Below are 288,358 nucleotides of genomic sequence, written 5' to 3'. Positions count from 1 at the left end.
GAAACAACCATGCATGCTGCCACCATCAAAGCTGTCTGTCATATGTCGGAAATCAAACCACTCCGCTACCGCCACTGCAGAGCTGTTGATCTCACTGGTTCATCCAAACATGCTGTACCCAGAGCCTATTGTAGCTTGTCTTTCCTGAGCTCCCAGCAGCTGCCCAAAGTAACTTCAGGCGACATCTCCCATACTCAGAAGAAAGACCCATGTATTGGAGAAGTGTGGCATGCTGTTAGTCAGAACAGTGCTGACTGTGCCAACAAAGGGAATCATCCTGATGTGTCATTGTTGCTAAAAGAGTGGGAAAAGCTCCACATCAAAGACGCTGTGTTGTATCGAATAAGTAAGCCACCAAATAAACCATATTGCCAGCAACTGTTAGTCCCACAAGAGTTCAGAGAAGATGACAAAACCTATGGGTTGACAAGGGAGAAGTTTTATTGGCCTCGTATGAAAGTACAGGTTGAAAAATACTGCAAAAATTGTCCACGGTATATTCAGCGAAAGACGCTGCCGAAGAGAGCTGCCGAGTTGGCACACCTAAACAATGACGGGCCGATGGACCTCGTCTGTATGGATTTTCTTTTGATCAAGCCTGACTCCAGAAACATCTGCAATGTGCTTGTAGTTACAGATCACTACACGCGTAGTACACTACACACAGTAAACGCCTCAAAGCAGAGATGACTGAGATCTGTGATCTCTCTGACCTATTGGCCCCTAAGCAGGACCTAAACATTGAGTCTGCATCTGACTCAGAAGATGGCGAAATGGGTGTGTGGTATGACTACTACCCACAGCGAGAGTCACGGGAGATGAAACTCCAGACCGAACACCACTCGGAGCCTTTCAGTCTGGATTTGGATCTAGCTTTCCTCACGAGTACCTCAGGAATGGAGGGGGTCACAGCTGATGAGCCTGGGACAGTGGATGAGAATGAACGTCCAGTACCAGAAGAGACAGTCGAAAGGATTGCTGAAGCTGAGAGAGACACTGACACACAGATGCTACATGAGACTGATAATCAGGATGGTGTCATAGAACCCTCCGGAAAGACAATACGACCCCAGAGACAAAAAAGGGTTCCAAACAGACTGACCTATGACTTGCTAGGGAAGCCAACTTCAGCGGCAGTTGGTTCATATAGTGCTACCTTAGCTGAGGTTGATGACAAGACTGTTTGTCTATCCTTATCTCCTATGACGAGGTACATACGCACTTTGTACAAGTGGATTGGTTAAAGGGAAGGTGTATTGTATAACTTGTTGATGCTGACCCTGTCGTTTATGTATACATGTCATGAGGACATGACCGGTTTTGGTGGGGGAAGAATGTAGCACCCTGCTAAAGTGTTAAATATATAAAGTGTTAAATATTGTTCTATTGTTTTATGTAAAAGGAAGAAAGATGTGGGCTGGTTCAGTTGTTCCTGGTGTTTAATAACTTTTCTTTGCTTCTGTATTGGGTGCGGTCATGTGTCAATTTTGTGACTAGCCAATCAGAGTTGGTAAGATATTGTTTTTGTTGGGAGGGGTCGGAAATGAGAAGAACGAGAGAGACAGATCGATTTCGAGAGGAGAAAGAGAGACGCAGAGAGTCGGGAGCGAGATCATTTTTTCTATTGGATTACACAGTTGGAAAACCGGGAGTTTAGTGTGTTTGGTGTGGCCCTGCTGAGGTGGGGAGTGAAAGGTGATCGAGAGTGGGTTCACTGGGTAACGCTGAGAAGGAGCTAGCGGCGTGGCTGCAGGAGCTAGCGGCGTGGCTGCAGGTGGACTGATGCCAACTTCCCGCTGAGGACAAGATTATTAGCTAACGGCTTTCTGGGTCCGAGGAACAGTGAGTAACAACATTCTCTCTACAGAGCTCCAACAAGCGCGCCAATGTTGTGGTACCACACAGAGTAACAATAGAAAACCCCGGGTACATTTCGTTTTTTTCTCTGTTATAATACAATTGAAAAGGGTTTAAGTTGCCTGTCTCTGTAATAAACCTGTAAAATGTGTTCAATGGTGGTGATGGTAATGTTTCATGTGTCAAATAACTGTATAGCTATATAATAAGCTAACCAGGCCTCTCTGCACCTTAGGTTGTCATATGCCCGAATTTTGGCTATTGTAAATAAATATCATTTGTACATTTTAGTAACCATCACCAATTCCTCTCCAATGCTGCGGAGCTATAAGGGCGATTAGAATTGGAATCCCGTGACCCGTGTGTAGCCCAAACAGCTCCTACTCTGGCGACCGGAAGGAAATGGACTCCAAGCGCAGCTACACCGCAGGCAAAGGCAGACCTAAGGCATCGTGACATCATTGGCCTTGTACAACAGGGGAGAGGAGGCTTTGGCCTCGGAGAGAGCGGACCATCTTGGCACAAGGCAGCTCCATCTCAGCGCAGAGGTCTGGTCGTTGAGGAGGTGCGCCGGCAAGAGCAGGCAACAAGGTGCGCAAAGGCTGTCTCCCAATCGAAACAGGGACAGTGGATGAGGTGGGAGGGAGTTGAGAGAAGGAAGTTCTCTTGGAAGGAACTGTGGAATATGGAAGCATGTCACACCAGCTTCATCTTACGAGCAACGTATGATGTCTTGCCATCTCCCAGTAACCTTCAACAATGGTACGGAGAAGACCCAACGTGCCCACTCTGCTCGTCTTCAGCAAACCTTAAACACATCCTGGTTGGCTGCAAGACAGGCCTGACTCAAGGCCGTTACACCTGGCGGCACAACCAAGTGCTGAAGTGCCTTGCAGCTATGCTGGAGACCAGAAGAACGACCATCAATGCCCTACCCCCATCATCCCATCCTACATCTGCAAGAGGTTTTGTCTGTGAAGGTGCAAAGCCAACTAAGACCAAGGCCAGTACAACATCAGACCTCGGTCAGCTGGGAGTAGCACGAGACTGGAGGCTCGTGGTGGATCTGAGTCAAAGGCTCTACTTTCCACCAGAGATCGCCACTACGAACCTCAGACCAGACCTTGTGCTCTGGTCATCCTCAACTAAGAAGGTGTACATCATAGAGCTGACTGTGCCCTGGGAGGACGCTGTAGAGGAGGCCTACGAACGAAAGAGCCTTAAGTATGCTGAGTTGGCAGCTGATGCTGAGCAACGTGGCTGGAAAGCCAAAGTTTGCCCAGTGGAAGTCGGCTGCAGAGGCTTTGTGGCTAAGACAACTACCAGGCTGCTTAGGGATGTGGGAATTCGAGGCCAAGCCCAACGCCAAGCCATCAAAGCCCTCTCAAGCGCTGCTGAATGGGCAAGCCGGTGGCTGTGGGTGAAGAGGAAAGATGCCACCTGGACCCCAAAATAGCATCTGTGGAGCAGAAGGGTTAAAGCAGAGGGGGGCACATCTGGGACGCCAGGTGTTGCCGATGAGCCCTCTGGAGGTGTTGTGGGCCTATCATCGAAACACCGGGGAAGGAGGGTGCCCACCTGATGACTCCAATGAGGCTTTTCAACCCTTTTGTCACACAGACAGCACCATGACTCTAAACCAGAAACACCTCGAATGTCTGCTTCAACCCACTTCACATCTCAGGAGTGCAAATCAACCAGGGATTGTAAGACCTAGTCCTAAAACAGAACTGAGTGGAAGGCTACAAAGTAATTACACAGGGGGAAAAAGCTAGCTACTTTTGAAGTTCGGTTTTCCGTCACTTCAAACTCACGATCTAAAGGTCTCAAAGTGCTCAAACCTTCACCATAATTCAAGAGTAGTGTATTTTCACGAACCCAATCATTGATTCTAGGTTAAAATGTGTAGAAATAGGACTTACCAAACGTGGCTGCCTGCAAACCGGCTATCAGGTGATTCCAGTTGAAAACAAAAATGGCCGCCGAAAAATTTTATATTCGTAACTGCGAGCTGCGATTGGAAGCGAAATGAAACAGGAGCTAAAGACCAAGGGTGGGGGCTTTCCAGAAATGATGAGTGTGCGTCTAGCCAATCTCGCGCCTGTGTCAAGTACGTTGACCACCTGTCCCTCTTTGCGCTGTATAACACAATATTTTCGACGTGCGACGTGCGGAACAAGGGGTGAAAATGCTGTGCGACACAACGCAAAGCGGGACAGGTGGTCACCCTAGTGTCAAGTAGCAGGATGAGCATGTGAGAATTTGGAGCGCCCGCTGTGGAGCAATTCAATTGAATTCAATCAATATATTGACATACCAAGGTGAAATTGTTTATTGTACTTCAGAGTGATGTCGTCTTGAACCCTGTTAGGTTTGAAAAACAATCAGTCAAAATTATATTAGATTTATTGACACAAAGATATTGAGGCAATGTGGACATTTACACAAATACACCCATTTCAGCCATTTTATATTGCATTTCTTATTCAATTTGTAAATCAATTTATAAAAACATGTATTCTACACATCTGGAACAAATTTCAAGTCAATTGGATCTATGGTTCATGAGGAGAAGGGTTCTGACGGGTTTTTGTACCAAATTTGGACAGTACAAGAACATTCTTAAATCTGACAATATGGGTCCTGAGGGTTTTTTGTTCCCCATGAGAAATAAGGCATGTATACTAATTTTCAGGCATTTTGGAGTAATGGGGCGCTGGGGAAATCACATAGACTTTGGACATGTTTTATAGTGCCACCTATGGGCGCACATGGGCCACTAGCCGTCTGGGAGTAATGAGTAACCTGTTGTATCATTGGGCCAAATTGGAAAAAAATCGTGTCCAGGACTTTTTGAGCTATTGGGCTATTTAGCGGAGAAATATAATAATAATAATAATAATAGATATAGCTGCAAGCAGCGATGCGGGTTCCTCCTCAAAATGGCAAAATATTATAAAAATGTACAATGTAGAAGCAAAACGATTTCATGTTTGGCCAACAACAATAGGCTGAATGGGGATTTGAACTCATGAGCGTAAGGTTACAAGTCAGTCTCTCTATCCTCTCTGCTACACACCAACTGTTGGGAACCATGAGTGATGTCTGAGAAGTCTTGTGCAGTTGTCCCACGTTGGCAACAAATCAAACTAAACCTACTATATTCAACCGTGTTGGTTAAACAGTACTAACTAGTTCATTCATTGTGTTAATGAAATGCACTCCACGGCTACAAGCTAGCTAACGCTATACACGAGTCATTAACTTAATCATGCAAGCCCAGGTAACGAAACAATTGAGACCCATTACTTTTTGACTACAATACCTCTGCTGTTAAGACCGTTTAAGAAATGTTGCAACAGGCTACAGTCTGAATCACGGATATAGCTCTATGACATAAGTTACAATCAGGGGGTAAATTGGGGTTTGATATATCGGGGGGCTTTGTGGTTTCTGGGTTTCGATGGCACATGTGTATGCTAAGCCTACTAAACAGGTATCCTACTCAGTTTAATGACTAACGCAGACTACCTAACTCACTACCCTTCGAATACATTTGTATAGTACTACTATGTGCCTCTTTCAATTATATATCTTTAACATATGAAACGTTGAGATTGTATCATCTTGCGGAAAAAACCTGAAAAACTGAACCTAACAACAGCTAGGCTAGGCTAGCTCATAACGTTCAGTTCTCGTTCTCGCAAAACAACGGTTAGGGTCTACTGAAATTATTACCAAACTTAACTTTACGCTAGTAGCCTAACAAACTCATTCACTGTTGACTATATATATATATAATATATTTAAGTTGTATGCATAATTTGTGATGACTTACTTTGATTTAGTAGTTGCTTCTCTTAGATGCTTGTTTGCCTTTATACCTTGTGGCAGAAAATAACCCGAAATGACCAGGCTTCACACCTGTTTTTAGGTCACTTAATGATTTAATCATAGACATTCTTTATTATGTCTATGGATTTAATGGCCAGACATTAAGCAAACAAAACTTTATTATTCATCAAATGCATACATTACATTTTTCTTTGGCATGTGGCAGCACAGTAAAAAAAAAGGCAGTAAACACATAACTGACAGCACACAAGCCTATAATACCAACAGTAGACTACATAGTAAATGGCAAACCAAAAGGGTAGACTAGCAACAAGTGAAACCAACGATCAATTGTGTTGACTTTCTATAGAGCAAGCAAATCATGACTTTTATAGTTTATATAACATTTAAGTAAATTGCATACCTTTGAAAAGACTGACTTATTGTCTGTTCTAAACAAGAAATGTTAATCTTTCCATCAATCAAGCTGTTGTAGTGAATATATATAATTTAGTGACTTTCTAGAATGTTTCTGAGAAAACTGTAGCCTTGTGTTTTGATACTGTGCTAATAATATGAACAAGACACTGATGTGTGCAGGTGGCTACAGCTGTATCTCCATGTATAAAAAGCCAGTCTCTGGAGAATGTTTCATCAGATGCCGACAGACTACCCAATGTACGCTGCGTGTGTCAGGTCCTTTCTGCAAAAAGCTATATTCAATAAATACTTACTACATTCTAGCAGCTTTGGGTGTATTCATTCTCAACTGTCCACAGCAATTGTCAATACCCCTGAGCCATAGCAACTACCATGTAAAAGGAAAACTTGCCAGTTAAATGAAAAAAGAGCCAGATTTAGCTATTGTGTAGGAATCCCCTCAGAATGAAACATTCCCGTTACTATTTTGACTATACAGCTAGTCATACTGTGGTGTACCTGGACACCTGTTTAACTAAATAAATAATCAGTATCACAAAGATTTGAGGCATTGTGGACATTTACATAAATACACCCCTTTCAGCCATTTTGTATTGTACTGTCTCTGGAGGGCTGACAGGCAGTGGCAAGCAGAGCCTGCAGGCAGGCAGAGCAGGCCAGCTGGATGAAGCCATCCTGGGGTCAGGGCTGAAGAGAAGCTGTCCAGCTAGAGAGGGGTAGTCCAGAAAGGGGTCTGTCTTGCTCACAGCATCCTCTGTTGCATCCTGATAGATCTTTATTTGTCATTGTCACAGGTACAACGAAATTAAAGTGCTTCCAGTCAGTGCAACATTCATTGGCCTAAAAGTAATAAAAAGATCAAATTACTAAAGTACTAAAATAAACAACAATAACTAATAAATCAGAATAAATATACCTGAGACAGTACCATAAAGAACACATCCATGTCATACATCCACAGTCATCACATAAAACATAACATGAAATTGTGCACATTATTTTTTGGCAGCATTCACAGTGGTTATTGCAGTTGGATAAAAACTGTGTTTGAGTCTGTTTGTCCTTGCCTTGATTGATCACTACCGTCTGCCTGACGGCAACATTTCAAACATGGAGTGCCCAGAATGTGAAGTGTCTTTTATGATGTTCTGGGCTCTTTTGAGACAACGGGATCTGTGTAGGTCTCCCAGTGCGGGGAGAGGGCAGCCAACAATCTTTTGAGCGGTGTTGATGACCCTCTGGAGCATTTTCCTATGAGCCACTGTACAGCTGGTATACCCAATGCCTATGCAGTATGTGAGTATACTTTCAATGGAGGCTCGGTAAAAGAACACCAGCAGTCTTTGTGTGATGTTACTCCTCAATTCCTGAGTATTCTCAGGAAGGACAGTCTCTGTTGGGCCTTTTTCAGCAGCTCAGGTGTCCACACTCCAGGATAGGCTGTCCTGTATGTGGACCCCCAGGAAGCAAAAGTCTGCCACCCTCTCCACACTGATCCGGCTGATGGTCAATGGTGTGATCTCGGTCTTCTTTCTCCTGTAGTCTATTATGAGTTATTTTGTCTTTGCAGTGTTAAGGAGAAGGTTGTTGGCCGTGCTCCAATTCGACAGCCGCTCCACTTCTTCTCTGTAGGCGGGCTCATCCCCCCCAGAGATAAACCCTGCCACTGTGGTGTCATCTGCAAACGTTACAATGGTGTTACTGTGATGGACATGGGTGCAGTCGTGTGTGTAGAGGAAGTAGAGCAGGGGACTGAGCACACAGCCCCGGGGGGAGCCAGTGCTGAGGCTAAGGGCTGTGGATGTGTGATGGCCCACTCTGACTGTCTGAGGCCAGAGAGGAAGCCGCTGATCCACCTGCATGTGGTATAAGGGAGCCCGAGGTCCCCCAGCTTAATCACTAGCTTGTGTGGGAGGATGGTGTTGAATGCAGAGCTGTAATCCACAAAGAGCATTCGCACATAGCTCCCCTGCTGCTCCAGGTGTGACAGAGCGGCATGGAGTGCTGCCGCCACTGCGTATCCTGTGGATCTGTTCGCTCTGTAGGCAAACTGGTGGGGGTGAAGGCTGCGGGGCATCCTCTGTTACACTCCGTATTTTTTGTCGAGCAGGCCTCTGCATGACCCTCCGGACTTGTAAAAGTGAAGAAAAGATCCATGTCAGTTGTGAAAAATGAATCTTTTTACATCTACACTTGACATAAACTACAGTTTTGACTGTGAAATGCAATGGCATTACTTGAACTTAAATCCAAATGTGTTGAACTGATGGAGAACCGGCCAGTCACTCCAAACATTTGGCTCGATTCCAGGCTCTGGCAAGAGTATTTAGCTCTAAACTGGTCAATATACACATCTGACCAAAGACCAACAACTCGCCCTTTGCCTGTTAACAGTGATTCTGACTTGTCAGAGACCTTTAAATACACTGACCGAGTGAAATGAGCCTGTCTAACGTAGGTCGCTTTCTCAGGAAAATTACAAATGAAATAGGCTTGTTTTGAAAGATCCTATATACTGGCTATCTTCAGCAGACTCTTGCCTACAAAAAGCCCTCCCTCCCTGACGTTTTAGGAGTCAAATTGAGTGAACTACAATGTCGTTTACACACTGCCAGTGAGTGAGCGAGCCGAGTCTGTCACTGAGGCTAAGTCAAAACAATGTACCCCGGGACGCAGTCTCACTCCACTTGCAAGTTTACCACAAATCACAAAAATAATCGGAGCATCTGGCTAAAAGCACAATTCCCATATCTCCTAAAGGCTGCCCTCCTCAACATTTTTGGTGTCGACCGAACTGTGAAAAGGTGAACTTGTGAACATGACGCAACCAAAACATGGCTGCCGCCTGAGCCTATGCGGTCTCCCTGGCGCATAGGCTTATTACAAAGACTTTCTCGACCCAAATCAAAATTCTGAGCCGACAGGTCTGTGGGGAATCGCTTGTTCTCCTAAAAGCTGCCCTCCTCTACCGTTGATGAAGAGAAGGGCAGGTGATGAATTCGCCGAGATGATACATGATTCAGTAATTACACAAGAGGGAAAAAGCTAGCTACTTTTGGAGTTCGGCTTTCCGTCACTTCAAACTCACAATCTAAAGGTCTCAAAGTGCTCAAACCTTCACCATAATTCAAGAGTAGTGTACTTTCACAAACCCAATCATTGATTCTAGGTTAAAATGTGTAAAAATAGGACTTACCGAACGTGGCTGCCTCCAAACCGGCTATCAGGTGATTCCAGTTGAAAACAACAATGGCCGCCGAAAATGAATTTATATTCGTAACGGCGAGCTGCAATTGGAAGCGAAATGAAACAGGAGCTAAAGACCAAGGGTGGGGGCTTGGTCAGCACACCATTTCCAGAAAGAATGCGTGTCTGTGTCACGCAGTTGACAACTTGTCCCTCTTTGGGCTGTATTTTCAATATGCAACGTCCGGAACAAGGGGTGAAAATACTGTGCAACGCAAAGCGAGACAGGTGGTCACCTTAGTGTCAAGGAGCTGGATGAACCTGTGAAAATTTGGAGCCCGCGCTGTGGAGCAATTCAATTGAATTCAATCATATATACACATACCAAGGTGAAATTGTTTATGGTACTTCAGAGTAGTCATCTTGAACCCTATTAGGTTTGAAAAACCATGAGTCCAAATTATATTAGATTTATTGACACAAAGATATTGAGGCAATGTGGACATTTACATAAATACACCCCTTTCAGCAATTTTGTATTGCATTTCTTATTCAATTTGACCATTTATAAAAACATGTATTCTACACATCTGGAACAAATTTCAAGTCGATTGGATCTAAGGTTCATGAGGAGAAGGGTTTTGAAGGTTGTACCAAATCTGAACAGTACAAGAAAATGATAAGTCTGACAATATGGGTCCTTGAGGCTTTTTTGTTCCCCATGAATAATAAGGCATGTATACACATTTCCAGGCATTTTGGAGTAATGGGGCGCTGGGGAAATCACATAGACTTTGGGCGTGTTTTATAGCGCCACTAGCCATCTGGGAGTAATGAGTGACCCGTTGTATCATTGGGCCAAATTGGAAAAAAATCGGGTCCAGGACTTTTGGAGCTATTGGGCCATTTAGCGGAGAAATATAATAATAATAAGAAGAAGAATACTAACAAAAACAATAGGTTTCCTCCTACCGCAGGAACCCTAATAAGAATACTAACAAAAACAATAGGTTTCCTCCTACCGCAGGAACCCTAATAAGAATACTAACAAAAATAATAGGTTTCCTCCTACCGGAGGAACCCTAACAAGCAGGACAGGGGGTCCCTGAAGGCAGGGTTGAGAACCATTGCAATAAGGGACAGATAAGGAAAAGGGGAGGTTTTAAATGACTGGGTGTAGCCCAATAATTTGTTCCTTTTAACTGCTTGGATAGCACCAAGCAAATGATTGCTGATAAATCTGTTCATGAAGTTACTACACAAGTTAAACAAAGGGACTTGCATAGGTAGACTGTCTAAGCGAAAAATGTCTGAGCTAACTAATTTCAGGATTTGTGTTTATGTGAAATATACTAGGTTTAAAGGAGAACTCCGGCCATTTTTTTTGTAAATCTTGATCGCTATAAATATGCAAGTACTGTAGCTACATAAGGCACAGTAGCTAGTAGCCAATACAGCTAGCAGCTAACTAATAGAACGTGATGTTTACAAAACGGGTGAAACTTTTGACATATTGATATTAGGGCTGTGAAAAATGATGCGTTAAATTACAGGATTAATTCGTTATTTTTGTTTAACGCATTTAACGTAATATTACCACAATTCCACCCAATCTGCAACTTCTGGATGAGAAGTTCGTGTTCCAAAAAAACTAAGATCATGGAACATCCAATAAAACCAAAGTGATATGCACAGTCTGCGGCCAGGGCTCCAGACTGTGACCAAATGGTCGCATTTTGCGACCAGTTTTTGAGACAGTGCAAGCATTTTTTACAAGCACTCGCGCATGTGCGACCTCCAAATTTGGAATTCATTGGGTGTGCACAATGTCAGCACACGTTAGCAACAACGCAGATACAACGTTCTAGTAAGACAGCGATATCAGCTTTCCTTCTGCATTAGTACCGTAGCTTAAAGTGTAGGAAAGTTGAGGCTATTTTTTGCTAAGTACCTATAAACCTAGCTAAAAGTCTTGGAAAGTTTAGGATATTCTTCGCTAGGTTCCTACGAACATGTCTTAATCTGCCAGACAAGTGGGTGCCCCTTCGTTCTTTTGGTGAGCAGTTTCACAAGCCTTTCTTACCCGGCGTCATGGAGCCTAGCAGCTAAATACTTATTTAGCACAAGCGTTGCTACTGTATCCCTGCCTGTGTTTGAGCTGTTGCGCTGTTATACTCGTCAAGTATCGTGTTGTGGTGTCGGAGGACTGATCGAAAAGTGCATCATACATTTAAGTCATTTAGCTAAGACTTGCATGTACAGTACGTAATGTCACATTAAATAATATATTTAAACTCAAGCTTATATGGTGCGTTGCAGGGGCGATTCTAGGATCAGGGGCCGGTTGCACAAAGCACCTTAAGTTAAGATTTTCCTTAAAGACAGAGTTAAGGTTTCCTTAAAATATAATCGGTTGCACAAAATACCTTAAGTATTTTCCTTAAGGTTTCCTTAAATGTTCCCTTAAGTATTTAAGGTTTTATCCTTAACTTCGTCTTATACTTAAGTAATCCCTTAAGGAGCGTTGTACGAAAGACCTTAGCAAACAAAGTAAGGAAGAAAACTTAAGGTACCTCAGACTTATTCTTTACCAACATGGCTGCGTTTATGGAGATAAATTACCCGTCCCACACCTATGGCACTCTGTTAAGCTACTGTGCTGCAGTCTAAACATGAATAGCTACTATTTATGCGTCGGCTACTGCTGTAAATAAAGTAGCTATAATATAAATATAGTATAGACTCACGCCGGTAAATGCAGTGTAACTGTTGATCTTATTTTGATCTAGTTTGATCTAGCTACCTATACTGTAGCCTAGCGCTCACTTTTTAAAAACGTTAGGCAACGAGTAGCAACAAGATCTATGCTATCAGTAAAGTTGATATCTCCTGTTATATTGGACTCCCTCCTGAAATTGGTTATCTCTTATTTGGACATAACAGTCAAGTTATCATAGCTAGCTCTAGCATATATTTTTTATTTCTTGAATTGACCGCTTCACCAAACTTCTTGAGGTTTATTTTTGATGCAATTTCGATGCAATTTCGTCCTACAATCGTACGTTTCCAAAAAACAACGTTGTTTTTTGTTTGCAGTTATTTGTGGATCAAATTTACGTTTTAGTATGTGCTTTCTTTTTTGTATTCCTGTAGAAGCACAATATTTTCCTTCTCTGACCAATTTGGTTTTCTTGCCTTCTTTTCATAGGTCTATAAGCTAGCTACTAGCTAGCTCTAGCTACGAAGGTGATGCACTAGATACAACCAAACAACGCGGTCACCGTGGAAACGGTCGAATTTTACTGCTGTAAAATCACGTTAAATGTAGTAAATCCCTTAACGTTTCACCTTAGCTAAGGAAATCATTTAAGGGATTCTGTGCAACCCCCTTAAGTAAATCCCTTAGCTAAGGAGAAATGTACCCTTAAGTGTCATACTTAAGGAAAAAACTTAAGGTGTTTTGTGCAACCGGCCCCAGACCTTTAGGGGTGGTCAGCCCCCAATGAAAATGTGACACGAATACAGTGCCTTGCAAAAGTGCTAAACGTAACGCTCCTAAAATTTTCAGTCAGGGGCTACTGTGCTCCTAGTAAAAAAAGGGGGTGTCAGATGGGGTGTCAGGTGGCTGAGCGGTGAGGGAGTTGGGCTCGTAATCAGAAGTAGGGATGGGACTTGTTCGATTATTCGTCGTCGTCATCTCCCGCTTGTCCGGGGATCGGGTCGCGGGGGCAACGACCTAAGCAGGGAGGCCCAGGCTTCCCTCTCCCCGGCCACTTCCACCACCTCTTCCTGGGGGACCCCGAGGCGTTTCCAGGCCAGCCGAGTGACATAGTCCCTCCAGCGTGTCCTGGGTCTTCCCCGGGGCCTCTTCCCAGTGGGACGTGCCCGGAACACCTCACCAGGGAGGCGTCCAGGAGGCATCCTAATCAGATGCCCGAGCCACCTCAGCTGGCTCCTCTCGACGCGGAGGAGCAGCGGTTCTACTCTGAGCCCCTCCCGGATGACCGAGCTTCTCACCCTATCTCTAAGGGAGAGCCCGGACACCCTGCGGAGAAAGCTCATTTCGGCCGCTTGTATTCGCGATCTCGTTCTTTCGGTCACTACCCATAGTTCGTGACCATAGGTGAGGGTAGGAACGTAGATCGACTGGTAAATAGAGAGCTTCGTCTTTCGACTCAGCTCCTTCTTCACCACGACGGACCGATGCAGAGCCCGCATCACTGCGGACGCCGCACCGATCCGCCTGTCGACCTCGCGCTCCATTCTTCCCTCACTCGTGAACAAGACCCCGAGATACTTGAACTCCTCCACTGTTCTGGGGTCTGGGGCCGGTTGCTGTTCGATTATTAATTACGTTAATTAAACAATTAATTGATTATTTGCTAAGGCATGATGTCACTCCCCCCCCCCCCCCCCCCCTCACAGCGCATTATGCCATCAGACGGATTTTAACAGATAGCGATTGCAACGCATCACTGCCTGGCAACTGCATAGACTTTTAAAAATAACATTGGACAAAAAAAATCTAAAGAAATATACACGGTTAAAACCTCTTCTCATTCCTGTTAAATGTGCCCAAAAACGCCTAAACAGCATACCCAAACTAAATTGACTGCTGTTCTTGAACCATTTGGAGTACATGTATGTAAATGGACTCTTTTGAAAGCTGACACTCTGACGTTATGTTCCTTGTTGTCAGGACCTCTGTCAGTCCTACTGGTGTTGAGTAATAGAAGCTTGAACACAAGGAAAGTGAAAGTTTCTATTTCCGCCTAGATTTTGTGTTGAAAACAGAGGCCTGAAGAGGCCTAGAGGTGGTAGGTATTAGCTGGAAGACAGCATTGGACCACAGGTTGAAGCCTTACCCAATTCAGATCAAAAGTCAAACATAATACCACAATATATTCATATTTGACACATGTTTTTATAAGAATACATCCATGAGTTTTCTAAAAGGGCCTTTTGGAGACTCCAGAAAACCCTTGTAACCAAGGTCAAATTCTTAGGATAAAAAGGTATAATTGTTATCTCTAATGAAAGGTGGTACTTAGAACTATCATATATAACAGCTAAATCACTCATTAGTATTACTGAAACACAAAAACTGAAGCATGAACACATTGGAGTGCTTTATCTGATTCCCAGGATTGGCGCACAAAGAACACTGACATATTGCGCAATCGACTTTTATTTTGAAGGCTCCACAAAACCTGGCATATGGGGTATCGCCATTTTCAGCTAGCTCTAAGCTACAAGGATCACTAGCTCATTTCATTGCCATTGTAAGCCAGTTAGAAAAAATAGTGTAGAGGGGGCGGTGGGGGGGGTGCAGGGGGGGGGCGGGACGCACAGACCTGGTTGGCTTTAGAGGGCTGTCACCGGGGCATGGAAGCTCCTATTGGGTCAACCAAGATGTCTATCAAAAGGTCATAGTGTAGCGGCCATTTTAAGACTATCCCCGGGTTTCTACTCTACTCACATGAGTAGCTATTAGCAATTGTTTGTGACACTTCGTCAAAAAATGTTTTTGATTTGTAAGAATGAAGCAAAAAGATCGTGGCTATGTGTGGATATAATTCATTGTTTGGACAACTACTCAACATGGTTTGATACTTTGGACCCGTGGGAATGTAAGCAGATGAGGTTTTGATGAGTTGTGTGCATACCTGGAACATTCCTAAGTAATCGTAGGTAAGTACAACTTTTTTCTCTGGCATTGTTGAATGAACAGTCACCGGACAAAGACGTTGACGGTACTTTCTGTTGCGAGTTTGAATTGGTTTATTTCAATGGAAGCACAAGAATCGTAGCTTTCCAACGAGGTATCATATGTGTAGCCATCTAAAAAAATATATTTTTTTATTTGAGTGCGTTCTCACTGAGGGAGGGGGGCGCAGCATTTCTGTATCGCGGGCAATACAGGACCTCTATCTGGTTAAATCCATCCTTTTAAATGTCAGGCTTCTCGACGCTGGCGGAAGCCTAATTATGTGACAATTTAGTTTTAACCTTTAACTACGCTACTTAATGTAAAACTATGAGCGTAGTTGACTGGTCATCAGACTGGACACAAATACACAAGAATAATAACAAAACATGTCTTCATGCCATATTAAATCATTGTTTTAAACTGACAGTCGTGGCAACTTATTAGCAAGATGTAGGCTATAGCTACCTTACAGGCTAGCCTACTTTCATTAGCTCGCTTGTCATCACACGTCCTCCTAGCTAGTGTAGCCTGAATGGTTTGCTGCTGTAGACCTCCGCTGGAATTTATATTTGTTAAATTATATATTAGCGGAGACGTTGAACTATGGTAAGTAAATACAGCGTCACAGTAACTGCAGTAGACTTTATCTTTCCTTGAGAAATGGTCCCACACTGCACTTCTCCTAGCCTGCTTCATCTTTGCTTGTCTGCTGTAGGAAATCGCGCTCGCGCAAAATACTGGAAGATGTTGTTTTCATAATGGGCAGCAATACGATAACGATTATTCATTAGGCTTGGATTTTTATTCGAATGAATTCTTAATGACAATTCATCGATCATCGATTATTCATTACCAACCCTAATCAGAAAGTTGCCGGATCGATTCCCTGCCGTGCCAAATGACGTTGTGTCCTTGGGCAAGGCACTTCACCCTACTTGCCTCGGGGGGAATGTCCCTGTACTTACTGAAAGTCGCTCTGGATAAGAGCGTCTGCTAAATGACTAAATGTAATTGTTAAAAAAAGTTAGTTTGCAGCCCTGCTCTGCGGGAAGACGTTATCGCTCTGGATAAGAGCGTCTGCTAAATGACTGAATGCTAAATGACTGAATGTTATTGTTTCACCGAAGCAATACCAGTTTAAAGTAACCTACGCGAAGCATGCGTTGGTCGGCGAGGGGAGTTCAAGTAGAATGCGCCAAACCACCCTCACTGAACAGCGAAGGGCCCTCACTAAGTCTGCCTGTGACAAGGTGACTGGCACAGTTGCCAAATGTATTGCAAAAAGCTGTAGACCGATTGATATTGTTGAGGACGAGGGGTTCACCAAAGTTTGCGAGTGGCAACGGGTGACTCGAACATCGAGGTACCGCAAAATCAAAGACTCACACTAATGACAAAAATTCGGAAAATCGGTCCACAGAAATCTGTGATTAATTTGATTACATTTTTTTAAATAATTTCACAGCCCTAATTGATATAGTCAATCAAGTTCTGTAAGTGTTCTCTTGGTTCTCCAAACGTACTGTAATGTTATAACGCTAGCTCTTGTTGTTAGCCCGAGCAGCATTGAGGCGAAGGCTTACCTGACACAGTGTTCATTGCATAGTAAGGTGTTTGAAGTGGGTGTCCAATGATCTCTTCGAATGGCAGCTAACCACTTCTTTCTTCTTGCCTTTTCTTTTAGTAGAACATCAAATAGCAGTCCGTGGTTCCTCTTTCGGTTGTTGTTGCAGCCCAACTGCACAACATATTGCAGGCATTTCTAACGGTGACGTCATGTGAATCAAATGAATACTCGTGCTGTTCTTGTTACCCAGAATGCCCTCCGGCAAACTGCAAAGCTACTAAGTTAAGCGCATTAGCTTTGTTAAATAAGCATTGTTTGGAGTTTTATTGTTGTGTTTGTTTTCTTTTGATATGTGTAATGCTGTGGTCTATAGTTTAGATAATTAGAGTGTTCACCCTGATTGGGAATGTTGTCTAGTTAGATAGGTATGGAAGCTGTCCATGTAATGATGCGTGCGATCGATGAGTACCCAACATGAGCAAATTTTGCATCACGTTGGATGCACAAAGGTAACGGTTGCTTTGAAAGTGCGATGTGTGTACCAACTTAGACATGTGATGTGCTTGCTCTGTGGTCCAGGTCAGAAGTGTATTCATGGGTACCTAAGATGTCACTTCTTAGAAGCTTGCCGCAATCAATGTGTCTGACTCAACTCATTATATTTGTACCCAATAGTAATAATAGTTATGTATATTAATATATAGTAATAATAAAATTATAACAATATAAACTAGAGAAGGTACAATTTCGGGTGTGCTTGCTTGTTGGTTGCAGGGGTCCGTATTTAAATTAGTTTTTACAACTGATATTTCTGTATATTTTATATTAAAATGCATAGCCTACTTATTATTTATAAAGATTACATCGATTTAAAAGCATATTTTTTTCTGCTCATTTACAACTCAAAATACTAAGAGTGAAGAGTTGAATGAAATAGTTGACTTCTCATTTCCCATGCAAGAGGGAATGGTGATCAGCAACCTCATAGTTGAATCAAAACAAATACATTTGGCAGACCGGTGTAAAAATTCTTATTATATTTTCAGGCATTTAGCCTACTCATTTTGCATTCATTCATTAATAAAGAACCCCCTTTGAAGCTTATTTTAACAACGACGTTACCAGCAGTAGCTATCTCAGATGGAATCGTGATTCAAATAGTACCATCTGCTAACTGAAAATATGCCCCCAAAAACGTAACATTTATTTAGGGGAAATCACTCATTCATAAAAATGTCAGTGGTAGCGATCATTGTCAGTAACAAGGCAAAATGCGATATTGCCCTGCTGTGTGGAGAAGCTGCCCCGGTAATTTGTAGGCTACAACTACTACTAGAATGTCTTGGTAGCGATTGCATTGGTTGAATTCTATTTAACGTTACTTCCGTTGTACGGTCTAGGCTGAAATGAATTATTTTCATGAACCGATTGAAGTTTAGGCTGTGGCAATGGTTGCTGAAGTCTGGGTTGAACGAATTTGAAGGTAAAAGGACAACACTGGAATGACTTGAACTTGTTGGAAAAACGTAGCAACCGTTGGTCATTGGCAACATTTCTAACCTACAATCTAGGTTTCAGGTTCAAGTCAGAGAAGCTAATCATGCGTGCCTGCACACCAAGTCCTGTTCAGACACTTAATTTAAGATGACATCAAAATAATTCATAGTACAGGGTTGCCGATGTTGTCGTTGTCCCTGGTGAGTTTTTATACGTAAATAACAAGATCATCCTACATCTAACCAGCGGATCATTTCTTGCAAGTGTTTGAAAGTGGTGTGTAGATCTACTACTTAAAATTGAAAACGGACAAGATATTTACATTAAAGACAAGTTACTTAACATCTGTGTTCAATATCGTCAATTAAAAGTAAAAGCTTTCCAGATGCGAAGCGTTTGTTCGTAGGATTAACGCCAGCTTCAGCAAACACTTACCCCAGACCTGGTTCGGCTGTTCGTGACGGTCAGCTATGACAGTCTCGCCTCGATTTTTGCAGATTTCTCTAAAACTTGCTAAAATAAAAACGATCTAGCTAAATTATGTACACTTTAAGCTCAATGTAGCTACATACCTTGTTTGGCCAATTTGGTCGATTGTGGAAAAAAAGTCGAACTATTCTGCTCTCGCTCTCGATTAGTATCCCTTACAAAAAAGAAGTATACTTCAAGTTTATTTTGTAAGTATACTTAGTATAAAAAGTATACTATTATCATGTTACTTAAAGTCTACTAGCAGTGTACTTATTTATATACTTTTTTTGTACTAAGTAAACTGAATTGGCCCACTTTTTAGGTCATTTAGTACACTTTAAAGTACACTTGTAGTGTATTTCAAGGTTTACTTTTGAATACTGCAAAGTAGCCTGTGTAGTGTACTTTCAGTTCATCAAGTATACTTCGTCAAGTACTTCAAAGTATACTTTGGAATACTCTAAAGTAACCTGTGTAGTGCACTTTGAGTTCATGAAAGTATACTTCCTAAAGAACCTCAAAGTATACTTAGCAATACTTTCAAGTGCACTTTCATTTAATGTATGTACGTCAACAAGTAAACTTCTAAATGTAATTTAGCTATTATTTATTAATGTATTTAAATGTTTTAGGCCCCTCAAACACCTCAGATCTTGAGTCACTTGGCGAGAACGGGGCCCTCATAATAGTTCACTGCAGATTCGTAGCTCTTCACTGACTACTCAGTAACGTTTGTAGAATCCAGCTGTTCTTATCAAATGTAACAGTCATTTAACTCATGGTTACAATGGTAAACCAGCACAACAATGACAATTACCACGCAACAAAACTCTACATTCTAAGCAGACACATTTAAAAAACGAAATTCATGAAGTTACATTTGTATTTCGTACAAACGGCAAACTTATCAGCAAATGTTAACACTCTTTACCGCCTTGCATCATGGGAATTGACTAGCCAATGAGCCACACTATCTCCATTATTTCATGTCGTTATTTCATACTTCAGTCAGTTTGACAGTATAACCTTCAAATTCTCAAGTAGCTTTTTTTTTTTTTTTTTTCATTAATACTGATAATTATTAGTATAAGAGTATAGGGTTTCTGAATGTTTTAGCAGTAATTAAGGTTACAGCTTCAGTAACAAAAAGATTCAATGTGCAATGCATTAGATTTTCATAGACATGAATAATTAGAATGAGATGGATCTAAAAAATGTAACCTGTAATGTACTTTAAAATTATTTTGACTGTTTTTGCTGTATACTAATAGAAAACATACATCCTACTCCAGATTTTTTTTATACCATTTTCTGTTTCTAAGCATACTTCTTAAAAGTACGTTATTAAGCACGTAGTAAAGAGCTACGAATCTGCAGTAAACTATGAGAGCCCCGTTCTCGCCAAGTGACTCAAGATCTGAGGCGTTTGAGGGGCCCATAAACATTTTAATACATTAGTAAATACAGACGTGGACAAAATTGTTGGTACCCCTCAGTCAATGAAAGAAAAACTCACAATTTTCACAGAAAAAACTTTAATCTGACAAAAGTAATAATAAATAAAAATTCTATGAATGTTAACCAATGAAAGTCAGACATTGCTTTTCAACCATGCTTCAACCGAATTATTTAAAAAAATTCTCATGGAACAGGCCTAGACAAAAATGATGGTACCCCTAACTTAATATTTTGTTGCACAACCTTTTGAGGCAATCACTGCAATCAGACGATTCCTGTAACTGTCAATGAGACTTCTGCACCTCTCAGCAGGTATTTTGGCCCACTCCTCATGAGCAAACTGCTCCAGTTGTTTCCGGTTTGAAGGGTGTCTTTTCCAGACTGCATGTTTCAGCTCCTTCCAAAGATGCTCAATAGGATTGAGGTCAGGGCTCATAGAAGGCCACTTTAGAATAGTCCAATGTTTTCCTCTTAGCCATTCTTGGTTTTTTTTGCTGTATGTTTTGGGTCATTGTCCTGTTGCAAGACCCATGACCTGCGACTGAGACCAAGCTTTCTGACACTGGCCAGCACATTTCTCTCTAGAATCCCTTGATAGTCTTCAGATTTCATTGTACCCTGCACAGATTCAAGACACCCTGTGCCAGATGCAGCAGAGCAGCCCCAGAACATAACAGAGCCTCCTCCATGTTTCACACTAGGGACAGTGTTCTTTTCTTGATATGTTTCATTTTTCCTTCTGTGAACATAGAGCTGATGGGCCTTGGCAAAAAGTTCAATTTTTGTCTCATCTGTCCATAGCACATTCTCCCAGAAGCTTTGTGGCTTGTCAACATGTAGTTTGGCATATTCCAGTCTAGCTTTTTTATGGTTTGTTTTCAACAATGGTGTCCTCCTTGGTCGTCTCACATGTAGTCCACTTTGGCTCAAACAACGACGGATGGTGCGATCTGACACTGATGTTCCTTGAGCATGAAGTTCACCTTGGATCTCTTTGGAAGTCTCTCTGGGCTCTTTTGTTACCATTTGGATTATCCGTCTCTTAGATTTTTCATCAATTTTCCTCCTGCGGCCCCGTCCAGGGAGGTTGGCTACAGTCCCATGGATCTTAAATTTTTGAATAATATGTGCAACTGTAGTCACAGGAACATCTAGCTGCTTGGAGATGGTCTTATAGCCTTTACCTTTATCATGCTTGTCTATAATTTTCTTTCTAATCTCCTGAGACAACTCTTTCCTTCGCTTCCTCTGGTCCATGTTGTGTGGTGCAGACCATGTCACCAGACAACACAGTGACTACCTGGAGCCCTATATATAGGCCCACTGACTGATTACAAGATTGTAGACACATGTGATGCTAATTAGTGGACACAACTTGAATTAACATGTCCCTTTGGTCACGTTATTTCAGTCTTTTATAGGGGTACCATCATTTTTGTCTAGGCCTGTTCCATGAGTTTATTTTTTTAAATAATTCGGTTGAAGCATGGTTGAAAAGCAATGTCTGACTTTCATTTGTTAACATTCATAGAATTTTTATTTATTATTACTTTTGTCAGATAAACGTTTTTTCTGTGACCATTGTGAGTTTTTCTTTCATTGACCGAGGGGTACCAACAATTTTGTCCACGTCTGTAATAGTAAAATTACATTTAGAAGTTTACTTGTTGACGTACTTACATTAAATGAAAGTGCACTTGAAAGTATTGCAAAGTATACTTTGAGGTTCTTTAGGAAGTATACTTGATGAACTCAAAGTGCACTACACAGGTTACTTTAGAGTATTCCAAAGTATACTTTGAAGTACTTGAGGAAGTATACTTGATGAACTGAAAGTGCACTACACAGGGTACTTTGCAGTATACAAAAGTGAACTATTTTCAAAGCATACTTAAAAGTATATTAAAAGTAAACTATGTTCTAAGTATACTTCTTAAAAGTAAATTAAAAGTGAACTATTTTCTAAGCATACTTCTTAAAAGTATATCAAAAGTGAACTAAAAGTGTACTATCCATATTTCAGTATACTTATAGTATACTTTAATATACTTCTTTTTTGTAAGGGATAGCTTAGCAGATAGCTAACAGGGCTCGACATTAAGGCTTGTCCCCTTGTCCGGGACAAGTGGATTTTTTGTCGGGCAAGTCTAATAGAAATTGACTTGCCCCACTGGACAAGTTAACTAAAACAAAATAAAATGCCATGTAACTTCACGTTATGTGCCACTCATTACGTATATTTTTCCGATTGTATTTTACCGACTTGAAACGAATACATACATTTCTCCACACAATCCGTCGCACCAGCGTCCAACTCAGAATGCTTTGATTTTCCCGCCCGCAGTCGAAACATAGTGCTACATTTTTACCCGCCTCAGAAGAACAGTTGTGGAGGAGTGTAGAGTTATGTTTCTTCAAGCTCCGCAGCCCGGCCAAGTGCCAGGGAAAACACCAAGAAGAACAAACATTACAACAACAGCATCTTACGAGTCAAAAAGGGAAAGGAAATTTGTAAAAAGCTGGAGGGATGAATTCGACTGGGTGCGTTGTGAAGAAGGAGTGATGTTCTGCGGCGTCTGCCGGGGACATCCCAACTTGGCTGACAAGTAAGTGGCGTTAGCTAGCTAGCGTCGGCAGCTGAGTACCTTGCATTGGTTAAATGTAGAGCTACAGTTATCAGCTAATATTCAACTGTTAAGTTGCTACACCTTTAAAGCATCCCTTGGTAAATCAGCCTCTTACGGGTAGAAAGTGAAATTGTAGAAAACAGTTGCAAAATGTATGTGTGTTATGTCTACAAAATCATTTTAGATATAGGTTAATATAAGTTTAGCTAGCTTGCAAATACTGAGAATATAGCCTACCGAAGTTGAGTTAGCCAATGTCGATAGTGATGCTTGCTAACGTTTTGCTTGCTGTATAGAACATTTCACTGGGACTTACAGCTGTTTGAATTACTGAAATTATTATGAAATGTTGTGTTCTACTAGCCATTTGCCTACTTTAGCAAGTCATAGTATTTCCAAGCCCTGATAGTGTAACCGAGATGACACAGTAAATAATTCCTCTTTCAAGTAATAAGCAAGTTCAAGTGTTGAGCATTAAATTAGCTTCAAGGTCTGTAAGTCTTGGGACAAAGCTGCGATACAGTACATAACAGAAAAAGTTTCATTCTGCAGAAATAGTGTACATGTTTTATGTAACAAACTATATTATTTGTATAATATTACAGCTCATCTTCGTTGGTCAAAGGGACAAGTGCCTTCAGACATGACACACTGCTGTCCCACGGGACCAGCAAATGCCACCAGCACTGTGCTGTTGCTGAGAAGGCAAAAGATCCTCATGCAAAAGTGCCAGCTGTAGTCCAAGGAGTACAAAAAATGGACCCTGCAATGTTTAATAAAATGAAGAATGTTATGCACACAGCCTATTACATTGCAAAGGAGGAGCAACCCTTCACTCAATTTCCTGAACTTCATGGGCTCATTAACAGGACCGGTGGGACACTCCCAGACAGCTACAAATCAGACAAAGCTTGTGCTCGGTATGTCACACACAGACCAAATCCAGTAGCCGAACAATGCTTTCTTGTGTGCATTACCCAAAGTGTTGACATTATAATGTTGTTCTTTGCAGCTTCATTTGTAACATATATGATGTGGAGAGGGAAAAGTTAATGGAGAACTTGAGGAAAGCAAACACTTCTCCATCATGATTGATGGGGCAACTGATGGTGGCACCATTGAAAATGAAGCTGTCTATGTCCGCTTCATGGCCGACGAAGGTCCAGTAAATGCTTTCCTCTCCATTCAGGCTGTTAAACAAGGAAATGCTTCTGGGATCCTGGATGCCATCTATGCAGGTAATGTGGAATGGTTGTATGGTAGATTAACTGTGAAGTGTTTTCACAAATATCATTATGATATTGGAATAAACAACGCAATTGACAAGTGAACCTGACCTCCCTTGAACCAGAGGGGTTTGTTTTTGCAATGCAATATCTATGTTTTCATGTTTACAATTTAATGAATGGTGCTCAACTTCTTTTATTTTTTTTCTTCAAAGCATTTGAAGAAGCTGGCATTGATGACTGGAAAGACCGGCTAGTGGGATTTGGCAGCGATCGAGCAGCAGTCAATGTCGGATGCAGGAATGGGGTGGCAGCACAGCTTCTGAGGGACATCCCATACCTCATCTCCATACACTGCATAGCTCATCGCCTGGAGCTTGGTGTGACTAAAGCAATTAAAGAAAATACCAACATGGTCCAGCTTCAGAATACACTGAAGAACCTATACGACCAGTACCACTACTCCCCCAAGGCTCTCAGGGAGCTTCACCAGGTTGCTGAGGCCCTGGAAGAGAAGTTACTGAAGCCGTCAAACCTCCATGGTGCCCGATGGCTACCATATGTGCATCGTGCAAAGGTCAGTGCTAAATTAACTACATATTTTTCAGTAGATTTTATTAATGATTCATGCGAAATGGATATTATGTAATCATAATTTTCTTTTTTTTGTAGATTGTATGTGATAGTTACTCTGTCCTCCTGGCCCATTTTGAGGACATGGCAAGCATGGAAAGGAGCCCCAAACCATCACCAGCTGTTGTTGGAAGAGCGAAACAAGTCACTGGGTATCTCAAGAACCTGCACCATGTAATCTTCCTACACTTCATGTGTGACGCACTTGATCATCTCGCTCTTTTGAGCAAAGAGTTCCAGAAAGACAACAACACGGTGTGTCAAGCGGTTGAAAGCCTGGAGACATGCTACTGGAACCTGACAGCACTCAAGACAGAAATGGGTCCACAGATGGCCAAAGTCTTCGAGGCAGTGAAGACCAATGGAGAATACAGAGGAGTGCAGTTCCAGGTTCGAGATGCTGTTCCGAGCTTGGAAGCAGAACGAGCTGCAGTGATTGGTAAGAAGAAATGTAGTGTTAGTTATATTACGTAGATTGGCGCTCTAATTTAATGTAGTGGCAATGATGTAATTCAAATGATTATGTTTTGATCCAAACAGATGCCATCATCTTTCACTTAGAGGAGAAGCTGAGGGACCTTCAAAGGGGCAGTCCAGTCAGTAAATTTAAGGCCTTTGATCCCTCTTGCTGGCCCAAATGTGATAGGTCAGACGGCAGTGCTCAATTCAGGGAGAGTGGTCAGGAAGATCTGAGGGCACTGACTAGTCACTTCAGTGTCCTCCTGTGTAGGGAGGGCATAAGCACAGAAGATGTCATGTCCAACTTTCAAGACTACAAGGTCTTTGCCCAGGAGAGAACAGCTGTTCCAATGAGGGACACATTCTTAAATATTCTGAAGTCAGGTGTGTGTGTACTACTATAAGAAATTGACACAAATTCTGAATGATTACTGTAGGAGTTCATTCTCGATAGCCTTTTCTATATGTAACACCTCCTGGCGGCAGGGTAGTGTCAACAGTTAAAGTATCCTAAAACAGGATAAGTGAGACAAGGAAAACGTGGTGCCATTCAGGACAGTTGCTGTCATCAGAATGAGAGACCGATAAAATATAACCTTGTGTTCTTATCTTTTCAGGTGAGAGATGTGAACGGTTCAGGAGTTTGGTGGCACTCCTGAAAGTTTACATGGTCCTGCCAGTCAGCACAGCTGTGTGTGAAAGAGGGTTCTCTACGATGAAACAGATCAAATCCGACTGGAGGACCAGCCTCAGCTCAGTACAGCTTCAGAAGCTGATTTTTCTGTCAGTAGAGGGCCCAAAGTTGGAAGACTTTGATGCTGGGTTGGTGGTGGAGAGGTGGTGGACCTGCAGCCAAAGGCAGCGCCGCCCAGGATTCAACCCCTGGGAATCAAGGTGTCTGCCTGAAGATCAATAGTGTTCCGAAAACATGTATATAAATGATGATAAATAATAAAAAATGATACATTTTTACCCGGACAAGTGACTTTTGTGCATGGACAAGTGAAATGTAAATATACTTGTCCGAAGGACAAGTGCCTCAAAAAGTTAATGTCAAGCCCAGGCTAACAATAAGTTCAGGTTCCTTGAAATAACGTCCAGGATACAGTGCAGAGTTTAGGCTTTTGGTAAGGTTCCATTTACTTCAGATGATTTTCTAAAAAGACTGAGACTTTCTCAGGACAACAAAGGAGAGAATTAACTGTATGCTGAGCTCTCTTGCTAGTTGCATCAAAACTAAACTAAGGTAACACAGGACGGTCAAAAAACACAAATCACACATGCAATGCCGTTTGTAACCACCAGGTGTCTAACACAAAAACAAATTGTGGGGGCAGAACACTTCCCGCCTGATATTTGATAATATCACTAAGTCTCTTTACTGAGGAGCAGTACCACTTCTGAAACAGGTCTTGAATACACCTTAGGGGTACCCTGTCAGATGATCTTGACTTCAACCTTCCGAATTCTTCCATCACGGCTGGGAATGGTTTCCACGATAGTTCCCATTGGCCACTCATTCCTTTTAACTTGACTATCCTTCAGGAGTACAATATCTCCTGTTTGCAGGTTCAATCTGTCCGATGTCCACTTCTTGCAAGACAGAAGGGTTGCCAAATACTCTTGCCTCCAGCGTCTCCAAAACATCTCGGCAAGGGCTTGGACCTGTCGCAACTGTTTTGTATACAGATCCTTAAGTTCCATGTTCCCTTGTGGAGCAGACACTGTGTCAATCTTCTGAGTGAGCAGCATGGCAGGTGTGAAGACAGCTGGCATATCAGGGTCAGAAAAGACTGGAACTAGAGGTCTTGCGTTCATAATTGCCATGACTTCTGCCATAAGTGTCACAAGGACCTCATGGGTGAGGCGACAGTTTTCCTTGAGCAACATCGCATCCAAAATGCGACGAGCCACACCAATCATCCTTTCCTACACCCCACCCATGTGCGAGGAATGTCGAGGGTTGAATGACCAGGTGCATCCTTTGTTTTGCAGATGAGCTTTCAACTCAGGATCTTCTGCGTGTATCTGCAGTTCTTTGCACGCTCCAATGAAGTTAGTGCCTCTATCAGAGCGCAATAGTCTCATAGGTCCTCTGATAGCAGTGAATCTTCTCAGGGCATTAATGAAACTAGATGTTGACATAGTCTCTATAACCTCAATATGCACCGCTCATGTACACAGACAGGTGAACAAGACTGCCCAGCGTTTGTTTTCTGCATGGCCACTCTGGTCCGGCGTGTTGTGATAGTCCAAGGTCTGAAAACATTGAGTCCAACGTGAGTGAACGGAGGATCCAGAGTAAGTCTTTCCACAGGTAAGTCCGACATTTTTTGCTCTTCTAGCTTCCCTCTTAGTCTTTTGCAGGTTACACACTTCTGTAGTACACTCAACACCAACCCCTTGCTTCCTTGAATCAAGAGTCCAGCTGAACGAACTGCACCTTCTGTTAAGTGTTGACCTTGGTGAGCAACCTGTTCGTGATAGTGTCTTACCAGCAAAGTGGAAACATGATGGTTCTTGGGGAGAATGACAGGATGCTTTTCTTCCCAGGACATGTCTGCTGACGATAAACGTCCCCTGACTCTCAGCAAACCATTATTATCAAGAATGGGATCTAAACTCTTGAGTGGACTGCTTCTTGAGACTTATTCCGCCTTAGCCAGGTTTTTTATTTCTTCTTTGAAGGAGTCGTGTTGTGTACTTTTCAGGATGACAAGTCTTGCTTGAAGAAGTTCATCTTTTTTCTGACTACAGTCGGATGTTCCAGAGAAAGCTCTGGCCTTTTGGATGAGCCTGGCTGTTGCACGGGTAAGTGATTTCCAATTGGAGAATCTTTCAAACCAATGAGATCCAAGAAGTTCATTGGTGACTTTTGTAGCGTAGGTTGTAACATCAGGGCGAACTTCTACATCGGTTTCTGGATGTTGAAGGTCATGCGTCTCTGGCTGTTCAAACTGTTTTTCATCAGGTTTGGTAAGAAAAGCTGGACCTGAAAACCAGTTGGAATTTTTGAGAAGGTTGGCTGGAACTGACCTTGACCCATGATCTGCTGGATTATGTTTGGTATTGATATAGTTCCACTGATCTGGCCGAGAAGATTTTTTGATTCTTGCCACTCTGTTTGCCACGTAGACATAGAAGTTCCTGGATGTGTTGTAGATGTAACCCAGTACTATCTTGCTGTCCGTGTAGAACTTGACTTCGTGAATCTCTGCATCAATTTCTTCCATTATCAAGTCTGCCATTTCTGTTGCAAGAACAGCTGCACATAGTTCCAAACGAGGAACTGTGTGTGCAGGACGTGGCGCCAGCTTAGCTTTCCCCATGATGAAGCCGACGTGGCTATGTCCTTCTGTGTCGACAACTCGGAGGTAAGCTACAGCTGATATGGCTAGATTTAATGCGTCGGAGAAGATACAGATTTCCCTGCGGCCAGTGGTAAGCAGAGAAACAGGCCCGTTGGATCTGAAGCTGTAAAAGCTCCGTTAGAGAGTCTCTCCAAGCGTTCCACTGTATTTCTTTCTCTTTTGGCAGTGGAGTGTCCCAGTCATACTCTCCTGTGGATATCTCTCTCATGAGTGCCTTACCTTAACCTAAGGGATCAAAAAGGCTGTTTACAGTTGAGAGTATGCCCCTTCTAGTGAACGGGTTTTCCTTGTTGGACACAGAGAAGAAGAAGCTGTCGGTTTGTAGGTCCCATCTGAGGCCGAGACTGCGTTGGGGAGGCAGAGGATCAGATTTAAGGTCAAGATCTTTCAGACCTTTAGCATGGTCTTCTGATGGAAATGCGTTCATAACAATGCTGCTGTTAGAGGCAATCTTATGTAGCATGATGCTTGACTCTGCTAACATCTCCCTTGTTCTCTTCAGAACATCAATGGCTTTTCCTGCAGTGGGGAAAGAGGTAAGTCCATCATCCACATAGAAGTTCCTCATGACGAATTTCTCAGAATCTGTACCATGCTCTTTGCGTCCCTCTTGTGCTGCTCGTCTCAAGCTGTAGATGGCATCAGCTGGTGAAGGGCTGTTACCGAAAACATGTACTGCCATCCGGTACTCGGTCACTGGTTTTGTGAGGTCGTTATCCTCGAACCACAGGAATCTCAGAAAATCACGGTGGTTCTCACAGACAGTGAAACAATAAAACATCTGTTGGATGTCCGCCGAAACTGCAACCGGCTCTCTGCGGAAGCGGATGAGGACACCGAGAAGAGTGTTATTTAGGTCTGGACCCTTTAAGAGGACGTCATTTAAAGAGACACCTTCGTGCTTGGCACTAGAATCGAACACCACCCGTATTTAGTCTGGCTTCTGGGGGTGGTAGACACCAAATGTTGGTAGGTACCAGCACTCTTGATCTTTCTTCAACGGTGGTGCTAGCTCTGCCTGGCCAGACTCAAACGTCTTCTGCATGAAGTCGATGTATTGTTTTTTCATGTCTGGCTTTCTTTCTTAAGTGCGACTGAGAGAAAACAAACGTTTTGCTGCTTGCTCCCTGTTATTTGGGAGATGACACCTCGGGCTACGGAATGGTAACGGAGCTACCTAGCCGTTTTCATCATTTATGTAGACATTTCTATCCATGACCTCTAGAAATGTCTCATCTTCTATTGACAAGGCTACTTTCTCATCATTTTTGGTCCTTTGGAATACATTGACTCCAAGTTCATCTGTGTTGTCGTCCAGGAGGTTGGATTCTCTGGAGCATTGATTTTCAGTTTTCTTGTCCAATTTCTCTTTGACGTTGACTACACTGGCACATGGACTAAGAAAAGATGTTCGTCCATTTGGTAGAACATTGGTCCTGAAAACATTGACGGTGCTTGGCTTGTGGGCTCCCCCCAGACATACATCTCCAACAATAACCCAGCCAAGGTCGAGTTGTTGAGCATAGGGTGCATTGTCAAGTCCGTTGTGGTGTTTACGCACTTTATGTACACCTAGTATGTCCCTGCCGAGGAGAAGGAGAATGGCTGCTTCGGGATCGACAGGTGGGATTTTATCCACCAGTGCCTTGAGGTGTGGATAATGGCGCGCTATCTCAGGTGAGGGGATATCAAGACGGTCGTCAGGCATCATATCACACTTTATGATGGTAGGAAGAGGGATTTGCATGTCACCATCTGTTGACTCCACAACAAGATTGCTTGCACGTCGCCCATATGCCTCCACTACCCCTGAGCAAGATTTAAGGGTGTATGGCGCAGCACCTGCTTCAATGGCAAACGTGTCAAACAGTTCGGTCTTGGCCAAGGACCGATTACTCTGTTCATCAAGGACAGCGTATGCTTTTATGGCTCTCTCTCTTTGACCTGTAGGGAAAACTCTGACCAAGCATATTTTAGCACAGGATCGTGAGCCAAATGAGTCCCCGCAGATTTCTGTGCATTTCGACATCCCCTCTGGAGGCTCATCGTGTTGTTGATCCCGCCTTGATCTTCAATAACAGCAGAGCCAACTGGTTTCCATGATGCTGGCCCTGGGTGAAGTGCAGATGGGTGTCTGTTGCTGTTGCATTCCTTGCACAGCACAGCTTTGTCACAGTCCTTGGCGAAGTGACTGGTTGAGGCGCAACACTTGAAACAGATGTGTTTCTCTTTAAGGTAAGCCTTTCTTTCATCCAAGGTTTTGTTGCGGAAGCCACAACATTTTCTTAGAGGATGGGACTTACTATGTATAGGACACAGTCTATCTGGATCTTCAGCTGTTCTGCTCTGGGCACTTTGCTTGTATTCAGCTCCAGGTGAAACTTCGGTCTTCCTGGTGAACACAGATGGTTTCATAGGCTTCAAAGATGTATCCGTCCTGAGTGACCCAGCTATGGTGAGTTCTGAAAAACTAGGGTCATTTCGTATCTTGGCTTGGTCTTGGATACATTTCACAAATTCGCTGAAGGGAGGATATTGAACCCTGTAGTTTTCTTTATATCTTGAATCAACTGTGATCCATTTTTCCATGAGGTTGTAGGGGAGCTTTTGAGCGATGGGGTTGACTCCACGAGGTGTGCTAAGGTAGGATAGCCCAGGTAAGAACCCATCTTTCAACGCTGAATCCAGCTCTAGCAATAGGTCTCCTAGCTCCCGGAGCTTCAGGTTGTCCTTGTTTGTGATCTTTGGAAATTCTTCTAGTTTCTTCAACAGAGCGTTCTCTATCATTTCAGCTAAGCCAGTAGTTCACTACTGACTGGTAAATAGAGAGCTTTGCCTTTCGACTCAGCTCCTTCTTCACCACGACGGACCGATGCAGAGCCCGCATCACAGCAGACGCCGCACCGATCCGCCTGTCGACCTCGCGCTCCATTCTTCCCTCACTCGTGAACAAGACCCCGAGATACTTGAACTCCTCCACTTGGTTCAGGATCTCCTCCCCGACCCGGAGATGGCACTCCACCCTTTTCCGGTCGATAACCATGGCCTCAGATTTGGAGGTGCTGATTCGCATCCCAGCCGCTTCACATTCGGTTGCGAACCGCTCCAGTGAGAGCTGAAGGTCACGGCCCGATGAAGCCAACAGGACCACATCATCTTCAAAAAGCAGCCACCCGATCCTGAGGTCACCAAACCGGACCCCCTCAACGTCCTGGCTGCGCCTAGAAATTCTGTCCATATAAGTAATGGTGGCGCTCGCCATCGAGCCCCACCCCCGGGCCTGGCTCCAGGGGGGGGCCCCGGTGACCCGCTACCGGGCAGGGGCAACTGAGAACCATTGTTATTTTTCTTCATGGTAGGTTTTTGAGCCACGCTTTGTCTGGTCCTTTGCCTGAAACCTGTTTGCCTTGGGTGACCCTACCAGGGGCATAAATCCCCCGACAACATAGCTTCCAGGATCACTAGGACACGCAAACCCCTCCACCGCGGTAAGGTGGTGACTCAGGGAGGGGCCGTTTTGTAACTACTGCAGGAAAACCCATACAACATGCAGATTTAGTAAAAGGGTTATTGGATGCAATGATGCTACCAACTAACCTTGCTATAGTAAAATGTGCGGGTCATTGAAAGGCAGATTCTGATATTGCCAAAGGTAATAATTTAGCCGACAAATATGCAAAAGATGCAGCGTTAAATGCTTCCTTCCCACCATGGATGAATCATTCTTTCTTGAATATTCAAATTTCTGATCCTCTATTCACTATTGATGATTTGATATTGTTTCAGAATCACGCAATGCCATCTGAAGTTCTACTTTGGGAGAAGAAAGGATGCGTAAAGCACAACGATGGTTTATGGAAAAATGTAGATGATAGAATAGCATGACCAAAAATAGCGTATGAATCCCTAAATCCTATGTACATGGTGTTACTCATGTGGGGTATAAGCGCATCATGCACTATATTTCACAACTTTTCTTCACAATTGGACTAGAACAACAAGTTAGAGACTTTGTTAAGAGATACTTAATCTGTGCTCATTGTAATCCACACGTCAATCCAGCTAAAAGAGATCATTTGCCGAAACTTGAAGGTCCAAGTGGAAAGGACAAATGGGACCATTAAAGAAAAACTGGTGAAAATACATCTGACAAAACAAACGACCTGGATAGATGCTCTGCAACGGGTACTTCAATCAGAGCTATGGCGAATTCAGGCATAGGGTTTGCTCCTCATGAAATTTTGATGGCTTGACCTTTTCCTCGAGGTGTGCTGATGGACAAGACACCAGCAAATGATTTAACCTTGTTGCAGGAAAATCAACGACATTATGTATAACAGTTGTGGTCTTCTGTTTCTGATATTAATCAACAAGTAACAGATTCTCTCCCTACTCCAGGTGATCAGAGTATTCATAATTTTCAGACGGGTGATTATGTTTTGGAACGTAGTTTTTTTTTTTCAACATTAATATTACATTATCATGAGTGTGGTGTTGTTCTTCTCTCTTTGTTTTCATGATATATAGAAGTGAAGACTTTGGCAGTGATACTGAATTGTGGGAAAGACCATGAGACCAGAAAAAAGAATGGGGGATACTCCACAGAGAACCCGAACCAAAGTCGTGGTCGTGCGGAGCATCATCTCTCTCCTAGCGTTGATTACGGTCAATTATGCGGTTGTGCTTGAACATCCCACTCATTTGAATAATGTTTCATGGAATGATACCAAGACAGGGATAGTGCTTACAGAAGTATTAACTGAACTCTGATCAGCATGTTTATACACATGTACGACGTAATGTTCCAACACCTACGAGTATTCTCGGAGTTGAAGTACAGAATCACATTCCTATGAATGAATCAGACATGATTTGTTTATATTATCCATTATGGACAAAGGGAGGAAACCATTCTATGTTCAGAAGGTGGAATACATTATCATGACGGTGAGTATGCTATCAATTAAAGCAGAGTACGAATCACTTGAAGGTGAAGTGTCAATAATGAGCCAACCCCTTATGTTTTCCAGGCCCAGCACAGTCACAGTTGATTTCTGTAATGCATTCTGGAAAACGTTGACTCCTAAGTTCTTAGTTCAGTGAGATTTGGATGCTTATGACAATATTCAACTAATAGTTATTAAAGCTACAGGAATGAAGGCACCTGTAACTTGTCAAAGTTATACACAGGGCGTAAAAACAGTGCATCAGATGGGTTTCACTCAGGGTTGGGAACACTTTTTCCGTGGCCAGCTACTGATCTCATGATTTGGCTTTGCGATGACAATATTTACACTTATCTTCCGCTTTATTGGAGAGGTAGATGTGCTCCTTATTGGATACCATCTAGTACTGTATTTGGGAAAGTTCCAATTCCCACTGCATGGCCAGAAATGTCTCCATCATCTACTATCTAGAACCTTTAAAGAAAATGACGAAGTAAAATATACCAATGAGGATATGCCATTCAATAAGGATCATCTTTTCGCATCTAATTTATGGTACAGTGCTCTCAAGAGTAGGGTTCGGAAACTGACTCCTAATTCTTGCTATGCGTGTTCCATGTTACCTCAATCAACAGAAGAATTGTTTCCCTATTGGACAGTTCCACTTCAAGGTCCTGAAGGATTACCATCCATGTGCCTTCTCGCTTATCAGTATGTATTGCAAAAGCATCCTTTGTTAGGTAAGCAACGTCAAACAACCCAGTACGACCAATTATTGTGCTGAACAACATTTACGTAGCCAAAGCTAGTAACATGATAGTCAAAGCCAAAGGATTATTGAACATGATGTCAAAGTATATAATTTATTTAATTATTTCCATAAGTCAGGGAAGCCTACCAGATTTACAGAATTGTCATGCTACTATATTCTCTGTCCCTAAAAAGTTGCCATCATTATTAAGATGTACAATATTCTACAAGAAACATATGGTTTCTTTGCCTAATGATTTGTCTATAGTTCCTACTAAAGTTTCAGCTAACATGAATTCGTCTTCAATTCATGAAATTTGCCTTCGAGGAGTAGAGAAAGATTCTCCTGCTGTCAAAAACGTAGGATTCCTGCGACTCACCCAGTGTCAAAGCATCTTCTAGTATCCTGGTTTAGGATATCACGTTACAGTAATGGGAACCCCGCCCACTCCAGGTTTTAATTGGTGCTGTGGGGAAAATGTATGGATGAGCCTACCGCCAGAGGTCTTAGTGGAGTGTGCCCAATGAATGACTTATTGTACATAGTTGAACCTATTGAATTCATGACTCATCATCGCACTGGTTCAAGAGCTAAGCGTTCCAATATGGAAACTATGGGTTGTGTACACTTGCAAAACATTGACGCAACTAATTTAGCTGACAGATATAGTGCCTTACCTCGTGATTTCAGGACATTTACTCGCACTCAGCTAGTATTCAAAACCATCTTTTGGAATACTGAACTTCAATATTCTAGTCATTATATGATCTTGTTGACTCGTCATGATGTCGCGAGAATGGCTAATGCTACACTTATGGGATTTCAGGTGTTGGGAGCTGAAGTTGTTGCAATTAAAGAATTTACCATAAATAATAGAATTGCTCTGGATGCAATCACAGCCGCACAGGGAGGTGTTTGTGCTATTGTGGGAGATGATTCATGTTGTACGTATCTTCCATCCAAATCTGAAGGTCTTGGTAATTTGTCTAAAGCTATTGATAACATCAGAGACATACAAGAAAATATTGTTAGGACCAATCGCGAGGCCAGAATGTTAGGAGGATATCATAATAATCAGATCTTTGATGTTGTAGCTAACATGTTCAAAGGAAATTCTCTAGTGGCATGGATTGTAGGTATTTTAGCACCAGTGTTTTTGGTAATCATTCTCGTTGTGGTGATCATGAGTTGCTGTTTCCCAATATTTCGAGCTCTAATTGTGAAATCCTTGCAGTCACAAACATGCCGGTTATCACTACGAGACATAGCCGTTAACATCAAATCTATCAGAGGTCGTTCTGATACTTCTTCCGAAAGTTCATTTTCCTCCATAGATTCCATCAACAATGTGGGTGAGGGAAGATAGTGTTGCATGACATGACATGTCTAATTCTGATTACAACTGAGTCAAACAGATGGAGAAGGAGAGGCCATACCTACAAAAGACATTCAAGTTCGGCTGAACCACGAATAGAAGACATTCTTGGAATTTTTTTGCGTGTGATGTTAATTTTCATTTAAAAAGTTTACAACCTTCCTAGTCTTAGGGAGGTATTAAGGAATAATATTTAGGAGTGATGTAACTATTTTATGGAGTTATGTATATTTAGCATGTGAGTGTTGCAAAATTAGTTTTGTCACACTGGATGAAATTTGGTGATTTTATCCTTACCCGGAAAGGAGTTTTGACCAAGTGATTGTCTAAGTGCAAAGAGTAGAGGAGATTAGCCGCACGATCTTTTACTCACTCTTTGTCAATTGTGGAGTGGGGTTTTAGTTATGCGAGTATAAGTTGCAATTGGCTGATAACTCATGCACCATTGATAATTGTGCTTGGAATTCAACTTGATTTCATAGTGATTCAGAAGGTGCAGGCTTATTAGACATTTGTGTAGAGATTTCACATAATGCAAATTTACAAATATAGAAAGAGGAAGGAACTGTAAGGCAGATTTTCTATGTACATGTACAGCCTAAGTATCTGTAAGGTCAAGAGGTGCTACAGCGAGGCCTCTCTCTGAGCAGCATATAGCACACAGCCCAGACAGTTAGGAGACTGAGGCAAATCATGTACGAACTGGGACTTGAACGTAATTAACAACCACCTCAGCTACTGAATACTCTAGTGTATCAGTATACTGACCACTGAAGACCCGTTAAGGAAGCAATTCTGTGCATATCTATATCTATATCTGTGCTGTCCAACTCATGTATTTAAGCATGGCTGAGAGACAGAGTTTTCACTCATGCCATCAATTTGTCTTGAACTGATCCGGGCGCTCGATTAATAAACCAAAGTCAATCTCCTTTCCATTGTCGTGATTCCTTCGGCCTGCATCAGTATGTGAAGCGTGTAATACCACCGGATGTCCAAGAACTATTGTTTGTGCCTTTTTACATCATCACAGCAGCTGATGCTACAGCTCTTAACCAGGAAACATGCCCTTAATGATCTATGGCAACATTTTACCGTAATAGGCTACTGGCCTAATTCAATTTCCATGTTCCTGTCCCCAGACTTGTTGAAAACGGTTTCACCATTATCTGTCAGGTAATCCCAGTGCAAGTACAGTACACAATACTTGATGTGATGAAAAGTAAGTTTCACATTCTCATTCCACTGAATGACTACTGGAGAGCCTTTGAGTGTGGCCTTGCGCAATTCTGCATTGTGAACCGCGTATTCAGAAATCCCATTTCTGCAATATTTCACCAATCCTAAGAAAAACAACATCTCAGTTTTATTCCTTGGTCGTACAATGTCCTGAGTGCTGTTCACCCTTTCCTGTCACAGAATCAACAGCCATCCTTTAAGATGTATCCCAGATAGTTCACGGATTCTTGATAGAATTGGAGTTTAGCAAGTGAGGCCCGGTGTCCACCTGTAGCCAATGTTTGAGCAGCGCTCTCGAATCTGAGACACATTCTGTCTCATTTCTGGCCGCCACCAGAATATAGTCCACATATTGCAATAAGGTTGAGTTACATAGGAGTGATAATTGTGCCAGGTGCCCATTAACCATTGCACTATAGACAGCTGCTGAATCAACATAGCTCTTTGGAGCTCTTTGGAAGTGTCCAAACATACTGTTGTTGTAATAAACTGTCAATAACAGGGTTAATCCCCTCTTTTTATTCTGTGGATATTGAATACTGTTTAATAATTATATTTTAACATTACCATACCGAATCCGTGGTTTAACGTCAGTTTGTACATCTTTAATAAAGAAATGTGTAGGTTCCAATTCATACATCCAGATGACACAATTTATAAGATTCCCCATAATCTGTGGGCATTAATAAATATTGATTAAAATAATCAATCAAATGAGGGACATCTGAAAAATCAGTCCTGACTGTACACACAACGGTGTCAATGTTATCAGAAATTGTCTTCCACAATAACAGAATTTCATGTGGTAAGTGTCACTGAGACGGTTGTTGTAAACTCAACATCCCCCAAAATAGACTTAACTCTGTGGTATGTCATCACACTACTGGAGAAAATCTGATAAGCATTATTCGGAGGTATGTGGATATCTATCCCATCCTGGAAACACAAGATGGTTGCCTTCCATTAACTCAATAAGCCCAATAATGCCATTGGAGAAGTTGCGCTTCTAATGAAATAATGTGGTAATTTACAATCATCAAAATCTATTTTCTGTTTTCCTCACACAGGAGATGGTAGGTTGTACATCATCCAAAAAGGGAATTCTTTTTCCTGCAATACTCAAACTTAATTGCGGTATTTCAGATGGTTTATCTGAAACATGAAATTGTGGGGCATTAATTAAGCAATAAGCCCCAAGAGGCCGTGGTTTGCGCTGATTTTAGAACAGGTGAGGGGAGTTGTAAGGCACGACACGAAGCAGCAAAAACTGCCGAAAACCAGTTTTAGAACGATACATTTAACATTGTCCAAGTCCATGGCTGTATACAACGTCACTTCTCCCACATCAGGTTCGACAGGTTTGTCTGTCTGGTGTGTGGCCTGTGGTGCCATGGTTGGCCTCAGAAGGGTCGTGTTCCATGTGCATTTGTGGGGAGGGACGATTCTCTCCTTGAGCATATCTCCTTCATCTTTCCTTCTAAAGCAGTGGTTCTCAAACTTGTCCTCAGGGACCACCTGTCCTGCATGTTTTAGATGTTTCCCTGCTCCAACACACCTGATTCAAATGCATGTTCGTTACCAAGCTTCTACGGAGCTAGATAACGACCCATTCATTTGAATCAGGTGTGTTGGAGCAGGGAAACATTTAAAACATGTGGTCCCTGAGGACGGGTTTGGGAACCACTGTTCTAAACGGACAACTCCGGAACAAATGACTTGCAAGTAAAATTTATAGTTGGAACTAGTTTTAAATGTGGATTCGTTTTTAGGGACTTTGACGTGGCTGTTCTCTCCTTGCGTGGTCTCTGTCCTGAATTTAATTACCATTGGCACATTCAATTTACTTGATAGGCACCCCATGTTTTGCATGCACCTTTAGTTTTTTGTTTTTGTAAACTATTATCCTAAGTCAAACCTTTTATTTCTTTACGTTCATTTGTTTATCTTTAATCAGTAATGATCTTTTAAGAAGATGTCTTTATTCTTATACATTTAGCGCTTTAATGACTGTAATTCATACGATACAATAAGTTTTCAGTTCTTGGCAGTGTTTCCCAAAGATTAGAAAGCAATTTGTGGCGGGGGGAGGAGGCGGGGGTGGTTAATGTCAGCCCGGGGGGTGGGGGTTCAAAATATTTCCTTTGTTCATAATTCGTTCACAAAATCAACAACAACAAACAAACAATTTCTGCAAATGCATGCATGTGGCAACACTAGTGCTAAATAACTAAATAACCCACTTGTCTAGCAGATTAAGACATGTTCGTAGGTACCTAGCCTCAACTTTCCTAGACCTTCAGCTATGGTAATAATGCTGACGTCTCGCTGATATAGCTGTCTGTCTTACTAGAACGGTAAGCATTGTTGCTAACGTGTGCTGACGTTGTGACTGTGTGTGTGTGTATGTGAGAAAGACACGTGAGTGACAAAGAGACGGAGGGAGAGCAGGGAAACGAAATGCAGCTGAACGAATACACTGCGTGCTTTAGCCTAAATAGTGAAAAAAATAAAATTGTAATGAAATGCAATATGTGGCGGCCGGAGTTGATACTGTGGCGCAACGCCACAAATTAGTCTTAGGTTTGGGAAACATTGCTTGAGTCTTAAACAAATTAACGTATTTTTCAACGTGTTACTTATCATTGCGAAGCCTCTAACCATTAACCTAAGATTTTAAAACCAGCAAAGAGACTTGTTAATGGGCTGTACAGTACCGGGTCACCTGCCCTTAAATTACCGGACTTGTAACACATTTTTAGAGGATTTTATGTCTCCTACGTCTTAACCATGACAATTTATCACAACGGCCTTTCACCGCATCATCTATGACCGCGCAGTTACAACACTTTTCAAACCAATCAGAAGCCAAGCGGACTAGCCCTTGCTTATGAATTTATGGTCCCTGTCCCGCACCTGCACCTCTTCCGTTTTCCCAAGAAACGGTTAGGCCATTCAAATTTGTATAACATGAACCAGGGGCGGACTGGCCAACGGGGATACCGGGGGAATCCCCGGTGGTCCAACAGGGTTGGGATGATCCAAAATACCGGCCCACTTCCATCACCAACCGGCCCTCCCTCTGACATCGCCAAAAAGAGAGCGCCCTGTGTTTTCCGCAAGAGAGCCAAACAGAGCAAGAGCTTGCTCGAAGGTTACTAAATTGGAAGATTTCATCAAAACAGCAAGGAACACCTCAAAGTCTGCAAAATCCAAGAGAGGGTTTGCGAAAAGTAGCAGACAAATTCAATGTAGTGACCAAGTTAGATGTTTTATTGCTTATTACAGTAGGCTAGGACTATTTGTCTTTGTATTTCCTTATTTTCATAATTACTTTATCATCTAATGTAATATAGTTCATGTTTTATTTATTTTTTGCCCTGACTGATTCTTGCATTTATATAAGCTTAACATTTCTCAAAACTGGACATTCAATCAAAACTGGAAATGATAAATCATAGAAGATCGATGCCCGGAGCTAAAAGATTTGCTTCAAACGAGGGAAAGAAGATAACAAAAGGTTATAAAACCAGATAAGAAAGAATTAAGTTATTTTAAAGAATAAAACACTATGGACTGTTATGGACTGTATAGTGCTTTAATCTCTATTGAATGAGTATGAATTGTGGAATTGTGATGGCATATTAGAACACGGAGGATGCGGAGCAATTGTGTTCTCTCTGAGCCTCTATAAATTAACGCTTTTCTTTGGCCAAATGTGTGTGCAAAGACTGCTGATATGGGATATGAAACATATTAGTCAATGTGCAAGCAGCCAGTTGAATGGTCAATTGATGCTGCTCTGTTGAATTCATATATTTATAAATCTGACTTTGAAAGAGTTAGTGCCTCCCCAGCCAAAAATCTCACCGCACGTCACTAATCACAACACTGTCATTATCAGTGCAAGATTTTATAAACTTTTGCTGTATAATGCTTGTGTATTACATTTGTGTTGAATATAGGCTCAATAGCTCGTAACATTTGTGTTTCTCATTTCACAGGATTATGATACAACGCTAGTGTCTGCACTGCACTGCACTGCACTGCGATGCTAGCTAGGTTATCGAAAAGTCGGAGCAAATTTACAAATGAGCAGTTTCATCAATAGAATAAGCACATTTTCAGCAACTACACTAGGGCTGCAACTAACGATTATTTTAATAATCGATTAATCTCACACAATTTAAAAAAAGTTATTTATTTTAGCGTGGATTTAATGCTATTTTCCAAGATGAGCAATTTGTTTGAGTTTTGTTTAAATCTTTATTGAAAATTGAAAGGTTGTGGAAATAGGCCAGACTTTATTAGCATAATCTGGTGTATATTTAAGATTTTTTGACACAATTTTGAAATAAATTAAGATTTGCGAGGATTAAGCTATTTTCAAAGATTAGTGATTTTCTATCATTTTATTTGAAACTTAATTGAAAAGGTAAAGGCTGTGGAAGTATACCAGACATTGTTAAGATACTCTGTTGTCTGTTTTTATACAAGAGGTTTATAAGAGGTTTTATATTCCAAAAAATATTATAAAAGTCATTTTTCAAAATGGTATGGGTCGTTTTCAGCCAGTCCCTAACGCGATGCTGCCAAGTAGCGTCTTCCAAATGTGAGACGAATGTCAAATATTAAACTAACTTCACCTCGGTCAATTAACACACTGTTTCAATGTATTTAGTGGGAAATGCTCCCACACCTTGGATGACTTGGGTCGAACCGATTTCTTTGCCTCCGCCTTATGTTTCAGAACAACGTTACCCAACAACGTCTCTCCGATGGCCTTTCCTCTACCTCCGCTCCGCGCTCAAGTAAACTTTTTTTTAAATACTCAAACATCTCCGCAACATATTGAGTGGCGTAATGATCACTGGACATAACGAATCGATAATGAAATTCATTGCCAACGCTTTTAATAATCGATTTAAATCGATTTAATCAGTTTGTTGTTGCAGCCCTAAACTACACTGCCCACTTCTCGTTACATTTTAATTCAGATGCTGATTTACTAGTACCGAAATATAGCTGAAATATTAATTGTAAAAACTTGGCAGTCAAAGGATTCTGTTCAACTTGTTGGTCATGGTAACCCCGCCCCAAGCGGTTCTTACTTGGTTCTAGCCCAGCTACAAAGTGGTGCTATTTGCGAACCATGTACGAACCACTTACGAACCACTTTTCAGTCTGTGGAAAGAGAAAGAACTGGTTCACGATTAAGCACCGGCTCCGAACCAGCACCAAAAATGCGTTGGTGGAAAAGGGGTACATGATGATTTTGCTGTACTGTCCAAATTTGGTACCACCTTCAAAACCATTCTCCCCATGAACCATAGATCCATCAACTTGAAATGTGTTACAGATCTGTAGAATACATGTCTTTAAATAGGGTGAAATGGAATAAGAAATGCAGTACAAAATGGCTGAAAGGGGTTTATTTATGTAAATGTACACATTGCCCCAATATCTTTGCGTCAATAAATCAAATAAAATGTTGACTGTTGGTTTTTCAAACCTTATTGGCTTCAAGCAGGGATGGATCTAGAAAAATATTCATGGGGTGGCAAGAGGGTAGTGGGAGATTTTGAGGGGTGGCCCCCCTGTGGCAGAAAAATATATGCTGATTTGGAATCAATGTTTATTTGGAATGCCCCCAAATTAAGACATTTTAACTCAAAAACATAAGGCTACATTATTATGGCACATTATTAAAGCCTTAAATCAAAGATATTGAGGAAACACTGAACACAAATTTCAAAAGTGTTTCATTGATTTATTGGCTATTCCATAATAAATGTATCTGTATCATCAAACCAAAGTTTGGACAACTTGGCCGGCTAGTAGTAGAAAAATGTGCCACAAGTTTGAAGTTTGTATGTTCCATTTAGACAAAAATGTTGAAGAAACACTGAAAATGTTGTGTATTCAAATGGCTGCTAGATTTTTTCGGCATTCAGGCTGTCTACTCTTTTACCCCGGTCCCTAAATATGCCACGGAGCCTGAACAGAGGTACAAATATGAATGTCTGTTGAATCTCGAGTATAAAACTGATTTCACCTCGGTCTCAGTTGGCGCAGTGGGAGGGTGGTTGGAGTCGTCTAGTGCTGCATTCACTTGCAGTGGGTTATTAGCAGGCCCAAAATTCGCGAGCGAATGACGTTTTACGAAAACTCGCGGAATTTCAAATAGAATGCATAGGTCTGAGGCAAAATTTAAATAAGCTTGTCAACTCATTATGTCTGTATTATTTTCGAAATGTTTAACCTGTAAACAGAGACATTACCACCAGTGTAGGTAGTAGCCTAGGTCTGTGATAGCAATCAAAGGAAGTCTGTCAACCCTGAAACTGATACAGTAACGTTTACGTTAGACTATAGCCAATATTAAAACGTTAGTCAAAACGGACAATGAGTGTTCAGGCGATCTTTATGAGGATGGATCAATACCTTTCTGCAAAGTCTGTTAACATTCAATCGACCATAGCCTATTCCGCGTCAAACTGTTGTGGAATATCTTCAGTCGCTCCGACAAAAGAACAGGAAGTCTATCGTAATTCCGCAGTTTTTTAATCTGAATAACCACAGAAAATGTAAAGATTTTTTGGGGCTTGTATAGAAATTCGCTCTCGCAAATGTACGAGTGGGTAGGGGGGTTTGAGTCGTGTAGTGTATTCACTTGCAGTGGGATATTTGAAATTCGCTGTGGCAAATGTCCAACTCGGCGGAGTGGGGAGGGGGGGTGGAGTCGTTTCATGCTGCATTCACTTGCAGTCGGATATTAGAAATTTGCTCTCGCAAATGTCAGATGAGCCACAACTTTTCTTTGTTTTCAAAGCTGCCAACTGGGGTGGCAGCTGGAGTGGCAAGGCTATTTTTAGGGTGGCAGTTGCCACCCCATGCCACCCCGGTAGATCCGCCCCTGGCTTCAAGATGACATCATTCTGAAGTACCATGCACAGTTTCACCTTGATAGGTCAAAAGATCACTGAATTACAGCTGTTTAAAATTGATTATCTGTTTCGTTAAACAGGATGACATCATTCAGATGGCTGAGCGGTTAGGGAATCGGACTATTAATCAGAAGGTTGCAGGTTTGATTTCTGGCTGTGCAAAATGACGTTGTGTCCTTGGGTAAGGCACTTCACCCTACTTGCTTCGGGGGGAATGTCCCTGTACTCACTGTAAGTCGCTCTGGAGAAGAGCATCTGCTAAATGACTAAATGTAATTCTAAAATACCATGCGCAATTTCACCTTGAAATGTCAACTGTTTCTCAACTTTGTCCCAAAGCTAATCCTCTGCCCTTTCTATTCCTAAGGTGTCAACAGTTGGTGTGTAGCAGAGAGGATGGAGAGACTGACCAGTAACCTTATGATCACAAGTTCAAATCCCCATTCAGCCTATTGTTGTTGGCCAAACATGAAGTAGTTTTGCTCTCTTGTCGTCCAACTCTTGATCTTCTACAATGTACATTTTTATAATATTTTGCGGAGGCACCCGCATCGCTGCTTGCAGCTATATTTTTCTATTGTGATTCCATATAAAACTTTCATAACTTTTTCTCGCCTACATAATTTCACACTGTTTATGCTAAAAACACTTTTTTTCACTTTCATACTGCTGACATACATCTGTCTGCTATGATATTGATAACTGTTATGCAATATACTCCACTATATTTGCTCATTTTTCTAACTTTTTTCTGTTTCTCAGTCTTTCATTTTTAAATACTTTTAATGCTTAAAAATTTATGAAAGTACATAAGATAGTGTTTATCACACTTGTTTTCTCCTTTTTCAACAGTAAGAAAATATTGCAATGCATAACAATGACAGATATAATTTTAACACTTTCTCACCATTTTTTTTTAAAGCAACACTTTTTCAACTTCATACTGCTGACATACTTTTGTCTGCTTGAACGATAACTTATGCAATATACTCTTCATCACTATATTTGGAAATGTTTCCAACTTCCAACTTTTTTCTGTTTTTCAGTCTTTTATTCTTTAATACTTTTAGCACTTAAATTATGGAAATCAATCCTAATTTTTCAACAATAAGAACATATTGCAATGTATAACAATGACTCATTTGTCAAACAAGAGAGCTAGAAACACTCTTCCAGTGTTTCAAACTTTTTTCAGTTTCTAAATCTTTCAATCTTTACTTTTAAAACTTTTTCAACAGTAAGAAAATATCTCAAGGCATAACAATGACATATATACTTTTGGCACTTTTTCACCATTTTGTTTTTAAAGCAACGCTTTTTTTTCACCTTACTTTCATTGTTTACATATTCTCACACTGTTCAAGCTAAAAACAAATTTCTGAGAATGTTATTGACAACATACTTTAGTTAATGTCATTAAATGCTTTCAACACTTTCTCACCTACATACTTTCACAACATACTCTCACATTATTTATTGCACATACCTCTTTTAAAAACTTTTTATAACTTTTTATATTCTTCACTATTCAAGAATTCAGTTGTTTCAACTGCTTTCAGCAAACACATTTTCTTCAGGAAATGTACCTTTTCTAGTTGTCTTTGATTGAAATAAGGACATTTGTTCATCATTTACATTTAAATTATATATTGTTATACTGTTTTATGGAACCATTTGATTTACGCTGGAAATATGTTGGATGACAATAGCAATGAGCGCAAATGAGGTGGAATTATTTTTATATGTATAGTGACCATAATTGAGTCCATAACAACATTTTGTTAAATGTAATATTTGTAGAGAGAATATTTAAATATAACCATATAACCTAACCAATATAACCTAACCAATATAACTGTGTGTTGTCATGTATCATGCACTGAAACAGATTAAATACAGAGGTTTAACACAAATTTGCGTTCACCTGTGTACTTGACTTTAAGAGGGTAGGACTTGGGAGTTGAGCTGCAGGACTTTTGAGTTCAACTGTTGGACTCTAGAATAGGCACCAATTAGTCTTCTATAATGAAAAGATAGATCATGCTCATGTGTCGGATGTTGATTACAAATAAAAATCCAAGCACCTAAAATAACTTTACTTGACTAACAATGACCGAAGAGATGGGGAAGGAGGTTATCACCAGCCTACTGATACACCAGATCACTGACACCTGCCATCCTGTCTCAGTAGGGTAAAAAGAGTAAGACATGTACTGTTTAATCAACATTTGATTATGGTTTATTATTTTAGAATACATAGTGGATGCTTCATAGACAATAGCCATTTGAAATAATGATATCAATAATATTCTAACTCACAGAACACTGTAAACCAACATAGCAATACTCTTTATATATTGTTATTGATTAACAAGTAATCAACAAAACACAGCTCTCTATACAATACTGACTTGGCCAAATAAGACTGGCACCATCGTCATCATTATGAAGGCTTAATGACAATTTAATAGAAGCCTAAGACTACAGCTCTCCACAACATTTCAACCTGCCACAATATTCAAAAACATTAGAGGCATTCAAGACTATGGAAATACCTTCTACTGTACATCAACTATGGGTTCTGTTGTTTTAAAAAAAGATAACAAAAGAACGTACTAAGATGCCCTGCCCACGTAGGTGTGGCTTTACATAGACATTGCTCAATAAATACATATGTTCCTATTGCTACTATTTAGGGGGGGAAATTATATCTTGAAAAGTACATGTATATATATGTTATATAGTACCACTGTTGTACATCTTGATAGCCTGTAAGTGAAAATATTGTTAATGAGTATTTTTCAATAGATTGTAGTTTTATAGTATGAAACCTGCAATACTTGAGTAAAAAGTTGAGAAATTACACAACATGCATTAATAAACTTTTACATTATTATCCCATTGTCCTTCACAAAATCACATTGGTTAGGGTTAAAACATTTCAGGCAAAACTGAAAAACTGTAGACTTTATTTATTAGATGTGTACATCCTAGATCGGCACGTAAAGGAATTGATAAGCTTAATTTCTAATACAATTTGCTTTCTTTTAATGAAATACCCATGGAGGGAACTGATTAGAAAAAATTGTATTTGAAAAGCTTGAATCACAATAAGAGCAATTGATATTACCATTATGTGCTTCAAATGGGGTTTCCAAATAAATGGCTAAGACACTATGGATGAACTGCCATTGGAGGAACAAGTATGAAAAGAAAGAAAAGGGTTCTGTGAGAAAATCTGTGTGCTTCATGAACCTCCTTATTGTGCTCTCCCTACCCAGTTGGGTTGACCATATTTAAGTTGGTTGGGACAGGGTTGTGTAGTGTGTTAGTTGGCTTCTAGTTGTGTTCTGCCAGAACATCATTGAAGATGTTGAGGAAAAGGTGAACGTGGTACTCCTTAAAGACCAGAGATGGACGGAACCGAATCGAGCATTCGCCACAACCCCCCAGGAGAACCCCTGTGTCAAAAAAGAGAAACATACATCAGCAAATCCCTGAATGTGTATGTCTGTGAGAGGACAGAGAACAACATTACTGCATCCCTTCTATGGTGTACCTCAGGGGTACCTCCTTGGACCAGTTTCTTATTCTCCATCATCATCCATCATCATCATCCTCCCTATGGTATTCAATAACCTACTTCTTATGATGATTCCATGTGGATTTAAACTTTTAAGCTTCTAAATCAAATGGTTGACAATGAAGTTTTACCTTTGTCCCTGGCCTTAAGGAGGATACTGTTACGTGCTGCATCATTGCAAATATCAATGGCACAGAATGTCCCCTGTCCTCGAGCACGGCTCAACAGGTTAGGGTACTGTGCCTGGGAGGAAAAAGAGAAGGCAGTAGATGCACACAGAGATCCAGAGAGTGTGAGCAGGTCCATCATTTGTTTTACAAACTCACCTGTAGTGCGTAAAGCCCCTGCAGCAAGGCTTTCCCAGAGCGCGTGACCTCTTCCAGAAGATTCTCTCTACGGATTACATTCAGGACCTCTGCCAGGAACAAGTTCTTTGATGGGTCTCCCATCCACGTATTAAAGATGCGGTATGCCTGGGAGAGAACACATGCAAAAACAATGTAAATAAACGTAAACTTACATGTTCTATAGTCAAAATATTTATACTTGTTCTATAGCTATGCACTTGTGCAGAAGATAAGGCATTTACATTTTAAGTCAAAGGATGTTGACTGAACCAATTTAATATAAAACAGCAGAGGTTCCACTATCCTAAACACATTTTAAAAAGATAATGCAAGAACATACTAAGATGCCCTGCACATGTGATTATTATAGACTAATGCACAGTGCCCATGATGCAGTCAGGGATTAAGCTGTCATTAAAACACACAAACACAGATTACTTAAACTATAGATGCAGTAGCAGTAGTGCAGTGCCCGTGATAATATGACATGCTCTGGTGAAAATGGGCGGTTGGTGAAAAGGAGTGGTTGTCAACCAAATTTCTCCACTTTTTACAGATGTGAAAGTGCAGTCAAATAATGTGTCATACGTTGAAATCTGAAAAAAAAGAAAAGAAATATATATGTGTATCTGAATGTTGATAAACCAGGAAAGCTCTATCTCAGATATTCCGGCTTCAGAGATTTTAGACCTTTTCACGCTTTAAGAGAGGTGTGAAAAAAGAAAACAATATACGCACTATCAAATTCCAGGATCCTGTTTCTTGACTTAGGCCGAATCCTCCCCTTTACCCCTTCCCCCTTCCCCTTAGTTTTGCTTGTTCCCGTGAGAGCTAGTGGTATCCCAAAACTATTTTTGAGCTAGGGGTAGGGCTAAGACCAAGGGGTATACACCCCTTAAAACCAAGTAAGAACGGGAGCTTACTTGAAACCTTGGGCTATGTGAATACTCCGCGACCGGCAACAATGGCGAGCCAGATCATCCAGAGAGTCTGATAAATGTAATATCTCGTCATCTTCCGCTTGTCCGGGGATCGGGTCGCGGGGGCAACGACCTAAGCAGGGAGGCCCAGGCTTCCCTCTCCCCGGCCACTTCCACCACCTCTTCCTGGGGGACCCCGAGGCGTTCCCAGGCCAGCCGAGTGACATAGTCCCTCCAGCGTGTCCTGGGTCTTCCCCGGGGCCTCTTCCCAGTGGGACGTGCCCGGAACACCTCACCAGGGAGGCGTCCAGGAGGCATCCTAATCAGATGCCCGAGCCACCTCAGCTGGCTCCTCTCGACGCGGAGGAGCAGCGGTTCTACTCTGAGCCCCTCCCGGATGACCGAGCTTCTCACCCTATCTCTAAGGGAGAGCCCGGACACCCTGCGGAGAAAGCTCATTTCGGCCGCTTGTATTCGCGATCTCGTTCTTTCGGTCACTACCCATAGTTCGTGACCATAGGTGAGGGTAGGAACGTAGATCGACTGGTAAATAGAGAGCTTCGCCTTTCGACTCAGCTCCTTCTTCACCACGACGGACCGATGCAGAGCCCGCATCACTGCGGACGCCGCACCGATCCGCCTGTCGACCTCGCGCTCCATTCTTCCCTCACTCGTGAACAAGACCCCGAGATACTTGAACTCCTCCACTTGGTTCAGGATCTCCTCCCCGACCCGGAGATGGCACTCCACCCTTTTCCGGTCGATAACCATGGCCTCAGATTTGGAGGTGCTGATTCGCATCCCAGCCGCTTCACATTCGGTTGCGAACCGCTCCAGTGAGAGCTGAAGGTCACGGCCCGATGAAGCCAACAGGACCACATCATCTGCAAAAAGCAGCGACCCGATCCTGAGGTCACCAAACCGGACCCCCTCAACACCCTGGCTGCGCCTAGAAATCCTGTCCATATAGGTAATGAACAGAATCGGTGACATAGGGCAGCCCTGGCGGAGTCCAACCCTCACCGGAAACAAGTTCGACTTACTACCGGCAATGCGGACCAAACTCTGGCACCGGTCGTACAGGGACCGGACAGCCCCGATCAGGGAATCCGGTACCCCGTACTCTCGGAGCACCCCCCACATGAGCCCCCGAGGGACACGGTCGAACGCCTTTTCCAAATCCACAAAACATGTGTAGACTGGTTGGGCGAACTCCCATGTACCCTCCAGGACTCCGCGGAGGGTATAGAGCTGGTCCACTGTTCCACGTCCAGGACGAAAACCACATTGCTCCTCCTGAATCCGAGGTTCGACAATCCGGCGGACCCTCCTCTCCAGGACCCCTGAATAGACCTTCCCAGGGAGGCTGAGGAGTGTGATCCCCCTAAAGTTGGAGCACACCCTCCGGTCCCCCTTTTTAAAGAGGGGAACCACCATATTAAATGTAATATTTTCGGCTTAATTGATAAAAAAATATGACAGTCTTGTTTTGTGTTATACTCAGTCCTGAACATATATATTTGCAACCATTTTCCTAATTGAAAGGTTTCTAAAAATCGCTAGTTTGGTACGCTAATGTTACAGTGCTGAATTGCACAACAGTCCTGCATTTCTTTGACTAGCATGTCTACAGTTTTAAGTAAACTCCATTAGCAGCGAATTTTGTTTAATATCAGTGGATAACACTACTTGCTTTGCAGATATTGATACGTGCTAGATGACATACCTGTAACTGAGTGGCGTCCCATTTCTTAGGGATATGTAGCCCTTACCCCTCAGTTTCGAGGGACAAGGGCTAGGGGTACACTAGGGGGAAGGGGTAAAGGGGAGTATTGGGATTCGGCCTTATCCTAGATGTGTGTTTTAACACCCAGTATTTTTGTACTGACTACATTGCACTGTTCCTTGCCCGATAATGGTTCAAGTTATGTGTTAACTTGTTGGTGCAAATCGCATCTTCCAAAAACATCCTGAAAGATTTATTCACAGTTTACCAGGTCATACAAAGAATAATTCATCCTGTGCACAATGCAATGCCTGAGATTAGTCCAAGGATGTAGGCTAAAATTAACGTATAATAATAATAATAATAAGACTTTATTTATATAGCACATTTCATACAAGAATTGTAGCTCAAGGTGCTTTACATAAAATCAATAAAACAATAATACAAGTCATAAACGTAATAATTAAAATAGCAAATATATAAAAACTAATATAACTAATAAAACTAGTAAAACCCTTCTGAGATAAAATTAGTTAAATGCTTTGGTAAAAAGGTAGGTTTTAAGCTGTCTTTTAAAATTGTCTAGCGAATTTTGGATGAGCTGTAGTCTTTCAGTGGTTTTCTTGGGAAGACCAGTGGGAAGACCAGTGAAAAGTGCGTTACAGTTATCCAGCCGGCTGGATATAAAAGCATGAATTAACTTCTCTGCATCATTTTGGTTTATGAATGGTAGTAACTTTGCTATATTCCTCAGGTGAAAGAAAGCCGTTTTGGTCACTTTATTAATGTGAGAGTTGAACTTCAAATCTGAGTCCAGGATTACACCGAGACTTGTCAACTCTGGTTTAAGCCAGGGGGTTAATATTTCTTATGTCTCCTAAACTAACATAAAGCTTCCTTCCTGTGATATATGATTTCATCCAGTTCAATACACTATCCATGAACCCAATAAGCTTTTCCAGTCTATTGATTAGGATGTCGTGATTAATGGTATCAAATGCTGCACTGAAATCTAACAGGATAAGGATAGAGACTTAATTTGCATCAGAGTTTAGTCTGAGGTCACAAATTATTTTGGTGAGAGCTGTTTCAGTACTGTGATATTTCCTGAAACCTGACTGCGAGACTTTCAGGATGTTATTTTCTTCAAGAAAATTATTTAATTGGACTTATACTATCTTTTCCAGTACTTTACTAATAAATGGAAGGTTTGACATTGGTCTGTAATATGCAAGTAGACTTTTATCCAATTTGGGTTTCTTTAATAGGGGCTTTACAACAGCTGTTTGAAGGCACCTGGGAAGACACCAGTTCTAAGGGATGTTTTTATAATCTCTAGCATCGGACCTGAGACACCATCAAACACTCGCTTAAAGAATTTTGTGGGTATAGGATCAATATCTGAGGTTGTGGAGTTACATTCGCTGACGATTTTGGAAAGTTCACTTAGTGTGATACATGTCAATGTGCTCATGGTCAAATTGTTCAGGAAATGTCATCATAGCTGTATCGTCTAGATGTCTTCTTTGGACAAAGAATTCTTCTGTGGTTTTTGTTAGGATAATTTCCACATAAAAAAGTATACAATGATGGTCTGAGAGGTGTAAATAAGTTATTGAAGTATTATTGATGTTTAGTCCAGTGGTTATTACTAGATCTAGTGTGTTTCCTTGCAGGTGTGTTGGGTCTCTTATGTGTTGAGTTAGATTGAGACTGTCAAGGAGATTTAAGAGCTCAATAGTTCTTTGGTCAGATTTTTTATTTACTTGGATATTTAAGTTTCCGTTTAAAACTACTTTGTCATATCTAGTGACACATAGTGATAATAGTTCCGAGAATTCTTGTATGAATATTGGCGAGTGCTTGGGTGGCCGATAAATAATAACAAAAAGTATTGATTCGGTTTTGAGCTCTATAGCAAGATATTCAATTGTAAATTCACCTAGCTCAGTGATTTTAAACAACAGTTTAGATGAGAAAATAGCTGCGACTCCTCCACCTTTTTTTGATTTCCTAGAAACTTGGTGAAAGCTGTAATCAGGCGGACATGATTCTATCAAAGTTGCTGTTGCTGTGTCATTTTTTAGCCAAGTTTCTGTTAGACAGATGCAGTCTTAGTTGTTTTTTTTGACCAGATAATTAACTAGAAATGTTTTGTTATTTAGTGAACTAACATTTAGAAGGGCCAGTTTCATCTGTGGAGTATTAACAGATAAAACAGGGGTTGATAAATTTGTAGGAAGAATATGGATAGTCGTGAGACTTCTAACACGAGTTTCAGGTTTGTAACCATGCATTTTACCATGCCATTTGCTGGGAGTGGGCTATACGTCCACTGCAAACACGTATCATATTCTCATGTAGGTTAGTGCATGACATGTGCACCAGCAGATACTATTCCAAAAGAAATTCCTGCATAAAAAATATGTATCATGACAGTTTGTATGATTTGGTCATTTATTATCACACTAGCATTTCATTATCACGGCAAACAATTACACTGCACTAAACTAAGTGTAAAGTGAAAATAACAAAACCAGTCAGTATGATGACTTGAGCGAATATCATTCATGTCCTACTAAAACAGCGGCCACGCAAAAGGGAATGAGGAAACTGTTTCCTCTACTAAAAAATACAATGAGGGTCACATGAAAAAAGGATCCAAAGACTCGTAGAAAGACCGAGTTGGGAAATGAACGAATAGTTTGTTTCCTCTAGCTACCACTACAGAGCCTATGCAGGTCACGTGAAAAATAATCCAAAGACTTGTACCCAAAGACCGAGTCGGGAAATTCATAAATTATTTCTGTTTACTTGGACGAGCCTATGCAACAGTCCCGATGCGCGACAACTAAAAAATAAACAAATCACTTTTTGAGAGGACTCGTTACTCCCGAGTCCTTGTAAGGATTCATTCAAAATGAACAAATCGTTCACGAACGACACATCACTAATGAGCATGCATTAGCAGGGCAGGGCAGCTGTGGTGGCGTATACACACAAATCACAAAAATATGCTGACCCGCTGGCTGTCTTCGCATTCCCATATCTTTAAAACACTGCTCTCCCTTTAGATTGTGGAATTGACCCTGGTACGAAATTAAGAAAATACTCATCAGACGCTGATCGACAACTGCTGCTCCATGGAGGCTGACTGGGCTCTCACGTAGCAAACAAATAAAAGTTTTTACAGCAACCTACATTAAAATCTCACCACCTGGCTGTCTTCACAATAGTCATATCGTCATAACATTTCCCTCTTTCTGGTTTTTCGTGTACAATTGAACTACACGAAAATACTATTATGGCGCTTTCTAGCATGGCTGCCGCCTAAAAGACTAGGGAGTCTCACGTGCGACCCGCACTTGCTAAAATTACAAAGACTTTCACGACCTAAATCAAAAATCGAGATGGCAGTTCCACTCGAAATAGATTTCTCAACAAAGTCCAATGGTTGGGAATTTGGGGTGGTATTTTTCATTCATAATCCAAACTCCAACTTGCATGCTAGAACGCCTCTATCACCTTGTATGCATGCGTCGTTCCTAACGTGTGCTGACGTAGTGACAAAGGCTAGCGAGTACCCTTCGTTGACAGAATGCACTTTTTTTGCCACAAAAACGTTGTAACCTCCTAAACTGTGGAACTGAACTTAAATCCCAATAGAAGCAACGCAATCGTGACCATGACAAACATTTTGACACCGACGTTGTCTATGTAGTCCAAATATTGTAGCAAGCCATTTGATGCCAGCCTGTCACTGGGTCTAACATTTACAGTATATGAGGCACAATGTGGTAAGAGCACCACAAATGGCTTAATGCATAACCCCCACAAGAGATGGTGGACATGCTGTAACTTAACTTGTCTACTCTTCCATCATGATTGACAGTCAATGCAAGTACCAGCGTACTTTTAAGTCAAAATGCGTATCCGCTACACAAATTGCGTACAGGTTGGCAGGTCTGCTTATTGATAGAACGGCAGGGAAGGACTGGGAGTAAAAATAAGCCTTGGACTTTGATCCAGACCGGCCCACCAGAACCGGTCCTGCATACGCCACCACAGCGAGCGCCCTGCTAATGCGTGCAAATTCTGTGCCTGATGTGATGCTAGTTAGGGACTTCCATGTTTAATGCGAGCGCGCATAGCGCGCAAGCGAATTTTCTGGGCTGATTTGAGCGAAAAATAGTTTTTGGAGCTTGAAACAAACAAACATAGCCGTTTGTCCAATTTGTAAAACGTTGTCTAGTGAAGGTAATTACGTTTACGTTTCTTAGCCTGGTTTTCCATCTTTATATTTATCAAATTAAACTTTCGATCTGTCAGTGTCACTGTTGTGTGTAGGCGGCACATACGTTCATTTGGAATTTTCCACCGGAGCTTTAGCTAGCTGGCTAACGTTGCGTTCTCTTCTGCTGTGTTCAATGACTCAATTCATCAAGCTGTAGCTAACGTTAGCTAAATCTATGTCAACAGAGCTCCTGGGTAACTTAACTTAGATATACCAGAAAATATAAAAATGATTGAAACCATCATTCACCAAGGCCAGGTGCTTTCAGCTTCTGATGGTGGTTTGCACTGGTGATGCAAGGCCCTTCGCGTTAATATTTCCATGCACTCGCGCTCCCTTCTGACACGCGTACTTGTTCGCAGTTCACTGAATATGAATACCCCCCCAGAGAGTCAATTCCAAATAGATATTGCTCTGTAAAGTGACATTCTTTTCAGAAAATTTGTCCTGGGAAGCGGAAGTTATGTCACCACCTAGTGCCTGCCTGGTGGCATATAGGTGTCTACTTCCTACAAAAACAAGCTGCTCAAAGAAAAACTGTGGCTGTTTCATAAAAAGTGCATTCCACAATATTAAAATTAATCGCAGTTAAATTTTGTCGTCAACTGTGAGCCAAGAAAGGCATGTATGCATCAGGACCACGTTAGTCTCAAGAGAGTACTGGAGGACGGTCCTCGCTGCCCTATTTTGTGCCACTTGAAGCTTACGAAGGTCTTTTTGTGATGCAGACAACCATATAATTGGACAGTTTTCTAAATGGCACAAAACAAGAGACTGACCAACCTGTTAAGCAATGGACATAGGAATATATGACATACATTTTCTGGACATTGCAATACCATTCCCCATTTTTATCATTCCATCAATATGAGCTGACCAAGACAAGTAAGAATCCAAGGTGACGCCCAGTAACCTGGCTTGCATCACTTGTCTTAGCTGCAGCCCATTGACTGACAAGTTCAGAGAGGGCTGGGTAGTTAGTTTTGATTTTTTCCAGAATATCATCAATGTTGATTTGTCTACATTTAAAACTAATTTTTTATCTTTTACCCACTTGCTTATATTTTGCAAATTATGATTTAATAGATTTGAGACATCTTGAGGAGTTTTTTCAGAACAGTTCAGTGTGGAATCATCTGCATACATAACAACAGTTGAATGTTTCACAATAAAAGGTAAATCATTTGTAAAGATCAAGTATAGCAAAGGCCCAAGGCAACTAGCCTGGGGCACTCCACAATGTATTGTCTTAGTAGATGAATATTGACCATTAAAGAACACCCGCTGCTTCCTGTTGGATAGGTAACTCCCCATCCATGACAGAGACGAAGGTGTAAAACCATAGCATTCTAATTTTTTAAGCAGTATTTTATGATCTATCAGGTCAAATGCTGCACTGAAATCCAACATCACTGCTCCTACTAATCTGTTTGCATCGATTTCTTCTAACCAGTTATCGGTCATATGAGTTAAAGCAGTACATGTGGAGTGACCCTTTCGATATGCATGCTGGTACTTGGTGATCAGCCCATTAGAAAAAAAATATTCATAAACTTGCTCAAAAGCAATCTTTTCCATAACTTTGCTGAGTAAAGGTAATAGACTGTCGGCTGTTCTGTCCTGTAAATGTGGCTCTTTTATTTTTAGGCAGTGGTATGGTTTTAGCCTCCTTCCATTTCTCTGGAAATATGCCCTGCAACAAACTTAAATTTACCAAATGAGTAATAGGAAAAGACAAAGCTTCAGCTGCCACCCTGATAAGCCTGGAGTCCAAGTGGTCCATGCCTGATGCCTTTCCATCAGGAAGAGCTGCAATAATTCTTCCAACAGAACTTCTGTCAACTTGACTGAACGAGAAAGTGACAGAATGGTTCTTCTCACTCATTATCTTACTTAATATTGCATCATAAGATGCTGAGATATTTGGACACATACCAGATAAAAATTTCTCTACCTTACTAATAAAATAATTGTTGAAATAATAAGCAATTCCCTCTGGATCTGTAATGAACACCGTCATTTTCAACATATGAAGCAGTTGAGTGCTTACTCCTGCCCATTATTTGATTTAAAGTATTCCATAGTTTTTTACCATAATTTTTTGCTTCATTAATCTTTTCCTGGAAGTACTCTTTTTTCTTCTTTCTATTCATTTCGACAACTTTATTTCTAAGAGTTCGGTATTGTTTTTGATCAGCTAGTTCGCAAGAAATATTAGCTTTTGTTTTAGCGTTATCTCTGAACATCATTAAATTTTTAAGATTTTTGTCCAACCAAGGGGCACTTTTATTTCTCACAGCTCTTTTTCTGAGAGGAGCATGCTTGTCAACTATTTTCATTAGTATATGTCCATAAACCTATTAAGGCTAAGTCAGGGTCACGATCTTCACACACTTCTGACCAGTCCACACCTTGAATTTCACCCACATACTGCTCTTGGTTGAAATATCTATAAGTTATTTTATGAATTATTTTACAGCCACCTTTAGGCAATTTAGTTTTCCTTGTGACTCCTATGATATTATGGTCACTACAACCATTGGGCTACAACCAGACTGCCTTGGAACATTGATCAAAAACGTTTGTAAATTTATGATCTATACATGTTGCAGCAGTGTTTCCCACACATACACTTATTTGTGGCGGTGCGCCACAGAATCAACACCGGCCGCCACATATTGTGTTTCTTAATTTTTTTCAAAAACGATTTAGGTTAAAACATGCAGCATATTTGTTCAGCTGCATATCTTTTCTCTGCTCTTCCTCCGTCTCTCTGTCACTAACGCATCTTTCTCACATTTGCACAGTCACAACGTCAGCACACGTTAGCAACGATGCATACCTACGCCGTTCTAGTAAGACCGACAGCTATTAACAGCGAGCCTTCAGCTTTAGTGCCGTAGCTAAAGGTCTATGAAAGTTGAGCCTATTTTTCCCTAGGTACCTACGAACATGTGTTAATCAAAGGTTCCCTTTCGTTCTTTTGGTTAGAAGTCTCAGGAGCAAGCTAGCTACTTACCCGGCGTCATGGAGCCGACCACTTAGCTAAATAGTTATTTAGCACTAGCGTTGCTACCTGCATATGCAGAAATTATTTGTTTGTTGTTTTTGATTTTGTGAATGTGTGAATCATTTTCAACCCCCCCCCTGGCCCCCGCCACAAATAGCTTTCTTATCTGTGGGAAACACTGTTGCAGATAACACCAATGGACTGGTAACAACCCTAGTGGGTTGAATTATGATTTGTTTTAGGCCACATATTGTAGCTGTAGATTTAAGCTTTTTATACATTGGACAGTTTGGTGTCAGCCAGTCAATGTTAAAATCACCCCAAATAAATATCTCTCTGTTTTGATCACAAACAGCATCAAACATTTCACATATGTTATCCAAATATTGAGTATTAGCACTGGGAGGTCTGTATACACACCCAACTAAGATAGGCTTTATACCATAATGCTTCCATATTCTGCCATATGATGTTGAAGCATGATATCGATTGTGGAGGACATAACTACGCCCCCGGATATATTGACAGCATTGATGGTCAGTTTGGTGACCCTGGATAAAGTTAATATCCCTGGAAAAACAGCAGTGGCGAGTGTTTACTACGAGGATAAGTGCGTTGGGGTTTGGACAAGGGTAGCGCACGGCTAAATTACCGGCAACAGCGTCTTTTTATCGGCTCTAGAAAAGGTTAAGCCAACTTTATTAATTTTTTTACAAGATTTAGCTCGAAAGGTATGAAGTTAAAGCTTAACGTGAAATCAGTAAATCAGCTGAAAAAGTGATACAATCATTTTTATCAATATTTGAAGTGGCATTTTATCCGAATGTTAGCTAAAAACCGGTCGGGATTGGACACAGTGACGTTAATTGCCAAACTAAAACTACAGAAGGAAACTGAATTTTTCTCCACTGGTATCCAATGATACGGCAGCTAGCACAAGTGAAGCTCAGTGAAGTTTGGCAAGCAACAGCAGCTAGCCTAGCTTGCTCGTAGCACAATTTACCGTGCTCAGCTTCTCCATGCAGGGCTCTAGACTGAGACCAGATTTGGCATTGTTACTGACAATATTTGCCTCCAGCAAACTTTCTTTTAATTAGCCATTTCCCCCTTAATAATTGTCAAGCTTATTTACGTTTTTGGGGGCATTTTTTCAGTTAACAGATGGTACTGTTTGAATTCCGATTCCATCTAAAATACTGCCGGTGACAATGTTGTTACAATAGCTTGTTTCAAAGGGGCTTCTTAATGAATTAATGCAATATGAGTAGGCTAAATGCTTAAAAATATCACTAGAAGGGAAAAAGGTGACAAAGTCATAGAGGTTAGGACCGTTTTCACCGGATTGCCCAACATCTACATTTGATCCAACTTTTTAACTGAGGCTGCTACAGTTTATCAAAAAAATATTTGATATCATTTCATATCATAATTATGAGTGTGTATATATATATATATATATATATATATATTCATAATTATGATATGAAATGATATCAAATATTTTTTTCTAAATGCTTATCCAAACAACATCAACACTGCACCCCATTGGATTATAAAAAAGACACCTACAAAATATGCACAGCGCCCGGTTCTTGAGAAAATTGTCAGAAACTAAACCCATTCTAATATGTACATGCACAGATACGCAGATAAACAGAGATTCCTGTCAATATTAGAGAGATATATTGCATATATGATTTTGCATTATATATTCTGCTCTTAAATGTATAACAAAGAAAATCCTCCATGAAAAGTAATACAAAAATACTGTACTCCATGTGCTACTACAATGTTTTTTTATAGATGCCACCTACGTCACCACCAAATAGAACGCCGCCATATTCACGACCGATCTCGACCAGTATGCCCATTTGAATGAGAGAAAGAGACATATCTGGAGAAAATAAATTTTAGGTTCTGATCCTTATTTATTACCCCCAGTTGTTCTTGTCCCTTATTATCTGCCCCAGGCTTGCCCCAATTGGCTTTCCATGATATACAGGGCTCGACATTAACTTTTTGAGGCACTTGTCCTTTGGACGAGTACATTAACGTTTCACTTGTCCAGACACAAGTCACCTGTCCAGGTAAAGATTTATAATTATTTGTATTTATTTTTATGGTGTTGACGTTTCTAGTTTGCTAGCGTCGGCAGTGGTGTACGTAGCAAGCTTTAGCAGCATTTGTATCAGTTAAATGTATGTACTTAAATATCAGCTAATATTCAACTGTAAAGTAGGTGCTCAAGCACCCTTAAAATATATATATATATATATATATTATTCTTTATTATCATTTGATGCTGGTAGTTCATGAAGAAAGGGACATCCTTAGTTTTTTATTCATTCAATATTTTTCATAATAATACATAAATGTATTAATTGCTATCAAGTGAAATTAGGGATTTATAATAGCAAGGGGGTTTAGCACTTTTGCAAGGCACTGTATTCATGTCACATTCTAATTGGGGACTGAGCACCCCTAGAGGTCTGGGGCCGGTTGCACAAAACACCTTAAGTTTTTTCCTTAAGAATGACACTTAAGGGTAAATTTTTCCTTAGCTAAGGGATTTACTTAAGGGGGTTGCACAGAATCCCTTAAATGATTTCCTTAGCTAAGGTGAAACGTTAAGGGATTTACTACATTTAACGTGATTTTACAGCAGTAAAATTCGACCGTTTCCACGGTGACCGCATTGTTTGGTTGTATCTAGTGCATCACCTTCGTAGCTAGAGCTAGCTAGTAGCTAGCTTATACACCTACAAAAAGAAGGCAAGAAAACCCAATTGGGCAGAGGAGGAAAATATTGTGCTTCTACAGGAATACAAAAAAGAAAGCGCATACTAAAACGTAAATTTGATCCACAAATAACTTCAAACGAAAAACAACGTTTTTTGGAAACGTACGATTGTAGGACGAAATTGCATCAAAAATAAACCTCAATAAGTTTGGTGAAGCGGTATAGCTAGTAACTGAAAGGTTGTCTCAACTTGTTCAAATGTAGTTATAGTAGTGTTTCTTATCAGCCAAGTATGAATGCAGGTGTACAGTTTTTACAACCAGCAATACCAAGAAAGGCCAGTATGTAGGCTTGTCGCGATAGTCAATATATATTTCTTTTTTTTACTTATCGCACGCTATATGGAAATGAGCGCAATCATTTTTTGTGCTGCGACAAAAAATTATGATTATATTCATTTTTACAGAACAAATGTCACCAACATTTTGGTCGATCCCGCTGCCTCAGTCATCTTGTCTGCTTTCTGTGTCGAAGGCGTAGGCGGAACAAGCGTCACCACACACACACCGGTGAAAGAACATGACTACAGTCTATAGACCTTATATATAAGGTTGTGCTGATGGCATTAAATGAAGAGGTTTCGGTCTCTATGCTTTTGCTTCGATTATTGTTGTCCCCTTCGTTGTTGGTCTTAATGTTTTGGATATATCCTTCCACTGCATATTGCAGTCCATATTGCCTTGATCTGAAAAATATCGCAAAGATATTACTCCAAAAAGAATCACTGACAGACAGTGTTGTACATGAACGAGTTCATTGTCCAGTAACTAAGGGCGCGGGGCTTTTGCAAACGGTCATAGCGCGCTTGGACCACTGATTCGCCAAACCTGCTTGCAGTCTGTGTTCTATCACTATCCTCGACGTTTGGTCTCATCACTCTCATGATTAATTTTTTTTCTAAACATGATTTGATTTTGTAACGAGTAACGAAGGTTTCAGGGGAAATGTATCGGAGTAAAAGTATCAGTTTTCTTAGCAAAATGTAGCAAAGTAAAAGTAAAAGTCAACTGAAATATAAGTAGTAGTAAAGTATAAGTAAAGTACAGATAACCAAAAAACGACTTAAGTACAGTAACGAAGTATTTCTACTTAGTTACAATGCAACACTGCTAACAGCTAGCTAGCACTCATCTTAGTGCCACTTAGCTCATGGCTAGCTGTCATTAATCTGGATAATGTTCTTTAATGTCAGATGTTTTCATACTCATTGAAAGAACATGAAGGGAAGGGAAACGAGGCTTGTGACTTCATGTGAACAGTTTGTGGTGGGTGTCAGAAAGTTGAAGATGAGACCTTTTATCCTGTATAAGAATGATACTGTGTTCAGCATTCTTTGTGTGCAAAGAGAGGCCAACCCCCAAATGTGAACTTTGGGCAACACTAGGCTTACGTAAACAAGGTGACCTGGGCTGACCACTATCTTGCTGGAGAGGCCATAAAATATATTTAACCTTATCTGTATTAAATGAATCATATGGTCAAGCTTAGAGGGGCCAGAGAGTGCACACACGCACTCACACACACAAACACGCACGCGCAAGGTCTAAATAAAGGGAGCCAATGAAAGGAGAGCCATGTGAAAGGTGCATGCTTGTGTATTAACTAGGGCTGGGAAAATTACGCGTTAACGCGTTATAATTACAGGATGAATTCGTTATTTTTGTTTAACGCATTTTTTACGTATTATTACCACAATTCCACCCAATCTGCAACTTCTGGATGAGAAGTTTGTGTTCCAAAAAAACTAAGATGGAACATCCAATAAAACCAAAATGATATGCACACTCTGCGGCAAGGCTCCAGACTGCGACCAAATGGTCGCATTTTGCGACCAGTTTTTGAGACAGTGCGAGCATTTTTTGCAAGCACTCGCGCATGTGCGACCTACACATTTTGAATTCATTGGCTGCACACGTTAGCAACAACGCATAGATATGACGTTCTAGTAAGAACGTCATATCTATGAACGCTTTATAGATACGTCATATCTATAAAGCGATATCAGCTTTCCTTCTGCATTAGTAGGCTACCGTAGCTTAAAGTCTAGGAAAGTTGAGGCTATTTTTCGCTAGGTACCTATAAACCTAGCTAAAAGTCTTGGAAAGTTTAGGATATTTTTCGCTAGGTTCCTACGAACATGTCTTAATCTGCCAGACAAGTGGGTGCCCCTTCGTTCTTTTGGTGAGCAGTTTCACGAGCCCTTCTTACCCGGCGTCATGGAGCCTAGCAACTAAATACTTATTTAGCGCTAGCGTTGCTACTGAATCCCTGCCTGTGTTTGAGCTGTTGCGCTGTTATACTCGGCAAGTATCGTGTTGTGGTGTCGGAGGACTGATCGAAAAGTGCATCATACATTTAAGTCATTTAGCTAAGACTTGCATGTACAGTACATAATGTCACATTAAATAATGTATTTAAACTCAAGCTTATATGGTGCGTCGCAGGGGCGATTCTAGGATCAGACCTTTAGGGGTGCTCAACCCCCAATGAGAATGTGACATGAATACAGTGCCTTGCAAAAGTGCTAAACGTAAACCCCCTTGCTAATATAAATCCCTAATTTCACTGGATAACAATTAATACATGTATGTATTATTATGCAAAATATTGAATGAAAAAACTAAGGATGTCCCTTTCTTCATGAACTACCAGCATCAAATGATAATAAACAATATATTTAAGAAAATATTAAAAAAATATTAGGAGTGCTTGAGCACACACAAAATCAAAGACGCACACTAATGACACAAATTCGGAAAATCGGTAATATGTGATTAATCATGATTAATCCACAGAAACCTGTGATTAATTTGATTAAAAATGTTAATCATTTCACAGCCCTAGTATTAACCAATGACTGTGGATAGCGGTTTCGTTTAAATGATTAGCTAGCACAACATGCTAGCAGACAAACTTTGTAAGGTGTGAGACATGGGTGTACAATGATCTCTTCGAATGACAGATCATTTGGTATAGAATGAAATACCAGTCCGGGGTTCCTCTTTCAGCTGTTGTTGCAGCCAACTGCACCACATATTGCAAGCATGACTGAGTCGGTTGGAAAGATGGCGGCGCAAAGCTATAGTGACGTCATGTCACCCAAACAAATACAGACCCCTTGAGGATCTTTGGGGGGGTATGAGTGTGTGTCACCTTGTCAGCCTGGAGCTCATCTTTGTGGTAGTAGCCACCAGTGAGTAATTTCTTGCTGAAGGAGACAATGTCTGCTGGGTCATCCAAGCCCCAGTGTTCGTGGGCCCAAAACTTTCCTGTTCCTCCTCCCCCTGTCTGCACCTCGTCCACGTGGAAGGCACAGCCTTGCTGGGATGGCAGGGGAAGGTGGGAGAGGTAATTGGAAGAGGATATAAAAATGCAAACCAGGTTTGAAAGTTCTTTTTTAATCCTTTACTACAAGTCTAGTAGCCCCCACGGCTCATGAAACAATACCTACCTTCCGTGTGATGTTCCGTAGCTTTTTGAAGAAGTCTGGGGAGGCGTGGTTATCCCCTCCCTCCGCTTGTATTGGCTCTATCACAACACCAGCCACAGGCTTTCCCTTTTGTCTCCATTTGACAATCAGGTCCTCAACCTGAGAGACACAAACTTGGTCAATACAAAGGTTTAGGCACACACACAAACACACCTCAATGCAAACAAACACACCTCCTCCAGGCATCGGGCTTCCTCTTGGGCATTATCCCTGACAAAGTCCTCCAGGGGGTACTTGAGTTTAGGGAAGGGAGCGATGGGCCAATCAAACGAGGGAATGTCCAGCTTGTGAATGGCTTTGGAGTGTGTTGTTGCCAGGCAACCTAAAAATTCAACATATCAGATTTCGTTGGTCAATGTTCAAAAGCCTGTAGAACAGAGTTCAAATTGAGGAAGAGGTGGGCAGGACATCCCGTGTCATGCCATCCCCTCTCAGACAACTGCCAAGATATTTCCGAGCAAATAACTATAGTGCTGTCACAAAATATTATATTGTTATTATTCCATATATCAATTAGCAATCTAGCTACCAACAGTAGATATTCTGATTTCATAGCTTGTAATCCTTCTAGCAACAATAGTAAGTCACAGACAACTGCTACACTTCTAGTTACAGTGTTTTTATCCACCCAAAAAATACATACATTATTATAAATTCAATTCTTGAGGATATAATGTGCTGGAATCTTGATGCGGAACAACAAGGCTACTGGCAATTCTGACATCAAGAAAACAGGAAAAACTGGGAGAAAAAATAACTGATGCCAGGGTGAACATATACCATGTCCAGCAGAGCATCAATACAAGAGTCCCAGACATATGCAATATTGAGAAATTAAATTGCATTGAAATGTAAAGCTCAAAGTTGCGTCTTTTTTTTCCAAGTGTAACATTTCTTACCCATGGTCCTCCCATGAAATCCACCCATGAAGGACAAGATGCTGAGGTCTGGACAGCCAGGGGACTAAGAAAAACAGGAAGAAAGTCAGAGCAGAACAATCAAAATCTCTCTCATAAAATCTCTCTAACTAGCTAATATACGTCTCTCTATTAATGCCAGGAATCTGTGTGTGTGTGTTTATATAATTTTTGAGGGCAGCAAGTTTCCCACGATTATCTCAAGAACCGGACACTACAAAGTTCTAATTTAGCAGGTGTCGTTTTCAGAACCGAAGGGAGTGCAGTGCCACGTTTGATGTTGTTTGGGTAAGTGCTTCGAGATCCCTAAAAATAATTTGCCACCAGCTTTGTAATGGATCCCTTTCAGCCATTTTGAGCTGGCACTATCCATTGTGTTGAGCTTCTCTATAGGCTACACAGTCAGAGCCAATCCTGACCTCCATGGGGCCCTACGCAAAATTCTGCTAAGGAGCCCTCCTACCTGACCTATGAGCAATGTAAACCATTTGCCATTGCTGAAGTCACACCTGACACCCCAATGCCCCTACTACAATTCTCCCTCCTTTAAACCAAACAGTTTGCACCATCTATAATAGGCAACTACTTATACTATGGCTTGGCTGAATACTTGATAGTTATTATTTATTCAAGGAAGTCCATCCATATTGACCAGTATGCCCAGCTAATCAACATTTAAATTTAATATATAAATCAGTAGCCAATGTCAATCCATTGCTTTCAATCTTGTATTAGTCCAGAGTTGTACCGCAACTAAACCTTGACTGACAAGCTAGATAATCATGGTAAGTAAGTAAGACTTTATTGTGATAAAGTTATAATTAAAATAGCAACAACTATATAGAAGGAGTAAAACACTTCTGAGATAAAATTACTTAAATGCTTTGGTAAAAAGGTAGGTTTTAAGCTGTCTTTTAAAAATGTCTAGCGTGTTTGCTTCCCTAATATTTATGGGTAATTTGTTCCGTAGTTTTGGGGCGTAATTAGCAAAGGCCGAATGACCAATCTTCTTATGATGGTATCACGCTATAGCACAGAGTCAAACCTTCAACACAATGGCAATCTCATCACCCCAGCTCTTCAATGGTAAGCTGCTGAGAGAGAGAACTGACTTAGCATTTTATGACACCTCATATGATGCCCCTTATCCCATTGGGCAGTCAAACCTCAATCAGAGGAACCCAGAGGACAACGGAATTGACAAAAACTGACTTATGGACGTACAAAAATATTTCTCAAGGACTACACTGTTCATGGACACTACAAGATACGAGGGGGGGTAGAGACAAACCTTGCTTTAGGGCTCCAAATGTGCTAGGACCGGCACTGCTTGTGACATTGGCATGCAGTAATTACATCGTGTATGTTTGATTAGATTACATGTTAAACTGACTATTGTCTAGTTTACCACTAGATTCCAGTTCAGACAAGGCCTGATTATTCTCCCTCTTCCTGCTTTTTCCATCGTGTTCCATTGTTTGTCCTGGTAGTTCAAATTGTTAGCCTATCCAACTCTTACTAAACCAATAACATTATCCAGTACTGTTCATTATATTTCCATTTTATTTCAATAAATCGTTGACTATAATTTTAACTCAAGTAATTTGTTCACTCACGTTATTTGATCTGCTCTTCTCAAATAAATTATTTCATTCAATTCGACTAGCCTTTGGCCTACTACAAAGCCCAATATTGTCTGGACTGGTCCCCTCAGAGGTTTCTGCTGGAAAGTGCAAGCTTCATTTTGTGCACTCGCATATGAACACATGTTCAACAAAACGCAGTTCTACACTCACCGGACACTTTATTAGGTACACTTCTTCAATTTCTTGTTCACACAAATAGCCAATCACATGGCAGTCACTCAATGCATGTAGGTATGTAGACGTGGGCAAGACAACTTGCTGAAATTCAAACCAAGCATCAAAATGGGATTTAAGTGACTTTGAACATGGCACGGTTGTTGGTGCCAGACAGGCTGGTCTGAGTATTTCAGAAACTGCTGATCTTCTGGGATTTTCACGCACAACCATTTCTAGGGTTTACAGAGAATGGTCCAAGAAAGAGAAAATATCCAGTGAGCGGCAGAAAATGCCTCGTTGATGTCAGAGGAGAATGGGCAGACTGGTTTGAGATGATAGAAAGGCAACAGTAACTCAAATAACCACTCCTTACAACCAAGGTATAGAGAATACCATCTCTGAACCCACAACACGACGAACCTTGAAGCAGATGGGCAACAGCAACAGAAGACCACACCGGGTGCCATTCCTGTCAGCTAAGAACAGGAAACTGAGGCTACAATTCGCACAGGCTCACCAAAATTGGACAATAGAAGATTGCAAAAACGTTGTCCATTCCTTTATGACCACAGTGTACCCATCTTCTTATGTCACAAAGCTCAAATCATCTCAAACTTGTTTCTTGAACATGACACTGAGTTCACTGTACACCAATGAGTACAAAAAGTATATTTCGTCGAAGGGAGGAAATACCACAAATATGAAGAAGCATTTGAACACACAGCATGGAATGAAGTTACTGGAACGTCATGTGTTCGTTGCATGCAGCAGCGCAGCTAACGTTCGCGCTTCATCTCTATCTAAGGTAGAGCTAAACCGCTCAAAAGTCATCACAACCACTTGTTACTGTGTGAAGCAAATTGCCTTTATTGTGTGTAGTCAATCAAGTTATCTTCTGTCCCGTCGTTTAAAGCATACATTTTAGCTCCGGCATTCGTCTCCCATTAGTATTGATCTTATTGATCACTTCACGTTATAGGGGGGGGGTGTGTTATCAGCAAACGTTCACGTTTTTTGTATCCATTATTAACATAGCATAGCATTTTAATTGTTTAACCTTTTAATAGTCCTGTTAAATGTTAGCCTGGGTGCCAGCCGAACTTAACCCCGCCCACAAAACAATTTGGTCGGGAAGTTGGGTCTGGGGTCTCTCGGTTGGAGAAAAACTATGTCCGAACAAGGGCTGCTCGGACCAATCAAATTGTCAGGGCGGACTTTATACGATGATGGACAGATGATCAACAGTAACGTAGTCAACCACGTCACCAAGGAGCGCTTGGGTTGTTACAAACTACATACTACGTTGGTCTGATTGGTTGTAGGTCTATTCAATTGAGCAAAGAGGCATTCTTTTTCCGGGTTCGGTTGAAACATGCCCCACGGAGCAGTAATCAGACTCATATTCTGACCAGAATTATGAGTATGACAATGTCAGGCTAGTTAAATGTGCCTGAAAACGCCTAAACAACATACCCAAAGTACATTGAAAGCTGTTGTTGAACCATTTGGAGTACATGCATGTAAATGGTCTCTTTTGAAAGGTAACACTGAAGTTATTTCCCCTGTTGTTAGGACCCCTGTAAGTCCTACTGGTGGTGAGTAATAGAAGCTTGAACACAAGGAAACTGAAAGTTTCTATCTTCGACTAGATTTCGTTTTGAAAACAGAGTTCTGAAGAGGCCTGAAGAGGCCTAAAGGTGGTAGGTATTAGCTCATTTCAGAGCCAGTCAAAGCCAGTTTGAGAAAATTGTTTAGAATGAGTGTGTGTGTAGGGGGTGCAGGACGCACATACTTAGTTGGCTGTTGAGGGGAGAATCGATAAGAGAATCGATAAGGATTAAAATCGATAAGCAGGAATTGATAAGGAATTGGAATTGTTAAAATATTTTCAATACTCATCCCTATGCACAATAGAGAGTTTAGTTAGTATAGGTCTAAGGTTAGTAAGGTTATGTGTATTAGAGGTTTAGTATACGGTATTGTATATTATTTTGTATATTTAGGAGGTTCATTATATTTTTGCTTATCATAGGTGTAATTTATGTTCTGTAATTTATGTTCTGAGTACTTATATGTTATGCCAGGTTGCTGTCCTATGAAATTCAGTGCCCAGTCTGACTGTGTTGTTCTATGCATCTGACAATAAAAGACTTGAACTTGAGCTAGCAAGACTGATCCTAGACAACCCCAATGTGTTTTCCAATTGCTGTTTGACAAGGGACTGGCCCTCAGGTACTTTTAAAGTATACATAATGTCTGAGATTGTCATGAAGGTTTGCCAGATTGACTCTGTTCAGCTACCCGTTGGTTAAAAGTTTCCTGTCTGGTGCGTGCAGGCTCAGACATCCTTGGAGAGTGTATGTGCCTTTGTGGGACCTCTCCTTGGTTTTGGAGGCTCTGTGTAAGTGACTGACTACGGCTAAGCGAGTGGCTGACTTCTATGCCTTGTCTACACATGTAGACTGTATGATAATCACAGGTGACCAGACAAAAGCAGTGTTGCGCCCTAATCCAGCATTTGTTCCCAAAGTCATCAGTTGTATGTTTAGGGCACAGAGCTGTGAGCTAAGGGCGTTTTTTTCCCCCTCCACATAGTGGAGAGGAGGATGAACGATCGCACGTTGTGTCCGGTATGCATGCTCTCACGCTACTTGGACTGCACCTACCAAGTCTTCCCTCTTGTCTTCCCTCTTGTTACTGGTCTGCTATGGTGCATCAAAGACTGAGAAACCTCTGTCTACACAGAGGCTCTCCCACTGGCTCCTCGAAGCCATCGCTACGGCGTATGAGGTAATGGACTGTCCCGCATCACCTGGCATTCAGGCTCATTCCACTAGATGGGTGGCAACCTCAGTGGCCATTCTCCGTGGCGTGGAGGTGGAGATTTGTCGTCTTCACCGTTCATTTGCTAAAACGCGATGGATGTTGCGTCTTCCTCCTTCGCTCACTCTGTCCTCAGACCAGCTGTTGGGGCAGTGTAGTGGGCAGGTCACTTGGGCTAGCCCCTTGAGTGATTTTTGTTGGTTTATTCTGAGGGTTTTTTCCTGTGATAAACTCTTCTTGTGTGTTTCGCAATGTTGTAGTCAAGACCACCTAAACCGAGACCAAGTCATGACCAAGACCAGAGTGCATTGAGACCGAGTCAAGACCAAGACCACTCAAAGTACACAAGCTGTAGGGTTTGACTAGGTAAAAAGTTAGATTTGATCTGTAACTGTATTTGAACAAAAAATGTGCAATTTTAAAGTAGTGCCGTGGGCTTATGGCCAGGCAAAACAGCCTAATTAACGTTATTTATTATTTTTTTGTTAAATTAGTTAAGTTTTTGGTTGCATTTCAAGCAAGACATTTTAAATCTAACAGTAATAATATAAACAAATACATTAAACAATGCACAGGCAATTTAGTGATATTCCTGCAGTTGTGGTCTTGAAATAAAGACCGAGACAAGACCGAGTAAAAATGCATCCGATTCTCAGACATCTAAAAGTGGTCTTGAGACCGTCTCGAGACCAACACCGGTCTTGAGTACTACAACACTGGCATTTTGCTACTCTCCTGCCACACGGTTGACGGACGGATAGTCAGGAAAATCAAGAGATGCACGCAGAGCTCTGAGGGGTTCGGAGAGGGCACGGAGAGGGAGTTCCTTGACGGAGAGGGCGTTCCCTGTGTGCATGTCCATAAAAACGCAGAAGTATGAATTGGCATTTATCCTGTGTTGGTAATCTTTCGGCTCCAATGCAATGGACTGCGTGCCCTCAGATGTGCTGCTGAGAGTCAGTGTTTTTTGGGCCATGTCTCGCTGGAAGTATATCTTGTCTCGCTCACAAACTAATGACCTATGGGGCTCTGCTCCACTCATAGATCTGGAGTCATCTCCATACCATCGTTATGTTTTCCAAGCTGCAGTTGAACACTGTTGCCCATTGGCATTTATCAAACATAATAAATGGCTGTATTTCACTCACTTTTGTCAGGCAAAAGTGAGAGTGAAGTCACAGAACACAGCCCTGGAAGTGGATGGCAAGCAATCAAGACAGAGAGACCAAGAGATGCACTGCCCAGCTAGGTTCGGAAGACAGACAGACTTGAGAGAGGTGCACTGCAAGCTAGCACTTAAATGTAACTTTACTGTTATTTGCTGACATCAAACTTGGGGAGGAGTTTACCTGATTGCTGTTCCCGCAAAGTTTTTTATTTGTATTTTTTTTCCTCTTTTCGACCATAGTTAGACCATACCACAGTTAGACCACAGACCATAGTTCTGCTTCTTACTCTTATCGAAGTTGTAAACATTGACACCCCCAAAGTAGCGGAAAGTTGCTATATAATATTTTTTTGTCTCAAGAGAAGGTGAAATGTTGCTAAATTGGCAACACTGAACCCACTTTGAGAAGAGGGGGAGGCAGGGCCCTGAGATAATTTGCCAGGCCCTATGTAACTTGCGTGGTGAGTGTGTAGGGCTCTGTACACAGCATTTAGCTTAGCTCCACTAAGCTCTTGAACAACTGGGTTGTCTTTGTAGTTGAAATGCTGGCTAGCTAAGAAAGATACTATTGGAAGTGTATATGTTTTTTCCAGTATAGCTGGAAAGTTATTAGCTACAATGCAATCAAACCAAAAATTGAAATGCTGCTATAGTGCTCTGATTAGTGGTTTGTGAATTTATTTTTTGAAATTAAAGTTTTTTTTATTTATGCACATACATGGTACATATCTCAAAAGGTACAGTGTGCAGAAAAAAAGAAAATAAATAAAAATAAAAGGAAGGTCAGACTACAAAGTTACATATTGGTTGCGTGTTCCAGGTTAAAAGAAAACATACAGAAAAGAAAAGCTACAATGGTATACAAGCACCGATCATACACAACTGCATTAAAATTCAAATAAGAGGGTAACAAAATGGATTGGAAGATCCATGCAGTCCGCTAGTTAGATGTCAGGTATTCCATAAAGTAATCCCAATTTCCCAGAACCACAGGCCCTCTGCCCCTAATTCTTGCCAACATAACCTCATATGATGCTGTTTCACTCATCAAAGCTTTCCATTCTTTAAATGTTGGTAATGTGGGAGCTTTCCAATATCTCAGTATAATTCTGGCAGCTGAGGCTATCCCAACCATCAAAACTGAATGGGCACTTTTTGTCCGTTGTGGAATTTCTGTTTTATCACCCAGAAGGCATAAACGTGGGGAAAATGAAGATAGTCCTATCCATGCCTCTAAGAAATCTAATACTCCATGACAAAATGGGTTGATAATTGAACATTCCCATAAGAGATGTACAAATGTGCCCATCTCTTTTTTGCATTTCCAGCATGTGTTGGTAATTATTAGTCCTAAAAAAAAGCCTGCATGGTGTCCAGTAATACCGGTGTATAATTTTATATTGAGTAAATTTACCTCTAGTTTCCTTTATATATCTACCATTATCAGTCAAAATCTGTTTCCAAGTATCATTGTCAAGGTCCCGCTGCCAGATTACCCTCAAATCGTCACGTGCTGCTGGTTAAATACACTGAATTACTGTAGAATACTGATGCCTTATGGTTGAGTGGGTTTTGGAGATAGTCAGTTACTGGGTTGCAGAAATCCCCCTTATCTTGTAGATTATATTCTTGGGCTTATTTAGTGAATGACTTAAATATACCATCTTTATAAAGATTACTTATTGTATGCATTCCCTTATCTAACCATCTCTTCCAAAATACAGTTTGTTTCCCTATTTTGACTTCTGAGTTTAACGCATATGGCTGCTGGTAATGTAAAACCTTGTGTATTTTATGAACCTTTGCCCATACCTCCCTAAAATGTTTAATTATTGGATTCCTGTCTCTCTCTTTGTCAGTTGACTGCTGAGATATTACAGTTATAGGCTGGAACGGCTCAGCCAGAGCCTTTTCAATAGCTGCCCACTCCAAACCAGACTCTGTCCCACTCCAATGTTTAGCTATCTTGGCCATTTCAAAAGACCAACAATATAGCCTGACATCACGTAAATCCAGCCCTCCTTTATCCTTGGGTGCATACAATTTGCTCAACTTTAATCTGGGCTTCCTTCCAGCCCATTGAAAGTCTTTAATGAGATTGTCATACTGTTTAAAAATGTGATCAGGTATACTGAGCGGTAGCATCATGGATATATAGTTAAATTGTGGGGCTATTACCAATTTAACAACATTTACACTACCCTATAGAGTCAGATTTAACTTAACCCCCATTTTCCTAAGTTTGTTTTGGTTTTTTGAAGGAGTGGATCCAAGTCGAGTGTGGTCATCTCATGTAGGTCTGAGCTTAATTTAATGCCCAAGTAGATCATGCCCTTAGTAATCCATTTGGAGTTATGTTGTGTTATTACTTGTGGATGGCAGTGTTTAGATATGGGCATTGCTTCAGATTTGGTCCAGTTGATTTTGTAGCCTGAAAGCTTAAAGTATTCACCTATGGTGTTCATTAGAGCAGGCAATGAGTTTGTAGGATCACTGGTCAGAAAAAGAATGTCATCTGCATAAAGCATTAGTTTGTGCTTACTACCACCACCATTCACTCCAAAGGGTTTGCTCTAATTGCTGCAGCCAGAGGTTCTAGGGCAATCGTAAATAGGAGTGGCAAAAGGGGGCACCCCTGTCGTGTTCCTCTGGAAAGATTTAAAAAAATGATGAAGTTACACCATTTGTCATGACCGCTGCTTTGGGGGAGTTGTACATTATTTTTATCCATTTGCTGAAACCAGTGCCAAAACCAAACCCTGCCAGGGCCAAGTGCAGGAAACCCCACTCAACCCTGTCAAAGGCCTTTTCAGCATCCAATGAGATAGCAGACACTGGTGCTGGTGTTGGAAGAGTTCAGCCACGTTAAATGTAAAAGTTATCAGTTGAAGATCTACCCTTTATAAAGCCCACTTGGTCTGTATGCATAATGTATGGTAAAACCGTTTCAAGCCGTAGGGCCAGTACTTTGGCCAGTATTTTACTATCTCCTCCTGAGACCCCGCCCATTAACTTTTGTGCTCTATACTGGACATTTTGTTCACATGCATCTAGCTTTATTCTTTTGAGCTACTCAATCCCTGTTGTATTCGAAAGAGGACATCCTGGGCTTTCCATTGATATGTCATGTAATAGGGTGGGATTATGGTAACTTCCTTTTTCTTTCCATCCAAAATGGCTGCCATTGACGCAAGCACATTTTATGGAAAGAGAGAAGTCAAATATTGTTTATCTATTTCGTTTTTACTATGATAATTGTATATTTTATTGTTTATTAACTTCTGAGGAAATATATTTTTTGTTTTGAAAGCATTTAAATTATTTTTGGTTTGAAATAATAGCCCTTTCATGAATGTCAATTATAGTGGACACCAAGATCATCTTAATGTAAAAATTGTTGTAGGAAACAGAACTGAAGCTCAGAAGATTCTTTTCCGGATGGTTGAGGGAAATTCAGATTTGGAGCTATCAGATCATGAGAGAGATGAGGATGAGTTTGAGCCTTGGATAGAAGATGTTGAAGAAGAAGAAGATGATGCAGGAGGCCCAGATGATACAGACACTGAGGATCAGGAAAGATGTTGCCCTCTTTGGGCCAGTAGTAGCACATAGGTTTTATTTAGTTCCAGGGTAAGGGTTATTTATATGTTATACTTAAGAATAGCCATGAAATAAATCCAAAATGTCTCAAGAATGCAAAGTTTGATGAGTTCCAACTCATCGGCTCTCCAAGCTGAATGTACTCGACTCCACCTGCATTTGGATCATAGACTTCCTGTCTGACAGGAAGCAATGCGTTAAGCTAGGAAAACATGTCTCTGACTCTTGGTCCATCAGCACCAGATCTCCTCAGAGCTGCTTCCTTTCCCCTCTGCTTTTCTCCCTGTACACCAACAGCTGCACCTCCAGTCATCTGTCTTTTAAACTTCTGAAGTTTTTCGGACAACACCACCCTCATTGGGATCATCTCTGACGGGGACGAGTCTGATTACAGGTGGGAAGCTGACAACCTGGTGATCTGGGGCCTCATGTATAAAGGATTGCGCAGCTTTCATACCAGAAGATGGCGTACGGCCAAAACTCGAAAAGTACCTACGCACAGAAATATTCACATGTATAAAACCGGTCGTACGCCAGGTCCTGCGCACCTTTCCTTTATAAATCACAATCAACGTGAGATTGACCGCACATGAACGAGCCACTAACCCCGCCTTGCCTCCTCCCCTAAATTAATAAGCAGATGGACTATACATGCGCACCTGAGGTCATTTCTTTGTCTGAATTACCGTATTTCTTCGAATAAACGCCGGACCAAAAATGAACGTTAAACCGCATTTATTTAAAGAAATACGGGGACTGTGAGATCGAGGTTCTGACAACAGAGGTGGGGGCGAGAAAATGTGTCCTGTTTGGCGGCCTGTCATCAGGTATTAGTGACAAAAGAAAGTCGGCAGAGTGGAAAACTGTCACTATTTGCGCCCTTTCTTGTTTTTAACTTGCAGCACTTTGAGATTTAGCTAAATGTAAAGTGCATTACAAATAAAATTATCATTATTATAATAGGGTCATCAATGCTGTGGGTTCAGAGAACCGGACCATGGCAGAAATTAAGAAGAAATGGTCCGATATAAAACTTTAAATGAAGAAACGAGTGGGGGCGCATCGTAACAGCATGGCAGCTATAGGGTTAGCGTGACATGCGTTTCCTGAGTGATTTTGACGTTCGTTTGACAGCCTGAAGTTTAACAGAAGTTATTAAGTGGTGGAGGTATAAACAGAAGGCTATATAGCATTTCCCGTTTTGGGTTTTGGCATTTTGATGTGATTATCCACATTAATGATCAAAATGTTATTTTAATGTTTTTTGAATAGTCAACGTCATAAACGTACTAGTGGAAACTTTATTTTGTAATGTTTGGTCAGTTAGATTTCGAAATGTTACCGAGCCAGACAAGACTTTGCATACGGTCCGCACATTCTCACGTCTGCTCAAAAGTTTCCGTGAAGGCCCGCACATTCTCACGCCAAGTAAATCTTTATACATCACAAAGTGTGCGTGAAAACCAGCGTACGCAAGCTTTTTGTGCGTACGCAACGTTTATACATGAGGCCCCTGGTGTAACCAGAACAACTTAGAGCTCAATGCTCTTAAGGCAGTGGAGATGGTTGTGGACTTCAGGAAGAATACAGCCCCACTCACCCCCATCACCCTGAGTGACTCCCCAGTCAACACTGTGGAGTCCTTCCGCTTCCTGGGCACCATCCTCTCCCAGGACCTCAAGTGGGAAATGCACATTAGCTCCATCACCAAGAAAGCAAAACAGAGGATCTACTTCCTATGGCAGCTGAAGAAATTCAACCTGCCAAAGACAATGATGGTGCACTTCTATACAGCCATCATTGAGTCCATCCTCACCTCCTCCATCACCATCTGGTACGCTGCTGCCACTGCCAAGGACAAGAGCAGACTGCAGCGTGTCATCCGGTCTGCTGAGAAGATGATTGGCTGCAATCTGCCTACCCTAGAGGACCTGCACACCTCGTTGACCCTGAGGCGAGCGAGGAAGATTGTGGCAGACTCCTCCCACCCTGGACACTGTTTCAGCTACTCCCCTCATATGGGGTTCCTAACTGTCAAGGTGACTCTACAACCCGTATTGTCACTCTACAGCCATAATATGTTCAGTTTTTTATTTTCTAAATTTGGCTAACTTTTCACACTAAAATGTTCCCATGGTCCACTACAGTGGACATGATGAGAAATGAAAAATAAAAATACATTTTCAAAAGTCTAAATGCTAAGATGGTCATTTCAGCCTAAATAAACAGGAAATGGCAAAAAAATGAAAAATTGAAAATTCTACTTTTACTTGGTTTCCAGGAGGAACTACATTAATGAGGCTAATTGGTCTGAAATTAGCAGGGACTGTATGATCTCTACTTTTTTTTAGGAATCAGTGATATAAGTGCTTCGTTCAGAGTTGGTGGGAGCGAGTCAGTCTGAAAGGCCTCATCAAATACATCGGTCAGTATAGGGGCAATTATATCTATATACTCTTTATAGTACTCTACCGGGAACCCGTCATTTCCGGAAAATTTCAGTTTTCATTGATTGAATGGCATTTTTCACCTCTTCCTGGCTCACTGATTTGTCTAAGAGGGCTACCTGTTTGGGTGAAAAGTTTGGGAGATTCAAGTTCATGAAAAAGTTCTGCACTGATAGTTTGTTTGGTGTTGCTGACGATTTGTACAGATTGTCAAAAAAAAAAAAATTTTTGAAGACCTCATTAATTCCCTTGGAGGAAGTCACCAGAGAACCCCCTGATCTTATTGCTGGAATGACATGTGCGGAACATTGTTCTTTGAGCTGCCTAGCCAAAAGCCTGCCTGTTTTCCCCCTTATTCATAAAAGGTTGTTTTAAATCCAAACAAAGCATATTCAGCCTTTTTATTAAAGGGGCAATTGACTGGGTTTTGGGGGTATTTCACACTGTTCCTTAAGGTCTCCGAATAGGGTATGTAACATTGGTTGGGTTGAAAATGGCCCGGGTGCTGTTCTATGCCCACTGACAGATCCTCTGAAATGTTCCCGGGAAAAAACACTAGCTTTTCTCCTTTTATGGTATACTCATTAATATTTAGATAAGCTGTGTGCTGATTGGTTGGTTTTCAACGAGTGAAGCTGGGGAGCAAAAACGCAACACGGCCAAAAGCAGCACTCGCTGAAACACCGAAGTTGGAGACTTGAAATAAAAACGCGCAAATAAATCTATTGTGTCTACACAACACTGTTTTCAACAGATTGACTATATATCATTTGAAATGATAACATGACTTGTTTCCACTTCTGTTGTTGAAGCAAACTGGAATGACTTGGGTGGGTAGAACGTTAGGCTACAGCTTAGCAAACAAACCATATCCTGATTCTACTCGGCTTCAGTTAACTAGCTAGCTCTAAATAACTTGCTGAAAAATAACATGACCAAGATCTGGACAAACATGCATCGTGAATTGTAGATTTATATTACACAGGTTATTTATTTGAATGAAACACAGTCAGGAACATGAATCAACGTTAGCCCCACTGCCAATAAACTAGGCTAAATTATCACACATTCCAACTATGCTCTTGCGTTAGCAAGCTAAACTTGTTTACATGTCTACAGTCTAGGTGTTACTAGTAACAGTTACTAGCAATGCTAACGTATCCTGTATCAAGCACCTGCCTTTCTCCAGTTCTTCCAAATAGATTATCTAGACAGGCGTTAGCAATAAGCCAGACTGCTGTTTGTTTTCTGGCAATTTTTCGGAAGCTTCCCTTCTAATGCCGACTACAGCTAGTCTAGCTAGAGTCATTTGATGTGTGTAGAAACGTATTTAGCATTCTACCTGGTATGCTATATTATACAGGAAACGTTAGCATTGCTAATAACTGTTAGCACAACATCATACTGTCCTTATAGCTTGCGGTTGCAATGAGCATACGGTCGGAACAGCACCTCTTTCCAGGATCAGCTTCCTAGCAAATCCTGCTTGCAATTGTCCAAGTTTGTCAAAACTGTCTTGGGTGAAATGTTCAGAGCAAATGAATGATTGAGTGTCGAACTTCGCCGGGATCTTCTCATAAGACAGCAGCAGCCATGCATGTTGAATGTTTGGCTCCTTTGGAAGACTGTGAGTGTCAGCCTTCCCTGTAGGCTACAGCCTGGAACACAGCATTTACGACCGTGGTCCATTTTCAATATCCTTGTTATAATTCAAAACGTTCTTCTTTGTAATTCCTTATAAGTAGCTTACACAGAGCAGCGCGCAGCTAAACTAGTATCGGAGATAGACGCTACCTCGGGCTGGTCTGGATGTAAATTCTGCGGCGTGACAAAGATACAGACCAGAGCCAATAAGAGGGCGATCACCGGTCCTACGTAGGACCGGTAGCTTTGTTGAAAAGCTAGCGTTTTACAGCCAAATTTTTTCTTTTGAGATTTGAATAGGAAAGAGGTGTCAATGGACTTTGATATTCACGGTATGTTCATTTTACCCACCGAACTGTCGTTATTCAACTATGACAAGGTAAAATCGGTTTTGCAGTCAATCGTCCCTTTAAATATCTCATGTAATTTAAATTTGCATTCACAGATGTTATTAAACAAGCTGTCAGAATATTGTTTGGCCAGTTCTCTTTCCATTTCACTCAATTCCGCTTCTTATTTCTTGATGGCATCAATATTTTCTCTTTCCTTCTTGGAAGATTTTGCAATGATCTTGCCTCTAACATAAGCTTTTGATGCTTCCCAAACCATTGCTACTCTGTCTGTGCTACCCATATTGATCTTAAAAAATGATGACAAATCAGATGCTAGTTTGTTATTAAATACTTCATCATGCAGCAGGGATGTATTCATTCTCCACCTGCCTCGTCTTAATCTATCTGAATGTATGTTTATACAGAGTTCAACAGGTGCATGGTCTGACAGGAACATAGCATTAATATTGCCATGAATTACATCATTGATCAGGTTTTGAGATATCAAAATTATGTCTATTTGAGAGTAGGATTTGTGGCAGTGGGAGTAAAATGAATATTCTCGATTTCTCGGGTTAACCAATCGCCATACATCAATCAGACCATTGTCCTCTATCAGTGAGTGAATGGCATCTCTATCTTTAGGTGTTGATGTTCGGTTTCTTAAAGTTTGCTTTTATCAAGTACACCATCGAGAACCTGATTAAAATCTCCAGCCAAAACCACCTGACCTTGTGCATTCCCGATTATGCCATTGACCTCGTGAAAAAAAGATGGGTCACCTTTATTGGGGTTCATAGATATTGCAGAGTGTTAATTGCATACCATTTATGATGGTTTCAAGACATCTAATTCTTCCATTGTCATCTTTAGATTATTTTACCACTGATAGATTCAGCCTCTTATGAACCAGAATAAGAACTCAATTTTTCTTACCGGAAAAGGAGCTATAATAAACTTGCCCTACCCAGTCTCTTTTAAATGTTTTGGCCTCATCATCCTTAAGATGTGTTTTTTGAATGAATGGTATGTCAGATTGTTTATATTTAAGATCTAAAAGTACCTTCTTCTGTTTCACCGGGTTCCCACAACCATTAATATTCCAGGACACTACCGTAAAGTTGTAATTATTTGCCATTCACGTAATGAGAAAATAAAAGTGTATGTAAGTATAGTTATATAACAGCAATCTCATTTTATCTGACCTTCTTGTACCAATATTATAATCAAAGACCTGTGTACCATTACTGAGTATAATGAAAATGTCTAAGTAAACAAACATGAACAAACTGGTCAACCTAAACCTATCCTCTTCAATGGAGGAGAACACATTAACATAAACAAGCCTCCGAATACCACTTGAGACTCATTCCGCTTTAAAACAGTACCCGTACCTCTCTCATATTCTTCTTGTTATTTCCGCAGATCTTCATCTTTTTATTCTCCACCCGGGTGGTCTCCGGCATTGTACTCCGTCACAGTCATTTGTTGCTCGATGAACTTGACAGCCTCCTGCGCATCTTGAAACTTTCTGCTCCTCCCCCTCCATGTAAATCCTAGTGTCGCCATAAAAGCGAGACTGAATCTAACCTTCTTTTGGTGGAGCAGTTGTTTCGCCTTTGAAAAAGCTTTCCTCTTCTCCGCTAGCTCCTTTGTCATGTCTGGGAAAAGGGAAATGTTGCATCCACACCACACTGCTCCATCATTCTCCCTAGCAGCTTTGAGAACTTTGTTTCTTGCAGTAGAACGCAGGAATTTCATCATGACCAGTCTCGGCGATTGAACGTTAGTCGGGTGAGATCCAGGAGAGCGGTGTGCTCTTTCAATTTCGAACTCACTGTCAACATCCAAGCCCAGTTCCTCTGACAGGATCTTAATAATGCATGCCTTTATGTTATCCCCTTCGATGCCCTCTGATAGACCTAGCAGTCTCGCATTGTTACGGTGGCTTCTATTCTCCAAATCCTCCACACGGTCCCATAGGGTGTTTAAGCACTTGCTGTGTAGCTCGCTGTTGCTCACCAATTGCTGCTTATTGGTGTCCTCAATATCCGATACTCTGCCTTCCATCTCAGTCAGCCGTTCTTGCATGGCGTTTACAGCATTTTTTTGTTCAGCAGTAGTTTCTTTGATCGTTGAAACATCTGAAGCGACCTTTGTAGTGTGGCGCTAATTCTACCCACTTCAGCAAAAAAGGGTTTCCAGGCTAGTATCCTGGTCCGTGTATTTTGCGGCCAATGTATTTTACACCAAATTTGAATATTTTTTAAGAAAGTCAGCGACCAGATATATTTTATAAATTATTTTAAAGTGAGTTTCTTTGACTTTTGGGGAAATGGGACATTTAATGAATTTGAAATGTTGTTTTTTTTATGGACAATGCAACCATATTCGGAACCTGTACACACTCTGTTATAAAAAAAGATTTAGATTTCAAAGCATCACTAATATATGTATTATTACATTTACTGTCAAATAAAGTACAATCATTAATACAAACATTTGGTAAAGGTCTTATTCTTACATATAACAATGTGCTTTGAACTAACTGTAATAATGGTATCGGTAATGCTTTACAGATCTTGTTGTATTCTGTATAAGTACAGTTTAAATTATATTTTTTGAAGAATATATATATATATATATATATTCAAAAAGGTTACCAGACATCTAAATTATCACGTCATTCACAAACACAATGCATAAATAAACACAATTCATACCAATCATAGCCTATTTAAACAATGATTTCCTATTGATTAAAATTAACCTATTGTTACATAAGGCTCACATTTTTTAAGATATACATTTTTAGGCTCAAAGTTGATAGGCTCTGAAATGTTTAAGGTGCAATTTTTTAGGGGGCTCAAATTTGAGCAACCTGAATTTCCGAGTCTTGAATTTTTGGGTCAGATTTTTTTTTTCATTTAAATGTATATTCAGATGTGAATTCAGTGTTGTTTGAATTTCAATATTAAGTATTCAATGCCTTTTAAAATTCAAAACATTATGTCCTGATTTGCTTTCGTACAAATGGCAGCGCGCCCTCTGCTGACATCCTGAATATGTGGACCAGAGTGACTGTCAAGCTCGTGGGAGCAACTTCCGGGTCACTACACAAAAATCGATGCAAAATTGAGAAAGAATATTTCCGCACACTATTTTACTTCCCGATTTCCATGTTTAAGCACATCAAAGAAAATCTGATAACAGGTCGTTTTTTTGTTTTCCGTCTTCTATCATCAAAGAAAAAACGGAAAATGGGTCGCTTTCCGTTTTTTGTTTTTCTATTTCTAAATCGGGGAACAGCTCGTTTCCCGATTTTGGTTTACTAATTTTAAAACGAAAATCCATTGGCAACAAAGTACACGGACCCATCCTGCTCAACTCGTGTTGGGCTAGCACCACTGGAGTCAATGGGTAGTGATGTGTCGTTCGTGAACGATTTGTTCATTTTGAACGAATCCTTATAAGGACTTGGGAGTAACGAGTCCTCTCAACGAGTGATTCGTTCATTTCCCGACTCGGTCTTTCTACAAGTCTTTGGATCATATTCACGTGACCTGCATAGGCTCTGTAGCTAGAGGAAACGAACGATTCGTTCATTTCCCGACTCGGTCTTTCTACGAGCGAGGTGACGTTAGTTTCATATTCGACATTCGTCTCACATTCGGAAGACGCTACTTTGCAGCATCGAGTTAGGGACCGGGTGAAAATTACCCATACATTTTTTTTTATGATGACATTTATAATATTTGTATGACTATAAAACCTCAAACAAACAGCAGAGCATTCCAACAATGTCTGACCTACTTCCACACCCTTTACTTTTTCAATAAAACTTTTTTTTTATCAATGATTTCATGCTATTTTCAGAGATTGGCGATTTTCTATAATTTTTTTAAAGGTTTATTGAAAAAGTAAAGGGTGTGGAAGTAGGCCAGACATAAATAGAATAATCTGGTGTGTATTTGAGATTTTTTGACCCAAGTTTGGAAAAGTTATTGAGATTAGCAAGGATTTCATGCTATTTTCAGAGATTAGCGATTTTCTATCATTTTAAAAAAAACATTTTTGAATAAGTAAAGGGTGAGGAAGTAGGCCAGACACTAATAGAATAATCTGGTGTATATTCAAGATTTTTTGAAACAAGTTTGAAAAAAATATTTCATGCTATTTTCAGAGATTAGCGATTTTCTATCATTTAAAAAAAGGTTTTCTTGAAAAAGTAAAGGGTGTGGAAGTAGGTCAGACATTGTTGGAATGCTCTGCTGTTTGTTTGAGGTTTTATAGTCATACAAATATTATAAATGTAATCATTTTTCAAAATTGTATTGGTAATTTTCACCCGGTCCCTAACTCGACACTGCAAAGTAGCGTCTTCCGATTGTGAGACGAATGTCGAATGTCGAATATGAAACTAACTTCACCTCTGTCTTTCTACGAGTCTTTGGATCATTTTTCACATGACCTGCATAGGCTCTGTAGCTAGAGGAAACGAACGATTCGTTAATTTCCCGACTTGGTCTCGATTCTTTGGATCCTTTTTTCACGTGACCCGCATTGTATTTTTTAGTAGAGGAAACTGTTTCCTTATTCCATTTCGCGTGGCCGTTGTTTTAGTAAGACGTGAATGATACTCGCTCAAGTCATCATACTGACTGGTTTTGTTATTTTCACTTTACATTTACACTTACAGTTTAGTGCAGTGTAATTGTTTGCCGTAATAATTAAATGCTAGTGTGATAATAAATGACCAAATCATACAAACTGTCATGATACATTCTTTTAATGCAGGAATTTCTTTTGAAATAGTATCTGCTGGTGCACATGTCATGCACTAACCTACATAAGAATATCATACGTGTTTGCAGTGGACGCTCTCTGAATGAAATGGTAGAGAACCTCAATGATTCACTATTATCTGTGTTAGACTCTGTTGCACTACTGAAAACCAAAAAGAAGTCCACAAGCAGAACCTCCCCATGGCTGAGAAATAAAAATAATAGTGAAACAAAAAGAAAATGCCGTGCAGCAGAGAGAAAATGGAGGAAAACAAAGATCACTATTCAATACAATATCTATAAAGACACTAACCACCTACAACAAAACCATCCGTCTAGCGAGGAGAGAATATTTCTCCAACATTATTATAGAAAATGCCAGAAACTCCAGAGTTCTTTTCTCCACCATTGACCAGCTGCTAAACACTGTCCCTGCCCCCCCCATCATCCTCAGCAGTTAAATGTGAAGAGCTTGCTTTGTTCTTCAAGAACAAAATAACTTTGATCAGAGCTAGTACTAGTAATAGTGGGGTCAAAACTGACATCAGTAAATTCTGCAACATAACCATGAGCACATTTACAGGGTTCTCACGGTCATAGAAAACCTGGAAAAGTCATGGAATTTTAAAATGGTTATTTCCAGGCCTGGAAAAGTGCTTGAAAAAAATAAAATCTATAAGTTATATATATATATATATATATATAAGTTATAAGTTGTTATAATCATATTTTCCTGCTGTTCATTTACGTTGAGTTTTAAATAATTCACATGCTTTTAAAAGAAATATGTTCAAAATATAAGCAAGCATACGCTCTCATATTAACTGAAAAGTTTGATGGCCATAGCAACAGTAACTCAGAAGCGCGAGGCATAATTTAAAATGCCGAGAAAGTGTAGATTAACGATGCTTGGCTACAAATGGAAACGCGGGACGAGCAAAATGTCGGTTGTGTGGTGGAAAATCATTCGACATTTCAATCATGGAAGAGGCGGCATTAACTAGCCATTCCAAACAGCAGCACCCATCAGCGAGGTCCACTGCTACGCCTAGCAGCAGGGGTCGATAACCAATGCTGTGACAAAAAATGAAGTCCTGGAGGTAATGTGGGCTGAAGGGGCTTATTTTCCCGACTATGGCCGGCGTTCTATACATTATGCTGCTTATTACACGGCTACTTGCCAAAAAAATTACTTAACACAGTGTGTCTTTTTACAATTTATTTGTTACCATTCGTAGTGTTGATCAGCAGAAAAAAAGTTCGCCAAACATGTTGAACATTCTTCAGGCTTCAAATCAGCTGATGTAGCTAAGCTACGGAGTACGCTGGGGTTGAAAAGTCACCGGACTGCTTGCGGAGTGCTACGAAAGATGTGAATCCGAGGCAAAAAGGCCACTTGTTACCACTCGGTGACATAATCAGAGAACATAACATGAATTTCCATAGCTATGCAGACAACACACAACTATATATATCCACTGAACCCAACAATACAACGGCCATCAATTCCATTACCAGCGGCCTGTTGGCAATAAACAAATGGATGAATGGACAAGTGGAAACTGCAAGTGGCAGCTCGGGTCCAAGACAGATTCGAGAGACCGCAGATAGAGTGTGGCTTGTCTGGGTTGTTATGTGTGTGGAAAATGCAAGTGGCAGCTCAGGTCTAGGACAGATTCGAGAGACCGCAGATAGAGTACGGCTTGTCTGGTTTGTTATAGGTTTGGAAACTGCACGAGGCAGCTCGGATCCAGACGGATTCGAGAGACCGCAGATAGTGCGGCTAGTCTGGTTTGTTATACGTTTTAGATCTATTACTTTTATCACTTATATTATTGTTTTTGTTGATTTTATGTAAAGCACCTTGAGCTGCAATTCCTGTATGAAATGTGCTATATAAATAAAGTCTTACTTACTTACTATATTTAAAGTGGAAGCTTTATTTCAGTAGGTACAATTGGAAGGTTATTAGCTACAATTGTTGCTGTATAGACTAGGCCTACACATTCAACTCACTACAGTTTAGCCTGATTTCCATTGCTTTAGGCATCATAAAACAAGGACTTTCTGGACAACCTTTCAATTGGCAATTCATAAATACTGCCGTTATGGCCAGGCGAACAGTGCTGACTGCTGGCATAACATTTGATCAGCTTCTTTCAAACTTCAAAAGGTTTTCTTTATGGATGAAATTCTGGGCTGGCTGAGAAAAAGACAAAAGCCTTTAAGTGGATACTTTTCCGTATAGATCAGTCAATTTTGTTCCTTGAATTAATCAGTTTAGCCTACTGATGCAAAAACCCTGTAACATCACAAGCTGCATCAGGGATATGGGCACTGCATATTATTCCAGGAATCTGTGTTGTCTCTGTGCAACTGAATCAACTAAACAACATCTTAATCACTGGCTGCATCATTGGCACTGCATGATTTAGGCCTGCTCATCAGTTGGTTGTCGGTGTTAAACTGAGCCGCAACAGGTATAGGACAAGACCACTATTCTTACCTCTTCGGTTTCAGAGCGTTGGCAACGAATTTCATTATCGATTCGTTGTGTTGCGCGATTATTACGCCACTCAATATGTCGCTTTATATTATTTTATAATATTAAAAGTTTAGTTGAGCGCGGAGTGGAGCGGAGGTAGAGGAAAGGCGTAGGAGAGACGTTGTTGAGGAACGTTGTTCTGAAACACATGGCGGAGGCAGAGAAATCAGTACGACCCAAGTCATCCAAGGTGTGGGAGCATTTCACACTAAATACATCGAAACAGTGTGTTAATTGACCGAGGTAAAGTTAGTTTCATATTCAACATTCGTTTCACATTTGGAAGACACTACTTTGCAGAGTCTTAACAATATCTGTTATACTTCCACAGCCTTTAACTTTTTCAAATAGTTTCAAATAAAATTATAGAAAATCACTTATCTTTGAAAATAGCTTAATCCTCACAAATCTTAACTTTTTTCAAAATGGTTTAAAACATTTCTGAAATATACACCAGATTATTCTAATAAAGTCTGGCGTACTTCCACAACCTTTCAATTTTCAATAGTTTTAAACAAAACTCAAAAAATTGCTCATCTTGGAAAATAGCATTAAGTCCATGCTAATATTAATAACATTTTCAAAATTGTGTGCCTGTTTGTGCACATTCTGAAGATTTTTTGCACTGTGAATTTACACTGTCAGTTCTGTTTTTGAATAATGCTTATAATTTTTCTTTTTTTTTTTATCCCATTCATCGATGAATCGAAAAAAGAATCGACAGATTACAGGGGTGCAAACTCGTCACCTTTCGTCAAAATACGCAGTTTTTGATCCAAAATAGGTCATTTGTGTGTTTCGTGTAGATCTGCAATCAAAATATTTGTGTGTGTGTGTGGGGGGGGGGGTCCTCCAAGTAGGCCTACACTAGTCTGCGATAGCAAGCTGTCATGAATATTTTTTCAAGCTTGTTGTTTGTCAACAATGTCAACATGACACGCGCGGTTTTTATTTCGAGTAAATGGGGTCTGTAACTCCCAGAGCCCCAGACATGACATCCGAAATTCATGGTCACAAAATGCTAATTCGTGGCCACGAAATGCTATTTTGGGGATAACAACCTAGCCTACCTTTATAGCGGGCAGTTCAGTTATGTGTGGGGCACATAGGCTACCCAGTGCAAGCTAAAGGTGCAGTCATGGACAGAGATGATTTGAATGTATTGTATTTTAGGCTCGTGAATGACCTTGGTAAAGTTGGTTTGAAGTTCAATATTTAACAGATATTTGGACGCCCAGTAGGCTATTATGTTATTTTAACCGGTGTTAGCACCGCTACAACCAGCCGCTTACGGTGCGTGTCCACTACAGCGGAGCGACGCGTCGGCTTCCAATTCATTTTCAATGAAACTGGGCGTTGACGCTCACGTACGCTCCCACAATGCCCGACACGAGCGTCAACTCCAAGTTTCATTGAAAATGAATTGGAAGCCGATGCTCCGCACCGCTGTAGTGGACACGCACCGTTAGCCAATGCTTTCGGCTGTCTAAACAACGTGTATGTTTAGGGACCATCAACAAATTACACGTTTCAAAAGTCAATAGCTTCTCAACAACATGAACTAAAAGTGTCAAAATAATGTTAAACTGTTGAAGATGTATGCATTCATGCTGCAAAGTCTTTATTCTAAGTTATTAATATTCTAAGTTATATATATATAATATATCTAAGTTATTAATATTCAATATTCAAAATAAACCTTCAAACTTCAATAGCTTTTTGGTCATGTGACCTATAATCCTCAAATTCATTTCAGTGTTCACTGACTATGCATATATTAACTATATATTTAAATATATATATTTTTTATCCCGAGGAGCATGCCCCGGACCCCCAAGGGAGTTCAGATCCTTGTCACCTTTTTCATTAATCCAGGGGTCCGTTTGCACCCCTGGATTAATCGATTATTAAAATAATCGTTAGTTGCAGCCCTATAACAATAGCACAATCTATCCATTATTCCAGAAATCTGTTTGTGTTAACAACATCTTACTCACTGACTGCATCACTGGCACTGTTCTATAATGCCAGGAATGTGTGTGTCACCTACGTCATCACAAGCACTGTGATGATTGGCAATCTATTAACATGTGGGGAGAGAGGTGAAATCAGACAGATGACGCACCTGGTTTATCATGCAGGAACTGACATCATGATCCGATGGAGTGTTGTGTCCCCTCTCCTTGTTCTGGAATCCAAATTAAATTAAATTAACTCATTCATCTTTTTTCACCATTACAATTTAAACCATATGCACAAAATTCACTGGCTGTGGATCACAATTGCAACATCAATAAAAAAAGATTTTACACTCGGACCACCGACGCGGTCACCCAGACCGTTTTGTGTTTTCAAAAGCAAATGGGTCTGAGGTCTATCTAGAAGGTACTAAAATAAAAAAATGGCTCATAAAGTTTTACAGCCAAATGCTACTAGTGATTGATACCGTATAAAGTAAGTTAACATTTTCTAATATAATTTCATTTTATGTGTATATTTAGCTGAATATTGCAATATTATTTATGTACTGTATTTTGTTTATTCTATAGCTTTCAGCAGGCATATAGTTTCATGGTGCATACAATTGGTTAGTAGTTAGCCTCGTCTACCTCTGGCTACACCACCTGCGCTTTACGACCCAGTTTTACAGACATGGATTAAGCCAAGTCCAAGATTAAAAACTTTTTCAACGATCTTCATTAAATTTCTCTCAATTTAGGACTAGACTTAATCCATGTATGGGAGACTAGGCCCATATCCACATGTGTTTCTTAGTCATAATTTATTAACTTGCAGAACTAATTAATCAAGTACAAAAAGAAGATAAAAAGAAGGTAATCAATTCCTGGTGGTCCTCGTGTCAAGCAAAAAAAAAGGTATTGAGTAAGAGAAGTGGCCGTGGCTACGCTAGCTATGCTAACTGGGATCGAGTGAGTTTAACCGATCCAAACCGGCTACAATCACCCCTCTAAACTCACTCCATACACAACAGCTTCCCCAGCTGGTCAGCTGCAGCTATCCTGATGATCCGGGTCACGGCACCAATATAACAAACGTGGCCGTGCACCCATCAGAGGTACACTCGGCCGACGTTTGCCCGTCACCTCTGACATCCCAAGCGCGACCACTACCAGCTACGCCACCAAAAAGCTAAAACTTCACTGGGGCGGGTGGCCTATTATACATGAGAAGGGAGTTTAACCAATCTACACCAGCTACAATAGCATTTCATTTGTTTTGCAAAGCTGGTTTGAACTAGAACTTACCCTGTACCAGATGAACATGGCTTTGTAAGCGTTCTCATTGGAGCAGGAGCCACAAGCCATAGTCTGTACACGAGTCATACCACTGGGGGAAATCTGGACACACACAGGTCATGTTAGCCTCATTCTTGGACTATGATCTGCTATAACTGTTACATATTATATAACTCAACAAGAGTGATAACAGTGGATCTACAACGGCCTAAGCAAATATTTCTAAACACAAGCTGCTGAAAGTTATGTAGTTTGTCTTTTTATACAAAATACAAGAGAAGTTTCTGAAACATTTATGAGAAGATTCAGAGAGAATTTCTTTCCTGAGCTTTATTACCTATATTTGCGATTAAATGTGTGTACTTGCACTCACCGAGAGAAGACTCTCAGACAGCTTCTCTGGAAAGTTCTCAGGTGGTAGGATCCCAAGTGCTGGCCGGTTTACAAATGCACTCTAGTGTGGAGGGTAATTAGAGTTGGGATGAAAATAAAGTGTGAATAATCATTTCACGTCCGTCAGTTTCAGTAACAATGCCTTTTTGAACAGCTTACTGTGTATGGGGTAAAAGGATGCACACAAACACACAGTTTTCCAGAGATCAATGCCATGTGCCATCTATAAATAATCCCACTGATTACTAGTGTAGAGGCATAGTCACCAGATTGTGTGGGTTGGCCATCACTTTCATGAGCGAGGGATGGTTGTAACCTGAGAGATGAGTAGAAATACACATAAATGTATTCTTTACCATTCGTCATTCACATTTTTATTCCTCATATTTTCACTCAGCTCCGAAGACTTTCTAAAACACTGTTCTGGTCATTTGATGGCGTCATATTAAACTTAACCTCTAACTGCTGTTTAAGTTGGTATGAAAAGGTGGGTGACAAACAAAAGAGTAACTGCATCACACAAAAAATTTCAAAAGAACAATAAAAGACTCCATTGTTGTAGGTGTGTGTGTGCGTGTATGTATGTACTGTGTATTATGTATGCGCATGACCTCCATCATGTAAAACAAAACTCAGCAATGTCCATTTTATTCAAAAAAATCCTATAACGTCCTTACATTATCTCTAACACACAAGTTAGTCTATTTGACATGAATTGCTCAAGTTTGAAAAAAGTTATCTTACATAAAGGTCTGCAAAGCAGTTCCACCTCTTATCAGAGGAGGGCACTAGTCTCAATGTGAAAAAACCCAACATGCAGACATTCAACAATTACTGTACTTTCCAGAGAAGCTACGTTAAAAGAAAAAGAAAAAAGAGATTGAGATGAACAATGAGCATTGTCAATTGTTGGGTGTGGTTTGCATTCGGCAAGGGCATAACCTTTGTTCTCTCTCATATATATTTATTATTTTTGATTTTCCCACCCCTAAGGATATATTTGGACTACATAGACAACGTCTGTGTCAAAAGGTTTTTTTTGGTAGCGATTGCATTGCTTGTATTTTCATTTACGTTCTGTTGCACGGTTACAATGTTTTTGTGGCAAAAAGTTTGTCACAGAAATTGTACCCTTTAGTTTTGTTTAGGTTTTTGGTGTGGGAAGCTGGACCCATCATAGACTGACTACACTCGTCTCTACTACTGACTCAGACTCCAAAAACGGCAAAAGTGTGAAAAAGCTGTACTACTTTTTTATTTATTAATGACGCACAAGCTTTAAGAACCTACTGGTATGCAAAGTCATAGTGAAATGACAGAAACACAGACTGCATTTCAGGTCAGGGGAAATTAATCTACACAAAAGATGTTTGACAAAACTTTTGATCTCTAGAGCAAACCTAAGTCCACTAAACCTCCATTCCATCTATCACTGAGATATAATAATGTTGACCACTCTGGACCAAATTGTTTTATCGCAATTTCCATCAATAATTAAAAAACTATATTTCCCTGAATAGGGCTCTTTGGATCTAAAGCTTGTCCAGTGGAGAAAACGAGATGGATAGAATGTGGATGGAGGTTGCTGACAGTTTTGTTTTGCATGGAAGTGATAGCATTTGCATGCTGAGAACGATAATCTGTAACTGAGTCTGGAGCCAGTAGAGGCACCCCAAATACACAAACTAACAAGAACTCAAACGTGTGTTTACCCCACATGGCTCTATCTCAGCATTTCAGACCACTGTTACTCCTCAACAACACATGCCAGACAGAGAGAAAGAGACAAAGACAAAATAGAGAACTGAATAATAAGCAGATGAAAAAGCACACAGACAAACAAAGTATGCACGCAATGACTATTTTCATTCTCCAGAACATAATTACTTGCTGATGCACGAAAGTTTGAACACTTGACACATTCTTAAGTGTGCTTTTGTTCAAATCCATTGTCAGTCACAAGTGATAATGTACACTAAAGAAAAAAAAAAATTCCAACCATGGCGGAGATGCCTGGACAGTGATACAACGGGCGCAAGGATATTCAAATGGTGAGGAAATCTCATTGGGTTCAAGTTAGTGGAGTGCGCGCGAGTGGCTTATAAGAAAGCCCTGAAACTTTGCGTGGTTATGTAAGGGTATAATGGGATCAATAAAATTGACTTGACTTGATATGGTCGTTGTTTAAGCCATAAAATGGCTTAATAGGTGGTCTATGACTGTAACGGGTCGTTCAGAATCAGAAAGGGATTTATTCGCCATGTAAGTTTGCACAGACAAGGAATTTACTTGGCAGGAAGGTGCATACAATAAACATATAGGAACCTAAAATTAAAATATGTGGAATATCTATACTAAGGGTACATAAACTAGCAGTACTAAGTGGAATTAGAATTAAATAAAATGTACAATAAAATAAAATATAAGTTGCCAGAAATAAAATATAAGTTGCTAAATTACAATATGAAAATACAAAAAATACTGTATGGGTCAGTATTGGGTCAGTGTACATTGTGGCTCAAATCCACCACATTAAACAGACAGTGCTAAATACTTTGGCTAACAAAGTATAAGTCAAACAAATGATCTGGCCAAGAGCATAGCGGGCGATCTAAGCATTCACCAAAGGAAGCGAAGGACTTTTTGGGTACTCACCAATAGGAATAGAGGAGATCTGGGTGTAGACGTCCAGCATGCGATTTCCATCCACATCCACCAGATAGTTCCCTTTGCTCTCCTCATAGTTGCAGAAGAAGTTAATTGCTCCCACATTCTAGGGGACGAGAAGGATGTAGATGTGAAGAAAGGGAAAAAGGAATGCTCAACTAAATCTATAATTTACGAGGGTCCATAAATGCATTCCATTTACTCTGTGGTTCATTCAAAACAGTTTGTTGAATTTTGTTGAATTTCTAACATCTCAGCGAAGTAGTAGTACAACAATTGTACATGTTGTACTTCTGTTGGCTGTTATGATGGTTAGGGTTGCTTTCTATGGTTTGTCCCAACTAACGGCCAGGACAAATCTATGCATAACAAGTAAAGAAACACGTTTGGTTGACCAATGTGGATAAGTCTACACAGTTTTGGTCAGAGAGAAGATTATGAAATGTAATGTCAGATAAGAGATAATAAAAGGTCCTTAAAAGGAGACTGACTGTTTCCTTTTAACGCCGATCAGAAAATCTCCAATGACGCAAGGGGGCTCAAGTCTAATTTTGCAAAGTCTTGTTTTCTTGTATGACCATTATGACATAAACAAACCAGCCCCACCCCCCCAGGTAAAATGTGTGGTTGACCATACTGGTGCAGGAGACTGCATCTGTAGTGCTTATAGTTATTTAACATGCTTGAGTATACCACACATATACACAGTCAATATATAGGCACCTATACACAGCACAAATTACAGACAAAAGAATGAGCTCTTGCACAACCAAAATGAAGGTTAGATAAGAGATAGGACAAGATATTTATGCAGTATGCACATGTGTGCGTGCAGACACTACCGCACACACACAGCTTCTGTGCCTGTCCCATTCAATCAGACTGCACATACACAGTGAGTGAGTAGGTCTGCTTCTGTTCGCTAACCCAGATATGTCCGAGGCACACAGAGTATACACCCCAACATTTGACCCACATCCCTGCAACATGCTGCATCAGGCACTCAAATCAAATTGTATGTGCATAGCCCTTTATGCAAGCAACATCACAGAGGGCTGCATAGATGCCCATTGAACTGCATCAAAACCAACCTAAACCCGCAAAGACGAGGGAAAAATTACTCTTTAGTATCAACTTCCGTCGGAGAAAGATAACTTTTACAGAATGCTATATGGCCCCTACACACATGTAATTTATCTGCTCTCATCTGAAAGTGAGGAGTGTGTGTGTGTGTGTGTGTGTGTGTGTGTGTGTGTGTGTGTGGGGGGGGGGTATGTCAATTATGCTCAGTACAAAGGCCTTCTCCCTCATGCAACCTCAGTGTGCAGAAAAAATAACCTAGCTTAGTGTTGTGGTCTATATTGTCTGAGTTAATAGTCTCCCAAGTATGCAGGTCTGCACATGCACATAAAGAAAGTACAGGACACATGCAATCTCACATATACTGTAAGAAGAAACACAAATAATTGAATGCTTACCTGGATATCTCCAAGCTGTTTAGTGAGTTCCTGTGGAAGAGAAAGAGATGTTTGGAGTATGAGTTTTAACTAGTGCTGTCAGTTTAACGCGTTATTAACGGCGTTAACGCAAACCCAAATTAACGGCGTCAATTATTTTATCGCGCGATTAACGCTCTTTTTGGCCTAGCAAACTTTGTAGTTTTTTTCACATGCTGTTGCAGCAACTACCGACGTTAGAAAAACTACAACACCACACCGGATCTAGCTAGACCGGAAACAAAACAACAGGCACGCCAAACACTCGTTTGGCTTGCGAGCTGGCTAAAGAGTAGTAGCAGAGCCCGTTTACGGATATTAGACATTCTCTGGTAGTAGGCTAACGTTACGTTTTGAGTGGATGACGAGCGCGAGATGCCGAAATGGATGCCAATAAGATTCTGAATGGAAAGTTTGCTTTTAAAAAGTTGCCAAATGGTTCTATTGACAAGACCAGTGATCTGTGTGTTTTGTCGTTGTAAACTGAGCTATCATCGCAGCACGTCCAGTCTGAAATACCACTTGATGGCCAAGCACACAGCTGATGCGAATTCTCTGCCCCCTCGTCAAAGCCAGGCGATTGCAATGTTGTTTTCAATAAAAAAAATATTTGCACAAAGCAATCCGAACCACTTTTCTATGTTGATAAGAGCATTAAAATTTGAAAAAAGATTGGGACAAAAAAAAATCAGGGACATTTAGAATAGATAAAAATGTGCGATTAATTGTGATTAATCGCGAGTTAACTATGACATGAATGCGATTAAATATTTTAATCGTTTGACAGCACTAGTTTTAACCCTAAACCTTTTAACTAACTTTCAAGTGCATTTTAACCTGTTTGCATAGAATTTCATAGTTCTGTGAATACCTCGATGCTGGTTCTTATGAACGTCAAATGGATGTCTCACAAGATCTTACTAAACAATTTCTGAGCTGTTACACAAACAATATTAACTTATATGCATAAAATACATTAAGTTATTTGATACTCATTAATACGTGGTCATGGAGTGACGTGTCATGTTTGCTCTGTACCACTGAGGGAAAATCTGAGTAAACACCCCTACAAACTGGATAGTGTTTGTATGTGTGTATGTGTGTGTCCTGTACCTTTGATCGTGGTCCAGGTACTTGTGTCTTCATGGAGGGACCATCATACTCAAACTCCACCTGAGCTTGTGGGGCAGCCTTGCTGACATACCTGCACCCTAAAGGACAAAATGCATCAAAACACACACGAGAACCGAAACATTCCATCTGTAACTGAAATGTAACTGCAATCTGTAACGGGGGGCGTTCCTATGTCACTATGACTCTCAACCAGACGAACAGCAGAGGACAAGAATGACAATGAAAGAGACAGAGAGCACAATAGAGAGAGATTTCACTGTCATCATCATCCTGCTTTGTAATGCTTGGATGTCTTAATGGTGTCACTTCACAAAAGTGTACCTTTATTACAATGACTAGGATGTTTCAGTGATGAAATCCCCAGCCCACCGAACCGCAACCCTTCCCCACCTCGACTAAGCATCAATATCTTGTCCATGAACATCACAAACCGGATTGGTGACAAAAGCGCAACCCTGGCGGAGATCAACACCCACACAGAACAAACATGACTTTGCGCCGAGGACCCAGACACAGCTCTAGCTTTGGGTGTACATGGATTGGATCATCCCAAGAATGCCCCTCACTCAATAGTCCCGCAGCACCTCCCACAGTATCTCCCGGGGGACCCGGTCATACGACTTCTTCAGATCCTCAGATCCACAAAACACAGACTGGATAGGCATACTTCCAGAGCCCTCCAGGATCCTTGCGAGAGCAAAGATCTGATTGTCCCACGACCAGAATGGAGCCTGTATTGTTCCTCTTCAATCCGAGGCTCGACAACGGTCACAGTGCGTGTCCACTGCATGTAGGTCGTACAATGTCATGGCAAAAGGTGCAGACTTGGGTTGACATACTCACAATATCAATCAAAATACAACTCTACAACTCAAAACTGTTTAATAGACATACATGTTGATGTGTAAAAACATTTTATTATATTGCTCGAAGTATCTGCTAATCTGTCGATACAACTAGGGAGTCCCTGACGGGCTAGCTAGGCTAGTTACCACAGAACAAAGTTACGTAATGTGACAAGACTGAAAAGTTAAAAATAAACACCAGGAGCACCGACGTCGGCAACCCTGCGCCAGGTCTCATTATTTTTGATAATGTCTCTGTACAAATACAGAGAAGTATCGTACAGGACTGTATATGCAGCCACACAAGTGATTAGTTTCTCCTCCATATTGAAACTGAGAGCTCGAAATGTTTACCATGGTTACTACTGTAAGGGTGGGTGTCAACCTGCCTCCACCTCTCATATGCTAAAGTCTGGAGTTTCTGGATGGTCCTCACACCCCATTCAAGACTTGGTCTGATCGGTTGTCCTTGTGTATAAGGGGAATTGTAATGCATTGTTCTGTGGATTCTTCATCTCGTGAGACATTCTCCTCAGTTATCCCTTGTCCTACTCCTTGCCCACCTTCTGCTTTCTATCTCTGGTTTAGAATAATCATGGTAGTGTAGGTAAGAGTTAACCTTCATTTTGTAACATGTTTGCCTTGTAATTGATTTCATTTATTTGAAATGTTATTAAATGCGTACTTCATTTTAAACTTACTTTGACCATTCTTGCTCTAATTTAACCCAGTCAAATAACTGGAATTCTATTTGTATTGGCATTATTTGATTCATACTAATAACTCACTGTTCAGTTTCCCATCTTCCTTCCAACTATAGGGGAATTCGTTTTGGTAGTTTGTTAACTCCCTACACTACGTTACGAGAAACAAGAAAACACTCCGATTGGTCATCGCTAGTGTAGGGTTGTTTTGGCAGCCCCTTTGTCACTGGTCACCCAGACACTCGTCTGGGACAGTCGTTGATTTGCATGAATGCTAAAATGACGATCACACCTAATAACACACCTCTGGAGAGGTGATCTCAACAGTTGAAGAGGAAGTTGGACATAGGAAGACTCTGAAATTATCATTACAAGTTGTGTTCTTGAAAATAAGGTTCTAAACAGCTTTTAATGTAATGTTTGATGCTTTTGTTTCTTATTTTATGTATTACAAGCTAGTAATAATTTTAATACTATAACATGTACATGGTTTACAGAGTTTGTGCCTGCAGCAGACCAACATGTGTTTTTTGGCTCAAGATGGCGCCGACAAAGGCAGCCGCGGTAGCTAGGTGCTCTCAGTTTTGTCTTGTTTTGTCTGTTAATTCAGTGTTCTGACAAGATTTCGTGGGGTTCTCTAACAAGAAAAGTACTTCTAAACATCAGGACTACAACTCCTGTGGATTTATTTCCCACTTTTCTGCTTCCAGCGGCAGAATTAGTGGGAATTATAGTCAAAGCCACCCTCGGCTTTGTCCTAGCAGGGAAGCGCCAGAGAAGAGGCAAACGAGCCGGTGTACTGGTGCGACTCCGTCAGCGTGGGGCACGCACAGAGTTACCCGGGATATTTCTCTCCAACGTGCATTCACTGAGCAACAAACTGGAAGAACTTCAGCTACTGGTGTGGAAAAAGAGACTTTCATTCATCTTCCGTTTCGTGCTTTACGGAGACATGGCTAAGTGAACTGATCCCAGACTACAGCTAGCAGGTTTCAAACTGCTGAGTGCGGATTGTGACCCTGTGCTCTCTGGAAAAACGAAAGGTGGTGGTATTTGTTTTTACATTAACAGTGGCTGGTGTGAAGATGTGACAGTGATTCTGCAGCACTGTTCTCCTGATCTGGAATCATTTTTTATTAACTGTAAACCTTTTTAATCGGCACGTGAGATTGCTTCATTCGCAATGGTCGGCGTCTACATGCCCCCTCAGGGTAGCGCCAACGAGGCTCAACGTGTGCTCGCCAACCAGATATTGTGCATGGAGCATGAAAATCCGGATTCCTTGGTTATTGTGCTAGGCAAATTTAACAAAGGCAATCTCACTCAAGAACCCAAATACAGACAACTCATCAAATGCCCTACCAGGGAAACACTTTGGATCACTGCTACTCTTCAATCAGTAAAGCATACCATGCGGTTCCCCGAGCAGCACTGGGTCACTCAGACCACACCATCGTTCACCTGATTCCTGCATACAGGCAGAAGCTTAAGCGCTGCAAGCCTGCTGTGAGGACATTGAAACAGTGGACCAGTGAGGCTATGAGGAACTGCGGGCGTGCTTGGACTCTACTGACTGGGATATGTTCATGACTGCCTCCAATAGTCTGGATGAGCTCACAGAGGCTGTGACATCATACATCAGCTTCTGTGAGGACTGCTGTATACCAACATGCACCAGGGTGAGCTACAACAACGACAAACCCTGGTTTACAGCTAAACTCAGAAGGCTGAGGCTGGACAAAGAGGCCGCGTTTGAGTGGGGACAGGGACAGATTCAAGGAGTCGAATCTCCCCAGGGCTGCGTCCTTTCTCTTCTGCTCTTCTCCCTGTACACCAACAGCTGCACCTCCAGTCATCCGTCCGTGAAACTCCTGAAGTTTGCGGACGACACCACCCTCATTGGGCTCATCTCTGGTGGAGACGAGTCTGATTATAGGTGGGAAGCAGACAACCTGGTGACCTGGTGCAGCCAGAACAACCTAGAGCTCAATGCTCTCAAGACAGTGGAGATGGTTGTGGACTTCAGGAAGAACACCGCCCCACTCACCCCCATCGCCCTGTGTGACTCCCCAGTCAACACTGTGGAGTCCTTCCGCTTCCTGGGCACTATCCTCTCCCAGGACCTCAAGTGGGAACTGAACATTAGCTCCCTCACTAAGAAAGCACAACAGAGGATGTACTTCCTGGGGCAGCTGAAGAAATTCAACCTGCCAAAGACAATGATGGTGCACTTCTACACAGCCATCATTGAGTCCATCCTCACCTCCTCCATCACTACCTGGTACGCTGCTGCCACTGCCAAGGACAAGAGCAGGCTGCAGCGTATCCGCACTGCATAGAAGGTGATTGGCTGCAATCTGCCTTCCCTCGAGGACCTGCACACCTCGAGGATCCTGAGACGAGCGAAGAAGATTGTGGCGGACTCCTCCCACCCTGGACATTCCCTGTTTCAGTCACTCCCCTCCGGCAGAAGGCTGTGGTCCATCAGGACCAAAACCTCACACCACACAAACAGTTTCTTCCCTTCTGCTGTTGGCCTCCTCAACAAGGCCAACAGCTCACACTGACTGAATGTCTTAAAAACTATTTACATTTTGCACTACATTCTATTCCTGTAATATTTGTATTTTATATTGTATTTTATATTGTAAATTGTCAACTTATATTTTATTTTATTGTATATTTTATTTTAATTTTATTCCACTTAGTATTGCTAGTTTATGTATCCTTAGTATAGTTAGACCACATTTAAATTTAAGATACCTATATGTTTATTGTATGCACCTCCCTGCCAAAGCAAATTCCTTGTCTGTGCAAACCTTCATGGCGAATAAATCCCTTTCTGATTCTGACATATTCCCTTGTCTTGCAAGGGCCCCACTTGGTCTTCTGCAGCCTTGATTAATGTTCCAATTTGAATTTGTATGCGTTAGACAACTTTTCAGTCATGTGACCGATGTCCCCATTTTAGTCAGGTTTGGGTGTATATAGGAAGAAGTTTTACCAATCACTTTGAGTTCTGTTTACGATACAGCTCCGCTGCGTTAGGCGCCAAGTCTTCATTGTGATTACCTTTGTTAACCATTGCTCTGAAGGTATGTTTTGTATTTGATGATATTTCATTATCATTGTATTGATTATCTTAATATTTTGATAATAAACTATTATTGTGCCTTTTGAAGTTACTTGTTCTCCTTGAAACGTATCTATCAAGCTACGGCGGTGAAAACTTTGATGTAGTCTGGTTGATGCGGCTAACTGATTATAAACATAGACTTTTGGAGTAGGTTTTAACTTAAGGCCTCTGAGTCACTTACAGTGGATCTCCACGCTCCGAAGGAATTTACCGGACCCTCTGAGTGATCGATTACATATCCTACTAGGTCTACAATGGTTAAATCCATATTATAGTAGACATAAACGACTGATTAGTGAACAGGCATACTTTAGGGTCAGTGCTCTGATCAAGCAGATGATTTTTACCTACGTCAGAGTTTCATGTCATTAACTGTTTAGCGCTCAAGATTACAGGTAACGCACTTGTGCACATTTCTAAAATTGGAGTCAGATATTAACGAGTCAATTATCTCCCTGAGATTCTAACCAAAAGTGAATTGTGGTTCCCAAGCCAGGGACAAACACCAAGCGTCTCAGGGCTTTCAATTCACCACCTACACTAGAAAATCGTTTGCATGAAGTTGAGAAAATCTCAACTCGAATCACATCACGTCGCTACCAACAATGCACCATGCAAGCGATTCGCCTGGCTCCATTGAATATAAATGAAAAGCATGTTGTCGCGTTGCTGCAGTGGACATGCACCGTTAGGCTGTTGTTATTAGGGTTCCTCCAGTAGGAGGACCCTATTGTATTTGTTGGTTTTATTAGGGTTCCTCCGGTAGGACGGCCGGCGCATTCAAACAATCCCCTCAGTGAAGTTTTGCTAGCAACAGCAGCTAGCTTGCTCATAGCACAATTTACCAAATGGTCGCATTTGGTTTTGTTACTGACAATGATCGCTTGTTTAATTAGCCCTTTTCCCCTTCATAAATGTCAAACTTATTTACGTATTTGGGGGCATATTTTCAGTTAGCCGATGGTACTGTTTCAGACATCCCAACGTGACTGCAAACCATACAGTTACATTACTAGAGACAGCAACTTCTGTCTTCCAAGATGGCGTCCCCATTCATTTCTATGAAAAGTGCTCAGTGGCGCAGTGAGGCAAACGAGACCGAGCCAATCTTCCAGACCAACTCGTCCGGTCTTGCGCAGAAGCTTGTTCCTAGCTCCGAAACTCGTGCATGCTTGCAACTAGCTGTATACGGCATACTTTGCGACAACCAGTCGCAAGCTTGTGAGCTGGAGCTGAGGCATAGCAGAAAACTGTCAGAATGTGGTACAAGTCCGATCAAGAAGCAGATACATGTCAACGTTACGAAGATCAATACTATTAGTACTGTAGTATTATACATGCAGGGCCTATAAGTTGTTCTTTTTGCTTCGTGTTTATAGTTTGACTGCTGTATTGTGTTGGATAAATAAACGGTAAACTTGAATATCTGGCTCCGTCGTTGTTCTAGCTTTACAAAGCAAGCTAAATTAAGCCTATAGCCTACCCATGTTACTATTATAATGATGATGAGTGTTGTTTACTATTACTAGCTGATTGTTAATGCCATCGTTGTAGTGTTGACAAAGTTATAACAATATAACAACCATATTGTGGCTATCAGAGATCATATTCGTCTTTGATATGCAGATTTTCTGTGTACATGTGTAGCCTAAGTATCTGTAAGGTCAAAGGTTGTGAAGCGAGACTCCCAACGAGCAGAATATAGCACACAGTCCAGACAGTTAGGAGACTGTGAGGCAAATTATGGACAAAACAGAGATTATGTGATTAACGACCAGTTCACCTGCTAGTATGCTCTAGTGTATCAGTGTACTGACCACTGGAGACCCGTTAAGGAAGCAATTCTGTGCATTCTATATCTGAACATGTCCAGCAACTGTATTTAAGCTCTCTGAAGAGAGATGTTTGTCACTCATGCCATCAGTTTGTCTTGAACCGATTGTTTGATCCGGGCGCTCGACTAATAAACCAAAGAATCAAACTCCTTTCCGTTGTCATGGCTCCTTCCGGTCTACCTTCTTCAGAAACCTCCCTATCAGTCTTTGCTCCAGAATAACATGTCAACAATCAATAATGACGCCGTAACATGCCACGATATTACAACTAATTATATTATGCTATAATTACGTTTGTCATGCCGTGAGCATAATAGCGTTCATTACGAAATGGTTAAATCTGCTTTAAAATAATGGACATAAACTCTACAACCGTCATGTATGTGTGCAACCATTTGTAAAACGTGCTACAATAAAGGCAGGCAACTGTAGATTATCAAGCCCTATCTCCTTGTTCTCATTCAGCTCAGGTAAATCAGCGATTTGCTGATGTTCCCTTTTGAGCTCGTCCCCTGTTCGTATCCGCAAACACGTTTCCAGGCAACTTTTCTTGACGTAAGCAAATAAAGGGGCTGCTAGTTTACCCATCTGGAAAAATTATTCTACGAAAAAGCTAGTAGTATGAGCCAGGTTCGAGAACCAAACTAAAATTATTGGGGGAGATAGTTTTAGATATGTTAACTGGACTTAATAGAATAAAAACGACCGGACGAGTCAGGTAGAAAATTGGAAATGCAATACCACCTACATCCACCGGGGCTGTTGCCTCAAGCCAAGGGGTGGGGGCTTGGTGCAAACTCATTTCAGTGAGGTGGCTTCCCATTATTCATTCTACACTTCACTTTTTGTATTTTGAATTGTAAATGAGCAGCAACAAATGTAGGCTTTTAAATCTATGCCTCGTCATCTTCCGCTTGTCCGGGGATCGGGTCGCGGGGGCAACGACCTAAGCAGGGAGGCCCAGGCTTCCCTCTCCCCGGCCACTTCCACCACCTCTTCCTGGGGGACCCCGAGGCAATCCCAGGCCAGCCGAGTGACATAGTCCCTCCAGCGTGTCCTGGGTCTTCCCCGGGGCCTCTTCCCAGTGGGACGTGCCCGGAACACCTCACCAGGGAGGCGTCCAGGAGGCATCCTAATCAGATGCCCGAGCCACCTCAGCTGGCTCCTCTCGACGCGGAGGAGCAGCGGTTCTACTCTGAGCCCCTCCCGGATGACCGAGCTTCTCACCCTATCTCTAAGGGAGAGCCCGGACACCCTGCGGAGAAAGCTCATTTCGGCCGCTTGTATTCGCGATCTCGTTCTTTCGGTCACTACCCATAGTTCGTGACCATAGGTGAGGGTAGGAACGTAGATCGACTGGTAAATAGAGAGCTTCGCCTTTCGACTCAGCTCCTTCTTCACCACGACGGACCGATGCAGAGCCCGCATCACTGCGGACGCCGCACCGATCCGCCTGTCGACCTCGCGCTCCATTCTTCCCTCACTCGTGAACAAGACCCCGAGATACTTGAACTCCTCCACTTGGTTCAGGATCTCCTCCCCGACCCGGAGATGGCACTCCACCCTTTTCCGGTCGATAACCATGGCCTCAGATTTGGAGGTGCTGATTCGCATCCCAGCCGCTTCACATTCGGTTGCGAACCGCTCCAGTGAGAGCTGAAGGTCACGGCCCGATGAAGCCAACAGGACCACATCATCTGCAAAAAGCAGCGACCCGATCTTGAGGTCACCAAACCGGACCCCCTCAACACCCTGGCTGCGCCTAGAAATCCTGTCCATATAGGTAATGAACAGAATCGGTGACATAGGGCAGCCCTGGCGGAGTCCAACCCTCACCGGAAACAAGTTCGACTTACTACCGGCAATGCGGACCAAACTCTGGCACCGGTCGTACAGGGACCGGACAGCCCCGATCAGGGAATCCGGTACCCCGTACTCTCGGAGCACCCCCCACATGAGCCCCCGAGGGACACGGTCGAACGCCTTTTCCAAATCCACAAAACATGTGTAGACTGGTTGGGCGAACTCCCATGTACCCTCCAGGACTCCGCGGAGGGTATAGAGCTGGTCCACTGTTCCACGGCCAGGACGAAAACCACATTGCTCCTCCTGAATCCGAGGTTCGACAATCCGGCGGACCCTCCTCTCCAGGACCCCCGAATAGACTTTCCCAGGGAGGCTGAGGAGTGTGATCCCCCTAAAGTTGGAGCACACCCTCCGGTCCCCCTTTTTAAAGAGGGGAACCACCACCCCGGTCTGCCAGTCCAGAGGCACTGTCCCCGATGTCCACGCGATGTTGCAGAGTCGTGTCAACCAAGACAGCCCTACAACATCCAGAGCCTTAAGGAACTCCGGGCGGACCTCGTCCACCCCAGGGGCCCTGCCACCGCGGAGCTTTTCAACCACCTCGGCGACCTCGGCCCCAGAGATAGGAGGGCCCCCCCCGATGTCCCCAGACTCTGCCTCCACGTCGGAAAACGTGTTGGTGGAATTAAGGAGGTCTTCAAAGTATTCCTTCCACCGATCCAGGACGTCCCCTGTCGAAGTCAGCAGCGCACCGTCCCCACCGTATACAGTGTTGACAGAGCACTGCTTCCCCCTCCTGAGTCGCCGGATGGTGGTCCAGAACCTTTTTGAAGCCGTTCGGAAGTCATTCTCCATGGCCTCGCCGAACTCCTCCCATGCCCGGGTTTTTGCCTCCGCGACCGCCAGAGCCGCGTTCCGCTTGGCCTGCCGGTACACATCAGCTGCCTCAGGAGTCCTACCAGCCAATAAAGCCCGATAGGCCTCCTTCTTCAGCTTGACGGCATCCCTCACCTCCGGAGTCCACCACCGGGTCCGAGGGTTACCGCCGCGACATGCACCGACCGCCTTGCGGCCGCAGCTCCGGTCAGCCGCTTCAACAATGGAGGCCCGGAACATGGCCCATTCGGACTCAATGTCCCCGGCCCCCCCCGAGACATGATCGAAGCTCTCCCAGAGGTGGGAGTTGAAGCTCCTTCTGACAGAGGGTTCCGCCAGCCGTTCCCAGCAGACCCTCACATTACGTTTGGGCCTGCCAGGCCTGACCGGCGTCCTCCCCCACCATCGGAGCCAACTCACCACCAGGTGGTGATCAGTTGACAGCTCCGCCCCTCTCCTCACCCGAGTGTCCAAGACATGCGGCCTCAAGTCCGACGACACGACTACGAAGTCGATCATCGAACTGAGACCTCGGGTGTCCTGGTGCCAGGTGCACATATGGACACCCTTATGCTTGAACATGGTGTTCGTTATGGACAAGCCGTGTTTAGCACAGAAGTCCAACAACAGAACACCACTCGGGTTCAGATCGGGGGGGCCGTTCCTCCCAATCACGCCCCTCCAGGTCTCACTGTCATTGCCCACATGAGCATTGAAGTCCCCCAGGAGGACGAGGGAATCCCCGGGAGGAGCGCTTTCCAGCACCCCCTCCAGAGACTCCAAAAAGGGTGGGTACTCTGAGCTGCCGTTTGGTGCATAAGCACAAACGACAGTGAGGACCCGTCCCCCCACCCGAAGGCGGAGGGAGGCTACCCTCTCATCCACCGGGGTGAACCCCAATGTACAGGCACCGAACCGAGGGGAAACAAGTATTCCCACCCCAGCTCGACGCCTCTCACCAAGGGCAACTCCAGAGTGGAAGAGAGTCCAGCCCCTCTCAAGGAGACTGGTTCCGGAGCCCGTGCTGTGCGTCGAGGCGAGGCCGACTATATCTAGCCGGAAACTCTCTACCTCGCGCACCAGCTCAGGCTCCTTTCCCGCCAGCGAGGTGACGTTCCACGTCCCTAAAGCTAGCTTCTGCAGCCGAGGATCAGACCGCCAAGGCCCCCGCCTTCGGCCGCCGCCCGTCTCACACTGCACCCGACCCCCATGACCCCTCCTGCGGATGGTGAGCCCACTGGAAGAGGGTCCCACGTTGTCTCTTCGGGCTGTGCCCGACCGGGCCTCATGGGAAAAGGCCCGGCCACCAGGCGCTCGCCATCGAGCCCCACCCCCGGGCCTGGCTCCAGGGGGGGGCCCCGGTGACCCGCTTCCGGGCAGGGGCAACTGGGAACCATTGTTGTGTTTCTTCATGGTTGGTTTTTTGAGCCACGCTTTGTCTGGTCTTTCACCTGGAACCTGTTTGCCTTGGGAGACCCTACCAGGGGCATAAAGCCCCCGACAACATAGCTTCCAGGATCACTAGGACAAATCTATGCAATCTTCATAAATAATAAGTCGGCATTTTAATATAAAAAATACCGAAATATCAGTTGTAAAAATTACAGTTAATAAACGGACCCATCTGCAACCCTCTCTCTAGTTTTATTAGGGTTCCTCCGGTAGGAGGAAACTGTTGGAAAAATTGAAGATGTAACTGTTATCCTGTATAAGGCCCCTTCCCCTTACCCCTTCCCCTTAGTTTTGCGCCTTCCCGTGAGAGCTAGTGGTGTCCCAATACTCTCTGAGCTAGGGGTAGGGCTAAGACTAAGGGGTATACCCCTTAAAACCAAATAAGATCGGGAGCTTACTTGAAACCTAGGGCTATCTGAATACTGCGCAACCGGCAACAATGGCGGCCAGATCATCCAGAGAGTCCGATAAATGTAATATATTCAGCTTAATTAATTGATGAAAAATTATGACAGTCTTGTTTTGTGTTATACACAGTCCTGAACATATATATTTGCAACCATTTTCCTAGTTGAAACATTTCTAAAAATCGCTAGTTTGGTACGCTAATGTTACAGTGCTGAATTGCACAACAGTTCCGCATTTCTTTGACTAGCATGTCTACAGTTTTAAGTAAACTCCATTAGCAGCGAGTTTCATTTAATATCAGTGCAAAACACTACTTGCTTTGGAGATATCGATGCGTGCTAGATGACGTACCTGTAACCAAGTGGTGTCCCATTTCTTAGGGATATGTAGCCCTTACCCCTCAATTTCGAGGGCCAAGGGCTAGGGATAAACTAAGGGCTAGGGGTAAGGGGTAAGGAGGAGTATTGGGATTCGGCCTAAGAATGATTCTGTGTTCAGTATTACTTGGGTGCAAAGAGAGGCCTAACCCCAAATTTGAACTCTGAGTAAACATACAAGACCCTTATCTTGGGGCTGAGGACTAAGAAGGGGGGACTATAGGTGACTATAGACTATAGGTGGAGACGTAAGGTCTTGTGACCCTTGGTTGATAGATTAATAATCTTGACAGAAACCAATAGTTTTTGCTTGTATTTAGGGTTCCTCCGGTAGTCGGAAACCTATTGTTATTGTTAGTATTCCTATTATTATTAGGGGTTCCTCCAGTAGGAGGGAACCTATTGTTTTTGTTAGTATTCCTATTATTATCATTTTTCATCTTCTCTCTGAAATGGTATTCTGGCTGCCAGACCAATTTAGCCCCGCCCACAAAACAATTTGGCCGGGAAGTTGGGTCAGGGGTTGCTAGTTTTGGGTATGTCCGAACAGGAGCTTTATACGGTGTTGGACAGATGATCAACAGTTATGTAATCAACTACGTCACCAAAGAGCACTTGGGTTCAATTTGTTTTCAACAAACAACATAATACGTTGCTCTGATTGGTTGTAGGTCTATCCAATTTAGCGAAGAGGTATTTTTTTCCGGGTTTGGTTGAAACAAGCCCCATACTCACACCCCAACGGAGCGGTTTCAGACTCATATTCTGAGTAGAATTATGAGTATGACAATGTCAGGCTGGTAATAGCTCAAAAAGTCCTTGACCCAATTTTTAAAAAATTGGCCCAATGATACAACAGGTAACTCACTACTCCCAGACGGCTAATGGCCCATGTGCGCCCATAAGTGGCGCTATAAGCCACGCCTTAAGTCTATGTGATTTCCCCCATTACTCCAAAATGCCTGAAAATTGGTAGACATGCCTTATTTCTCATGGGGAACAAAAAAGCCTCAACGACCCATAAGGTCCGCCATGATAGATTTTGCTGTACGGTCCAAATTTGGAACAACCTTCAAAACCCTTCTCTTTATGAACCATAGATCCAATCAACTTCAAATTTGTTACAGATGTGTAGAATACATGTCTTTATATAGGGTGACATGGGATAAGAAATATGATACAAAATGGCTGAAAGGGGTGTATTTATGTAAATGTCCACATTGCCTCAATATCTTTGTGTCAATAAATCTAATGTAATTTTGACAATTTTTCAAACCTAATAGGGTTCAAGACAACATCACTCTGAAGAACCATAAACAATTTCACCTTGGTATGTCAATACATGATTGAATTCAATTGAATTGCTCCACAGCGCGCGCTCCAAATTCTCACAGGCTACTCCTGCTCCTTGACACTGGGGTGACCACCTGTCCTGCTTTGCGTTCTGTTGCACATTTTCACCCCTTGTCCCGCACGTTGCATATTGAAAATGTTGTTTGATACAGCGCAAAGCGGGACAGGTGGTCACCCTACTTGACACTCACGCAAGCTGTGTGCTGACCAAGCCCCCACCCTTGGTATTTAGCTCCTGTTTCATTAAGCTTCCAATCGCAGCTCGCCGTTACGAATATAAATTCTTTTTTCGGCGCGGCCATTGTTGTTTCCAACTGGAATCGCCCAATAGCCGTGTTGGAGGCAGCAACGTTTGGTAAGTCCTATTTTTACACATTTTAAGATAGAATCAATGATTGGGTTTGTGAAAGAACACTACTCTTGAATTATGGTGAAGGTTTGAGCACTTTGTGACATTAAGATCATGAGTTTGAAGTGACAGAAAACAAAACTCGAAAAGTAGCTAGCTTTTTACCTCTACTGTAGGGAATCATTGTAGCATCTCGGCAAATTCATCAAAAAGGTAGAGAATGGCAGCTTTCAGGAGAACAAGCAATTTCCCACAGACCTGTCAGATCCGAATTTTGATTTGGGCCCTGAAAGTCTTTGTACTAAGCCTATGCGCCAGGGAGACCGCATAGGCTTAGGCGGCAGCCATGTTTGGGTCGCGTCATGTTCATAAGTTCACCATTTTACAGTTCAGTGAGAGGGCAGCTTTGGGAATTGTGCTTTGAGCCAGATGCTCCAATTATTTTTGTGCTTTGTGGAAAACTTGCAAGTGGAGTGAGACTCCGTCCCGGGGTACATTGTTTTGACTTAGCCTCAGAGACAGACTCGGCTCGCTCACTGCCAGTGTGTAAACAATATTGTATTTCACTTAATTCTACTCCTAAAACGTCAGGGAGGGCTGCTTTTTGTAGATGCTGAAGATAGCCTTGTTTTGAAATATCACAAACTGGCTATTTCATTAATCATTTGCCTAAGAAAGCAACCTACGGTAGCCAGGCTAGTTTCACTAGGTCAGCCTATTTAAAAGGTCTCTGACAGTCAGAATCAATGTTTACACGCAAAGGTCGAGCTGGTCTTTTGTCAGATGTGTATATATTGACCAGTTTAGGGCTAAATACTCTTGCTAGAGCCTGTGTTTTGAGTGACTTTGCATGGGTTTCCAACACATTTGGATTCAAGTTCAAGACTCAAAACTGAAGTCTGTATCAAGTGTAGATGGAAAAAGCTTCATTTTTCACCATTGACATGGACCCTTTCTTCACTTTGACAGGACATGCAGAGGCCTGTCCAACAGAGTGCAACAGACCATGCTGAGAGCAACAAGAGAGGATGCTGAGTGTAACAGAGGATGCAACAGAGGATATGGAGCAACACAGACCTCTTGCTGGACTACCCCTCTCTACCTGGACAGTTTCTCTTAAGCCCTGCCCCCAAGACAGCTTCATCCGGCTGGCCTGCCTGCCCTGCCTTGACATCTCAAAAGATCACTGAATAAGTTTAAACTTTAGCCAAATCGTATCCACAGAACAAATAGCTTACTTTTCTATACAGTAACTGACCACAATGGTTCTTAACACTGAGAATAGCTCAAGACAGTGCACTGCAAGGAGCAAGGTCAAAGGTTAAAATCCAGCTGCAGTCTTTTGGCCTGTCATCATTTTAATTATCTGTTTAGTTAAACAGGATGACATAATTCTGACATACCATGTGCAATTTCACCTTGAAATGTCAACTGTTTCTTAACCTGTGTCCCAAAGCTGACCAAAGCTAATACTCAAATCACACAGCCGAACCACAGCTTGATAATCAGCGTCAGCGACCCTTGGGAACCCAGTATCCAGTGCGGTATGTCAAATAGGCAAAGACTTGTGGAAAATAGTGCTGTTACAACAGCCGTGCGAGAGATTTCAGTTGTTGTGTTTGTTCAGTTAGATGTTTGTAATGTTATTGTTTTTCAGTTAATATAATCTTGTTGGTCACCCTGAGTGTGCATGTTGTGTATTTTAATGGGACCAAAGAGTCAGCTGCTGTACTGCCATAGGCTGTTCTCGCAAGGAGCTGAACATGAGCTCTGCCATAGCCCAGTTGCCCACATGACTATTGTTAATTGTGCATTGACTTGTACTGCTTATTGGTTGTGTGTGGTAAAACCATGAACCTGATTCATGTTTATTTCCATGAAAAAAGTCAACTGTTAGTCAATACCATCTTGCGATATATGCATGCATTCATGAAAATTCTGCAAACATAAAACTGACTATGTCTTTGCACCAAACAAGTCACATTGTTCAGTCATGATGAGTCTGATGAGTTAAAGAAAGGAACATAGCCAGATGGAACTAGACTGACGTAGATTATTGACAGATGTGAACCTTTGGTATTTACATTTTTAGTATTTACATTGTTAGTATTTACAATGTATTTACATTTGCTCTACACAGACCTTTCTATAAACACTACTCATAAACCTGTCTTTCATCTAGTGCTGTCAGTTAAACGCGTTAAGGTAGTTTTTTTCACATGTTGTTGCTACAAATACTGAAAACTACAACACTACACCAGATCTAGCAAGCCAGAAACAAAACAACAGGCACGCCGCACACACTTGTTTGGGCTTTTGAGCCGGTTAAAGAGAAGTAGGCTAACGTTACGTTTTGAGTGGATGGCGAGCGTGAGACGCCAAAATGGATGCCAATAAGATTTCAAATGGAAAGTTTACTTTAAAAAAGTTGCCAAATGGTTCCATTGGCAAGACCAAAGTGGTCTGTGTGTTTTGTCGTTGTGAACTGAGCTATCATCGCAGCACGTACAGTCTGAAATATCTTGATGCTGTGTGCTTGATGGCCAAGCACACAGCTGATGCAAATTCTCTGCCCCCTCATCAAAGCTAGTCAATTGCAATGTTGTTTAAAAATATTTAAAAAACATTTGCACCAAGCAATCCAATGTTTTCCATGTTGATAAGAGCATTAAAATTAGAAAAAAAAAACTATGGGAAAAAAATAAATCAAGGGACATTTAGAATAGATAAAAATGTGCGATGAAATTGCGAGTTAAAGATGACATTAATGCGATTAAATATTTTAGTGGTTTGACAGCACTACTTTCAGCTCTACACAGACACACACATCTGTTTGCTCCCATAGTTCCCATTACATCTTAGACATACATTCCATACACGCAGGACTTTATCCCAATTAAGCTTGCTCTTGAATACATAACACAACCACAGAAATCCCATGATTAATTATAGAATGTAATTTGCATTGTTTTATGTTTCATGAATCTGTGTAACAATTAGGGTTGGGTGTTTGTTGTTCTTAGATACCTCTACCAGATCAATACTTTTAAAACAGTACCGGTGCCTAAATGGTGGCTGAACTGATACCCCCCCCCCCCCAAAAAAAGACCCACAAAACAACAGTGGATCACATTCAAAAAGTGTTTGTAAATAATATTAAAAGGTTGCAGTATACTTAAATTAATTAATTAATGAAATACAAAACAACAAAAAACATCAACCAATCACTGTTATCTGCAATGTTCTTAGACTTTCCGTGTTGGTGTTCTGACACCACATGAATGCAGTATAATTTAACTATGTGTGGGAATGTTTCTTCCATCCGTTTGAGCACCAGAGGGCAAATATTTCAAATCGACAGTTCAGGCATGTAAGTGGTACTGAAATAAGGCACCAACATTTTTGTTCTGATTCGGTCCAGTACATACCGGTCATATAGGTATCGGTGCCATTTTGGCACTAGGTTTTAGTACCCAACCATAGTAACAATTCCTATAGCCAACATTAGTCAAAGTAGAAGGGTTCCATCCTGTTCTGGTTCCATGGTATGGACAGAGAGAGCCGTCAGTAGTTCTGGAGGGAGCTTTACCTGGTGTGGCAAGCCTCAGGTTCTGCTGGAGGGAGAGGGCCAGCTGCCGACTGAGCAGAGACGATGCCATGGCTCGGAGCGAAAAAGCGAGGTAGAGACGAGGGCAGAGTGATAGAAGGGAGTCCTTGACACCTGCCTTCCCGTCACCTAAAGAGAGACTGTGAGAGAAAGGAGAGCAGGAGAGGAAAAAGAGAGTGTGAAGGGAGGAAAAAGGGGAGGGAGAGGGCAGTCTATCAATGATCAGTAGACAGGATTAGTGAGACAGACAGATAAAGAATGCACAGTGCAAAAGTCATGCACAGTGCAAAAGGAAAACTCAGTCCAACGTGAGTCCAAAGCATTACACAACCTGTACTTCAGTCGGTTGGTCGCACTAAACACCCATAAGCATACAAATCTGCGTCCTCAGTATCTCAGCCAGTAAATCAGCCACTCTTATCCAGGTTTAGTTTAGGCTTACTGATTGTCGCATTGGAAGTGGAACCATTAAAACATCTGACCACAGCAGACGCAATCAGAGAAAGCATCCATCCTGCCACTCTACGAGTCTGACAGCCTGCTCTGGCTTGCAGCATTGTATGTGTGTAGGTGTTTTGAGGCTGTGATCTCATGTGAATAAATATATATTTGCATGTCTGTGTTTGTGTATTTGGTCATCTGTGTGTGTATTGGGGTAGGGTTGGGTATCAAGAATCGGTTAATTTTTGAACTAGTTCCGAATTTCCAAGAACAGTGGATTCGACAAGACATGCGTTTCTTCTGCATTGTCGCTGCTACTCCCCTGGTGAAGCCATTCACATGGCTGACTGGTTGACATTACATCTTAAATATAAAAATACAAAAGGTTTCAAGCCTATTGCCTGTCAATTAAAAGATCGCCCAACAAAATGAAATTACAAATGGCAGAATGGGGCACAAAAAAGGCAAAATTGCTTAAACTATTTTGTGAGATCTCCGAGAAATGTTGTGGTGAAATATACCTGTCAATTGTTCGCTCGAAGTATCTTAATTTATTATGATAGGCGTAATGTTTTCTGTTTATCAAGGCTAGCATTTACACGTGGTTGTCTTATAGTCATAGCCTACGCTTGACAATTGCACATGATTTTCTCTCGCATTTTACACAGCCAAATTGACCAAAAAATACTAAAGCGATTCCCCAAAGACCCGTCTGCTCAGAATTTAGATTTGGGTCGTGAAAGTCTTTGTAATAAGCCTATGCGCCAGGGAGACCGCATAGGCTAACATTGCGTTCACACTGCAGCTACGCGAATCGCTTGCCATCGCTCGCCTTCCCACAGTTCAACACGCTCGGGGGCGTTTCAAACATCTTCATGTAGAATGTAGTTCTCTAAAGTCACTGTTGTAGTTGTAATGGCCAAGTATGCAGACTTAGGTTTACGTACTCGCAACATCCATCAAAATACAACTTGTATACAAAATACAAAACTTTTTAATAGACATACACGTTGACATGTGTAAAAAACGTATTATATTACTCAAACTCTCTGCTAATCTGTCGATACGATAGGGAGTTCCAGCCGGGCTAGTTACCACAGAACGAAGTAATGACTAGACTGAATTTGAAAGCACAAGCCCCAACAACTTCGGCAACCTTGCGCCATGCATGTTTTTTTTTAAAGGAGACATGACATGAAAACTTCATTTTATGAGGTTATTTAACGTTAATATGAGTTCCCCTGGCCTGCCTTTGGTCCCCCGGTGGCTAGAATTTTTGATAAGAGTAAACCAAGCCCTGTGTGTTCTTCTCCACCTTTGACAAAATGAAGGCTCAATTGCTCTGTTTGAAAATCTCCTCCTAGTGACGTAGATAGGAGGAAGGTTAGCTCCCCTCTCTCTGCTTTGGCCGCCCAGATCATCTGGCCCGCCCATGAGAAACTGAGCTACCACTGTGCAAGGGCAATATTGTTTTTTCCTGGAGAGACATCATGGCGAGCAAACAAACGAAGCATAACAGTTGCTCAGAGCTTGGATGTACAAATGCAAGCACAAATCTTTTTTTTGTTCCTTCATCCGAGCCTCTGCACAACCAGTATCTTAAATTGTACTTTTGCTGGAAATGCGCCGACGCAACTTCCCAAAGTTTTGTATGTCTGCGCCAAACATTTCAGCCACTACTGTTTCCTCAACTTGAGCCAACGAAAGCTGGCCTTGCTGAAATTAAATTCTGGATCATTACTAAATCTCCTTGGCCAAGCTACAAACCTTGGACAAGTAAGTTAACTCACGCTATTTCATTTTGTTGCTTTACCGTATATGGTTACCAAGCTTGCTACCCTTAGAATGTGGCTGTAACATTAGCTCTGCAGCTAACAGCTGAGTTACTGTTGCTAATGTAAAGATGAATGGCATCAAGTGTGTGTGTGTGAATACAAACGCTGTAACGCCAGTGTTGTACACTTCTTTGTTATTTGGATAACCGTTATGCTGTTGGTGTTATGGCGTGCGCGATATCCGCCTTTCTCCACATTGAAATGACTGAGTGTGCACCTCTGCAAACCAGGGTGATTAGATGAGAATGGCTAAATTCTAGGCATCTTACAGCAACGGGGGCTACGAGCCATTGTTATACATCCGGTGTAAACATTAGCGCATGTTGCCTCTCCTCCTCATTAGCATTTAAAGCTACAGACACAGAAACAGCACGTTTTGAGGAAAGCTCATTGAGGGACTGCTCGTAGTGGCTGTAACTATGCACCAAGGCTGAATTTCGGGAAGTATACTTCAAATACAGTATTAGGGGACCACTAAGGCCTATATACAAGCATCCAAAAACAGCATTTCATGTCTCCTTTAAATTAACATCTCTGTATGAATACAGCTATGTATCGTACAGGACTGGGTACAGTAAGCAGCCACACAAACCATTAGTTTCTCCTCCACCTTGAAACCTAGAAAGCTAGAAGTGTACTATGGTTGCTACGTTACGAGAAACAAGAAAACCCTCTGATTGGCCATCGCTAGCAAAAATCGCTCCTCATTTGCATAAAGTTGAGAAAATCTCAACTGTCGCGTCGCTACCCACAATGCACCACGCAAGCGATTTGCCTGGCTCCATAGCAAATGAATGGAAAACATGTTGTCTCTCCCATTGTGTTGCTGCAGTGTGAACGCACCGTTAGGCGGCAGCCTAGTTTTGGTCGCGTCATGTTCATAAGTTCACCATTTCACAGTTCGGTCGACACCAAAAATGCCAAGGAGGGCAGCCTTTAGGAGATGTGTGAATTTTGCTTCTAGCCAGATGCTCCAATTATTTTTGTGATTTATGGAAAACTTGCAAGTGGAGTGAGACTGCGTCCCGGGGGTACATTGTTTTGACTTGGCCTCAGAGACAGACTTGGCTCGCTCACTGGCAGTGTGTAAACAATATTGTAGTTCACTCAATTTGACTCCTAAAACATCACGGAGGGCTGTTTTTTATAGACAAGAGCCTGCTGAAGATAGCCAGTATATACAATTTTTCAAAACAAGCCTATTTCATTCGTCATTTTCCTGAGAAAGCAACCTACGTTAGCCAGGCTAGTTTCACTCGGTCAGCCTATTTAAAGGTCTATGACAGTCAGAATCACTGTTTACAGGCAAAGATAGAGTTGGTCTTCGGTCAGATGTGTATATTGACCAGTTTAGAGCTAAATACTCTTGTCAGAGCCTGGAATTGAGCCAAATGTTTTGAGTGAAGTTGCATGGCCGGGTCTCCATCAGGTCAACACATTTGGATTCAAGTTCAAGTAATGCCACTGCATTTCACAGTCACAACTGTAGTTTATGTCAAGTGTAGATGTAAAAAGCTTCATTTTTCACAACTGACATGGATCTTTTCTTCACTTTTACAGGTCTGGAGGGTCATGCAGAGGCCCGCTCAACAGAGTTTAACAGAGGATGCTGAGAGAAAAACAGATCCCTTGCTGGACTAACCCCTCTAGCTGGACAGCTTCTCTTTAGCCCTGACCCCTGGACAGCTTCATCCAGCTGGCCTGCCCTGACTGCCCCTGCCTGCCAGCCCTCCAGAGACAGACAGTCACCCCACAGACACACTAGCTCTGCAGACTGCTTTTTTGAGGACATTGATGAAAAAGGACAAACCAGCATTTTTTACTTTGATGAAAGTCTAAATGTTTAATCCTTTCCATGTCCCAGCATGCCAAGCTGCTGACTTAAGTGTCTTAAGTAATGAAACCAGTTCAAGTTATAGACTTTTGACCTGAATCCAATGATTAGTCATCTGAATAAAAAACACTCAAGAGAAGTACTGCTTCTTGGATGATTTGTGCTCTACATCAGTTCATCTCACACATTTGCCTTTGTTTCCATGGGATTCATGGAATTGCTAGTTTCTGCTCCACCATTGTGTAATAAAAAATATAATTTAGCACAGCAATTACATTTTTGTGTTATCCTTTTGCATTACACACATTTAGTCAATGTTCTTAAACTCAACCGATTGTTGTCATTTTACCATACTGTTAATATTGAACAGACATCAGTGTTTGGGAAGATTACTGTATATTTCCACTTTTGATTTGTATTTCCATCGTAAATGTTGTCTTTAATTTCAATTGGAAGTGGTATTAAAAGGTCTTAAAAGTATTACATTTAACTTGTTTACACCTGTAGACACCCTGGAAGCCCACACCCCCCACTCCAGAGACAGTTGGTGACAGAAAGGTGCAGACATTAAGTTAAACATAGTTATGCCTTAAGAGTAAAAAATATGCCTTAAGAGTAAAAAATAGAGACTAAATGTGTAAATGGATGTTGAAACTCAGTTTTCTGTGTTGGTGCATGTCAGTTTAGGCAAAGGTTGTCTTTTAAACCTCTTGGTTTAAAAATAATTCAGATTTGATTGGACTCAAACAACTATAACACAGTACATATAGTATACAAAGCTGCATCCAGTTTTGGCGAAATTGTTAGCTTGGATGTTATCTTGACATATATATACATGAGGTCTTGATGATGATGCGCACGCAGCTTAAAGGCAGAAAGACACGTTCCATTCCAGGAGACTCCAAGACCTTAGCGCGTCACTAGCATCTTGTCGGAGCACAGCTAGATCATCAGCCCTCTTGGGTACCCAGCATGCAGTGCGGCATATCAAAAAAATGCCAAGACTTCTGGAAAATAGTTTGGTTACAACAGCTATGCAAGAAATTTCACTTGTTGTGTTCGTTCAGTTACAGTGAGTGTTGACTTAAGCGGAGCGGAGCGGCGCAGAGCGTCGGCTTCCAATTCATTTTCAATGAAACCGGGCGTTGACGCTCGCGTTGCGCTCCCACAATGCCCTACACGAGCGTCAATGCCCGGTTTCCTTGAAAATGAATTGGAAGCCTCCGCTCCGCACCCCTCCGCTCCGCTGTAGTGGACACGCACAGTTAGATGTTTGTAATATTGTTGTTTGTTGGTTAAAATAATCTTGTTGGTCACCCTGAGAGTGCATGTTGTGTGGTTTAATCGGATGTGAGAGTCGGCCATTGTACCTTAATACTTGCAAGGAGTTGATCATGGGTTGTGCCATAGACCTATTGCCTATGAGGCTATTCTTGATTGTAAATTGACTATGGTTCTGGAAAGTGGTCTTCAAGCCATCTTTGAGAAATTCTGGAAACAGTGTTGCGATAAATGTGTTTTGATCGTGGGAGGCAATTTTTGTTTGACAACTACACCTCATGCGTCCGCTATAGCACTGGAGCACTACTGTAAAATACGGAGTACCACAGGGTTCAGTTCTAGGCCCTCTGTTATTTTCACTCTATATGTTGCCTTTAGGAAACATAATTAGAAGCTCTGGGGTAAATTTTCACTGTTATGCAGATGATACTCAGCTATACATGTCCATAAAGCCTGGAGAATTTCCACATGCTATGGAAAAATGTGTTTCCGGGTTGAGAAATTGGATGACAGCAAATTTCCTTCTTCTTAATTCGGATAAAACCGAGGTTCAAATTTTCGGCCCTAAAAAATACAGAAATAATTTATCCAATCTGACCTTTAACTTAGATGGTGTCAAAGTATCTCAAAGCCAGTTGGTAAAAAATTTAGGAGTCACATTGGACCCAGACCTTTTGTTTGAGTACCATATTAAACAAATCACCAGAACTGCATTTTTCCATCTACGTAATATTGCCAAAATACGAAAATTCCTCTCAAAGGATGATGCTGAAAAACTAATACATGCTTTTGTTACGTCCCGATTGGACTACTGCAATGTGTTGTTCTCTGGCCTCCCAATTACCTACTTGAAAAATTTACAGCGGGTACAAAATGCTGCTGCTAGACTATTGACAAAAACAAGAAAGTTTGATCATATAACCTCTACTCTTATCTCTTTACACTGGCTCCCTATCCAAGCCAGAGCTGATTTCAAAGTTTTACTACTAACTTACAAATCTCTACATGGATTGGCACCACTGTACCTCTCCGGTCTCCTTAAACCCTATTGCCCCGCAAGAACTCTAAGATCTCAAGATGCCGGCTATCTGGTTATACCCAAAATTAAGAAAAAAACTGCTGGAGGTAGGGCGTTCTCATATAGAGCACCTCTTCTCTGGAACAAATTACCTGTCTCAATTAGGGAGGCTGATACTGTTTCGACATTTAAAACAAGATTAAAAACGTTCTTGTTTAGTCAATCCTATGATTGTTAAATGTGTGTACTTTCTATGTAAACCTGGGGTGTGCGTTTGCCTATGTGTGTATCACATGTAACTTTTAAATTGTAATTTTAGCTTATGTTCACACTGCCCATTTAAATGTTACAAATAAAGTAAACCTGTTATTGTATATTGTTACTGTAATAGTTCCGTTGCTGTATATTTTTATTATAGTTTACTAGTTGGAGACAACGGGGGGCTGGTTGTTTTCATCCTTATTCGTATAAATATAACCTATTTTAGAGTTGTTTCCCCTGGAACAGATTTCATGTTCCAACCAAGGGGGGCTGTCGCTGTCTTGGTGTGTGGGGCTGCATCAAATACCCTCTTAGTTTTGTTAAATTGCTGCACTAGTCCACACTTGACCGGTGGGGATCTCATTCTATTACGACTGAAACTGTTAGCTGCTCCTGGCATTCTCCAATCCCTGTTCTCCTCTCTGTCCCCCCGACACATCCCCTGTGGGGCGGGGGGTCTGAGCTGTCAGGACCTGCCTGGGAGTCGGTCTACCAACGCTGGACCAGGTCGTCAACCGGAAACCAGCCTCCATGACGGCCAACAGCGAGTTTCCAGGTCCCATCCAACGTCTATAAAGCCGAACAATGGATTTTTGGTGTTTCAAAACCCATTGACACTGTATGACTATGTTTAGCTTGTGTTCTGCTCCTCTCTCTTACCAACCGTCTCTGGAGTAGGGGATCCCTCTCTGAATTGCTCCTCCCAAGGTTTCTTCCATTTTGTCTCCCGTTGGGAGTTTTTCTGGGAGTTTTTCCTTGTCTTCCTTGAGGGTTTAGGTTGGTTGAGGGGCAGTTCTATGGGCGTATGTGAAGCCCTCTGTGACATGCTTGCGTGTAAAAAGGGCTATACAAATAAATTTGATTTGATTTATAGCATTTCTGCTTTGGCGTGACTTGCGCTGGGAGGGAGGTAAATGGCAAGGATTGGGATAGTGTGCAGGTAGGTGTGTTTTTATATAGGGTGAAATGGAATGAGAAATGTAATACAAAATGTCTGAAAGGGGTGTATTTATGTAAATATCCACATTGCCTCAATATCTTTGTGTCAATAAATCAAATTTCATTTTGACTGATGGTTTTCAAACCTTATTGGCTTTGAGATGACATCATTCTGAAGTATTACCATGTGCAATTTCATGCAATTTGACGTTGAAATGTAGACAGTTTCTTAACCTTTGTCCCAAAGCTGACCAAAGGTAATAGTCTGCCCTTTCTATTCATAACATCTCAACAGTTGGTGTGTAGCAGAGAGGATAGAGAGACTGACTTGTAACCTTATGCTCATGAGTTCAAATCCCCATTCAGCCTATTGTTGTTGGCCAAACATTAAGTCGTTTTGCTTCTACATTGTACATTTTTATAATATTTTGCCATTTTGCGGAGGAACCCGCGTCGCTGCTTACTGCTTACAGCTATATTTAGGGTTCTTCGGTAGGAGGGAACCTATTGTTATTGTTAATATTCTTATTATTAGGGTTCCTTCGGTAGGAGGGAACGTATTTTTATTATTATTCTTCTTATTAGGGTTTCTCCGGTAGGAGGGAACTATTGTTATTGTTGGTATTCTTATTATTAGGTTCCTCCAGTAAGAGGGAACCTAGTGTTATTGTTGGTATTCTTATTAGGTTCCTCCGGTAGGAGGGAACCTAGTGTTATTGTTGGTATTCTTATTAGGTTCCTCCGGTAGGAGGGTACCTATTGTTATTGTTGGTATTCTTATTATTATTTTTCTTCTCCTTGGGCCCCAATATCTCAAAAAGTCCCTGGTCAAAATGTTTCTAATTTGGCACATTGATACTACATCCAAGTGGGTACCCCCACACTAAATATGGACCACATCGGACCATAGGGGGCGCCACAGGCCACGCCCAAAAGTCAGATTTTCAAAGTGATTTCCACCCCATTGCTCCAATTCTTCTGAAACTTGGTGTGCATGCCTCATTTTTCATGAGGAACAAAAAAGCCTCAAGGACCCATAAGGTCCGCCATGATGGATTTTCCTGTACTGTGATAATTTGGGAAAACCTTCAAAATTCCTCCTCTTGAACCAAAGGTGAAATTGACTTGAAATTTGGTACAGATATGTATCATTGACGTATTTAAAAACGTTACTTAAGGCAATTGGATCAAGTACAAAATGGCTGAAATGGGTGTATTTATTTAAATGTCCACATTGCCTCAATATGTTTGTGTCACTAAATCAAATGTATTTTTGAAGGATGGTTCAAACCTAATAAGCTTTAAGGTGACATGCCTCTGAAGTACCATGCAAAGTTTCACCTTGATATGTCAAAATATGACTTAATTACAGCTGTTTGAACTTGGACCAAATCTGACAATGCTCGCCATTGGAGAAACAGCTTTTTTTAATTATCCAGTTATTGAACTTTGTGTATTCCATGCCTGGGAATGGTTCAATTGGCTGAGATGTTGTGCTGGTAATCAAGGTTCAATACCAGTCAGAGGCATAGTTTTTAATTTTTTATTCTGACCAAATGGTTTATAGTCTCCCGATAAAGCCTCCGGTTGTAAAACATAGCAATGCGTGTTTATTTGAGCCCATCACAACACATGTGTTTAGCGAGACTGTGTAAACCACTGCAACACAAGCCAGGTTCACCCCAGTAGCTAGCTACACATGGTAGTGTTAGATTCACAACTGAGTTAGCTCTAATGAAGTATATTGATTATTGAGGTGGACCCCTTGCCTATTTCAGTGACCTAAGCTAGGACACACGGCCACTGATGCTAGGCATGATTTGAAATACTCTTCCATGACTTATGTTGAGTTATGGCACCCCAAACAACCTAATCTAAGCACTATGAGTAATATATTCTTTACAGCAGCAACCAGGTCTAGCCTGACGTTGTCATACTCATAATTCTAGTCAGAATATGAGTCTGAAAACTCTCCGTTGGGCTGTGACTATGGGGCCTCATTCAACCGAACTCGTAAAACAAATGCCTCTTCGCTCAATTGGATAGACCTACAACCAATCAGAGCAACGTAATATGTTGTTTGTTGAAAACGAATTCAACCCAAGGGCTCTTTTGTGACGTTGTTGATTACGTTACTGTTGATCATCTGTCCATCATCGTATAAAGCCCGCCCTGGCAATTTCATTGGTCCGTCCAGATCCTGGTTTTATGTAGTTGTTCCCAATACGAGCCCCTCAAGACCCAACTTCCCGACCAAATTCTTTTGTGGTCGTGGAGAAGTTGGGCTGGCAGCCAGGCTAAACCAGGTCATCCCCATGTCTTGTTTTTATAGGAAATTTACATATCTTGATTGTGGACAAATTTTTGTTCCCCAATCTCAATGAACAGCCAAATACAGCAAAAACAGCATTGACATTGTTTAACAATTGCTACAGTCATTTTCTCACTTGTTGTACTTGCAGAATGAAATCAAAACAACCACTAGCGAGTCAGAAATTGGAAGCTTTCAAGGGCCAAACTTAACAAATGAAAATTCTAGAATGTTCATTAAATAAGGTATATAGGGATTTTATACAAATTTCTTGCTTGTAAAAGTGCTACACATTGCCGGTAATATTTAGCCTACAATATTGGTATATCACAGTAGCCTATAGCAGCGGTCCCCAACCTTTTTTGCGCCACGGACCGGTTTAATGTTGCAATATTTTCACGGACCGGCCTTTAAGGCGTGGCGCATAAATACATTAAATAAAATGATACGACCGGCATACAAACGGTGGCATTTTCTAAATACAATAATAAACGTGAATCCACTGTGTACTCTTATGCAACTTTATTAGCAGCGGCCTCGTAACATCGTGCCAACAACATAACATGAATCCTCTCTGCCCTTATTATGTCCATGTCTCTGCCCCAAACACTCTCTGGTCGCTATGGTAACATTTAAACATGCCTTCAAAATAAGACGCAACACAAAAACAAATATTTAAAGTGCTTTTTTTTTAATAAAACTGAAATAATGTAATTATTTATTCTTTCTCTGCGGACCGGTACCAAATGGCCCACGGACCGGTACCGGTCCGCGGCCCGGGGGTTGGGGACCGCTGGCCTATAGGGCCTAGGCTTCACGGGCTGTAGCTATCTAGCTAATAGGCTATGCATTGTGAATTTGGTCTTTATGGTGCAATTGAGTCATGACGTTGTGTTTAAAGAGGACATAGTCTAGGAATTAAGAAAATAATTATTTAATTATTCAAAAGTCTTTCCACATTGATTGAATTTGGGAAAACATTCAAAATTCCTCTTCTCTTGAACCAAAGGTCTAATTGACTTGAAATTTGGTACATATATGTATCATTGACATATTTAAAAATGTTACTTAAGGCAATTGAATCAAGTACAAAATGGCTGAAAAGGGTGTATTAATGTCCACATTTACTCAATATGTTTGTGTCACTAAATCAAATGTCATTTTTGAATGATGGTTTTTCAAACCTAATAGGCTTTAAGGTGACATTACTCTGACGTACCGTACACAATTTCACCTTGGTATGTCAAAATATGATTGAATTAGAGCTGTTTCGACTTTCGCTTACGACAGGAGAAACAGCGTACTTTTTTTATACAGTAACTGAACGTAAAAATATTCAACACTTATTAGCTTGCTGGGCTGGGACGGCGACCTGCAAAGTATGAGATCATAGGATAGAATCCAGCCACAGTCATTTAGCCCATCTTAAATTTGAATCTGTTTAGTTAAACAGGATGACATCGTTCTGAAGTACCATGCGCAATTTCACCTTGATATGCAGAATGATATGTCCTACAAAGTGCAAGGTCACAGGTTCGAAACTAGGCACAGTCTGTTGGCCTGTCATATTTTTTTTTGATTACTTGTTTAGTTAAACAAGCAGACATCATTCTGAAATACCACCGCAATTTCATGCAATTTCACCTTGAAATGTCAAAAGATCATTGAATTACAGCTGTTTAAACTTTCGCCGAATTGACCAATCCATGCTACAGGAAAAACGGCTTTCTTTTTTATACAGAAACTGACCGTGATTACTCAGTTCTGCGGGTGGCTAAATAGGTTGAGATGTTGTCCTGCAAAGTGCAAGGTCACAGGTTCGAATCTAGGCACAGTCTTTTTGGTCTGTCAATTTTGATTACTTGTTTAGTTAAACAGGCAGACATCATTCTGAAATACAATGTGCAATTTCATGCAATTTCACTTTGAAACGTCAACCGTTTCTTAACCTTTGTCCCAAGCTGACAAGATTGGGCTAGATAATCAGTGTCAGCCACTTGGGAACCCAGCGTCAGCCACTTGGGTACCCAGCATGCAGTGCGGCATGTCCAAAAACGCAAAGACTTGTGGAAAATAGTTTGGTTACAACAGCCTTGCAAGGAATTTCAGTTGTTGTGTTTGTTCAGGTAGATGTTTGTAATGTTATTGTTTGTTAGTTAATATAATCTTGTTGGTCACCCTGATTGTGCATGTTGTGTATTTAAATGGGACCAGAGAGTCGGCTGTGGTACTCCCACAATTTATTCTCGCAAGCACCTGAACATGAGCTCTGCCCAGCCCAGCTGACCACATGACTACTGTTAATTGTGCATTGCCTGAGATTCTGGAAAGAGATCAACTCAAGAAGACTTTAAATATCTTATAAAAGGCTAATACGCCCTTTCTGTTCGTAACATTTTAGCAGTTTGTGTATAGCAGAGAGGATAGAGACTGACTTGTGACCTTATACTCATGAGTTTCTAATCCCCGTTCAGCCTATTGTTGTTGGCCAAACATGAAGTAGTTTTCTCTATTGTTGTCCAAGTCTTGATCTTCTACAGTGTACATGTTTATAATATTTTGCCATTTTGCGGAGGAACCCGCATCGCTGCTTGCAGCTATATTTATTTTTCTTCTCCTTGCGCCCCAATATCTCAAAAAGTCCCCTGTCGTAAATTTTCTAATTTGGCACATTGATACTACATGCAAGTGGGTACCCCCACACCAAATATGGACCACATTGGACCATAGGGGGCACCACAGGCCACGCCCAAAAGTCCAATTTTCTAAGTGATGGTATTTCCACCCCATTGCGCCAATTCTTCTGAAACTTGGTGTGCATGCCTCATTTTTCATGAGGAAAAAAAAATCCTCCTCAAGGACCTATAAGGTCCGCCATGATGGATTTTCCTGTAGTGATCATTTTGAAAAACATTCAAAATCCCTCTTTTCTTGAACCAAATGTCTAATTGACTTGAAATTTTGTACAGATATGTATCATTAACGTATTTAAAAATGTTACTTAAGGCAATTGAAACAAGTACAAAATGGTTGAAAGGGGTGTATTCATGTAAATGTCCACATTGCCTCAATATGTTTGTGTCACTAAATCAAATGTATTTTTGAAGGATGGTTCAAACCTAATAAGCTTTAAGGTGACATGCCTCTGAAGTACAAAGCAAAGTTTCACCTTGATATGTGAAAAAATGACTGAATTACAGCTGTTTGAACTTGGACCAAATCTGACAACGCTCGCCATTGGAGAAACAGCTTTTTTTTATTATTCAGTTATTGAACTTTGTGTATTCCATGCCTAGGAATGGCTCAATTGGCTGAGATGCTGTGCTGGTAAGCAAAGGGTTGTAGGTTCAAAACCAGTCAGAGGCATTGTTTTTTATTTATTATTCTGACAAAACAGTTTCTAGTCTTCCAATAAATCCTCCGGTTGTAAAACATACCAATGCGTGTTTATTTGAGCCCATCACAACACTCCAATCATCTGTTTAGCGAGACTGTGTAAACCACTGCAAAACAAGCCAGGTTCACCACAGTAGCAAGCTACTTGAAGTCTACGCATGGTAAATATAACGCTAATGGTTATCTCTAATGAAGTTATTTGATTGTTCAAGTGGATCCCTTGTCTGTTGCACAAATTCATTTCAGTAACCTAAGCCAGGACACATCCCCACTGATGCTAGACAAGATTTGAAATTCCCTTCCATGACAAGTTATGGCACTCCAAACAACCTTTTAAAAAAGTAAGTTATTCTTTACAGCAGCAACCCAGTCATCCCGTTGTCCCATTTTCATAGGAAATGTACAAGCAGTTTCAACTTTGGCTGAATCTAACAACGCTTACCACAGGAGAAACAGCTTACTTTTTAATACCGTTACTGAATATGACACTATTCAACACTGACAATAGCTCAATGGGCTGGGATGGTGACCTGTAGGTTGGAATCCAACCATTATATGTTGGCCTGTCATCATTTTGATTATCTGTTTAGTTAAACAGGATGACATCATTCTGAAATACCATGCACAATATCATGCAATTTCACCTTGAAATGTCAACCATATCTTAACCTTTGTCCCAAAGCTGACCAAAGCTAATACTATGCCCTTTTTATTCATACAATCTCAACAGTTGTTGTGTAAGAGAGGATAGACAGACTTACTTGTAACCTTATGCTCATGAGTTCAAATCCCCATTCAGCCTGTTCTTGGCCAAACAAGTAGTTTTGCTCTTTTGTTGTCCAACTCTCGATATTCTACAGTGTACATTTGTATAATATTTTGCGGAGGAACCCGCATCGCTGCTTGCAGCTATATTTATTATTATTATTATACCCTTTGTGTGTATTGGAGAAAAAAAAAAATTGACATAATGTCACACAAAATTCAAAAAATGGGCTGGTCAAAATGTTTGGCACCCTTTCAAAATTGTGGATAAATAAGATTGTTTCCAGCATGTGATGCTCCTTTAAACTCACCTGCAGCAAGTAACAGGTGTGGGCAATATAAAAATCACACCTGAAAGCAGATAAAAAGGAGAGAAGTTCACTTAAGCTTTGCATTGTGTGTGCCAAACTAAGCATGGATGACAGAAAGAGTCGAAGAGAACTGTCTGAGGACTTGAAAACCAAAATTGTGGAAAAATATCAACAATCTCAAGGTTCCAAGTCCATCTCCAGAGATGTAGATTTGCCTTTGTCCACAGTGCCAACATTATCAAGAAGTTTGCAACCCATGGCACTGTAGCTAATCTCTCTGGGCGTGGACGGAAGAGAAAAATTGATGAAAAGTTGCAACGCAGGATAGTCCGGATGGTGGATAAGAAGCACCAAATAATTTCCAAAGAAATTCAAGCCATCCTGCAGAATCAGGGAGCATCAGTGTCAGCGCGAACTATCAGTCGACATTTAAATGAAATTAAACGCTATGGCAGGAGACCCAAGAGGACCCCGCTGCTGACACAGAGACATAAAAAAGCAAGACTACAGTTTGCCAAAATGTACTTGAGTAAGCCAAAATCCTTTTGGGAAAACGTCTTGTGGACATATGAGACCAAGTCAGAGCTTTTTGGTAAACCACATCATTCTACTGTTTACTGAAAATGGAATGAGGCCTACAAAAAAAGAACACAGTACCTACAGTGAAATATGGTACAGGTTCAACTATGTTTTCGGGTTTTTTGGTGCCTCTGGCAATGGGTGTCTTGAATGTGTGCAACATGAAATCTGAGGATTACCAAAGGGTTTTGGGTCGCACTGTACACCCCAGTGTCAGAAAGCTGGGTTTGTGTCCGAGATCTTGGGTCTTCCAGCAGGACAATGACCCCAAACCTACGTCAAAAAGCACCCAGAAATGGATGGCAACAAAGCGCTGGAGAGTTTTAAAGTGGCCAGCAATGAGTCCAGATCTAAATCCCATTGAACACCTGTGGAGAGATCTTAAAATTGCTGTTGGGAAAAGGCACTCTTCCAATAAGAGAGACCTGGAGCAGTTTGCAAAGGAAGAGTGGTCCAAAATTCCAGATGAGAGGTGTAAGAAGCTTATTGATGGTTACAGGAAGCGACTGATTTCAGTTATTTTTTCAAGGGTGTGCAACCAAATATTAAGGGTTCAAGAATTTTGACCAGCCCATTTTGGGAGTTTTGTGTGGCATGATGTCCAATTGGCTTTTTTCCTCTTTTTTTGTTTTGTTCCAATAGGATTCCAAAGGGAATAACCAATACCACCAGGGACCAATACCACATGCCACAAAAACAGTTGCTTCCCTTTCGCTGTTGGCCTCTTCAACAAGGCCAAGGGTTCACACTGACTTCATGACTTAATGCCCTTAAAACAACACTGCTTTTTGCACTGGACAATACAATCCTGTACCATTTGTATTTTTTGTAATATTTGTATTTTTATATTGTAAATTACTGCAACTTATATTTTATATTTTATTGTATAGTTTATTTAAATCTAATTCCATTGCTAGTTATCTACCATTTGTATAGTTAGTCCTCATATTTAAATTTTAGATTCCTATATGTGTAATGTTTGCACCTTCCTGCCAAAGCAAATTGCTGTGTCTGTGCAAACTTTCATGGCGAATAAAACCCATTCTGATTCTAATAAACATGTTTATAGCAAAACATGTGTTACTGCAATCCTTTTCTGTAAGAAGATTTTCTGGAAACATTTCTGGGGAGCCAACAATTTCAGCCATGACTGTATAAGCCGGCATTGCTGGATCTGGCAGACCTCTTAGGCTGCGAATATTTTGCCAAATTGAAGGTGAGAATTGTATTTCATTACAGCAGTGGTGGTCCGTCAGGGCCTTCAGGGTATTCTCTGAATTCCCTACTAGATTGGATACATCGATGCATGCTTCTAATAAATAAAAGTGAAAAAAGATGTAGAGACGGCAACGGAAACTGATTTTGTCAGTACCATTTGCTCTGAGAAATTTTGCTGAGAAGCTTGAAACTGTTAACAATTGCCATTAACCAGCCAAAGGGTTCACAAGGCATTTTAGCAAGGCTAATTACGGCCACTTCAAATCGCTAACAGCTAGCACAGATTTGAACAAGTTGTTTTGCTGGGACTGCACTGGCTACTGCAATTTGAGCTTCCTCACCAAATCTGCCAAGAGTGTTCTGAAAGGCACATTATTGCTGCTATTCATTTCCAAACCTTTGGTAGCACAAGAGTGGATTTACAGTTGAGTGAACAAATGAGGAGACGGGTTTTCACAACAAAAAGGTACACAAGAATAGAGGAATTCTCAAACGTCTCATTGATTGTGCAATTTTTTGGGGACACCAAGAACTGCTTTTTAGAGGCCACGACAAAGGCTCTGATTGCTTAAATCAGGGCAATTATTTGGAACTGCTCTCTCTGCTATCAGAGTACGACGCTGACTTGCGGCATCATCCTGCCACAGCGTCTGTTTTCTCTGGGACATCTTGGAAGATCCAAAATAATCAAATTAGTGCGATTGGAAATGTACAAGACGATGTCATTAGAGATGAGATCAAAAAAGCTGAGTATGTTGCAATCATGGTGGATGAGACAACAGACATGAGCAATACTACCCAGATGTCATATGTCCTAAGATATGTGACTGACAACGGCCTGAGGGAGCGATTTTTGAAGATGTCACAGAAAAAAAACATGCCGGAGACATTGCAACACAGATTATTGATTTTTTTAGACAGTTACAAGTGCAAATCAAAGATTGTCGCTCAATGCTATGATGGTGCACCAGTAATGGCATCAGGAATAAAAGTTCAAGCACGAATCCATCCCTCAGGCCCGGTTTGTGCATTGTTATGCACACACACTTTGCACACACCTTGTACTATATCAAGGAGCAGCAAAAATTAAGGCGTGCAAAATCTTTTTCGCTCATATTACTGGATTGGCAGCCTTTTTCTCATGCTCACCAAAGTGCACCAAATTATTAGATGAGCTGTGTGCCAAACGTCTTCCCCGTGTTGCCCCAACTAGGTGGAATTTTTCTTCGAGGCTAGTAGGCATAGTTTTTGAACAACGAGCAGAGCTGATTGAAGTGTTTGATCACATCACAGATAATGCAGATGACTGACAGACTCTATACACTGTGCAGTGGGACATGTCTCACAGCTGAGAAACTTTGATTTTAGCTTTCTCCCGTTTACCTTCAGTGGTATGTTTTCCTATCCGGATGCTCTATTCGGAATTCTACCGAGTAAATCTTCAGATGTGCAGTTCTGCATTGAAATGATTGAGGAGTTCAGACAGAGTGTGGAACAGGAACCTGCTCAATGTGATAGAATCAATGTTGATACTGTGAAAGCCGTTGGTGAGCCATCAAGTTTGAGGGGGAAAGGGAACAGAGATGTCCGCGCACATCATTGCACACGGAACATCATTGCACAAATAACCAACAGGTTCAAAGCCACGAAAGATTGTCTTTTGTTGCACTGCTAAAACCTCAACTGTTCGGGGAATATGCAACATCTTTCCCAGAGACTGCACTTGGCCAAAGCTACGGACACTTACTTGACGAGGCTCTATTCTCTCACGTCTTTAATTGTAACAATTCCTGTTTCCACCAGCTCTGTAGAGCGATTGCTTTCTGCTTTTAAACGGATTAAGACTTACAGTAGGAATAGGACTGGTCAGCTCCGCCTGTTGTCCCTGGTGTCTATTTCAATAGAAAAGGAGGTCCTTGTACAGTTAAAACAGGACAACAAATTACACAAGAAGGTCATCAAGCTCTTCATAACTAAGGAGAGGAGGATGGACTTTATCTTCAAATGAGTGACTGTTGGTTTTAAATCTCTTAAGTTACTTTTTCTAACTTTGTTGTAGCTTCATGCCGTCACCATCATTCTAATAAAACCCAGTCCAGTTGTGAAAGTAGCTAGGTTGCAGTTTGGCTGTCTTGTTTTTGTCCGGGGGGAATGCGCGTATTTGCCGGGGGCGGATTTTGGATATTGAAGGCCCATGGTGAGAGGGCACGGTCCGCAACTGCATTAGAGTGTACATTTGCTGTAATGGATTTGTAATAAAATAACTATAATTTAAGAATATATATTTTCCTAGATTGATAAAAGGACCAACTACAGGAAATGCTACAGATTCTGGGTGAAGTGATTGAGGAGCCCATTTTAGAAGCCATTACATTTACATTTAGTCATTTAGTAGACGCTCTTATCCAGAGCGACTACAGTCTTCCCCCGACATTCCCCCGAGGCAAGTAGGGTGAAGTGCCTTGCCCAAGGACACAACGTCATGTGGCAGAGCCAGGGTTCATGCCGATGCTAATTAATTATATATTTAAGGACCCGTTGTGCAGGTAACCAATTCGATTTGTTGTTCAAGTTATGTCTCGTGCTGTAAAATTATTGTTGTAAAATTACACTGGTGGCGTTGCTAGCATTCTTGATCTAGGATGACTAGTGAAGGCTTACTAGGCTACTTACTACCTACCGAACAAGAAATGAATTTCTGGAAATGCATTTTCATTTTGGTCACAATTTGCTTCCATAGAGGAAAGGCCATCGGAGCGACGTTGTTGAGTAAGCTAAAGTTGTTCTGAAACACATGGCGGAGGCAGAGAAATCTGTACAACCCAAGTCATCCAAGGTGTGGGAGCATTTCACACTAAATACATCGAAACAGTGTTACTTGACCGAGGTAAAGGTAGTTTCATATTTGACATTGGTCTCACATTCAGAAGACACTACTTTGCAGCATCGCGTTAGGGACCGGGTGAAAAGAACCCATACAATTTTGAAAAATTTAGACTTTTATAACATTTATTGGAATATAAAACCTCAAACAGACACCAGAGTATCTTAACAATATCTGATATACTTCCACAGCCTTTACTTCTTCATTGAAGTTTCAAATAAAATGATAAAAAATCACTAATCTTTGAAAATAGCTTAATCCTTGCAAATCTAAACTTTTTTCAAAATGGTGTAAAAAAAAATGTAAATATACACCAGATTATTCTAATAAAGTCTGGCCTACTTCCACAACCTTTCAATTTTCAATAAAGTTTTAAACAAAACTCAAATAAATTGCTCATCTTGGAAAATAGCATTAAATCCATGCTAATATAAATAACTTTTTCAAAATTGTGTGCCTGTTTGTGCACATTCTGAAGATTTTTTGCACTGTCAGTTCAGTTTTTGAATGAAGGGTTGGAAATTAGTGCATGGTTTTTGATCTGATTAATCAATTAATCGAAAAAAGAATCAACAGATTAATCGATTATTAAAATAATCGTTAATTGCAGCCCTAGCATGGCAGAACCGAATGGCCTGTTGTTAACAGTGAGAGGAGGCGTTTGTAAGATGTTTGGCACACATTGCTGTACTTTCATTCCTAATAATACCTTGCCTGATGGGAGCATAACAAAAGCTCTGGAGGGTCTTACATCTCTTTCAGAGGAGCTGGCGGAGAATTCCGGGATTGATAATCCATTCACTCTTATGATGGAGAGCTGGTTTGGCCGGTGGAGCACATTCATCTCTTCCTTGTTGATCTCTCTTGCCGTGGCAGTAGCCCTTCTAGTAACTTGTGGATGTTGTTGTATACCATGCATTAGAGGCTTGATGACACGTTTGATTGACACAGCCCTTGCCAGGACCATGTATCAACAATTGCAGGACCGTGCTGATGATGACTATGACAAGATGAATGACCATGCTCATGACACCTATGATGATGCCTATGTATGAAATTCAAAGATGTTGAGTGAATTCACCATGACTCGGTTATTGAAAATCTGATGAAGTGTTGAACGATGATATTGCCAACAGCTTGAAGAAGTACAAACATTTTTTTTTATGTTATTGTTTTTATACCTTACCATATGATGATGTGATTTTTATATTTTCATACTCTTTTTTTACATTCTTATATTCTGTAGTCCTTTATTTGATAAAGGCTTGGCTTCAGGCATAGTTGCGTTGTTAAGTACATCCGGAATATATCTGCCATGAGGTGCATTGACGTCGAATGACCACTAGAAATATAGCTGCAAGCAGCAATGAGGTGGCCAAGCAGTCAAATGACCCATAAAACACTTTAGAAATCCTCAGAACAAGGTTCTGAGTGCATGCAGCAAGTTTGGTGTGAATCCATCAAAGATTTGCTGAAATATGACCCAACTTCCTGTTTGCTGGCTTAATGGCACATTTTGATTGGCTGTACCGGGCAAACGGTGCTAAAAATTAAATCATTTGATGACCTTCGTGAGTCTTGGTCTGAAGATAATCTCTGCCACAACAATTTGATTAGCTAACAAGATGATACACAAGTTCTGGTTGGTTGGAGAGTTTAGGTAGTTTAGAAGATTGACAAATAAAGTTGCTAACTTTGAACTAAGCTACAGAAGGTTTTTACAAACAGAAGTTTTGTATGAAATTCAATATTTGTTATGGCAAAATGTACAGTGGGGTCAGTGTATACAAATAACTTACTACAGAATCAGTTTTGCTGTTACAATCAATGTGCACCATACATTTTATTAGAAAATCAGTTGACATACATTGCATGCTTAATAAGGGCACAGACAGGACGGACTGGGCAGTGGACAGTTAGGACAAAGAAGGCCTGTAGCAGGAAAGACAAAGTATTCTTGATTGTACACACATTATCCTGCCCCCCTCTATTCGACCACACAACTCATGTTACGTTCATTGGAAGTGCATTTGTGTGAATATTTTTTTAGAATAAGTAAATATATAGTTCAATAAATGAGATCTAAAATAACTACTCTCTTTCCTTCCTTTTTGTCTAGTAATACAAAGAGGTACAAGCCGTAAAGCAACCTTTACCTGAGGAATCAGCAACTACAATTCGAGCCCTATGCTCAAGCCTTACCAGAGTTGGTATATCACAGTGAGCTAGCCATCCCATTAAACTGCATTATATGCAAAGGGGAAACATACACCAAACGGACATTTAGCAGAAAGAGACTAAGTAAAAATGTATAGAGTGTAATACACACATATATGGCAAGTTGCTAGTTGCTGCTGAGAGGCAAATGGATGAGAACCTCTGACTGTATATCCGTGGTAGGGATCGGGTTGCTTCAGAGGCAAAGTACCACTTCAGTAGCTTCAGGGACTAGTCAGCTAAATCTCCCATCCCATATCAGTCTACCATCTCCAGCCAGATCAGTCTACTATCTCCAGCCAGCTCAGTCTCTCATCTCCAGCCAGCTCGATCTACAGTACACTCAACAAGCGGAAGAAACAAGACAGCTTACACTCTCCAACTTGAACACATTATACCATCAGATGTTTAAAAACTACCTCTAACTCAAATGTTATGTGTTACTTTTGACAGGGTTTGACAATATTTAATTAAAGCTCAGCAACCAACTTACTGTTATTTCAAAGCCGGAAACTTAAAGTTTCAAGTCTTTTATTGTCAGGTACACAGAACAACACAAGGTCAGACTGGGCACTGAAATTCTTAAGACAAGACAACGCAAGCACCTGGCATAACATAACATATAAGTACACAGAACATAATCTAGATCTATGCCGAGTTTAAATAAGTGAAACTGCCTAAATATACAGATAGCAATAAATAATCGACTATACTAACCCCAATACTAAAACTTCCTAAATTACAGATAACAATAAATAATACACTATACTAGCCCTAAATGCCACATAAAACCTATTTCAACCCTATAACCTATTCTAACCTAGGTGGAGTACAATACAATACTGCAAAATGCAGATCAGTGACTATGTCAATGACCATACAGGAGCCTGGTGGCGGTACAGTGAGGTACAGTAGTGCAATGTTATTGATAGTGCAACCAGTAGCTTAAAGTGACAGTGTATAAGTGACTAGTGTGCAGTAAATCAGTGTCCATATCAGAGTCCATTCAGAAGCCTGATGGCCCTTGGGTAGAAACTGTTGTCCAGTCTGCGTGTGCGCGACCGGATGCTGCGGTAACGCCTGCCAGAAGGCAACGGGGTAAAGAGACTGAAGGATGGGTGGGAACAGTCTCTTAGAATCCTGCCGGCTTTCCTTAGGCAACGTGTGTGGTAGTTGTCCTGTAGCGCTGGGAGCTTCTTGCCGATGATGAACTCAGCAGAACGGACCACACTTCGTAGGGCCTTGCGGTCCCTGTCTGTGCAGCTCCCATACCACACTGTGATACAACCAGTCAGAATGTAGGCTAGCTCCTTGACACATTGTCACTTAGGTTGTTTTTCCTATCAGCTGATCCTATTACGAACAATTTGATTAGCTAACAAGATGATACACAAGTTCTGTTTGGTTGGAGAGTTTAGGTAGTTGAGAAGATTGACAAATAAAGTTGCTAACTTTGAACTAAGCTACATAAAAAATAAGCCACTGAATGGCTACTAGTCCATAATGGCTACTAGGCCAAGGAATGAAGGCAGGTGCTTGGTCAGCCCACCCTTTACAGAAACACGTAAACCCACAAGCTTGTCCATGTGTCAAGGGCCAGTATGTGTGTGAGAATTTGGAGCGTGCGCTGAGGGTGAGTGGGGGCTTGGTCAGCCCACACTCTCCTGAAATGTTGCGTGTGCGTCTTGCCAAGGCCGCGCGTGTGTCAAGAGAAGGCTGAGTGTGTGAGAATTTGGAGCGCGCGCGGGGAGGAGCAGGGGACACATTTCATTGGAAATTTCCCTAGAAATTAGCCAAGCATGCATGTTTCAAATATTCATCAAAAATCGACCTTTCATCTTACAGTCAACTTTTTCACAGATTTGTGTACTAAACGTTCTCATGTTTCTTCATATGAACTTGTGATTGAATCAGAATATCAGTTTTTGACTGGCTGATGTGTAAAGCATTATTTTAGCGTTAGCGATAAGTTCAATTTGCTTTATATCAATCATTTGTGGAGATATGAAGTTGCCTTTGCACATGGTAACATGTTGTTGTGTCTTCCACCGATATACCAAGTTTAGTGTTGATATCTCAAATATTTGCTGAGATTTTATCCAAATTCCAGTTTGGTTGCTTTGTTGCTGATTTTGATTGGCTGTACCGGACAAACGGTTTTGAATATCAAATATAAAAGTAATGCCCGAGTGAGAGTTGCTCTGCCGATGATGTACGCCATTTCTGGGGAAGATTGGAAAAAAATTGTAGGAAGAGTAGAGAAAAAACGTTTTTCAGTGAATTCAAAATGGCGGCCGCATCAATTAGGCTATTTTCACAAATTATGAGTCACACACGGGATGTCCCAAGATATCATGAGACAAAGAAATCACTCAATAAAGGCAAACAAATCAATAGTTATTGGCCAAAACACATTTTTGCTTCCTGCGGCCACGCCCAGTGATCACGTGACACCAAATTGTGTAGATATGCTAAGAGGGTTCCGAGTCTTCATAACAAGTTTGGTGTTGATATCTCAAAGATTTGCTGAGATATGACTTCACTTCCTGTTTGGCTGCTTTTCTGCTGAATTTGATTGGCTGTACCGGACAAACGGTTGTGAGGAACAAAATTCTAATCGATAACTTTTGTGAGGCTTGGTCTGAAGATCATCTCTGGTAATTTTGAAGAAGATTGGAAAAGAATTGTAGGAGGAGTAGGCTTTCAAAGGTTTTTGATAAAACCGGAAATTGCAGAAAATCTATACAACCGGAAACTGACGTCATAGGGTGAGTTGAACTCGGCTTCATCCAGGGAATCCAATGGTACCTCATTTGTGAAAATCGGTCATACGGTTCAAAAGTTACGTGTGTAAACACAAGTCCAACTTTGACCCGTTGGTGGCGCTAGAGTGGTCTAATGGGAGACAAGAAAATTGGTGAATATAAAGAGGGGACTGTGCTTAATGAGTGTGCCAAATTTCACAACTTTTTTACCATACGGTTCTAGGGGCTGCCATAGACTCCAATGACAGAAGAAGTGTAATCATAAATATAGCTGCAAGCAGCAATGAAGGGGCCAAGCAGCATTCAATATGGAAATTCAGTAGCTAAAGAAACAAATCATAAAACAGTCATGTCATTTTGAGACAAAATGCACTGGCTAGATGTAGCAGCGTTGTATCTACAAAGCACAATAAATCCACTTCTTCTCGACTATAAATCCCATGACAATGAAATGTTACTGTTACTAATACGATTATACTAATAGACAGCTACAGTGGCATACCTGGTTTCGCTAAACAGATAATCCAGTGTCACGACATGCTTGACGACTGTGGCTGGATTCGATCCTACGACCTTGCGTTCCAAAGCAGCACGTCGTATCCCTGTGAGCTATTCTCGCTGCTGGAAAATGCTGTGTTCGGTAACATTATAAAAAACAGGAAGCCGTTACTCCCGCGGCGAGCTTTGTCAGATTTGACCCAAGAATAAACAGCTGTAATTCAGTCATATTTTGACATATCAAGGTGATTGTAGTAGGAAGATGATTACATGACATGCTCGTGATGACATTTCCAAAGTTTCGACTCCATACGGTAAACCGTCACAGAGACAAGGCCTCACGTCCGCTTTGGCGTGCTCTTTGTCTAAATCGTTTGCGCGTTACTCGTGAACGGTTTGACTCATCAATACAATTTTGATAACTTTTTGTCGGCATGGTCTGAAGATGATCTGTTGCAATTTTCATGAAAATCGGAGCAACGGCCTAGGACGAGTTCGAAAAAGTAGCAATTTCTTAAAATACAAATGACGTAAAAACCATCATGACGACAATGACGTCACAGGGTTCAATCGAATCGTCTGCATCCAAGGAATCCAATGATACCTCAATTAAGAAAAATGGTCTCACGGTTCAAAAGTTGTGGGCGTAAACGCACCTCCAACTTTCACGCCTTGGTGGCGCTATAGTGCTTCAGGGATCGACATGAAACTTGGTGACGATAATTAGGAGACCGTTCCAAATCAGTGTGCCAAATTTCAAAACTTCGCACCAATCGGTTCTATGGGCTGCCATAGACTCCTAGTCCTAAGTATAATAATAATAATAATAATAATAATAATAATAAAACTAACAGTTACAATAGGTGCCACAGCAGCTTCGCTGCTGCTTGGCCCCTAAATATAGCTGCAAGCAGCAATGGAGGGGCCAAGCAGTCCAGAGCAGGACATGGCCTCCATAGCACTTGCGCAACAATTAAGTCACAACAACCTGTTGCACTCATGCAACACACCAAGTTTGGTTGAAATATCTGTTTGCGTTCCAAAGTACTGAGTGTTTAAAGTGTTTTTTTCTGGTATAACACCACAGGCCTCCTCTGCTCCTCTTGGGAACGATGGAACCCAAGTTCGGTGACAATCGCTAAAATGGTTGCTGAGTTACGCTCTAACGTGTCTTTTGTGGCTTTGCCGCCGCCTTTGATCGGCTCTACCGAACAAACGGTTTCGAAAATGGAAAATCCATCAGACACCTTTGTGAAGCTTGGTCTGAAGATCATCTGTGCCAAATTTAGTAAACATTGGACAAAATTTGGGGCGTGTAAAAGGTTTTTACACTTTTCCATGAAATCCAAAATGGCGGCCGCGTCAATTCGGTTGTTATGAAATATTATCGATGGTCAAGCTTGATATCTCACAAGACATCAACAGACAAAGAAATTACTTTATTAAGGTAAACACTTCAACAGTTATTAGCTAAAACACGTTTATGCTTCCGGCCACGCCCCCTTTTAGTCACATGACACCATTTTTGGAGGACATCCTTAGAATTAAGTTCTGAGTAGGCCTACCAACTTTGGTGTCACTGCCTCAAAGAACTGCTGAGATATGGCTTCACTTCCTGTTTGGCGGCTTTTCTGTGGAATTTGATTGGCTGTACCGGACAAACGGTTTTGAAAATTAAATATCCTTCGATAACTTTTGTGAAGCTTGGTCTGAAGATCATGTCTGGGAATTTTGAAGAAGATTTGACAAAATGTGTAGGAGGAGTAGGCTTTTAAAGGTTTTTGATAAAACCGGAAATAGCGGAAAATCTATATAACCGGAAATTGACGCCTAGGTGTGCATTGCACTCGGCTTGATCCAGGGAATCCAATGGTACCTCATTTTTGAAAATGGGACATACGGTTCAAAAGTTGCATGTGTAAACACAACTCCAACTTTGACCCGTTGGTGGCGCTAGAGTGCCGAAGCATGGGACATAAAACTTTGTGAATTGGACCAGGGGACTGTCCCCAATGAGTGTGCCAAATTTTTCGACCAAGCGCTTATGGGGGCTGCCATAGACACCCATGGCGGAAGAATAATAATAAATATAACTGCAAGCTGTAATGGCGGATTCCTCCAAACATTGTGAACCATTGAATTTTTTTTATTCTTGACAAATTGTAACTGTATAGAAAAATCAATGCTGCTGACTTACCAAGGGGATACCAAATCTGACCAATTCCAAATATAGCTGCAAGCAGCAATGAGGTGGCCAAGCAGTCAAATAACCCAGAAAACATTTTAGACATCCTCAGAAGAGGGTAACAAGTACACGCAGCAAGTTTGGTGTGAATCCATCAAAGATTTGCTGAGATACAACCCAACTTCCTGTTTGCTGGCTTAACGGCACATTTTGATTGCCTGTACCGGAAAAACGGTTTCGAAAATCAGAAAACCATGTGTTAGCTTTTGTGAGGCTTGGTCTGAAGATAATCTCTGCTAAATTTGGTGAAGATTTGACAACATGTGTAGGAGGAGTACAGAAAAAACGTTTTTCATTGAATTCAAAATGGCGGACGCATAAATTCGTCTATTATCACAAATTATTATGAGTCACACACGAGATGTCCCAAGATATCATGAGACAAAGGAATCACTCAATAAAGGCAAACAAATCAATAGTTATTGGCCAAAACACATTTTTGCTTCCTGCGGCCACGCCCAGTGATCACATGACACCAAATTGTCTAGATATCCTCAGAAGAGGGTTCCGAGTCATCATACCAAGTTTGGTTTTGATATCTTGAAGATTTGCTGAGATATGACTTCACTTCCTGTTTGGCTGCTTTTCTGCTGAATTTGATTGGCTGTACCGGACAAACGGTTGTGAGGATCACAATTCTAATCAATAACTTTTGTGAGGCTTGGTCTGAAGATACTCTCTGCCAAATTTGGTGAAGATTGGACAACATGTGTAGGAGGAGTAAAGAAAAAACGTTTTTCAATTAATTCAAAATGGCGGCCGGATCAATTCGGCTATTATCACAAGTTATCATGTATCACATAGGGGATGTCCCAACATATCATGAGACAAAGGAATCACTTAATAAAAGCAAACAAATCAACAGTTATTGGCCAAAACACATTTTTGCTTCCTGCGGCCACGCCCAGTGACCACATGACACCAAATTAATTGGACAGCCTCAGAAGAGGGTTCCGAGTCATCATATTAAGTTTGGTGTTGATTTCTCAAAGATTAGCTGAGATATGACCCAACTTCCTGTTTGGTTGCTTTGTTGCCGATTTTGATTGGCTGTACCGGACAAACGGTTTTGAAAATCGAATATCCTTTGATAACTTCTGTGAGGGTTGGTCTGATGATAATGTGTGCCAATTCTGGGGAAGTTTTGAAAAAAATAAAAGTAGTTGAAGCGAAAAAACGTGTTTCCTTAAAATTCAAAATGGTGGAAAATCTATATAACCGGAAATTGACGTCATAGGGTGTGTTGAACTCGTCTTGATCCAAGGAATCCAATGGTACCTCATTTTTGAAAATCGGTCATACGGTTCAAAAGTTACGTGTGTAAACACAAGTCCAACTTTGACCAGTTGGTGGCGCTAGAGTGCTCCAATGAGAGACATGAAACTTGGTGAATATAAAGAGGGGACTGTGCTTAATAAGTGTGCCAAATTTCACAACTTTTTACCATACGGTTCTAGGGGCTGCCATAGACTCCAATGACAGAAGAAGTGTAATAATAATAAATATAACTGCAAGCAGTAATGGCGGATTCCTCCAAACACTGCGAACCATTGAAAAATGTTTATTTTTGACAAATTGTAACTGTATAGAAAAATGTATGCTGCAGAATTACCAATGGCATACCAAATCTGAAATGCAATACCATCAAGATCCACAAGGGCCTTTATTTCAAGCCAGTAAGTGAAGGAAGGGGGCTTGGTGAGCTTATCCATTTCAGAAAGCCTTGTATCTTTATGCATTAAGGCGTGGCCTGTAGCGCCACCTATGGGTAATGGTGGGCCATTTGTGGTGTGGTAGTTACTCTTGGCCTATACTATTAATGTTTCAGGATTTTAAAACCTTTTTACCATTGCATATAAAATCGGAAATGCAATACCAACAGGATCCACATGGGCTTTGGGTAAAGTGTGGTAGTTACTCTTGGCCTGTACTGTCAATGTGTCAGGATTTGGAGACCTTTTTACTATTGCATACAAAGTAGGAAATGCAATGACACCAAGGTCCTCAAGGGCCTATGCTGATATTCAAGGAATGAGTGGGGGCTTGGTCAGCCCACACAGTCCTGATATGTTGCGTGTGTGTCTTGCCAAGCCCGCGCGTGTCAAGGGAAGAATGAGTGTGTGAGAATTTGGAGCATGCGCGGGGAGGAGCAGGGGACACATTTCATTGTAAATTTCCCTAGAAATTAGCCAAGCATGCATGTTTCAAAGATTCACCAAAAATCGACCTTTCATCTTAGAGTCAACTTTTTCTCAGATTTGTGTACTAAACATTCTCAAGAGTCTTCATATGAACTTGTTTGACTGGCTTACGTGTAAAGCATTGCGAACCATTGAAAAATGTATATTCTTGACAAATTGTAACTGTATAGAAAAATCAATGCTGCAGAATTTCCAATGGGATACCAAATCTGAAATGCAATAACATCAAGATCCACAAGGGCCTTTATTTCAAGCCAAGAAGTGAAGCGCTTTAATCTTCACAAGAAGTGAAGTGCTTTGTGCTTTAGGGCGTGGCCTGTAGCGACACCTATTGGTAATGGTGGGCCATTTGTGGTGTGGTAGTTACTCTTGGCCTATACTATCAATGTTTCAGGATGTTTTTAACTTTTTACCATTGCATACAAAATCGGAAATGCAATACCAACAAGATCCACATGGGCTTTTGTTAAAGTGTTGTTGTTACTCTTGGCCTTTACTATCAATGTTTCAGGATTTGGAGAACTTTTTACCATGGCAAACAAAATCTGAAATGCAATACCATCAAGATCCACATGGCCTTTGCAAAAGACCAAGGAACACTCTCCTGAAATGTTGCGTGTGCGTCTTGCCAAGCCCGCGCGTGTGTCAAGGGAAGACCTATGGGTAATAGTGGGCCATTTGTGGTGTGGTAGTTACTCTTGGTCTATACTATCAATGTTTCAGGATTTGAGACCTTTTTACCATTGTATACAAAATCGGAAAAGCAATACCAACAAGATCCACATGGGCTTTTTGTTAAAGTGTTTCTTTGCCTATACTATCTATGTTTCAGGATTTTGAGACCTTTTTACCATTGCATACAAAATCGGAAATGCAATACCATCAAGAGCCACATGGGCCTTTTTTTCAAGCCAATAAGTGAAGGGAGGGGGCTTGGTGAGCCTATCCATTCCAGAAAGCCTTGTATATTTGTGCTTTTTGGCGTGGCCTGTAGCGCCACCTATGGGTAATGGTGGGCCATTTGTGGTGTGGTAGTTACTCTTGGTCTATACTATCAATGTTTCAGGATTTTTATAACTTTTTACCATTGCATACAAAATCGGAAATGCAATACCAACAAGATCCACATGGGCTTTTGTTAAAGTGTTTCTCGGCCTACACTATCAATGTTTCAGGATTTGAGACCTTTTTACCATTGCATACAAAATCGGAAATGCAATACCATCAAGAGCCACATGGGCCTTTGCTAAAGACCAAGGAATGAGTGGGGGCTTGGTCAGCCCACACTCTCCTGAAATGTTGCGTGTGCGTCTTGGCCGCGCGTGTGTCAAGGGAAGGCTGAGTGTGTGTGAGATTTTGGAGCACGCGCGGGGAGGAGCAGGGGAGACATTCATTGGAAATTTGCCTAGAAATTAGCCAAGCAAGCATGTTTCAAATATTCACCAAAAATCGACCTTTCATCTTACAGTCAACTTTTTCACAGATTTGTGTTATGAACATTCTCAAGAGTCTTCATATGAACTTGTGATTGAATCAGAGTATCAGTTTTTGACTGGCTGATGTGCAAAGCATTATTTTAGCGTTAGCGATAAGTTCAATTTGATTTATATCAATCATTTTTAGAGATATGAATTTGCCTTTGCACATGGTAATATGTTGTAGTGTCTTCCTCCGATCTACCAAGTTTAGTGTTGATATCTCAAAGATTTGCTGAGACATGACTTCACATCCTGTTTGGCGGCTTTTCTGATGAATTTGATTGGCTGTACCGGACAGACGGTTATGAGGATCAAAATTCCTTTGATAGCTTTTGTGAGGCTTGGTTTGAAGATCATCTCTGGTGATTTTGAAGAATATATGACAAAAATTGTAGGAGGAGTAGGCTTTCAAAGGTTTTTGATAAAACCGGAAATGGCGGGAAATCTATATAACCGGAAATTAACGCCATGGTGTGCGTTGAACTCGGCTTGATCCAGGGAATCCAATGGTACCTCATTTTTGAAAATGAGTCATACGGTTCAAAAGTTGCGTGTGTAAACACAAGTCCAACTTTGACCCATTGGTGGCGCTAGAGTGGTCTAATGGGAGACATGAAACTTGGTGTAGGTATAGAAGAAACTGTCCTTAATGAGTGTGCCAAATTTCACAAAAAGTTGTCGATGGGGTCTAGGGGCTGCCATTGACTCCCATGGTACAAGAATTACAAATAATAAAACCACCAATAACAATAGGTTTCCTCCTTACGGAGGAATCCTAATAAGAAAAGGTAGAATCACTTATGTGGCTTCGCCGCTTCGCGGCTTGGCCACCAATAAGAAAAGGTAGAATCACTTATGTGGCTTCGCCGCTTCGCGGCTTGGCCACCAATAAATATAGCTGCAAGCAGCAATGTGGTGGCCAAGCAGTCAAATAACCCAGAAAACATTTTAGACATCCTCAGAAGAAGGTAACAAGTACACGCAGCAAGTTTGGCGTGAATCCATCAAAGATTTGCTGAGATACAACCCAACTTCCTGTTTGCTGGCTTAACGGCACATTTTGATTGCCTGTACCGGAAAAACGGTTTCGAAAATCAGAAAACCATGTGTTAGCTTTTGTGAGGCTTGGTCTGAAGATAATCTCTGCTAAATTTGGTGAAGATTTGACAACATGTGTAGCAGGAGTACAGAAAAAACGTTTTTCAATGAATTCAAAATGGCGGCCGCATAAATTCGGCTATTATCACAAATTATTATGAGTCACACACGGGATGTCCCAAGATATCATGAGACAAAGGAATCACTCAATAAAGGCAAACAAATCAATAGTTATTGGCCAAAACACACTTTTGCTTCCTGCGGCCACGCCCAGTGATCACATGACACCAAATTGTGTAGATATCCTCAGAAGAGGGTTCCGAGTCATCATACCAAGTTTGGTGTTGATATCTTTAAGATTTGCTGAGATATGACTTCACTTCCTGTTTGGCTGCTTTTCTGATGAATTTGATTGGCTGTACCGGACAGAGGGTTATGAGGATCAAAATTCCTTTTTATAACTTTTGTGAGGCTTGGTCTGAAGATCATCTCTGGTGATTTTGAAGAAGATTTGACAAAAATTGTAGGAGGAGTAGGCTTTCAAATGTTTTTGATAAAACCGGAAAATCTATATAACCGGAAATTGACGCCATGGGGTGCGTTGAACTCGGCTTGGTCCAGGGAATCCATTGGTACCTCATTTTTGACAATCGGTCATACGGTTCAAAAGTTGCGTGTGTAAACACAAGTCCAACTTTAACCTGTTGGTGGCGCTGGAGTGGTCTAATGGGAGACATGAAACTTGGTGTAGGTATAGAATCAACTGTCCTTAATGAGTGTGCCAAATTTCACAAAAAGTTGTCAAAGGGTTCTAGGGGCTGCCATGGACTTCCATGGAACAAGAATAATAATAAATATAACTGCAAGCAGTAATGGCGGATTCCTCCAAAAATTGCGAACCAGAGGGTATCGGGTACACGCAGCAAGTTTGGTGTGAATCCATCAAAGATTTGCTGAGATACAACCCAACTTCCTGTTTTCTGGCTTAATGGCACATTTTGATTGCCTGTAGCGGGCAAACAGTTTCGAAGAAAAAAAAAAACCATGTGAAGCTTTTGTGAGGCTTGGTCTGAAGATAATCTCTGCCAAATTGGTGAAGATTGGACAACATTTGTAGGAGGAGTCAAGAAAAAACGTTTTTCAATGAATTCAAAATGGCGGCCGCATAAATTCGGCTATTATCACAAATTATTATGAGTCACACACGGGATTTCCCAAGACATCATGAGACAAAGGAATCACTCAATAAAGGCAAATAAATCAATAGTTATTGGCCAAAACACATTATTGCTTCCTGCGGCCACGCCCAGTGATCACATGACACCAAATTGTGTAGATATCCTCAGAAGAGGGTTCCGAGTCATCATGACAAGTTTGGTGTTGATATCTCAAAGATTTGCTGAGACATGACTTCACATCCTGTTTGGTGGCTTTTCTGATGAATTTGATTGGCTGTACCGGACAGAGGGTTATGAGGATCAAAATTCCTTTTGATAACTTTTGTGAGGCTTGGTCGGAAGATCATCTCTGGTGATTTTGAAGAAGATATGACAAAAATTGTAGGAGGAGTAGGCTTTCACAGGTTTTTGATAAAACCGGAAATGGCGGGAAATCTATATAACCGGAAATTAACGCCATGGTGTGCGTTGAACTCGGCTTGATCCAGGGAATCCAATGGTACCTCATTTTTTAAAATGAGTCATACGGTTCAAAAGTTGCATGTGTAAACACAAGTCCAACTTTAACCCATTGGTGGCGCTAGAGTGGTCTAATGGGAGACATGAAACTTGGTGTAGGTATAGAAGGAACTGTCCTTAATGAGTGTACCAAATTTCACAAAAAGTTATATAAGGGTTCTAGGGGCTGCCATTGACTTCCATGGTACTAGAATAATAATAAATATAACTGCAAGCAGTAATGGCGGATTCCTCCAAACACTGCAAACCATTGAACAATGTTTATTCTTGACAAATTGTAACTGTATAGAAGAATGTATGCTGCAGAATTACCAATGGCATACCAAATCTGAAATGCAATACCATCAAGATCCACAAGGGCCTTTATTTCAAGCCAGTAAGTGAAGGAAGGGGGCTTGGTGAGCTTATCCATTCCAGAAAGCCTTGTATCTTTATGCATTAAGGCGTGGCCTGTAGCGCCACCTATGGGTAATGGTGGGCCATTTGTGGTGTGGTAGTTACTCTTGGCCTATACTATTAATGTTTCAGGATTTTAAAAACTTTTTACCACTGCATATAAAATCGAAAATGCAATACCAACAGGATCCACATGGGCTTTGGGTAAAGTGTGGTAGTTACTCTTGGCCTGTACTGTCAATGTGTCAGGATTTGGAGACCTTTTTACTATTGCATACAAAGTAGGAAATGCAATGACACCAAGGTCCTCAAGGGCCTATGCTGATATTCAAGGAATGAGTTGGGGCTTGGTCAGCCCACACAGTCCTGATATGTTGCGTGTATGTCTTGCCAAGCCCGCGCGTGTCAAGGGAAGAATGAGTGTGTGAGAATTTGGAGCATGCGCGGGGAGGAGCAGGGGACACATTTCATTGTAAATTTCCCTAGAAATTAGCCAAGCATGCATGTTTCAAAGATTCACCAAAAATCGACCTTTCATCTTAGAGTCAACTTTTTCTCAGATTTGTGTACTAAACATTCTCAAGAGTCTTCATATGAACTTGTTTGACTGGCTTACGTGTAAAGCATTGCGAACCATTGAAAAATGTATATTCTTGACAAATTGTAACTGTATAGAAAAATCAATGCTGCAGAATTTCCAATGGGATACCAAATCTGAAATGCAATAACATCAAGATCCACAAGGGCCTTTATTTCAAGCCAAGAAGTGAAGTGCTTTAATCTTCACAAGAAGTGAAGTGCTTTGTGCTTTAAGGCGTGGCCTGTAGCGACACCTATTGGTAATGGTGGGCCATTTGTGGTGTGGTAGTTACTCTTGGCCTATACTATCAATGTTTCAGGATGTTTTTAACTTTTTACCATTGCATACAAAATCGGAAAAATATACCAACAATATCCACATGGGCTTTTGTTAAAGTGTTGTTGTTACTGTTGGCCTTTACTATCAATGTTTCAGGATTTGGAGAACTTTTTACCATGGCAAACAAAATCTGAAATGCAATACCATCAAGATCCACAAGGCCTTTGCAAAAGACCAAGGAATGAGTGGGGGCTTGGTAAGCCCACACTCTCCTGAAATGTTGCGTGTGCGTCTTGCCAAGCCCGCGCGTGTGTCAAGGGAAGACCTATGGGTAATAGTGGGCCATTTGTGGTGTGGTAGTTACTCTTGGTCTATACTATCAATGTTTCAGGATTTTTATAACTTTTTTTACCATTGTATACAAAATCGGAAAAGCAATACCAACAAGATCCACATGGGCTTTTTGTTAAACTGTTTCTTTGCCTATACTATCTATGTTTCAGGATTTTGAGACCTTTTTACCATTGCATACAAAATCGGAAATGCAATACCATCAAGATCCACATGGGCCTTTTTTCAAGCCAATACGTGAAGGGAGGGGGCTTGGTGAACCTATCCATTCCAGAAAGCCTTGTATCTTTGTGCTTTTTGGCGTGGCCTATAGCGCCACCTATGGGTAATGGTGGGCCATTTGAGGTGTGGTATTTACTCTTGGTCTATACTATCAATGTTTCAGGATTTGAGACCTTTTTACCATTGCATACAAAATCGGAAATGCAATACCATCAAGAGCCAAATGGGCCTTTGCTAAAGACCAAGGAATGAGTGGGGGCTTGGTCAGCCCACACTCTCCTGAAATGTTGCGTGTGCGTCTTGGCCGCGCGTGTGTCAAGGGAAGGCTGAGTGTGTGTGAGATTTTGGAGCACGCGCGGGGAGGAGCAGGGGAGACATTCATTGGAAATTTGCCTAGAAATTAGCCAAGCAAGCATGTTTCAAATATTCACCAAAAATCGACCTTTCATCTTACAGTCAACTTTTTCACAGATTTGTGTTATGAACATTCTCAAGAGTCTTCATATGAACTTGTGATTGAATCAGAGTATCAGTTTTTGACTGGCTGATGTGCAAAGCATTATTTTAGCGTTAGCGATAAGTTCAATTTGATTTATATCAATCATTTTTAGAGATATGAATTTGCCTTTGCACATGGTAATATGTTGTAGTGTCTTCCTCCGATCTACCAAGTTTAGTGTTGATATCTCAAAGATTTGCTGAGACATGACTTCACATCCTGTTTGGCGGCTTTTCTGATGAATTTGATTGGCTGTACCGGACAGACGGTTATGAGGATCAAAATTCCTTTGATAACTTTTGTGAGGCTTGGTTTGAAGATCATCTCTGGTGATTTTGAAGAATATATGACAAAAATTGTAGGAGGAGTAGGCTTTCAAAGGTTTTTGATAAAACCGGAAATGGCGGGAAATCTATATAACCGGAAATTAACGCCATGGTGTGCGTTGAACTCGGCTTGATCCAGGGAATCCAATGGTACCTCATTTTTGAAAATTAGTCATACGGTTCAAAAGTTGCGTGTGTAAACACAAGTCCAACTTTGACCCATTGGTGGCGCTAGTGTGGTCTAATGGGAGACATGAAACTTGGTGTAGGTATAGAAGAAACTGTCCTTAATGAGTGTGCCAAATTTCACAAAAAGTTGTCGATGGGGTCTAGGGGCTGCCATTGACTCCCATGGTACAAGAATTACAAATAATAAAACCACCAATAACAATAGGTTTCCTCCTTACGGAGGAATCCTAAATAACAATAGGTTTCCTCCTGACGGAGGAATCCTAAATATAACTGCAAGCAGTAATGGCGGATTCCTCCAAACACTGCGACCATTGAAACTTTTTTATTCTTGACAAATTGTAACTGTATGAAAAAATAAATTCTGCAGAATTACCAATGGGATACCAAATCTGACCAATTCCAAATATAGCTGCAAGCAGCAATGAGGTGGCCAAGCAGTCAAATAACCCAGAAAACATTTTAGCCATCCTCAGAAGAGGGTAACGAGTACGCGCAGCAAGTTCGGTGTGAATCCATCAAAGATTTGTTGAGATACAACCCAACTTCCGGTTTGTTTGCCTAACGGCACATTTTGATTGCCTGTATTGGAAAAACGATTTCGAAAATCAGAAAACCATGTGTTAGCTTTTGTGAGGCTTGGTCTGAAGATAATCTCTGCTAAATTTAGTGAAGATTGGACAACATGTGTAGGAGGAGTAGAGAAAAAAACGTTTTTCAATGAATTCAAAATGGCGGCCGCATCAATTCGGCTATTCACAAATTATTATGATTTACACACGGGATGTCCCAAGATATCATGAAACAAAGGAATCATTCAATAAAGGCAAACAAATCAATAGTTATTGGGCAAAACACATTTTTGCTTCCTGTGGCCACGCCCAGTGATCACGTGACACCAAATTGTGTAGATATCCTCAGAAGAGGGTTCTGAGTCATCATACCAGGTTTGGTGTTGATATCTCAAAGATTTGCTGAGATATGATTTCACTTCCTGTTTGGCTGCTTTTCTGCTAAATTTGATTGGCTGTACCGGACAAACGGTTGTGAGGATCAAAATTCCAATCGATAACTTTTGTGAGGCTTGGTCTGAAGATCATCTCTGGTCATTTTGAAGAAGATTTGACAAAAATTTCAGGAGGAGTAGGCTTTCAAAAGGTTTTTGATAAAACCGGAAATTGCGGAAAATCTATATAACCGGAATTTGACGTCATAGGGTGCGTTGAATTCGTCTTGATCCAGGGAATCCAAAGGTACCTCATTTTTGAACATCAGTCATACGGTTCAAAAGTTGAGTGTGTAAACACAAGTCCAACTTTGACCCATTGGTGGCGCTAAAGTGGTCTAATGGGAGACATTAAAATTGGTGTAGGTGTAGAAGGAACTGTCCTTAATGAGTGTGCCAAATTTCTCAAAAAGTTATCGAAGGGTTCTAGGGGCTGCCATTGACTTCCATGGTACTAGAATAATAAAAATAATACTAACAATAACAATAGGTTTCCTCCTGACGGAGGAATCCTAACAAAAGGTTTCCTCCTGACGGAGGAATCCTAATAACAATAGGTTTCCTCCTGACGGAGGAATCCTAATAAGAAAAGGTAGAAACACTTAAGTGGCTTCGCGGCTTGGCCACCAATAAGTGATAACGGGTTTCGCCCTATAGGGTTTTCCCGTTATGTCTGAATGTATTCTGACCATTATCTTACTAGAGATGCAATAAATGTGTTTAACCTTATCGGTGTTGAGTGATCATATGGTCAAGCCTAGGGTCTGAGAACTCCAAGTTTCCACTGCGAGGGACGCACACGCATGCACGCGCACTCTACCACTGGGATCGATTACATTGACAGCAGATATGCAGGGTACAGGACTTCTCAACAATATGTTTAAATAGTCTTACATGAAGACTTGAGAACCAGATAAACTTTGTATCACCACGGTGTGTGATGTTTTTGTCTCCTTGTGGGCCAGCCGCAAGCAATAAAGCGTTCTTAACTTTTTCAGTTAGCTCGCCGTGTGTGTTCTGATAGTAGGTTAGCTAGCTAGCTGCAGAGCTGAATCATCAGTGTTCACGTTAATTTGGTAGTTGATAGAAGCACGGTCCAACACTACGCCTAAATGTGGCATCTCGCAAGTAAACTTTTACAATTTTCCCAGAAATAGAAATTGTAGGTTAGGCTACTCCTCCCCCGTAATACCAACAGAAATATATTGCAGGGGATTTTGGCCCAAAAAATTGGGCAGCTACCCACACGGTTAGCTGTGTTGCTCATTCCACGAATGCACAATCCTTACAAGTTGTACCTTGTTGTAAAGGTGACTAATCAGGCTTTCCAATGATATATAATACAATACTAATTGGTATTATTGAAGGGGAAGAATAATCGACCAAAATAATGTTTCCGAACTTGTGAGGGATTTAGTACATTTTGATCAACATAAGCAATTTAGATCGTAGGAAACAGTAGACAAATGAAGGGCCCATCTATAATTCCAGGAGTATGTGTGCCCCACCAATTTTATCACAGGCACTATGCCCTCTTTATAGTTCAAGAAATCTGTATGTGTGTGTTTCACTGACCTGATCTTAAATCCCCGGCTGCATCATGGGCACTATGCACTAGTTGTTTAATTACAGTGAGGTCCAGGGTTTTCTCATCTTCTAAGGACTTTCCACATGTCAGGATGAGAACTATGGCATTAATGGGATGTGTGTGTGCAAGTGAAAGGCATCTAAGGACACTGGACAAGGTGATAGGGGTGGGAGGGGGGGGATTGATACGCATTTGAATCGAGATTCAGTCTTCTAGCAATTCATATCGATTCACAAATGTCAGAAATCATATTTTTTCTAACAATGAGTTTACTAATCTGCAAGAAAATCAATACATTTCAAGGTTTAGATGCATTGGTATTTTTTTCTTCAACACTTAACTGCCTATCACAGTAAAATAGAAACAGGTAACACTGAACAGCAAACTGCAAACAAGTGTAAGCATATATTGCATTGAAATTTGATTAAAAATCATGAATCGATTTTTAATCAAATCGTGACCCAAGAATTGAATAGTGAGGCACCAAAAGATTCTCACCCCTACAAGGTGACATTGAATCTCTGAATTTGAATTTGTATATAAAATGCTCAGATTCAGGGGTTATTCTCTCCACCTCACCCCATTATGTAATCTGGGAGCTGAAGGAGAACAAATCCTGACAGCAGCCGTCTTGAATAGAGCAGCTCACACCCCTACCAACCCCTTTCCCCCCAGAAACACACACATACTTTCCCCAGACAACACCTCCTCCCCAACTGGATGGAACTGGTTCTGAGAGTGTTACACAAGGCTGCGTCGTCAGCCAGCGAGAGAGAGCGAGAGGGAGAGCGAGAGACTGGGTTAAACTGGACATACAGTACAATGGGGGAAAAGGATCATTCTTGATGCTAAATGGGCCTGAATAGGGGACTTCGAACAGCAATGCTGAAATACAGTGTGTGTATACTATATATAGTATCACTCTAAAGCCAAATGGGTAGTTTGAGAGGGGAATTTCATGAGTCAACTTAATGTCCAGTCCATGTTAATGTTAATTTTTATATAAATCCAAAGTTTATATAATAACACACTTTTTGAGGACATTAACAGTAATGTAACATGATCAAGGCAGAGCTCAAAAAAACCAAAAGGGTTGTGGGATGGATGCGTTGAGTGATAACTTGTTACATAAATTTCAGCTCTCTAGCCATTACAAGACTCTGGACAAGTGCACGTGTAACGGGTGTGAATCCGTGAAACTCACTCCTCAAGTATATAACAGGCCACCCGCATCAACGAAGAGCTAGCTTTTTGTTGGTGTAGCTGGTAGCAGCAGCCGGCTCATAGAGGGCGCCGCCACACCACTGCTGCATCACATTCCGACCTGAAACTTAATTTAATAAGACTTAAAAAGAAAGAAAAATATGTCTAATGAGTAAAGTCAATATTATTTAGCTAAAAGAATATTGAATGTGCAAAAAAATGTGGAAGAAAAAAAATCTACGTTGTCTAAAGTTAGCTGACAGGCTATGTATTTCTGACTTGCGCCCAAGGAGCCCCATTGACTGTCGTTATAAGTTGTACATGCGTAGTTCGCTTATCTCAATGCAAGTGATAGGACCTCGCCGGGGCACAGAACACCTGCGCCCCAAACTGCTGATTTACTAGAGGGCTTATCAAATACATTATGATAGGGCCCATTTTGTCTGTCACATCCAATCACATCACTCAACACATTTATGAAGTTGTTTATTTACGTTGTCATGGTGTTCTCTCATAACAGAACTTGTAGCTACCATAGCTCTAACGTTATAAAGCTAGCTAGCTAGCTAACGTCATGATGGAAACTTGCAATTCAGTCAAGTCGCTTAAAAATACGCCTTTTGAAAAAATAAATTTTCAAAAAAAACTCAAAAGTGAAGGAGCTTGGACCTGATTGGCCAGACCAATTTTCACCTTAGGTAACACGACTGTAAAGCTGGCTCAACTTCGCATGTCGGTTGCAAAAGACGAACTTCTACCGGGTACTGTATAATACACTTGGAGTGTCGATCAGGTCATCATATATCTCTGTTCACTGGATTACAGGGCTTGACATTAACTTTTTGAGGCACTTGTCATTTCGACAAGTATATTTACGTTTCACTTGTCAATGCACAAAAGTCACTTGACCCCGATACCTTTATATAGCCTGACCAAGTGATCGGGCAATACTAGCCTGGCTAACGGAGGTCGCTTCCTCAGGAAAATTATGAATGAAAAAGGCTTGGTTAAAGAAATCCGAGATGCTGGCTATTTTCAGCAGGCTCGTATCTACGATAGGCAGTCCTCCCTGACGTTTCTGGTCTATAATGGAGTAAAGTACAATATTGTGTACACTGCCAGTGAGCGACTATATTCTGACTGAGGCTAACGTCAAAAACAGTGTAACGGGGACACAGTATCACTCAGATTGCCAGATTATTTTTGTGATTTGTTTATACTAATCGGACCAGCTGGCTAAAAGCAGAATTCCATTATCTCTTGAAAGCTGCCCTGCTCGACTTTTTAGATGTAGTATTGACTGTAAAACTGTAAAATTATGAACTGTGACATGACGTGAAGATATGGCTGCCGCTCGACTATGCGGTCTGTACCGGGTGACATTCTCACTCAAATTTCAAGACTTTCGTGACCCACATCAAAATGTTGATGCGACAGATCAATGGGGAATCGCTTTCTCTCTTAAAGGCTGTCCTCCTCAACTTTTTTGGTCTTTTTAAATCTAACTATTTGTATGATCTGTGTGGTCCTTTTGCTGTTTTAAATGCTATCCTTTCCCAGTTTTCTGCAGCCACATTGTGCGCGCATCCCGAATGTTTTCCAAACAAAAAATTGGTCTATAAATTCAGAAAACAGTCGAATTCCAGGGGAAGACAATACACCAAGTCGTTTTCATCACTTCAATTGACAAATTAGTAAATACATTTAGGAATGCACCAAATACTGCTTTCTGGTGTTGAGATAGCATTTTTTTTTGGGGGGGGGGGGCCCCCAGCAAGGCGAGATACTAGGCTCAGGGGAAGGGCAAGGGGTAAGGGGGAGTATTGGGATTTGGCCTAAATATACTTGTAGCCCCCCCTGGAAATAAATGCACCAGCCGCCACTGGCTGGTAGTGGTCACGCTTGGCAAGTCAGAGGAGGCGTGTTTGAGCCCAGTAAGTGGCGAACATCGGCCCGTAGACCTTGTGACGGAGCGTCACAAGGTCTAGCTGTGACGCGGATAGCTGTGTTCCTTTCATATGATTAGTAGGGGAAATCAATTGACTCTAAAATATTAAACCGCATGCAAGTTCCCCCGGAAAAAATTCTCATGGCCGCACATCTGGTATGGTGCCGGAATACTTTAATCCCTGGGAGCGTGGCCACGGCCACGTCTGTCACAGATACACACACACACAAGAAACACTGCTCTTGCAATGAAATGTTTCAGGAGCAAATTATTGTTTAGAATTATTATCCTCATCTAGAAAGACCCTGTTCCTGATTACAAATAATACAATCATTCAAAAGTGCTGTAATACACTTTGGCTAAACAAAAGTGACAAATACGGCCATTACTACAAGAGCTTACTAAACAATATTTTTCATCACCATGAGCTGTGTTATTTACCATAGTACAGAAAGCTATAAAAATGCTAATTACCTCTAGCCTTATGCAACACATCCTTTGGCATGGGAAAGGGTAAGCCTAACTTTAAAGGGGCGATTGATTGCAGAACCGACTTGTCAAAGTTGAATAACGACAGTTCTGTGGGTAAAATAAACATAGTGAACCTCAAAGTCCATTGACACCTCTTTCCTATGTCAATCTCACAATTAAAAAATGAAGCTGTGAAACAGTAGTTCTTGAAAAATTCCCCGTTGTGACGGGGCTACACCTTTTTTTGGCTCTGGTCTGTACCTTTGTCACGCCCCAAAATTTGCTGCCCACTGCTCTATGTACATCCACAGAATTACAATAAGAAAATTTTTCTAGCATATTGAAAATGGACTACTGGAATAAATGCAGTGTTCCAGACTGTACAGGGAATGCTGACACCTTCAGAGACTTCCTAAGAAACTAAACATTCAATGAGCCGTCATGTAATTGTCTAGGCTATATGAGAAGATCTGTGCAGTTCGACCCTCAATTACACATTTGCTCGAACCATTTCACAGAGGACAGTTTTGAATGAAAACCTTGGACAATTTAAAAGACGGATTTGCTAAGCTGCTGTTGCTGAAGAGATGCTGTTCCAACCGTATGCTCATCACAAACACAAGCTGTAAGTATGATTTTGTCGCTAACAGTTAGCCTATTAGCAATGCTAACGTCTCCTGTATCTAGCATAGGTAGAATTCTAAATACGTGTCAAAACACATCAACATACCTTACTCAGCAAATGACTCCAGCTAGAATAGCTGTATTCGGTATTAGAAGGGAAGCTTCCGAAAAAATTGCCAGAAAACGAATAGCAGCAGACTATTGCCAACGCCTGTCCAGATCATCTATTTGAAAGAACTGGAGAAAGGCAGGTGCTAGATACAAGATATGCCTTGCTAATAACTGTGCCGACAAAATCATCCTACAGCTTGCGTTTGTGATGAACATAGCGTCACTGTGTCCAATCCCGACCGCTGTAAACTACTATTGTCCAAACCCGAACAGGGTTTCCGTTTCCGGTCTTTTTGCCACCATTTTCTTTTGCAATCGCTAGCAAAGTGTAAGTAATATTATTTTAGGCATACCAAACAATCTACGTGTCAAATTTCATAAACATATATGGACGTTTACATGTCTAAATAATTTAGGAAAGTTATGTTGATGAGAGAAAGCCGAAAGACCGCTCGGGCAACGCTTTTTACTCTGACATGAGAAGAGTTCAACAAAACATCCAGCAGGTGGTGGTAAACAGTCAAATTGAGATTTTATCGCATAGTTTGGAGATGTTGAAGCGTGATATCTTATTGTCCCGTATATATTGACAGCATTATGGTCAGTTTGGTGACCCTGGATAAAGTTAATATCCCCGGAAAAACTGCAGCAGCGAGTGTTTACTACGAGTATAAGTGCGGTCGGGTTTGGACGACGGTGGCGCACGGCTAATTTACCGGCGCCAGCGTCTTTTTACCGGCTCTAGTAAAGGATAAGCTAACTATTTTTTTTTTTACAATATTAAGCTCGAAAGGTAAGAAGTTGAAGCTTAACATGAAATCAGTAAATCAGCTGAAAACGTGATACAATCATTTTTATCAATATTTGAAGTGGCATGTTATCAGAATGTTAGCTAAAAACCGGTCTGGATTGGACACAGTGACATTAACTAAGGTTGGAACGCACCTCTTCTCAGCAACAGCTTCAAAGCAAATCCTGCTTTACATTGTCCCTGGTTTTCAAACCCGTCCTTGGTGAAATGGTTCAAGCAAATGTGTAATTGAGTGTCGAACTGCACAGGGATCTTCTACGCTAGAGCTATGGTAACAAACATCAACCATGCCCGTCGAGTCAATGTGAGCTAGACTCATCTGCTTTTTATCAACGCTGATTTGCAAGGAATGCATGAACAGCTAGATAGCGAAAACACCTAGAGTCTAGACTGTAGGCATGTAAACTAGTTTAGCTTGCTAACGCAAGAGCATAGGTAGAATGTTTTGGCAAAGGGGCTAACACGTTTTTTCGTGTTCCAGACTGTGTTTAATTCGAATAAATAACCTGTGTTACATGTAAATCTACATTTCACAATGCATTTTTGTCCAGATCTTTGTCAGGTTATTTTTTTGCAAGATATGTAGAGCTAGCTAACTGAAGCTGAGTTGAATCACAATATAGTTTGCTTGGCTGTAACGTTCTACCCACATAAGTCAATCCAGTTTGCTTCTACAACAGAAGTGGAAACAACTAACGTTATAATTTCAAATGATATCTCGACAATCTGTTGAAACCAGTGTTGTAAAATATTAATGAGCATACCATAAAAGGAGAAAAGCCAGTGTTTTTTCCCGGGAACATTTCAGAGGATCTATCCGGGGGCATAAAACAGCACCCCGGCCATTTTCAGCCCAACCAATGTTACATACCCTATTCGGAGACCTTAAGAAACAGTGTGATATACCCCAAAAACCCAGTCCATCACCCCTTTAACCAAATTTGGGTTTACAGGAGTAACTAAGCACCTTAGCTGGTACATTTAGCCTCAGGAATGAGTGCAATTTTAGGCAAAATTATTAATAAGGTATTCACTTGGAATTATTTATTTTTCAGGGCTTGTAAAACATTTGTGCAATCCTCATTTGCCATTCTTGGTGATTTAGGAGATAATGTGTTTTGCAAGCCTAAAAAAGGAAAAGTCCTTATGCAGATCAATATAACCTTTACATGTTTAATAGTGGGAGGGACTAGGCATGAGACGACCCCATCAGTTAAGTAATACCCCAGACCAATGGTCTGTGTCGGTCTGTGTCTGTCTGTCTATCTGTCTTTCGTACGTAATCGTTTATTTTTTTATAGCAATATCCGCCATTGTCCTGTTTTCTCCCTTCCATTCCAAACGGCAGTCTCCCTTCTCTGCAGAACGCATCAGTCTAACACACCAATTTGTGAAAAAAGTTTTGTGAAAACATTTTTGTGAACAATATTTGAGAGCAATATGCCTTTTGTGTACATCAGGCATGCAAACAGGTCAGGGTAAAAAGGTGAGAAGGATACGGCGAACCACCGACCCTCTAGGGGGTTCCGGGGGCATGCTCCCCTGTTAGAGCATTTAGAAAATTTGAAGTTAATCGCATGAAGCTGGTGCCCTTTGAGAGCAAAATTAAGAGGCTAGATCTACGGAGAATCTGTGCTCTTGTAAACAATGTCATGTTCTTTTAACCATAAAGAAATGTTTTGTATAACATACATCATAAACAAACAGGATTACCTGTGTTGAACTACTTTTAAAAGCAAAAGTCAAAAGCATCACTTACTGTAAAGCTAACACACATCCAATAGACATAATTTTTTATATTGTATTAAAATTGTTTCTACTCGATGATATAAGATGGGTCTGTAAACCTCCCCCCACTCTGCCTCTGGTTGTGAGGTTTAGGTATTAGGAGTGACGATTGGTTCCAGAGCCAGTTGTAGAGTTGGGAAGCATGGGTAAAATGCTGTGTTGAAAATTCTCATCGGATCTGCACAAATCCCGTAGGTTATCCATTTTAGTTTAAAAAAGGTGAGTAACACCTAAAGGTGAGGAGTTTGCATGCCTGGTACATAAGTCTGAGATCTTTGAGTTCAGCTCATGAAAAATGGGGGCAAAAATAAAACGTTTTGTGTTTATAATTTTGTTCAGTGTATAAGGTGCAGGTGTCTGATACTCAAGTTGACACTCAAGTTGAGCATCTCAGAAGACTGGATAATGAATACAGGAAATCAAGGGAGTTAAATAGTATCACAATATTGGAGGATGCGTGACGATTAGCATAGCCTTCGCAAGCACAGAAAAAGGACACTGCATGCAAGATAGATTTTGTTTAGGTCAGGACAAGCACATTAACGTTTCACTTGTCCATGCACAAAAATCACTTGTGTACCTAGCAAGCATTAGCAGCATTTGTATTGGTTAAATGTACGAAGTTAAATATCAGCTACTGTATGTATATATATATATATATATATATATATATATATATATATATATATATATATATATATATATATATATATATATATATATATATATATATATATATATATATATATATATATATATAACTGTAAAGTATACACATTTTAAAGGATCACTTGGTAAATCAGCCTCTGCCGGGTAGAAAGTGAAATTGTAGAAAAAATAATAGTGGCAAAATCCGTAGTTCGGTCTAGGGTTGGGCGGTATATACCGTGCAACGGTAGAAATGTGTCTACCAGGAGAGATTTGGCTATACCATTTCAACTGCGGTATACTCTTATACTATACTTTTGTATTACACGTGTCAATTAAATGTCTGGTTGTTGTATTGTATATAAGCCATCATATAAATCGCATTCTTGCGATATTTAGAATTGTGGTTGAACTTTTATTTGGTTTGCTATTTTCGTTTGACCTTGAAGCACATTTGCGTTGGTCTGACGGAATTTTCGATGTGGAGTGTATTTTGTCTAAGCCGACCACATTCATGCCGATGCTAATTAATTATATATTTGAGGACCCATTCTGCAGGTAACCAATTTGGTTTGTTGTTCAAGTTATGTCTTGTGCTGTTAAATTATTGTTGTAAAATAACACTGGTGGCGTTGCTAGCATTCTTGATCTAAGATGACTAGTGAAGGCTAACTACTTACTAACTAAGAGTAAGGTCATGCCGGGAAATATGAAACTGAGGCTTTAACGTATCGACCGAGCTTCAACGAGGTTGATACGCCAAAACCCAAGTTATATGGATAGTAAAACTCACTCATCGCTTTCGCTCATTTTGAGATTTTCGTCGGAGGGGATTACGGATCCGCATTGACCTGTGAGTAGGTCACCACGCGGATGGCATGACTGTGCAATCGTAACACTTGTACTCGTAACTTTTTGGAGTCTTTTGTTTTTAACTCAAGTGTTGTCTCATGTGATGTTGTTTTTGTTTGTAATAATAATCATAATCGAGTGCGATGATGAAGTACAGTATGGTTATTTTGTACCATTTCTTAATTGAATTTACAGAACAATTACTATACCGTGATATATACTGTAACCGTGATATAAAATTACTCATGCCGTGATAGAAGATTTTGGCCATTTCGCCCACCCCTAGTTTTGTTAACAAAACTATTTTAGATATAGTACAGACCCTCCAGAAATTAGCGATGTTGCGATGTGCCGAGAGCGGTATTGCAGACAGAGATTTCAATGGGAGGGGAGTCCTCCCTTCAATGCGAATGTAAATCCTGGTTGGATAAGGATTAAAAATTGGATATGATGATGAAATCTGAGACATAGTTTCAGCATTAAACTAATAAAATAATTGCTGTCTGTTGTTCTATATGGGCTGTGGAAATAATTTAGAAAAATTATAGCTTGCAACATATTGAAAAAAATGTTTTGGAGCTGTGAACTGAACCAGTTCATTTTAAAATGTGTGAATTATGAACTGAACTAGTTCAAGTAGTGGCAGGAGGTGGGACATGCCATTTATAAATTACTTATTTTCAACCAATAACTGAATTAAAATAAAAAAGGGGGAAATTCGCAACTTTTTAATCGCAACTTTCACTTGCTCCCACAATTTCATTCCAACAAACAACTAAAAAACAACACAACTTTTTGGAAAAGCCCCCGCGAAATCAGGAATTTTTGCCCGCAACTATCACAAAAAGGCCCGCGAAATCCTGGGGGGACTGATAGTATAAGTTTAGCTAGCTTGCAAATACGGAGGATAGCCTACCAAAGTTGAGTTAGCTAATGTCGTTACCGATGCTAGCTAACGTTAGTTTGCTAGCTCTATATAACATTTCACTGGGTCTTGCAGCTGTTTGATTTACTGAAATTATTATGAAATGTTATGTTCTACTTGCCATTTGCCTACTTTAGCAAGTCAAAGTATTTCCAAGCCCTGATAGTGTAACTGAGACGACACAGTAAATGAGCCCCTCAAAGTTGCATGGCATTATACACTTTGGTAAAATTGTGACCTCTGACCTACACTAGTGTCACAGGCATTTCCTAGTCGCACCTTACGCCTGGGACACACTGGCTGGGAAGCACTGCAAAGCTGCCTTTTTTCTTTCGGTGATCATGTGATCAAATTGGACTGGCCAGACAGGCTGTGAAGCGCCGCGATTGCCTGTGACCTGCAGCGCTTGTTTTTTCGGCAGCTGGTTATCATCATCATCATAGAGAAATATTTTAACAAACTTATCTGAAAAATAAGTAATAATAATACTGAATTAAGCTTAATGATTCAGAAATGAAGTTCACTATATTTCGGAGCAGGTTAATGTAATAGTATACTGTCTAATAGCTTATGTAATATTGCACATATTCCCCCTAAAGCAATAAGGTTAGGCTACTTAGAGACACCCCTTCAACTCAAAGTATGTTCTAAATAGCATAAATGCTGCCAATTAATATTTGACGTAACAACTTATTGTAAATGGTCAGTAGCCTAGCCTATCGATTAAGGTAGGCCACTCTAAAGCATGTGTACACTGTCTGCTTAATTTGATCTTGACATGTACACTAAGGATTCTGTAGCAAATAATAACAATAAACTCACTATTACTTGCATTCTCTTAATGCAGTGTAACTACTTCAGCATAATAATGCACCTAATACAAAATGTGAGCAAGGGCGTTCAGCAATCACTTTCGAATCAGCTAGCGGGTGAAGAATACAAACAACGAAAATCACCAGTTAACTTAAATTTGCAAGTCTATAGTTTACAATTCTGCACATTTATACAGTAGAGTGATAAGGCTATGTACAGTGTAAGGGATACCCTTTCAAAAGCCGTTTTACAACCCCTATGGCAAACATGCATATGGCCGTAAGGTGAAGCCGTTTTTCATTTCATCCCGTGCCCATATATGGGGCACTACATTCCTTTGATTCTGATAAAAACACCTATTGGTTTTGAGCAAGAGAAAAAAAAGTTCTCCATGTGGAATCCTGCAGTTAATGTTTTATTAGTGTTTAAAGTCAGCACTAGTTCTTTCATCGCGTAATTATATTTTGATCATGAGAGATGAAGAAATCATCACATGCTTACCGCTAGACCAATAAAGTGGCCGCTTTTTGGAACAACATTTAAAGAGTCCAAGATGTTTTCACAATCAACTAGCGAAAACGATGAAATTAATATACAATATACTAAACCCAAACTAAATACACAATAACATATTGCTAACCCTTTAAACCTATTCTAAACTAAGTGAAGTACAGTAATGTATAATAGTGCAATATTACTGATAGTGTGTAAGTAGCTAGTAAGACGTGAATCAATGACCATGTCAATGTCCATTCAGGAGCCTAATGGCGAAGTACAGTGAAATACAGTAGTGCAAAGTTACTGATAGTGCAACCAGTAGTTGAAGTGACAGTGTGTAAAGTGATGTGTAGGGGTGCATGCTTCTCCTCCTGCCGCCTCCTATTAGGGATGGAGATTTGAACTGATTTCACTATTCAAATAGTATCCGAAATTATTTTATAATATCTGGATAATCTAGTTTTGTTAATGTGGTTCCGTTATGTAATTAGCCTGACGTGACGCAAAGCATACAGTAAACACATGAACCACCACACATTCTGGCAATAAATACTGTTAAGCTATTAGATAAATAAATAAGGGTTGAATAAAGAAAACAAATGAAAGATAAATTTGTTAACATGACGAAAAGACAATGAACTTGAAAAAACGCTGCGTCTTCAGACGTAGGCTCTAAATTTGGCGGAAAAGCGATTAGCCTATTATTATGTGAAATAAAAAGTAGGCTACATTGGACTAAATTAAACACATTGGGTAGGCTATCCTCGATAAAAACGAAAGACACATGTAGAAATATTGCATATTAACTTGGATATTAACATTGATATGGACACGGATACACTTCTCACTACTTTACACACTGCCACTTTCAGCTACTGGTTGCACTATCAGAACAGAACAGAAGGAAAGGGCTACATGGGATGATACTGATGATTAGAGATGATACTGATTAGGGATGGGACTTAACAGGGGTTTTATGTTCGATTATTAATTACGTTATTGAACAATTAATCAATTATTTGCTAAGGCAAGATGTCGTCACCCCCCCCCCCCCCCACTCACAGCGCATTATGCCATCAGACGGATTTTAACCGATAGCGATTGCAACGCATCACTGCCTGGCTACTGCATAGACTTTGAAAAATAACATTGGAAAATAATTTTCAAAAGAAATATACACAGTTAAATCCATATACATCCATGATACTGATGATTAGGGATGATGCTGATGATTAGGGATGATGCTGATGATAAGGGATGATGCTGAAGATTAGGGATGATGCTGATGATTAAGGATGATACTGATGATTAAGGATGATACTGATGATTAAGGATGATACTGATGATTAAGGATGATACTGATGATTAGGGATGATTCTGATGATACTGATGAGTAGGGATAATACTGATGAGTAGGGATGATTCTGATGAGTAGGGATGATACTGATGGGTAAAGATGATTCTGATGAGTAAAGATGATTCTGATGTAGGGATGATTCTGATGAGTAAAGATGATTCTGATGTGTAGGGATGATACTGATGCGTAGGGATGATACTGATGCGTAGGGATGATACTGATGAGTAGGGATAATACTGATGAGTAAAGATGTGCCGTGTTGTATTTTAGGTAGATTTTGAGCTGCAATTAATCTATTGTAGAATTGTCAAATGTTTGGCATTATTCTGAATTAAGGGGGACGGGGTAGCATTTTGAGTCATTTCAGCCAACTTGGGCCAGTGTGCTTCTTCTTTTTATCTTTCTGTGATTACACTGTGCCTACTGAACATTTTGATGTATAAAACATCAGTTTTGCTAAATTTACTTTAAATTTAATGTGTATGTTTAATTTTGCTTGGTGCCAATCCGTAAAGTATAAGCATTTTCTACAAATAAGTAAAAGGTTAGCACCAAACACACACACTTTTCGGTGTTCGGGGATACATAGGGATCAGGCTTTTGAAGCAACATAAATATATGCCGGCAGTTGCCAAGGTGACCAGTGGAAGAAAAAGCGCAGTATCATTGTAAACATATTGCTGGGCCTGACAGCAGTGTCAAATACAGAATGTTGGCAGGACAATTTCCATACTAGGTAGCAACTGGCAGCGTTGTTGTGGTGTTGTAATAAAGTATTTAATAGCCTACCCATAGATAACACTTTCTGTGACAGGCACTGACATCCTGGCTATTGGGAAGAAAACTAAATGGAATACGAAATTAGAGATTGAAATTAGTCCCTCTTCACCCACCAGCTACAGAGAAATCAATGATCTCACAGTGAGGGAATTTTTTTTTGATCCCCTGCTGATTTTTTACATTTGCCCACTGACAAACAAATGATCAGTCTATAATTTTAATGGTAGGTTTATTTGAACAGTGAAACAGAGAATAACAAAAACAAAATCCAGAAAAACACATGTCAACATTGTTACGAATTGATTTGCATTTTAATGAGTGAAATAAATATTTGACCCCCTCTCCATCAGAAGGATTACTGGCTCCTAAGGGTGGGCGATATGTCCAAAATCTCCTATCACGGTATGAGTAATTTTATATCACGGTTACAGTATATGTCACGGTATAGTAATTGATATAGTAAATTCAATTAAGAAATGGTACAAAATAACCATACCGTACTTCATCATCACACTTGATTATTTATTACAAACAAAAACAACTGCCTCACATGAGACAACACTTGAGTTAAAAACAAAAGACTCAAAGTTAAGAGTACGAGAGTTCCGATTGGTGCAGTCATGCCATCCGCCGTAATGCCTTCAAACGGGGGGGGTTAAATAACAATTTAACTGGTCGGCTCCATGATGCCGGGTAAGTAGCTAGCTCCTGAGACTTCTCACCAAAAGAACAAAAGGGGAAACATTGCTTAATACATGTTCATAGGAACCTAGCGAAAAGTAGCCTGAACTTTCCTAGGTCTTTAGCTACGGCACTAATGCTGAATGCTCGCTGTTAAAGATGTCTGTCTTACTAGAACGGTGTATGTATGCATTGTTGCTAACGTTTGCTGGCTTTGTGACTGTATCTGGGAAAGACGCGCAAGTGACAGAGAGACGGAGGGAGAGCAGGGAAAGGATATGCAGCTGAAAGAATTTGCTGCGTGTTTAACCTAAATAGTGTTAAAGACGAAACGCAATGTGGCGGCCGGTGTTGATTCTGTGACGCACCGCCACAAATTATTCCATGTGTGGGAAACACTGAAAAGTATACCGCGGTTGACACGGTATAGCCAAATCTCTCCCGGTAGACACATTTGTACCGTTGCACGGTATATACCGTCATACCGCCCAGACCTACTGACTCCTAGGTGTCTATTATACAGGTATGGAGCTAAGATTAGGAGCACACTTAAAGGCAAATGTACAAAATCAGCAGGGGATCACATTTTTTTCTTCACTGTATATGAATGGACAGTTGAGTAGAGGTGTAAATGCTGTCACCAATTGAATAATTGGAAATCAGCAATATAGGGCAGAAAGGAAAAGATGGACAGTGTCCAAACACAGATCCAACCTTGGCATCTTAACACAATGCTGACAATGCAGCTGCTCAGTTCATGAATGGAGTTCTGACAAGAGTTCATGTAAAATGTCCCTAAAGCTTTTATGGTTTGTGTAATCTGAATTTGCCACTTTACATGAAGTGTACATGTGTCGTAATGGGAGATGGTGTTGGGTTGTGAAACTGAAGGCCCTCTGTGTGTCGCCTGTCACTGATAAACTCGTATTAGGCTTGTCCGGGGTTTCCCACAGCACTTTTCAGTTAAGGCGTCCGCCTAAGCAACACACACCTGCTGCCTTTACTATGTCGTTTTTAATTTTTGCGAGAGCGATACCTGCCTTTGTCCTGTTCTCTCTTCCATTCCAACCTTTACGTGTTCCCAGTTTATGGGAAATAATTGTGACATAACTTTTTGTCTGTTCTAATGTATTGTATAACTCAGTGTTTCCTTTAGGATTTTTTTTTGCAGTGGGGGCAGGTTTGTCCAAACAACAGCCCCCCCCTTTCTATGTACCTTCAACTCTAAGACAGTGAATGATAAACATTCACAATGATGGACACAGCTTTCATAAACTGTCCTTTCCCCACACATAATTACCTACCCTCACACAGCAGACACTTTCTGCTTTTCAGATAAATTGAAAGAAATCAAATTACGTTCATGTGAATTGTTCAAGTGGTTGCACATTCATTTCAATGGATATGTAGTATCCATCCAGCAGATCTGAGTGAATCTTGTCACACAAATAAATATGTAAAACTCGTAAAAATGTATATTAAGTTACATTTAACCAGATTAAGGAGCTAAAACCATTGCATTCAGTATTTATTAAAATAACAATAATAGTATTGTGATAGGGGAAACACTGCTATGTTGATTTTGTCGTGGCGGCCCGCCACTGCTAAATTTCTGTCGCCACGGTATCAGAAATAGGGCTGTACAAGATTTTAGGCCGTCTATCAGCAGTGATTGTTAGAGTGCATGTCGGAGAATAGCAAGGACACACGCTTCACAGCGCAGTTGAGATTGCGTATGTGCATCTTTGAGAACTGTAAGTCGTTTAACTTATGTTTTCAGTTTATTAAAGCCTGTTATTGTATTAGTCTACAGTTATTGCAAATTTAAGTTAACTGGTGATTTTCGTTGTTTGTATTCTTCCCCTGCTAGCATAATTGCATGCCTGTTGATTCGATAACGATTGCTGCCCTTGCTCACGTTTGTATTTTAGGTGCATTATTATGCTGAAGTAGTTTTAATTAATAGTGGGTATATTGTTATTATTTGCTACAGAATGCTTTGCCTATCAAGATCAAATGAAACCGACAGTGTACAAGCTTTCAAGTACCTCGATAGGCTAGGCTACTGACCATTTACAATAAGGTGTTGCGTTAATTATTAATTGGCAGCACATTTCTGCCATTTAGAACATACTTTAAGTAGCCTAACTGTATTGCTTTACGGAAAATAGGACAAAAATATATGCAATATTACATTTGTTAGACTATTACATTAACCTACTCCAAAATATAGGGTTAGAACTTTATTTCGGCCGAGTGGGGGGGGGGGGGGGGTCGGAAAGACCTGCCCCCACTGCTAAAAAAAATCCTAGGGGAAACACTGGTGATAGTTTGATTTTTGTCAGACAGCAAGACCATTGTGATACACAAGCCAGATTAAGGAAGGATACCCCCTTCTTTCATTTGAGAACCTTGCATCTTAAACCAGTTCACACCACTTTCACTGCCCCTTGTGACAAGACTCACACACAGCTTCCCCCAGGGGCATACCCCTTGACTTGCGCAACTGAAGATAGGTGATGATTCCAAATCTTGAATGTGGACAAAACACCTGAGCAATGGCAGTGCAGGCAGGCAGGCGTGAAATCCAATTTGCAGTGGGGAGCATGAGGAACAACAAGAACTCTCACTTAGTTCTATGGTGGACCTCACAGTAAGAGTTGAGTATTCTTCCACAGTAGCAAGGCCAGTATTGTGTAATCAGGCCTATGGTAGGGGGATGGGGTGGGAGCCATGAACACCAACACACTGCCTCTCTGGAGCCATTTCACAACAGAGCTTTTGTGAGGCTGTGAGGGGAAAGAGGGAGGGAAGAAACCATGACAGCCAGAGAAGAGACAGAATGCAAAAAGTGTAGAGAAAGACAGAATGAGCGAGAGCAGGCATAATCACCAACCTTGCTTTTTGCTCAATTTCAATTTATTTGCAATGCAGTGATAGGTCCAAGGATGAGATGAACATCTATTCCATTTGAATTTCATTCTGTGAACACGTTTGGAAATGTTGACTAATGTCTTTCATTATGAGCTGTAGGGTATTCTATGTTGTACATTATATATTTGTATACTTCCAAGGGACTTTCAACAGAGGGGGGGGGGGGGGGGGGTACTTTGCATGAAAATTGTGGTTGTCCCCACAAAAGAAAACAAATCTCACTTGGTCTCCTTAGGGTTAGTTAATCACCATCACACAAACTCATCATTTCTGATATCAAGGGGTTCAGTAACGTGACCTGCATACGTTTGAGTTAAGGATCTTAAGAAGGTTCTTGGTTCCAACACAACCTTTTAAAAACACAGTAAGAAGCCCTGATGGCTTTGTGCATCAACCAAACCTCATTGATTGAACGTAGGGGTTGAATAGTGTTTTATATCTGGTCCCCCTTCCCCTCTCAAACAGGTTATAAACTTCACTGGAACTCCATGTTTTGGGCTACACCGGTAGGCCTATACGTTTTTGCAGTAGCTACGTTACACAACGCATGTCCGTTTTCGCCTTCTCCGCCTGTCCCTATACGTTTTCCCGAGTGTCAACAACAAATATATTTAAACTTTGCATTTGCAGTTGATGTATGGCATGGCATCAAGCCAGCATACTCGCAACAAAAAATGTATCTAAAGAAGGTAGACAAGTTAACTCGGCTGGCAGATACCAAATAGCGCAGAGATATCGCCCAACAACCATTGACTGCATAGAATGTCTTGGGTAAAAATTACAGTTCCGACTAGATATGCCTTGTCAAATATATCAGCAAATACATTAAGACGTGAAAACCTATGCCAAAGAATCGTGTTTAAGTATTCATATTAAACCACCATTCGCCATATTGCAGAAGTGACAACACACGTCAATTGACTAATGTGGCGCATCGTCGATGAAGCAGACATCTTTAATTAAAGGCAATTTTACATTCAAAAAATGTTTAAGTTACCGTTTAAAAACATGTAGGAGCCCTCAGGTAAAGTGTTTATAGTGGGAACATGGTTTGATGTTGCTGTGTCTGTAGTTGATCTGAAGTTGGCTATGTAGTGAATCATAGATAGCGCTACAATTTGTATGCTTGACTTACCGAGGTGTCCACCGGTAGGCTACCACTGGAGTCTCCTGTTTGCTGGGTACAAACGGTGTCTGAAAGACAAACGCTAAACTATTTTCAAAAATCGCTGGATGAGTGCTCCTGGTGCGTTAAATCATAGATCGATATTTGGACTATAGCCCTTTCATGTAAGGAGGGATGTGGCCAACTTTCTCTCGTCCAATGAGGGAAGGAGAAGTAATGACGGGGAACTAACGACGGCCAATGTCTGCGCTGCTTATCAGTTCAGCACAGCCCCCTACAAATAATTGAAAAAAGGATTCAAGACAGCAATAGGCCTACATGTAAAGGTAGTGGGACTTCATTAAATTCAGGCAGCATCAACAGCTCAATGTGGAAACGGCACCAGTCTATTCCTGAGATGTAGGCCTACACATATTTCATGATATCAGCCAACAGGCAAAACAGAAGAATGTAAACTGTCAAAAACAAATTGACATGGTCAAACTGGAAAAAACACAGTAGAAGCTTTTTGGCTTATTATTATTTGTCTTATATAATAACAATTGTATGATTTCTAAATGTAATGTATAAGACCAAACTCGTATGCTTACATGCTATATGGACAATATGGTATAGGCAAAGGGATCCCGTGCTCATGCACGAGCGCTAGCTACATAACATTACGCCAACCCCTTTAAATCGGCTACCGCTGACACATTGTTCCACACCGCCAATATGTGAATCAAGTGTTCTGGATTAGAACAAAATCAGTTCCACCCAGTTAGCTCCTGCTATCTGCATTGCTTTCTATATGGCATTCTGTACTCTTATTACATCACCAACCTAACTGCACAACGCATAGCCTGGGCTACACATTCCTACTGATGTTCTCGACGACTATTTAGATACGCCCAAGCATGTACGAATTAGCTACATTTTAAATTAATTTACAAAATAAAACATGAATAATTTCCACTACCCAATTTACCTTGTGCTTGTTTGAAAAATATTTTATCACCAATTCTGTTTTCGGTCGACTGCCAAGCAAACACTTAAATGCATGCAGAGCCGGACGGTAACATTGACAATGTGAGAGAGATTTTGTAACTAAGCAGTGTAGCTGTAAAGGAAGGAGACAGTCTTGTCCGGTACCTCTCTGGTTATGCATAGCTGGCGCCCCCTGCTGACCAAACAGGGAAGTGTGGTAGTATTCCAGTAAGTTTCCTTTTAGGATTGTCATCTCACATTCCAAAATTCATAGTGTAAGAGGGGTTAAAGCAAGCTTGTTCATAATCCAGTCGTCAACGTAGGTTATGAAAGTGATGCAGGCACATTAAATAAAGCTGTACGGACTCAATTTATTAGCCAAGCAACATTCGTTAAACATTCAACCCCGACACCTTTTTCTACTCCCCCTCTACAGCGCATGTCTCTAAACAACCTCAATTTAATACGTCACTTCCACATGTGTAAAATAAAATACAATCTTTAAAACTCTAATTGTACAAAATATTAAACAGAAAAGTAAATCTCACAATAGTATTAATTGAGGGCCCAGTAGGTGTGTGGGAATACAGGTTACAAGTGCCTTTATACATTTTTCCATGATCTCAATCAAATATAGTTTTGCATTGAGGTAGGATTGGATTAGAAACAATAGACATATTGTTTCTTTGACTGGACCCCAGGAGCGCAAATCAGGATGCCGCACCAATATAGGTTGAATATTGGTAAAGTACGTAGGCCTCCAAAGTAATATTTAAAAAAATATTATAAAGTCTACAACTTTACAAAAGTTCACCGTAATCTACAATTAATGAAGTAAAATCTTAATAACATGGCTTTTTTATTCAAATATATCAGCTAATAGGAGGTGTGTTTTATCATCCTGCAGCCGATTTTGCAAGCGTCTCGTGAAAAAATTCAACCTGCTGCCGAAACGATGCAGCGCTTCGCCGCACTTTGCCACGCTGGGCGCCGAAAGAAAAATGGCTGCGCTTCGCAGCCGATCGCAGCCAGTGTGTCCACCTGCAGGTGGAATCAGGCACGTTCAACTGGGAGAGCTTGTCCTGAAGCAGGGCTGGGATGATGGTATTGAAGGCAGAGCTGAAGTCCACAATTAGGATCCTGGCGTAGGATGCTGGGGAGCCAAGGTGCTGTAGGGTGATGATGTAGGGTACTGATCCCAGGCATTAGGGTGCATAGAACAGCACCTGGGCTGGGCCAAACAATGTTACATACTCTATTTGGAGACCTTAAGCAACAGTGTGAAATAGCCTTTAAAATCTGTAAATGACCCCTTTAAGCTAGACCTCAATAAACTTAGATTGTGCACGCAGACGGAGAACAGAAGCAGCCCAGATCAGGCAATCGTAAGAGCGTAAACCATCAGAGTGATGTTATTTTCAACAGCGTAAATAGTTTTTTAGATTTTTGGGGGAGTTATCCCCAAAAAGGGCAATATTGCTGCAATTAACACGGCGAGGGAAACAACTTGTCAACACATTGCTGACTGTTTAAATGGGTAAATTGTAGGCCTACTCAGAATCAGAATGTGCAGTATTTCAGATTGAATTGCGATTCAAACAGTACCGTCTGCAAACTGAAAATAAGCCCCCCAAAACGTAAATGTGTTTACACTGCAGCGATGCGAGCACCAACATGTTTGCCATTCATTTTCTATGGAGCCAGGAGAATTGCTTGTGTGGTGCATTGTGGGTAGCGACGCAATCGAGATTTTCTCAACTTAATGCAAATGAGGAGTGATTTTCGCCAGCGATGGCCAATCGCAGTGTTTTCTTGTTTCTCGTACATAGATACATACCAACCATGGTCAATATTTCTAACTTTCAGTTTTTAAGATGGAGGAGGAACTAATCGCCTGTGTGGCTGCATATCCAGTCCTGTACGATACGTCCCTGTATTTGTACAAAGACATTAATAAAAAGAATGAGGCCTGGCGCAGGTTTGCCGACGTTGTCGGTGCTCCTGTTGGGGTTTTTGTACTTTCAAATTCAGTCTCTCGTCACATTACGTAACTTTGTTCTGGTAGCTAGTTACAGTAGTAGCCCGGCTGGAACTCCCTGGTCGTATCGACAGATTAGCAGAGACTTTGAGTAATATAATAAAACGTTTTTACACAATATGTCAACGTCTATTAAACAGTTTTGTATTTTGTATAGAAGTTGTATTTTGATTGATGTTGCGAGTACATAAACCCATGTCTGCACACTTGGCCATGACAACAGTGACTTTGGAGAACTACAATTCTAGCTACATTAATCTGTTAGATACGCCCCCGAGCGTGGTGAACTGTGGGAAGGCGAGCGATGGCAATCGCTGCAGTGTAAACACACTGTTAGAGTGAAGAGTAGAATGAAATAGTTCTCGTCTCATTTCCCCTGCCAGAGGCAGCAGCCTCATAGTGGAATCAAAACGTATACATTTGGCAGACCAGTGTAAAACTGCACCTAATCTCTAGAGTGAGCAGCCCCATTATTGTCCACTCTAACTCTCCAACGTTCGGGGCCCCATTATCGTCCACAACCGCTTCTTCCGTTAATTTCTTAAAGAAGATATGCAGCAGCAAAAAACGAAAGTTACTCATCGACATGTACACATCTTATATTGCTGCAGACCAAATGACAGCTTCTTAAAGTGAGATTTGAATAGGAAAATACACTCTCAAACCGTATGTGTAGCATTTGCCTTCCACAGCGTCAAACTGACATTTCTCCATTGAAAGTGGTTGGCTGGACAATAATGAGACCCCTGGCTAACTGCTAAAATCATGAAAGTAACATTTCTAAGCATATCCTGATAGGATTTCAAAACCGGAATGTTATAGGTGTGTATCTATATATCAAAGTACAATGCAGTGACATAACGTTTTTAATTTGTATTATAACGACATTTTGGTAAAATTTCTAACGAGCGTCGAGCGCTAGGTGGACTATAATGGGACCCCTTACGTTATGAATTAAACGTATTTTTAAGTATTCCCTTCTCGTGATTTTTTTGGCATTTAGCCTACTCATCTTGCATTCATTCAAGTAATAAAGAACCCCCTTTGAAGCTTATTCTAACAACAACGTTACCGGTAGTAGCTATCTCAGATGGAATTGCAATTCAAATAGTACCATCTGCTAACTGAAAATATGCCCCCCAAAATGTAAATAAGCTTGACATTTATTTAGGGGAAAATCCCTCATTCATAAAAAGCTTAGTGGTAGCGATCATTGTCAGTAACAACGCAAAATAGCCCTGTGTGGAGAAGCTGCCCCGGTAAATTGTACAACTACAGTACAGTACCTACTAGACTATGTTTTTTCTTGGTACAGTAGCGATTGCTTGGTTGAATTCGATTCAACGTTCCGTTATACGGTTTAGGCTGAAATTAATTATTTTCATGAACAGATTGACAAAGTTTAGGCTGTGGCAATGGAGCTTAGGCTAGCAGTCATTAGTCAGATAGTTTCACCTATTGAAAGACTTTTGATTTAAGTAAGGGTAGTGCCGAACATGTGCCGCCGTTTGACTTCCTATAAACAGCTTTGCCTGTAGAGATGTTTTTGTTAGCATTGCAGTGAGTTACACTGGTTTGAAACCACAGGTAATGATAATTTCACCCACAAATCGTTAACTTGTAATCTAATGTCATAATAAGGCCGAATCCCAATACTCCCCCTTACCCCTTCCCCTTACCCCTTCCCCTTCGTTTTGCGCGTTCCCGTGAGAGCTAGTGGTGTCCCAATACTCTTTTTGAGCTAGGGGAAGGGCTAAGACTAAGGGGTATACACCCCTTAAAACCAAGTGAGGTCGGGAGCTTACTTGAAACCGAGGGCTATGTGAAAACTGCGCGACCGGCAACAATGGCGGCCAGATCATCCAGAGAGTCCGCTAAATATAATATTTTCGGCTTAATTAATTGATAAAAAAATTATGACAGTCTTGTTTTGTGTTATATGCAGTCATGAACATATATATTTGCAACCATTTTCCTAATTGAAACGTTTCTAAAAATCGCTAGTTTGGTACGCTAATATTACAGTGCTGAATTGCACAACAGTCCCGCATTTCTTTGACTAGCATGTCTACAGTTTAAAGTAAACTCCATTAGCAGCGAATTTCGTTTAAATCAGTGCATAACACTACTTGCTTTGGAGATATCGATACGTGCTAGATGACGTACCTGTAACCAAGTGGTGTCCCATTTCCTAGGGCTATGTAGCCCTTACCCCTTACTTTTGAGGGCCAAGGGGAAGGGGTAAGTTAAGGGGAAGGGCTAAGGGGAAGGGGTAAGGGGGAGTATTGGGATTCGGCCTAAATCCTACAACGAAAATGTATTTGTGAGTAATGTTTATTTTAACGATTGAAAACAGACGCATCATAGACCGATGTAGTATGTGTTGCCCAGGCAACAGAGGCTAATGTCATCATGCTAATGCTTCAGTGAAATAATAGACTACTGTTTCCGAAAGTAGATGTACTTCCTTAATAATATCAGCTTACATTGGATATTACACATCACAATTGTGAGTCATATCACGTGTAAGTCGTAAAATGATCAAATAGTTATCACCCAGGCCTCTTTGCTTGTGCCGTTTCTGCAGCTGCCTTGCAGTAAAGCAGTTAGCCTAGCCATATCCCAGAAGTTAAGAAGCTGCTAAACTGATGTTCTGCTTGAGATAGTCACGCAAGTTTTTGTGACGTTAGTGACATCAGTGACTGTGGCAAGCAAGTTAGCCATCGTTAGCTTCACTTTTCGCCACAAAAACGTAATTTCTACCTAAACTGTGCAACGGAACGTAAATACAAATACAAGCAACTCAATCGCTACCAAGATGAAACTTTTGACACCTAGGTTGTGTATGTAGTCCATATATTTACTGAGTTTTAGGGGTGGGAAAAGAAATAATGATAAATATATATGTGAGATAACAATGGTTTGTGCTCGCCGAAGGCAAGCACACCCCAAATAAAATAGAAGTTGCCGTAATTTACAATATAAAAATACAAATATTACAAAAAATACAAATGTACAAGATACCATTTTGTAATGCAGTGCAAAATGCTGTGTGATTTAAGCAGGACCCTTGGCCTTGTTGAAGAGGCCAACAGCGGAAGGGAAGAAACTGTTTTTGTGGCGTGAGGTATTGGGCCTGATGGACCGCAGCCTTCTGCCGGAGGGGAGTGACTGAAACAGCGAGTGTCCAGGGTGGGAGGAGTCGGCCACCATCTTCCTTGCTCACCTCAGGGTCCTCGAGGTGTGCAGGTCCTCGAGGGTAGGCAGATTGCAGCCAATCACCTTCTCAGCAGTGCAGATGATACACTGCAGCCTGCTCTTGTCATTGGCAGTGGCAACAGCGTACCAGACGGTGATGGAGGAGGTGAGGATGGACTCAATGATGGCTGAGTAAAAGAGCACCATCATTTGGCCTCATTCTCGAACATTTTCTGAAGTTTCTTCTGAAATGTTTCTTACGGGCTTCGGAAAAACAATGTAAGAAAACGACATCCGCCAAATTCATGACAATTGAAAATATGTTCCTACGCAGAATATTTTTTTTGAGCTGGACTCCCCCAGAAAAGTTTTCTTGAATTGAATGCGCGTCCTTGTGCTCCTGAATTTGTATACATACACACCCCGACAGCTCCTTATAAGGGCACGCAGTGACGCATGCAGTCAGAATCAACATATTTAGGAAAGTAACAGGAGCGCAAGTTATGTCCAAGCGAAAAGCAACCGGTGCACAGGTGCATCGGTACAACGTCATGATCATACCAGTAAGATGAGCAGTGGAATTGTTTTCCACTGGATCTAACAGTGTGCACACTAAGCAATGTAAATTATTATAATTATTTTAATCCGAGGATGTCTGTAGAGTTGATGTGAACGCAATCACTAACAATTTCTCACAAATTAATTAACACTTCTAACACAGAGAGTTTTCTTAGGTTCTTAGGTAACCTGAGTTACTGTTGCTAACGTAAAGATAAATGCAAATGGAATCAAGTGTGTGTGTGAATACAAACGCTGTAACGCCAGTGTTGTACACTTCTTTGTTAATTGGATAACCGTTATGCTGTTGGTGTTATGGACGTTCGCGATATCCGCCTTTCCCCTCATTGAAATTATTATGAGTGTGCACCTCTGCAAACCAGGGTGATCAGATGAGAATGGGCAAATTCGAAGCATCTTACAGCAACGGGGCTACGAGCCAGCTGAGTTACTGTCGCTAATGTAAAGGTAGATGGCATTAAGTGTTTGTGTGAATTCAAACGCTGTAACGCGAGTGTTGTACACTTCTTTGTTATTTGGATAACCGTTCTGCTGTTGGTGTTATGGCGTGCGCGATATCCGCCTTTCTCCACATGACTCCAAATGACTGAGTTTGCACCTCTGCAAACCAGGGTGATCAGATGAGAATGGCTAAATTCGAGGCATCTTACAGCGACGGGGGCTACGAGCCATTGCGATACATCCGTTGTAAACATTAGCGCATGTTGCCGCCCCTCTCCTGCTCATTAGCATTTAAAGCTACAGACACAGAAACACCGCGTTCTGAGGAAAGCTGATTGTGGGACTACTTGTAGTGGCTATAATTCTGCACCATTGCTGAATTTCGGGAAAGAGACTTCAGATACAGTATTAGGGGACCACTAAGGCCTATATAAAAGCATCCAAAACAGTATGTCATGTCACCTTAAAATGCAATTCCCCTTGTGTTTTTTTAAGGAATAGCATTTGAGACAACTCTGGCCGATTTACGACTGCTATTTCGAGTTTGGAAAGTCTTCTGAAGTTCAGAACAAATCCCAGAGGAGAAAACTTTTATGACATTTACATTTATTCATTTAGCAGACGCTTTTATCCAAAGCGACTTCCAAGAAAGAGCTTTACAAAAGAGCAAAGGTCACTGATCATAACGAGATTGTCCCAAACATTGCAAGTAGCCAAAAACATGAAGCATACATTGTGAAAAAGCTAAACAAGTGCCAAAAGGGAAGACCCATAAGAGCATGCAGTTATACAAGTTACAAATTAAAACAACATGAACCACAAAAGTGCAGGACTGTACCTGTAGAAGACAATCAACAGTAACATATGTCACAGCGAGTACAAGACTTAGCTTCGTTATATCTAATCTAAAAGAGCAGCCAAGAATTCTTAAGTGCCATTGTACTCCCGGAACAAGTGCGTCTTGAGCCTTTTCTTGAAGGTGGGGAGACAGTCAGTGTCCCTGATGGAGGTGGGGAGCTGGTTCCACCATTGGGGGGCCAGGCAGGAGAAGAGCTTGTGTTGGGACCGGGCAGTCTTGAGCGGTGGGACCACCAGGCGGTTGTCTGAAGAAGACCGTAGGTGACGGGTGGGGGTGTAAGGTTGCAGGAGAGACTTGATGTAGACGGGTGCAGTCCCGTTCACTGCTCGGAAGGTCAGTACCAGGGTCTTGAATCTGATACGGGCGTTGATGGGTAGCCAGTGGAGAGAGATGAGGAGCGGGGTAACATGGGAGCGTCTGGGTAGATTGTAGACCAGGCGGGCCGCCGCGTTCTGAATCCTCTGAAGAGGGCGGGTTGCACATGCTGGGAGACCAGCGAGCAGCGAGTTGCAGTAGTCCAACTTGGAGAGGACCAGTGCTTGGACTAGCAGCTGGGTGGAGTGCTCAGACAGGTATCTCCTGATCTTCCGGATGTTGTAGAGGGTAAATCTACAAGACCGGGAGACTGCGGCGATGTGGACCGTGAGGGAGAGCTCGTCATCCATGGTAACCCCGAGGTTCCTGGCAGAGGATGAGGGGGTCACCGTCGCAGATCCCAGGGTGATTGACAGCCAATGAATGCCAAATGTTTTCCTAAATCCAATTCAGAAGAAATTCCTTCTTAAATTATTCTTAACTGCATAAGAGAATGAGGCCCATTGTCTTTGGCAGGTTGAATTTCTTCAGCTGCCAAAGGAAGTACATCCTCTGTTGTGCTTTCTTGATTAGGGAGCCGATTCCCACTTGAGGTCCTGGGAGAGGATAGTGCCCAGGAAGCGGAATTACTCCACAGTGTTGACTTGGGAGTCACACAGGGTGATGGGGGTGAGTGGGGTTGTGTTCTTCCTGAAGTCCACAACCATCTCCACTGTCTTAAGACCATTGCCAAATGTTCTAGGTTGTTCTGGCTCCACCAGATCACCAGGTTGGCCGCTTCCCACCTATAATCAGACTTGTCTCCACCAGAGATGAGCCCAATAAGGGTGGTGTTGTCCGCAAACTTCAGGAGTTTGACGGACGGATGACTGGAGGTGCAGCTGTTGGTCTACAAGGAGAAGAACAGAGGAGAAAGTCGCAGCCCTGAGGTGATCCGGTGCTGATGGACCGGGAGTTAGAGACTTGTGTTCCCAGCTTAATGCACTGCTTCCTGTCAGACAGGAAGTCTGTGATCCACCTGCAGGTGAAATCAGGCACGTTCAACTGGGAGAGCTTGTCCTGAAGCAGGGCTGGGATGATGGTATTGAAGGCAGAGCTGAAGTCCACAATTAGGATCCTAGCGTAAGATGCTGGGGAGTCAAGGTGCTGTAGGGTGATGATGTAGGGTAATGATAATTAGCGTAATTTGATGAGCTGTCTGAAACCGTTCTGACAGTAATCACTGGCCAATCATCATCACAGGAGGTTGAGAATAGGTGCATTCGACATCGACTGCATGTAACAACCGGCGAGAGTTTTTGCTTACGCCTCCATAAAGTCGGACATTCCTGCTTCTCGTGGTTTGCTACGTTGACCACAGTCATGGCCAATCAAGCGCTGTTTGCTTACTTCATCGCTGACAAACTGCATGGTTGCAAATGTAATTGTTTTCGCATTAGAACTTTTACGAACCAGTGCACTGAAATTTGTCATTTTATGTATTGGGCTATGTTAAACTCTTTCTCCAATCTGCAGGTTGATAATACAACCAGAACTCAATTAAATATAGTCTTTTCGTTTGTGAAGAGGTGGACTAAAACACTTCAAACTAATATTTTATTCAATGAACCAGTTTGGTCCGGATTTGAGCATTGGTGAAACTGAAAGTGTCAAAATAAATACAAAACACACGCTTGAGAAAATGCGCTCGGCTACTTAGACAAAAGTCTAACCAGAATTCACTGCTTCAAGTCAGCCGGCTGCAACCGGCTGCATGAATTCGAACACACTTAACAATAGCCAAAATAATTATGTGGCAGCAATTGAAAATTGTATTTGGATGTAGGTTATGTATGAATTCAAAACACTGCAGAAGGCCATGGTTTGGACTTGATGTAGGCTAATAATGTTTTTGTCTTCACATCTTGAACAAAATTAATAAATGACTTCAAAATAACTTTGCCACACACTTTTCTTAAGGAGCAAAAAGATCATCATTATGACTTTTGAATAGGTATATTTGTTTGTTATCAGAGAACATCACCCAATTATCATGCATTAAACATCTGACTTTTAAAACGTATACAGTTCTGGTATAGTCTCTTCTTTTTATAGTACCTGCTCTCCCTCTATCTCTCTCTTCACTGCTCCTCTTCTTGCTGCTTGGCCCAAAGATGAGCTTGGTTTGACACAACATTTTCCTCCCTATCCTGTTTTCCCTTTAGTGAAGAATATAAACACAGTCAAATCCTAAACTAATAGAAATTAAAACAATATGCCATTTCAACATCATGCTTTCAGATGTGTCAGAAATCTTAAAAAACCTTGAGGGCGGTGTGGAGATTTTGAAATTTTGAGGTTAAAATTGACCTTTTTGAAGGACCATTATGGTGACTGATGAAATAAGGGGAAGTTACCACAAAATAATATTTATTATTATTATTTTGAAAATTAACCGGATGTTTTATTTTGTATCTATATAACAGGTTCAACATCCAACATTGAGAAATCAACACTGAATAAACGTTTCATGTTCAATCAATCACATCAGTCACAAAATGAATGTTGATTCAACCGGTTGAAATTGATTGACGACCGGTACTGACGGAGTTAACCAAACTTTGATTTGATGTTTCCTTATCTGAGTAGTACGTTGGGCTGCAATAAAAATATTTCCACATGAAAATGAATTTTCTTCTCACAGTCATCTGCCACTTAAACTTCTCTCAACCTACATGTTTAGTTTGATACGCTCCTCTTCCAGTGTCTGTAACTAACTGACTCACTAACGGTAGCGGTATGTCTATAGTGGTAACAACATCAGCGTCCGACTTGTGTGTGGTGGTTACCATAGCGACAGTGCGTTTTGTTGATGTCGCACAGCACGTATGTCCAACCTCTCGAGCTACTCTTGGCTCTTCAAGTATAAAATCACGTTACGGTTTGTGGGAGACCAAGGTCTTCGTCCTGCAGTCAGTTTCACGTGTACTTTATTTAGAGTTTATATATTTAAGCAAGAAAAAACTGAAATAAGAAAAAATACAGAGGACACGACCTTGGTGTCCTCAATGGTAGTTACGGCCATGAGCACATACATTGTACAACATTACAGAACCACATGACTTGCAACGGGTAGGGGGGGAGGGGTATGGACAAGCAGCATCTGGACCTGCAACCATACTAGGCGCTGGTCACAGACCCGCCAGCCACACCGGGGGATCAAGCAGGCGAAGGTGTTGGAAGGGGGAAGGGGTGTGTATGAGTGTGCCTGGGTTGGCGCCTTCGCCTAGGCCCACAATCAGTCAGATTCTCAGTTCGCAGATAGTATTGCCATGGAGACATCCTTGGTCACGACCCAAGACAGAGACGCAATCCTCAAGTGAAAGTTATTGTATGAGTAGGCCTGGGTTGTCACCATCGCCTAGGCCACAATTAGACAGTTCTCAGTTTGCAGATTATATTGCCATGGAGACAGCCTTAATCAGGTCAACAATCCTCAGGTGTCTGTTGGAAGGGGGTAGGGAATGGAAGAGAAGTCTCGCTGCAGCGCTCTTCGGGGGAGTTGTTGTTCCAGCAACGGCCTTGGCCAAGGCCTGTGCTGGTTAGGGTGCCGAAAGCAGATAAGATTGGGGTTGTTTGGTCGAGTAGCCACATTCCAATTTGCACATCTACTCCTTTTTCCACCGGTCTCCGTCGGTCCAATCATGTCGGCCAGCCTTAGTGGGCTTTTATACAGATGTAGCCATTTCCTTAATTTTTAGATATGCCAGGGCAGCGCCTAATCCAATCAGCAAAAGCCTGTAATCGTGGTTCCAAATACGTAGATGTCTTCAATGTCCTCCAAGGAAAGCGCCGCTGGACACCCGACGCATCCATTGAGTAGCCAGCTGCGAACGTCCCGTCAGGACAGTCAGGTTCCCCTGAACCCAAGATGGTGTCAATTGCATTAAGCTGATCAAATCCATGATTTTTTGTTCGGAGAGCGGTGCAGAGAGAGTCTCTCAGTATAAGACACAAGACACAGGACTAGACAATACGATAGAAGCCAAGCAGGGAAGGTCAGGGGAGGAGAGGGAGAAAATGCGACCGCCTTCGTCGAGAGCCAAAAAGAGTAGTAGCTAAATTTTTGTAAAATGTCTGACCAGTGTCAAACTAGCCTAGCCGGTTGGGGTCCCTTTGCGCTAGGTCTTTGGCATAGCGTTCACTCAAACCTAGCTCATTACAGTAACTTTACACATTGTTGTAGGCATAGGCTACTTCTCACAAAACGTTTTGATATTTTTCTACTTTCATTTACTTACCTAACAACGACTGCTCCTTCTTTGTGAAGATGACGGTTTAAAAAGTGAACGCCTCTGACTCACCAGTCTCTGGCTCTAGATATGCTTGCAATACAACACGGAATGAGCATAATGGAACGTTCTTCCTGAAACAGTCAGTGATGGGCCGACGATGAGCCGACGTATCTGCGACGTTTGAAATAGAGCACAGAGATGAGAAGAAATCTGACCATTTGCCGATGCTTATCCGACGTTATGAATAGAACACAACGTTTCGATCTTAAGCCGACGTCGGCCCGACGTATGTGTGCTAGGTATATGTTTATTTTGCTCTACATCCCTTTAACATTTCTGACCAGTGTGTCGAGAGCTAGCCTACTGTAGGCTACTGTAGCCGTTTAGGGTCCCTTGCTCTCGCTATAGCCTAGAGCAGAGGTCTTCAACCCTGGTCCTCAGGGACCCCTGTCCTGCACGTTTTAGATGTTTCCCTGCTCCAACACACCTGATTCAAATGAATGGGTTGTTATCCAGCTCTGCAGAAGCCTGTTAATGACCATTCATTTGAATCAGGTGTGTTGGAGCAGGGAAACATCTAAAACGTGTAGGACAGGGGTCCCTGAGGACCAGGGTTGAAGACCTCTGGCCTAGAGTTCACTCAAACCTAGCTCATTACAGTACATTTACACATTGTTGTAGGCATAGGCTACAAGCAATACTTATCGCAAAACGTTTTGATATTTTTCTACTTCAATTTACATACCTAACAACGAATAATACTGCTCCTTCTAATGTGAAGATAAATGACGGTTTAAAAAGTGAGCGCCTCGCTCGCGAGTCTCTGGCTGCTCATTATGGAACGTTCTTGCTCAAAAAGTCAGTGATGAGCCGACGATGAGCCAACGTATGTGCGACGTTTGAAATAGAGCACAGAGATTAGAAGAAATAATTTGCCGATGCTTATTTTGATTTTAGTATGTGTTCCGATGATATGTTATTAGTATATACCTATTTACTGTAAGCTTTCACATCTTACCATAAAAAAGCAACCAAGATCTTCCGTCCATCTCGTAATAGCCTCGTTTTGGATTAATTGTAGACGCACGTGTATATAGCGAAAGTTGGATGTGACCATAAAATAACCAAAACAACGTTCCCCCAATGTCATACACAAAACGTCCCCATGTGACTATCAGGGAACTATATGGGGATGTTATTTAAAAGTCCCAAATGCCATATTTGTAATGTTTGCGGTGTGACCACAAAATAACAAACATGGAACGTCTCCATAAAGTCATACAGGAAACTTTCAAAAAAGTACGTTCAGAACCAAATAAGACCGTTTTAAAACGTTCCCAATGTTCTGTAAGAGTTCGGGACGTTCGTCACATTTAGATAACTTTAAGGGAACGTTATGCAAATGTTTCCCACTTGGACACAATGTTTTCCAGGCGGGCAGATGTTTTATACTTTTTATTTGTCTTCATACAGGGGTACATGCTAGTTCCTCAATCTGGCTACCTCTCTTCGCCCTCTCTCGTTCCTTCCTCTATAATTCCCGAGAGCACTTGCTCCCGCCCCGTTTTCCCGACAAGAAAGGACCCCTTAGCTGCCTGAAGTGCCTGTCTGAACCTTAACAATTGCAACCCTATTTGCTTTACAAAACTATGATGATTGACATTATGAATGAACAAAACAAACTAAATTAACAAACATCAGAGTAGGGGGGGGGGGGGGGGGGGGTCCCGTGCCGATTGCCCCAATCACATTAAGGGTCCCACACTCTCCCCTCCAACATGAATGTTGTCTCGACATTTAAACGTGTCTAGAGTACCCCTGTCTTTGACTGTTGAGGTATAGGGGTAGGTTATCTCGGGAGTCAGTCGTATGAGATAGTCACTGTATAGACAGTCTTTAGCGTGACACATCTGTCCCTCTTCATTACATTTACATTTATGCATTTAGCAGACGCTTTTATCCAAAGCAACTTCCAAGAGAGAGCTTTACAAAAGAGCATAGGTCACTGATCATAACAACGAGGTAATCCCAAACATTACAAGCAGCCAAAACATGAAGCATACATTGTGAAAAAACTAACCTCTTCATGTCATTCGACAGCAACAGACAACACTGGCCAGTTGTTATCTGAAGTGCTACTCCGCTACTTATAAGGGTTATAAATCTCAGACTGAATGGTTTTGACTATATTCCCACCCCATAACCCATTACACAGACCCACATTTACTACTGTATGCTTCACACACCACCCAGTATCATACTATGTGTCCGTGGTCTGGATCTGGCACTCTAGTAGACTAACATGACTCCATGTACCTTACTACTGACTTTCCTACTACGTTTACTATAAAACAACATTTTACTATGAACTGTTTTGTCACAACACTACACTCACTTGTGACTACAACTTGTGTCTTCTACGTAAAACTATATAATCACTTACACGTGTGACTGATGGTTGACCTAATGAGTTATATGTAAGTGTCGTAGGTGGATGTCTTTGTCGTGAAAGATACTTCCTCTTAGAAGGAGACTGCGGCTCAGCATCTCTCTTGTCTGCTTCATCAGATGACCCCATCGGCTCAAGAGCCTTCTCTTTTGTTTCATCAGATGACGACCCCTGCTCAGCCTCTGCCGTTTCTCCACTCCCCACCTCTAGTTTCTTCCAGTCTTCATCACCCTTGTGTGGACATTCGTCGTTCTCACCACCTTGCCCCAGTTCTCCATCACCTGCTAGTGGCTGGAGTTCCTCTACTCCTGCACCCGGCTGGCTTCTGACTTGGGCTAAGGGTTCTGCTGGTTGCATAGTGATGCATCTCCAGTTATCTTCATCCTCCAAACTACTGTCAGTGTCTCTTGTCTTCTGCTTCTCCTGTCTTTTTCTCCTCCTATTTGCGTTACCCTTTCTCTTGTCAGTTCTTTTGTTCTCTTGCTTGTCTTCTGTCATGGGCAGGAAGTCGCAAGGCAGTAACAGGTTCCTGTGCAGGACCCTGGTTCTTCCTGGGCCGCTCTCAGGTCGTACTATATAGACCGGACTGTCTTCGTGCTTCCTCTTGGTTACAATGAAGATTTGCTCCTCCCAATAAGACCTAAGCTTCCCGGGTCCTCCCCTGTCTCTAAAGTTCCGTACTAGTACCCTACACCCTGGTTCCAGGGTTCCATAAGTCTTTCGGTCATACCGCTTCTTTGCCCTACTTTGCTCCCTCTGCACTGTCTTTGACGCCAGCTTGTACGCCTCTTGCATCCGCCTTCTCCACTTACTGGCGTACTCAATGTGAGTGGTGGTCAGGTCACTTGGCGTCAGGCCAAACATTATGTCTACAGGTAGCCGGGGGTTCCTACCATAGAGGAGGTAATATGGAGCATATACTGTTGCTTCACTGCGCGTACAGTTATACCAATGTACGACCTTGGCTAAGGAGCTGTTCCAATCAAACTTCGCTTCTTCTGTCAGGTTTCTAAGCATCGACAGGAGAGTTCGATTAAATCTCTCTGCCTGGCCATTTCCTGCTGGATGGTAAGGTGTTGTGCGCAAACCTTTTGTGCCACAGTATTCTTCCAGCTTGGAGAATAGCTTGTTCTCAAACTCCCTGCCCTGATCATGATGTAACTTGGAAGGAAATCCACATTTCAGAACAAAGTCTCCAAAGATCTTGTCAGCTGCGGTTTTTGCAGACTTGTTAGTACAGGCATATGCCTGAGCAAAGCGAGTAAAGTGGTCTATGACAACTAAAATATACTCGTATCCCCCTTTACAGCTTTCCAGATGAAGGTAATCTATTGAGACCATCTCAAAAGGGTACGTGGTTACTACATTAACCAATGGTGCTCTAGTTGGCTTGTTTGGATGCTTCCGTTTCAGGCAACTACATGCCTTGGTCACATACTGGTCCATATCTCTTTGCATATGAGGCCAATAAAATCGATCACGGATCAAGCTGAGAGTCCGTTCCACTCCGAGGTGTCCCATGTCTTCATGCAGCTCCTTGTAGATCAGCTGATGGAATGGTTTGGGTAACACCAGTTGAATTCGAGCCACTGATTTCCTATACAGGATACCATCTTTGTTGATGTACAGCTTGTTTCTCTCCCTCAGTACGACATAGATGTCATCATGCCGGTCTCTTCCTCTCAAATTGGGCCACTGTCCTGTCATGACATACCCTCGCACCTTGCCAATGACTGGATCTTCCTCTTGAGCTTTCTTTAGGTTCTCTATGGATATTTCTATCACTGGAGATGTTTCTTGTTCATGTTCTTTCTCAGCACATGCGGTAGTGATGGTGGCTGGACACATCCAGGGATCCCGTTCATTGGATTCATGTTGGACTGCCTGTGTGACCGTTGTTATTACTTCAGGCTCCATTTCCTGTGAGCATGTGCGGATGTACTGCTCCATGTCCAATGGCATTTGTGACAAGCCATCTGCGTCTCCATTGGCCTTCCCGGGCCGATACTTAATGTATAAGTTGTAGTCCGCTAACTCAGCAATCCATCGGTGTGTGGTAGCGTTTAACTTTGCTGTGGTCAAGACATAGGTTAAGGGATTATTATCTGTGTATACGGCGAATGAGGGCGCATAATACAGATATTCCCGAAATCTTTCACAAATTGCCCATTTCATGGCTAAAAACTCTAAGGCTGGGTTGCACCAACATGGATAAAATTAATCCTGGTTGGGTCTTCCGGAATGCAACGTGCGGAGTAGACGTGTGCGCAGCTCGCTCCCACAATTACACTTTTTATCTACCTGCTTATGCTAGCCTTTAAAAATATATTCTTTTGCAAAAAGTTTTAGAAATAGTGTTGACCGTACAGGCACCTCATAATGTCCAAAACTAAGGGCAAAGTTGATAAAAGCCATCCTGATCCTGCACTGTCCTCTGCGTCTGCTAGCGCTAGCATCGGCGTGGCAGAGATTAGCTCCTTACTGGAGGAACACAGGCTTGCGCTTGCTGCTGACTTCAAAACATCTTTCGATTCATTGACCTCAACACTGGAAACCCTGCACACAAAGGTCACTGACCATGGGCAACGAATATCCTCTTTGGAAAACAACGCCACCGATACTGACCACCGCATCCAACAACTGGAGACAGCGTGCTCTGCCATGCATCGTGACAACGAGACTCTTAAGGCCAAAGTAGCTGACCTTGAGGGTCGTAGCAGACGACAGAACATAAGGATAATCGGCCTACCTGAGAACACAGAAGGCAACCGTCCACTTTCTTTTCCCAAATGCTCCTGGATGTCTTTGGCGCAAAGGTGCTTGGCTCTCTCCCTGAGCTGGACCGTGCTCATAGAAGCCTTGCTCCAAAACCTGCTCCGGGCGAGCGGCCACAACCTGTCATCATACGGTTCCACCGTTTCCAAATCAAGGACCTGGTTATTCACGAGGCGCGTAAAGGAGGCGACCTGCTCTACAATGGCCACAAGATTCGCCTTTATGATGACTACAGCCCGGACCTGTTGAAACAGCGCGCCGAGTTCAAAACATGCATGTCTGAGCTCTACCAGCGGTGCTACAAGCCTGCTCTTCTTTATCCTGCCAAGCTTCGCGTTACCCTGCCTAATGGAGAGAGAGCATGGCTACCTACTGTCACTGATGCTACCAAATTTGTCCATGGTTTGCAGGTGGATAAATAACACGTAAAGGACTGGACTTTGTATTCGTTATACTTTGACCTCACTGAGCGTAAGTGCCCTTTTTTTGTATGTGTGTATTTGGCGGCGTCAACCAGCACAATACGTTTTATTTGTCTCGTTAGCCAAACAAGCTAGCACTCGCTTGAAGTTCCTGCTCTATTAACAACGAGGCTAGCCTTGATTTGCGCAGCCTTCTATGCAGCCGTTACACTGTTTTATGCTAGGTTCGTTGGTTTGGGTTTCTGACAATGTTTGTGCTTGGCTTGCTCGCAATTGCTTAATCTAAGCCTGTTTATACCTGTTGCAACTGTTTTTGGTTTTATTTGTTACATTAACACAATCGGAAACGTGAGTTATTTTTTAATATATTTACTTCCATCACTGTGGGAGCAGTGCGTTGACGTTAGGAAGTGTGGAAAATATGCTGATCAGAGAATCAGAGTGTTCCATGTTGCTGCGTATCAACGCAGTGGCGGGAATTATTGGGAGGGGAGGTGGGGTGGGGTTTCGGGTTACTGTAATCTCCGTTCGTTTTTATGTGGTTTATGTGTATTTTCTTTTACCCTGCGTGCATGCTGCTGTTAAAACGTTATGTGCTCAACTAAGTCAAGTGTTTTACCTCTCATCTCTGGTGCTGGGATGGGAGCAGACGTTGTTTCTGGTGAATGTCATTCGTACACTCCCCCAAAAATACCCTACCATATGATGGCGAACACGAATACCCTGCGTACACCTGGTGGAGCTTTAAGATTTGTTAGTTGGAATGTTAAGGGTATGAACTCCCCTGTCAAATGCAACAAAGTGTTTAACCATCTTACACATTTAAACACTAAAATAGCCTTTTTACAAGAAACTCACTTCCTGCCTTCAGAGCACCTTAAACTCCGGAGGGGGTGGGTGGGTCAACTCTTTCACTCCTCTTTTCCAAGTAAAGCCAGGGGGGTTGCAATTCTTATTCACAAATCAGTGCCATTCTCCGTGACCAAAGTAGTGTCTGACACAAATGGGCGCTATGTCATCATCACAGGCAGGATAGGAGGTCATAACCTGATTTTGGCAAATGTGTATGGCCCAAACTGGGACAATGATAATTTTTTCTCTCTCTCTGACTTGAACTCCCACCAACTCATTCTTGCTGGTGATTTCAATTGCTGTCTTGACCCTTCACTTGATCGATCATCCAATAAGCCCTCTGGTCTATCTAAATCATCAAAAGTAATTCGGATGTTTATGGAGCAATATGCTGTGGCAGATGCCTGGCGCTTTCTCAACCCTAGTGCTAAACAGTTTTCTTTCTTTTCTCCTGTCCATGGCACATTCTCCCGTATTGATTACTTTCTCATTGATAGCAAACTCCTACCATGTGTCAGTTCATGTTCCTACAATCCCATTGTGATATCTGACCATGCAACAGTGGTTGTGGACATCTCTCTTCCTGGTAGATCTGTGAAACGCTCCCCCTGGCGCTTTAATTCTTTTTTGCTCTCCGACCCAAACTTTGTTTTGACTATTAAGAACCGCATTGATCTTTTTATCTCTACTAATGTTAACCCAGATACATCGGCAGCAGCCATCTGGGAGGCATGCAAAGCTTACCTGAGAGGAGAGATAATATCTTTCTCAGCTTATCAGAAAAAGATCAACTCAGAGAAAAGTGCTAGCCTTGCTAGAGATATATTAGAACTTCAGTCTAAATGTGTGGACTCACCCAATGCAGATCTTTCAAAAGAATTACTCATGAAAAAGGCTGAATTTGATCTCCTGGCTTCCAACAAAGCTGCAGAGTCTCTGTTAAAATCACGTCATAAATATTATGAGTTTGGGGATAAACCTAGTAAATTGCTTGCACACCAACTCCGACAAGCATCTTCATCACAACATATAACTCAGATCAGTTCTACTGATGGGACAACTATTGACCCACAGGTAATTAACAACCATTTCAGAGACTTCTATGCCAAATTATACACCTCTGAATGCGTGGCTGATGAGGAAAAATATGACGTTTTTTTTAACTCCTTAGAGATTCCCTCCATTGACAGCGCAACATCAGCTAGACTAAATGAACCCTTTTCGATTGGTGAACTCAGTAGTGCTTTGATGCGGATGCAGAGTGGGAAAAGTTGTGGGCCAGACGGCCTGCCGGCGGAGTTTCATAAAACATTCTCAGATCAATTAGCTCCAATTTTACTTAACATGTTCAATGAATCTATGCAAAATGGCAATCTTCCCCCCACGTTGAGACAGGCCACTATTTCTCTCCTTTTAAAAAAGGACAAAGACCCACTTTTTTGTGGTAACTACCGACCCATCTCTCTGCTATGTGCAGATGTCAAGCTCTTGGCCAAGATGTTGGCTAGGCGTTTGGCAGGGTTTGTTAAAGACCGACATTCTTTTCATAATGTTAGACGTTTATTTGATGTTGACCACCCCTGAGGCGGTTATCTCCATGGATGCAGAGAAGGCATTTGACCGTGTAGAATGGTCCTATCTGTTCTCTTTGTTCAAACGTTTTGGCTTTGGTAATACCTTCATATCATGGATTAGGCTTTTGTATACGTCCCCCCAAGCTTGTGTCCGTACAAACAATGACTACTCTGACTACTTCCCCCTCAAGCGTGGGACCCGTCAGGGGTGCCCACTCTCCCCACTCTTGTTCGCCATTGCCATTGAATCATTGGCGGTGGCCCTAAGGTCAAGTCAGATACCAGGTATTATGAGGGGTGGCGTTGAACAAAGTGTCCCTGTATGCGGATGATCTCTTACTCTTTGTCTCTGACTTAGACAGAGCTTTCCCTCTTGTCTTAACCTTACTGGAGGAGTTTGGTAAAATTTCAGGCTACAAGCTAAATTTCCAAAAAAGTGAATTAATGCCGATCAATGCTGCAGCCATGGCATATCCATTGTCTGACTTACCTTTCAAAACATCTCTTGAACATTTTAAGTACCTAGGTGTTTGTATAACCAAAAAATACTCAGACTTTAAGACAGAAATTTAATTTCTCCCCTCTTCTGGCAAGGCTGACTCAGGATCTTCAACAGTGGTCTCTTTTGCCTCTCTCTCTCGCAGGGCGGATAAACTGTGTTAAATGAATGTGCTCCCGAAGTTTCTATATCTCTTCCAATGCATACCCATTTTCCTTACTAAACGTTTCTTTCACTCACTTGACCACACAATCTCCCAATTTTTATGGAACAAGAAGCCCCCTAGAATTAAAAAAGGCACTTTGCAAAAACCTAAGGAGTTGGGTGGTCTAGCCCTCCCCAACTTCTTACTCTATTACTGGGCAACAAACATTAGAGCCATGTTACACTGCTGTTGCACTAATGACCAACCCCCGCCCTGGCTACAGGTTAAGGAGGCCTCATGTGGTTCATCATCTCTGATGTCCCTCCTGTGCTTCCCCACGACTATTTCATCATATGTGCATTCAGACAGTGTTGTTGTGAAGAACTGTCTTAAAATCTGGACACAATTTAAACAACAATTTACACTGCAATCTATACCTGGTCTGGCTCCTGTTTACTCCAATCCCCTGTTCACCCCATCCATTATTGATCATGCTTTCTTAATCTGGAGAGACAAAGGAATTCTATCCTTTAACCATCTTTACTTCGATGGTAAATTTGCCTCTTTTGGTCAGTTAGCACAGGCTTACAACTTGCCCTCAACCCACTTTTTCAGGTATTTGCAGATAAGAGATTTTGTACGTAACTGTTTTCCCAACTTTCCCACCATTCCGTCTACCACGCTTATAGACACCATCCTCAAAATTAGCCCTTACTGTAAAGGTACCATATCAAGGATTTACTACACTCTTCTCGCGCATCAATCCTCATCCTCTGACGCCCTGCGTACTGCATGGTCGGCTGATCTTAATATAGAGATAGACCCCGCGGTATGGGAGCATGCTTTGAAATGGGTCCACTCATCCTCTGTCTGTGCCCGGCATGGCGTCTTACAATGTAAAGTAGTGCACAGGGTCCAGGGTCCAAGAGTAAACTGGCTCGTATATTCCCAGGTGTAGACTCACGCGTGTGACCGGTGTCATTTAGGGCCGGCCAGTCTTGGCCACATGTTCTGGGCATGTCCTGTAATTGCGCCGTTCTGGAAGGGTGTCTTTGACACTCTTTCAGCTGTCACTTCTACTACTATCTGTCCCTCGCCATTAGTTGCCCTGTTTGGTGTCCTACCTTCTGGGAACTCACTACCATCTCACTTCTGTGAACTTGTGGCCTTTCTCTCACTCTTAGCGAGGCGTGTTATTTTGCTACATTGGAAGAACCCCCAGCCCCCTTCTCACTCTCAATGGCTTAGAGATGCCCTTCATTTTATGACACCAGAAAAAATTAAGTACTCTTTGCGAGGCACTTCTTCTAAGTTCTGTAAGGTCTGGGAACCCTTCTTAGATCACGTCAGGTCTATCCAACTAGATATCGCCACCATCGATTGATTCGCCCCAACAATGCACCAGTGCCCTGTTTTAACTAACTTATTGGTAGCACATATTAGCAGCATGTAGCAGTACTATTTTTATTATTATGTATGTATATATATGTATTAGTGCTGTCAGTTTAACGCGTTATTAACGGCGTTAACGCAAACCCAAATTAACGGCGTCAATTATTTTATCGTGCGATTAACGCTCTTTTTGGCCTAGCAAACTTTGTAGTTTTTTTCACATGCTGTTGCAACAACTACCGACGTTAGAAAAACTACAACACCACACCGGATCTAGCTAGACCGGAAACAAAACAACAGGCACGCCAAACACTCGTTTGGCTTGCGAGCTGGCTAAAGAGTAATAGCAGAGCCCGTTTACGGATATTAGACATTCTCTGGTAGTAGGCTAACGTTACGTTTTGAGTGGATGACGAGCGCGAGATGCCGAAATGGATGCCAATAAGATTCTGAATGGAAAGTTTGCTTTTAAAAAGTTGCCAAATGGTTCTATTGACAAGACCAGTGATCTGTGTGTTTTGTCGTTGTAAACTGAGCTATCATCGCAGCACATCCAGTCTGAAATACCACTTGATGGCCAAGCACACAGCTGATGCGAATTCTCTGCCCCCTCGTCAAAGCCAGGCAATTGCAATGTTGTTTTCAATAAAAAAATATTTGCACAAAGCAATCCGAACCACTTTTCTATGTTGATAAGAGCATTCAAATTTGAAAAAAGATTGGGACAAAAAGAAATCAGGGACATTTAGAATAGATAAAAATGTGGGATTAATTGTGATTAATCGCGAGTTAACTATGACATTAATGCGATTAATCGCGATTAAATATTTTAATCGTTTGATAGCACTAATATGTATATATATATTTTTTGTATTATTAGTTATTGTTATGTATATGTTTTTGTCTCCTTATTTATAGTCTTTACTTTGCTCAATTAATGCAAGTGGATTTGTTTGTGTGTTTTTGGATGTGAGTGACAGAGTTGTAGGTCAGAGAAGGTGGGATAGTAAGAATGAGTATAAGCTTATGTTTCTACAATATTATCTGCCACTGCAAACGTTTAACAGCCAGTTATTGTTGGTGTTGTGTTTTTTTTCTGGGTCTTAAATTGCTTTAGTTGTATATTTGTTTTGGGAAGGGGGGAGAGGGGTGGGGGGCTGTTATGTGTATCCTCATCATTTGGCTGTCTGATATGTTGTCCTCTCCCTTATCTGTGAGGACTATTGTACATTTAAGTCTTGTTTTGAAATTTCTAGAAATAAATCATATATAAAAAATAATAATAATCCTGGTTTAGAGTTAATCTAGGGTTAGTAAATCTATGTTTAAACTGGTTTATAATTAATCGGAGATGTGTTGCACATGTTAATTTTAACCCTGGATTAGCTAAACTAGTTTAAACAAAGGTTAAAACAGGATTAGTTTATGTTCAATGTCCGCCATGATGGATTCCGACGAAATGTAAACAAATTCACAACGTAAATTTAACATATACGGAACTAAATAGCCCTAAATGAATGCATGCGCTCTTTTTCCTAAACTAGCTGCTTTTCGAATAAATGTTACTGATAGCTACCGTTAGTTACCTTTACACCTACCATTACGGCTGTAAGATAGTTAATCAACCCCGTCACATTAGCCAGCTAACGTTAGCTATCTAATACAGTATGGCACGTCAAAGAGGTTCAAACTTTTCAACATTTGAAAAGATGTTGGTGACCGAGTTAATGGAGGAGTTTGGGGTAATGATAGAGGATAAAAGGACTGACAACAGTGTACAGTACATTAGAGAAGAAGGAGAGGAGCTGGGTCTAGTTAGCTGACCGCTTTAATGGCTCTACCGGAATCAAAGAGACGAGGGACAGGGCACAACTGAAAGCCTGTTGGAAAAATCTGAAAGCAAAAGCAAAAAAAGATGTGGCGGAAGAGAGGCGTAGCCAATTTCAAACCGGAGGAGGACCACCAATCAATGCTACGGATGCGCTGTCAAAGAAGATCATTGATATGATCCCGCAGCAGATTTCACCCCTCCCCGACCCCTACGACGATGACGGCGCATTGGATGACAGTACAACCAAAGAAGCTGCAAGTAAGTAACTACGAACTCCAACGTTGTTGGTTGCAGCAATAACGTGACAAAAATAACGAAAGGCTATCATTTGCCTACAAAGCATTTGTTAGAGCCTATGTATTACTGCACATACCCCTCAGATGTTTATAACAAAAATTGAATAGCACATCATACTACACAAATAACAGTTCCATGTAGGCTAATCTTTAGTAGCCTATGGTGATTTATTAAATTAGTTATTTCCTATGTCGTTGGACCTCAAGAGACCTCAAGTGCTTTGTGCATTTACAGTTGTAGGTAGCCTCCTAATGTGTTTCTATGTTTTTTTGTTTTGTCTAGCTGACACTATCATTGTACTGGAGCAAGTGGAGCCTCATGGAAACATGGAAGCAGATGCATCACCTGTGAAACACCCTGCTAAGCAACCTAAGATTAGTTCTCACCAGGAGCTTCTCACATTAGAGAAGGAGAGATGCATGCTTGATATAGAAAATGCAAAAATTAAAAAATATGTCCTGTTGCTACAGAAAGAGGTCCTAACTCTTCAGAAGCAGAGGGTACTGGATCTAAGCCAGTCACGAGAATTTGAATGATTTTTGAATGAATTCTGAAACAGAAATTGTGTAATGTATTTGTATTTATTGAGTAACATGTTTCTTTCAATCAAATTGGCAGTCCTCTTGTCTCGCTGTTGTTATTAGTTCCTCCCTGTATCGATGAGAAAGCAAGAAGCATATTAGTTAATAAGTATGGGTTAAGGTAATCTACTGTATAAGTGCACTAATCAAAATATAACAAATACTGCCAATACTGACCTTAACTACGCTGCAAAGTGGTTTTCAATCAGTGTTCTCCTGACAGCATTGCCATTTGTGTTTGCAGCATTCTGCACTTGAGCATCTTCCAGATCATCCTCAAGTGGGTGCTCATCCTCCTCGGGTAGCTCATCTCCTACTCTTTTCCCAAAGTTGTGAGTTGTGAGTAGGGAGTCAGATGGCTGAGCGGTGAGGGAGTCAGGCTAGTAATCAGAAGGTTGCAGGATCAATTCCCCGCCGTGCCATATGACGTTGTGTCCTAGGGCAAGGCACTTCACCCTACTTGCCTTGGGGGGACTTACTTACTGTAAGTCGCTCTGGATAAGAGTGTCGACTAGATGTAAATGTAGTTGTACCAAACAGCTACTGCAACAATGATGGTCAGGGTAGTGTCCAGTTTTGTGCAGAGTCCCTCCTGTATACATGGAAATCTCCGCTTCCACACCCCAAACACTCTCTATTACCCCTCTTGTTTGAATGTGCAAGTAGTTGTAGTTTTTTTCTGCCTGGGTCTCAGTGTTCAAAAGTGGAGTCATCGGGTATGGGCGACATGCATAGCCATTGTCCCCCACTAGGTGTCCACGGATCTCCCCTCTCTCCAGCAGTGCACAAAGTTGACTGTTGTCAAAGATTCGGCTGTCATTTGTGGATCCTGGCCATCTTGCAACAATGTGTGTGATCTGTGTGTGTGATCAATGTGTGTGATCTGGGCCTGGTCCACACACAACTTGAACATTAATTGAGCAGTAGCCCTTTCGATTCCGAAACAGTTCCCCATTCTCACCACCTGGGTTGGTAATGGGAATGTGGGTGCAGTCGATAGCCCCAATTACTCCTGGAAAACCTGCTCTCCCATAAAATCCAGCTGTTGTCTCTCTCCTTGGTACAAAGTGAATGTACTGAGCCTTTAAACTTGCAATTGCCTTGGACACTCTGCTGACAATTCTGCAGACTGTGGGAGAAGCGGTGGCACAGCAAAATTCCTCTCACTTCCATGCTTGATTGCTGGTCCAACTTTCCCATTCAGGTATATGACAGACTCTTTTGTAAATCTATACCGCTGTGAAAACTCGCTGTTGTCATAGAATTCAATTGGGTTTAGCTCTAATTTTCCTGCGAGGAACTCTTTTCTCTAACCCCATCCAGCGAAGATATGCAGCCATGATGTCAATAAAACTGAGAAAAACCTCCTCCAGGGGTGGTTTAAATATAACTGCTAATCCAGGTTTAGACTAGGTTTCAAATGACTGGTGCAACAGATTTAAATTTAATCTAGATTTAAATGGAAATTAAACAGAAATTGCCAAAGGGTTAGATTTACCTAGGATTAATTGTAAACTAAGGTTAAACTAGGTTTAAAGTTGGGTGCAACTGGATTAAAAGACAAACCTGGTTTAAACCTAGTTTAACAGTTAATCCATGTTGGTGCAACCCAGCCTAACTTTCCAGAATGGAGGTTATAATTCCTTTCTGGAGTTGTTAGTGTCCTTGACCCATAACCGATAACAACTAGCTTGCATTGTTGTCCCTGGTACAGTACTGCACCGAGTCCCTCTTGAGAGGCATCACAGTGCAACACAAATGGCTTTTCACAGTCGGGGTAACCTAGGATTGGTGGGCGAAGCAGATACACTATAAGCTGGCAAAGCACTTCCTGGTGTTGTGCTGTCCAGGTGATCTTCTGGCTTGAGAATAACTGGTCTGACTTCTTACATTTTCCCTTTATTTTACTTGCACCTGATTTTTGAACCTTATTACTTGGAGCTTTATCGGTGGATAACAGACTGTACAGCGGCTTGGCAATGCGCGAGAAGTTTCGAATAAATGGACGGTAATAAGATAGAGACCCTAGCATTTTCCTCAGGTCTCCCACAGTCTCGGCTTTGCGGTCCTGCAGTGCTTGTACAGGTGTTATCTCTGCCGGATCCATGCAGTAGCCATCTTTGAATACAATTCTTCCCAGGTATTTCACCCTGTCTTTGAACACTTCACATTTTTTTGCTGTTAGCTTTACCCCATGCGCTTGATAGCAACGGTGCACCTCTCTCATGTCACACATATGATCCTCGAACGATTTACTATGTACAAAGTTATCATTCAGATACGGCTGAGAAGTTTCATCCCTCAAACCCGACAGACACTCCTCCATACTGCGCTGGAATTCTGCTGAAGCCGAGGACAGGCCGAAGGGGATCCTTACCCACTCATACAGACCCCAAGGTGTTATAAAGGCTAAAAGTGGTCTACTACTTTCCTCAAGAAAACCCTGATGGTACGCCTTGCCCTGGTCTAGTACTGAGAACCATACACTCTCGCTCAAGCTGTTCAGCATATCTTGTACCCGAGGAATGGGGTGGCGGTAGGGGATGGATTTTTGGTTGAGTTCACGGTAATCCACACATAGACGCAAACTCCCATCCTTCTTCCGTACGCAAACTATTGGTGATGAGTATGCGGACCGGGATTTCCAAATCCATCCTCAATTCAGTAGGTCTTCCAAATACTCCTTCACTTCCTTGTGGAGCGGTTTGGGTACTGAAGTGTAGGTGCGTCTTACCGGGTTTTTGTCACTCAGTCTGATTTTCAACTGCAGGGAATGAATGCACCCTACATCACTCTCGTCTTTTGAAAAAGCAGAACACTCTTCTCGTAGCATCTGTCTCACCATTTCTTGGTGATCTGAAGTCAGGTGATCAACTGACACCGAAGGGTCCCATAAATCCTGTTGGCATTTGCCCCTCTGTCTGTGTTCCCCATTATCTCTTTCAGGAGCCTCAGTTGTTTTGGTGGTGTTTCCACTACTACTGGCTGGTCTCACATCCACTGGGTAAATTGCCTTGATTTGCTGTAGTTGTCCCAATACTGCACGGGGGGTGAGGGATATGTCATGGTTGCTGTCATTAGTGACTGGGATAGCTACCTTAGACCAGTTTCCCTTCTGCAGGCAGATGGCAATTTCTGTAATGTTCACCACCTCTGGCCACTCTGGAATCTCCTCTGGTTCAAAAAGGACTTCCTGTCTTGTGGATAGGGGACCTGTCCTAACACTACACTTTACCTCCCTGGTCTGACCTGCTGGAATCACTGTCTTCAGTCTCCCAACTTTCACCACACCCTCTTTGTCAAACTGGTCACAGCTCCGCACTATTTGGATCAACACATTTGCTTTTTTACAGTCCATGGAGAAAGCTTCTCTTCCTACAGCAGGTGTAACCTCTGGATGCCTCTCCATTCCATTCATGACTAGCTGTTCAATCACATTGTAGCCAATAATTGGTGGTTCGGCTACTCCTGGCTCATTTGAAACCAGCACAGGTACGAGTAGTTCTGGCTGTGGGCCCCCATTTGGTCGAAGCTTAAACTTCAACTCAACCCAGCCCGCAAAGGGCGTCTGGTTTGCTGCTCTACCAACAAGGCTTTCATTCTCCCCCAAGAGTTCCGCTGTGTCCCGTAACCGCATATATGGAAGATAGGACTCTCTCCAACTTTCGTTGATGATCGTGACCTGTGAACCCATATCCCACAGTGCTTGTGTCGCTACTCCCTCCAAGAAACAATCCACCATGCACTTCTTCCCGATGAGGGCCTTCAGCTCGGCTTGACGACGTAACAAGAGGTGACTGGCATAGGTAGCACCCACAGTCTGTTCAAACTTCCCATTTTTCTCTATTTCTGCCTCCAGCTGCCTGATTCTATCACAAAGAAGCTCATGTACCTTGTCCCCTGGTGCAACTTGGCTGGGAGCTATTGATTTTGGGGGAGTGACAGTCTGAATTGCCACTTTCATACCTTCAGATTTCCCTGCTACCCTCCCATTCACTCTACAGCCCTTAGAGAAGTGCCCTGACTGTCCACACTTGAAATAGTGCTCACACTGTTCACTTGTTCCCTGCTCCTGACAGTCTTTACAACCCCTCCTAAAACTCCTTCTTCCTTGGCGGTTGGGTGCTTGGGAGTTTGTGATACTTTTCCTATTTTCAGCCATTTCTTCTCTCAGCTGCCTGACTGTTTCATAAAGCTCAGAGTCTCTTGAACTAACGGCGACAGGTCTTTTACGGCTCTTAGATTTACCCATTTCCACTGCCTGCTCTAGAACCATCACTCCGGCTTCGGAGCCCTGACCTTGCAAACTGTTTTGCATTTCTGTCTGTACTTAATTTACTTTGACTTTACTGCTTGTTTGCTTCCTATGCTTGGATTGTCTTTACGATTCGACACTTGCCGCTTTGTTCATCCTGTCGATGAGTTCTTCATCTGTCACTCTCAGATCATCGAGGTAAGGCTTAAACTGAAACTTTATGTGGTCACTTAGCAGACCAGTACTAACTGATCTCAAAAATTCCTTCTGGATGAGCGCAGGACCATACTGTTCATCTGCCCCACTATCCCTTGAAGCTAGTAACAGCCTCTCTTTTAACTCAATTGCTTTAAAGAGAAAGTTTGAGGAGACTCACTGCTATCTTGTGCTACGTTTACTAGCCTGTGATATAAATCTAAAGAATCATCCTCTTTGAAATGTCCTTTTAAGATTATTTTCAACTGGGGAAGGGTGAGATCTCCTTTAATCTCTAACATGTCACGAAGACTCAAACCTGGACTAATTGACTTGATCACGGCTTCCATGACTCACTGTGTCCTTTACCCAGGCCTCTGTCCATCTGGTGCATCAAGTTAGTATACGAGAGTCTGTCCTTTTGTTCCTTTTCCCCAATCTGACCACATATCTTAAAATCTTTCTTTATTGTTACTTCTGGAAGCCTGTTTATAGCTGAGGTCTGACGTGAAGACGTACTGTTCGTACTGCCTCCTAACTTCATCCTGCAGCGCTTGACTGTTTAGCTGAAGCTGAGAGTATTTGTCTGCTAAGCTAATCTCTTCAACAGTCTTCTCGCTAGCTTGTGCTGCTTCCACTGTATTTTCTTCAGTATCCGTGTTTTCTGTTAGAAAATGCTTTGCAACATCCTCCTCTTCATCATTAATCACATCGTCCATAGATTCCGTAATTAATCTGATTAACGATCGCCTTGTTATGACATTTCCCCTCGGGATTTTAGCTTCGACACACACCTCTTTTAGCTGGTCAAGTTGCAGGAGCCATAGTCTTTGCAACACGATCTCTGCCAACTCCTCCAACTCCATTGTGTTCGATGTAGCTAGCTGCTTTCCACGGTCGCATGCACTCGTCGTCCTTCGAAACCAATCTCTGTCCGTTTTTCTTGGCACAACGTTAATATAACCTCCAATATTTGTTGCACACTTGGACACAATGTCTTCCAGGCGTGCAGATGTTTTATACTTTTAATTTTTCTTCATACAGGGGCATGCTAGTTCCTCAATCTGGCTACCTCTCTTCGCCCTCTCTCATTCCTTCCTCTATAATTCCCGCGAGCATTTGCCCCCGCCCTGTTTTCCCGACAAAAAAGGACCCCTTAGCTTCCTGAAGTGCCTGTCTGGACCTTAACAATTGCAACCCTATTTGCTTTACAAAACTATGATGATTGACATTATGAATGAACAAAACACACTAAATTAACAAACACAGTCACATCAGAGTAAGGGGGGGGGGGGGGTCCCCTGCCGATTTCCCCAATCTCACTGAGGGTCCCATACAAAGTTCCAATAATGTCCCCTCCTACGTGGGCTATTAATATCATAGAGTTAATAGGTGCGTTCGACATGGACTGTGGCTGCATGAAATGACCGACGAGAGTAGCCGCTTGCAGTCGGGGAGGAGTTGAAAACGGCTCTGTGAAGTCGGACATTCCAGCTTCTTGTGGTTTGCTGCGTTGATGTCAGTCATGGCCGATCAAGCGCTGTTTGCTTACTTTACTTTATTTATAATTAAAATTAGTATTTCCGTTAGTGAAGAGGCTGACTAAAACCCTTTCTTCAACACATTTTTAATTCAATTAAACTTTTTTGAGCATTTACGAAACTGAAAGTGTCCGAATATTACAAAACACGCGCCAAAGTTGTCGTGTGTTAGTCTGGCCAATCATGAAATAGCTGTGTCGTCACTTGAACCCATGCAGTTGCTCTTGAGAAAACGCGCTTGGCTACACAGCCGGCAGTTCTCGTATCGATCTCACTGTACTTTGATGGCGACGTCACAGTGACGTATCCTCGGCGCCATCTCAAGTCGGACAAAAAGTCTAACCAGAATTCACTGTTTCAATCCGCCGGCTGCAGCGCCGCATGAAGTCGGGTCATGTCAAACGCACCTAATATAACTAGAGACAGCTACTTCTGTCTTCCAAGATGGCGTCACCATTTCATTTACATGAAAAGTGCTCAGTGGCACAGTGAGGCAAGAGAGAGCGCCAAATGGACCACGCCATCTTTCCAGACCGACTCGTCCGGTCTTGCGCAGAAGCTTGTTACTAGCTCCGAAACTCGTGCATGCTTGCAACTAGCTGTACACGTCATACTTTGCGACAACCAGTCGCAAGCTTGTGAGCTGGAGCTAAGGCATTGCAGAAAACTGTCAGAATGTGGTCAGATCAAGAAGCAGATAGGCTATGTAGTGACAACATTTCGGGTTTACATTTTAGTTGTTAATTTTGACACTTAATCATGTGTGCTGGATGAAAGGTTGTTCTGACTCATATCCGTGGCTAGCTTGCAATTTCTATAGTGGCTCTTGATCCACAGTTCCTACTCACAAGACCCAGATGACTGACTTTTGATGTATTTTATTGTCTTCTTCATCAAAGAACAGAATCACAATGTCAAACTAAAATAATAATTGCAAACTTCAATATTCGTTGACGGATGATGGTCAAAAGCTGTATGCTTCCACAGTTACACACGTCTCTCTAATCTAGTCATATATTCTCATTCTCAAATCAGCAAGGGATCTACATTATCCAATAGCAATTTTCCATCAACATTTACCATTAATTACAGACTTTACATAACTAACTGTCCGATATTAATTTAGAATAAATTCTTAACCAAATTACACATTAAATATTCAAATGCAACATATTAACAAAGCATTTTCCTGTAATTTGGCTCCTACAAGCTACATGTGAACTTTACGAAAATTAATACTATTAGGACTCTAGTATTAGCCATACGTGCACTGCCTATACATTGTTCTATTTGCTTTGTGTTTTTTGTTTGACTGCTTAAGTATTGTGTTGGATTAAAAAAAACTGTAAACTTGAATATCTGGCTCCATTGCTGTTCTAGCTCGGATGGCAAAACAAGCTAAATTAAACTTTACGGATTGGCACCAAGCAAAATTAAACATACACATTGTAAATTTAGCAAAACTGTGATGTTTTCAACATCGAAATGTTCAGTAGGCACAGTGTAATCACAGAAAGATAAAAAGAAGAAACACACTGGCCCAAGTTGGCTGAAATGACTCAAAATGCTACCCCGTCCCCCTTAATTCAGAATAATGCCAAACATTTGACAATTCTCGTCGTCTGCCGCTTGTCCGGGGATCGGGTCGCGGGGGCAACGACCTAAGCAGGGAGGCCCAGGCTTCCCTCTCCCCGGCCACTTCCACCACCTCTTCCTGGGGGACCCCGAGGCGTTCCCAGGCCAGCCGAGTGACATAGTCCCTCCAGCGTGTCCTGGGTCTTCCCCGGGGCCTCTTCCCAGTGGGACGTGCCCGGAACACCTCACCAGGGAGGCGTCCAGGAGGCATCCTAATCAGATGCCCGAGCCACCTCAGCTGGCTCCTCTCGACGCGGAGGAGCAGCGGTTCTACTCTGAGCCCCTCCCGGATGACCGAGCTTCTCACCCTATCTCTAAGGGAGAGCCCGGACACCCTGCGGAGAAAGCTCATTTTGGCCGCTTGTATTCGCGATCTTGTTCTTTCGGTCACTACCCATAGTTCGCCTTTCGACTCAGCTCCTTCTTCACCACGACGGACCGATGCAGAGCCCGCATCACTGCGGACGCCGCACCGATCCGCCTGTCGACCTCGCGCTCCATTCTTCCCTCACTCGTGAACAAGACCCCGAGATACTTGAACTCCTCCACTTGGTTCAGGATCTCCTCCCCGACCCGGAGATGGCACTCCACCCTTTTCCGGTCGATAACCATGGCCTCAGATTTGGAGGTGCTGATTCGCATCCCAGCCGCTTCACATTCGGTTGCGAACCGCTCCAGTGAGAGCTGAAGGTCACGGCCCGATGAAGCCAACAGGACCACATCATCTGCAAAAAGCAGCGACCCGATCCTGAGGTCACCAAACCGGACCCCCTCAACACCCTGGCTGCGCCTAGAAATCCTGTCCATATAGGTAATGAACAGAATCGGTGACATAGGGCAGCCCTGGCGGAGTCCAACCCTCACCGGAAACAAGTTCGACTTACTACCGGCAATGCGGACCAAACTCTGGCACCGGTCGTACAGGGACCGGACAGCCCCGATCAGGGAATCCGGTACCCTGTACTCTCGGAGCACCCCCCACATGAGCCCCCGAGGGACACGGTCGAACGCCTTTTCCAAATCCACGAAACATGTGTAGACTGGTTGGGCGAACTCCCATGTACCCTCCAGGACTCCGCGGAGGGTATAGAGCTGGTCCACTGTTCCACGGCCAGGACGAAAACCACATTGCTCCTCCTGAATCCGAGGTTCGACAATCCGGCGGACCCTCCTCTCCAGGACCCCTGAATAGACTTTCCCAGGGAGGCTGAGGAGTGTGATCCCCCTAAAGTTGGAGCACACCCTCCGGTCCCCCTTTTTAAAGAGGGGAACCACCACCCCGGTCTGCCAGTCCAGAGGCACTGTCCCCGATGTCCACGCGATGTTGCAGAGTCGTGTCAACCAAGACAGCCCTACAACATCCAGAGCCTTAAGGAACTCCGGGCGGACCTCGTCCACCCCAGGGGCCCTGCCACCGCGGAGCTTTTCAACCACCTCGACGACCTCGGCCCCAGAGATAGAAGGGCCCCCCCCGATGTCCCCAGACTCTGCCTCCACGTCGGAAAGCGTGTTGGTGGAATTAAGGAGGTCTTCAAAGTATTCCTTCCACCGATCCAGGACGTCCCCCGTCGAAGTCAGCAGCGCACCGTCCCCACCGTATACAGTGTTGACAGAGCACTGCTTCCCCCTCCTGAGTCGCCGGATGGTGGTCCAGAACCTTTTTGAAGCCGTTCGGAAGTCATTCTCCATGGCCTCGCCGAACTCCTCCCATGCCCGGGTTTTTGCCTCCGCGACCGTCAAAGCCGCGTTCCGCTTGGCCTGCCGGTACACATCAGCTGCCTCAGGAGTTCTACCAGCCAATAAAGCCCGATAGGCCTCCTTCTTCAGCTTGACGGCATCCCTCACCTCCGGAGTCCACCACCGGGTCCGAGGGTTACCGCCGCGACATGCACCGACCGCCTTGCGGCCGCAGCTCCGGTCAGCCGCTTCAACAATGGAGGCCCGGAACATGGCCCATTCGGACTCAATGTCCCCGGCCCCCCCCGAGACATGATTGAAGCTCTCCCGGAGGTGGGAGTTGAAGCTCCTTCTGACAGAGGGTTCCGCCAGCCGTTCCCAGCAGACCCTCACATTACGTTTGGGCCTGCCAGGCCTGACCGGCGTCCTCCCCCACCATCGGAGCCAACTCACCACCAGGTGGTGATCAGTTCAAATCAAATCAAATCAAATTTATTTGTATAGCCCTTTTTACACGCAAGCATGTCACAGAGGGCTTCACATACCCCCATAGAACTGCCCCTCAACCAACCTAAACCCTCAAGGAAGACAAGGAAAAACTCCCAGAAAAACTCCCAACGGGAGAAAAAATGGAAGAAACCTTGGGAGGAGCAGAGAGGGATCCCCTCCTCCAGAGACGGTTGACAAGAGAGATGAGCAGAACACAAGCTAAACATAGTCATACAGTGTCAATGGGTTTTGAAACACCAAAAATCCATTGTTCGGCTTTATAGACGTTGGATGGGACCTGGAAACTCGCTGTTGGCCGTCATGGAGGCTGGTTTCCAGTTGACGACCTGGTCCAGCGTTGGTAGACCAACGACCAGGCAGGTCCTGACAGCTCAGACCCCCCACACCACAGGGGATGTGTGGGGGGGACAGAGAGGAGAACAGGGATTAGAGAATGCCAGGAGCAGCTAACAGTTTCAGTCGTAATAGAATGAGATCCCCACCGGTCAAGTGTGGACTAGTGTAGTCAGTTGACAGCTCCGCCCCTCTCCTCACCCGAGTGTCCAAGACATGCGGCCTCAAGTCCGACGACACGACTACGAAGTCGATCATCGAACTGAGACCTCGGGTGTCCTGGTGCCAGGTGCACATATGGACACCCTTATGCTTGAACATGGTGTTCGTTATGGACAAGCCGTGTTTGGCACAGAAGTCCAACAACAGAACACCACTCGGGTTCAGATCGGGGGGGCCGTTCCTCCCAATCACGCCCCTCCAGGTCTCACTGTCATTGCCCACATGAGCATTGAAGTCCCCCAGGAGGACGAGGGAATCCCCGGGAGGAGCGCTTTCCAGCACCCCCTCCAGAGACTCCAAAAAGGGTGGGTACTCTGAGCTGCCGTTTGGTGCATAAGCACAAACGACAGTGAGGACCCGTCCCCCCACCCGAAGGCGGAGGGAGGCTACCCTCTCATCCACCGGGGTGAACCCCAATGTGCAGGCACCGAACCGAGGGGAAACAAGTATTCCCACCCCAGCCCGACGCCTCTCACCAAGGGCAACTCCAGAGTGGAAGAGAGTCCAGCCCCTCTCAATGAGACTGGTTCCGGAGCCTGTGCTGTGCGTCGAGGCGAGGCCGACTATATCTAGCCGGAAACTCTCTACCTCGCGCACCAGCTCAGGCTCCTTTCCCGCCAGCGAGGTGACGTTCCACGTCCCTAAAGCTAGCTTCTGCAGCCGAGGATCGGACCGCCAAGGCCCCCGCCTTCGGCCGCCGCCCGTCTCACACTGCACCCAACCCCCATGACCCCTCCTGCGGATGGTGAGCCCACTGGAATAGGGTCCCACGTTGTCTCTTCGGGCTGTGCCCGACCGGGCCCCATGGGAAAAGGCCCGGCCACCAGGCGCTCGCCATCGAGCCCCACCCCCGGGCCTGGCTCCAGGGGGGGGCCCCGGTGACCCGCTTCCGGGCAGGGGCAACTGAGAACCATTGTTGTGTTTCTTCATGGTTGGTTTTTTGAGCCACGCTTTGTCTGGTCTTTCACCTGGAACCTGTTTGCCTTGGGAGACCCTACCAGGGGCATAAAGCCCCCGACAACATAGCTTCCAGGATCACTAGGACACGCAAACCCCTCCACCGCGGTAAGGTGGTGACTCAAGGAGGGGTTTGACAATTCTACAATAGATTAATTGCAGCTCGAAATCAACCAAAAATACAACACAGTGCATCTTTACTCATCAGTATTATCCCTACTCATCAGTAACATACTCATCAGAATCATTTTTACTCATCAGAATCATCTTTACTCATCAGAATCATCCCTACTCATCAGAATCATCCCTACTCATCAGTATCATCTTTACTCATCGGAATGATCCCTACATCAGAATCATCTTTACTCATCAGAATCATCCCTACACATCAGAATCATCTTTACTCATCAGTATTATCCCTACTCATCCTTAATCATCAGCATCATCCCTAATCATCAGTATCATCTCTAATCATCAGTAACATCTTTACTCATCAGTATCTTAGCCTACGGTATCTTAGAATTCTGCCAGCTTTCTTGAGTCCTCCAAGTGACTGCTAACTGCCTTAATTCTGAATAATGCCAAACATTTGACAATTCTACAATAGATTAATTGCAGCTCGAAATCAACCAAAAATACAACACAGCGCATCTTTACTCATCAGTATTATCCCAACACATCAGAATCATCAGAATCATCCCTAATCATCAGTAACATCTTTACTCATCAGTATCTTCCCTAATCATCAGTAACATCTTTACTCATCAGTATCATCCCTACTCATCAGTATCATCTTTCCTCATCAGTATCATCCCTAATCATCAGTATCATCCTTAAGCATCAGTATCATCCCTATCGCTATAGTCAGAGCTGTCATCCCATGTAGCCCTTTCCTCTGTTCTGTTCTGATAGTGCAACCAGTAGCTGAAAGTGGCAGTGTGTAAAGTTACCAGTGAGAAGTGTATCCGTGTCCATATCAATGTTCATTCAGAAGCCTGATGGCCCTTGGAAAGAAACTATTGTCCAGTCTGCGTGTGTGAGACCAAATGCTACGGTATCGCCTGCCAGAAGGCAACAGGGTAAAAAGACTGAATGATGGGTGGTAACAATTTCTTAGAATCCTGACAGCTTTCTTGAGTCCTCCAGGTGACTGCTAACTCCCCATCCTCAAGGTGCCATCCATTGTCAATTAGTGAAGGGGCACACATTATACCCATCAGATAATGTCTCATTATGGCTGCTTGATAGTTTGCCGTTTTGCAGTGTTAATCGCGTTGAGTGTGTCTTCTTGTCTAATGAAGACGCAACTGTGATGTGCGCGAACAGCTTGCTTCTAAGCAAGCACGCACCCAATTATCAACCTGCGGAATCCTGACTTCATCAGTTGGCGGGAAATTGTGGTGCTTTTTGGAAACAAGAGAACGGAGTGTGGTAAGTTATTAAATTCTACTTATTTTCTATCCAAAACATATATAGCTACATAAAATATATACAAAGTGTACCTAGATGCAGTGTTGGTAAAGTTACTTTGCAAGTGTAACTTTTAAAACTAGCCTACATTCAGCCTGGCAGTAATTTGAACAAACTACATTTCTATTCCTGAAGATATATAAGCTAGTTAGATGAATAGTTCTTAAAAATTACTTGAATACATTTCAATATTCTTTTGTTTTCAGTTTGATGATGAAGAGAGTAGGCATTGCAGCCTTCTTTCAAAAGAAGATAAGGAGAGAGGTTAACGGAGAAAGGTGAGTGGTTGGCTATATTGGCCATTCACAACACATTGCCAATTGGCTATATTCCTAAATAAAAAGTAAATGAAGCTTCAATGTTTCACACAGGCCTTATTTCTCTCTCTCTTTCTCTATCATAACATCGTAGTGCTAGGCCAGGAGGGTCAGGAGAGGGACAGGGACAGGTACAGGGACAGGCCCAGGTACAGGCCCAGGTACAGGGACAGTGAGGAGAAGGAGAGCTGATGAGAGAGGAGCTAGAAGTAGCAGCTGGACAGCAGGCAGGAAGGTGAGCACCAGACCTGAAACTGAGCTGTTGAAAATGGAATGGAATTAAATGGAGTAAGATTGTATTCTTTTTTAAGAAGTCAAAGGAAAAGAGGAGGGGGCATAGGGCCGGTGGGTTCAACCCAGTGTGGGTCAAAACCCATTCCTGGCTGCGCCACACTGACCTGGGCATGACCTGTGCAGTTTGCAGCAAGCACAGCACCAGTGTTGCTTGGGTAAGGCAGCCCAGCAAGGTGTATAGGCTGGATTCACTTGTCAGCCATAAGAAATCGATAGTCCACAGGCAAGCAGTGGCAAAAGAAAAAGGGCTTGCAGGTAATAAGGAATTTCAGAGCAACATAATAATTTATAATAACATATATAACAACTGATTATGATGTCTGAAACAAATAATGTTATTTTTTATGTAGGAAGAACACTGGAGACAGCCATGGCTCCCCAGGTGGACACAGAGCACAAAGCCTTGGAGGGCTTTTTATGTATGATTGTTTGAAACATAAGCGGCCCCACCACACAAATTATAAGCCACTCCTTCAGCTCTGCAGGAGGCTTGGATGCACTTTTTTTCATGCACTGAAAGTAAGTTGGCAATGTTTAAATAATTTTAATTGCTGTTTTACAACAATCTGTTACAAATTATTAAGAGTAATAATTATAATTAATTTACTTGAAGGCTGGCTCCAACACCACCTACACCAGCAGCCACATCATCGATGAGATGCTGGAGCTGATCAGCAAGATGCTTAACCACCAGTTGGTGACAGAAGTGTCAAAGTCCCCAGCCTGGGGCATAATGGTTGATGAGACAACAGACATCTCTGTTACCAAACAGTTGGGTCTTGTTGTGAGGCAAGTAAAATGTTCCAATATGATCTAAATTACTCATGCTGCAGCTAGAAACTGAGAGTGACAGTGTTACTTTGTTTTCTCCAGCTACCTAGGTCCAGATGATACTGGAGCTGTGGTGGTCAAGACAAAGGTTTTAAACGTCTGCAAAGTGAAGGCTGGAGCAATCCTAACAGAAACCATCCTGACCAGCCAAAAGAAGCTCCCCATGGCGAGCTTTTTCATCCTTTGCCAGCGACGGAGCATCTGTGATGATCGGTGCGTTTTTTTTTTTTTTTTACTTTATACCAGTTTTAACATAATTTACTTAAAAAATATATCTTCATGTGTATCCCATAGGCAAAAAGTCTGGAGTGGGGAAGCGGCTCACAGAGATGTACCCAGGCTTGATTACGGTCCACTGTGTGTGCCACCGGCTCAACCTCGCCGTGTCTGACTGCATACCAAAGAGGTTCCCTACCTGACGAAATATGCGAGAACCTTAGGAACCATCTTCTGGTTTTATCATGGCTCCAGTAACAGAACTGGCAGCCTCCAGGAGATGGAGAGGGTTTTCGATCTCCCACAAATAAAACTGCTGGTTCGATGAACTGCCATAATAAATAAATGTAATAAATACAAATAAATATTGGTGATATCTTTATATAACCGAGCAATTGTGAATGCAACAGACGTTTTACCTTCTCTTTTCAGGGAGGCAATCAGACACGGTGGGAGAGCAGCAAGGAGGCAACGGATGTTGTCCGCCGGATCCTGCCAGCTCTGTTGGCAGACCTGTCCCGGCAGGCCAGGCAGAAGCCCACAGCTGAAGGGCTGTACAACTTTGCCAAACATGAGTTCTTCCCTCCAGCCCTTTGGCTGATGCAGGTACAGTAAGAGAGTGACTTATTAGGGTTCCTCCGTCAGGATTATTAATTACTAATTACTATTGTAATTAGGTTCCTCCGGTAGGAGGGAACCTAGTGTTATTGTTGGTATTCTTATTAGGTTCCTCCGGTAGGAGGGAACCTAGTGTTATTGTTGGTATTCTTATTATTATAATTTTTCTTCTCCTTGCGCCCCAATATCTCAAAATGTCCCTGGTCAAAATGTTTCTAATTTGGCACATTGATACTACATCCAAGTGGGTACCCCCACACTAAATATGGGCCACATCGGACCATAGGGGGCGCCACAGGCCACGCCCAAAAGTCCGATTTTCAAAGTGATGGCATTTCCACCCCATTGCTCCAATTCTTCTGAAACTTGGTGTGCATGCCTCATTTTTCATGAGGAACAAAAAAGCCTCAAGGACCCATAAGGTCTGCCATGATGGATTTTCCTGTACTGTGATAATTTGGGAAAACCTTCAAAATTCCTCTTCTCTTGAACCAAAGGTGAAATTGACTTGAAATTTGGTACAGATATGTATCATTGACGTATTTAAAAACGTTACTTAAGGCAATTGGATCAAGTACAAAATGGCTGAAATGGGTGTATTTATTTAAATGTCCACATTGCCTCAATATGTTTGTGTCACTAAATCAAATGTATTTTTGAAGGATGGTTCAAACCTAATAAGCTTTAAGGTGACATGCCTCTGAAGTACCATGCAAAGTTTCACCTTGATATGTCAAAATATGACTTAATTACAGCTGTTTGAACTTGGACCAAATCTGACAATGCTCGCCGTTGGAGAAACAGCTTTTTTTAATTATCCAGTTATTGAACTTAGTGTATTCCATGCCTGGGAATGGTTCAATTGGCTGAGATGTTGTGCTGGTAATCAAGGTTCAATACCAGTCAGAGGCATAGTTTTTAATTTTTTATTCTGACCAAATGGTTTATAGTCTCCCGATAAAGCCTCCGGTTGTAAAACATAGCAATGCGTGTTTATTTGAGCCCATCACAACACATGTGTTTAGCGAGACTGTGTAAACCACTGCAACACAAGCCAGGTTCACCCCAGTAGCTAGCTACACATGGTAGTGTTAGATTCACAACTGAGTTAGCTCTAATGAAGTATATTGATTATTGAGGTGGACCCCTTGCCTATTTCAGTGACCTAAGCTAGGACACACGGCCACTGATGCTAGGCATGATTTGAAATACTCTTCCATGACTTATGTTGAGTTATGGCACCCCAAACAACCTAATCTAAGCACTATGAGTAATATATTCTTTACAGCAGCAACCAGGTCTAGCCTGACGTTGTCATACTCATAATTCTAGTCAGAATATGAGTCTGAAAACTCTCCGTTGGGCTGTGACTATGGGGCCTCATTCAACCGAACTCGTAAAACAAATGCCTCTTCGCTCAATTGGATAGACCTACAACCAATCAGAGCAACGTAATATGTTGTTTGTTGAAAACGAATTCAACCCAAGGGCTCTTTTGTGACGTTGTTGATTACGTTACTGTTGATCATCTGTCCATCATCGTATAAAGCCCGCCCTGGCAATTTCATTGGTCCGTCCAGATCCTGGTTTTATGTAGTTGTTCCCAATACGAGCCCCTCAAGACCCAACTTCCTGACCAAATTCTTTTGTGGTCGTGGAGAAGTTGGGCTGGCAGCCAGGCTAAACCAGGTCATCCCCATGTCTTGTTTTTATAGGAAATTTACATATCTTGATTGTGGACAAATTTTTGTTCCCCAATCTCAATGAACAGCCAAATACAGCAAAAACAGCATTGACATTGTTTAACAATTACTACAGTCATTTTCTCACTTGTTGTACTTGCAGAATGAAATCAAAACAACCACTAGCGAGTCAGAAATTGGAAGCTTTCAAGGGCCAAACTTAACAAATGAAAATTCTAGAATGTTCATTAAATAAGGTATATAGGGATTTTATACAAATTTCTTGCTTGTAAAAGTGCTACACATTGCCGGTAATATTTAGCCTACAATATTGGTATATCACAGTAGCCTATAGGGCCTGGGCTTCAGGGGCTGTAGCTATCTAGCTAATAGGCTATGCATTGTGAATTTGGTCTTTATGGTGCAATTGAGTCATGACGTTGTGTTTAAAGAGGACATAGTCTAGGAATTAAGAAAATAATTATTTAATTATTCTTGTAATTTATCTCATGAACACATTGTTAAAAAGTTTTGAAATTTGGCGTATTGATACAACATGCCACAACTACGGCCCAAACACAGACTGGCCCACATCAGACCATAGGGGGCGCCACAGGCGACGCCCAAATGTCCACTTTTCAGAGTGGTTGCATTTCCACCCCATTGCTCCAATTCTTCTGAAACTTGGTGTGCATGCCTCATTTTTCATGAGGAACAAAAGTCTCAAGGACCCATAAGGTCCGCCATGATGGATTTTCCTGTACAGTGATAATTTGGGAAAACATTCAAAATTCCTCTTCTCTTGAACCAAAGGTCTAATTAACTTGGAATTTGGTACATATATGTATCATTGACGTATTGAAAAATGTTACTTAAGGCAATTGAATCAAGTACAAAATGGCTGAAAGGGGTGTATTCATGTATATTTCCACATTAACTCAATATGTTTGTGTCACTAAATCAAATGTCATTCTCAATTATGGTTTTTCAAACCTAATAGGCTTTAAGGTGACATCACTCTGATGTACCGTACACAATTTCACCTTGGTATGTCAAAATAGGACTGAATTACAGCTGTTTGAACTTGGACCAAATCTGACAATGCTCACCATTGGAGAAACTGAACATGCCAATACTCAACACTGAGAATAGCTCAACGAGCTGGAACGGTGACCTGCAAAGTATAAGGTTGTAAGTTTGAATCCAGCCACACTGAGTCTGTCTTAAATTTGAATATATGTTTACTTAAACAGGATGACATCGTTCTGAAGTACCATGCGCAATTTCACCTTGATATGTCAAAAGATCATTGAATTACAGCTGTTTAAACTTTGGCCGAATTGACCAATCCACGCTACAGGAGAAACGGCTTTCTTTTTTTATACAGAAACTGACCAGAATTTCTAAGCCTTGAGGGTAGCTCAATGGGTTGAAATGTTGTCCTGCTAAGCGTGAGGTCACAGGTTCGAATCCAGGCACAGTCTTTTGGCCTGTCATAATTTTGATTACTTGTTTAGTTAAACAGGCAGACATCCTTACCATGCGCAATTTCACGCAATTTCACCTTGAAATGTCAACCGTTTCTTAACCTTTCCCAAAGCTGACCAAAAACTAATACTCATATCATGCAGTCGGAACACAGCTAGATAATCAGCGTCAGCACCCTTGAGTACCCAGCATGCAGTGCGGCATGTCAAAAAACGCAAAGACTTGTGGAAAATAGTTTGGTTACAAAAGCTGTGCGAGGGATTTCAATTGTTGTGTTCGTTCAGTTAGATGTTTGTAATGTTATTGTTGGTTGGTTAATGTAATCGTGTTGGTCACCCTGATTGTGTATGTTGTGTAGTTTAATCGGATCAGAGAATCGGCTGCTTCACTGTCACAGGCTATTCTTGCATGGAGCTGAATATGAGCGCTGCTCTAGCTCAGATGCCCTCATGACTATTGTTAGTTGTGCATTGATTGAGAGTCTGGAAAGAGATCAACTTAAGAAGAGTTTCAATATCCTATAAAAAGTTAATACTTAGCCCTTAGTAATTATATTATACAGTCTCAGCAGTTGGTGTATAGTAGAGAGGCTAGAGAGACTGACTTGTTACCTTTTGCTCATCCCCATTCAGCCTATTGTTGTTGGCCAAACATGAAGTCGTTTTGCTCTCTTGTTGTCCAAGTCTCGATCTTCTACAGTGTAGTTGTTTACAATATTTTGCCATTTTGCGGAGGAACCCGCATTGCTGCTTGCAGCTATTTTTTATAGACTGTAGATTACTTTTCTAATAATAACTGTTTTTACTATTAAGGTGGTGCATGAGAAGCTGCACAGACAGTTCCAGATTTTTCAAAGAAGGAACCTTTTCTTTTCCCAAGTGGATCAGGAGGTATATAGTTGTCCACAACAAAAGTAAAAAATAGTATATGTTGATAGAATAATGCCTGTTGTCTGGACATTATTGTGTTATAACTGTATTATAGGTTGTAGCAGGTAGTAGTACATTGACTTTACCAACGTTAAATGCAATTATTGTAAGTCACTTTGGATAAAAACCATCAGCTAAATAACTAATGGCTGTAATGCAGGTGACAGTGCTGAAAGCGTCCCTGGTCCTACTTAAGGAAAATAACCTTGTTAGGGACAGGTGGAGTGAATGGATTACCTCCGACACCGGGCTCAAGGCACTCCATGAAGAAATCCCAGCCTACTTCAAGGCTGATGTCTGGGAGAGGTTCAAGAGATCGGTAGGATATATATGTGGGTATATATATATATATGTATATATATATATATATATATATATATAAATGACTTCCCTCGATAAAGATATCGTAACATTAATTCATTTTCAATAATATCGATAATGTCGATAGAGAATAATTAGGAACAGCAGTCCATTTAATTTCTGTGATGAAGCAGGAAGTTGCGGAGAAATAGTAGCCTACGCTCACTAAAATAAACTGAGCACGTCGAGTGGAGTACGTAGCTAATGTTAACCGCGGAAAATTAGTCTTATTGCCGAGAACAGTGGCAGTGATAGCCTTGGCGAGGGAGCAACTTCCAATGAAGAAATTGTTGATAAAAAGGGTTAGTCTTGTTCAGTTATTTGGCTTTTTGAAATCCGACAAAGAGCAGAGCAATGTTCGGTGCAAATTGGTGAAGTAAACAAAAAGTGGTTACAAAGTCTGGTAATACGACAAACTGCAAATGTGGACTTCATGACCTCGACCTACGGTCTCGGTTAACAAACGTTTTAACAAATCTCTGCTTACAAAGGTGTTGGTAGATCTGTCGAAAGTCCATATTCGTTTTTTTATATAATATAACAACACGTAGGAAAATCCCAAATCAAACACGACGAATCTGGTGCAGACGCCATGTTGTCAACAATGTTGACAACATCTCCAATGCAACCGCTTGCTAGGTCTGTAAATCGTTAGCGGACCTCTGGAGAGGTCTGCAAACGGTTTTGCGGATTTCTTATAACGTCTCTGGACATATAAGAACAGCGTTTTGGTCCAATCATAATACTAATATATATGAAACCTTTTTTACCACCTGAAGCAAAATCACTCGTTGGAACATGCAGAAAGTGTGAGTTTGCGCCAAGGTATTGATAAAAAGCAAGGTTTTAAAAAGCTTAAGTTACTTGACCCCAGGTACGTGCTCCCTTGCCGCAAACATTTCTCTCACACTGCTCTGCCTAAACCTTATGCTGAGTGTAGGGAAAAAGTTGAGGAGGAGACTTATTTAGCTACTACAGATCTGTGGTCTATCGTTTAATTATCATTATCGAATGTAAATATAAATATCTATATCGATAATGTTTTACCCATATCGCCATATATATATAGTTGATTCATTTTACATGATTTATTTTAATACTAGGTGATGGAACCATTCCTCATCATGCTGGTTGAGAACATAGACAACCGCTTCCCCAGCACCCTGCAAAGTTTTGATGTTTTTACACTGAGACAAGTGCTGGCAAACCCTGCACCAAACTTTGGTGTTAAACAGATGCAGGCACTGGCAAAGCAGATCCCCAGACTGGAAGAGTCTGTTCTACTCCAAGAGTGGGACACCTACACAGAGAGGGTCAAGATCCCAGACCTAAGGGTCAGTGACAATGTGCAGTACATTTAATAATTACTAATATTCTTCATACAACATTTTTTATTATCCATTGTTTTTATGTGCTTGCAGTCTAAATCCCTGGAGGAGGTTCTCCTCTGGCTGGTGTCTCCTGAGGCCTCTGTCATCCCTCCCTGAGCTTGGCAGCCGCTGTCGCCCTCACTGCACCTGTCCAGACTGCAGATGTTGAGCGGTTGTTCTCTGCCCTCAAGCTGGTGAATAGCAATAATATGATGTGTAATCAGCTATAAAGTATATGTCACATCCCAACCCAAAAGGGTTGTTGATATGATTTGTTAATAGCACAATCATTGCATTCTCCATTACGTTTCAACAGGTGAAAACACCACTGAGGAACCGCCTCAAGGACGACCACCTTGATGTGTGCTGCAGGGTGGCCATCGATGGACCGGACGCTGATGACATCGATTATCATGGCCTTGTCAGACCTTTCTACCAGGGGCCCGGGGTCAGCAAAAAGCGGAGGGTGAAATGTTCACGAGCTGGAATCTGACCTCTGCAACTGACTGCCTCCCCTTAGCTTAGTTTGTGTAATAAAATGAATAGTAATAACTTGAATTTCATAATTTGTTTGTTCCATTCTTTGTTCAGTAGTTTGTATATGTAAAGAGGTAAACGTTGTCTTTGAACCATACATGATAGCACCATGGGGCTTGGACTATTGTCAATCTATTAGCCTATATATCTATTTTAACGGGAGGGGGGGTGCAAAACACCTGGGAATAAATACATTGATTGGAAAAAAAAAGGAGCACTGAAGACCCATTTTGACCAAGGAAAAACCCTGACTTCACTGTACTTCACTTAGTTTAGAATAGGTTTATAGGGTTAGCAATAGGTTATTATGTGTATCTAGTTTGGGTTTAGTTTATTGTATTTTTATATTTATCTAAGGTTTACTTATTTAAGCTTAGCATAGATGTAATGTTCTGTGTACTTATGTTAGGTCATGCCAGGTGCTTACGTTGTCTTGTCTGAAGAATTTCAGTGCCCAGTCTGACCTTGTCGTGTTATGTGCATCTGACAATGAAATACTGGAACATGAACAAAGTTACACTGGTCCAGGTTAAAACTGTTTGTAAATGCAGTCAGGTATACATCTTTCTCAGAAGCAACAGAATATGCCTTTCTTTTGCCTTTGCCATAAATGTCAATGAAACACCTGTGGCAAGTGGAGTGAAACCCAGTGTCTTTGGGAACATTGTCAAACTCAACTTCTAGACAATGTTTGTATGTTTTTCTGATTCTCACCCTGCAAGCCAAGCCACCGTTTTGCCCTGTTTCTGAATGTATCCCACCGTGTGCAGGTAACATACTTTTTCTTTCTTTATGGACGTGAGATACTTCAAGCATTGTTTAAAATCCTTACCACGTAGTTTTGAAGGTTTGGCCTTAATTTCCTCGTTTTCACTAGTTGATATTGACGAGATTGATTGAGAAAAGATCTTGGACTCTTTAAATGTTGTTCCAAAAAGCGGCCACTTTATTGGTCTAGCGGTAAGCACGTGATTATTTCCTCATCACTCACGATCAAAATATAATTACGCGATTAAATAACTAGTACTGACTTTAAACACTAATAAAAAAATAACTGCAGGATTCCACATGGAGAACTTTTTTCTCTTGCTCAAAACCAATAGGTGTTTGTATCAGAATCAAAGGAATGTAGTGCCCCATATATGGGCATGGGATGAAATATAAAACGGCTTCACCTTACGGCCTAAATGAACCAAGACGTTTTGCAAGAAAACTAGCTATCATAATGACAGTTGGCTGTCATTGCCACTTAGCATTATTGATGTCCTGGTTACGGACGCGCATGATCTCTAGTTACTGTTGCTACGTCGGACAAGCTCTAAATCGGATGTCTACACACTAGTGGTGTCGTGTCAAGGATACAGAAAATACATAACAGCTACTTTTGGACAGGTGAAAGTTACAGCCAAGGGCGTAGGTTTGGTCTCAGACTTGGTGGGGACATCCACCCATCAACCCCACCCCCCTAGCCTGACTTCCAGCCCAACTGAGCCCCGCCCACAAAAAAATGTGGTCAGAAGGTTGGGTCTGGAGGGGCTCGTATTGGGGACAAACTATATAAAACCAGGATCTGGGCAGACCAATGAAATTGCCAGGGCGGGCTTTATACGATGATGGACAGATGATCAACAGCAACGTAATCAACAACGTCACGAAAGAGTGCTTGGGTTGAATTTGTTTTCAAGAAATAACATATTACGTTGCTCTGATGGTAGTAGGTATATCCAATTGAGCGAAGAGGCATTTGTTTTACGAGTTTGGTTGAAACACGCCCCATAGTCACAGCCCAACGGAGAGTTATCAGACTCATATTCTGACTAGAATTATGAGTATGACAACGTAAGGCTACCCCCCCCCCCCCCCCCAGAGCGTGAATCGAGATGCCATTCTGTAAACTATCCCTAAAGAGCTAGTATAACTGTATAATCTAAAAAATGCACTCCCCCAAAAAAGAGACTGTGATGATGAGACTGCAATGCTGAACAACAAAATGTTTTATTATCATAAACCTCACTTGAAGCCTTGATGCTGTTTCCTCAGCCTGCTTTACATCTGGAGTGTTTTCATGCTGTCTTTCCTGCATACAAAATGGTTCCTTCATTTTGTCTATCCTATGGCTAGCAAGTTTAACCCTCCTCCCATATTGTGTACAGTGTTATATGGACATTAATAATCAAATAATGATTCATTATATTTAAATAACCAACAGTGTTAACTTATTCACATTGCCGACTGTTTTTTCCAGCACCTGTCTAACAATGCAGTTACAGACCATCAACTGTGAATTTGTCCGAGGCTAGACTCCTAACCTTGGTTGAAAGATTAGCTACAGAAGCTAGGTTTAGATGTAACAATATCCTGGGTAACATATAATATCACCAGTTAATACTTTTTCCACGTTAGAATCTGCATTTGAGAGTGTGGCTAGTTATTCAGCCTGACTTACACTGCTTTTTGAAAAAGCTTTGTATGTCCCCTTTCTTCATCTTTAGAGGAGGCATATCTAATCTACAAAGCGGGCAAACATGTAAATGCTGAAGGGCAAAGGGAATATTAAAATGTGTTACTCTGGCCTTTTATGTATGTATTGTTGGCAGACAGCCCTGGTAAGTTAGCTGTACCGTTGTCGCCGACACCCTAGTGATGGGGAAAACGAAGCTTTCCGAAGCAACAAGCTATTTGACACAATTGTCGAAGCGTTCGATACATCTTCTCCATAGGGACATCTGCTGATCAGTTTATGGTATGGCGACTGTATCGAGCGAAGGAAGGAAGCAAGTGACGTCAAGTCCTCGAGACGTCAGTCTCACAATCGTCATTGACAACTTGATAAATAAAGGTTATGTTTGGTAATGTTTTTGATACTTAACGTTTATAACTCACTCAGACAAAGTGAGATCGAATCCGCTCACCCCGTTTTAGTGGAAGTATATGCTAAATGAATACATTATTAGGCTTTATGATAATGTAAGCTAGCGGTCAAGGTTTTGGAACATGCTTTTGCAACCGGGAAAGGGATGGCTGCATTTGAAGGCTGGTAAAACTAGAGAAATATGTAAGCTATGTGCTTGCGTAGGATCTCATATCTGTATCTATCTGTCTATCTAGCTTTGGCAATCTATCTGTATCGCTGGCTCTGTCAATGAATGTATTCTATAGCGTCCGTAAATAGGCCAATGTCTCTTCTCTATAACCTACAAATATGAGTGATTTCATATCTTTTAAGCGTTTGAATAAAACGCCGTTTCGACACTTCGACTCTGATCACGTGGATACCGCTTCGTGAGCACGGTATCGAGCGTAACATCACTACGACACACCCGCTAGCTTGTCTGCGACTGCCAGTGCAAGCAAACAAAGTAGCATGTGCTTCTTCCCGTGCGTGTCACATGTCAGATAACCCTCCCTCTTCGGGTTTTCAGCCAATCAAATTATGGCGTTTCTTGTACTGTTGCGTCCTGGCCGTCGGAATCGATCCAAATAGCAGCACAATTCGCTAAAATATTGGTGGGGACAATTTTGTCATTTTCAAATGTTGGTGGGGACAAGTACCTAGCGTACCCCCTAAATCTACGCCCATGGCTACAGCTCTTGCTAGTCAAGTAGCGTTAGCTCTACTGTAGGGTAGCAAGCTACTTTTGGACAGTTAGCTCTAGACTAGAGCTACAATAAACCAATACATTTTGCAAGGAAAGTATCATTATGATATGCTACGTTGCTACGTTTCACTTGTTGCGTCCTAAAAATAACTCCAGGAGCATATGGATAAAATACACTTCCACTTAATGTTCTTTGCATCTGATCTGCTGTCTAACTGTAGCTAATTCATGTTGCGGGTGTTGATTCCGGACTGGTGGAGGAGGAGGAGTAGGGAGAGGATGAAGAGAGGTTGACACAAGTAAAATTTAAGAAAATCAATTAAGGCTTTTAAAATCATTTTGAATAAAGTCTTTGTTTATACTGTAAATCGTGTTTTTTCTTCTATAAACATACACACAAGAAATTACAATACACAATACTTGGCAGCAGCCTGTTATACGTAAAGTTTATTTTTTTAAATAAAGACGTTAAATTACATTGTTGAGTTTAAGTGAACACATTCAGTTTAGTTTTGCACTATAGGCTAATATGCATTTTATACTTTGTATACAAAAAATATCCATTAAATGCATAAATGTGACTATAAATTAAGGTTGAGAAATTGATTCTGCATTTGGTATGCAAAAGTTATGAGGATGTCGCAAGGGAACGTCCCCATGACGTCGCAGACAAACGTCCCCTGAACGTCCCCTAAATGTTATGAGGATGTTACATGGACGTCCCAGGGATGTTTGTCTGCGACGTCCCCGGGACTTTCAGGGGACCCTACAAAAAAACGTAATGGGGACGTTCCCTTGCATGTTGTGTAGCCTATGTAGGCTATTTAAGTTGATTTTCTGTAAACGTAACCTACATATCGAACTGATGAGAATAAGAAAATGAGAATGTCCGTGGTAAATCATTGTTTTCCCGCTGGGTCAGTGTTACAGGAACGTCTGGGGGGTGTTCCATCAACGTCGCTAACGCAAGTCGCGCTAACACGAATAAGTCTCACTTGGGCAAACGTCAACTTAGACTTAAGCCTGAAGCCGTTCCACTAACGTTCCGTTCCACTAACAGGCAACGCTAATTCAAGATAGACCTCAATAAGCTTAGACTCTGCAGCCCAGATCAGGCGATCGTCGAAAAGAGGAGTTATGTCGCAAAAAGCAAAGCGTAAAGCAGCAGAAAGGTGTTGTTTTAGCAGCGTAAATTGATTTTTTGAGTTCAACAAGGGAGATCAACTTGTCAAACCATTACGACCGTTAAAATGCGTATATTGTAGACCTACCAAATCTACTTAACATATATAGCCTATATATATGCATTTAGGCCTACTGATAATTAGCGTAATTTGATGAGCTGTCTGAAACCGTTCTGACAGGCTAGCCTATGGCCAATATTCTCAACAGGAGATTGAGAATAATAGCCCAAAAAAGAACGTGGGAGCAATTGAAGATTGTAGGATAAAATTCAAAACACTGAAGAAAGCCATGGTTAATTGCACTTGATGTGAGCTAATAATGTTTTTGTCTTCACATCTTGAATAAATTCAAAATAATCAAAATAACTTTGCCACACGCATTTATTAACTGATAGGCTAAATGCTGAGCTTTAAGATAAAAGGGAAAGATAACCATGACTAAAATAGGGATTCACTGACTTTTTAGATCAGAAGGTGACCCAAACTGCACACTTTGTTTGGCAGAACAGTGATTTTAAATTGCTCAGCATGACTAGCATTATTATATCACAAGTAGGCTATTTCCAATTAACATAGTCTGCCTCCACAGATCCAGAGGGGGCTTGGACAGTGATAGACTAACTTTGGGAAAGCATGCCCTACTGGGAACATTAGGGGAGACTGTTGGGCACAGCATCTAATTGTCTTCTTTGGAAAGGGCAACATGTGGGACACTGTCATGTAGGGGCAGCATAAAGGGCACTTCATAACAGCACCCTTTTCCATTGGAAGTAAGGGCATGGGAACAGTCCAATTTAGGCCATTATAAGGGCACCATATAGGGTACTGCATCACATTTTCTATACTATAAAGGAACTCATTAAGACATGTTTTTACATTTATAGAGGGCACACTGTCATTTATTGTGTGGGGCATCCTGCAGGCACTCAAGCATATTTCACAATGTGAATAGCAGACAGTAGGGCACTTGGTCTAATTTTTGCCACTCTGGGCATTTTAGAAACACTTTCAACCATGGGGGCACCAGGCAGTCACCCCGAGTCTTCCAATGGGCCTGGAAACACCCATGGGGACAGTATATTACACCTATAATATTCGGGAAGCCAGAGGAGAGGTAATATAGAGGCTTGTCAACATATAGGCTACTTTAAACAATGAAAATACTTTATAAAATTGAATAAAAAGTCTCCTTGATTCTTTGTGTTTCACGATTACCTGAAAAACTGATGATAATATTCAGGTACTGCTTGGAGCAAAGTATACCCTTCACATTTCCTGGCATAGTTCAAGAACGTCCCACATGCAAAGACATAGACAGATGCAGACAGACTGAACAGTGTCAAGGCTTGGCTGCAGTGGGTTTGCTTCCTTGTGTGACTACATAGTCTAGACCTACCTACATAGACTGCAGTCTACTACCCTCCTTTCTACTATTATAGTCTACTCTCCTTTCTATTACTTTCTACAAAGGATGGTAGGCTGCTCTTATGTGTTCATTGCCATCCTTAAGAGTTGCTAAAGTGTTATTGCACAGTATATATATATTTGTATATATATATATATAATTAATGTTTTATTTTATTTAATAATGACAATTAAATCTATCTAGATAAACTATGCTGGGCATGCTGAACCTATACTTCTTCCACAGATACTGGTCAGGGAAGCATTACTTCTGTCTCTGAAGACCCTTGGGGCTGGTGGGATAAATGCTCTTTGTCTAATCTGAGCACCTTCATCCACCACAGGCTTGTCAAAGAACGGATACGCCATAATTGATTGTAACTTGTCTTGAGGCTCTGCTTAGTTTCTAAGGCCTTATTTTATCCTTATCCTGACACGGATCGGGCTAGTCCCGATCCTTGGTTACGTAGCTCGAACTAGAATAATCCACCTTAATGGAACGGAACTCTCGCTAAAGTAAGTGTGACTTGGCGAAATAAGTCTCGCTTTCCCTTAATCGACGTTGATGGAACACCCCCCTGGTTAAGCAACAACACGGTCTAAGCCTGACAATTAGCCTGCCCCGGACCAGGCTAGTTTTGAAGCATAAGTTACCATAGTAACCGAGTTTGAACTACATTGAGCTAACTCTATAGAACTGAATGAACTAGAAATTAGTCCAACTAACTGACATAAGTCTGGCTTATTCTGTAAACTCGCTTTAAGGAACAGGCCTCAGGTCTTTTGGGGTAATAAAAATAAAGAAAAGGTTTTACCAGGTTCAATGAAAAGCCATTATTTTGCTAATATGTACCAGGAACAAAATGGTTGTTGAGGATGATATGTGATTTAATGACTCGATCTCAATTACCCCACCCCCCCACCCCCCCTCCCTTACAGTGTACCAAGAGGGTTGGATCCAATTCCAGCTAGTTCTGAATCAGTAGGAACGAAGGATCCAGAACCTGTTGAGATGGCCCGAATGGGTGTGGCGATAATTTTCCACAATTCCTGTAAAAAACAGCAGCCGCAGCAATTAGTTGGAAGGTTATGCATCTTAGAAGCTTTGGTGAGATGCATAGGGGTAAACTCCCAACATAAACACTTTACAAACATGGCTTATGACACATTTCATAGAGATCACAGAAGGACTAAAGAATGAAGAAAAGGAATCATAACAATTCTGTGTCAAGCTAATTCCGAGATTTGTTTCTAAACACATTATAAATGTTAGAAATGTATTGCTTCAACATATTACAATACAACATTACGCTGATTTTGTGAAGAGCCAGCTCACAATCAGCACCACTCTGCAATTTTACACTGGGTAGATTACAAACCTTCATCCATTTTTATGGTAGTGGTATTTGACAGATGAGAGAGGTGTAGCTTTCCCACGAGAGGCCATGGTTTCAGCGCTCTCAGCTAGCAGAGAATACTGCTTATTTTTCAAGATTTTGATAACTTATTTTATTTACTTGGTGATCCTTCAAATTTGTCTGGGTGGTTAGAAACACATTTGTCTGTGGTGTGACTAACTCTTAACACATTAACTACCGGTCAAAGGTTTAGAACGCCCCCAGAAGGGACAACCAAATGACAAATCTTCCTCAGCCTTTGCTAGAAAGGAACCCAGGACTAGGCGGTATGGGCTGGGCGGTATGGCCTAAAATGTTTATCACTGTGTAACTCGTAAGCACTGACGGTAACAGTATATATCACAATAATATTAGTTATTCTTAAAATGTTATGACAATGCAAACAGAAACACATTACTTAATACATTTATTAATATATCGTGATATCCATGATGTGACAAAATCCATATCATGGACAACTCCCAAGCCAAGGAACTGACCAATGAACTGTCTTACCTTCTTTAGATTATAAAAATAGCAACAAACGGTCGCAGACACTTCCCTTATGAATTAACTTGGCTGGTGTATGTACAACACTGCCAAATAGATTTTAACAAAAGAAAGTACTTCAAGACTGACTGAATAACCAACTTTTGATCAAATTACACGGACACGTTTAAATATGGACTCTGCTTCGACCCACACCTTCAACACTACGACAAAAGTAAATGCGACTATCCATATTTCTTACTCGTGACACTGGCATGAAGTGATGAGTGTATTGTGTGTGTTTTGACTAGACCACATGTAAAACTGACTATGTTTACCACTTTTCCAGTTATTAGCCTCGACTGGCAGGCCTGATTCTTCTTTCCTATTGCAGCTCTTTTCACCTTTCCATTGCTCAAATTGTTCATTTTGTTATCCAAGTCTAAAACTAACAATAACGATATTCAGTACTGTTCATAATATTTCCATCCACTTCAATAAATCATTGTGTATAACTAATAATAATTGTTCCCTCATGATATCTAATCTGCTCTACTCTCAGAACAAATTAATTCCTTCAGAATACTAAATATTACATAATAACCATAAGATTTCCTTGGTTGCTAAACCAAATATCAAGTTGGTGTCTGGTGGTGGTGGTGGGGGGGTCAGATGGCTGAGCGGTTAGGGAATCGGGCTAGTAATCAGAAGGTTGCCGGTTTGATTCCCGGCCATGCATTTGACGTTGTGTCCTTGGGCAAGGCACTTCACCCTACTTTTCTCGGGGGAATGTCCCTGTACTTACTGTAAGTCGCTCAGGATAAGAGTGTCTGCTAAATGACTAAATGTAAATGTAAAATTTCAAGGCTTTAATTTACTTCCACTTCTGCATAAGCTCTGTAAGCTTCATTACTTGTTTCCCTTTTTCTTTTTCATATGACTATAATGAACATTATTTTTCCATTTCTTGTAGGGTTTCCACCTTCAATACTGAAAAATAAGGGACGCCTGCCGCAGCGGGGGCCACACCCTTCGGGGCCACAATGACCACAGGCCCGATGACGTGCCAGTGGTGGTACATCACAACTTAAAACATGTTTTCCTAAAAATATTATGATTGATACATGGACATTATAAAAATATATCTGCTTCTGAAATCAGTGTGAACAGATGCCCTCAGTCTCTCTCTATCACAACTCAAGTGGTCATATCGTCATAGACATACACAGCTATGACTATGTTCTTGTTTAGAACCGGTTCCCAGTGAATCGATTTCTTGGAATCGTTAGCAAAATTCCTTAACGATTCTGTTAACGATTCTCTGTGCCGTTGTGCATGTGCAAACTTTTATAGTTTATTCAGACAGACTGCAGAAAACATTGCAACTAAGAAGAAGCGTTCTAAAGTTTGGTGGTATTTCACACGACGAAATGACAACAACACCACTTGTATGTAACGTGTGTAAAAAGTCTATTTCGTCGAAGGGAGGAAATACTACAAATTTGAAGAAGCATTTGAACACACAGCATGGAATGAAGTTACTGGAACGTCATGTGTTCTATGCATGCAGCAGCACAGCTAACGTTCGCGCGTCATCTCTAACTATCTAAGGTAGAGCTAAACTGTTCAAAAGTGATCACAACCACTTGTTACTGTGTGAAGCAATTTGCCTTTATTGTGTGTAGTCAGTAAAGTTATCTTATGTCCCGTCGTTTGAAGCATACGTTTTAGCTCCGGCATTCGTCTCCCCAGGGACGTGCACAGGAATTTTGAAGAGCAGTTGCTCTGGCCTGAAATTAGCATGTGATAACGGGCTGATTGTCTGGTAGGCAAGCAATCCGTCTGATTATTTAGGCCAGGGATTCCCAAAGTGTGGTGCGGGCACCCTTGGGGATGCGCGAGCTGCCTCTAGGGGGTGCGTGAGAGGAAAAATGTAATGGTGGTGTATTGGTGTAATATGAATTATTACATGGTAACGACAGTACAAGCTTTCTGATTGGCTAATGGGTCCTGCTAGCCGCGTATTGCCCTCCTTGCCCGTCTGACACAGATCCGGACCAATTATTTGTTTGTAAACATTCGGGATGCGCGCGCAGCATGGTGGCAGAAAACGGGGAAAATATAGCCACGGATTATTCCAATAGTTAGATTTTAAAAGACCAAAAAGGTCGAGGAGGACAACCTTTTTGGGAGAAAGCGATTCCACATTGATCTGTCACATCAGAATTTTGATTTGGGGCACAAAAGTCTTGAAATTTGAGTGAGAATGTCGCCCGGTAGACCGCATAGGCGGCAGCCATGTCTTCACGTCATAACAAAGTTAATCTTTTTTTACAGTTTTACAACAACAAAAAAGTCGAGCAGCGCAGCTTTCAAGAGATCTGGGAATTCTGCTTTTTGCCAGCTGGTTTTTGTGATTTGTGTAAAACTGGCAATCTGAGTGAGACTGCGTCCCCGTTACTGTACAGTGGTGTTTTGACGTTAGCCTCAGTCAGACTCGGGTCGCTCACTGGCAGTCTGCACAATGTTGTTTGTCACTCCATTCTACACTTAGAACGTCAAGAAGGACTGCCTTTGGTAGATACGAGCCTGCTGAAGATAGCCAGGATCTCGGATTTCTTCAACCAAGCCTGTTTCATTCTAGCCTGGCTTTGCCCTCCTACGTACTTCCGCTCAATTTGGATTTCGCTTCAGTAGTAGGTCTGGGAGCTAGGCTCTGAAGTCGGTTTCGAGGAACACATTTTTTGTAGGTCCAATCAGCGAACAGAGGGAGTGGCTGAGAACGATGACGTTAATGTTGTGCACTAGTTTGAGTAGTTCAGTAATGGCGGCGGAGAAAGATGCGAGCAAAACTATTCTGCGGTTATGGCAGCAACGCTGCCGAATATCCATAGGTTAAAGCCAGAGCAAGATCATTCCTTGCTGAGTTTTGTTGGTGGCCATGATGTTGTGGCCCTCCTCCCCACGGGGTTCGGGAAAAGTTTGATTTTCCAGCTATGGCAGCTAGCTCTGTTACAGTAGTGGTGAAGGAGTTGGCTAAGGCGAACGCTTGCGATTGGTTATGGCAAATCAGAGTGGCTCTGGGCGGATCCAATAGTTTTAAACTTCAACAGAGGACCCGCCTTCTAGGAAGTTAACGTTTTTCAATGGAGAGATCCCAGACCCTCTGTACAAATGTAATGTCCAAAAAAACTTTTGGAGGAACATGTGAGAACCATATTTTATACAATTATTAAATGAACAGATCCATAACTTGTTAACTTTAAATTAAACAAATCCTTTGATACTCAAAAAAGTATATGGGAAAAAATAGATATAGTGCAGGAGACTTGCAAATGATCTTCCATGAACATCATGAACATGTTCTCCTGTTCTCCTTGTTCACTCACAACTGTGCAGCAACGCACAACTCCAACGCACAGCTCCAACCTCCTTGTTAAGTTTGCTGACGACACAACCATCGTGGGCCTCATCTCTGACAGTGACGAGTCAGCCTACAGAGAGGAGGTTGACACCCTGACATCATGGTGCCAGGACAATAACCTCTCTCTCAACATCAGCAAGACCAAGGAGATGATTGTGGACTATAGAGGCAGCAGGAGGAGGAGCATGCACCCCTACTCATCAACGGATCTGAAGTGGAGAAGGTCAGCTGCTTCAAGTTCCTTGGGGTGAACATCGGCAACAACCTCACCTGGTCTGTTCACACGTACAAGGTGGTCAAAGCAGCCCGTAAACGCCTCTTCTTCCTGAAGAGACTGAATAAGTTTGGTATGGACTCCGTCATCCTAACTAACTTTTACAGATGCACTATAGAGAGCATTCTGACTGGTTGCATTACAGTGTGGTATATGAGCTGCACAGACAGGGACCGCAAGGCCCTACGAAGTGTGGTCCGTTCTGCTGAGTTCATCATCGGCAGGAAGCTGCCAGCCCTACAGGACACCTACCACACACATTGCTTCAGGAAGGCTGGCAGGATTCTAAGAGACTGTTACCACCCATCCATCAGTCTCTTTACCCCATTGCCTTCTGGCAGGCATTACCACAGCATCCGGTCACGCACACACAGACTAGACAACAGTTTCTACCCAAGGGCCATCAGGCTTCTGAATGGACACTGATTCACTGCACACTAGTCACTATCAGTAACATTGCACTACTGTACCTCACTGTACTTCGCCATCAGGCTCCTGTATGGTCATTGACATAGTCAGTGATCTGCAATTTTGCACTATTGTACTGTACTCCACCTAGGTTAGAATAGGTTATAGGTATTATGTGCAATTAGGGTTAGTATAGTGTATTATTTATTGCTATCTGTATATTTAGGAAGTTTCACTTCTTTAAGCTCAGCACAGATGTAAATTATGTTCTGTGTACTTATATGTTATGTTATGCCAGGTGCTTGTCTTGTCTTAAGAATTTCAGTGCCCAGTCTGACCTTGTGTTGTTTTGTGTACCTGACAAATAAATGACTTGAACTTGATAACATCAGTGGACCAGAAGTAGTAGTGTGCAGTATTGGGGCATGTAAAGCCTACTTCCTTTTATAAGTGTACTTCTTATTACGTGGGGGGTATCTGGACCTGCCTCCGCCATTCTTTTAAATCGACTCTACACCAAGAGACCCGCCTTCCTCTGCCTCTGATTGGCCGTGAACCTGATCAAACCAACGATGGCAGCTGTGTGTGTGCATGCTGGACTGCATGAGCCCAATCAGGGGCAGAATAGGACGAGTCTTCACAGAATGTTGGTGGGAAGATTTGCATGGGATGCTGCATTGCAGACAACTCGGAAAATACGGGACAAACCCTGTCCTGTATTGATTCAAAACGGGACGCGCAATTTTATTCTAAAATAAGGGACAATTCAGTTGCAACCCTAGTTTTCTGGTGACCTAAACGTCTTTTTTTTTGGTCAGTTTACTGTGTACTTTTCTACCATTTCAGGTTATTGACTGGACTTGAACTGCTTAAATCTCAATAACAACTGGAAGAATTGGGTTGTTCTAAAACTTTTGACCGGTAGTGTATGTATGTTATACTTTACACAGACTTTCAAGGAAGACATGCATTTCAAAAGGAATGCAATGGGCCCCCTATCAATCAGGTTGAGAAATCACTTCTTATGACAGCTCTCTATTTTTTTATGTCATGAATAAGGCCAAGTGTTGGGGTGTGTGTGTCCATGCAGTCATTGGGTTTGGGGCTAGCTGTAGTGTAAGTAAGTATGTGATAGATGTGCATATGACCCCCCCCCCCTCCCCCCAAAAAAGTAGCAGGCAGCCGACAAGATATTGCTGTGTGTGTGTGTTTTGTTTCCCTCACCAGCTGCTCTATGCGTTCATACTGCAGGTACTGAGGAAAGGCCGGAGCAACTTGCTGCACTTTGAAACTCGTCCGTCCACCCATCATTTCCTGCATCTCTGACAGACAGTGACGGAAGTGGTCGTAGGCCTCGCATGACACATCCATGTGCCTCAGTGTGAAATTCAGCCTGGTGAAAGCATACACAGACATACACGCGCACACACACACAATTGTACACCCACACAGTTTATAAAAAGATGCAGACATTACCACAGGGGACCTAACTCATTAATCTTTGTACCTTGTATCTGTAAATCAAAAAATTATCTGAAATCTGTGAATTGAAAAATCTGTTGCTTTCACATTCTCTCTGGACTATTATGGCTACAGTGACTGGACAAGACCGTCTTCCCACTGTTAGGAACTAGTTTTGCCTGAGGTTAGGCTGTCATACCTTGAGACTTGGGACTACAGTGTTTCTAGCAAATATTGTCCAGTATTTTCCACAGTATTTTACTGTCTAAAGGGCTCAACATTAACTTTTTGAGGCACTTGTCCTTTGAACAAGTTTCACTTGTCCATGCACTAAAGTCACTTGTCCGGGTAAAGATTAATAATTTCATGTTTTTTTGTGTTAAAGGGGCAATTGATTGCAAAACCGATTTTACCTTGTCATAGTTGAATAACGACAGTTTGGTGGGTAAAATGAACATACAGTGAATATCAAATTCCATTGACACCTCTTTACTATGCAAATCTCAAAAATAAAAAAATTGGCTGTAAAACGCTAGCTTTTCAACAAAGCCACCGGTGAGACGTAGGACCGCCCTTTTTGGCTCTGGTCTGTATCTTTGTCACGCCCCAAAATTTACATCCAGACCTAGCGTCTATCTCCGATACTAGTTTAGCTGCGCGCTGCTCTGTGTAGGCTACTTATAAGGAATTACAAAGAAGAACGTTTTGAATTATAACAAGGATATTGAAAATGGACCACGGTCGTAAATGCTGTGTTCCAGGTTGTACAGGGAAGGCTAACACTCACAGTCTTCCCAAGGAGCCAAACATTCGACAGGCATGGCTGCTGTTGTCTGAGAAGATCCCGGCGAAGTTCGACACTCAATCATTCATTTGTTCTGAACATTTCACCCAAGACAGTTTTGACAACCTTGGACAATTTCAAGCAGGATTTGCTAGGAAGCTGAACCTGGAAGAGGTGCTGTTCCGACCATATGCTCATTGCGACCGCAAGCTGTAAGGACAGTATGATGTTGTGCTAACAGTTATTAGCAATGCAAACGTGTCCTGTATATAGCATAGGTAGAATGCTAAATACAACATCAAATTACTGTAGCGTGACTAGCTGTAGTTGGCATTAGAAGGGAAGCTTCCAAAAAAATAGCCTGAAAACGAACAGCAGTCTGGCTTATTGCTTACGCCTGTCTAGATAATCTATTTGAAAGAACTGGAGAAAGGCAGGTGCTAGATACAGGATACGTTAGCATTGCTAGTAACTGTTACCAGTAACACCTAGACTGTAGTAGGCATGTAAACTAGTTTAGCTTGCTAACGCAAGAGCATAGGTAGAATGTGTGATCATTTAGCCTAGTTTATTGGCGATGGGGCTAACGTTGTTTCATGTTCCTGACTGTGTTTCATTCAAATAAATAACCTGTGTCATGTAAATCTACAATTAACGATGCATGTTTGTCCAGATCTTTGTCAGGTTATTTTTCAGCAAGATATCTAGAGCTAGCTAACTGAAGCCGAGTTGAATCACGATATAGTTTGGTTGCTAAGCCTAACGTTCTACCCACCCAAGTCAATCCAGTTTGCTTCAACAACAGAAGTGGAAACAAGTTATGTTATCATTTCAAATGATATGTAGTCAATCTGTTTAAAACAGTGTTGTGTAGACATAATAGATTTATTTGCGCGTTTTTATTTCAAGTCTCCAACTTCGGTGTTTCAGCGAGTGCTGCTGTTGGCCGTGTTGCGTTTTTGCTCCCAGCTTCACTCGTTGATAACCAACCAATCAGCGCGCAGCTTATCTAAATATTAATGAGCATACCATAAAAGGAGAAAAGCGAGTGTTTTTTCCCGGGAACATTTCAGAGGATCTATCAGGGGGCATAGAAGAGCACCCGGGCCATTTTCAACCCAACCAATGTTACATACCCTATTCGGAGACCTTAAGGAACAGTGTGAAATACCCCAAAAAAACAATCAATCGCCCCTTTAATGTTTCTAGCTAGCTATCGTCAGCAGCTGTGACCCTAGCAAGCATTAGCAGCATTTACAGAAGTGGTGAAGGAGTTGGCTAAGACGAACACTTGCGATTGGTTATGACAGATCAGAGTGGCTCTGGGCAGATCCAATAGTTTTAAACTTCAACAGAGGACCCGCCTTCAAGGAAGTTAACGCTTGTCAATGGGGCGATCCCAGACCCTCTGTACAAATGAAATGTACGAGGGTCTGGTTAGGACCAGGCTAGTAGAACATAACATTTCATAATAATTTCAGTAAATCAAGCTGCGCTGCAATTGGTTAAATGTACATAGTTATATATCAGCTAATATTCAACTGTAAAGTAGGCTACACACCTTTTAACAGGGCTGCCAACTCTCACACATTGGCTGTGAGACACTCGACCAGGTCACACGCTCTCACGCCAAACCTTGTATTTCTCATACTGAGAAGGCAATGCCAACCAAGTAGTCCTGCTAACAGTGTAAACAGTAATGGACGAGACGCAGGCACACGGAGTGAAGCAACACATCCGTTAAAGCTTGTCTCTGGGCTATTTATCTTATTTTAGATACTGTATAAGTTTAGCTAGCTTGCAAAATTACAGAGGATAGCCTACCGAAGTTGAGTTAGCCAATGTTGTTAGCGATGCTAACTAACGTTAGTTTGCTAGCTGTATAACATTTCACTGGGTCTTGCAGCGCTGCTTGATTTACTGAAATTATTATGAAATGTTATGTTCTACTAGCCTGGTCCTAACCAGACCCTCGTACATTTCATTTGTACAGAGGGTCTGGGATCGCCCCATTGAAAAGCGTTAACTTCCTTGAAGGCGGGTCCTCTGTTGAAGTTTAAAACTATTGGATCTACCCACAGCCACTCTGCTCTGTCATAACCAATCGCAAGTGTTCGTCTTAGCCAACTCCTTCACCACTAATGTAACGGAGCTAGCTGCCGTAGCTGGAAAATCAAACTTTTCCCGAACCCCGTGGGGAGGAGGGCTACAACATCATGGCCATCTACAAAACTCAGCAAGGAATGTTCTTGCTCCGGCTTTAACTTATGGATATTCGGCAGCATTGCCACAACCGCAAAATAACTTCGCTCGCATCTTTCACCGCCGCCATTACTGAACTACTCAAACTAGTGCACAACATTAACGTCATTGTTCTCAGCCACTCCCTCTGTTCGCTGATTGGACCTACAAAAAATGTGTTTCTGAAAACCGACTTCAGAGCCTAGCTCCCAGACCTATTACTGAAACAAAATCCAAATTGAGCGGAAGTACGTAGGAGAGCAGAGCCAGGCTAATGTTCTACTACCATTTGCCTACTTAAGCAAGTCACAGTTTTCCAAAGCCCCGATAGTATAACTGAGACGACACATTAAAAATTCCTCTTTCAAGTAATAAGCCACCGTTCAATTGTTGAGCATTAAAGGGGTGATTGACTGTTTTTGGGGGGGAATTTCACACTGTTCACAAGTAAGGGAGAGCTATGTTGATGTGTTTAGAAACATATTTAGCATTCTACCTATGCTAGATACAGGAGATGTTAGCATTGCTAATAGGCTAGCTGTTAGTTACTTACAGCTTGCGTTTGTGATGAACATACGGTTGGAACAGCACCTCTTTTCAGCAACAGCAGCTTAGCAAATCCTTCTTTAAATTGTCCCCAGTTTTTGAAAGTTTCCTCGGTGAAATGTTCCGAGCAAATTAATATTTTAGCATCGTACTTAATAGGGATATTCCCATAGATAAACATCAGCCATGCCTGTCTAGTGTCTTGTTCTTTGGGAAGATGGTGAAAAGTGTCAGGATTCCCGGTACAGCCTGGAACACTGCATTTATGGCACTCCATTTTCAATATCTTGAAAACGTATTATCTTATTTATAATTTCTGTGGCAGTACAGAGCAGTGCACAGCTAGCTAAAAAGTGTCGGAGATCCACTTGACCTCCATTTATGTTCCTGGACCAAAAAACCAGAGGACGGGTAGATTTACATTTTGGGGCGTGACAAAGTTGATGCTGCAACTTGTGACGTCAGACGAAGACAGGAAACAGATTTCAATGGACTTTGAGGTTAACTTTTTGTCTATTTTACACACCAAACTCAGAAATCCCAAGTGTCCCCGATGTTCCGGGAGTCTCCCGCATTTCAATAGCGGCTCCAAATGCTATACAATCTCCCGGAAATAGGGGATTTTGTATTTGAGCGAGCGAGAGACTGTCCAATGGTCATTTCTGGTAGAGAAGGTTCACATCGCGCATCCTGATTGCGTCTGGGGGGGGGGGGTGTAAAGCATGAGTACGAATTGCATCCTGGGGGGGGGGATGTCAGGTTGGGATGTCTGCAAACTGTCATTTTTCAACTATGACAAGGTAAAAACGGTTTTGCAACCAATCGTCCCTTTAAATTAGCTGTCAGGTCTGTAGAGATCTTGGGACAAAGCAATCGCCTCAAGCCCTGGTCTACTACTGTCTGATGTATCTTAAAGGTTTAGATAAGTACTATCCACTCAGTCTCTCTCTTTATGAAAGAGTAGTCAACAAAAGACAAGGAATGGTAAAGAAGTCAACTACTTTTTTACAGTCATACTGACCTTTTCTCTATAGCCACGTAGACTGTGCAGGATTGGTGGAAGTTATCACAGAGCCTGTAAACAGTCTTGAAAAACCCATCTGTCAGGTCATCATCGTAGCACACTGAGGACAGGCAAGAAAAAAATCAAGGATTAAACAATCCAACAATACAATGCAATTGCGTCCACGCTTTTGGCAAAGGCAATCTGGACATCCAGTCTCCCTGATACCACTAAAAGATACTCATCTAGCTCAAAAACATAGTCATTTAGGATCTCCTTGTTATGGAGGCCGGAAGACTGGTGTGTCAACTTTTGTTGGGCCCAAACTCCAATTTACCATCGGCAGCAATTATGAAGGTAGTATTGTCATAGAGATCAGCTACTTCCTCCTCTGTCCATCCGAATTCAGTGTCACCATCTGAGAAATAAGGGATGGAAAGAGGTGTTAAGGACAAGAAAGGATGAAATGTGTGTGTTTCCGAAGCAGAGTAAGGGAGAAATTAAGTAAAAGAGAAAATGACAATGCGAGAGACAGCGAGACATGCCTCTGTGTGTGTGCGTGGTGTGCTTGCGTATGTGTGTATAATGGAGACTCCTGCCCACCTGTGCACAGATCGTGCCGGAGCCAGTCCAGCTCCCTCACTCTCATATCTCCACCTGTTCCAGAGACGAGAAAGAGAAAACAGTCTCATGGGGAAAAACATCCCATCATCAGCAACAGTAATGATTATTTCTGTTTAAACCCACAGTCCCATAAAGTAGGCTTTATCCTGTACATTATGCATATATTCACTATTATACTTCTTTGCATCACTGTGTTACCTCTTCCTGATATTGCGGTACAAACATTTCAGTAAAAATCTCCAACACTCCTAATCTCTGCGGAACATTGCATGAACTGTCTTTTGACATTCCCTTACCTGTTGGCTCTAAAAGGTGTTGGTTCAATGTCATATTCCTCTGACACATGCTCAGCAGGTCATCCCCGATATCTGCAGCACATGGTTAGATGTGAAACATTTGGCCAAACAAGGGCTATACAACTAAAATAGTAGTTTTTTTAGTTAGTTAAAAATTTGAATTTTATTTATTTCAAGACAGGGACAGCGCACAATAATACCGTATTTCTTCGATTAAACGCTGCAGCGTTTATTTCACAATGATAATTTTTGGTGCAGCGTTTATTCGAGGGCGGCGTTTAATGAGTAAGAGAGATTTAGAGAATTGCAGCTGCAATGTGGCCACAGACAAACAAAGAATAGACATGGAGGTCAAACACAAAGCCGAGTAGCCTATAAAATTGAAGCCGCGCGTGTCTACATTGTGTAGAAATCTGAAGCCGCATGCCGAAACATTCTTACACTTCCAGCTTTCAAGCAGAAAGCTGTGCAGAAAGCACTCACCAGCAGCAACAGATCTGTAGCACGCGAACATGGGGTTGATGAAAGGCGAATTCGCCAGTGGTAAAGTCAGCTACCTCGCAATATTGTAGGCTACATGTAATTGTCGCAATTACATAATGTATCATTTGTTTTCAACCAATGTCCTAATTTAGAATACTTGCATTCAGTATTATTAAGTGACTTTATATGGTAAGAGTACAATGCCTTTATTTTGAAGGCGTTTTGGAACGCTTGTGAGTGAGAGAGTCCACAGCAAGCGAAGCACGGAAAAATTTAATGCTCCGATAAAAGTTTAAGGTTGTTGATCGGATGTTAGCTAAGGATCTAAGGAAACCTCTATTCCCTTGTGTACAGCATGCAGCCAACGGGGTATGTTGTTTTGTGTCTGTATTTTACTTTGGTGAAGGTTATTTACATGCTGCGCATCTCATTGTACGTTCATATTAAGCTAATGTGGTCTTTATTTTCTCGTTATAGCCTACTGTGGGTTTAGTTTTCATGGTGGATTTGGAGAAGCTTCAAACCTGTAGCAAGAAAGCCAGTGTCGAGGGAATTATAATACTTGTGTTATTTACTTGTGTAATAATTACGGTTTTAATTTAACCAATTAAATAACCGCTTTCAGATTCTTTGGGTGCGGCGTTTAATCGAGGGCGGCGTTTATTACACTATGTTCATTTTTGGGGCGGCGTTTATTCGAGGGTGGCGTTCATTCGAGGGCGGCGTTTAATCGAAAAAATACGGTACATTAATCTTGTACAACAAGAGAATATGCATTGTGCCAGGTTCTAGCAGATTGCTATTTTCCACCTGTAGTCCCTGGGTTAGGGTTAGTAAGTAAAAATGTAAGTTAAATAACAGAGCAAGGCCAATAATGATAGAGACAATGTATAAAATAGACCATTAAAAACATGGAAGCAGATTCCACAAGGCAGGTCAAGCAACACACACACACACACACAAACAAACACAAATGGTATTGTGTTTGACAGTTTACAGTGATGTTCACTGGGTTTATTCTAGTTCAATATAAAATCTAAAAATTGGTTAAGTCTTGTGAAATGTTATGAACAATAACGAGAGGTTGGAGGAACCGCTTTCAGGGCTACATTGTCTGGAGATAGTTAACTGGTTAAAAGCTACACATTGCTTTTTATTCTCCTCTTAAAAAGACCATCTAGATTGACCGCTCGCTTGCCTCTTTTGCCACAGTTGTGAGCTGCGGTGAGAACGTTATGCAACGTTGTAAAAATGCCAACATCTCACCCTCTAACAAGCAGTGCAAGTTTTGGAGCGGTACACAGTCCCCCTTATTTCAGGGGATCAAATATAATTAGACACATTTACATAATAATGGATACATGTTCCAAGCCTCCTATGTATTTCTTTCTTCTCATCATTCTCGTACAGGTGATTAGTTTAATCTGTCCAAAGAATGCTGTTCCATGCCTTTAATTTTTTTATTGGCAAAGTCTTTGGCAAAGACACGATTCTGGCCTTTCCATTCTTGAGGCTTATGAATTGTTCGCACCTTGTGGTGAGCTCTCTGTATTTGCTCTCGTGATGTCTTCTCTTTATGGTAGACTTGGATAATGACCACCTCCGAGAGAGTGTTCTTCACTTTGGACAGGATCCTGTAATCATTCACCACTGCTGTCTTCTGTGGACGTCCAAGCATTTTTTTGTGTTGTGTTGTGAGCTCATCAGTGCATTCTTTTTTTCATCAATGTACCAAACTGTTGATTTGGCTACTCCTAATATTCCTGCTATCTATGTAATGGATTTTCTTTGGTTGTTTGTTTTATGCAGATTAAGGGTGGCCTGTTTCACTTGCTTTGAGAGATTTTTTAACGAAGGAATAACCCAAACCAGTCCATGAAACAACTTTTGAGTCTATTATCTAATTGTTTTGGGGCTTTTGAAAAAGAGGAGGCTACATACTAAAGTGCTGTAATTGCTAAACCATTCCTCCAATTTGGATGTGGATCAAATCAAAGCTGAGAGACTGCAAGTCCATGTGCATTGTTAAACTGTAACTTGAATCTTGATTGCGATTCCAATAACTATTGTAGAGAAGAAATTTAAGAATATAATGTTCTGTTTCGCTGATTGTCATGTATCCATATCATCAATATCCATTGATATTTCTGTGAAAATGCCCTGATTTCTGTATTTATTCAACAACATTTGTAGGCCCATCTTATACAGTACTATACACTATATTGCCAAACTACAAAAATAATCCGAAATTGATGTTAAATTATGAGATGGAAATAAATACAAGAGAGGTTGCCTCACCTACAATTTCTAATTCTGAGAAAATTATAAAGTTACTTGTGGGTCACCCCATTTGTATGGAGGATTATAGGGGCCAAAACTAAATAAATACATATTATAACACAAAGCTTAAATAAACGACTAATTATATAATGTAATGCCTAATTGACAGACAAAATATATAAATTACAAATTAAATGAGACACTAAATATATAAATGTTACATGTATTTGAGTGTATATATATATATTTACGTTTTAATGTGTTCACATTTATTTATTTATACTTACATTTATTTATTTATCCTTACGTTTATTTATTTATCCTTACATTTATTTATTTATCCTTACATTTATCCACGGTGTAACTTGCTGCAGCAAAATAAATCCGTCGTCCCACGTCACCAAGTCAGGGGGCGGATTCAAGCCTGCGGTGGATAATTGTAAGTATAAATAAATAAATGTAAGTATAAATAAATAAATGTGAACACATTAAAACGTAAATATATATATATACACTCAAATACATATAACATTTATATATTTAGTGTCTCATTTAATTTGTAATTTATATATTTTGTCAGTCAATTAGGCATTACATTATATAATTAGTCATTTATTTAAGCTTTGTGTTATAATATTCATTTATTTAGTTTTGGCCCCTATAATCCTCCATACATTTGTGCGTAGTGTCCGACCACGCTGATATAAACAACCAAATTAACGTGAACACTACTGATACAGCTCTGCAGCTAGCTAGCTAGCAATTTTTTTTACTGTCAGTGAATAGCACCAAGTGAAAGTCAACGTTTTCTTTATATCTAGTGACAGTGATCATTCAGGGCCTGACATTAACTTTTTGAGCCTACATTTATGTTTCACTTTTCCATGCACTAAAGTCACGTCCAGGTCAAGATTGTGCCTTTGACCAATGAAGATGAGCTGTAATATTTTACAAATGATAACAATTGAGGTGTTATTAAAAATGTTATTTGTTACATAAAACATTTACACAATTTCTGCAGAATGAAACCCTTTCTGTTATGTACTGTATTTCAGCTTCGTCCCAAGATCTCTACAGACCGTGCAGCTAATTTAATGCTCAACACTTGAACGGGGGCTTATTACTTGAAAGAGGAATTAATAACTGCGTTGTCTCAGTTACACTATCAGGGATTGGAAATACTGTAACTTGCTCAAGTAGGCAAATGGCTAGTAGAACATGACATTTCATAATAATTTCAGTCAATAAAACAGCTGCAAGACCCAGTGAAATGCTATATACAGCTATCAAACTAACGTTAGCTAGCATCGCTAACGACATTGGCTCACTCAACTTCGGCAGGCTATCCGCAGTATTTGCAAGCTGGCCAGTGCAAGTAACATGGCTTTTTATTTTTGTTTGAGTTTTACCTTGTCCAGTGGGGCAAGTACATTTCTCTTCCACAAAATCCACTTTGTTAGCTCTAGTTCAGAAAAATAGACTACTACTACCTGTAAACTTATCTAGATCTATAAATAGAAGGCTATGGGCTAGCTATGGGCTAACTTGCCAGTCCCACCGGTATTATCCCTAATTAAATATTTTCCCCGACGTAAACACATTTCCGATTAGATGTCCCACGTTTTGATGGTACTAGCAGAGCCCATATTATACATTCTCTGGTACTCGCCAAGTGTTTATTTCTAATTGATTTTAAGGGTCTCAAAGCGGCTCTGGTCTGTCTTCTCCTCAACGTGACGTCATGCAAGGCATTGTGGGGGAAAGAAGAATCATTGCAAAAAAGTAGCTACTTTTTCGTATTATATTCCATTTTGTGACACCCAACAACATCAAATACAATGGATAACAGTTTAAATTTGTATTACCAACAAGCAAATAGCACAAATTTGTTGGAAAAATAAACCTGCAATATGGCCTTTAAAACGTCAAAGCTGGAGTCGCCAGAAGATGGTCGGTGGTGACAGCTATATAGCTATGGAACGCCGAGTTAGTCAAATTTAAATCAATAAATAAATAGGTAAATGAATAGATAAATACATACATAAATAAATACGGCTATGAAATAAACTCTGAAATAAAAAAAAGATGGTAATAAATATATAAATATAACATTATATAATTATATAGCTGAATCCATTTACCGACATCAATAAATAAATACATTTATTTATTTAAAAATGACGTTTTTGTAAAGACAACATGTATTTAATTCATGGGACTTTTATTTCCTAATGCCACATTTATTTATTTTTTGAGACTTTTACGGCACCAAATTTTTTTCCACATGTATTTCCACACCACATTTATTTCAGTGCTGTATTTATTTCACATCTCACATGCAAATGAGAGGGGCGTGGTTATCGTCAGACCAACGCAGCAGATAGCTATGCTACCTGTAGGGTGACAGTGGCATCGCACTGCCGAAAAGCATACAATGTAGACAAGCTTTACCCATGTCTGTGTCATCTCTGCCTTTGTATGGGAGTGATGGCGGTGACTTAGTAGCCTACGTGTGGGGACTTGATCTTTGATAGCTATGAGGTTGCGCTGAAGTTACCTTTATAAACATGGCTTTCGTTCGTGTGACGTGGAACTTGTCTGCAAAGCTAACAATCACTGCCAACACTATGTCTTCCTAGGTGGTATGTTGGTTATCACCGGTCTCGAAGTCGGCAACTGTAGGCCAAGTGGCTGGCTATCCGGCTAGCTAGCTGACAAAATAATAAAAGGACAACATCAGTGTGGCCATTTCAGCTAGAGCCAGCTACTGTAGAGCTAGTAGTGTTGTGCTGTATTGGCACATATGAACAGCCAAACCCGTTTTGTCACTGAATGGTCATTAAAACGAGTCCAGTTGTAGTGGTTTGATTTAATATTGAATAATTCCATAAACCTGTACCTAATATCTGGGTTTGGTTATTGTGTACCGTGTTGAATGGGTCTTGGTCTTGACACGTCTTGGTTAGTTTCAACTTTAAATTGCCAATAATAACAAAGCGTTAAGAAACTTGACTTCAATTTGAAGCAGTAGCCTACTGTAAATCCAAAGGTATGGGTAATGTCTGGAATGGTCTGGCTTTACTTCAGGTCTCGTCTCACTAAATGGTAATACATGGCATAATGGTGAGGCTAGATCGTTATAATCATAGATATATATAAACACTAGATGTTTCGTCCGCGTTACTGGACAACGGAGTCGAACGTCCGCACATGGCGGCCATCTTGCCACAGGCAACTCGCTCACCCAGAACATTGTGTTGATGCTACATGTACTTTTTAAATGACCATAACTTGCTCAATTTTCAACCAATTTTTAAACGGTTTGGTTTGTTATCAACGTCAGAGATGTTGCTATTCCACTGCATACTTCTATTAATTTTTTTTTAAATTACAGAACTATTCATAAGTATGCAGTGGAATAGCAACATCTCTGACGTTGATAACAACCAAACCGTTTAAAAATCGGTTGAAAATTGAGCAAGTTATGGTCATTTAAAAAGTACATGTAGCATCAACACAATGTTATGGGTGAGCGAGTTGCCTGTGGCAAGATGGCCGCCATGTGCGGACGTTCTAGACGCCGCTGTAAGACATCTAGTGTATATATATATCTATGGTTATAATCAGGTGCCTTATCGACCTAGTTATCCACATAATAGCAGAGCGATGTAGCGGTGGTGGCATTGATTGTCTTCTTTGTTGCTAGCTGTGTTAGCTAACATTACCTGGCACTTATCACCCCCCACTACCTGTACATCTTGCACACGAACAGTGCTCGATAAGTCTCAAACTATTTAAGACTTCAATATCTATGTTCTGTAGAGCACTTATCCGCCCAAGTACCTCTACAAAATCTACTATCTGTGACAAAATAATATATCCTGACAAGCCATGCTGTTCGGCAGTGCGATTCCACTGTCACCCCCATACAGGTAGCATAGCTATCTGCTGCGTTGGTCTGACGATAACCACGCCCCTCTCGTTTGCATGTGAGATTTGAAATAAATACAGCACAGAAATAAATGTAGTGTGGAAATAAATGTGGCGTGGAAATACATGTGGAAATAAATGTGGCGTGTAAAAGTCCCATGAAATAAATAAATCATGTCTTTACAAAAACGTCATTTTGAAATAAATAAATGTATTTATTTATTGATGTCGGTAAATGGATTCAGCTATGTAAATATATAATGCTATATTTATATATTTATTGCCATCTTTTTTAATTTCAGAATTTATTCCATAGCCATATTTATTTATGTATGTATTTATCTATTTATTTACCTATTTATTTATTAATTTAATTTTGACTAACTAGGCGTTCCATATATAGCTATCTGCTATATTAAAATGAACCTTGGCATACAGGTGCAGGTATCCCAAATAACAGTAGGCTTAATGTGTAGCTGCTCCTGCTGAGAAACTGCCTATTTACTTTCTCTCAATGTAGCCTGTGAGCCTACACTTCATTAAGTGGTAAACCACAAAAATACCATAAACCAACCAATAAAATAACATGGAAACAATGTTGTATCATCCAAAAATCGATGTGCGCATTTGAATCCTTTTAGACGTTGGAAGACAACGTTAAAACAACGCCTTAATGGAGAGGCACTAAACGTTTTGGGTTTGTCCTGAGCTGTAAAGTCAACCAATCAGCCTGTAGCTATGTGTAAGGCTCAACCGGGGGAGTACAAGCGACAGTGCGGAAGAAACCTTTTGCAAATTAGCAATTTTACCACCAAGGGATCATCATACCCTTCGTAATAAAGTTAGGTAATGAAATAAGGAATTGAAATGAGCGTATCAAATCCATGGTTCTGGGAAATGTAAAACCAGTTCTAAAATGAAACCGGTTCTCGATACTCAACCCTAGTAAACAGCGTAACTTGCGTAAAACTGCGTAAAAAAACATAACTTGTGTCAGTGAGTTGGCTATGGTAATTTCTCAGTTTTTACAGATTGTGAAATTGCAGATTGTAAGCTTTCAAATTATGCATAATTGAAACCTGAAAATAGTTGAATTTCTGAATGTTAAAGGGGCAATTGACTGGGTTTTGGGGTATTTCACACTGTTCCTTAAGGTCTCCGAATAGGGTATGTAACATTGGTTGGGTTGAAAATGGCCCGGGTGCTGTTCTATGCCCTCTGACAGATCCTCTGAAATGTTCCTGGGAAAAAACACTAGCTTTTCTCCTTTTATGGTATGCTCATTAATATTTAGATAAGCTGCACGCTGATTGGTTGGTTATCAACGAGTGAAGCTGGGAGCAAAAACGCAACACGGCCAACAGCAGCACTCGCTGAAACACCGAAGTTGGAGACTTGAAATAAAAACGCGCAAATAAATCTATTGTGTCTACACAACACTGTTTTCAACAGATTGACTATATATCATTTGAAATTATAACATTACTTGTTTCCACTTCTGTTGTTGAAGCAAACTGGATTGACTTAGGTGGGTAGAACGTTAGGCTACAGCTTAGCAACCAAACCATATCCTGATTCTACTCGGCTTCAGTTAGCTAGCTAGCTCTAAATAACTTGCTGAAAAATAACATGACCAAGATCTGGACAAACATGCATCGTGAATTGTAGATTTACATTACACAGGTTATTTATTTGAATGAAACACAGTCAGGAACATGAATCAACGTCAGCCCCATTGCCAATAAACTAGGCCAAATTATCACACATTCTACCTATGCTCTTGCGTTAACTAGCAAGCTAAACTTGTTTACATGCCTACAGTCTAGGTGTTACTAGTAACAGTTACTAGCAATGCTAACGTATCCTGTATCTAGAACCTGCCTTTCTCCAGTTCTTTCAAATAGATTATCTAAACAGGCGTTAGCAATAAGCCAGACTGCTGTTCGTTTTCTGGCTATTTTTCGGAAGCTTCCCTTCTAATGCCAACTACAGCTAGTCTAGCTAGAGTCATTTGATGTGTGTAGAAACTTATTTAGCATTCTACCTGGTATGCTATATTATAAAGGAAACGTTAGCATTGCTAATAACTGTTAGCACAACATCATACTGTCCTTATAGCTTGCGGTCGCAATGAGCATACGGTCAGAACAGCACCTCTTTCCAGGTTCAGCTTCCTAGCAAATCCTGCTTGCAGTTGTCCAAGGTTGTCAAAACTGTCTTGGGTGAAATGTTCAGAGCAAATGAATGATTGAGTGTCGAACTTCGCCGGGATCTTCTCATAGACAACAGCAGCCATGCCTGTTGAATGTTTGGCTCCTTGGGAAGACTGTGGGCTAACACTAGCCTTCCCTGTACAGCCTGGAACACAGCATTTACACCGTGGTCCATTTTCAATATCATTATAATTCAAAACGTTCTTCTTTGTAATTCCTTATAAGTAGCTTACACAGAGCAGCGGGCAGCTAAACTAGTATCGGAGATAGACGCTACCTCGGGCTGGTCTGGATGTAAATTCGGGGGCGTGACAAAGATACAGACTAGAGCCAAAAAGGGCGGTCCCCGGTCCTACATAGGACCGGTAGCTTTGTTGAAAAGCTAGCGTTTTACAGCCAAATTGTTTCTTTTTGAGATTTGAATAGGAAAGAGGTGTCAATGGACTTTGATATTCACGGTATGTTCATTTTACCCACCGAACTGTCGTTATTCAACTATGACAAGGTAAAATCGGTTTTGCAGTCAATTGCCCGTTTAAGCTGACGTCGGCCCAATGTATGTGTGCTATCTGGGTTGCTAACGCAAGAGCATAGGAACAGTAGCTAGAATGTGTGATGATTTAGCCTACTTATTATTAGCAATGGGGCTAACTTTATTTCATGTTCCTAACTGTTTCATTCAAATAAATAACCTGTAAAAGATGCATGTTTGTCCAGATCTATTTTTCAGCAAGATAGCTAGAGCAGCTGAAGCTGAGTTCAATCACGATAGTTTGTTTTCTAAGCTGTACTGATGTAGGCTAGTGCTGTTACCCACCTAATGGTGCGTGTCCACAACAGCGGAGCGGGCGGCACGATGGCGTCGGCATCCAATTCAATTTTAATGAAACCGGGCGTTGATGCTCGTGTAGAGCATTGTGGGAGCGTGCGCGAGCGTCAACGCGTTTCAATGTTTCATTGAAAATGGATTGGAAGCCGACGCTCCGCACCGCTCCGCTATAGTGGATACGCACCGTAACGGTGCGTTCACACTGCAGCGTTTTTTAATGCTCTGCACCGCTTGCCTTCCCACAGTGCTCCAAGCTCGGGGGCATGGTAGAAAAGTTAATACAGAGTTGTAGTTCTCTAAGGTCACTGTTGTAGTTTGTGTAAAAACGTTTGTGTCAGGAGAAGGCCTGTTTGAGTAGGATGGAATGTAATGGTAGACATTAGGTCTGCCATGGAAGACTGGAGGTGGCCAACTGGGCATAGATATTTTTTTTTAATCTAGATTATTTTCACTGTAATCTTGGCGTTAATCTAGATTAAAATGTCTCTTTTGAATTCCACCGAAGGCATTCAGAATATGTGTGCTACCCAAATAATGACTAGAAGTAAGTCTTTGAGAACGAGTTTCTCAAACCAGGTGAGCAAGGAGATTAGTTAGCTTGGCTGATAGAGCTGTGCTGACGGTCTTGCCTCAGTTGCACTCAAACAGTAGTTTGACGTAGTTTCCCCTGCGCTACATCAGTGCTTGACCCGGCATCTTACGCATTAGCTAAGGGATGCTTCGCGTTTAGGTGGTATTTGAGACTGGAAGAACTCCTACAGTAAACTAATTCCGCATAGCACAAGGTGCAAACTACCTTAGTCTTGTCGAGGTTTCCATTGGGAAGCTTCTTAATAATACATTTTCCCTATAGCAAACCCGGCGGATTCATAGCTGCATCCATGTTAGCACGTCACGTTTGATGTGGTAATTTCATACAAAAGGCATACACACACGTTCAAAGACTCATTCTCGCCCCCTACAGTGGAATTTGGCAAGGTATACATCCGCGCTAAAATATCAAGGTGAAAGTCATCATTGCTTGTGTAGTATAGACCCAGCTCCCAACCCAACTTTGAGAATAGATTAACGGCGATATTTTTTTTATGGCCCACCACTAGAATTTATATATATTTTCTCTTCACTGCGGTGAAATGACCGGCACTCTGCGCTTCTAATGATTAACACAAAAACAATCCTGAAGGCGTGAAAAGGTCTAGAATCTTTCAAGGAGGACTTCTGTGTAAGAGCATTCCAGGTTTAAAGGGGCAATTGACTGCAAAACCGATTTTACCTTGTCATAGTTGAATAACGACAGTTCAGTGGGTAAACTGAACATACCGTGAATATCAAAGTCCATTGACACCTCTTTCCTATTCAAATCTCAAAAAGAAACAATTTGGCTGTAAAACGCTAGCTTTTCAACAAAGCTACCGGTCCTACGTAGGACCGGTGATCGCCCTCTTATTGGCTCTGGTCTGTATCTTTGTCACGCCCCAGAATTTACATCCAGACCATCCCGAGGTAGCGTCTATCTCCGATACTAGTTTAGCTGCGCGCTGCTCTGTGTAGGCTACTTATAAGGAATTACAAAGAAGAACGTTTTGAATTATAATGATATTGAAAATGGACCACGGTGTAAATGCTGTGTTCCAGGCTGTACAGGGAAGGCTAGTGTTAGCCCACAGTCTTCCCAAGGAGCCAAACATTCAACAGGCATGGCTGCTGTTGTCTATGAGAAGATCCCGGCGAAGTTCGGCACTCAATCATTCATTTGCTCTAAACATTTCACCCAAGACAGTTTTGACAACCTTGGACAACTGCAAGCAGGATTTGCTAAGAAGCTGGTGCTGTTCCGACCGTATGCTCATTGCGACCGCAAGTTATAAGGACAGTATGATGTTGTGCTAACAGTTATTAGCAATGCTAACGTTTCCTTTATAATATAGTGTAACATACGTGGTATTGCAAGTTTCGTCAGAGGTATACAGGCCACTGTCCACTCCCACCGGGAGTCGAACTCACCACCTCTGACTTCCCAAGCGCCACCACTACCAACTACGCCAACGAAAAGCTAGGAATTTGCCGATGCGGGTGGCCTTTTAAATACTTGAGGAGTGAGTTTCACCACACACCGGCTACAATAGCAGACCAGGTAGAATGCTAAATAAGTTTCTACACACATCAAATGACTCTAGCTAGACTAGCTGTAGTCGGCATTAGAAGGGAAGCTTCCGAAAAATAGCCAGAAAACGAACAGCAGTCTGGCTTATTGCTAACGCCTGTCTAGATAATCTATTTGAAAGAACTGGAGAAAGGCAGGTTCTAGATACAGGATACGTTAGCATTGCTAGTAACTGTTACTAGTAACACCTAGAGGATCAGCGGATCTATCAGGGGGCATAGAAGAGCACCCGGGCCATTTTCAACCCAACCAATGTTACATACCCTATTCGGAGACCTTAAGGAACAGTGTGAAATACCCCAGAAACCCAGTCAATTGCCCCTTTAACACACCAAGCAGTCATTTTTCAACTAAGACAAGGTAAAATCGGTTTTGCAATCAATCGCCCCTTTAAATAAATCATTGTGTATAATACTCGCGTATCCCTCACGTTATCTGACCTGCTCTACTTTCATAGAATTCACTACTTAAGATTAGACTGATTATTACGAAAACTATTATTCAATAAGGTTAAATAAGGTTTCCTCAGTCCCTCAAACAAATATGAGGTGGTTCACCCAAGAACTATATACTTGATTATAAATTAAGTATTACTAATCTTAAACGTGTATACCCCGCTACACCGCCATGATGGATTTTCTTGTACAGTGATCATTTGGGAAAACCTTCAAACTCGATCTCCTCTCAACCAAAAAGTCAAATTGAAAATGTACAAAATTAAGTCAATTTGACTATCTTAAGTAATGTTTTTATATACATCAATGTTACATATCTATGTATCATTGAATTGAATCAAATACAAAATGGCTGAAAGGGGTGTATTTATGTAAATGTGCACATTGCCTCAATATGTTTGTGTCACTAATTCAAATGTATTTTTGAAGGATGGTTCAAACCTAATAGGCTTTAAGGTGACACACCCCTGAAGTACCATGCAAAGTTTCACCTTGATATGTCAAAATATGAAAAAATTACAGCTGGACCAAATCTGACAATGCTTACCATCGAAGAAACGTCTTATTTTATTATCCAGTTACTGAACAAGCCCAGAGGCTTGTTCCATAAAGGCCGCTCAAAAAAGCTGGACTTAAAGTCCCAAACCAGACTTGAATTAGTTTATTTAGTCAAGCGGGGCTAAAGCGGTTCCATAAAGGCCCATTTCAGCTCACGCAAAACTACTAATTCAAGTCAGATTTAAGTAGTCAAGCTAATTGCCCGTGCACCCTATTCTTAAACAGCCTGAAAGGTAAAACATGGATCATACAATCCACCAAGGCAAAAGCAATGCACACGGCCACATGACTTCTTCCAGAAAGAATGTTCCCTTTAAGCCGTGTACTATGACAGCTCCCTCATCCACCGCTTCATCAAACTAAAATGACATGTCATGATTGACATGAACAATAGGCTACGTAGGTCGAGGTCTTTGTGGGACTTTTGACATTGACTTTTTTGACATTGTTTTAAATAAATAGCCTACTATTAATCAATACATTACGCAGTCTGCTATTTTTTTTTTTTTTATATAGATTTAGGTTTGTTTTGCAATTGTAGGCTACTGTTAACAATTATATTGCTATGATAATTATACTCTGAAAATTTAGATTGAGATTGGCTTATGCCGTCCGTCCGTCCGTCATCTGCCGCTTGTCCGGGGATCGGGTCGTGGGGGCAGCGACCTAAGCAGGGAGGCCCAGGTTTCCCTCTCCCCGGCCACTTCCACCACCTCTTCCTGGGGGACCCAGGACAGGGCTTGTTTCGAAGCATAAGTTACCATAGTAACTGAGTTTGAACTACGTTAAGCTAGCTTTATGGAACCGAATGAACTAGAAATGAGTCCAACTAACTAACGGCTTATTCGGTAAACTCGCTTTATGGAACAGGCCTCAGGTCTGGGAATGGCTCAATTGGCTTGAGATATTGTGCTGGTATGAGAAGGGTTGTTTTTTTCTGACAGAATGGTTTCTAGTCTTCCGGTCAATCCTCCGCTTGTAAAACAAGCAAATAGCAATGAGTATTTATTTGAGCCCATCACAACACTCGGTTCATCTGTTTAACGAGACTGTGTAAACCACTACAAAACAGGCCAGGTTCACCACGGTAGCTAGCTACTTGTAGTCTACGCATGGTAGTGTCAGATTCACAACCGAGTTAGCTTTGATGAAGTATATTGATTGTTCAGGTGGATCCCTTGCCTGTTGCGCAAATTCATTTCAGTAACCTAAGCTAGGACAAATCACCACTGATACTAGATCTGATTTGAAATTCCCTTCCATGATAAGTTATGGCACCCCAAACAACCTTTTTAAAGCACTACAAGTAAGCAATTCTTTACAGCAGTAACCTAGTCATCCCGTTAGTCCCAGTAATTTAGGACTAAATTACAGCTGTTTGAACTTTAACCAAATCTGACAATGCTTGCCATTGGAGAAAGTCTTATTTTCTGATACATACTCAACAGTCAAATGTCTGTGAATATCTTAGTACGATGAGACACAGTACTGATGTGCGAAGGGTGGTGGGTTCTAATCCAGTCAGAGGTATAAATATATATATTTTTTTTATTCTCACAGTAATTAGAGTTTCAAGTTTTCTGGTTAATCCCAGTGTAACAATCATGTCAATTTTACAACATTTTGCCATTTTGAGGGAGGAATCCGCCCTTGCAGCTATATTCTATATTTTACAGTATTGTTTAGAATTATTATTTATTATTTAGAATTTGTAACTGCACCTGCCTGCCATAGTAAATTCCTTGTTTGTGTACACATACTTGGTAATAAAGATTATTCAGATTATGGACTTTAGAAACGTATTGACACTGATTGATTTAGAAACTGCAGTAGAAAGGTAGCCTACAGAATTGAGTTTGGAAATAGGGGTAGTGTTTGCTTCTGTTATGACAACGTTTACTGTCTATTATTTGTCCTTCTGGTAGATAGGCAGCTAACTTTATTTAACAATTGAAAATTTTGTTAGCACAAAATATGTGCTACTGCTCATGCGTTACCCGAGATCCACACCGGGAACTGGAGTCCTAATGTCAGAGTAATAAATAAAGAAATTTCAGAAGAAATGTTAACATTTACGAAGTAGTTACACTTGGCTCTCATATTTGCAATACTTGGACCGTGCCCTGACAATAAATAAAGAACAACACATTTTGCCAGGATAACTGGATCCATCGCATGTCTATGATGTCCCTGTGTGTTTATACTTTTAACTGGAGACAACGTGATCATTGTCAGCTGAGGGTTTCGAGGTAATATGGAAGACTGAGTGGATGCACTTTTGAGAGCACACGCTTAAGTTCCTTGAAAGTCCTTCCTCACAACCAGTATTGCACAGATGGAGTAGAGCACCATTTTTGCTACACAAGGCCAACTAACTCCTCTCAAACTAAATCATCTTTCACAAACCCCTTTAAATTCCCATTGACTAGCGCAGGCATAGTGTTAAGCGTAACAGCCCTCTAAGAGAAAGTCTTTTGTTATAGAGACACATACAAGTTTTCTCAAGAAGGCATTTACAGCCATTTACTGGCCTTAAAATATTTTTTCTGAAAACGATGACAACATGTGTACACCAGACATCAAAGACAAGGTTAGGGTAACCATAAATGTTAAAAGGGGCAACCTGTGCAGTAAACTGTTTTAGCCATTATTGCCATGACAACGCTTGTCAGCCCGGTCCCTGACCCCAGCTCGAGGACGGTAGTTCCCTGGAAGGTGGCAGGCTCAGACAGAATGAGGTCGGCCAACAGGAATGCTGCTCTCCAAACCTGGCAGAGAAGGGGATGGAGGATAACCATTGTTTATATGTTTGTTGGGTGATTATGAAAATAATATGACTGTAATAATATGACTCTTTTAAATGACTGTATGCCATCATCCAGAATGATGGCATAATTTATTGTTATAGCAACAAGTTCAGTTAAATTATAGAAATATTCAGCTGGAAAACTTTGCAGTACATTTTCTTCTATCGTAGGGGGGGACAAAATTTCAGAATATAATTTGTTTTAGGTATAGCAGATGTGTGGCATGATAAACATACCATTTTTATGAAATTGTATTCATTTAGTAAAGGCCAAAGTGACGTAGAAATATTGACTATAAAAAGTACAGCAGAAGATCAAGGATTCAATGTGAATCGCTCTACAGTATTTCAGTGGTCAGTCAAGGAACAGTCTGTATTTTCTATCCACAATAACATAATCTCAGCTACCAGGCATGGTGGAAACAATACAATATACTATAATATATAATAATGTAATATTATATAATCATTAACCTGTCCAGACAACTGGAAATCATGTCCAGTATACTAAGGCGCATGTCCGTAACAAAGTAAAAGACTGTTCCATGGCACTAACACTGCAATTAGAACTGTGACCTTCTAGTCCTTGTTTGCTGCAGTTACTGTATGCACGCCGCTTTCGAGAAGTGTCAAAATGACACAAAGCAAAATGAACAAATGTAAACATTAAAGGTTATGAGGGACAATAGAAAACTGGAAAATAAAATAAAAGAGGATAGTACAAGAAAGAAAGAGATTGAAGGAAGATACAAATGAAACCTTCACTTCATTTGAGCGTTTTTACATTGACAGAGGATGTAAACCATGATGGATGTAGCTACTGTGATGTCGCAGCCACGTAAAGGCTGGTATCAGCGTGGGTCCAGCCGCCGCCCACAAAGGACCACTGGCACCAAGGACAGCTCCCGAGTGGACACCTCTCATTGCGCACGGCTGGCGAGGGATAATAAGACACACCTGCGCCGAATTAGACCTCGTCAGCCGTGCCATAAAGAAGCGAGACCAGTCCAGTTTGGGGGGGAATCACAGCGCAGCTACGAACCGCTACCAGAGACTAATCTCTCTCCTTCTTTCCCCAGACTCAGCCGATGAAAGCGGGCACGGCCCCCTCCCTCGCTAAAATACCACGGAGACAGCACAGGACGGACCCCTGGTTCCGACCCTTTTTTGTGTTTTGTCTCTTTTTTGCCGACTTTCTTTGTTTTACCACTTTAACGGGCCACCGGACCCTGTCTGCCGGGGGTTTTAAGTTGATTTTGGCTGGAATAAAGAAGCTACCACTTACTCTCCGCCCAACCTCTTTTCTTTGCCACACTACAAATGTTAGCCTATAGGGGAAGGTAGAATGCTTAGAATATGTATGATGTTGAGATCAAATGTAGCTATGATTCTATAACAATGCTTGCAATTGGTCTTCACTGTCCACTCGTGACATTGCTTAAAATTACATATAGAGGTTTCACACTGATTTGTCTTCTTGACCGGGGCAACAGTTGCTCTTTACACAAAACTAATTTATAATCTTCTTCCAAACACACATTCAAGTTGCCCTGCACACTACACGATGGTGCCCTGCACACTACACAATGGTGTTTTGAGCCCTCACCAACAACTTCCAGGCAGCAGCTGCCTTGGAAGTCTCGTCCCTCCTTCTACCGGCTGAGCCAATCACAGAACAGAGGCATCTGCTCCAAGCTTGTGAGTTTAGAGAAGACATTAATTTGAGTCAATGGTGAGGGCTCAAAACACCATTGGGCTATTTTAATTTAAGAGACAGAATTTGAGAGAGTTTGTTGTAAGCTGGGAAAAGCAAAAGCTGTGATTTTCCACCACAGAGTAAAATGATATAGCATTGAGCACGGAACACTGGCTGGGGCACCAATTAGCCTTCTCTGTATTGTATACACACGACAATACACCAGTTAGGCAGTTTGGTGTAAAATTGCATCCGTAATCCCCGTTTGTGGTGTGAAATGTACCCCCAAAATAAATAAAACAGGGGAAAAAGTCACTTTGAAAGAGCTTTGACTGACCTGTTTTCCAACATCTTCCAGTGGCGTGGCCATGGTGTGTTCTGAGGACAAATGGGACACACGGTTTAAACACTATGTCCCTTAACAGCGCTCAAACACACCCAAACACAGGTTTACTGAAAAGAGTACACACGGACGGTTGAGGTTTGGACACATGACACACCGTGACATGATTTAAATACACACACACACAAACTAGTGCAGTAGTAGTAAGTGTAGTGACGGAGTACAGTTACTCATATCGATGAAGATGTAGTCCGACATATCACCTATCTTGATGACATCTCTGGGGCACTGATCTTCATCCTCATCTTCATCCTCTTCTGAAGCTTGACTGAGGATGATTGGGAACACTCTGCCCTCTCTTCCCTCCATGGGTACACTCTCTCTGGGTTTTAAGTAGGATCAGAGGCCATCATTAGCTAGTCGCCTCTGAGTAGAGGTCTAACAAGCACGCTTGTCGTGCACACACACAAGTTCTACTGTATTCTACCTACAGGTTGTTGGGTGTTAGAAGTTCACGACATTCAGTGTTCTCTGTGTGATTGTTGAGGTAGTGCCAGTGAAATATGAGTAACTCATTAACTGATACTAATACAAACACCATAACAGTAATACTAGATATGTCTGGTCATGAGGAAGGATGGATTAACGGCTGAGGCAAGGATCACCACCTGCGGGCCACCTCCAGGTCTCCGTCATCATCCAGCACCGGCTCCCCAGCTCCCCCTCCCTCGGCTTCTGTCTCATTCCCGCCTCCGTCGGGCCCCTTTGTATCTCCGTTGGGCCCCTTTGTATCTCCGTTGCTGTCATCTCTCTCCTGTGTGTCCTTCTCAAGATCTTCCCCGCTGGAAAGGGGTGCAGGATTGCACACTTCCTGCTTCTCTCCATCTTCCCAGATGACCTTGAACCAAGAAATAAAGACTGGAGGCAGAGATGAAACAAAACGAAAAGAAACACAAGTGCCTTAGCAGCTAACAGAATTTTTGACATCGAATTGAATGAAGGAGAGTGCAAAATTACATGGTAGAAACCTGATATCAAGTAAAAAACTTCTAAAATTTGAATACAGTTGCAGTATTTTATAAGTTGTTTCACTAATTTAAAAAGTATATGTTTAGCTAATTGTCAGTCTCTTACATGTGCAACTAGAAAATAAAGACCAAATATGCATAAAGGCCGCCGTCTGATCTAAGAAGCTCCAATTTAGTATAGAGCCATGAGCTCATATATATATGCCTGCCATCATCTGTTGGGCTCATTAGGGCTGTGTCATTGAGTGTGGCTACAAACCACTGTGCAGAGGGCATGTGGAATACCTGGCTGTCCCCCACGGTTGAGGCGTGTCATAAGATGGCGTGCATTTGGAAGAAGCATGTGTATATCTGACAGCACTGTGTCATGGCGGTATGTGATCTGGTCCATTGCTGCCCTAGCATGGCTCTGGTACTTCAGAATACTGCTCCTAAATTATTGGATGACACACATACAAACAAATACACAGGTCCTGTTTACATAACAGATTGGAGGTCCAGCTAACAGTGTGTGCAGTAAGGTGAGCTTTGGACATCATTGTTTTGCAAAAATAAACCCCACATTGGAATATTTTTCTGCTTTCTAGATTCTGCTTTAGAGGATGCAGTGAAAATATAGACTACACAGATGCATGCTGTGGTTTTGTCTGAAGCGCTAAAGGTTAATTTGGTTATTGATAAGCGCTAATCAGCTGCGACTACGTACAGAAGGACCTACGCGCATATACGGACCGACCAACCAACAGAGCGAGCTAATCTCAGATTTTTTTATTTGTGATTAGTGTTGTGAACGGGGCATGTTGAATCCCACTAATTAATCTGCTTGCAAAGCATCGACATTAGTTGCAAAAAAAACTAATAAGTGACAGTCATGGCTGGCAGAGGAGAGAAAACTTAAAGCCTCCCACATCATTTTAGTCGCATGATGATTATTATTCTGATCCGTGACTCAAAACTGCAGTTTGAATTGGATTGATAGTTTTGCGATCCGTTGCACAACTACTTTTTACTGGGGCACGTAAAAAAGTACTTGATGAGCAAGATATATGCAATATCCAATCAACAACCTAGACTTACTCCTCTGTCGTCAGTGTATTTTACCGTTACTACTCACTCATCGCCGGTTCATCAAGGACAACAGGAATTTGGATAAGTATCAAGTAAGATTTAATTTACTCAAACAACAGGGAACAAAATATTTTACAAAATATTCGAGTATTGTTTTTCTGTATTCTATAGTGTAAGGGGCCCCATTATCGTCCACTCTAAATCTCCAACGTTCGGGGCCCCATTATCGTCCACCCTCGAGATGAGAACGTTTTTACCGTTAATTTTCAGAAGACGGTTTGCTGCAGCAAAAAAAAGTAAGTAACTCTCCGATATCGATACATCTTCTATTGTCTCTATACCAAATTAAAGCCCCTTACATGAACATATTCATATTTAAATACACTGTTAAAGACGTATGTTGCTCGCCAGCTAGTTTTAAGACCATGTCAGATTTGCGATAGAGCTACAAAACGACGGTCGAAAGATAGTCTAGTTAGCCTAGCGGGTAGTTAATCAAACTGTCAGTTGTCAACCTCGATCTAATTGTATATCATATCATCTACTGGGTATCTGACAACTGTCCACTTCAATAAGAGATCCAGATGATCCATTTTCTTACCTATTTTGTTGACTATCTTGCTCTAGTGAATATGATGCCAGGACAACATTTGGATTGGCGTTTTTCTCGCAGCTGTCTGCTACTGAAAGTTTTAACAAGGCACAACCTAGCGCTAGGTTACAATGTATCCCATACATTCAGTCACAAGGATTTCAACCAGGTTACAGCTGGTGTGTTCTGATTACAGGCATTACTATTGGATTTGGTTTTAAAAGACGAGAATATCAATAAAATAACAACTGATACATGCCATTTTCTGTCAAGCACATGACAATGTTGGTTAAGAGTGTGTTATAGGCTACAAACGTATTAGTTTTGTGTAATATATATTAGAGGTAACCTATAGACTATATAGTAATAATAAGTATTCATTTTCTTCGAATTAGAAAGCAAGCATTTTGTTTTAGACATCAACTATTATTGAAGCTTATCATAGATAGCTCTATTCATATGACTGTTCTGAACTCTAGATAACAGAAATAACATAGTAGTTTCTTAATTTATGGTAGTAACAAATATCAAAATTTTATTTAGATGAGTCAGATTAGCAAAAGGAAGCTGTGGAGGGAGGAAGACACGCTAAGGGCTCTGAGAGCAGTGGAGGAGGGTGTATCAGTGAGGCAGGCAGCCAAAGTCAACGATGTGCCACGGATGACGCTGGCGGACAGGGTGAAGGGCCGGGTAACCCATGGCCACAAGTCTGGGCAAGGGCTCCTGTTAACTGACCAGGATGAACAAGCCCTTGTCCAGTACTGCCTCTACAGCGCAGGCCATGGGTTCCCACTCACCAAGGCCCAACTCCTGGCATTTACCACCGCCATTAGGTATGTTCAATATTACATATGCACCCCCCAAAATACTTATTGTAAATCAAATTAATATATTTATATTCTGTTAAAGGATGAAGAGAGACCCTACCGCCACCAAGCTCCTCTGCAGGAGATGGTGGCGGAACTTCCGCCAGCGTCACCATGGCATTCTCACCATGAGGGCGCCGGACAACATCAACCGAGGTCGAGCCTTTTGTGCCAGGGAGAAAAATGTGGGGCAGTTCTACGAACTACTTGGAAAGACACTGGAAGAGAATGGGCTGAGGGGGAGACACCCCGACAGATATACAACTGCGACGAGTCGGGGTTTCAGATGGACAAGAGCAGGGACAGGGTGCTGGTGAAGAAGGGGTGCAAGCACCTCTACAAACAGGCAGCTGGCACCAGGGACCACATCACAGTGCTGGTGTGACTGAACGCGGCTGGAGGCGACATCCCCCCCTTTATTATCTATGGGAATGGTTTCCCGGGGGGGGCCTACACCACAGGAGCACCCCGAGGGACCTTATTAGGCAAGAGTCCCTCGGGGTACATCGACTCAGAACTGTTCTGGCGTTGGTTCCAGGACCACTTCATAAAACATGCCGTGAGGGAGCGCCCCCTGCTCCTGATCTTCGATGGACACAAGAGCCACCTGGACCTGGAGGTGATCAACACAGCCAGAAAGGAAGGTGTCGTGCTCCTGTGCCTGCCACCACATCTCTCCCATGTCCTGCAACCGCTCAACGTGGGATTTTTTTTCCCCCTAAAGGCAGATTTTGCTAAGGCTGCCAGCAATCTCTGCCTCTACAACAATTCATATATATTAAATAAGGCCAATTTTTCTTTAGCCCTAGGCAGCCCATACGAGCGGTGCAGAGACCGGAGATTTGTGGTTGCAGGTTTCAGGAAGTGCGGCATCTTCCCCTTCAACCCCGCCGCAGTGGACACCAGCCGCCTCCTCCCGCTGACATCACCTCCAGGTCCCACCAGAGCTCCGGAGGACGCCGCTGGACCATCTGAAGCCAACACTCCAACCCTTGCAGCCACGCCAGGAATCTCTGCCCCCCCTGCTGTCACCTCCTCTCCCCTGGAGCTCACCACCTCCCCTACCACCTCCTCTCCCCTGGACCTCACCACCTACCCTCCCACCTCCCCTCCACTGGACCTCACCACCTCCCCTCCCACCTCCCATCCACTGGACCTCACCACCTACCCTCCCACCTCCCCTCCACTGGACCTCAACACCTACCCTCCCACCTCCCCTCCACTGGATGTGTCTGACACCCCTGTACTTCCACCTCCCGAAGCTCCCCGTCCCTTTGTTCATCCCCTGGTGGCAGCAGGGCTCATCCCATCGGACCTGGCAGAGATCCTGGCACCCTGCAACTATCTTAAAAAACAACAGTGGCGGCTGACTGTGGCTGCAAGGGTCATCACCGGAGATGACTACCAGCGGCTCCTCCGGGAGCGTGAAGAAAAGGAGCAGGCGGCAGCTACCCTCAGGGCGCAAAAGGCACAGGAGAGGAGCGAGTGGGCCCGGTTAAAGGCGGCCCGCCCCACCATCCGCCAACGGACCGCCACCGGCAGGAGGAACACCCCCGCAACCTCCTCCACCACCATCACTGGTCCTGGAACCACCGCCGGCAGGAAGAGGCCCCCCCCCAGCCTCCAGCCGCCGTGCCTCTGCACCCCCCAGCACCTCTGCTCTGTCCATCTCTGGCAACACCATCGCCAGTCCCTCAGCCCACTGCCCCACTCCTGGCCACGAGGTTCCCCCAACAACAACAAGGGTCCGGCGCCCTTCCACTCGACTGCCTGCCTCTACCTTCCAACTGCCCTCCTCCACTCTAAAAAGGAAAAGATCAGCGGGTAATTTATTATTGTTATGTAATTATTATGTTTTGTATTAGCAGTCTAGATTTTTTTCTTAGAATGAAAACAAAAATTATTTCACGTCTCGAAACTTATAGGATCTCTAAATCTTCCTCCTGTAGCCAGTACACCTCCAACCCATCCTCCCTCCACAGCTTCAACCCACTCGGATAATCATTCATCTGGTAAAAAGTCTAAATCACTAATTTTTCTTAATGCAAAAAGAAAAAAAAGCTGATTGTTTAAAAAACGTATTTACTTTTTTTGTGTGACAGAGCCAAGAACCCGTTTCCCGCCCTCCTCGTCTTCCCAGGAACCAGCGCTCACCAGGCCCATGACACCACCAACAGGTAAGCATGTGAACCCAGTGTAGCCAATCATGTGTATTGATCTGTCACAGCTGGTGTATTGAAGAGAACGCAATGAGTATAGAATTGTGTAGTAAAGTGTACTCCCTCTGCTTTGTCTTCTTAGCTGGACCATCAACAGTGGTAGAGGATGGGGTCAGTCTCTGTCGGTCGTGTTTGGAGACTGACCCCCCTCAAGAAAATGTTGAGGTGGTGTCATGGGTCCAGTGTGAATACTGTGAGCGCTGGTTCCACTCCTCCTGTGTGGATTGGGAGGACGAGGAGGACGGGGACTTTTACTGTACATATTGTGTTGAATGAATGAATGTGTAATTAAATTAATTTATTTGATTTGCTGTGTCTTATCATGCTTGGTTTAATGTAAACAAAAACCTAAATTATAAATGTATAAACCTAACTTAATATAAATTATGTGCAAATGTAGGACACCAAACACTACTTTTAATAGTTAGAGGCTAAGAGACCAAGTTTAAACAAAGAGGGTATCGATACACTCATATGGAATGATGTCCTCAGCTGAAGATGAGAGAAATAAAGGAAGCGTAAACCGGACGATCCGCATTTTCGTTGAACAGTGGTTGAACAGACACAACGGACCACCATGACTAGGTTAGTAGACTTCATCGTCACGTTCGTCAATGTTTATCCCTTTGATAAAGCTAGCCTTGTCTAGCTAGCTAGCCATGGGGAATCTCTTCCCTCTCTTCAATCATTGTTCAACGAAAATGCGAAGTTTGACGCTGCATAACATGACATGGTAGAGCTAGACTAGGCTAGAGAGTAGGCTAGCTCTGGACGTTCTGCACTGCACATAAGCCTATGGTTTGAGAGCATGTTTGAATATTAAAATAACAAAGTAGGAGGCTGTAATTTGGTATACATGCAATATAAGGTGTATACACATCGTATACTTACTTTATTTCGTTGCTGTGGCAACTATTCCTTTACAAACCAGCTGAAAAAACGGTTCCGGTGTTGTATCACCCGATGCATGACTCTCTGGATTGGCACCCCCTCGCGGGAGCGCGCGCGATTCAAAGAGTGAAGGATTTCGTCTTGATATCGCATCCAAAAGAAGGGGAGACAGAAGTCTCATTAAAGGGACCAAAGGTTCACATGCCTAGCCTACAAAAGACAAGTACTAAAAACAATGTATCAACCATGTATCAACATCAAAATAACCATCAAATCATTTTTTAAGATAGGAAATATTATTCTTATTGTTTGAGTCAATGAAATAAATGTAAAAATAAAACATAATAATCCCTCACCTACCGGACTATTATGTTTTCAGACCTGTCCACCCTATACATACACATGCATTGGTATTCAATTTATGCTATTAAATGTACATAATGCTGGCGTAGAAGGATAGAAACGTATGCGGGGGGAGAGCATTTCATGGCAGGTTTTCCATTAGATGTAAGTGCAATGCACCCCCTGTTAACCCTGACTAGGACAGTGTGATATGCCTGAAACTTACTGTGCTTACTCATACTAGTGCCCTCAGTGTACAGTAAGAATCATTTGATGCTGGGATATACAGAACAGACAATAGAGGGGGGTGCATCTCACAACAGGCTTGTATTCCTTCTTGTCACAAAATGCACCCCCCGCTAACCCTGACTAGGAAAGTGTCACATGCCTGAAACTTACTGTGCTTACTCATACTAGTGCCCTCAGTGTACAGTAAGAATCATTTGATGCTGGGATATACAGAACAGACAATAGAGGGGGGGGTACATCTCACAACAGGCTTAAAGCACCCCCTGCTAACCCTGACTAGGAAAGTGTTACATGCCTGAAACTTACTGTGCTTATTCATACTAGTGCCGTCAGTGTACAGTAAGAATCATTTGATGCTGGGATATACAGAACTGCCTTGACATAAAGAAGTACTTTGTGAAGATGTACCTCAATAAACATTAGTAACAAAGAAAATAACACAAAAGGAGTCACGTATTTATCATACACTAGATTGTATTGGTTATGCATATAACTACAACAGGACAGTGGTTGTCCTGTCAGCTCATTTGTACTGTTTCCCAAGATCAAAATACCTACCAGCAGGTAATATGGGACTGCAACAGCATTGCAAATAATAAAAGGTTTATATTATTTAATTGTATTCAAAATCTTTAATTTTATAGTGTCTATTATTCACAGAGTGTGTGCATTGCACAAGATGGGGCTAGTATGAGTAAGCACAGTAAGTTTCAGGCATGTAACACTTTCCTAGTCAGGGTTAGCTGAGGGTGCATTAAGCCTGTCGTGAGATGCACCCCCCCTCTATTGTCTGTTCTGTATATCCCCGCATCAAATGATTCTTACTGTGCACTGAGGGCACTAGCATGAGTAAGCACAGTAAGTTTCAGGCCTGTGACACTTTCCTAGTCAGGGTTAGCGGGGGGTGCATTTCGTGACAAGAAGGAATACAACAAGCCTGTCGTGAGATGCACCCCCCCTCTATTGTCTGTTCTGTATATCCCCGCATCAAATGATTCTTACTGTACACTGAGGGCACTAGCATGAGTAAGCACAGTAAGTTTCAGGCATGTGACACTTTCCTAGTCAGGGTTAGCGGGGGGTGCATTTTGTGACAAGAAGGAATACAAGCCTGTTGTGAGATGCACCCCCCTCTATTGTCTGTTCTGTATATCCCAGCATCAAATGATTCTTACTGTACACTGAGGGCACTAGTATGAGTAAGCACAGTAAGTTTCAGGCATATCACACTGTCCTAGTCAGGGTTAACAGGGGGTGCATTTCGTGACAAGAAGGAATACAACAAGCCTGTCGTGAGATACACCCCCCCTCTATTGTCTGTTCTGTATATCCCAGCATCAAATGATTCTTACTATACACTGAGGGCACTAGCATGAGTAAGCACAGTAAGTTTCAGGCCTGTGACACTTTCCTAGTCAGGGTTAGCAGGGGGTGCATTAAGCCTGTTGTAAAATGCACCTCCCCCCCCCCCTCTATTGTCTGTTCTGTATATCCCAGCATCAAATAATTCTTACAGTACACTGAGGGCACTAGTTTGATTAACCACAGTAAGTTTCAGGCATGTCACACTGTCCTAGTCAGGGTTAACAGGGGGTTCATTGCACTTACATCTAATGGAAAACCTGCCATGAAATGTTCTCCCCCCGCATACGTTTCTATCCTTCTACACCAGCATTATGTACATTTAATAGCATCAATTGAATACCAATACATGTGTATGTATAGGGTGGACAGGTCTGAAAACAGAATAGTCCATGGTAGGTGAGGGATTATTATGTTTTATTTTTTCATTTATTTCATTGACTCAAACAATAAGAATAATATTTCCTATCTTAAAAAATGATTTGATGGTTATTTTGATGTTGATACATGGTTGATACATTGTTTTTAGTACTTGTCTTTTGTAGGCTAGGCATGTGAACCTTTGGTCCCTTTTCAGGACAGCTGATAGCCTATTCTGGATCAGAAGGTTGTTGTTTTTGACCTGTATGAGTAACCCACCCTACGCACAGGCTAACTGCATTAAAATCGCATGCCTTTGAACCTATACATTAGTATGAAGAGCTATGCCATGTGATATACTTTGAACCTGCTACACAAAATACATTTTGTGTAGCAATAATCATGATCATACTGGGGTATATTTCCTCAGAATGCGATGTCGTGGAGCAAGAATGTTGGTTCGCGTTCGTTACTATACCGTTTGAATGACGAATTTTAAGGATTTTGTGTTGAAAATAGCATCTGATATTTACACAGATAACAGACATCCTTCTCCTGAATTCAACAACAAAGACGGTTTAATGTGAGACTTCTGTCTCCCCTTCTTGAAATCCTTCACTCTTTGAATCGCGCGCGCTCCCGCGAGGGGGTGCCAATCCAGAGAGTCATGCATCGGGTGATACAACACCGGCCGATTATCGGGTCTAGAAAGTTAGGGTGGACGATATTGGGACCCTCTGGCTAACTGCCAAAATGGGGATATATTTTTTGGCATATCCCTATTTGTTTTTATAACCGGAATGTTGTAATATACATGTGTGAGTATATATTTAAGTACAATGCTTTGACTTGACGTTTTTTATTTGTATTTTATCGAAGTTTTTGTGAAATTTCTATCGAGCCTCGAGAGCTAGGTGGACGATAATGGGGCCCCTTACGCTACATCTCTGTGTAGAGATGTATGAATTATGCTATTTTATGTCGGCTAACATTAGCTAAATGCCAAACTTACAAATTGATGTCTGACTGCACAGATAGGCAACATGAGTCCAAGGTAATGTTTATATTAGGCCCACATAAAGCTATCCCGGCTGCCAGCCCAACTTAGCCCCGCCCACAAAAAAATGAGTCCAAGGTTATGTTTATATTAGGCCTACATAAATCTAGCCTGGCTGCCAGCCCAACTTAGCCCCGCCCACAAAAACATGTGGTCGGGAAGTTGGGTCTGGGGTCGTTAGTTTTGGGGAAAAGTATGTCCAAACCATAGAGTTAATATAACTAGAGACAGCTACTTCTGTCTTCCAAGATGGCGTCCCCATTCATTTCTATGAAAAGTGCTCAGTGGCGCAGTGAGGCAAGCGAGAGCGCGAAATGGGCCGCGCCATCTTTCCAGACCGACTCGTCCTCCAAAACTCGTGCATGCTTGCAACTAGCTGTATACGTCATACTTTGCGACAACCAGTCGCGAGCTTGTGAGCTGGGGCTAAGGCATAGCAGAAAACTGTCAGAATGTGGTACAAGTCCGATCAAGAAGCAGATAGCCTACATGTGAACTTTACGAAGATCAATACTATTAGTACTGTAGTATTATTACGTGCAGGGCTTATACGTTGTTCTTTTTGCTTCGTGTTTATAGTTTGACTGCTGTAGGCTATTGTGTCGGATAAATACATTGTAAACTTATATATCTGGCTCCGTCGTTGTTCTAGCTTTGCAAAGCAAGCTAAATTAAGCCTATAGCCTACCTATTATAATGATGATGAGTGTTGTCTACTATTACTAACTTGTTGTTAATGCCATCGTTGTGTGTTGACATAAGTTGACAAGTTATAACAATATAACGACCATATTGTGGCTATCAGACATGATTTATTTATATTCGTCTTTGCTCCAGAATAACATGTCAACAATCAATAATGACGCCGTAACATGCCACGATATTACAACTAATTATATTATGCTATAATTACGTTTGTCATGCCGTGAGCATAGCGTTCATTACGAAATGGTTAAATCCGCTTTAAAATAACGGACATAAACTCTACAAACAACCGCCATGTATGTGTGCAACCATTTGTAAAACGTGCTACAATAAAGGCAGGCAACTGTATATTATCAAGCCCTTTCTCCTTGTTCTCATTCAGCTCAGGTAAATCAGCGATTTGCTGATGTTCCCTTTTGTGCTTGTCCCCTGTTCATATCCGCGAACACGTTTCCAGGCAACTTTTCTTGACGTAAGCAAATAAATGGGCTCCTAGTTTAGCCATTTCGGATTGTTTTAAAACTTAGCAAAAATCAGGAAAAATGATTCTACGAAAAAGCTAGTAGTATGAGCCAGGTTTGAGAATCAAACAAAAATTATTGGGGGAGATAGTTTTAGATATGTTGACTGGAGTTAATAGAATAAAAACGACCGGACGAGTCGTGTAGAAAATTGGAAATGCAATACCACCTATATCCACCGGGGCTGTTGCCTCAAGCCGAGGGGTGGGGGCTTGGGGTCCAAACCAAGCCCCCACCCCTCGACCCTCGCCTTGAAGCAACGGCCCCGGTGGATGTAGGTGGTATTGCATTTACGGTTAGGTTCCCGTGTCTTCCGGTCGTTTTTATTCTATTAACTCCAGTCAACATTTACAAAACTATCTCCCCCAAAAAATTTTGTTCGATTTTTGCTAGGATTGAAACGAATCCGAAATGGGTAAACTAGCAGCCCATTTATTTGCTTAGGTCAAGAAAAGTTGCCTGCAAATGTGCCTGCGGATACTAACCATAGAGTTAATATAACTAGAGACAACTACCTCTGTCTTCCAAGATGGCGTCCCCATTCATTTCTATGAAAAGTGCTCAGTGGCGCAGTGAGGCAAGCGAGAGCGCGAGACTGGACCCAGCTATCTTTCCACTTCCGTGTCTTCCGGTCTAGCTTTAAACAGTGGCTCTTATTTTCCCAAGCTCCGAGACCTTGTGCACGCTTGCAACTAGCTGTACACGTCATACTTTGCGACAACCAGTCGCGAGCAAAGATTTATATGGTTACGAGCGTGTGGGCATTGCAGTTGCAGAATCTATGGGCAGAATGGGGTACAAGTCCGATAAGAATCAGACACATGATGCAAACTTAACGGAAATGTATTCTGTCACTGTATAGTATTCCTTTCACTTGTTTTTTAGGCTATATGGCTAAATATAGGGCTATTCTAGATGAAACTCATCACATATGTTGCTTTTTTTCTTCGTGATATGAGTATGATTTACAACGCATTGTATTGGATGAAATAAACTGTTAACATGAACAGCTCCGTCGTTGTTCTCGCCAGGCAAAGAAAGCTTAATAGTTATTTTGGTAACCGAAATCTTCCATAATGCAGACTTACCATAGCTTACTGTCAACTTTATATTCAAACGAAATGCCACAAAATTCACACTGCCTTCAATATCACATCAGTGTCGAAATGCGACCTGTGTTTTACATGCTCAACCTAGAAAACCGCACGTCTATTAATGGATATAACGTGATCTAACAAGACGTGTTAATAATGTAATAAATAAAAGCTCGAGAAGTGTGTCTAAAATATACTTTATTGAACATTTGCCTTTGAAAGGGGCATTTTCATAGAACCATATAGGCTACAAGACGTTTCCATCAGATGTAAGTGGGGGTGAAACATTGTCCCACAAAAGCAGTCTGGCTTGATGACACGATCAAAAAAAGAATAATGGGTGTGTTTAACAAAAGCTTCTGAAGGCAAGACTAATATGATTTAAATATATATCATTTCCTATTGTGGTTAACAGTAAAAGTATTAATCTTCGTCTTTGCTCCAGATAGACATGTCAACAATCTATGCTCGCACTTAACATAATATATTTGCCATCATGTCATGAACGTTTTTACGAAAAATCTAATCCGTTTTAAAATAACGGGAATAAACTATATTAACAAAATTTCATGTAGGCCTATGTGTGATAACGATTTGCTAAACTTGCTACAACAAGGCAGGCAACTCAAGCCATTTCTCCCTGTGCTCATTCAATGTAAATCTATGGTTCATTCAGCTCAATGTAAATCGGCTATCGGCCAATGTGAACATTTGTGCTCGTGCACTGTTAGTATATCCGCAGGCACATTTGCAGGCAACTTTTCTTGACGTAAGCAAATAAATGGGCTGCTAGTTTACCCATTTCGGATTGGTTTCAATCTTAGCAAAAATCTGGAAAAATTATTCTATGAAAAAGCTAGTAGTATGAGCCAGGTTCGAGAATCGAACAAAAATTATTGGGGGAGATAGTTTTGTAAATGTTGACTGTATTTAATAGAATAAAAACGACCGGAAGAGTCGGAAACCTAACCGTAAATGCAATACCACCTATATCCACCGGGGCCGTTGCTTCAAGCCGAGGGGTGGGGGCTTGATACTAACAGGGCACGAGCACAAAAGTTCACATTGGCCGATAGCCGATTTACATTGAGCTGAATGAGCCATAGACTTATATTGAATGAGCACAGGGAGAAATGGCTTGAGTCGCCTGCGTTGTTGTAGCAAGTTTAGCAAATCTTTGTCACACATACATGAAATGTTGTTAATATAGTTTATTCCCTTTATTTTAAAACACATTTGATTCTTTGTAAAAAACGTTCATGACATGATGGCAAATATATTATGTTAAGCGCGAGGATAGATTGTTGACATGTCTATCTGGAGCAAAGACAAAGATTAATACTTTAACTGTTAACCACAATAGGAAATGATGTATATTTAAATAATATTAGTCTTGCCTTCAGAAGCTTTTGTTAAACATTATTTTTAGGTCCCATGGACAACGTTGCCGCAACGTCGTACCTTGGTCGGCTGGTAACGTCATTTTTAGGTCCGTGGGCAACGTTGCCGCGACGTCGTACCTTGGTTGGCTGGTTCCGTAATTTTTAGGTCCGTGGGCAACGTTGCCGCAACGTCGTACCTTGGTCGGCTGGTTACGTTATTTTTTGGTCCCATGGACAACGTTGCCGCGACGTTGTCCCTTGGTCGGCTGGATACATTCATTTTGGTACCATGGGTTAAGTTGCCGTTAAGTCGCTCTTTGGTTGCAGGACAACGGATCTCGAGTGCAGTGGTTTACCATGGAGAGATCACAATGGACTGCTCTCAGTTCTGACACTTTTGTAATGTAGCCATAGTCTACATGAATTTCAATCTCACAATATTAAATGTTGCACCCAGCACGTATAAATGTAGACAATGTATGTAATTCATGTGCAGCTCAGCCCCAGCATGGTCATCAATTTTCTCATAAGCAGGAACATAGCTTTAATAAATAAGACTGAATTTGGAATATCATTCTTATATTCTTAGCCTTAGGCCTATATCAAAATATAAGTATTTCATTCTTTACATGTACAAAAGCAATCAATGTGTGATGTGTAACATGATTAAGCAAACATTCTTTGTCCAGCACACTAAAGCTGTTTGACACACAATGCAAATTTGAGCTGCAATACTTTGTAATACAAAATTGTTAAATGTGACCAAAAGGCAAGCGATTTTAAAATTTTATTTCCAAAGACAAGTCATCACAGAATATTACAATTTTTCCTTAGCAAACCTAGCTGCCTCTCAGTCTGCCCCTGAGCAACAACTTTACGCATGCCCATTTCAACGCATCTCTGAAAATGGGATTTCAGAAAAGAGTTTGCAGGGATTCAAACGTCTTGAACTCATGGATTTCAACTGGAAATTATACTTCAAAGGTGAGTTTCTTTACAGAAATAGATATATATAAACATATTTTCTGAAATAGGATGGAACATGCTATTACGTATAGGTTTGAAATTCAGGCTATTAAGCCTGGTTATCTGTTTCAGATTAACATTGTTTACGTTAGGATTTCGCTAGCTACTACTAGTAAAGCTAGTATAATGTACTGTAGAGTTAAGGCTAAACCCTCCAGAAAGTTAAATACTGAAAATACATACAAAGTTTAGCGTCTCACAATCAACCTCAAAAGAATCAGTGAAAATAAACGTTCAGAACTGTTAGAAAACACCTTGTCCAAAAATAGTTTATTTAGCCCTGGATTTTCAAACTGTGGAGCTAGCGTTAGCTCGTGGCTGATCACGTTTTGATCAGTCGGTCATGGCATGCACAGCAATGGCGTCTATAAAAGTATCATGTCACTTATTCTTCCAATTTGTACAGGACATCTGTTTTTGGATAAGTTTATTCGTTTTAACCTTAAGATGCGTGAGTTCTAAATATTTCCGACGCTTCCCGAGTTTTTTCCAAAACTCAGCAGCTAGGTAGCTTTAGCTTCCGTTACCTAGCAACCTAGCATAATACTCGTAGCAATGCTCCTACCTGCTAGTGTTACTTGTTAGCCTACTAATTGTAAATTTTGAAGCCATACTAAAGCGTTTGTCACATTGTTTGTCTATCGGAAAATAGTCGGTTGTAATGTTCAGAATCACACATGTGCGACGCTACGCTGTGGGGCCCTGCTTTCGAACGATCACACATGTGTGATGCTGATCATTTTATATTTAAATCAAAATGCTAATACTATGTACTTAAACTACATTCCACTTTCATTTCTGTACAGAGTATCCTACCACCGTCACACGGCCTAGCACTGTGTCCCTGGGAAATTATGGTAAAGTAATGAATGACCGTTTTTAACAGTGACAATAATTGTATGAACCATGGCAACCCTAAAGGCTATGTTTTGAAGCAAAAGCATGACTTAAAACTTTTGCATCACCAGACCCCTAGGTGTCACCTCTGGTCTGGTGGATGAGAACCCATATGGGGTCCAGGAAAACAGCTGGCAGCCAGGCAAGTGCAAATATAAGACACTCAAAGCTTCTCAATAGCATTGCCAACTCATTGTAAGGCATAATTAAGTTGTTCTGATCATGGCAGGGGGATACATATTTGTCAAAACAACAAATGTTGTTTTGCTTTGTATACAACCATTCAAGGTAACGTGTTATTTACATCAATGTTACAGCTAATCTCGAAGAACCACAGTGTATGCCAATCATGTTAACTCTTGTAAACTTGTTTTACTTGTCTTTACTGACAGACACATTACAGGTTATGTTCCAGAAGATGGAGACATTGGAGGAGAACCAGCGAGAGGCTCTCCTATTCAGGCGACGACAGGGCAAACACGCTGAAGAGGCGTCAGTGATGGACCTACAGGTGGCCCAAACATAGGCTGAACTCCAAGACCTTGAGGAGCGCCTTAAGGTGCTGGAGTTCCGAAAGAGTAGTAGGTCTTTTGAGATGCCATGAACTATGGCTTACACGCAGCGTTCAACATTCAAATTGGTGCTAACAATAAGTTCATGACTTCTAATTGCAGATGCTGTGATGAAGTGGAAGACGGGACTAGGAGAGAAGGCTGTGGAGTTCCTCACAGCGTAGACACTCAAACACGCCCCGGCAGCCCATTCAAAAGCCAGGTGAATGAATGATGATTGCAGCTTCCCAATCCAACCTTTCACATGGCTATGTGACCAAAAACTAGAATCCCATAATATTTTTTTGATGATGTATATTATTCTAGATGTCATTTTTTTATGACTTGTATAGCCCCTTTCATACGTGCAATTATGTTGATAGGAAACTAATTTATTTTGTGCTTCATTGTCAGGGCCAACAGACAGGACCTGTAGCGGGGACTGGCAGAAGATGTTCATTCACTGTTTGGCTCTTTGTTTGAAATAAAATGACTGAATGTTACATGGAAATGCTGCCTTGTTTATGATTAGCTTGAGTTAGGCTACACACCACACAAACATAGTCCTCCTTTAGTTGGCTATGTAGCCTATTATACAAGAACAAGTAGCATTTGGGGCAAATGAGGTCTGCATATGAACCGCCCCATATAAGCAATAGAATTGAGAAATATAGGTTAGTAATTAACGTCGCAGTTACGTACTAGCAACGTCACAAATTACATTGCTCGTAGGTGGCGGTTACGGACTGGCAACGTCACAAAACAACGTTGCTTGGAGGTCGCGGTTACGGACTGGTAACGTCACAACCTACTGGCGCCCCACAGATGTACGGTCCCGCAACATCGCCAAAGACGTTGCGGCAACGTATGTTGGCTCAACGAGTGACGTTGCGGCAACGTAACTGTTAGCTGGGAGACTGCTTTTGTGGGACAATGTTTCACCCCCACTTACTGATTATCTGATGGAAACGTCTTGTAGCCTATGGTTCTATGAACATGTCCCTTTCAAAGGCAAATGTTCAATAAAGTATATTTTAGACACACTTCTCAAGCTTTTATTTATTACATTAACACGTCTTGTTAGATCACGTTATATCCATTAATAGACGTTTGGTTTTCTAGGTTGAACATGTAAAACACAGGTCACATTTTGACACTGATGTGAAATTGAAGGCAGTGTGAATTTTGTGGCATTTCGTTTGAATATAAATTTGACAGTAAGCTATGGTAAGTCTGCATTATGGAAGATTTCGGTTACCAAAATAACTAAGCTTTCTTTGCCTGGCGAGAACAACGACGCAGCTGTTCATTAAACAGTTTATTTCATCCGATACAATGCGTTGTAAATCATACTCATATCACGAAGAAAAAAAGCAACATATGTGATGAGTTTCATCTAGAATAGCCCTATATTTAGCCATATAGCCTAAAAAACAAGTGAAAGGAATACTATACAGTGACAGAATACATTTCCGTTTTCATCATGTGTCTGATTCTTATCGGACTTGTACCCCATTCTGCCCATAGATTCTGCAACTGCAATGCCCACACGCTAGTAACCATATAAATCTATGCTCGCGACTGGTTGTCGCAAAGTATGGCGTGTACAGCTAGTTGCAAGCGTGCACGAGGTCTAGGGAGCTAGGGGGGAAAAAAGCCACTGTTTAAAGCTAGACCGGAAGACACGGAAGTGGAAAGATGGCTGCGTCCCTGCGTCCAGTCTCGCGCTCTCGCTTGCCTCACTGCGCCACTGAGCACTTTTCATAGAAATGAATGGAGACGCCATCTTGGAAGACAGAAGTAGCTGTCTCTAGTTATATTAACTCTATGGTCCAAACAGAGGCTGTTCGGACCAAAAAAATTGTCAGAGCGGGCTTTATACGAGGATGGACAGATGATCAACAGTAACGTAATCAACCACGTCACCAAAGAGCGCTTGGGTTAAATTCGTTTTCAACAAACGACATACTACGTTGCTCTGATTGGTTGTAGGTATCCAATTGAGCCAAGAAACATTTCAGTTTGAAACACACTCCACGCCCAGAGGAGAGGTTTTTAGACTTGTTCTGACTAGAATTATGAGTATGACAACGTCAGGCTAACATAAAGCACAAAAAACTGTATTTGCACTGAAATTTATACAGAAAAAATTGGCTTGTTACCATGCACTCGCATTGCACACTTCCTGCAATCTTTGAAAAGAAAAGCAGCAATATGAGTAATGGGGGGCATATCGGCATTCTATAACAACAGGACTGGTGATATGCTTATTATTAGTAATAGCTTATAGCGGCTGAATCTGGAATGTCCAGCAGCTACATTGAGTCAGATCGGGAAAATGTTTGCACATTTATGTTTGTATAGTTGTCAATCTCCCTTCTTACGTATGTATTTCTTTCATATTATCTATTAATGGTCACATGACATGAAAACTTCACTTTAGGAGGTTATTTAACATTAATGAGTTCCCCTAGCCTGCCTTTGGTCCCCCAGTGGCTACAATTTTCGATAAGTGTAAACCAAGCCCTGGGTGTTCTTCTCCGCCTTTGAGAAAATGAAGGCTCAATTGCTCTATTTGAAAATCTCCTCCTTGTGACGTCACAAGGAGGACGGTTACCTCCCCTCTCTCTGCTTTGGCGGGCCGCCACAACAAAATCAACATAGGGGAAACACTGCACTTACAAGCAGTATGTCAACACCAGGTCAACATCACCAAGACCATGGAACTGGGTTGCCATAGGGGCTGACTGCTGGATACTCCTCATTCACTATCCACACCATTGTGACTGGAAGGGCAAGTAGTGGAACAGGTTGAAAGTTTCAAGTACCTTGGTACTTTGATTGGCCACCGTCACACCTTCACCCTGCATGTTGACACAATTTATAAAAAGGCCCAACAGCGAATGTGTCTCCTCAGAAGGCTTAAAGGATTTGAAGTGAGACAGGTCATTCTATCCAGAGTATACCAGTCACTGATAGTCTGCTTTCAACATCACATCTTGGTACAGCTTCCTACCAAACATATGCAAGGGAAAGCTGGCAAGGATAGCCAGGCAAGCCGTTAAGATCATAGGCATTCCACAAAAACAGCCATCTGATCTTTACATACAAGCAGTGAAAATAAAATCCAACTTCCTCATCCAGGATGCCTCCCACCCCCTCCACCAAAGCATTGAGCTATTACCTTCAGGAAGAAGGTTCAAAGTGCCTCTGGCTAAAAAGTCATTACATAAAAAATCCTTAATTCCCAATGCAATACATATACAAAGCTCATGCTACTGACACATCACATACACTCTGCCTTCAATCAAAATAATATTTTCTAACATGGCAACATATTAGACAATAAAGCTTTTTGTATCTTGAATCTTTATGGAACATGCCCCCTTTCACTTCAAAGTGCATTCAAACACTGTGTGTGCCGATTCCCGATCGTAATTCACTTCACTACATTGGCGAAAGGAGGCCAGAAGTCGAAGGATTTTACATTATGGACGACGAGAGATTCATCATAGAAGTTGAGCAGCACTACTTGTATGACCCAACAAATCCATTAAAGCCCACAAAAAAATATATCTCCAGAACTCGCCAATACAGCTACCTCGAGGCTTCTCTTCTGAGACTGGAGGGACTGCCTTTGAACTGAACACAAGTGCACTTGCTTATGTTTTATTCTAAATAGACAATTTTTAACTATCCAATTCACAAGCAGACAAGCTAGCATCAGGGCAGATTTAGGCTAGTGAATGAATGAAGGGGCATCGACAGGGAGCTAGCTACTGTACCCTACTAGGGCTAACTATATTAGTAAGCGGGCAAAGGAATAATTAAACTACAAGGAATACTACTTTGGCGTACAATAGTGTCATTAAGGTGTGATAAGCGCTATGCAAACAAATCGGAGACTGCGAAAAATAAACAAATAGATGTGCGTACTTCCAATGTCACCAACCAGGTCCGTCGAAGTCCTGGGGTTGAGTGCCACAAAGTTATACGCCATGCCAACAAACAGAAACAATCACATCCCGGAACCAAAATGACTACATTTTGTATTTTTCACAAAGCTAGTGTTTGGAAGTATGAGGTGGATATGAACTATGTTAACTATTTAATGCGAGAAAATCAACCCCACGACATTAGGCAAATTATCGTCCTTGTTTATTCTAATTGAAAATGGTTGCTATGACTTTCTGAATTAAATAGGCTACATTGTGTCACATTGACCTTATTTGATCTTCATTATGACTTTTGATTAAGACAGATTTTCAAACCCGTGCTTACGAAGCGTTATCGACCTTTCAAAACCATTTGTACCAAACGTGTCGAGCGTGGCTTCAAATGGGCAAAAAACACGTGATTAGGGTTAAAGGGGCAATTGACTGTTTTTTTTGGGTATTTAACACTGTTCCTTAAGGTCTCCGAATAGGGTATGTAACATTGGTTGGGTTGAAAATGGCCCGGGTGCTGTTCTATGCCCCCCTACGGTGGCCGAGAGGTGCAAACCAACATTACAAAATCTGAAACACTTTTACAAAGCTTGAGACAAATTTACATTTTGGAAATACTTTTACATATCATAAAACACAATTACATTACCAAAACACATTAACAAGTGCCAAAACAAATTTACATTTCAGAAAACAATTTAACTAGACGCGAAACACTTTTACAAGTCCCGAAACAAATTTCCAAGTGGCAAAACAAATTTACAAACGACATTAGCCGGAAAGGGAATGTACCAATTCCAAAGTTGACGCGGAAGTGATAACGGAAGCGCTCAATTTGAGTTGATGGCGGTTGATGGAGTTCATGGTGACCCAAAATGGGCCAATAGGGTCCAAATGCAGTGCTCCCTCCTCAGGCCCCTCTAAACTGGAACTCTCTCCTCAGGCCCCTAGAGCCGGAACTCTCTCCTCAGGCCCCTTTTTTCATGTGTATCCGAGGTATTAGCGCCACCGCTGGTCGGAGGATACTGTAGGCTATTTATATTAATACGCTACCTTACATTGAACTTCGGTTTTAGCATAAGTCAATAATGTTTAACAAAGCGGAAATTAGCATTGCGGCTAGCGTTACGTATTGCTAACATTACAAACATGATCACTGTTCTAACCCTGGCAAGCATAGAAAATAGGTTTGGCAGTTTAGCGTCATCTAGTGGTCATTATAGAATATCACATTTTTTCCGTTGGTCATTTGCAGCAGCAACAGCTGGCTCGTGTTATTGTTTATTGTTTCCACGGCAACAAGAGCCGGCTCTGAAATAATTCATTTTTTAACGTTGATAATACAAACAACACTACTCTCTTAATCTGAAATCAATATCCATCCTTGTATTTATGTTAAATGTTGCTTCATCAATTACCACTTCAATCATAAAGATGTGTAATAGCACTAAACATATATTCCATATTCCAATAACGTAGGATTACGGTGTTCATGGGAAACTTAGGCTACTGCAGGGGGATAAATTAACAATAACCATGCCGAGAACATAGCCTTATGTATCGTTGATGAAATGCCTCATTTAGGCTATCACCGGCCAAACTGGCTAGCGAGTTTTTATTATGAAAATGAAATTTAGCCCGCATTTGGAGGGTGTTAATTTAGAACTCTGTACCTAACGCTAGCCGCAATGCTAATTTCCGCTTTGTTAAACACTATTGACTTATGCTAAAACCGAAGTTCAATGTAAGTTAGCCTATTAATATAAATAGCCTACAGCAGGGGTTTTCAAAGTGTAAGACAGTGAGCCTCCCTTGAGAGAACATCAAGTCACCGGGGCCTCCCCCATTTTAACGGGGTCATAGAATGATTTTTTGGGGGGTATTTCACACTGTTCCTTAAGGTCTCCGAATAGGGTATGTAACATTGGTTGGGCTGAAAATGTCCCGGGTGCTGTTCTATGCGCCCTAATGCACCCTGTGAAATAGCTCTGGAATAAAACAAGAGGGTTTCTTCTTTCTATGGTATGCTCATGAATATATAGATGAGCTGCGTGCTGATTGGTTGGTTTACAACCAGTGAAGCTGCAGAGCATAACCCAACATAACTCACTGAAACATCGAAGGTGGCGACTTGAAATAAAAACGTACAAATAAATCTATTGTGTCTGCACAACACAGTTTTCAACAGATTGACTAGACATCATTTGAAATGACAACGTTAGTTGTTTCCACTTCTGTTGTCGAGCAAATGGGATCAACATAGGCAGTGCCGCCGCTCCCGCCACTCGCATTGCGCGTAGGGCACCAAGTGCTGAGGGGGCACCAAAAATAGCCTAATGAAAAATCATCATAGTCATAATAATTATAATGCAGATATTATTTTAGTATAGAAATAGTATGCTCTTTTTAGGCATGCATATCACAAAACAGCCAGAACAAGAGATATATTTAATTGCTCAAGAAAGTAACGATGGTGCCCCCCCCCCCAAAAAAAAAAAAAACACTCGACATTATCATGTACCAAAAATACATGGCACTCCTTTCCCTGCAGAGAAGTGTTGAGCACATTTATCTTTTCAAAGATATCAGACAAATAGGCTAACCTTGTCACCCAGTTCATGTCCTCCATGTGTTTCACCAACGGAGAGTTGTTTTAGGCGAGAAATAGGAGGACTTCCTCACGCAAGTCACACAGGCGGGTGAGGACCTTGCCCCGGGACAAGAGGCGATGAGAAATGCGCACCCGAACCTAAGACCTAGTCAAGGTTTTGATGTGAGGTGAAATCGTAACTTCACATTAATGCGAGCGTGCATGGTGCGCGAGCAACATTTTTTGCATTAATTTCAGTGCAAATGTTTTTTTTGCTTTATGTAGCCTAGCTTAATATGAACATTAAGTTGGACTCATATTCTTATATTTTCCAGAAATTACAACCCAAATGTTTACCTGAAAGATTCAGGGCTTTTGAGAAAACATATTTTTCCCACCCTTGCAGGAACCTAGATTTATGAAGTGACAGATCTTTCTTTTTTTACCTGGCTTTTTCAGTTCCTCCTGGCATCTTTTTCCCTTCTATTTTATTCTTCTCTTATCAGCTTAATCTAGCTAACTCCCTCCACAACAATAAATGATGGTTTATTTATGGAGTTAGATTAGTTTCAGCTTGTCCCTGATTAACAAGCAATATTTCACCTACATGCTACCAGACGACATTGCTCGTGATCTGAAGGAGACGATGTGCGTTATTATGGCAGGTTGTTGAAGTCCACAGACACGTTAATGTGATTGGCTAAAATTGAAAGAGAGGATCTGATAGACTGCAGAGAATATACTTTAGAAAAAATGCATTTGTGAATCTAAGCGCGTCAGGAAAGTTCCAAAAATCCACACCAAGGAATGCAGGGATTTGTAACTCGTGTTTTCCAATTTGTAACTCGTGTTCTCCGATTTGTAACTTGTGTTTGTCAGGTTGCAAACAAATGTAATGGGGGTCATTTATTTGTGAATCGTGTTACATTTGTGAATCACGAAATACATTTGTGAATCGTGTTACGTTTGTTTGAATCGTGTTAGGTTTGTTTGAATCGTGTTACGTTTGTTTGAATCGTGTTACATTTGTTTGTTTGAATTATGAAACTAATCTAACTCCATATTTATTGTCTCCATGGCAAACACTTGGTACAGGCACTTGTGTTTGAGAAAGAGAGCATGCGCGACAACTTAAAACTGCGCTTTTTTAATGCACGGTGTGATAATGTGCTTATTTAGATTAAAACCTAGTCACTAGGTTTAAGCTAATGGGCTACACTAGGTCCTAGTGTAGCCCATTAGCTTACTTATCAGTCACACAGTAACTTAACAAATTTAACACATATCCTTTCATTCGGTGTGTGAAAAAAACAAAGAGAAAGCAGCCGATTTTATAAGCGGGCAGAGCGGCCCACTGTGAATTCTCCCGATGGCCTGAAAACTATTAATAAACAAGCAATATTTTGGGGGGTGCTATCGGGGTGCTTTGGTCTTTCTTGGGGGTGCTGAAGCACCTGCTAGCCCCTCCCTAGCGCTGCCCGTTTCGCCGATGCTGTGGGGCTTACCCGCCTTTGCAATAGGCCTACGTAATGCAACGAGATATGATGCCTCAGTTAGGGTTAGCCTCTTTGCAGACCACACATTGTGGCTTTTGAACATCGTATGGCCCTATCCAAGAAAATCCCAACTTTATATATACCTAGTCATATTTTCTGCGCTTTCTGCTGGGTTCAGACATTTTCTATCGGCAAAGTTGCTGTCACCGCTAGCTAAAGATGTTTTGTGTCAAGTATACTTCACATGCTGTCCAGACTGAGAGAATGATTAAATGACATTAAAATATGTATATTCCATATATCTACCAAATTATAATTTTCCAGAAAGCATATTTTTTTCAATAATAAAAAATATATATACTTGCCGCCTCCCCTGAAACTCTTTGGCGCGCCTCCCCTAAAACTATTTGGCGCCCCCCAGGGGAGGCGCACCCCACACTTTGAAAACCCCTGGCCTACAGTATCCTCCGACCAGCGGTGGCACTAATACCTCGGATACACATGAAAAAAGGGGCCTGAGGAGAGAGTTCCGGCTACAGGGGCCTGAGGAGAGAGTTCCGGTTTGGAGGGGCCTGAGGAGGGAGCACTGCATTTGGACCCTTCTCAAATGGACAGCGATAGAGTGGTGTTTTGCCCGTTTTGTGGCATACGTATGAGCCAATTAACAAGACTTTGTTTTTCGTGTGGTCGGTCTTTGGAGTTGTTAAATCGTGCAGACCAGAGTGAAGGACCAGATGTGTTGCAGCAGTGCATACCATATTTTAATAAGGGACACTTGTACGCTGTAATCGTGGACATGATGTCATGTTTACACGGTGTGCACATCAGCTTGAGGTCTCTGAAAAGCAAACTGAATGATGCTGGGTTATATCGCAGAAAGGATTTCTCCTCTACAAACGTCATAATTAGGGCAATACGACTGGAACTTCGTGGACCTGGACAGCTGTTTGGCTACCGCATGATGTGGCAGGTGCTCAAACAAAAGTACAATCTGCGAGTGAAGAGGGATCATGTAATGAATTTGCTCCGGGAGCTCAATCCTCGAGGGTGCGAGAGGAGAGCACGCAGAAGGTTTATAAGGACAACCTACCACTCCATGGGACCAAACTATATTTGGCACGCTGATGGTTATGATAAACTCAAGCCATTCGGTTTGGCTCTTTCAGGGTGTATCGATGGATTTTCGTGTAAGGTACTGTGGCTTGTATGTGGATCAACAAATAATGATCCAACTGTGATCGCTCACTATTTCCTGTCATGTATGCGAAACCTCGTTGTCATCCCCATGAGACTGAGGACTGATTGCGGCACGGAAAACGGTGCAGTGCACCCTACGCCACCACCACAATGACTACTACTCTGGAGCGTCCAGCCACATGTATGGCTCATCCACAAGCAACCAGAGGATTGAGTCATGGTGGTCCATATTCAGAAAGGGAAGGTAAGTGGCCTTCATAAAGTCATTTAATTATGTGTAACCTTCATTCATTCAAACGTATATGCTTAAAACTATAACTTTATTATTTATCGATTTCTATAGGGCTCAGTTCTGGATGGAGCTATTTGCAGACCTTAGAGATGCCGGATACTTCAACGGGAGTCACGAACATCAGTGTCTACTGAGATATTGCTTTGGTGATGTTCTTCAGAAGGACTTGGATGAGTGTGTGAGACTGTGGAACAGTCACAGGATTCGCCCCTCAAGAACAGCATCATGTCCAGGAGGATTGCCCAATGAGCTCTACTACTTACCACACAGGTAATACTAAGGTACAGGTAATAATTTGCTTTCATCTTAAATTTAAATACTTTTAATTATATATTCTGTTTAACATAGGTTTGGCTCCAGAGACTGTGGATTTCAAATTGTGCAGGCAGAACTGGATGCCTTTCCTGAGGCTCACCTGACAAGAGCTCCATGTGGGGACCCAAACATTCAGGAGTACTTGGACTTAGCCATGGAGCACAATCATTTACAGAAGCCAGAGTACTGGCAGTCTTCAACTGAACTGTATCTGAGATTAAAAGAAATTGCTATGAATTGATTGATTGGGAGATTTATTGTAATGGTGGTGGAACATGTACACAAAGTGTCTTAATGTGTCACCCACAACTTCAATATTTCAAAGTGGGAATAAAAATAATGGGTCATGGATTACAATCTAAAATAATTGTAAAAATGCTAACTGACAATGCTCACATACCCTTACATTATAAAAGCCTCCTTAACAAATGCAACTATAACCTAACAGCAACAAAGAAACAAAATTTTTAGAGTCAGAGCTCTAGGGGTTATCCAGCCATATGGCTTATAGACAGCCAAATCCTGGACTATTTTGAATTCCAAAGTCCATTTGTGATTTAAACACACTATATGTGTCCAGGAGTGGTAATTTCAACAAGTTTGAACATGTATTTGCCATTGGGAATGGGGAGTCATCCAGGAACTCTATTTGTGGCAATGGTTGCAAGCCAGATGGGGGAAGTGATGTCAGCCCAGTTGCAAACATCAAAACGTCCTCCACAGACACAGCAGCCGCGCCTTCTGCAAATAAATAAATGTTCAGATATACCATGTTAATGTGGTTTTCCAATTAGTAAAAAAAAAAACTACAAACCTTCACAGTCAAGGAGATAGTCTGCCCAGTAGGCCACGGTTTGACTTTCTTTTAGTCTCCTATTACTCCCTGAAGGGCTGAGGTCAGGTTTGAAGAGTTTTTCAAGGTCAAAGCCAGTGAGTCGCTTTTCAAAGTGGCACAGGACAGGGGTGAGCAAAGTAGGGTGTTGCTGTAGTGTAGTCAGAACTTGAAGGGCTGAAAGACCATCTTTGAATCTACAAAGTGAACACAAACACTGTTTCACTGCTGTGTAGTGAAAACTGCATTTAAATTATCTAAAGAAAACTTTTAGAGGTTCTCTTCAGACAATTACTATCCATCTAAAAAAAAAACATTTGGGGAAAATGGTTGTGTGATAACATTCTTTTGATTTGCACATGGAAAGGTGTTACAAACTGCAACAACAAAAAAATCACACGGAAGAATGACACAGAGGGCAGGTTGGCAGGGAATGGAGAGACATACATCACATAGTGTATTACAAGTGTATTACGACTGACAGCCTAAGGCAAAACATTTGTCACAGTGGCTAACTATAACAGATACACATGCCATGACGCAGTTGAAACAACATTTTTATACTTACACATAAAAGAAGAAAATCACCATCATAATTCAAAATATTATCTTACCTGTCAATTACAGATGAGTTGCGGTCAATAATATACCACTGGAGGTAGTCTGCCACAATTTCTTTCTTTTCTTCCACAGCAGGCACATGTCTCAGACAGCCTGCTGTCTGTAACATTGTGCTGTGTCTCATGATACATTCTTGCAGAGCATCCAATGAAGCAGCATTCTCAATCTTAAAGACAAAGAGGCATTAACACCCCAGTAAATAACTATGTACTATCCATTTTTATTCTGTGACATACATAGCATACAGTAACCCTACCCTATCAAAAACTAATACATTCTGCAAATTCTGTGTATGCGATATAGGAAGTAAACATTGTCTTAAAACAGTGCAGGAACTATGTCAAACTCTGTCCTACCACATTGTAGATTTATGCTGTTCTCACCTCTCGCAAAGCTTTCCCTATTTCTTCATCAGTTATTAAATTAATTGTTGGTTTGAATGAAGGCTGGCCGGCAAGATAATGTACAAGATCTTCTGACAGGAAATGGGGTCCTGGACCTCCATGTACAACTGACACTGAGATCATCTTTCCTGCCATGAAGTATTCATCCTCCCTAACAGCTATGAATGAATTCATATTGCAAAATGAAAACATACAATACATTATATACTTTAAGATATTGAGGAAAAAAGCATATGCTGTGTAATCTATTTGTTTAATGATCATTAACTAACCATTAGTATAGCACACTTCTAACCCTATGCATACCATTTGCATTGTAGACCAAGAACCGATGTCCTTCTGGTCCATAAAAAATGGGCCCGTCTTTCAGGTGTTTCATTAGCAGAGATAAAAATTCTCGTCTTGGACCACCAGTGTCAATTCCCTCCTCAAAAATACCAGCATCATCAGTAAATCTGACCAGCATGTCACAGGTTTCAGAATATGTTGTACGCTTGAAACCTCTGACGGCTCCATCCCAAACATTACCCCTTGAGATGTTGAACCTGCTGACTCTTTTGTGATCAATAGGAAGCGACAGGTTTGCTACAATGTCAGGTAGTGTAATGTCCATCTCCTCTCTGTAATGACAAAAAGTGATTTCATTAATGGATATCCCAGACGGTGCACACTTTTACAACAGTTATTCAAATACCGGAATGCCACACTCAAAAGCTAATTTTACACTGCCGTGTGTTGGAAATTCTCCACATTGACTGCAACCAGCTCCTCCTCCTCTTCCTCAACACCTGGTGCATATAGGTCCGTGTATTTACTGTTGGGAAATTACAATTTCCATGTTTAAAACATCTTACAAACACTTTTCCTTCCTTTCTTCCCCATGAATTAAATTGAAAGTATGTGAGTCACTATCCTTTTTTAATTAATTTTTTACCTGTAGCAAGTCTTGTCTGGATTTGTTTCAGATGGATCCATATCCTCAGCATCAGATATTACTATCTGAAAAACAAATTAAAATGTCTGAAGCATTACATTACATTTAGCAGACGCTTTTGTCCAAAGTGACGTACAAGGGAGAAACAACAACTCTAAGAAACGTCAGGCTGCCACAGTCTGCCCTATTACCTGTCCAGGCCGAATTGTTGCTGAATGTCCCGGTGCATCTCTAAAATATGATACAAATAATACAATTACTACATTAATTATTACTGTTCTTCAGGCCTACAATAGTCATCTAAGAATGTAAACGAATACAGGCAAGATTCCTATTGTTTTATTACCACTAGAAATGATTAAAAAAAATTACTCTGACAAAGGCTAGATGACAAAATGTACCTACCTTTCATCTTTAGGTTTGAGTTTGGGAGTACTTCAGTTTTGTGGTTCAAAAACCTGAGAGGAAACGCATTAATTTATCAACAATTTGTAATAGCTTCGATAACTGTTCCCTTACCCCATACAGTATATATATATATAAATATATATATATATATATATATATATATAATGGTGAAAGGTTGTCTGTATTGTCATAGATAAATCAATAAATGCATTCATAAATAGATAAGTATTAAAATAAATAATTGATGTACCACTGTGTCAGCTCGATTGAATTCAGCTGAGCTCCTTGATGCAATGACAATTTCAGAATCAGAGTCTGAAGTATTATCCACTGCTGTAAAAACAAACAAACAGATCATGTAGATAATGCAGATGCATCCTTCAGTAGAGTATCTAAAATATGTAAAAATGTTGAATCCTGAGATCCACTAACCTCCTTTAAAATGAGTTTCTAGGCAAATGAAAAATGTGATCCTGGAATATGGCCTTCCTAGTTCCTTTTTATATCCTGCCAATTTGAAAGGCCTTTCTGATCCAGGCACATGGACCAAAAAGGATGTACGGTCCTTCTGGCATGTCCTTGTTAAATGTTTTCATTTTCTGGACAGCTTGTTTCAGTACATCAGGTGCTGCTACCTCTGGGTCTACAAATAACGGGAGTGTTTTTCCTCTTAGAGGTTTTAAATCAGTTCCATTTGGCACCATCAATCCAATGTTTATCTAATAAAATGACAAAGATGTATTAAACATAGGTAAAATAAAAGACTTTACATACATCTGCGTTTCCCATCTATTATGGAGAATGTGGTGTCCCTCCATGGTCTAATCGGTGCCACCACAGATTCATAGTGAGCCAAACATGTCAATAAGCTGCTCTCTCCAATTCGTTACAGTGTTTGCCCAATTGCTTTAGCAAAGCATCTCGCCCTGCACGAGAGCTTCTGTTATTCTGCCTAAATCTACGCAAAGATACCCTCTTCAAATATGTTAGTTTTTCTTTTTAACTTAATTCAATCTGTACAATAAATCTACTATGATACAGATCCATTTAAGAGTCACCTCGAGTCAGACAGTCGAGTTTTAAGCCAACAGTCAGTACAATTTACCTGGACGTGTTTTCGTTCTTTAGTCCGATGTCTTCCTCTCGGCCCGTAGTTAAAAGACTGACGCTCTTTGAACTTTGAACTTCTGTACTCCATGAACTGTTTGTATGATGTGCAAGGTTTTTCTGCTGAAATTAGCAAAGCTCAGTTTCAAAATAGAAAGTTAACGGCCGCTAACCAATTGCACTATTCACTTTCATTCAGGTGGCGAGCGTTATGCTGCACTTACTTTGTTAAGCATTATCCGGCTGTTGAGATGTCCCCTGTGTGTTTGGTCCTTCTGTCTGGTCTGCGCCATTTAAAAACTCCAAAGACCGACCACACGAAAAACAAAATCTTGTTAATTGGCTCATATGTTTGGCACAAAACGGGCAAAACACCACTCTATCGCTGTCCATTTTGGGTCACCATGAACTCCATCAACCGCCATCAACTCAAATTGAGCGCTTCCGTTACCACTTCCGCGTCAACTTTGGAATTGGTACATTCCCTTTCCGGCTAATGTCGTTTGTAAATTTGTTTCGCCACTTGTAAATTTGTTTCGGGACTTGTAAAAGTGTTTCGCGTCTAGTTAAATTGTTTTCTGAAGTGTAAATTTGTTTCGGCACTTGTTAATGTGTTTTGGTAATGTAATTGTGTTTTATGATATGTAAAAGTGTTTTCCAAAATGTAAATTTGTCTCAAGCTTTGTAAAAGTGTTTCAGATTTTGTAATGTTGGTTCACCTCTCGGCCACCGTACCCCCCTGACAGATCCTCTGAAATGTTCCCGGGAAAAAACACTAGCTTTTCTCTTATGGTATGCTCATTAATATTTAGATAAGCTGCGCGCTGATTGGTTGGTTTTCAACGAGTGAAGCTGGGGAGCAAAAACGCAACATGGCCAACAGCAGCACTCACTGAAACTCCGAAGTTGGAGACTTGAAATAAAAACGTGCAAATAAATCTTGTGTCTACACAACACTGTTTTAAACAGATTGACTATATATCATTTGAAATGATAACATTACTTGTTTCCACTTCTGTTGTTGAAGCAAACTGGATTGACTTAGGTGGGTAGAACCTTAGGCTACAGCTTAGCAACCAAACCATAATGTGATTCTACTCGGCTTCAATTAGCTAGCTAGCTCTAGATATCTTGCTGAAAAATAACATGACAAAGATCTGGACAAACATGCATCGTGAATTGAAGATTTACATTACACAGGTTATTTATTTGAATGAAACAGTCAGGAACATGAATCAACGTTAGCCACATTGCCAATAAACTAGGCTAAATTATCACACATTCTACCTATGCTCTTGCGTTAGCAAGCTAAACTAGTTTACATGCATACTACAGGCTAGGTGTTACTAGTAACAGTTACTAGCAATGCTAACGTATCCTGTATCTAGCACCTGCCTTTCTCCAGTTCTTTCAAATAGATTATCTACATCTACACGCTAGGGAGGGGCAGGTGCTTCAGCACCCCCAAGAAAGACCCAAGCACCCCCATAGCACCCCCTAAAATATTGCTCATTTACTAATAGACCCGGTGTGGCCATCGGGAGAATTCCCGGTGGACTGCTCATATGTGTTAGGTTCGTTAAGTTACTGTGTGACCAATAAGTAAGCTATTAGGCTACACTAGGTTTTAAACTAAATAAGCGCATGATCAGACCGTGCATTAAAAAGTGCTGTTTTCAGTTGTCACGCATAATCTCTTTCTCAAACACAAGTACGTGTACCAAGGTTGTTTTCATGGAGACAACCCTAAACCACAATTTATTGTTGTGGAGGGAGAATAAGATGATTCAAAAATAATACAATAAATGGGAAAAACATGCCAGGGGGAACTGAAAAGCCAGGTAAAAAAAGAAAGCTCAGTCACTTCATAAATCTAGGTTCCTGCCAGGTTGGGAAAAATATGTTTTCTCAAAAGCCCTGCAGTGTTTCCCCTATGTTGATTTTGTCGTGGCTAAATTTCTGCCGCCACGATATCAGAAATAGGGCTGTACAAGACAGGCCGTCTATCAGCCGTGATTGTTAGAGTGCATGTCGGAGAATAGGAAGGACACGCGCTTCACAGCGCAGTTGAGATTGCGTGTGTGCGTCTTTGAGAACTGTAAGTCGTATAACTTGTGTTTTCAGTTCATTAAAGCCTGTTATTGTATTAGTCTACAGTTATTGCAAATTTAAGTTAACTGGTGATTTTCATTGTTTGTATTCTTCCCCAGCTAGCATATTTGCATGCCTGTTGATTCGATAGCGATTGCTGCCCTTGCTCACGTTTGTATCTTAAGTGCATTATTATGCTGAACTAGTTTTGATTAATAGTGGGTATATTGTTTTTATTTGCTAAAGAATGCTTAGCCTATCAAGATCAAATGAAGCCAACAGTGTACATGCTTTCGAGTACCTTGATCAATAGGCTAGGGTACTGACCATTTAGGCTACAGACCTGCCCCCACTGCAAAAAAAAATCCCAGGGGAAAAACTGCCCTGAATCTTTAAGGTAAAATTGTGGGTTTTGTTTTGTTTATGTGTTTATATTAGGCTACATACAGCTCAAAAAACAAGTTCACACTGAAATTAATGCAAAGAATCTCGCTTGCGGGCTATGCGTACTCGCATTACCTACTATGAAGTTCCGATTTCAGCTCACATCAAAACCTTGACTAGGTCCTAGGTTCGGGTTAAGCCCCGAATGTTCAATGTATGGCTCGGCCCCTGGTGGGGATGGGCTGGTTTTGGCCATTACACTCCCAGGCTGAAAGTGGGTCCCACTCCTGACCTGATAATATTTATTTAATATAAAAATATATAACTGCGCAGCTCCCCCTGTCAATGATCTAGCACCCCCTCAGCACCTGCATAAAAAATTCTCTGTCGCCCCGCCGCTGATTAACTAGACAGGCGTTAGCAATAAGCCAGACTGCTGTTTGTTTTCTGGCTATTTTTCGGAAGCTTCCCTTCTAATGCCGACTACAGCTAGTCTAGCTAGAGTCATTTGATGTGTGTAGAAACGTATTTAGCATTCTACCTGGTATGCTATTGTAGCCGGTGTGAACTGGTGAAACTCATTCCTCAGGTATGTAATGGGCCACCCGCGTCAACAAATAGCTAGCCAGATATCTCTGACTGAGTTTGCTAGCAAGACCACGTCCGTTGCATATCCGTTACATTGGTGCCGTGACCCGGATCGCTAGGTTAGCATCAGCTAACCGGCCGGAGTGAGTTTGAGGGGTGAATGTAGCCGGTGTGAACTGGTGAAACTCACTCCTCAGCAGTGTTGGGAATAACGCCGTTCAAAATAACGGCGTTAGGTAACGCCGTTATTTTTTCAGTAACGGGGTAATCTAACTAATTACTTTTTCCGTCGTTACAACGCCGTTATCGTTACTGAACGTTAAATGCGGTGCGTTACTGTGAATTGATTGAATAAACTGTGTAATCTGAACGCACTCCTCCTAGCTCTACACAAACTGCTAGTGAGGAGACTGCATGGTTTTTAGCGATTATGATTGGCTACAAGCAGAGTCACGTCATCATGGTAGCCAATCGGAGCCAGTGTTTTCACACACAAGCCAGGCCACGCGACGCGCTGCTTGCACCACACACACCAAACAGCAGCCGAGATGGCGAGTTCGGAGCAATCCGATGACAAATTGACATTTACAAGGTGGAAATATAGGCACTATTTCCAATTAATCGAGGAAAAAGGCAAGAACGTGCATGTAAAGTGTACACTATGTCCGGGAGGGAAGATTTTGTCGACATCCGTTGTTAGCAACTCAAATTTAACGAAGCATCTTGCAACGAAACACGCATCGACAAAGCTAGTGGCCAAAAACACAGATAACTCCACAGATAGCTCGCCATCCACAAGCCAGGAAGGACACGGAGCAAAGTCAAAGCAGCCAAAGCTAGATTTTTCTGCCCCACAGCAAAAAGCTATAACACAGGCTGAAGTCAACCGTATGATAGGCAGGTACGTGGTCAAAAATATGTTGCCGTTATCGACGGTAGAGGATGATTCATTCCGAGCCATTATTGCTAAAATACCGAAGAAAGGAGGTGCCTGTACGCCATGCAGAAAGACGTTTGCTAAATACCTAGATGCTGATTACGTCAAAATGAACACAGAGCTTAAAAAGAGTTTTGAAGAGTTGGACTTTTTGTCTACAACTGCAGATATTTGGACTGCGCACAACCGCAGTTACCTCGGCGTGACCGCGCACTGGATAGATCCATGCAGCCTAGAGCGAAATAAAGCAGCCTTGGCCTGCAGACGGTTCAAGGGCCGTCATACATATGACCGCATTGCTACTGAACTGGACAACATTCACTCATCCTTTGGTATTTCTAACAAAATCACAGCTACTGTCACAGACAATGGTTCGAATTTTGTGAAGGCCTTTAAAGTTTACCAGCCCGTTCAGGGTGATGACTCTGGGGAGGATGATGATGATGATGTGACTTTTGTCGACCTTAATGATGCCTTACAAGACAGGAATGTGGATGAGGATGTGGAAGAGGATGTTGTGACTTTGCCACCACACCACAGATGTGCATCACACACAGCAAACCTTATTTCATGCTGTGATGTGGACAAGTGGCTACTCTCAAGGCCAGACATAAAAGCTGTGTACAGAAGTGCTACCTCAAAATGTACAGCTTTGTGGAATAAGGCTAGCCGTTCCACAGTGGCTGCAGAGACCGTGGATGAAGTCCTTGAAAGGAAGCTCCTTGTCCCATGTACGACCAGATGGAACTCCTTTCATGATGCCGTTGCTCGTGTCTGTGAATTCCCACTCACCGAGCTGAACACCATCTCCTACAATTTTGGGTTGAAGGCCATCACAGATCGGGAGTACCAGTTCCTCAGAGAATACTGCACAGTGTTGAAGCCACTAACAGTTGCCCTCGACATTCTTCAGGGTGAAGACAACTGTTTCTATGGCACACTCCTTCCCACACTGGAGACATTGATCTCCAAGACCCTGGACTTGAAGAGTGGCCTGCAAATCCTTGGTGACCTTCCAGAGGCTGTTGTCAGGGTAAGAGCTAGTATTTCTTCAAATGCATTAACATACTCCCATACAATTATGAATAATGAAATCAAAGTAAAATTAAATTTATATATCTTATCTCATAATAATGTGTAATCCTGTGTGTGTGTGTGTGTGTGTGTGTGTGTGTGTGTGTGTGTGTGTGTGTGTGTGTGTGTGTGTCATTGCAGGCGATCAAAACCAGATTTGCAGAGGTGCTGGAAAGTGAGACTGCTGTCTTGGCTGCTGTGACACTGCCCAGGTTTAAACTACGTTGGCTGCGAACACAGGAAAGGAAGGACAAAGCCAAGGCAGGTTTGCTGGCAGAGTGCCGGAAAAGTGCCCAAGATGAAGTCCAGCTGACAGGTACCAACGCACCAACACGCAACCTCAGCACCGACTCAGCCATAGAGGATTATTTCTTTTCCTTTGAGGATGAGGAGGACACCTCTGCTTCTGTGGAAAGCCAAGTCGCTGACTATTTAAAATCAGGAGCACAAGGGATGGACATTCTTAACGGATTTCCACTAATAAAGAACATTTCACTGAAATACAATGCAGCCACTCCATCCAGTGCCCCTGTAGAGAGACTATTTAGCCTGGGGAAGCTGGTCTTCACCCCAAAGAGGAACAGGCTGTCAGACAAGAGGTTTGAATTGCTGCTGCTTCTTAGATACAATCAGTGGTTTGAAGGGTAGAATGGTTAGGCTACATGGGTATGAAGAAAATACTTGAAATGTGTCACAGGTTGTGAGAGTTAGATTTATTTAATATGCACAAAGTTAAACACACTTTATATTGTTCAAATGCTTACTTTTGTATTGAAAAAAATACTTAAGTACATGTTGTTTACTTGACCAGTTGTCTCAGGTTGTAAGATTTAGATTTATTTAATATGCACATAGTTAAACACACTTTATATTGTTCAAATGCTTACTCTTGTATTGAAAAAAATACTTAAGTACATGTTGTTTACTTGACCAGTTGTCTCAGGTTGTGAGAGTTTGATTTATTTAATATGCACATAGTTAAACACACTTTATATTGTTTAACTGTTTACTTTTGTATGTGCAATAAATATCGAAGGTTATGTTCAAGTACTTGTCTGTTCTACTCATTTCAGCTGACTTGTGAAAACCGCTCAGAAAATCCAAATTCTTTGACATACAGCAACTTTTTTTTTACACGCAAATAGTTACTTTCCCTGGTAATTAGTTACTTTTATAATAAAGTAATTCAGTTACTAACTCAGTTACTTTTTGGAACAAGTAGTGAGTAACTATAACTAATTACTTTTTTAAAGTAACGTTCCCAACACTGCTCCTCAGGTATGTAATGGGCCACCCGCGTCAACGAATAGCTAGCTTTT

At 41.7% G+C, this 288,358-nt stretch overlaps 6 protein-coding genes, 5 long non-coding RNA genes and 1 pseudogene across 22 annotated transcripts; 7 read left to right on the top strand and 5 right to left on the bottom strand.

Moving 5' to 3' along the window:
* The first annotated feature begins 22,420 nt into the window (after positions 1-22,420).
* LOC146253615 (zinc finger protein 862-like) lies at positions 22,421-25,882 on the top strand. Its single transcript, XM_084676903.1, has 7 exons — positions 22,421-22,627; positions 23,254-23,568; positions 23,661-23,886; positions 24,090-24,451; positions 24,547-24,946; positions 25,048-25,350; positions 25,584-25,882. Exons 3-7 carry the CDS (start codon positions 23,736-23,738, stop codon positions 25,880-25,882), a joined length of 1,515 nt encoding a protein of 504 aa, XP_084533029.1. The 5' UTR covers positions 22,421-22,627; positions 23,254-23,568; positions 23,661-23,735.
* Positions 25,883-45,803: 19,921 nt separating this feature from the next.
* Positions 45,804-168,847, bottom strand: abat (4-aminobutyrate aminotransferase). 2 transcript variants are annotated; one of them, XM_084677563.1, is made up of 17 exons: positions 168,765-168,847; positions 167,807-167,865; positions 111,502-111,659; positions 94,751-94,848; positions 93,620-93,649; positions 92,130-92,247; positions 89,741-89,790; positions 89,455-89,535; positions 89,091-89,183; positions 87,950-88,012; positions 64,662-64,725; positions 63,936-64,084; positions 63,724-63,861; positions 63,426-63,593; positions 47,502-47,648; positions 47,307-47,418; positions 45,804-47,053 (listed from the first exon to the last, which is right to left on the bottom strand). In XM_084677563.1, the coding sequence occupies exons 3-17, from the start codon at positions 111,569-111,571 to the stop codon at positions 46,932-46,934; spliced, it is 1,503 nt and encodes a 500-aa protein (XP_084533689.1). In that variant the 5' UTR covers positions 111,572-111,659; positions 167,807-167,865; positions 168,765-168,847; the 3' UTR covers positions 45,804-46,931. The 2 variants fall into 2 exon arrangements, with proteins under 2 accessions (XP_084533689.1, XP_084533690.1); XM_084677564.1 differs by lacking the exons at positions 167,807-167,865; positions 168,765-168,847 and adding an exon at positions 125,597-125,612.
* A 24,418-nt stretch (positions 168,848-193,265) lies between these two features.
* On the bottom strand, positions 193,266-194,291 carry LOC146253613 (uncharacterized). Its single transcript, XR_014731935.1, has 2 exons — positions 193,462-194,291; positions 193,266-193,354 (listed from the first exon to the last, which is right to left on the bottom strand). It is a non-coding gene; the product is annotated as an uncharacterized LOC146253613 (long non-coding RNA).
* A 10,623-nt stretch (positions 194,292-204,914) lies between these two features.
* LOC146253612 (uncharacterized) lies at positions 204,915-207,473 on the top strand. Its single transcript, XR_014731877.1, has 5 exons — positions 204,915-206,357; positions 206,491-206,631; positions 206,814-206,945; positions 207,041-207,209; positions 207,304-207,473. It is a non-coding gene; the product is annotated as an uncharacterized LOC146253612 (long non-coding RNA).
* Positions 207,474-207,587: 114 nt separating this feature from the next.
* Positions 207,588-214,750, top strand: LOC146253610 (uncharacterized). Of its 4 annotated transcripts, none has more exons than XM_084676602.1 (8): positions 207,588-207,734; positions 207,816-208,084; positions 208,170-208,343; positions 212,338-212,415; positions 212,615-212,773; positions 214,050-214,148; positions 214,236-214,378; positions 214,501-214,750. In XM_084676602.1, exons 3-7 carry the CDS (start codon positions 208,338-208,340, stop codon positions 214,299-214,301), a joined length of 408 nt encoding a protein of 135 aa, XP_084532728.1. In that variant the 5' UTR covers positions 207,588-207,734; positions 207,816-208,084; positions 208,170-208,337; the 3' UTR covers positions 214,302-214,378; positions 214,501-214,750. The 4 variants fall into 4 exon arrangements, with proteins under 4 accessions (XP_084532728.1, XP_084532725.1, XP_084532726.1 ...); XM_084676599.1 differs by having other exon boundaries at positions 213,918-214,148; XM_084676601.1 differs by having other exon boundaries at positions 207,589-207,734; positions 212,668-212,773; positions 213,918-214,148.
* LOC146253611 (uncharacterized) lies at positions 210,507-212,903 on the bottom strand. Its single transcript, XR_014731653.1, has 3 exons — positions 212,137-212,903; positions 211,147-211,211; positions 210,507-210,795 (listed from the first exon to the last, which is right to left on the bottom strand). It is a non-coding gene; the product is annotated as an uncharacterized LOC146253611 (long non-coding RNA).
* A 7,089-nt stretch (positions 214,751-221,839) lies between the features above and the next one.
* On the bottom strand, positions 221,840-271,845 carry mettl22 (methyltransferase 22, Kin17 lysine). Of its 5 annotated transcripts, none has more exons than XM_084677177.1 (12): positions 271,759-271,845; positions 252,926-253,071; positions 252,281-252,530; positions 251,876-251,994; positions 251,607-251,647; positions 249,391-249,535; positions 233,856-233,927; positions 233,539-233,592; positions 233,273-233,353; positions 232,954-233,056; positions 228,125-228,293; positions 221,840-221,958 (listed from the first exon to the last, which is right to left on the bottom strand). In XM_084677177.1, the coding sequence occupies exons 2-12, from the start codon at positions 253,029-253,031 to the stop codon at positions 221,842-221,844; spliced, it is 1,257 nt and encodes a 418-aa protein (XP_084533303.1). In that variant the 5' UTR covers positions 253,032-253,071; positions 271,759-271,845; the 3' UTR covers positions 221,840-221,841. The 5 variants fall into 5 exon arrangements, 4 of the variants coding, with proteins under 4 accessions (XP_084533303.1, XP_084533304.1, XP_084533301.1 ...); XM_084677178.1 differs by lacking the exon at positions 271,759-271,845 and adding an exon at positions 258,277-258,383; XM_084677175.1 differs by lacking the exon at positions 271,759-271,845 and adding an exon at positions 257,253-257,269.
* Positions 254,844-257,244, top strand: LOC146253609 (uncharacterized; annotated as a pseudogene). The gene is made up of 3 exons (XR_014731716.1): positions 254,844-255,133; positions 255,210-256,990; positions 257,116-257,244. The product of XR_014731716.1 is annotated as an uncharacterized LOC146253609 (transcript).
* Positions 265,728-268,509, top strand: LOC146253608 (uncharacterized). Of its 3 annotated transcripts, none has more exons than XR_014731719.1 (6): positions 265,728-266,332; positions 267,181-267,231; positions 267,343-267,413; positions 267,664-267,852; positions 267,946-268,045; positions 268,237-268,509. It is a non-coding gene; the product is annotated as an uncharacterized LOC146253608 (long non-coding RNA). The 3 variants fall into 3 exon arrangements; XR_014731718.1 differs by having other exon boundaries at positions 265,732-266,332; positions 267,664-267,830; XR_014731720.1 differs by having other exon boundaries at positions 265,738-266,332; positions 267,675-267,830.
* A 5,355-nt stretch (positions 271,846-277,200) lies between the features above and the next one.
* LOC146253606 (uncharacterized) lies at positions 277,201-277,796 on the top strand. The gene is made up of 3 exons (XR_014731690.1): positions 277,201-277,296; positions 277,396-277,614; positions 277,693-277,796. It is a non-coding gene; the product is annotated as an uncharacterized LOC146253606 (long non-coding RNA).
* A 136-nt stretch (positions 277,797-277,932) lies between these two features.
* LOC146253605 (G2/M phase-specific E3 ubiquitin-protein ligase-like) lies at positions 277,933-281,124 on the bottom strand. The gene is made up of 10 exons (XM_084678413.1): positions 281,109-281,124; positions 280,856-280,908; positions 280,642-280,681; positions 280,451-280,515; positions 280,241-280,330; positions 279,823-280,136; positions 279,496-279,674; positions 279,106-279,278; positions 278,474-278,688; positions 277,933-278,400 (listed from the first exon to the last, which is right to left on the bottom strand). Exons 4-10 carry the CDS (start codon positions 280,489-280,491, stop codon positions 278,165-278,167), a joined length of 1,248 nt encoding a protein of 415 aa, XP_084534539.1. The 5' UTR covers positions 280,492-280,515; positions 280,642-280,681; positions 280,856-280,908; positions 281,109-281,124; the 3' UTR covers positions 277,933-278,164.
* Positions 281,125-285,096: 3,972 nt separating this feature from the next.
* On the top strand, positions 285,097-288,086 carry LOC146253604 (uncharacterized). Its single transcript, XM_084678034.1, has 2 exons — positions 285,097-286,998; positions 287,181-288,086. The coding sequence occupies exons 1-2, from the start codon at positions 285,577-285,579 to the stop codon at positions 287,685-287,687; spliced, it is 1,929 nt and encodes a 642-aa protein (XP_084534160.1). The 5' UTR covers positions 285,097-285,576; the 3' UTR covers positions 287,688-288,086.
* The last annotated feature ends 272 nt before the right edge of the window (positions 288,087-288,358 follow it).

This window comes from Hypomesus nipponensis, chromosome 17, assembly GCF_054491055.1.
Source record: "Hypomesus nipponensis isolate SF chromosome 17, ASM5449105v1, whole genome shotgun sequence".
Classification (NCBI taxonomy): domain Eukaryota; kingdom Metazoa; phylum Chordata; class Actinopteri; order Osmeriformes; family Osmeridae; genus Hypomesus; species Hypomesus nipponensis.
This window is presented reverse-complemented; position numbering and strand designations above follow the sequence as displayed.

Bases quoted from the DNA above. Each gene is read 5' to 3' on its own strand.
- LOC146253615 (XM_084676903.1), top strand. From the start codon at position 23,736: ATGATTGATGGGGCAACTGATGGTGGCACCATTGAAAATGAAGCTGTC. The intron at 24,947-25,047 runs GTAAGAAGAAAT...TGATCCAAACAG, and splicing joins AGAACGAGCTGCAGTGATTG to ATGCCATCATCTTTCACTTA. The intron at 25,351-25,583 runs GTGTGTGTGTAC...TTATCTTTTCAG, and splicing joins CTTAAATATTCTGAAGTCAG to GTGAGAGATGTGAACGGTTC.
- abat (XM_084677563.1), bottom strand. From the start codon at position 111,571: ATGGCATCGTCTCTGCTCAGTCGGCAGCTGGCCCTCTCCCTCCAGCAG. The intron at 64,726-87,949 runs GTGCGTCATCTG...TGTTTTTCTTAG, and splicing joins GTTCCTGCATGATAAACCAG to TCCCCTGGCTGTCCAGACCT. The intron at 63,594-63,723 runs GTAGGTATTGTT...CTGCCATCCCAG, and splicing joins TACGGAACATCACACGGAAG to CAAGGCTGTGCCTTCCACGT.
- LOC146253610 (XM_084676599.1), top strand. The intron at 212,416-212,614 runs GTATATAGTTGT...GCTGTAATGCAG, and splicing joins TTTCCCAAGTGGATCAGGAG to GTGACAGTGCTGAAAGCGTC. The intron at 214,149-214,235 runs GTCAGTGACAAT...ATGTGCTTGCAG, and splicing joins TCAAGATCCCAGACCTAAGG to TCTAAATCCCTGGAGGAGGT.
- mettl22 (XM_084677174.1), bottom strand. From the start codon at position 254,446: ATGTATGGGATACATTGTAACCTAGCGCTAGGTTGTGCCTTGTTAAAA. The intron at 252,531-252,925 runs GTATTCCACATG...CTCTGCCTCCAG, and splicing joins CAACCGTGGGGGACAGCCAG to TCTTTATTTCTTGGTTCAAG. The intron at 228,294-232,953 runs GTCAGTATGACT...TGCTTTCACCAG, and splicing joins TACGTGGCTATAGAGAAAAG to GCTGAATTTCACACTGAGGC.
- LOC146253605 (XM_084678413.1), bottom strand. From the start codon at position 280,491: ATGGATCCATCTGAAACAAATCCAGACAAGACTTGCTACAG. The intron at 280,137-280,240 runs GTAAAATTAGCT...TTGTCATTACAG, and splicing joins AATTTCCAACACACGGCAGT to AGAGGAGATGGACATTACAC. The intron at 279,279-279,495 runs GTGAGAACAGCA...TTTGTCTTTAAG, and splicing joins TAGGGAAAGCTTTGCGAGAG to ATTGAGAATGCTGCTTCATT.
- LOC146253604 (XM_084678034.1), top strand. From the start codon at position 285,577: ATGGCGAGTTCGGAGCAATCCGATGACAAATTGACATTTACAAGGTGG. The intron at 286,999-287,180 runs GTAAGAGCTAGT...GTGTCATTGCAG, and splicing joins TTCCAGAGGCTGTTGTCAGG to GCGATCAAAACCAGATTTGC.